The 250,804-nt window shown below is 40.0% G+C and overlaps 4 protein-coding genes and 1 long non-coding RNA gene across 11 annotated transcripts; 2 read left to right on the forward strand and 3 right to left on the reverse strand.

The window, feature by feature from the left end:
- Positions 1 to 2,197: 2,197 nt before the first annotated feature.
- On the reverse strand, positions 2,198 to 8,847 carry DONSON (DNA replication fork stabilization factor DONSON). Its single transcript, XM_068425397.1, has 10 exons — positions 8,569 to 8,847; positions 8,095 to 8,175; positions 6,710 to 6,913; positions 6,150 to 6,328; positions 5,458 to 5,636; positions 5,233 to 5,359; positions 5,011 to 5,112; positions 3,785 to 3,983; positions 2,882 to 3,097; positions 2,198 to 2,595 (listed from the first exon to the last, which is right to left on the reverse strand). The coding sequence occupies exons 1-10, from the start codon at positions 8,845 to 8,847 to the stop codon at positions 2,458 to 2,460; spliced, it is 1,704 nt and encodes a 567-aa protein (XP_068281498.1). The 3' UTR covers positions 2,198 to 2,457.
- A 2,395-nt stretch (positions 8,848 to 11,242) lies between these two features.
- Positions 11,243 to 34,791, reverse strand: CRYZL1 (crystallin zeta like 1). Of its 6 annotated transcripts, none has more exons than XM_068423782.1 (16): positions 34,692 to 34,791; positions 33,475 to 33,556; positions 33,348 to 33,386; positions 32,997 to 33,068; positions 30,040 to 30,117; positions 29,438 to 29,510; positions 28,749 to 28,793; positions 24,541 to 24,609; positions 22,387 to 22,520; positions 21,459 to 21,570; positions 16,728 to 16,751; positions 15,508 to 15,606; positions 14,633 to 14,754; positions 14,052 to 14,157; positions 12,330 to 12,375; positions 11,243 to 11,622 (listed from the first exon to the last, which is right to left on the reverse strand). In XM_068423782.1, the coding sequence occupies exons 4-16, from the start codon at positions 33,060 to 33,062 to the stop codon at positions 11,523 to 11,525; spliced, it is 1,074 nt and encodes a 357-aa protein (XP_068279883.1). In that variant the 5' UTR covers positions 33,063 to 33,068; positions 33,348 to 33,386; positions 33,475 to 33,556; positions 34,692 to 34,791; the 3' UTR covers positions 11,243 to 11,522. The 6 variants fall into 6 exon arrangements, with proteins under 6 accessions (XP_068279883.1, XP_068279900.1, XP_068279865.1 ...); XM_068423799.1 differs by lacking the exon at positions 34,692 to 34,791 and adding an exon at positions 34,328 to 34,424 and having other exon boundaries at positions 16,728 to 16,748; XM_068423764.1 differs by lacking the exon at positions 34,692 to 34,791 and adding an exon at positions 34,328 to 34,424.
- Positions 34,792 to 34,952: 161 nt separating this feature from the next.
- ITSN1 (intersectin 1) lies at positions 34,953 to 185,736 on the forward strand. Of its 2 annotated transcripts, XM_068425074.1 has the most exons (40): positions 34,953 to 35,124; positions 67,771 to 67,830; positions 74,240 to 74,332; positions 76,428 to 76,491; positions 84,119 to 84,279; positions 85,755 to 85,934; positions 86,565 to 86,664; positions 89,142 to 89,242; positions 89,894 to 89,957; positions 92,179 to 92,316; positions 93,277 to 93,392; positions 96,852 to 97,114; positions 97,934 to 98,083; positions 98,267 to 98,407; positions 105,083 to 105,170; positions 105,344 to 105,483; positions 115,801 to 115,925; positions 120,332 to 120,558; positions 121,897 to 122,018; positions 128,784 to 129,028; positions 130,671 to 130,830; positions 131,689 to 131,894; positions 134,348 to 134,430; positions 136,622 to 136,788; positions 143,594 to 143,639; positions 148,340 to 148,461; positions 151,588 to 151,705; positions 155,660 to 155,851; positions 166,795 to 166,916; positions 167,833 to 167,939; positions 169,348 to 169,531; positions 170,010 to 170,108; positions 171,016 to 171,183; positions 172,841 to 173,053; positions 173,575 to 173,696; positions 175,540 to 175,622; positions 175,707 to 175,790; positions 176,224 to 176,397; positions 177,342 to 178,373; positions 181,904 to 185,736. In XM_068425074.1, the coding sequence occupies exons 2-39, from the start codon at positions 67,803 to 67,805 to the stop codon at positions 177,488 to 177,490; spliced, it is 5,145 nt and encodes a 1,714-aa protein (XP_068281175.1). In that variant the 5' UTR covers positions 34,953 to 35,124; positions 67,771 to 67,802; the 3' UTR covers positions 177,491 to 178,373; positions 181,904 to 185,736. The 2 variants fall into 2 exon arrangements, with proteins under 2 accessions (XP_068281175.1, XP_068281174.1); XM_068425073.1 differs by lacking the exons at positions 166,795 to 166,916; positions 167,833 to 167,939; positions 169,348 to 169,531; ... (7 more) ...; positions 177,342 to 178,373; positions 181,904 to 185,736 and adding an exon at positions 156,170 to 159,166.
- A 2,258-nt stretch (positions 185,737 to 187,994) lies between these two features.
- ATP5PO (ATP synthase peripheral stalk subunit OSCP) lies at positions 187,995 to 191,462 on the reverse strand. Its single transcript, XM_068425455.1, has 7 exons — positions 191,362 to 191,462; positions 191,091 to 191,141; positions 190,886 to 190,996; positions 190,371 to 190,500; positions 190,142 to 190,254; positions 188,472 to 188,558; positions 187,995 to 188,174 (listed from the first exon to the last, which is right to left on the reverse strand). The coding sequence occupies exons 1-7, from the start codon at positions 191,386 to 191,388 to the stop codon at positions 188,061 to 188,063; spliced, it is 633 nt and encodes a 210-aa protein (XP_068281556.1). The 5' UTR covers positions 191,389 to 191,462; the 3' UTR covers positions 187,995 to 188,060.
- A 920-nt stretch (positions 191,463 to 192,382) lies between these two features.
- LOC137660532 (uncharacterized) lies at positions 192,383 to 202,641 on the forward strand. Its single transcript, XR_011047694.1, has 3 exons — positions 192,383 to 192,467; positions 194,528 to 194,631; positions 201,146 to 202,641. It is a non-coding gene; the product is annotated as an uncharacterized lncRNA (long non-coding RNA).
- Positions 202,642 to 250,804: the final 48,163 nt, after the last annotated feature.

The raw sequence follows: 250,804 nt of genomic DNA on the forward strand, positions 1-250,804 counted from the left end.
TAGTGTTTACCGAAACTACCTTTAGGTAGAAGAGCAGCAGATGGGGTAGTGTAATGCTGTAGCTTTTACGGGGAAAGTTCACTGGAGCCAAGTACGCTTCAAGGACAGCGCTGAATCCCAGAGCTGGAAGCAACTGGAAAATGCTTCTGGAATTACAGGCAAAGCTCTGACTTAAAACCATCAGACAATTTATAGTACGAGGAGGAGCTGCAGCTCAGGTAAGGGTGCAAAGCATGTGATAAAGAATTTGGTGGTAAATTTTTGAAATGACATAGTTCTAGACTACAAGAATGTAATTGCTATTCAATTTTTTTTTTTAAATAACTGCAAGCTATTAATTGGCGTTAGTGTCTCTCCATCACTCTCACATGCTAGATGTGAAAATACAAACTGGAACTGAAATTAATAGTAGTTACTGTATTTCCTAGAAACAAAGGCGTAAGTCCACATATCAGAATGGTTATTGGCTTGATTGAAATTACTTTCCCATAGAGGCAGCTACAGAATTGCTTTTTCCTATTGCTTTCAAGTAACTTGTTCTGTGTGCTGACGTGCTCTGTAAGTAGGCCCATTCCTCGAGCATACGCTCAGAAGATACTGCCTGTTTCAGAACTGGGGCTGTGGGCTCTGAGGCCATGAGCAGCTTTCAGAAGGGCTCACCTGTGTGATAGCAGGGGAAGCTGCACTTGTTCCGTGCACCAGAATGCGGTCGCTGTGAGAAGGGCTGTTGACCTGTAGTGTTGAGCTAAGGGTGAGTTTACAGCAGACTGCAAAGCCCAGCAGCAGAGGCTGTGACTGATGGAAGCAGACAAGCCAGGTAAAAAAGGCATTAAGTGTTTCTTTTAAAAGTGACTGGAAATGGAAGTGTAGGTAACGCACCAGCCACTGGAGAACCTGAGTCTTCGGGTATTCCCCACGATGCCATTAGCACTGGCTTTTCACTCTTGGTGTCTGATACGAATCAAAGGGGAAAAGTTCGGTAATTTGCTTCTGGATTAGTTAGGGAGAAGTGTAAAGATTAATTAAAGTCAGATTATACTACCCTGAACTCCACCAGAACCAGACTATTTGACATTATCAAAGTATTGAACATTCTAAGGTGCTTTTTCCATCATAAGAGAGGGACTTGCCCTTTAGGGTTTTCTAGATGTTGTCTTGTTCATGTACCACTAGGCTGACAGTGTCATGGTAGTTATTGTAAAGTAACAAATGTAAACGTAATTGTATACATACTGTATTCTTGGGGTAGGATACTTCAGGTGGTGTTGACATGAAGTAACTGGAAAGCACAGGAAGCTTTCGTCATGCCTCAATCATCTGCAGTACCTTGTTTACGTGCCTGCATGCTTAAGTTTACAGGTTGTTTCCTCAAGACCTGGCTACAGTCTAAGGCTGCTGTTCAGACTCACAGATTCTGAGGTGGTGAGCAGAAGAGCACTGTGCTAAAGATGAGGGTAGCTGGCCACGTGGCATGAGCACTGCTTTATCTTCTGTGCAAAATAACCGTTTCAATTAGAAATCTTGCTGGAGTGCACAAGCATGACAGTATTCTACATATTGCTCTTCAGATTTAGTATGCTCTGTTGCAGGAACCTGATCACTTGATAGCTGTGTAAAAAGTGACAGACACTTCCAAAATAACAGCTTTGACTACCTCAAGTGAAACAGACTGCGTTAAACCTTTTAATAGACTCTACTATTGCTATGAAGATACAGAGTGGCAGCAGCAGCCCCCTGCTGCCTCATTTTTCTGTCTGTGATCAGGTGGTGCAACTATGTTACTACTACAAGTTGTTCTGATACAGGTTATTGTTTGTACAAATTGCTTCTTTAAAGTTTAGCTCATTTTAACATCAGTGGGTAGGGGAATACTAGACAGCTATGCCAAGCAGTTCTGGGGAATCTTAACCTTTTAATCTGATTCAGCTGCAGGCAGAACTCTGTGCTTGTGTCCATCTGTCTTTGTTGAGTTCAGAGCTGACTCTAAACCAAGAGGTGCAACATAGCAAGGTGTAGCTCTCAAGCTTCTGGCAAGGTGCTATAAGCAACCTTGGAAGGGGTTTTGCCAAGAATTCCACCCATCCAAAGTGGTTATGAGTTACCACACAGACTGGTAGCAGAAATTCTGTACTTCAGAATAGAATTTGCATGGGCATGAGGAATACAGACCTTCCAGCCACAATTCAGACCAATAAAATAGATGATAAAACATGATTAAGTTTTATTTTAAAAAGGCTTTCTAAAATACAAAAGGAGATTTCCAAGGCCTTTTCCTTCATTTCCTTCAGTCCTTTGAAATGTTTTATGATGGGTGATGTGCAAGAGTTGTTGTCTGTGATGTTCAACTAGATTGTATCCCTCCTGGTACTGCATAGGTGCTGCCTTGTGTAGACTCGAATGAAGTACAGCAACTGCACACCCGAGAGCATTCTTTTCCTTTAAATGGAACTAGCATACCTAGGACTTCCAGGTGTAAGCATAATCCTTCATTTCCAGAAATCGGATGGAAGATTTTCCCAGTGTTGGACACTGACTCAGTTGGTCCAAAGTCTTAGGATGCAGTCCACACGTAGGAAGATCTTTGCAGATGGCTTCCTGCAGAAATTCACATGAAGAGAGACATGGAATAGGTGTTTCTGTTTGAAATACCTAGTAGTTTTTAATGCTCACTTGTGTACCTCTGGGGAACTCCTGAAAAGCTCGTTTTCCGATTATTGCATTTCTGAGGGAACGACAAGCCGTGAGGACTGCCAGGGGGTGAGCACAAGTCATTGGGTGTAAACCCAGGTATTAAGGGAAAGTTGTGTGTCACTCAGTGTCCTATGGTTTGTGATACTATTCCTAACAACGGGCATGATACTGTCTCTGCTAGTTTCCTTACCGTATTTAAGGCAGGGCTTGCATTATCAAGCTTAGTGTTAAACACAGCAGTTGGCTCATGTGTGTATAATACAGCAGAGAATGCTCCCCTCTGTGCGGACCTGAGCAGCATGGTCAGTGAATGCAGGGAATGAGGCATGACAGGGCCTACGATTTCCAAACTGAATACATCCTCGTAGGCCAAGTGAACCCTGGCTTTGGCATTTATACTTCGAGCCTGAAGACAAGAACACATAGGATTAGTTTTTCACATACCAAATCAAGTCCTAATTTTCCTTTACTTCAAAACTGCAGTGCCACAGTCCCATTAAAAGTTCAAAATACTTTTCAATTTTGTTAACTCTCTGTTCAATACAGGAGTACTATGATGGTTTTACTGCTTTGTAACAACTCCTAAAGCATACCAACTATGATATGCAGGAATGCTATACGGTCTTACGGAAGTTAACTGCAGAAGAGCAGTATCGAACTGCTCTGGGGGAAGAGGGCTGCACTGCCTCTATTAATCGCATATCCTTTAGTATCCACCACCTCCTTATAGTAACAGAGGGTGAGCCATGGCTCAGAGGCTCCCTTGTTGCAAGCAGCTGTGATAGTTTGAGACCCCATAAGATCTCGAGAGTCTCTTCTAAGAAACCATTTTAGTGTCTGGGACGTCTGTTTAACCTCATGTATTGGGATGTGAAGAATGGAAACACCAGGATTTCCGTTTAGCAGCGTTAGATCTACGTGGATGGAGACAATTTAGGAGGCAGTCTGTATGGCAGTCAAAATGCTAACTCAGGCTACAGCAACAAAAATTGCTGTACCTGAGGGAAACTAGACAAAGGCAGTGTCTAATTTACTGAGTGAAGAAACAACTTACTTTTCTTAGAAAACAGAGGCAGTTGTGTTTGTTACTTACCTTGAGCGTATGCATTGTTCCACCTCGGAAAGCCACAGGGGACAACAAAGTTGGTGGAAGCCCTGCTTGTGGACCTGCAACAGCCACTAGGCTCTTACAGTTTATCAAGAAGTTCAACAAGGTGAATGTGTTTGTTCCTTTCACTAATGCAAGGGATTCGGGTTTGTGATCCATCTGCACCTCATGCTTCTCCTTACGACTGTAGTGACTGGAGTCAAAGGAAAACCATGAGGAAGTGAAAAGCATCAATGCACCAAAGGAAGAATCGGAGCAGTGCAGCTCCAGGAAACCCCACCCCCACCCCCCTCTGACCAACCAAGTCATTTAAACAAACAAAACAAAAAAACAAAACCTACCTAGCACAAAAAAACAAAACCTACCTAGCTTTACATTGATTCAGATTTGTTCTTCAAATATTAAGCAGCATCTTAAACCTGACTTCTGATTTCATTATTAAAGTTGAGATAAAAAAAACGTTTTCCAAGTCCAATGTTTTACAGCTGGCAAATCATGTTTACTAAATCTCTATGAAGTCAGCAACTCCTAGTTTTACTACGAATTTTGCATCAAAACAAACATAAAAACATAAGCATTTAGAGTTCAGATCAGGAGTCTGCTTTTGAAGCGAGTTCCCTGACTGTCCCCACTTACGGTGCGTTGCTGTGGCACAGTCTCAGGAAGATGAAAGGAGATTCCTCTCGGGTAAAAGCCAGTGGAAGCTGCACTGGGCAGTGCAAGTGCAAACGGAACCAGAGGAAGACCGAGTTAGCAGGTCCCTCTGAAACATGTACAGGTTCTCAGCAACAGCTGTTCTGGTCTACAGCTGTGTCCCTGCTATGCCAGACTACTGCCAAGCGTAAGCCTAGCCTACATGAACATACACCATTTTCTTTAAAAAAAAAAAAAAAAGAAAAAGCTAATGAGTCTTTCCAATGAACCTGTATGCGAGATGACACGATCAGTTTGTGACCTAACAGATGGATCTTATGAAGTCTACATTAACAATTAACAATGGCTTTTCTTTCAAGAAGAGGAGCATCTAGAAATACTTGTCACAAAGAAACTCAAAAAGACATGCAGAGTCTCTCTTAATATGCAGTAATGTGAGGATTAATATTTGGAAAGGAGTTCTCAAAACGTTTTATAAAACTTAAATCTATACCACAAAAAATAACATCTGCGGGGTTTTCCAGTGTCATATATCTTGATGTGCAAAGGAAGGATACAGTTTTATAGAAATAGCATCTGGTTTCTTAACCTTGTCTTGGACTCCCATCTCCTCAAGCCAAGAGAAACTTTCATCATCATCATCACTTGGAGCTGGTTCCCTGGGAAACACAGAATCAGTGTTAGGAGGGTAATATTTCCTATGAAGGTTTTCCAAATGGAATGTGCAGGAGTCTGTAGATGCCCTTGAATTCCAGCACTGTAGAAGAGACATTACGTACTCTCCACCTTCCACGCTGTTGTTGCCCACTTCGAGGCTGTTAGCAACTTGTGTTTCCAAATTCACTTCAGAGTTTTTCTGGTTTCTGTTTCTGCTTTCTTCGACCAAAGGTAAAGAAAAGTCTATGCCTTGAACAGAGGAGGAAAGCAAGCAATGAATGGTTTTGTAACACAGCTAATGCACTTTCTCAGTTATTCAAATCCTAGCTGGACTGGTTTCACCCTACCTTCATTTCTCATGGCTTCCCTTAAACCTCTAGTTGTGGGAGAAATTACAGCTGTGATAACGTCACTTCCCACAAGACCAGCCGCACGGAACAGGACTGTAAACTGGTAGGTGCATACATAGAAGTAGGGACACAGTTTGGCTTTGAGCAGATTGTACAGAGAAGTAAAGCTGACAGACCTGCAAATTAGAATAAAAACAATTCTGTAACTGAAGTTAATTCTTTGCTGTTGACACATCAAACTGAATTTGGCTGCGTGTTACTGATGTGTATGTACTCTGCACAGGTCTGAGGGCACACTGAATCATTAGGTCAGGTTTTCAGACGTGCTCAATGTCTAGGAAGCTGCACTCCTCTGAAATGCAGCCTGTTTGTGAGTGCTATGCTCTTCCAGCATACTTGCTTTCTAGCATGTGGAGTTTACCTGAAGAATCAAAGGCAACTTGCTACCAGGATTTACAGAATTCTTATCAAATCCATAACTAGGATTGGAGAGGGGCATTAACATAAGAAGGTAGCTTTAATCTTAAACTTACTTCCCTCGCCTGCTCCTCAAAATAATGAGCATTCTATAGCTGGGGGAAAAAAAAAAATCAAAAAGCTGTTTCATAAAAATGGAAAGAACTTGTGCATTAATTAAAATCCCATTGTCTTAATTGTACTAAATACATCAGTTGTATCATTTCACTTACCAGTCGCTCATTAGCACTTGCTGCAAGGCTTCATCCTGTGACCAAGGACTAGCCTTTCCAGCTATTTTTCTATCTGCTCCGATCCGAGGGAACAGCTGCAGCCACGGCAGTGAAGGGTGAAGCCAGTAAACGAGGCTTTGCTGAAAGGCACAACGCAGTTCTGTGGACAGTTTCGGTTCCTAGAGGTCAAAAAGTATTTCATGAGGACAGTACTACTTTACTTAAGGCATCATTGCAAGTGATGGATTAAAAAATACTACACTAGATACTAAAAAAAAATTCCCAGGCTTGTGAATAAGCCAGACTGAAGAAAGATGGACAGCAACTGGCAACTGCTTCACAGTTGAAGTTGAACAACCTCTCACTTATCCTTGTTTGCCACTGTGGGTACAAGCCATGGATGGAATTAGGTTAGTAGTCTAAATGAGCCTTATTCTTAATGCAAGTAAGACCAAACCAAAACACAATCAAGCCTTCACTGCCAGCATGTGTAAGGAAAGGTGCAAAGGTACCTTCTCCTTTCTAAAGCTGGAGCTTTGAGCTACCCTACGAAGTATTACCTGTACGCTCTGTGGCAAGTTTGTTTCTGTAGCTCTACAATGCTGAGCAAATCCTTGAGCTTCCTCTTGTGCTTTTAAATGTTCTGCCCAGGTAAAAGGTTGGGAAGACATAAATAGAAGTCGTGTTTTAATACTCCAGTCTGCAGGAAATTCATGTCTTGGTGAGGAGGGAACTTCGGGCACAGCAACAGGTAAACGAAGGTCCTTACAAAACAGAAATAGCATCAGTTAACCCAGAGAAAATTAAAAAAAAAAACCCTATGTAGCTACCTATTTATATTTTAGCATGGTTAGGTCTCCCCCCATGTTGATTTAATACACCTTTCCTGGCAGACAGACCAGATACTGGACTATGGCTATTACATGTAATGTCTTGAGTTTACTAGTCTATAAAAAGACAAGTTAAACCTGTCATCTCCTGCATGTTTTTGTCCAATTCAGTGCAACAGCAAAAATGCCCAGCTCATTTTGATCCCAAGGAAGTACACGCATTAAGTTAAGGGACATACTTAAAAAAAATCGCTTTTGCAGACAGATTTTCTGGATTCCAAGTTACACACAGTTTAACTGTTTACAGGCTAACCAAAAAGTCACAGTTTATACCCAACTGATTATTTTAGTCAGTAACAGATTCTAATAGAAATATGGCATTATATTGCTTATAAAAACGTAGAAGACTATCTTAATTCACAGGAGTCTTTCCAAAAGTCATAAACTAGGAACAGATAAAAGCACGAATGATTCAAAAAAGAAAGCCGGAAGTTTATGAAGACAAGAATTTCCAGGCCAAAGCAGTTATTTCATTTTATCCTCTCTTGGTGATTGTAATGTCAGATGCTTCCTAGCGGATGCAAAAAACCCCAGTGGGGAGCTCTAGGACAGTTTTTCTCTTTGAGAGGTCATTTTTCTATTCTGTTAATTTAGTTTCTAAACCTACAACGTTAGACATTATCTGCTTGAAACTCTCTTTCAAGGACTGTTTTTCAGGTATTCTCTTTCCTACATGCCTACTGAAGTTGTTCCCTTTCTGTAGCTGAATAAAAGACTGCAGGAGATCTATCACTTTGAAGTACATCCTTCTCTCAGCGACATATAAAACTAAGGAACAGGAGAATTATAGTAAACATGGTAATAAAACTGGAAGAAGACAATAACCTCTGTCAACTACAACTGCAACAGTAGCAATGTCAGGCAGAAGGCTGGCTTTTAAAAGACTGTCACCAGAACAGTAAACATCAAGGCAATTTAAGAAATTTTCTTGAACACTGACATTTTTATACAGAGATGGACCATTAAACACTAAGTTAAATAGTTTCAGCTTTTTTTTTTTGTGAACTGAGAACAGCAAAAAAAATGTTTCAGAAGCAGCACGTGCTGTTTCATACATCAGTTAGGGCGAGGAGGTCGGTCCTTTCGGAGGGCTCTGCGCTCCTGGCGGGCTTATCTTCACAAACAGGCTCTAAAAGCTGAATAAAAAAGGAGCATAAGATGCAGCACAAAATAAGAACCAGGTTGATAAAACCAACGACCCTTGCAGTGAAATTTCAAGAGTGATACTAAGCATGTACACGCTGCAAACATCCGCCCTTCGGTGCGATCAAAAGGCGCCCACAGAGGTACGTGCGACAGCTCGGTTTCCACCAGTGCGCAAAGCCAGGGCAAGCCCCAGGCTCGGGGCTGGCCTTGTCAGGGGAGCGGGCTCCGGGCCGGGGCTGCAGCGCCCGGCGGAGGGCGATGGCTGCCGGCGCCAGCGCAGAGGCCCCTTCTCTGCCCGCGGAGCCCTTCCCGCTTCCCCCCTCGCCTCTCCGGCCTCACTTCGTCACGGGGAAGAGAAACCCGGGGCCGGGGCCCGGCCCTACCTGCCAGAAGGGCGCTGCCGAGGGGGACCCGCCCGCCGGTGGCGGTGGCCGCCGGGCCCGCTCCCGCGGCTGATGAGCGCCGGCCGCCCGCGGCGCGTTGTCCAGGCTGGAGAAGGGGTTGCGGCGGGCAGGCGCGGAGGGGGCTCGGGGCGCCGCGCCGCAGGACGGGTCAGCGGTGGCAGCGGGCTCGCTCCTCCGCAGCCGTTTGCGCTTCAGCCGCAGCAGAGCCGGCGGCTTCTTGAAGCCGGGCGAGTAGCCCGGCACGGCGGAGGCGGCCATGGCCGGGCAGCGCGGAGCGGGGCGCAGCTGCCGGGCGGGAGCCGCTGTCCCGGCTTGGCGCGAAAAGCGGCGAGCTCCGCCCGTGGGCGGTGCTGAGGGAGCGCGGCGGCCGCCGCCATTTCCTGCGGCCCCCGGAGGGCGCGGAGCTGCCCGAGCCGCCGCCGGCGGGGACGGGGGTGCCTGAGGAGGTGGATCCGTGCGCTGGGCGAGCTCCTCCCGCCAGCCCCGGGCACCGCGGCCGCTGCCCTGCCAGCGCTCTCCTACCCAGCTTCGGCTTGTAAATAAAAGGAAGCGTTACTGCTACAATACTCAGCTGGATTCCTGAATCCATTCTGAAACCAGCCTGAAGGGATTTCTCCGGCCCGGTAGCAAGGAAATGGCCACATGAACGATAACATGGTTACAGTTGTGTGAATTCCGAGACTAAACACACACTGTGCACATTTGGGGTAGAAAACCAGTTTTGTTTCCAATTTGTGGCACCGGCTAGGGCCCACGCTGGAGTATTTTGCTTAAGCCTGTGTTGCAGAAAGGCACCCATCCCCTCGCCCCCAAAAAACAGGCAGTAGTTTTCAGCCCATGCTAGACAGATGATCCTTTCCAAAATACAGCTCTGAAGGCCATTAAATAAAACAGTGATGGATTATGAAACTAATCCAAAGGCAAAGCTATTTTTGAAGATGTGTGGCTGCCTGTAATGGCAATCTGTGCATCATCCACACGTCATCTGGCTGTGTGGGGCTTGAGCTTACCAGAGCAGAAGCATCCTCGGCCAAACCTGGGCAAGAGCCTGAGCTGGCACTGCTCCTGGCACAGCTTCTCATGGTTGTTAGCACTAAAGGAGATCATGGGCAGCCTTCACAGGGCTGTCACATCAGCGTACAGGCAGCAGTGAAGCACATGCTGCTTTCTTGTCAAAGCTGCGAAGGAACAGGCAAGCACGTGGCAGCCTTTCCCTCCGGAGCTGGAAAGCCTTGCTCTTGCACTCAAAACTACTTTCTTCTGTCAGGGGATGTGAGAAAGAGGAGGCAATGGCTTAGGGAGCCTCATGAACCCTCTTGTTCAAGCAGATGTAAATCTAAACCTAGCATTATTAAAGAGCATTAGAAAATGCTGAGATAGCCAACTAAATGCACCAATAGGCAGCTTAACACCTAAGTACAAAGAGGCATTTGCTTCATAACCTGATCCAGCTGAAAGACTAAGACCACTTCAGCAATGGATAGCCTTAGTCTATTGTACGCGGGGTTCAAAAAGCATTTATATATGTAGTTAGGAGTGACATACCTACTGACAAAAGACCTAGTAAAATAAAAACTATACTATAAAATCTTTCTTCTGCAGTTTTGTCAGTGGTTGTTCCTGTTTCACCAAACCTTATTTTTTCAACTTGTTTCCTCTGATCTACTTTATTTTGCAACATTTAAGCTAAAATGAACAGCCTCAGGAAAAAATAAGCAGTTGGGTACAAAGCTTCAGAATAAATGTCAGACTAATACATGCTTTAGATGTGTGTGTGTACACGTGTGCATAAAAGCATCGCTTATTTCCAAGGCTGCATTACATGACATGAGTAGTAAAATAAGATTCAGTCACGCCTCTATATTCTTCCCTTGCATCACTTATCAAGAACCTACTAGACGTCCAGTGAATGACAGAAGATAGATTATCTAGAACCGTGATTAATCTATTTTCACTTGCATGTTCCAACTGCCTACACTGGTTTAAAGTGTTAGTGTCCACTGTTTGAGCCATCCACACAGTGAAAACGAATAGCATGCTTGAACAGAAAAAATATTTTTGCTCTCAAATAAGAGCAAGTAGAGAGGCATATGCTTTGAAGAAAGAAAACCAGCAGTTCCTTCCCTATTGCTGATATGCAGATGGTTCACAGTAATGGAGGATGTTGGATAAACAGATTTGAGCTGTGCTAGGCACAGGACTGCAGTTAAAAGAGGGGAAGTGAAAGTGCACAGCATAGAAAGGTCTTACTGGAAAGATATCAAAGATAACATTACAGTAACAATATACATAAAGTGCCTCTAATATCTGAATGACACAATCAGCTTATGGACTTCAGATTTACGAGGTTTACTGACTCATTGCTAAAATCAAGAAAATCAGCTGTGGGGGGAACTCTTACTGTCAGTGCCCTATCCTTCCCCTCTACCATCCTTGCCAATTCTGAGGGTTCTACCTGTCTTTCAATTAAATAACGATTTTAAATGTGAATTAAAGACTTAAGTGTACCACAGAGAGTGCTCAGTCTCAATGCAGTCAAAAGCAAAAGGTCATATAATGGTGACTATTGGTAGGGTCTGAAGAAGGGAGGACTAATAAAAAACACCAGATTTTTTTTTCCTTTAATTTCTTATGGTTGAAAAACAACAGCAACTGAGTTTGCCTGTAGATTTTATTGACATTTGTAATTGGGGCAGGGCAGACAAGATTTGTGTGTCAAGACCGCCTCTTTAGAAGTTGCTGATGGGAACATTCTGCTCAACTGGATCCAAAAAACCCTTGAAGTCATAGAGGCTTCACAGACCATTTGTGCTGAGGTACAAAACATCTTTAAATTCTGGTTACAGAATTATTTTCAAGTGTACACTGATTTACTTCTCAAATACATTACGCTTCTTCATCTTCCACAGGCTTAGAAATCAGGAAATTGTGTGTCAGAACTGGATGACTTGTCTTTTTCTTGCTTGATTCTTCTGAACTATTTCCATAGAAACTTTGGCTTCATACAATGGGATCGGTTCATCCAGCTGAGGCCTAAAATGGAACATTATGTCAGAAATGCCTGCTGAGCATGCTCAGATCAACAGAAATATTGCAGGACTACTGCTGTAGACTTTACTTTCACTATGTAAACTTTACTCTTTAAACAAAATAGAAGTTTTATAGCATTGCTTGAGTTCACAGAAGAAGGGAAGAGCCCTAAAGCAAACAGGAATCAGAAGTTAATTAAAAGATATCCTTCTCATGGGGTGGGGGAAGAAGATGGTGGTGCTGAGGCTGTTGCTCAACAGCAATACTGTTACCCTGCATTAAGAGAAAGGATCTTCCATTCCCACCTCATTATGGGAGTCTTTGTAGCTAGTGAAGCTGTCGCTCTTCTCAGAGGAGTATTAGACATACCTAACGTCTTTTACCACCAACACCACTTCTCAGTCAGACATGCTGCTGAGCAGCCAGGTATATGCTCTTCCTCCACCAAGATAAGAATGTGCTGCCTCTATTAAATTTTGACATACAGCATAACCATGGGGTTAACCAAGTTTCCTTGTGCTTGGCCTGCTATATTACAAACAGAAATAGACCATAAACTACTCCATATGTAGTACTCCATATGTACTACTATGTGAGGCATCTTTTCCCAAGCATCCTAATATAAATTTGCAGTACAGGGCTGGCAAGAGTTTTCTACTTCTAACGCTGAATTAAAAAAAAAAAGACAAAAAAACCTCCACATCTCTCACCTGAAAATGCTACTTGATAATTTCTCCATTATATCTTCTAAGATGGGTATCTAAGAGGACTGTCAAGGTAACAACGTATCTACAGATAAATCTTTCTATAATCATGTTTGCCGGCAAGAGCCCTGTATTGATGCAAAACCAGCAGGATCAAGGCAAAATGAAAATTAACCTTAATTTCAATCTTTAAATCGGATTTATGCACTTGTTTATATATCAGAAACCTCCTTTCCCCAAAGAGTATGCAGAAATGAAATATGGGATATGGAATTTTGAAAAATAAAACTAAAGGGTTAAGACTGACAAATGCAGCCTGCACTAGTATAACATTAATCAATCAGAATGGCAATTGCATTTTTTGTGCAGAATGAAGATGACAGACTTTGGTACCAGTTAACTATCCCTACTATTCATACAGACATCTGAGGTAAAAATCAAAATAAAGTTGGGAACATAGCAGAGTCTGTAAATTCTTGGAGCGCCACTGTACATCTGTAAGGGATCTTTGCGTTAATGACTAACATTCATGACAATGCAACATATGAGGCTGTATTTAGTCTTTGTATGAAACTGAAAAAATAATGTTCCTTCATTTTAAGAGCAATCTGGTTAATATTTGAAGCTCAAGCCATTTGAAAAAGCAATCACCTTGCAATTTCTTCAGGTGATATTAACGTCAAATGCTCGAGACTTTCACAAGACACACAGATAGATACAAAAAAATCCCCAGATTTTTCCTTTCAACTTTTGAAGTCTGTTGTGATAAAACGTGGTTATTAAAGATACCCCAGGAGATGACAGAAGAAATCTTACTGTTTAGTCAGCGTACTATATATACATGGATAACGACCCAGTAAGCATTCAACAAAAATACTTAACTATAAAACCATTCATGATAACCTGCATCCCATAAATATTTCCTTAGTGTGCCTGACCTTACCTAATCTATGGTGCAGTTTAGTGGAGGAGGGGAGGACTTCCTTGCAGTATAGTTAGTCTTTTCACAAATATAATGACTTAATCCTCACCTGCCTCTGCTGTTCTGCTAAACTGCAAAAGTGATTCAGCAGATCTCAGTCTGCAGTGCAGTACAGAACAGGGAGGGTCCTTAAAGCCATAAACAGACAACCCTTCCATTACTTGAAGTGATCCACTGAAAACTGTCAATGCTAGTAAAAAGCTCACAGTCCAGCTGCTTAAGACCAAATGCAGGAGGCATTCCTCTTCCCACACCCACATCTTTGCTCAATAAATTTTATGTATATAACATTGCAAATAAGGAAAAGCTTATGAAGCCAAAATATTTTAACTTTTACAGTTAAACTGATTGCATTAAGATTTACAGATGATGCATCTACTGCCCAAAAGAATAAAAATTATTTCAGAAGTGTCATATGCATGATATAAAAACTTATAGAATCAAATCTTCAATTAATTGGTTCAATCTTGAACCAAAATACTGTGTTTTCTCCAGAACGTGTGTCTTCTATTTCAGCACTGCTTTTAATGAAGCATGTAGAGACATGTATTTAGAAGGAATGCAGAGACTAGCTTAAAACATGAGTGTATGTTATATTTTAGTAACACTGTATGCTTAGCTGTGCTGACCTTTAAAGCCTGTGGTTACATGACTGAGTAGAAGAGAATCTATTAGTTGGTTTCTCTGTTATATTTCCATCCACTCATACTAGCTGTAAGTATTCAAGATGACCATCAAAAGGATATAGAGATACTTCCCTTGCTGTATATTGGACAAGTTCCATGTCTCATCATTCAGAAATGAGACTGTGGCTCCTTTAAGAAACAAGGAATGGCTATCTGGAGGATCCAGCTTAAACCAAATGAAAAAAATGTTATTTAGTTATATTTTCCTATAAAAAAATAAAGGTTAAATGGTTATTTTATATTGATGGTTAAAAAAACAACCAAAAAAACCACGCCTTGCCCATTCTTAGAACTTAGCAAATTTGTAATATTTACAGCTTTAAATGATACTTTTCTGTCTTGTCAAACAGTTTAATACCCTGAGCCAAACAAAACAGGTCCTTTAAAATTTGTCACCATAGCCAAGCTATTAACATAACTTACTATCATCTTAGAGAAGATAGCCCCAAAATGGTCCCAAAGGAAAATAAAAACATTTATTCTTAATGCTATATGCTTCCCATTTTCTGGATATGAAAGTTTTCTTAAGAGAAAACTGATGTTATTTAACAGCAGGGAGCCATTCAGCCATGACAGAAGCTCACAGACACATCCATATATACACTGTGGTACAAACTAACTTACTGACACACTATCTTTACCTGAAGATTTTTTTCTGTTGTTATCCAGTGTCCCCCAACACCAAGCAGAGTAATGATATCATGCTTATGAGGCAGCAGCAGTGATTTTGAAGTCGATTCATCTTCAGCATTATATAATTTCACTGGGAGGCAGGAAGGGAGGGGAAAAAAAACCCCAAATTCATTCGAGCTCAGAAGAAAATTCTGTTCAGAATGAAATGTCCATCTCTTCCTGTACTGAAAATCACATACCTTGGGATTCTTCACAATCCTATGTCTTCAGATACAAATGAGTTGCAATATATGCATATGAATAGACACAACAAAAGATGGCTGTCTGGAACAGCACTACAATTAAATTATGCTGTTAGCCACATGAGAATATCTGAGAAAGCAGAAGATTTAGGAAATCCAATATATATTTATTTTAACACTTTTTAGTGGAACTCTAAGAAGTTCTTCAATTATTTCAGCTAAAAATAGTAACTTCAGAATTTTCAACTATTACGATTGTTTTAGAATACAGGTTGACAGTACTGGTGATTATGGTGTAATTTTTGTATTAAAATACGGTAGCATAAACAATGATGTCACATCTCTACTCTTTAAACACATTTTTTTCTTTTCTGTTTTCAAGAGAGAAAAATTTCAGGCAAATTTAGCAGATGCCTAGCAGTATTAGTTGCTTCCACTAGAGGGTGATATGAGGAGATCTTAAAAGAGATCTCGCTTAAGGAGATCTACTGAGTAAAGATACATACAAAAAATTGCATGGGAACAAGCAACTAAATGTAATCGTTTGAGGTGATGCAGCCTCCACCTATATTTATTGAAATAATAATTAAAAAAACCCCACTAATGGTGCTCTTAAGACCAGATTTTCATCAGTTACATACCTCCAGCATCTAGAACAATATCCACTCCCAGGCCACCCGTTTCTTCCAAGCAGCTTTCTGCCACATCTATCTTTCCGTTTGATACATCTATCACTCGAGCTAGAAAGAGCAGTACATTTGGCCAATTACAGTAAAAATGCAGAGTTTCGATTCAGAGCAGAAAAGAAAATTTCTAGTTTCTGAAAGTATTACAAGCAAGTTTGCAGCTAAGTCAAAAAAAACTAGCCAATATTTTTTTCATTTTCCAATACAGTGCAAGATTAACATCAAAAATATGCATTAGCTTAACGCAGAAGTAAAACTCACAAGTCTGTTTAGGCTAAAAAGGATAAAGTATGCAACTATAAGAATTAGAAATCCTTCTGTAAGTTCATTCTTTGCTATTCTTTTCCAAAAGCACCTTAAAAAATATCAAGTTCTGGAGTGACTAGCCATGTTATTGAAGCAAGAGAGAGTGGCCAAAAGATAAGGAGGTACCTTATTTCATGTCTTCCAACTTTCAAATTACCTATCAAATAATCATAGCAGAAATGCTTTGGGAGACATTTCCAAGCATAGCTTTCTTCCCTTACTCTACATAAAACCCACCACTTCCTGCCAGTCCCTTGCAGAACCCTTCTCTTGCTTCCACATCATAGTGGGAAACAAAAACCTATTCTCCCTGGCATGGAGTCCTGTCTCTCAGTGCAAGTACAAAGTAAACATGTAAAAACACAATAACTTCAGTCACTTATGAGGCACTGACTTGACTTTTCATATGATTCCAGCAAGTCTTTTAATCTTATTATATCCATCTTTTCTTTAAAATAATGCTTAGTAGCACTGTTACTTACCTCAGAGCATGGATAAACATTAATATATTACTTTCTGCCTCTAAATGACTCTCTGGGTCATTAAATAAGTATTTAGATGGAAGTATTTACATCTGCTCTTGAAATATTTCTGAACTGAAAGTCACTAATACATTTTCTTCTCATGTATCTGTAATACCATATTTATACGTGGTTATAAAGATAAACCACAGCATTAGGAATAACCAGGGCAGAGAAGTAGCAGCTAAGGTTTTTAGTTTTGTTTCATAATTATGAGGTAGAACAAACATTTCAAAACTAAACAGACCAAAGACTTCTCAGCAAAATAATTGAAATAATGTCAAATAAATTTGGAGGCACATTTCCAAAGCATAATGGATTAAACTCAAATTTGCAATGTGTACTTACCCACTAACGGCTGCCGTATACCTTCTTGAATTTAATCACAGGGGGTGGGAAGGAAGGAAGGAAAGAAGAGAAATTGCAAGAAACTGGTCATTAAGAACAATATTAACAAATACTCGGTTAATGCTTTTTTTTTTTTTCCTTCCAATCAAATCATAAGAGGCATTCAAATTCTTAGGTCAATCATTCAATATTTTCACTAAAGTCAAATCATCTGGCTAAAGAGAATACACATGGTCATAATTTAATAAATATGTCACATTAATTTAATAATGATAGTCACATTCTCCATATGCACATAAAACCCCATAATATCCTTTTCTTATTAGTTTCTTCAGTGAAGCAGCTTTTCTTAACAAGGCAATTTAGTCCTGCATCTGGGCAAGAACAACCCCATGTACCAGTACAAGTTGGGGGCAGACCTGTTGGAGACCAGCGTAGGGGAAAGGGACCTGGGGGTCCTAGTGGACAGCAGGATGACCATGAGCCAGCAGTGTGCCCTTGTGGCCAAGAAGGCCAATGGCAACCTGGGATGTATTAGAAGGGGTGTGGTCAGCAGGTCGAGAGAGGTTCTCCTCCCCCTCTACTCTGCCCTGCTGAGGCCGCATCTGGAATATTGTGTCCAGTTCTGGGCCCCTCAGTTCAAGAAGGACAGGGAACTGCTAGAGAGAGTCCAGCGCAGAGCCACGAAGATGATTAAGGGAGTGGAACATCTCCCTTATGAGGGGAGGCTGAGGGAGCTGGGTCTCTTTAGCTTAGAGAAGAGGAGACTGAGGGGTGACCTCATTAATGTTTATAAATATGTAAAGGGCAAGTGTCATGAGGATGGAGCCAGGCTCTTCTCAGTGACATCCCTTGACAGGACAAGGGGCAATGGGTGCAAGCTGGAACACAGGAGGTTCCACATAAATATGAGGAAAAACTTCTTTACGGTGAGGGTGACCGAACACTGGAACGGGCTGCCCAGAGAGGTTGTGGAGTCTCCTTCTCTGGAGACATTCAAAACCCACCTGGACATGTTCCTGTGTGATATGGTCTAGGCAATCCTGCTCCGGCAGGGGGATTAGACTAGATGATCTTTCGAGGTCCCTTCCAATCCCTAAGATTCTGTGATTCTGTGATTTGACATAGTATAAAGTTTCTGTAAACAGTTTCACTTTTTGAGAATTCTGATTTAACAGACTTAAAGCCTGACTATCAAAAAGAAAGGTAATAGTTTAATGTTTGACTATTTTCTGATTTCTGTTTAGCAAAAATTTCCAGTTTTGTTACTTAACTCAGTACAATAGTTCAAACAGTACTTGTCAAAATCCTGTTCAATTTCCTTCCTAGCAAAATGCTGTAACAGTTTCTCTCCACTGTGGAAAAGGCTGATCAACAAATTATAATATAATTTTCTATAATCCTTTGTCATTTATGCAAAATTTCAAAGAATCACAGAATCAATCAGGTTGGAAGAGACCTCTGGGATCATCGAGTCCAGCCATTGCCCTGACACCACCCTGTCAACTAGACCATGGCACTAAGTGCTGTGTCCAGTCTTTTCTTAAACACATCCAGAGATGGTGACTCCGCCACCTCCATTTCTCACAAAACATTTGTAAATTAGTTCAGTTTCTTCTTCTGTGACTTGCATGACTTGTAAAGTAACATTATTCTGACTGGCAAAAAGGCTTCAGTTTCTCTCTTCTTTCACTGTTGGTGAGAAGTAGAAATATCAATATTTCCACAACTTGCTACCAGAGTTTATTCTCACCCAGTAAATTCATCTACAGGGTTTAAAAACTGTCACACAAAAGATCTGCTACTTGGTTTATTGAACATGCTCAAGAGAGCCATGAAACCACTGATGAGTTCTTACCAGAAACATATCCACTGAAAGCTCAATATTGATTTCAAAGAAAAAAACAAAACAAACCACAAACCAAACCAAAAGAAAAGGGGGTAACCTAGGGAACAGAAGAAATATGTATGTGTATATAGATATTTTTTCCTTCTGTTCTCTAACAGAAACTCATCACATTATTTGTGTAATATTCTGTCTCTAGTCTGAAACGTGGGCATTAAAATTTCAAAATTTGTTATAATCCCCTCCTTCATACTATTATTATTTTTACTCCAGAGATTACTGAAGACATGCAAAGATCCCATCCTGTTGGTTTAAATATGAATCCTTAAACATTAACAGGAACTTCTAGTTCAGGCACTGCAATCATATTTATTAAAAAAAAAAACAAAAACACCAAAAAAAAAACCCCATACACCAAAAAAAAACCCCGAAACGCAAAACCAGTGGCTTTTTGCTTTCACACTCAAACTGTTTCTCTCTTTAATGCTGTACCCAAGTTATATATCTTTATTTTAAGTAAAGTTGCAATTAAAATTTTTTCCCCCTAATGTTTATGTTCCACAAACATTCGCAAAACTGCTAAACTAAACTCCTGTTGTAAAACAAGCGCATACATGAGCAATATAAGTGATGGCTCTTTCACTGGAAGAGATGGCTACTTCAGCCATTTTACGAAGCAGCTAGTTATGCTATACACTGATAACACGAACTGCTGCTCATTGACAACGGATAAACTCTTGCTAAAAACTAAACAAAAAGCCACTGAACAAGCACAAAACTGAGAAAGCCTCCACCCACAGACATTAGAAGCCAGCTTAGATATAGCTCACTACGCTTGGGTTACTTAGAGCATTTATTTTATATTAACTTACATAACTTAAAAATGCCAGCAAAAAGTAAATATTCCAAGCAACCCAAAGTCATATTCATATGTGCTGACAGGACTATGATAATAAAATTAATTGCAAAGTCCTTTCTTAGCTCATAAAATTTTCATATCATTAGCAAAATATACCCATAAAATATTACAAAGCACAGTTTTAGGGATTTTGTATTTACTCTTACCCTGTAACAGCTGGCATAACAAACCTCTACATATCAACAGCATTCACAAAAATGCTTTATGTTCTGATGTCTGTAATGTCTACTATTACAGTATAAAAGACTTCTGAAATAAGGAAAAAGTAGCTTTTTTGTGAAGTTGCAAAAAAATAGAGGTAATATAAAAATCGAGAGACGTAAGGCTGCCAGGTCTTAGAAGAAATTATTACATTCCCAATATAAAACTTTGCAGTTCCCTGTTGAAGATCGTGAAGGTCAGACAGCAAAAATGTCTTTCTCCCTGCTCTTGTGTAATAACCTCTGCACTGCACTCCACTTCCTGCTGCATTATCAGCACTCCAAAGCCACTACTGCAAGAGCTAAATACTCACTTGGTAGGCTGGAAGTGAATCACTCCCCAACACTGCAGATGTGTGTGAACGTGCAGCCCCAGAATGCACATGCACACTGTGTTGTCTCTTTGCTTCTGCCAGTTCTGTTCTCGGGAGCCAGAAAGGAATTAAAATTTACAAGAACTCTGTTCTCTCTGTGTCTAAAGAGCAGCTCTCTGGCTTATGGCATCCCTCTCCTAGCTTACTATTCTTGAGCCAGCAGGGAGAACACAAGGACAATACTATGTGCACCTGCATATCAGCAATGCCTGATTTTAGAGACTCACTAAGAACAAGAGAGGAGATTTGAAAACTGCTCTAATTCTCCATTTGGAACACCAAGATTGCTAACAATATTCCTATGCAAAACAAGAAAGGGGAAAAGAGTCAGTGTCAGGGAGAGTTAACCTTGATGTTATCTTTTAATCAGGTCTCATCTTAGCCCATACATAGTTGGATTGATGTGACTGTAATATATGTAGACATGATAACTGACTACACAACGCTTTTCCCACAAAGTTATTCTTACAAGAGACACAGCTACTCTTACTTATAATTCTTTGAATAACAACAAAAATCATACACTGAAAAACTTGGTGACTATACTAGGGCAGTCTTTGCATTTTGAGGAGGAAGTATCAGACACTAGTTTTAACCTTTTGTTCACGGTACAGCAAAGTTCATGAACTGCAATCAAACTGGATTTTGTGATGCCATTTTAAAACTGTCTGAATAAAGAAATATTCTACTTTCCTCCACTCTGCAGCATTGAAATAAGAAAAAGTTTGATCAGGAAAGATGCTAGTAGCTTTTACGTAGAGTCTTTTCCCATGGTCCAAATAGCACTGTTATTTTGAGGGAAAAACCCCAAAAAACTTAAGTATCAAAGAAAAGGATGCAGCTATTATGTCTAATGCAAAGCTCATTTGGAAAGCAGGAAAATGCAGAGCCTTTGAGCATCCAGCTACAGTTATGACAGTACTTGAAAGTGAACTGCCACACAGCTTGATAAAATACTACTAAAAGTAATGAGTCCAATGAATGCTGTATCTCAAGTATATGATTACATCTGAACTTTGGCTCAGGTACCTAGGTTACATACTGTGACACTGGTGATTTAGTAATGCTTCCTTCTTGTTCACAAGCAACAATTTTATAAAATGAAAAGACTTCTTGAGTAGTTAGGCCAAAAGCCAGAGCTCAAGCACTATTGTGTGAGATGGAAAATACTGAGAGAAAGTCATCACAACTTAAATGAATAATAAAAATGCCATTAAATACACCTAATAAATAAATTATGGAGTACAGAATAAATTTTAAAACTACTTAATTAGACTATTTATAAAATTGTATTTCAGTTTTTAGCTACTGAAATAAGTCCCTAGACTAAAAAAAAAAAAAATTTTGAGACATTCTTTAGCATAAACTTTAGCACTGAAGAATATAACTTACCCACAGGAGATCTAAGCCTCTCTAGGTACTGCTTATCTTCAAGACTGCATGCAGTAGAGATTACTTTAGCTCCTCTGTGTTGTGCTAACTGAATAGCTATCGTACCGAATGGCTGCAGAAGAAAAAAGATAGATGAATTTATTTACAGCAACAATTTGATGCAGTTTAAGAAAGATTATATTGCAAAGGACGTTCAGAAGATGTCAGGAGAGTATCCAGAAATGAACTTACTCCTTCAATAAAACACATCTGAACCAAGAATTTGAATATTCACAGATCTGCTTCTGTTTCAAGTGAGGCCAAAAAAGTCTTTTCATTGACTGGGAAGCTCTGAACAAACTTTTAGGAGTTAACTAGTTCTCTTCAACAAAATAGCTCAGATTCTGCTTTGAGTAACACAAGTACCATAACTGCAATTGCAACTTGTAGCTTTGGGCTTGTTTGCTTGTTGAAGGAAGAAGTGCTAGCAAGCAAAAAGCCCCAGCCACATTTACATTAACGAATCTTGGCTGAGGCAAGCTTCATATCTTCATTAGCAACAAAGATTGTAGTAATGCAAATGAAATTATTTATATCTAAGGTAAGTTAAAAAGCAGTGGTGGGAAAGGAATAAAAAAATTAAGGCACTTTCCTCCAGTTATACCTGAGGGCTTAGGGTAAAACTATGTCAATGTAAAGCACCAGAAAAGAACTACCTCTTCACTACCCACATAACATGTAAAGGACTGTATTCTTGGCTCAGTAACTTATGTGGGAGGGCCTTTCCTATTAAGCCATTAAGTTAAGGGCACTGCCAGGAGTAAAATACAAGGCTTGATAAGTTTAGTATGTTGTAAGAAATCCAATCGTTCTGGTGGCAAGACAGTTATTTATGGCAGAGGTTATCTTTCTGTTCTGAAATTGTTATTATTGCACAGTTGTTACCTACACTTGCTCCATCCATTACAAGGACACTTTTTTGAGGAGAGACTTGGGAAAGGTAGTGTAAAGCTGTGTATGCTCGGACACCATCACGAACAGTCCCAGCTGCTTCAGCCCAACAAACTTTTTCTGGTTTACGAACTAATTTTGGGGAAAAAGCAAACAAACAAAACAAACAGATGAGAAAAAAAGAAGCAAGTCCCTGAAATTTCACTCAGAATTATTTTTTAGACTTAATGAATTTCTAAAACATGAAAAAAAATATACAAGTCAAATCATCTACAGGTGTAATTATGACCTATTTCACAAAGGCAATATTCTGATGTTGCGGCTCACGGCACTGTTAGGTCAGCTACATGGAGTCCAAGTGGCAAAGGCAATAGTTATTCCAAGAATAATCGGTTTGCTTCTGCAGTGCTCTTGTGAGCAAGTTCAAATACAAATACAGCATTTAAACAGGAAAAAAGAGAGACCCACTTCCTACCATAACCTCCTCACAGAAATGATCTGAGGAGGTTTCTTCTTTTCACAAAGATAATTCTGACACACAGAATGTACAATGCAAGTTCCAACCCATGAGTGCCTAATTCCCTTTCTCTTAAGTTAGAATCTTCTACTTCATAATCCATTGGTATAAACAGCTTCTGAAGGTTATAACACATTTTAAGAGAGATAAAGGTCAGGATAACATTATTTGTCATCTCTGTTTTCTGTCGTCTCTACCAAGAAGCTTCAGAGTTTTCCCATTCTATCCAGACACTTAAAAGCCTGGGGAGGTAACATGAATGAAGTACCCCGTTAACTAGAAATCACAAGTTTAAACACCATTTTTAATGTAAGCAATTTACATGATTTAGCAGAGACCTTGATACTAAGCTAGAAAATCATTATAGCCCAGCTGAGAGTCTAGCATAGAACTGAACTAAGTAAGCACAATCCCCTTGAGGCACACTAGACAGGAAAAAGACTGGAAAAGTTTGGTTTGTCCGTTTAAGCATAAGAATTGAAGTGTAGCCTGAATTGGGGAAGCTATGGAACAACATAAGCAATGCGATCACCTGGGATCATTTATCAGTGTGCTAGAAAACAATTCTAGGGATCACCACCAGCATCGTCACTTTGTGTGCCAGTTCATACTACTTAGTTCAAAGTAAGCTACTGAAGGCAATACAAAGTCAGAAATATTTTCTGCCTATAGCTAATGAAAATAGTGATAAGGCAGCACAGGCCTCCAGATTTCATTTTGCTTGATTTGTACTTTTAAGTGTTAGAAAGATTAAAGCTTATTTTTTCATCTCCATGAGTCCATGACTTATTTTGCAAAAACAGCCATAGCTAGTCAAGAAGACTTCATCTTCAAACAAGTCAACTAAGTAATACTTGTTTACCTCTCGTATATATTAAAAAACATGGAGACAATATTTTACCATATTTTATGCAATAAAAGTAGGGTTTCAGTTTTGGTATAAACAAATTTAAAGGAGTCACCTCATAACTACACAGGTTGAATTCATGGACAGTCACACAAACACAATACAAACTAATTTGAGCAAAAGAGTATCTTGCTTAAGTAACACAACAAACTGCTGGGAGAAGCACATATATTCCCAGCTTTAGTATTCTACACATTAATGCACTCTATGCCCAGAAAGAGGAAACTGGAAACTCACAATAAGTGAAAAGAATGTTTGAATACTAGGAATTTTCAGGGAATGAAGATCGGAGAAAACCTTTCTCCAGCTTCTAGTCTGGTAATTTTATCCCATCTCTTAGTCCAGTCACAAGTGATTTTCCTGGATTGAGTCAAAGTGAGGAAAAAAGCAACTTTTTCCTCATTTAATTTTGTGACAGATGAGGTGAGGAAAAAGTAGAAAGACAATGAAGCAACAAAAAGCGAAGTTAGAAGGGAAAAAAAAGAGTCAGCTTGGGTGGTTTAGGCAAAATATTAACCCATTAAACAATAACAGCAAAGAAAAAACCCTTGAGAGTACACAGTATTAAAGCTTCTGTGAATAAGTGGAGTAGACAGAATGTCTGAATGTTGCTACACAGAACAAGTTTGCCCAGAGGTCCAAGCTAATTAGCTCCCTATTAGAAAATCTAAACCGAAGTCTAAAGATATATTAAATGTAAATATTAGCAAAATATATGAACTACATACCCAAATAATGCTCATGAACTAGAATAACTTCACAAAGACCAGACTCTTCAGAATCCAGGGGCAAAATTCCTGAAAAAAATTGAACATGGCCCTTTAATGTCAAACAAGCATATGTTATAACCAAAACAAGCTCCTAATGAAATGGTTAGTCCCACTTGGTCTGCGGTTCAGTTGCCCTCTTGTCAGGTTTATGACAGATTAAGAAAAATTGGCAAGGTAACAACCTGTAATCTCTATGGGCACAGTACACAAGAAAGTTCCAAAGGTGCTCCAAACAGAATTTTGGGGTTGGGGAAAAAAAAGGATGGGGACACTACTGAGTGCTTTTTGCTACTGGCATGCTTAATTTTTGTCAGGTCATGTCTGAACTAATTTCACACTGCTCTCACTCCGATGATTGCTCCTGTTTCTATGCTAGGCCATGGCTAACAAAGAAGAAAATCGAGCTCTCATATTGCAGATGGGCACAGACCAAGCCACACTACAGACACCTCTACTCTTCCATCCTGATGCCTGTGTGTTGTTAGCAAATGCAGCAAAAAAGGGACAGAAAGCAGCAGAGGACGAACAAGCAAGAATGCGTGAGTGTGTTTTAAAAAGTTGTAATAGAGAACAGGAACTGAAGGAAAAAACCACCCATGGAAAACAGAGAAAGCAAACACAGAACAGGCAGAAGAAAAAAAAAGAGAAATCCATCCTGGTCATAACAGTGCTTTTTTTCCTCCACTGGTAAAAGAAGGAGATTCATGAACAGTACGTTCTGGCATCTGATCAGTCTTCGGGATATATATACCTTCTTTCCTCGGGAAAACAATATTTTCATCCCTCTCCCATCCAAATCTTATACTCCATTTAGACCAAAGCAAGGCTTTGGCTCAAAATCTTCAGCAAATTTGGCTGCTATTTCCAGCCTTTTGCAATTCCCATTAAAAAAGGGTTACCCTACAGTGCCTGTATACATCTGCAGATGTCTCAAGGGTTTATCTATGGAATAAGTCTAAAGTAGCCATCTACAGCAGCTATTGTGCAATTAGGAAATAATGCAAGAAAGGCAAGAATCTCAGAACAGAACACACTTTCTTACAACATCACTATCAATTCTGTCTTACTTTCATAACTGTAAGTCATCCTCTAATCCTTTAATTTAGCATACAAAATATAAACATGTATGAAAGAATGTCCCTAAGAAATATCTCTTCTATCCTAAAGCACCATTCAGGTTTTGATGATTAATATAATATCATATTTCAAGTGTTAAGAAAAACTTCCTTAAACTAAAATAGCCTTGGCACCTAAACCAGTTTGCACTCTAACATCTTACTACAGAAAAGCAAAACACAGAACGAATAATACCTGAAGACATTAATTTTCTGGACAGATGCAAAAGTTCAGGAACAAGTCACATTATCTCCTAACACTCAAGACAGCCTCCAAGGAGTCATTTTACATTGCCATCAACTCACATTGATTTCAGGGCCTCTAAAACCATTCACAAAAACATGACCCTTATACTGAGAGAAAGACATATAGCATCTTAAAGAACCATGCCCCTTAGCCTACATCATAATGCTTACAGAAGCTCCAACATGAAGTATAGACCTTTATTTTATGTATGCTATACACATCAAGCATTTGACACAAGTACAAAATTAGATTTTTCACCCTTACCTGTCAGAAATACTTCATATAGCATAAGGCTTTCATGCATTGATTATTTATGTATTCAGTAACAGGGCATATGGAAGAACTGACATGTAAACTGGCTAACCACCAGTAGATCTAAGCAGCCACACTTATATTTAGGTTCATGTCTCCAAGTATTTGTGGCCAATTTAACTCTCAGAATATTCTTCCCTGCACTTATTTTAATAAGGAACATGGCATAATTGCTAGCTGAAAGATTCTGAGAGCAACAAATAAAACTGACGGTAACTTTGAAAGGAAGTCAAGAATGTATCTCAAAACAAAAGAGTTTTGGCTGGTCTGAGGTTTTACTACTGTATTTTTCTTAACCAAACAAATGATTACCTATAAGAGAATACATTATATCGAAGAAGGATCAGAAAAACCTTAAATGTGAGAAACAATTCTTGACATGATTTTAGGAATGAATTAATGGTGTAATATACCAAGTACTTCCAGTGAGCACAGTACTATTCTTACATGAAAAAGAGTAGATTCATAAATAAGGACCGTATGACCATATCATTACTGTTAACCTCAATAAGGAGTATACACTAGGACTATACTCTTCGATAAAAGGACAGGCTTTTTTGTAAAATTCAGGTAGAAATATTTTTCTGACAATTGTATATTTTGGGTCAATTTGATGTTACTAAAGACACAGGTAACCAAACTGTTTGGCAAAAGCTCATTTTCTTTTCAATCTGCTCATTCATTAACTATGTACAAACTCATAGCAATAGTAACTGGGAAACATGCTTGTTAGGAAAGATCTACCGTAACAGATATATTTCACTCCTAACTTTTGTCTTTATGGCATCATATTGGATGCATAAGGTTGAACAGCTGTTTGAAAGGGAATGCTATGAGATTTCAGTATTTAAAGAAGTGGGTTTTCTTTCTTCTGGGGCTAAAAATATTTAATGCTGTTTTCTTCATCCTCCTATTTCCTCACATGTAATTCCAACTTTTCTGTACCTGCATTTGCAAATATTCAAGAACAAAAAACACAAGCGGAAATCTCAGACAAAATGAATCTGCTTCTTTCATGACCCAAGTACAGATTCTATTCCCTTCATGTCACATTTACACTGAAGTAGCTCAGCTGATTCAAACTAATTATTCTATGTTTGAATTAACAAGAATGGAATCAAGTCCTAATTCACAAAAAAACCCAACCCTCCTACAGCCACTTAGAATGTCACCTAGACCTCTCAGGTCCACTGACGTATTTTCAGAGGGTGGGTTTTTTTTTTCCTAACTACTCAAACTATATTCCTTCAGCTACAACAGAAGGTGATTGAAACACAAATACTATTTTAAAATATTCAACAGACGCAGCATATGTCAGTAGGATATTTAACCAAATGAGCAATACTGTTCCCAATAATGATGCTATTCGTAGTTGAAAGTTCATTCATATGCAAGACCAGAAAATTCCTGGCCTGTTCTACTTTATTAAACAAAGCAAAGCCACTTCTGTATCCCATAAAAAGAATATTAATTCCCAACTCTAAGAATTACACCTTCTGTGGTGAATAAATAAGAATAATCACACATCTTATTCCATTAGATTTAAGCTAATGATATGAAAGGCCTGCCAAAGTTTTACCAGGAAAAAAAAAAGCCCCAAACACTTTCTGTGTGACTTTTGACCTCGAAGTCTGTTTTAAACAACAAACAAAAAAAGTACAGTGATTACCACTTGCCTTTCTGATGGGTTCCTCTGATAATGTCATAGCAGGATCATAAAGCATGGACTCACTGTGGTTAAGCTAGGGGGGAAACAAGTCCACTTTCAAGAACTCTAACGTGCAGTAAAAATGAAGATTCTGGAAAATGAGCAGCTTGAATCAGTGTTTCTTTTTAAATGTGGCCTTGTATTTAGCAAATGACCTGAGTACATGCACTGCTTTTAGCAGCTTAGAAAATCCAGTAGAACTGGTGAACCTACTTGCATGTATAAGTTAGGATCACTCTTGATTTCTTTACTCAAACAGGAACTGACATGACTTAGAAGAAACTGGACAGTCTTCAGTATGCTTGAACAAGAGTCATCACTAGCAGTTAAAAGTGTTTTTTCGTATCATCCTCAGGAAGGCAGGAAATACAAGCCTAGGCTTTGTATCATCCACAGAAATCAAAAGTTACATAGTAATTACATCAGGATGGTGTTATAAAAACAAACAATTCTATATGTATAGAATTGTTGCCTTTAGAATACTCACTGCACATGTCTAATTGGACCCAGGTGTATATTCTTAAAAATTCTGTGAATACAGTAGGACTATGACGGAGTACATTAGCTGGGGACTTGAACTTCCATTCTTATAACCAAAAAACTTTCCTAAGAGAACACTTTCAGAATACAGTTCTCATTTATAAGAGTTTATTCATGTGACACTAGTTAAATCTTTGAAAATAAGTATCTAATTGTAGCTTTAGCAATGATTATAACCTCAGCCATTCATTATAAAAGTACTACTAATTGTGTTAGTTTATAAGGCACACAAGCACTAACTTACCCACCACTTCATCATCTGGCTGCAAAAAGGTCACTTTTCTTCCAACTCACGAAGAATATATGAAAAGGAAGAAAAGGTATGAAGATAAATGCTTACAGCTGAAATTGAACATGCAATTGCGAGCACTGTTTATCACTATCTCACAAAACTAAAAACATACCCTGCTAGTGAAAAATTTTTTTTTTCTATTAAATACGCACATACCAAACCCAAATGTTTAATTCACTGAACTTTGGCTCCCCATGCACAAACAGCTAATGCAAGTACACACGCGTATATGTGTTTGAAAGATCTAGGCTTTAAACTACGCATCAAAGGTGGATATGCCAGTGAAACACTGCTGAAATTCCTGAGTGTTATTTTGTCTTCACTGTTCCAACAAATGATTTTTACAAATAAATTAAAGATTGTTATAGCACGTGCAGGTAATATCTTAAGCTCTCAGTATATTTTATTTAGAAAGCTGCCGTGCATTTTTTTTTAAACTCCGAACAGATATGCAGGAATTACAGTTCAGCTCCTTTTTTCACTTTCATTTCAGTATCGATACTGACTTAGGCGGAGCCTGATTAAGAAAGCAAATAGTTCCTACTATTAAGGGTGCGCCATGCAAACAGTATTTATTTGTTCTGGATTACCAGACCTTAATTCTTGCTCCATACCCTCACAAGACAATTATACTAACTTACCTTCCAATACAACTCCAGCAATTTCTCGACCAACAGGTAAAAGCTCCTTCTCCAGTTTAATTTCTGACAGAAGCTAAATGAAAATAATGGTTACAACACTCTTAATAAGGCTGGAGATTTGCATATTTATTATCATCTTACAGTGTTTGATATTCACAGTAAGAAAGTTGGGTCATAACCAAAATGTTAGCTGGGGGAAAAAAAGTACACACATTCCTCATTCATTACTAAAAACTTTGGCCTGGTTTTCTATATTTAAATTTAGAAGCATATTAAAAAAATAAAAACAGAGCTATTAACAGGCAAGCCAAACTGTGACTTAAAGTCAGTATGCAGAGGATGATAAAAGGGATTTACTGTAAGAGAACTCATAAATGACAACTGATCTTTCTCCATAAACTAGGAACCAAATGACAGGTGCGTTTTATTTAAAGAGATGTGCAAGAATACCACATCAATCCTGTGCCCTCTTTCTCAGCAGTAAAGCCATATCCTCAGATGGCATAAATGGAATTGTGCCGACTACCAGCTGAGGCCCTGGCTTAGATCTTCAACGGAAACTGTAAACACCTCTAGCTTTTATAAAAAAAATAAGCAAATACCTTTGTATCTATCCAGCTCAGTGCACAGGCTCTAACTTGTACTTTCACATCGTTGTCTCTTGTAGGAGGAAGGTTTTCCTAGGACAAATTCATAGACGTTACATTATACAATGCAACATGAATGTGCTAGTAGGATCGTCTCAAGCTCTTGAAAGCGCTCTTCCAGAGTCTTTGCTTTAGATTGTTTTGTAGCCAGAACAAGACATTTCTTTCAATGAAACGGGAATTGATATCACAGAGGATTTACAACACCATTTTGAGTACATTATATTACTATTACAAACTGACCACTAGACATTACTAAACCTCAGACACTGATATCTTTCTGCCTTTTGTTTTTGCAAGTTAAATATCACACCCTTATCTGAAACAATTTTAGTAGGTAATTACCTCCCTAGTGTCTGTCTAACATATAGAAGGAAGCAGATCTTTAATATTAAAACTATACTGCAAGAGTGATGGAGAATTTTAAAGAGAATTTTGACGTGAATGTCTGACATGCTGAGGTAAATATTCAAGTAGTCCAGATGGTGTCAAAGAAGTAGCACTGATAAGAATTGTTAAGTCCCACAAATGATGGGCACCTCACATACAAAAGTGTTCTACTAATGAAGTCTCCCCTTACTATTTCAACTTTTGGGTTTGGGATTGAGATCTGAAATGATTTTAAGTAGTTGAGTACTGCTACTTTAAAGCACTTAATTAGCTAAGTTGAGGTCTGGATTGCTGACTGCACAGAGCCATTGAAGAGCTACCTCAGGTACTGGAGGCAAAATCATGTATTTCCATGTTACACTGTAGTCTGCAGCCTAGATGTCTGTTGGAATTGAAAGTGAAACACTTACCAGAAAGTCATGAGAGTGATTTGTTTCTACTTCTGCAGTTAAGATATATTCTTAACTGTTTAAGCTTCCTTTGATTTTTTTTTTTAAACTCTTCCCAAGAAACAGCTGCTGCTTCTCTCCTAGGCTTAGCAATATGAACCTCTGTCTGAGAAATATTGAGCTGAACTTTTTCTCACCACACCTGAGTTAAACACATGCTGTTCCTTTAAAATTGCAAGGCATTTTGCCAGTCAGACTGGCCTCCTGCTCCTCAAACAAACCAGAGCAGATTCTCACTCTTTGTTCCACAAAACAGAAAAGCCATTAAACTGTTGAACTATATGAATTCAGCTTCTTCATTTTTTTTTTTTTTAAAGAGTTAGAATCTAAGGGATTTATGTAATCTATATAAATCTAAGATTATATTGTCTTTTGGAACTATCCTTTTGGTGTGCATAGCTCAATGAACCTAAGGACTGCTACAATGCACAAAATAAAACTGCTTGTCTTCATAAAAGAATACAAGTCTTAAGAACAAGAAGAGATGATGAAATGTGTGTGCAGTTAACTGGTTCCTGCCTTCATAATTTAAATATGTCATTATTAGAAATTGACCAAGCACCACATAAGGTTTGGTATGGCAATTCTTAATCCAAGCTACTGACTTTTTGTTATTCCCCTTCCGTTCTATTAAGGTCTCCTCAGCCAACTAGCTTTCCTTTTCCTCACTTTTTTCAATATTTGTTTCTATTTAAGATGAGGATTCCATAGTGCTGGTCATTATAGAGACACCTGCAGAATCAGTTCCTGGCTGAAGAGATTTAAATAGGCAAGTAGGCAGACAAAGTCTATGCACGGGAGTGCAGTTTCAAGACGTGCTTTAGCTTACCTAAGACTGTACCAGAGCTGTCGGGCTTACCTGTTGCCGGCATCTACATATTCCCATCCCCTCTTCTGTGTTAGAGCTAACCATCATGGAGCCATCACAATGATGTGAACTAACTTGTAACAAATTCCTAGTTTTCACCTGGATAAGTAAGCTGATCCACCTCACCTTATAGCTGCATGACTCCTAAAACCATTACAAGGAAGAGAACAAAAATGTGCCACTAAAATGTGAACAAGCCTGTTCAGCAAAATTTGCACAATTTCACAATAAGTTTAAGTAGATCTAAGACTGCTCCATGAACACGTACCTTGGTTGTATCGAAATCACCCATCTCATTGCCTCTGTCTCTTTGGGCAGTTCATTAGATGTGCTTCACTACTGGGACTTTGCAGCTGCTCAAGCAAGATTCTCACCAGTACTACATTGTTTCATTTTGATATATGGCTTATAGGTATATTTAGGTATCTATATTACACAGGTATACACAGATATCTATAGTAATTTATTTTGCACCTATAAGAGATTTAAGAACACAGGTTCACATCCTCAAAACCATGTAAGCATTTTTCTACTGTTCAGACACTCATACTGCATTGATATACATTCATTGACGCCCTATTTTAGTTTTATGCCACCAGCTCATGTGTACGCACTTACTTACTCAATTATTAAAGTTTGCATCAAACTCACAAAGACTCTTTAGCACAATAGTTTTGGCTAAATTTGACAGAAAAATAGTTGTCTGTTGTTCCTTTAAGTTGTAGGAAAATAGGTAGCTAGACAAAGGAGACTTATCAATGCCTCTGAGAAAAAGGCTGCACTGTGAGCTCAATCCTCACTAAGAGCAAAGAACTCACAAGAAGAAAGAAAATAACAGCAGTAACACTCCAAACACGATAAATTTCTCAAGCTATATTCCTACTTTTTCAGTGACCAGAAAATCCAACCAAGAGATGTGAATCCATATGAAGCCACGATTCCTTTGTTATGCCTGCAAAACTTGTTTTTAAAATATGGACACCAAAACTGCACAGAGGAATCTAGCACTAGTCTTGCCAAGTGCTGCACGATGATGGTAAAATACATCTCCCCTACTTTCATTTACCTGCCTGTATGTGCAAGGATTACACCAGTTCTTTTTTTAAGTCTACAGAAGAGTTAGGCATTTCAATTCCCTTGTGGCATTCAGCCACACTCTCCTCTTCCCTGGAATGATTAATAGTGCTATTATGATCGAAACTCACTCTTTCCTGGAAGACAAATGTAATTTCCTCTCCCGGTGAATTCTGCTGACAATACAAGGCCTTCATAGTGATCTGAAAAAAGACACAGCAACCAAACTGTAATACCTGCAGTATCTATAGAGCAAACAAGTAACTAAAGCTCCTCATTACTTTATAAGCAAAATCACAATTGTTTGCAAGCAACACAAGCCCTATAAGTCATTCCAATACACGTTCTAAAACAGATCAACAGATAAGGCAAGATATGGTGTTACCTGCAACAGGTTACATCAGTATTGTTGACCATAACATAGCAAATACTAGGGACTGAGGATGTACAGCAAAAGGCAACGAATGATACCCAGGATTTACCGATTGGTGGCCCAGTCCAGTAGATGGGTTGCTTGCCACCTAGGGTGGAAGACACACAATTTGACTAGGTCAGACAAAGGCAGCGCAAAGGGCAATATAATCAGGGCAGGAATACAAAGAGCCTTACATATGACGTCACTAAAAATCACCACTTGGGTTTTTGGTCTCCTCTCCCAACTTGGTGTATGTTGTCCTCAACGAAGAAGAGCCTTTCGGAGAGAAAAAGAAAAAATTTAAGAAGAGGTCTCTTCAAGTTACAGGAAAAAGAAAAGAACAGAGCAGAGAGGCAGAAAACCACGGGGCCATTGTATCATAGAATGGTTTGGGTTGGAAGGGACCTTAAAGATCATCTAGTTCCAACCCCCGTGCCACAGGCAGGGACACCATACTGCTTCTGGCAGCCAGCACTAACACCTCAGGGGACGCCTGAGGTTGAAGGGACCGCCCTGAGGCACCTCGCCTTTCAGAAACGCAGAGCAGTGCGGCAGCCGGGCCCCGGCACAACCCCGACCAGCCCCGCAGGGAGCCCCGAGCTCGGAGGTGCCCAGCCACTCATCTGGCTCTCAGCCCCCTCCGGCCCCAGCACCCACAAGTTCCCTAAGGGCAGCTGCCAAGCTGAGCCCGCTTCGGAGCACCCCACTCCTTCAGCCCGTTAGTGCCACCGGCCACGGCACTGCTATTATTCCAGTGCTTTATCACACCGGAGAGCAGCTCGGCCTGGGGCGGAGGGGGGGGAAGACCAACGCCTCGCCAGCGCCCGCCTCTGACACGCGCGGCGCCGCAGGAACCCCTCGGCGCCCGCCGAGGGCCAGGCGCGGAGGAAACCTGCGCAGAGACAACGCCAAACCGAGGGGCTCCAAGCCCGCCCGCGGCACCCAGCCTCCTTCGCCCCGGGGCCCCCAGCGGGAAGAGCCCCCCGGGAGCCGAGACAGCCCACCGGCCGTTGCCATGACAAACCGTTACTGCCGCCGCGCTCCCACCTCAGCGCCCTCCGCCGAGGGCGGGCACCATTCCCCGCTCCCAGCCCCGACATCCAGAGAGGCCCCACGTGAGCTCATGATTGGCCACGGCGGCCGCCGCTCGGCATGAAAGCGGAGGCAGGATTGGCTAGGGCGGCTGTCACTCGCTCCAGGAGAGGTAGGCGGGAGCAGGCGCCCCCCAGCGGCGCACGAGGACTATGCGGCCCAGCAGGCTGCGCGGCGCCGCCCGGCGGAATACAGCGTCCGGGGCGCAGCGCTCGGCGGCTGCCCTGCGTGACCTCCCGAGAGCGGGGCCGGCAGCCGGGACGCCGCCGGGGGGGGTTGGGGGTGTGGAGGGGAAGGAAGAGACAGCGGCTTGAATTACCCTTCTGTAAAATAAAGGGGCCACCCACAGCCGCGACCCGCCGGAGGGGAGGAGGGAGCCCGGCCGCCCCCTCCCCCCGGCTCCGCTCCCTGCGCGCTGACCCCCTTAGTGCGAGAACGGGCCTGGAGGAGCCCGGATTGGCCAGAGGAGGCCGGGTCCTTGCGGCGCTCCCGGCCTCTGATTGGCTCCATTCGCCCGCCCGTCGCACAGGGGGTGGGAGGGAGGCCGCGGCCGCGCGTCAGTACGGCGGCTGCGAAGACGAGCGCGAGCCAGGGCTCCTCCCCCCCGCCGCCCGCCCGACGGTGGCTGAGGAGGCAGCGGGAGGGGATGGTGCGTCTGGCGGAGGCGCTGGCGGACGCCGCTCCGGCTCCTCCGTCCCCCCGCGCCGTCGCCATGGGTGTGAGTAGGGCCCCCCGGCCCACGCAGATATGAGGTACTGCCCGGCGGCGGCGGCGGCGGCGGGAGGGGACGGGAAGGAGCGGGGAGGGGGGGGAACGACCCTCGCTGGGAGGGGCGACTGTTCACCCCAGGCCAGCGGCGCCCGGCGAGCACCCGCGGGGGGGGCAGCGGCGCCTCTGCCCCGCGCTGCCTCCGCCGCCCCCCGCCTCCGCACGGTACCGGCGGCCGGGCGTGTCCCGGTGCCCGGGCCCGCTGTCAGGCGCCGGGTGCCCGGCACGGAGCGAGGCGCCCTGCTCCTCCTCACCTCCGTCAGTGCCGTGGTCGTCGCCGGTGTGGGCGGCCGTGGCGGGGGCGCGGAGCCGTGAGGTGGGAGCCCGCGGGATGCGCAGCCCGTGCGGGTCCGGCGCCGGCTGCTGCGCGCTGGGGCGGGCGCCGCTGCTTGCCTTCCTCGGGCTGGCCTTGTTTTACTATTATTCTTTTAATTTTTATCGGTACCTCCCCGGGGTGGGTTTCGCGGGTGCCGTTTTCGCAGCTACGGTTTTGTGGGTAGAGGGGAGCGGGGCAATGCGGCGGGGGAGCGCCCCGGTTCTCGTGCGCTGGCTCGGTGGTAGCACAGCCCTCGCCGTCACAAGACAGCCATCCCTCCCGGAGGGAGCCGCGTCCCGGCCACCCGTGTCCTCGGGGGGATCTCGGACGTGGAATGCAGCGGGTGGGTTGTGCGGCTGCGGGTGAGCGGGTTTCCCTTGACCGCGTTAAATAACGATTATTCCTGCTGCCTCCGTCCTCCTTGCTCCCTGCCCCTTCGACGCATACGGTCCGCCCTGGTGCGAAGTGAGGGAGGAGTGCCACCCCTGACGGCTCGGAAAGGGCACACGACCAGCTGAACGCGGGAATGTTGTCAGGGTGTCAGGAAAAGGAAACCGGTACATGGTCGGGTTTTTGTCCCTTCATTTCTGTTTGCATAGCAGACAACTTTGTGGATAATATTTCCTGTGGACATCTTTTGTTGTGATTCAGCTGCTGCTTTATTTTGAAAGAAATGTGGGTTTTGTTTTTAGAAAATCTTTTTTTCCGTGAACTCTGCCTTTCTGTGGCGGGTGGATGTCATGATAGGGAAAACATTTCCATAGATCGTTAAAGTAAGAGAGTATCGTTTAGTAAATAATTCGTGTTAGTAAAAGAACTAGCATTCCAGATGTGATAGTGTGGTACTCATTAAAGCAAGAAACACTGTTTACCTCTTCCCAACCCCCAGTTCTAAGGTATGCTTTTTGTTTAGAGCTTGTATGGCAATATATATTTAAGGTAATAGCTATGTATTTTAACACAATATCTGAAACCAACCTCAAAATGCATGCATTTTTTCCTAAATCAAAAAGCCAAAGTGTGTACTTGGGTACTGACGACTCTGAAGAGTGTTAGACTGTGCTGTGTTATTCCACACTGTGTTAGACAACCTTTTATTTCTTTCTTTTGCCTTTTTGTTCTAGTCACCAGTAACTTCCCTCGATGAGTATGACCAGGTGATGTTTTTATACAGTATACTTTTTAACATACCAGAGAATTGATTACTGAATTCTTCTTTCTGTTTTAAAATGCTCTCACACTGCATCTCCAAAGCCCTGCTTGAGGGGGTGAGGTGTGGAAGGAGGAGTCTTGCATGTCAGCTATATTCAGACTTCCAAGTACAGGAGTGGGGGATGTACTTACTTGTGGATGATGAGGAGGTGTACTGATTGCATATAGAAGTACAGGTGAAGAAAACAGCTACATTCTTTTTGTTTACTTATAATTTAGGATATGCAGCCATCTATGTTTAGGCGTCCGTGTAAGTTAAAGCAGCCTGAGCCATTTTAGCTTGCGTGATTAGCACTTGTATGCTTTCACTGATTTTGGCAGTTTTACAGGGGTCATGTTTCGTACAGATGAACTGTTTCTGAACAGTTTCTCCAGTGTATTAGGCTCAAACTTCATTTGAGCTGAGCAGGCTGCTCTTTGCACTTGCTGATTTGCAAACCGCACTTAATTCTTTCAGTTCTAGTGTTCCCTCTATAATATCCCTCTGTCTTTCGTTCCAGATAAGATCCTTTTCAGAGTAGCTGTGTTTTCTTGATAATTTTCCTTTATATCCTGGTTCAGTGGAATAACTACTCAGATACAGTAAAATAAGAGCTGGTTTCTCAAAATAAACCAATGACGTGCAGTGCTTGTTCTGTCTCTTGCTGCTGTTAGCTGTTTGGTGGAAAGTCCGCGTGCCCTTTCCTTAATACCTCTAATTGTGCAATTAGGATAGCTTTGGATTCAGGAAAGCGTGTGACTGTAGCAATCAAGTCATTCTAAATGATGATGTTCAATAGCCCTTTATGGTATATCTTTGTACTGTAATCATAGAATGTAATTTTAGTTTTTAGTAGGATAACACCAGGGAAAATAGGAACATGAGAGGTCCATTTGTAGAATAAAAAGAAAAATAAAAAAGTTAAGGAAAATGTCAACAACGGCTTGAGAAATGGGGAGATCATAATGGAGAGTTATCAGCTCTGAACTTTATGCTGTGTTTAGTAACAGAGCAGGATAAATCATAAACAGAAAAGATTTGTTTGTAGTACACGTTTCAGGTGGGATGTCTCAGTAGTTAACCTACATGGAACCAAAAAGATCAGATTTTTTTTTTTTTTTTTTACTATAAAAATAAACCAAAGATTGCTTCTGCTCCTGTTGTTTGCTAGAAACTTTGAACGCTCATTACTGTTGTATGTAATACAGCTGCTGAACTTGAAATGCCCCCTACACAGTAAGTTGGTTTTGTTTTTACTTGCACAGCATGAAATTGGGTGGTATGGTAGACAATTAGAAATTTGGTCCAGTCTGAGATCTAATGATAAATTACTTGTGCACATAAAACCTTACTGTAAGGTGCTAAAATTGCTGGCAAGAGTAGTTACCTTCTTTTTAAGAGTACACTTTCTAAAATTAAAAAAGAATATAACAGATTCCACTGACTATTTTTGTGTGGCATTGTTATTGTAGGTGTGTCTTGATATTTTAATTGCAGATTGCAGTATTCATAACTGTATTTGCCAGTCCTTCATACCACAGAACAAAAATTGTATAGTTTTGGAGCGTGCATGTAGATGTCTAGTTAATCCACCTGTCTAGAACGAATCTCTCTAGATAACCCTGTGTGTGTGTGTGGAAGGAGTGAGGTGATCAGATTCTTCATAGAGCATGCACCATTTGTACAGGAGACATTAGTTTCCTATTACTGATCTTAAATGCTTTTCTACAATTGAAACTGGAATTTGTCTCCCTGCTTCAGAGTGTCAGAGGATTAACTTCTTGGCCAGAACAGAAAATGAATGGACATGAATTTTGTGTGGGGAGAAATGGAGAGTTATCATCTGTCCCAGAAAGAAAGGGGTTTTTTTTCCTTTTATTTCTCGTACAAAAGGTGCATTTTTACAACACTCCCTTCATTGCAATCGGTCAAAATGCAGAAGAATTAAATGAAATAGTACATACTTGGTTTGCTTTTCTCTTATGAAATCTATTAAACTTACATGTATTGGATATTACATTTTCCTTTTTCATGTGTTGTTTCTAAGGTAGTTGAATTAGTGCTAGTGTCATTTCAGTGGTCATCTTTCCTTTTCTCTGTAAAGTCAACTTTTCACAAGAGTTGTGTGTATAAAATGTGTGTCTGGAATTTTGAAATAATCATATTATTAATTGCCTGAAACCTAAATCTCTGCTGTATATTTCTCTTTCATCATAGTTCTCAATCTCCCTTCCCCCATGCTGTTTCTCGTGGTTGTATGTGCCCACAGGATATTTGTGGTGACCACAGTTTTGACAGTTGAAGTCTAAATACTGTGGATTTATAAGAGTAAGTTTTTTGTGTAATGGCAATCCTTGAAAATCATGGGCTTGATGGTATGTTCTAGTATTATAGATAAATATACTAGTACTAATATTATAGATTAGCAAGCCCTAGTAATACTCTTAAAATAATTTCACTGAAGGCCTATTGTCTCAAGAGTTCAGGTTTTCCTTTGTATTTTGATGGGTAGCTCCTTCTAATTTCCCTGGGGATTCTCTACCTAAATATCTTTTAAGGATCTAGACCTGAGGATGACTGATCTACTGTAAATGACTGGATAGTGGTTCATCTTTGCATCATTTCAGGATACAGTTTTACTTGCTCTGTATAAATGCACAATTTGTAGATAATAATTATTAGTATACTTCCAAAATGCAGAGAACACCTGGGTTTAAATCTATAGTTTCTGACAGTGTTCAGGGAGAGCCACCTGAAATAGTTGGGACTTCTCTAGAGGTCTCATAATGAAACTACTCTGTTGTACATTGCTTTCTGTACTTTCATACATACTTGTAAATAATATTTACAGCAATTAAATATGTGTATGAAATAATTCATGAGCTATATTTGAGGACTTACTTACAGCATTTGGAAAATTTCTAACTCAAACCACACATAGTAAATCTAAAGTAGTATCTTTGGACCAGTTTACTAGTTAGCTGCTCTACTTATCTTTTAGCCATACTTTCTGAAGATGTTTTCCAAAAATAATTTTCAGACTTTACAACTGAGAATAAAGCAATGGGAAGTGAAGTTTTTAATGGAATGTATACTTTGTAGTAGAAACTTCCAGCTAGAATCCAGCAGGTAGTCTGGGTTTACCAACATCCTTGACAGTTAACTGCAGTTTTTATCTTGTTGTTCTGGTCCCCCACTTTTTAAAGAAAGAAGTCAATTTCTGTGACTGTTTGGTGTTATGATTTATATGTGGTTTTACTGAACAGTGTGTTAGGCATAACTAAATCACCTTCATTGTATTAACTGCCCACAGATTTCTTCAACAGACTTTTTAGGACTTGGAGGACTAAAATAAACACTTCTGCATTAAAATTAAAGCTGTATGTTTGAGCGCTTACTGAAGATACTGAGTGGCAAGTAATGCAGAGCACAAATTTCTACTTTCTCAAATCTGACAGCCAGAGTTTCTGTACTGATAACTTTATTAGGGTTTAGAGACCACCACGCCACAGCTTACCAGCAGGCAGCTTTCCTCGGCTTTGTCCTTGCTTTGTAATTGGAGACATCTGTAGAACCGTATTAAGATTTTGAGGTAAAGACTGTATGCTGACTCTTAAATGAGACAGTAATTGTGTTAAGCAATCAATTACAGTTTTACAACATGTTACAAAGTAATTCGTTTGTCAATAAATGTAACATATACAAATCAAATTGTTGCATTCCTTCTGTGGTTCCGCAGGCCTGCTAAGATCCAAAGGCACCTGTGTCAGAGGTGCATTGGAGAAACAAGAACTTTTATTCAGTTCTGATAGTACATTTAAGTCTCTCAGAGTGAGTACCTAGAAACAGTATATGAGAAGAATACTAAAATGATGTATAGTTGTATGTTTAAGAAAGAGCAACCACCCATCTTGGGGGAAAGAGGAAAAAAAAGTATCTCTTGTTTTTCTAAATAATGCTTATCCTGCGAAGTATACAGTAACTTTTTGTTAGTTGCCCTACCAGTTGAACTGTAAAGGAGAAATCCAGTATAGAGTACTAGGAAGGTAATCCAACTGTGTGTCTGTACAGAATAGAACAGTCTTGGGTGCCCATTTAGCTGACGAAGCTGTGTAAAGTCAGCTGCATATATAACTTTCAAAGGTCAAGGTGAGTTTATGCAGGGACACTCAGATGCTTATCAATGATGGCTATCTTCATATTGTGTTACAATTTAATACCTATAGTTGTGTTTTGGAAACACAGTGCTTGTATATTAAGTGTTCATATGACTGAGCTGAAAATTGAAGATATGATCCAGCTAATTTTGTGTTTTGAGGTTATCACCTCTCTGTTAAAAAAAGCCTCTTATTAGTAACTGTAAAAATACATTTTTCGTGTACTCTAGCTTTATATTACAATTCCAAATTAACAAGCACAAGAATGTGGACTGCCCTGTAAATTGTAAGGTCCAATATTTAACGTTTTTTTAGAAGTAAGTTTTTTAGTAGGTCATGGCAGGTTTGGTCAAAACTTCAGTGTTTGCCAGTCTTGCAGCTAAAGAAGACAAAGGCTGAGCAGATCTATTCAACTGCCTAGTTCCAGTTATATTACACTATGTTTAGATGTTAGCTTCACATTGGTAATCCCTCATCCTGCAAGCTGTTCTGTATGAACACATGCTTGTATCCATACAAAGCTGTCAGCTGAAGAGAATCTGTTGCAATGTGAAGAGTTCCTTGCAGGTACGTGGCCTTCAGCCATGTACAGATTCTGTACAGATTCCTGTGTTTGTGGTGAGGAGGTTTAGACAGAAGCTCAGTTACCCAGTGTAAGGTTCCAATAACTTCCATAAATCTTGAGAGTATTTTGGGGAAGTAAGATTCTTTATTTCTTACAGAGGATCATGAACTAAAGCTGACAACTTCAGAGTTCTGTTTTGTGATAAAATGCCAGTAGTCCAATAATGTACTAAAGGGGATGGTGTAATAGTTTAATTTCTTGCACAAAAATACTGACATTTTTTCTTTGGATCATGTGTGAATCCCAGTTGGATAAACTTATTTCTCTGTTTTTTTCAGTCAGATTGATAGGCTCCTGTGATATTCAGGGTTTTTTTTTGGTTGGTTGTTTGGTTTTGCATGGGCATCCAGTGTAATTGGGTTTTTTTAGATAACAGTTCTCTGACCTGGTCCTTCGGTCCATCTACTGCCTGTGCTACTGCAATGTTTGCTTTACTAGCTCCTTGCTTTCACCAGTCAACATTCTTCTTATCTATTGTTTTTTTTTTCTGTTTTTCCTCCCATATCTGTGTTTCTTCACTTTAATGATCCTGTATATTTCAGCATTATCTCAAGGCTGGCAGGTGTTCTTTCCCACTTAAGCTTTGTATTTTGATGTTTGTTGATTTTGTTCTGTTTGTAAGAGCAAATCGCAACAAGGAGAGATTGTGTAAACTACTGGAAAGAGTTTGCAGAGCTACCTGAAATACTTTTAAGATTTTCTCACAAAGAAGCATTCCATTTTAATACCTCTGCTCTGCAGTGCGTGCTCAAATTGCAAAACAGCATAATAAACAACAAAGAGAAGAAGGAAGAATTTTTTGTTAGAATAAAGTAGTGCGGAATTAAGTTGCTGTAGGTATTTGGGCAAGTACTAAATTTAAAAACTAGATATGTGACAAGGCTTTCCCCTGATTCTTTTCCATCTGTTCCTTATAGTTGTCTCTTTTTTTAATTCCAGTTTGTAAAACTTAAATTCAGAGGAAAAGTTCAAAACATAAAAGTGTTAAAATATATTTTCACACGGCAACGTCATCTCTACTTAAATTCATGGCAGGACATAATGGATTTTGGAGGTGTTTAATGGCAAAGTTTGAAAACATCCATTATCCAGCTTAGAAGTTTCTGCATGTTCTGCTGTTCTGTACTTAATTTACTTGAAACCATAGTAAGCAATAGAATATGCTCATAAAAGAACAAATAGCAATCTACTAGTGAAAATAATGTGCTAATTTTAAGAAATATGATAGAAATTGTTTGTCTTGTAGATAGTGTCTGCTGAAGAATGGTATTGCTTCAAGGAAATGTTGCCAAACTCTATGATGACGTCGGCAGAGGAAGAAGACCAAGGCATTTCATTTTTTGTGTGGGGTAGCACTTGACTAGATGTAATGTTGGTTAGGAGTCAGTGGCTTTGTTGGTATCAATAAGTCTGTCTTAGTGTTGAAAATTCCTTGTTTGCCAAGAGCCCTTCAGATGGCATTAGTGGTGCAAAGAGGTTGATATTGGACTTCTGAAGAAGAGATCTTGTAGTAGATGTGGAACTAAAATAGTTGGATCCTCTCATTCTAATAGTGAGTTCCTCCCACTGTTACACTTTATGGTCTCTGAACCAGGCTTGCTGATAGGAAGCTGCTAAGGATATTATCCATGCTCAGAACATGCTTCATTACCACAGTTCTTATCAGCATAATCTGAATGGAGTTGAGGCTTGTGCAGTATTTTCACTTTAACAGTTTTATGCTTTTTTGATTAATCAGTCAACCTTTTTGCACAATTGGAAATTATGAATGAACCGTAAGTCACATAGCTCCGCACCATAACTGGAATCTGCCCTTGTGAAACAGAAATATGAAATACTCCAGATGCAGTACTGACTTTAACATGTCAAATACAGCAGTGGATTGGTTTCTTAAATGTCTTGCAAACGCACATCTAAATCTGAGAGGATTGCTTAAAGCTTGTGCTGTCTGTAGATGATGCAAGCAAAACAATTTTGCTTTGTGATTTTTTTTTTTTTGGGGGGGGGAGGAGGGAAAAAGATGCATCTCTGAGTCAAGTACTGAACGTTATTCTGAACTGCTGACAAATGCTATTGTAAAACTTTTAAAAAAATTAGCTTATTTGTATTAACTAGTTGGGTGAATTTAACCCAAAGAGTTTAATCTGATGTTATTTTAGAATTTACAGACAAAACCATGAGTATTTATGTCATAACTCAGATGTATCCCTAAGTAAAGTTATCTTCTAAATAAAATAAAAAAACCAACCACCTGCATGGACTTACCTGATGTGTTTTACAAACTTACATAAGACCTTGATACTTTGGTACCTGTTCCTATTCTTTCTCTGTCTTAGGAAATGTGGCAAAGTTTTATTTTACTCTCTTTGTGTTACCTAAGACTTTTCAGTGATGTTATGGGGAATATCCTGGTGAAGACTGTGGGTTAGTTGGTGATAGCATTTGTATGGGTGGTTAAATGGAATTTAAAAGCTAAATTTGCATTGGAAGCCTGTTGTCCAAAACCAACTGGTAGTGTTTGACATGCTGTGTGAATAAGAAATAAATAAAGGAATATTGGATTAACAAAAGCAGCACGGTGTTTTTTTTGTGTGTCTGAGACTAGCCATCTTAGCATCAGATCATCTTAATGCCCCCAGATTAGAGCTACTAGTGTTGTGGGAGAAAAACAGAAAAGTTTGAAAATATTTGATAAAACATTTCTTTAAAAGAAACAAGACCAAACCAGACAAAAATGCTGAAGGCAAGCCTTTTCTATGTGAACATCATCTGATCCTACAGACTCTAACTCTTAATTTGAATACAGTCTTTGTACAGCAAAGACTAAATTTGATGTGATGTGGTATCTTTGAGTATTTAGGCACCACTGTTTATTTATGCTGTTGCTTGTTTCTTTGTCAAACTAGAGCAGAAAACTTTAGGTTTCAGTATTAGAATTCAGAATTTCATGGGCAGATGTCAAACTGGTCGGATCTGAGCTAGTTTCACTCTGCTCCTGCCTGTGTCTTGATACAGGCTTTGGAGTCCTTACTGAGAAAGGAGGAGAACTGTAGGACTAAAAAGCAGGAATATGTAGAATTGTTTTTCTTTTTTCCTTCCTGGTCTCACCATTTGCTCGGAGACAGGGATGAGAGAAATGAAGCTTTGACCTTTCAGCGTTTTTGGCTCTTATTAGTTGCTGGCTTGAGGAATTGAACATGTTCCAGGGATGACATGTTAGCTGGAATTTCAGCAGACTGAAAGACTGTAGTCTTTTCAGCTGGTAGTTGTTTCTGGATACTTGGTAGGCTCCATTGATAGCTGAATAATAAACCTTCTGCCTATTGTGTGTTGTGGGTTGTTTTTTTTTTTTTTTTTTAATGGAGTTTTAAGGACTTTTGTATAAGAGGGAGGATTCTTCCTTGATGGTTTTGATAGATGATAAAGTTTCTGTGATCAGAAATCACATGAAGCTTCAGAAATAATTTTGCATTTTTTTCCTGCTGTATGTGCTTCAAGCAGGAAAATGTTACACTGTAGCTCCAAGGAATACGGGATTCCCTTCTGGAGTTTGATTCCTAGAGTTTCTGGAATTTGTTATGGCAAAAAGTTCCTGCTTTTCCTGGATTACCTTGGTCCAATCCTGAATTAAACCACTTGGGTTTTGTTAGGAAAAGCAAGATACAGGCTAGTTGGGGCAGGGCAACAGCTACATTAAAATAGCTTTCATGAGTGTATGTAGGGAATATAATCATGTTGAATATCTTAAACGGTTATCTTCAAAACCAGAATTAGGCATTCTCCTTGGGAAGTTCCAAACAGTGACAGAAGTTTAGTCCTCTTTATTTAAAACAAAATGAACAAACCCTCAAAAATCTGCAAGCATTATGAATCAAGAATGCTGACTCAGCTAAACTTTGTGCACTGAAATGAAACATAGGAAGCCTGCATATTGAAGTTCTTGTGAAATTTCATTTCCTTTTGTATGGAGGTTTATTGCACTTTATTATCCTTTCCCAGCTTCAAAAAGGAAAAAAAAAAGAAAGAGGGAGGGGAGAAAGAAATAAATGTAATTTAAAAAAAAGTTAATTGAATCCTCCACAGAGAACAATGCATGCAGTTACTCTCCACCGAGATACTTTGTGGCTAGAGAGGTTTAAAAAGACAGTAAATATAAGGGGCAAGAAAAGGGCAGAAGGCTACAAATAGTGCAGCTACACCAGTATGCAGGTTTCCAAACTTAGTTTGCTCTGATTATTGTTTTTACGGTGTCAGCAGTGGTTTCTAGTTCTGTACCAGGCCATGTTCAAGAGGAAGCCCTTGGATTTTCTGACAGTCCTCAGGTACTTTTCTGAAGTAGCTTAGATACTTACGATGAGCCGTGCTCTACAGCTGGGGAAGAGAGATGGAAAAACACTAGGTTAACAACATCAGCCAAAGAGGGAGAATGAGAGCGTGTCTCAGCTAAGGTATTTTAAACATCTACCTGTTGAGTTCAGTTGTTATGCCTGTAGTGTATTATGAAACTAGATGAATATAGTCTACCAATAATTCCATCTTGTATTAGCTTGGCTTTGTCTCTCATTAAAGATTAAAGACTTTATTCTGTGAAGATTTAAATAGAAACAAAGCCTTACTGTGATAAAAGGAAAGAGACAGAGGTTACATACTTAGATGGCTTCCATCTTCCTTTTGGTTTGTAGACTTCTAAAATATGTCTTCTGAGGATACACACGTGGAACAATGTATATGAACATAATATTAGGCTTGATTTTTCTTAGTTGTTTTTTCAAGTTACCTAAAGTCTTCCTTTGTATATGAGCTAAAGGAGACAGTGCTCTTGAATTCTCATGGTCTCTATTCTCATTTTGCTGAGAAAAATGTTTTAACTGATGTGCTTGTAGGCATATAGTAGGAAGGTTGAACCTTTCTACGTATACACACATCAGGAGACTTATAGCAGGAGTGGTTGCATCTGAACACAGAGACAACCAAATTTCTGCTTTCTTTTGAGAGCTTACAGAACCCAAATTACATATGTGTGCAGCTACCACCGTGAAGCTGACATGTTCATGTGGCTATTTGTTTTAAATCTCCAGAAGATTCCCTAATAGATTCTTAGAGGGGACATGGAAGTATTAGTAAAGTTGGCCTGTTGGTGATGTGGTGATGGGAGTAACCAGTGAGAAAAAAAGTCTCACAGAAGTGCTACTCCAGAGGAGAGGCTTCTTGAGTGATGTCGGTCCTTGCAGAGTAATAGCAACTTGCATACCTACAATTTGTGTGCCTGCTTATTTACCTATTCCTGGTTATCTGATTTGTTTTAAATTGCTCTAGTTTTGTAACAACCTCAGATTTGCACTGCGTCTTGAATCACAGCAGTGAACATACTTTTCTCCTCCCACTAGGGATAGGCTAAATTTGTTGGGAAAGTATTTGGCAGTTGTATTCAGTTCATTCTGTTTGAAAAATATCTCAGCAGCTGGTTGCTATAGAATCATTATATCTCTTCCAGATTTTAATGTTTAGTGGGTTGGATACAGTGGGGAGGTTATTGGCAAGGTAACTGCAAAAATGTGGTAAGTTCTTTCTCTCTTGGGGTGATGCTGGCTTAGTGCCTCTTTGTAGGACTTCTTTATTACTGTTTTTCAATGGTTTGCATGAGCAGTACTGTTGGTGGATGCTGTGACCTCTGGCACTGAGTATCTGGTTACTCATATTTTTGGCCAGGCTGTAGCATTTTAATGCTGTGGCTCATTTTTTTTTCCTGCATCTTTGTGTATCTGTTCAGTTGGTATGCCAATCTAGAGATAAGCATTTAAAAAATGAGGTTGAACGGAGTTTCTATTATAGGTCTGCAACACTTAAATTTGCACTGAAACCAGTAACAGAATTAGATCTCTCTTGCAACTGTTAGATATCACTTGGAACTACTATGACCCTCCCCACCCCAAGCTTTTTCAGTTTGGATTGTTTTTTCTTTAGTTTTTTTCTCCGTAGTGCTTAATTCACAAATGATTTAGGTGTGTCACTGGGGCTTGATGCTCTGAAGATCCTGTTTTCCAAAGTGACCCATTCCTCTGTCACAGAGAGAATCTTTTCAAGGGTTTGGCTTATTGACATATGCAGTCCTCTAGAAGATCAAATCTTAAGGATTTGTCTATGTAACCAAAGCTGCTTTATTATTCAGAAATAAATAATTCTGAAACATAGGCTATGGTCAGGATGGTTCATGCACTTCATTTTATATCCCTTCAGAAATTTTTAAGAATAGCCTTCTCTCAAGGGTTGGCATAAGCTATGTGTATTGTTCTAATGCCTGTATATTGTTTGCATGTTCAGGCAGGTATATGTTTAGTTCTGTCTTAATCTAAAAGTTTTAGTTCAGAAGCAGTCTGATAGCTTTCTTAATTGTCAGTAATGAAATCAATTTATCAGAAAGACCCATGGAAGACTACCCAGATTGCAAAGTAGGTTAATATAAGGGAACAGGTGAGTAAAACAGAAAATGTACTATGTTTGTGTAGCCTGATGTTGGCCACCTGCTGTCATTTCTAACTGTAGCTCTGACATACCAATCCCTGTTTCGAGAAAGTTTGTCTCCCTCTTCCACTGTTGTTAGACAGTAGATTTCTTCCTACTATTTCCCAACAAGTAAATAGTACACGTTGTCCTGAGGTATTCCATTTTCTTGGTCATCTTCAATGTTTGCACTGTTACACAGATTCTTTGCCTCTATTTCAACTTGATTCTTCCACTTGGTACCTTTCGGTTCTCTGAGGATTTGAGCACTGCATGCTTTGACAATGTACCAGCTGCTGACAAACAGATTTCTTGAAGCCTCCATTAAGACTTCATTTTTGGACTGTTAAACCAAGAGGAACTTTTCTAAAGGGTAAAGTAATGATTGGAGGGTTGGAGGATGCTGATTTTCAGCTAGCCCTAATTGAAAATTCTTTCTCTTTTGTTAGTGTTGTGGTTTAACCCTAGCTGGCAAATAAGCACCACCCAGCCACTTGCTCACTCCCCCCACCAGTGGGATGAGGGAAGAGAATTGGAAGGGTAAAAGTGAGAAAACTTGTGAGTTAAGAGCAGTTTAATAATTGAAATAAAACAAAATAATAATTATAATCATAATGATAATAATAAATTGTAATGAAAAGGAAAATAACAGAGAGAAATAAAACCCAAGAAAGATGCAAATGAAAACAGTTTCTTACCACCAACCGACTGATGCCCAGCCAGTCCATGAGCAGTGGCCACACCGCCCCGCCAACCTTCCCCCTAGTTTTATTGCAAGCATGATGTCCTATGGTGTGGAATATCTCTTTGGTCAGTTGGGGTCAGCTGTCCCAGCTGTGTCCACTCCCAGCTTCTTGTGCACCCCCAGCCTACTTGATGGCAGTGCGGTATGAGGAGCAGAAAAGGCCCTGACTCTGTGTAAGCACTGCTCAGCAATAGCTAAAACATCCCTGTATTATCAACACTGTTTCCAGCAAAAATCCAAAACAGCCCCAGGCTAGCTACTGTGAAGAAAATCAGCTCTACCCCAGCCAAAACCAGCACAGTTAGTATCTCAAAGGAACTGGAGATGCTGGTTTTTACTTTCTCCCCGCTCCTCAAGCATTTCAATTCTCAGCTGTACGAGCAGTGACATAGACAGCCATAGACAAATGTATATCCGAGATACTTGTGTTATTCTCTCAATTGTCATCATGTACCTAGCATTTCAGAACTGTAGTCAAAATAATTAGTAAGAACATGAACTGTTGCCATATAATAGAACTCCTGTAGCTCAAAACAGTTGCCATGGACATTGTTCATTTGAGAATTAAACATAAAAAGGAAAAAGAAAAGAAGTGTGTAAATGGCCTGTGCAGTCTAGAATGTCAGTGCATCTCTTGGCAATGCTTGCTGGCAGGCTTTATTGAGGATTACTTGCTGCTGCCTTTTTCTCCTTTAAGCATACGAACTGGCATTTTTTTACTGGAATTTTTTTCTTGCATAATTTGGGATTTCCTGCTTAAAAGTTGCCCTAAAACAGCTGTACTTTTGAAGGACTACTTTGAGTACTTGGATTCTGAAACTGTCAGCAGCAGTTTTTAAGCAGCTGAGAACTGAGGCATGTTTGTGTAATTTTATCTCTATGGGTACTTTATTGCTCATTTATGTGAGAAAGTAAAATCGATTTGACTTATATATGAGATTTATGCTAGTGCTGCACTGGAAATTTTGAAAGTGATGATAGAAAATAGTACTGTAGCTTAAGGAAAATTAGATATTGTCACAATCTTGCTCTTGCTGTGTCCCACACTTATTATAAGTTACTGCTTCATGGGACCTGTTATGACTGTTCACAACTTTGGAACTGAACATATCTAATAGAAAATGCTGTATATCGTATTCGACATGTTTAGAGCTTCCATTGCTTCTTGATTAGACAGGTATTCATTGTTCTGATGTCAAATGGTGGTTGAGTATTACTACCTTTGTCTTTCCTCAAAGGGGGAGAAGTTAATTTTGAAGCAAAAGTTCAGATTCTTTCCCCTGCAAGTAGCCAACTCTTCTTTCCAATAAGTTCATTTTGTCTTTTGCCTTTCATTTCAAGTGCCAGTAAATGCCATGTGCATTTTTCAGGAGAGTTGAAAACTAAACTGTTGAGTTTTTGAAAAAGGCTTTTTTTGTCTGATGAAGGTTTGATTGTAAGTGCTTCAGTATGTGGGGTTTTTGAACAGCTGAAATATTGACAGCTTAGTTTTTAAAGTAAAATATCTTTAGCCTACACTTGTCCTACAGACAAGTAAGTGACTACAAGAAAATCTTGCTTGCCAATTTAGAAGGTAACTTAGCTGTAATGACTGGTGAAGGAGTGGATGCTTCACTGTAATGCCAGTTTTCATTTTCACGTCTTAACTGAGAAGGTAAATAATCAGAAATGTATTTTTAGAATCCAAAGTTTATTTTTAAAATCTTGTCAGTTGCCAACTCTTAGAGTATACTGTGCTGTACTGAAGCCAGCCAGTGTGAGCTGAAAGATTACTGCTGAATGTACTGCCAATTATGCCTGCCTCTGCTCTTTCAAGCTTCCTTCACAGCTGTCCCCAAGCCTCTTCTGATGATGTCTCTGCTGCAGAAAATGGCCCTCAAGCTATCTCCCGTTGGAGTCATAAGACTCAATTTTCAAGGTAAACTTGCCCCTGATTTTAACAAGCCAGACTGAGAAAGAAATGAATCCTGATTCAAGAGTGAAAGCACCTTAAAAGTTGCAGTAGCTTCTGGAGTAGGTTGAATGAATGGGGACTGTAATCATGTTAGCTGTCAGGTTTTAATCTGCTACTCCAAGTGTGAGCTATAAATTGTGCAAACTTGTATTCCTCTTGTGCTATAAATTGTACAAACTTTTCATATCTATCATTCTCACATGAAGATATGTTAACATATTTGTAATGGAAAATAAATGTCATTTGTAATATCAAACTACAGATCTCTGCTATTTCTTCCCCCATGTATAAATATATATATATATGTAAACCCGATTCACGACCTACAGATGTGATCCTGTTAACGAAGTGAGGTGGGTTCCTGGTCTTCCACTAAAAAGAGATTCCCCTTTCTCCAAGCAGTTTTTGGTATCTAGCAATATTATTTTACTGCTATATTAATACTAAGTGCCTGTTTGAATGACCAAAAAGTAGAGAATCTTGAAAAACTGTTACTTACTTAATATGCTTTTTTAGAAGAAATCTTATTAGGGCACTGTTTTCAATTTGTGAGAAGTGATAACTGAGTTAGGTATGACATATGTCTGCCATGAATACTGTGCTCTCCGAGCTGGAAATCGAATGACTTAGGAGAACTACTTAGTCAAATTAGATTAGTAGATTACGGTCACCTAAACAGCTAGAAAAAATGAGAATTCTATATGTAAAGTTGCATTTTAAGATGAGAACAAAACTGGTCAACCAGAGTGCAAAAAGCTACCTTACAAAAAGGCAGAAGAATTTCTTAAATTCACTTTTTAAAATTTGACAAAGATTAAAACTGCTGCAAGTGAGAAACGTCCTTTGCATCAGAACTAAATTCACTAAAACATTTCCATTGTGGTAGCATGCGTATAACATCCCTTCTGTTAACGTATAGTCAAATGTTTTTTCAATCTTACTACAAATGTGTACACGTATATTTTATGTGAGCTGTTTATTTCAGAATCTTTCTGAGCTTTTGTGCCGCATGCTTTACCCCAACCTTGAAATCAGCATGGAAGGGAGCTGTCTTGAGGTTAAGCTTAAGGACTAGACATATTTTTTTTCTGGTTTGGGAGGCATATCAGTATGTTGGTTGCTATCAGTGTCTGTCTGTCATCCTATCAATCTTGAAACCATAAGAGAGAATAATATGCTGAAGATGCACAAGTTTAACCAGCTTTTCAGGAGCCTAAGCTGTAATTGTTAACAAAGCATGGGAAATAACATTCTGTAATTTCTCATATGTTGTTACTGATGGCAAGATTAAAAATGGAGAGAAGGTAGACAGATTCATAGCCTTTGTAATGATGTAACTTAAACACTACAAATTCCTTTTTTTAGTGTGGTTATTCCCTCTTTTTGTAGAATTAGATTTTTAAGCATGGGATTCTCGGTGAAGATGATGTGAATTTCTTGACTTGATCCCAGGACTTTACTTGGTAACTGTTTAAATTGATACTGGAGGTGGCATCTCTGATTCCCTGCAAATCATGTCTTTGTCTTGACAGATACTAGCTTTCAGTGAACTAAAGGAAGCTCCAGGCAACAAGTATACCAAGAGAAAACCGTTGGGTGAGATGTAGCTCTGATGACTTCGTAGGAATTTAAAGTTCATGCATTTAACAAGATGGCCGGAGTCTTTCACCTATTCAACATGTGTCCTACAAGAACTTTGTTCAGGGCTTGTATTGTGAGGAAAGATGAAAAAGAAGGGGTGTTACAATCCTATTGACTACTTTAAAAAAGAAATATACTAATTTCTAGGCAAGTCAGATCATAAAACAAAGTTCTGTCTTCACATCATTGATTTGTGTCATCACTGGGTTACGGGTGTAACATCACCTTCAGAACGTATTTGATCTCAGAAGTGTGAAACTTGGCAAGCTTAATCTTTGTGAGGTTTTACATGAGTGCTGTAAGGGCGGTGGGAGTTTGATGGAGGAATGGGATGAGTTGTATTTGAACTATGAGGTGGATAAATTGTGAAGTCTGCTGTAGCATCACGCCCATCCTCTGCTTTTATCAGGCTTGTCTTATTTCATTCTTTGTGGGCCCTCCTCTCTGTGACCTTTCTTTACTACTCCCAATATAAATGTTTCATCTCTTCACTTACTTTTTTTCTGTCCCTGCCTTTGCTGAGGAAACCAGTCTCTTGAGGACGCAGAGTTCTAGGTGTCTCTTGATAGTAATCAACCTGCTGCCACCACACAACTTCAGTGAATAAGGATTGTGTTGTTACATACCTGCAGAACTGTACTTATGTGTGTAGTTGCGCACTGAATAATAGTTAACATGTTAAAAACCTGCAAATGGGAGGGTTTTTAGAGTTCAGTAGGCTTGTTTTCATAGCTGTCTTCACTTTCTGCTTGAATCAAACTTGAAGGGTGTTTTAGATCTATTATGTTGGGAAATCAGAGCATTGTATTACAATTTTGCAATTTGATTTTTTCCTAGTTGAAGACAGCTCCACAACCATATTGTGACTTGTAACAAATTTTCCTGATCACTAGGTACTGAAAAACAGATGACTTTTGAAGTACCCTCAGGGGAGAAATTTGTAAACTACAGTAAATAAACCTCCCCATGCTACAGGTTTGTGACTTACAGTAAATAAACCATTAACACTAACAGTAACATTAATGTTCTTGTCCTCTTTAAGAAAAGGAATTTTTATCCTGGAAAGAGTTATTAAAGCATTTCAGTACAGGGAGATGACACTCTTCAGTGTTATTAACCATATGGACTTCTTTGGTCATTTACAGAAGGACCATAACAAAGTAGCCTGCTTTCCAGATCAAGCATGAAAAATGCCTGTGCATATGGTGCCCTCCCACTGTAACCTGCATTCTTCAGAGTGCCATCTTATTAGCTATAAATATTTATATACTGAGAATAAGCACCTCTTTTCTAGCTGCTTGATATATTTATCTTTTAAAAAAAAAAGCCTGTCTTCTGTATCTAGTTTTTTTATTGGAGTTGGTTTGTGTGCATGTACTGGTTCTCTCTTGCATAGGCTTGAAATAATTACCAACCCTTGACAGAAATGCAGAGAGTTTGTAGCCTGGAACTTGGTGACACCATGTTTGAGTGATCCCGTTGCTCCCTCAACTGCTCAGCAGTTACAAAGTGCTGCTCTGGAATAGTGTTTGCAACATCCAGCTTGTTATGACTAAAGCTGAAATCTGACTATTCTTCCAGTAAACTCTTGCTTCTACCTATCTCTTTTTGTAGTGGGGAAAACCTCAACCTCACTGTATGTGTGCTTCGAAGGAGCCTGTGCTGCTTAAATACTTGCACCTCAACTCTAGTGAGATATATGGAAGGCCTTCCTTTTTTTTGGTGTGTGTTTTTATAATTTCTTTGCTGCCTCTGAACTTGTTACCACAGGTAATATATTCAGCAGGATTATTCCTGTCCTTGTATCTTAACATTTGAAGAATCTTTTATGCCAACCAAGAGTTGAAACTTTTCCAGTTGTTGTTGAGATGCAGGAGGCTGCTTTTTGTGGAACTGATAGAAAGCACACTTGTCCTTTGGAGAGGAGACTTGTCACATGCCCTTACACAATTTTTTGTGCCATTCAACTGTACTTGCAGTCAATTGATAATTCTGTTCATTATAGAAATAGGATGTATAAATTGGAACACACTTTCTAAAATTTTTATGTATATATCTGTGATTTACCATTTCATCTTGTAAAACATTTTTCTTTCCCTTAGCCCATATAGTCCCTGGGCATATATCAGTTGCCCAGCCTTGTGGACACACCTGAAATGGTTTTGCTCTTATGGGAAAATTGCTTCTAGGCATTTTGGAGGTGAATTGATATCCTGATGGAAAAAGTAAACAGAAAAACCTTACTTTGGGATATACCCTGCCTTATGCAGTTAAGCCCTTTTTACTTCAGTTCATTAGTGTGTTCTTAAGTGTATTTTAAATAGGAGACGTTGCCTCTAGCAATTGAGCTTTAACATATTTAATTCCTTGTTTAAGCTTTATGCAACTTTTGCATTCTTGACAATGTAGGAGAATCCTTTATCCTTCATATGTACTGTTGTCTGATAAACAACCTTTCTAACGTAAGGAAATGCTTTAATTTTGCAAATGCCCAAGGGTCTGTTCTTATCACTATGTGAAAAATAGCACAGGAAGTTTCAGTATCTGTTCATCCGACATTTGCATTTCTTCCCAATAAAGCTGTTATTTGAAGTGCTGTTTTGTCTTTCATTGTCTGCTGGAAGCATATTTGTGTTAAATGGTATACTACTATCCTTAGGTAACATCAGGCAGGTCTTTGGAATATTTTTTTTTTCCGAAGGTGTCTTTTCCTTTACCAAAGTACATACCATTGCTTTAATTGGGTTGGTTTTAAAAGAAGTAATTTGTTTTCTGTAAAGCTGAGAACCGATGATCCTACTGATGGAAAAATAGTTCCAGATTTTAGCACAGGTAAAGCTCTGAGTAAAATAGTCTGCTTCATAAAAGAAATGAAGCTTCAGTAACTAACTCCTTACGATACGTCAGCTGCTTTAGATGCAAGTAAGTTCTCTGTATTCACCTGGGAACTATTATTTGTATTGTTTTATTACTGAAGTTCTCTAAATATTCTGCTAAAGGTGCCTGCCTTTAGGTGATCTTCAGTTTCAGAGAGACTGAGGAGGATCATTGAATTGCATCCTGTATAGCAGGTGCTGGTTATTGTATACGTTTCTTATTTGAAGTAAAAAAGAGACTGTGTCCTCTTCTTTAATCTCTTTTTAAACACAATTTGTCGCAATTTCCTTGACTAAAATGTAGGATTGGTAATTTATTTACTGTGTTACTGTTTTTAGATAACTTTGGCCAAGTCCTCTTAGAGCCTGTTGTGTGCCAAATGAGTAGAAGCCAAAATCTGGTAGTCTTTGTATGAGTCAGTCCATGCACACTTTCATTATTTGTATGTATTTATATTATATAAAAATAATTTCCTAAGTCAGAACAGTTTTGTCTGATTGTGCTTTTTCAAATTCTATGTCATTTCCTACGTAGCCTTTAATATTTTCTAAAGGGTCAGGATCACCTACAGACAGAACACTGGTTTCTTCAAATAAGTTAGTACGTTGTCATGGGTTGACCTTGACTTGCTGCCTGTTGCCCACCCAGCTGCTCGCTCCTCTCCTCAACAGGACAAAAGAGAAGATGGGGTGAAAAAGCTCGTGGGTTGGGATAAAGACAGGGAGATTACATAACAATTAGCATAATGGGCAAACCAGACTTGACTGGGGGAAGATTAATTATTGAGGTGCTGGAGCAAGTCTAAAGAAGGGCAATGAAGCTGGTGAAGGGTCTAGAGAACAAGTGTTATGAGGAGCAGCTGAGGGAACTGGGGTTGTTTACTCTGGAGAAAAGGAGTTTCAGGGGAGACCTTATCATTCTCTACAACTACCTGGAAGGAGGTTGTAGCAAGGTAGGTGTTAGTCTCTTCTCTCAGGTAACAAGTGATAGGAGGAAAAGGCCTCAAGTTGTGCCAGGGGAGGTTTAGATTGGATATCAGGAAAAATTTCTTCACCAAAAGGGTTATGAAGCATTGGAACAGTCTGCCTAGGGAAGTGGTGGAGTCACCATCCCTGGAAGTATTTAAAAGATGTGTAAATGTGGTGCTTAGGGACATGGTTTAGTGGTGGACTTGGCAGTGCTGGGTTAATGGTTGGACTTGTTGATCTTAAAGGTCCTTTCCAACCAAAACGGTTCTATGGTTCTATGAATTTAACACCTGTTAAAATAGATTTGGATCATGAGAAACAAAGACAAATTGAAGCAACACCTTTCCCCCTCCTTTATCCTAGGCTCGACTTCACTCCTTCGTTCCCCACTCCTCTACCTCCCCCACGCCCCAGCACAGGGGGGTGGGAAGTGGGTGCTGTGGTCAGTCCACAGCAGCTCCTCTCTGCCACTCCTTCCTCTGCATGCTTTTCCCCTGCTCCAGCGTGGGTCCTCTCCACAGGCTGTAGTCCTTCAGGATACACCTGCTCTAGCCTGGGGTCCTCCATGGGCTGCAATGTGGATATCTGCTCCATTGTGGTCTCTCCATGAGCTGCAGGGCAATACCTGATTCAACATGGTCTCTGCAGGGGATCCCTGCTGGGGCGCCTGAAGTGCCTCCTCTCGCCTGGGTGCTCACAAGGCTGTTTCTCACACTTTTCCTATGACTGTCTGGCAGTGTTTTGCCCTTTCTTACACACACTTTCCCTGAGGTGCCACCATCTTGGCTGAGGGACTCAGCTGTGCCCTGTGGCAAGTCGGTTGGAGCCTTGGAGAGGCCACCCCTGCAGCCCCCCGCTGCTGGCACCTGGGTACCTACACTCCACATAACTGTTTAAACTTGTCCTTGTAACAAAAAGGACTTAACCTTGCTGTTTGATGCTAAGTGACGTAGCACTCTGTGTAGCTACCCACACATATGAAGCTTGTGCTGCATATCTATTATTTTTATAGCTATATACTTTTTATTACATATAAATTGTATGTGTTGCTTGTGATGAAATCAGAAGGGTCAGATAACTGGGGTGAATGCAGTACTTGGATCACTGCATTGTACACAAATATATTGAATAGCCTTACAGTGCTGGGGTCAGGACTGTACCTGTGTGTTAGTGCCACAGAGCAGAGAATTTCCTGGTGTGTGCTGCATCAGTAGCTCTATAGGTCAATAAGATGTTTTTAGCTAAATATGAGAATCCTCATAATTAAATCTTGAGAATTTTGTTAAGTGCTTGCTTAGTCAGTATAACCCCAACAAATGGAACTATAACTTTTTTGTGGAGTGTTTATATGACCTCTTTCTCTGGGAAGTTCTGTTGTGGAAGAAAAAAGTAATTTCCAAAGAAGTTAGGAAGGCGTCGTCATTTTCAGGATTTATTTTAATGCCTGTTTTGTTCTTGCCCCAAGGAACAACCTTGTCTCACAACATGCTGCTCAGTGGTGCTGGGCAATTCACTGATAAGAGATTTCTTTTTGAAATAAATTTTTTTATTGAAAACAAAACCAATGAGCGAGTCTTTGGTATTCACCTTCGTTACTTTGGGGTCTTCTGTTTTGGTGAAGTGCAGGGAGGTTAGCCATCCCTTGGGGATGCTACTCATGTTCAGGGCAAGTTCAAGGAATGCTTATATATTTTGCGAGGTCTCCTTCAGGGAGTTTTGCCCTGAGATCAAAGTTCTTCAATTGACATTCTCAAGGAAATCAGTATGACTAATTAGAAGAAAAAAACAGAGGAGTAAGCCACAGAGAATGACAGCTATCAACCTGTTTCTGAACAACAGGGTTAAGTATGACCAGAAGGAAGGCAAATAACAGGAATACTTGTCTAAACGACATAATATATGTCTGTTCTTGGATCTGAAAGTGCTCCTAATGTCATGCAAAGAGTTAGGAAGACAGAGCTTTGAAGAGATTCAGAGCAGAAGGCCCATGGCTGGGAGATGTTTGCTACTTCAGTCAATAGTGATGTGGTCTGACACAACTACTCAGAAGGCTTGATAGATGCTGAATAATTCCTATTAAAGCACTATTTTGAAAATCTGCTTTGCAAATCTGCTATAGTGAACTGCTCTTGCCGTGCCACTGCATTTATGTAACTGATGATCCCCTTTCCTCTAAGAGTTCGGAAGAGCAGATGCTTATGGAGGACAAACTGACCTACACTGGAGTAGTTCAAAGAATAGAGCCATCTGCACCTTCTCTTATATCACCAACTTTATCCCATCTCTGCCCTACTAGATCTTTTTATCTTATGGTTTTGCCTAGGAGGAGAGGAAAGGGAGTGGACATACAGAGCTCTTTCAATTTACACTTATGCTGAGTCTGAGCTTTTTCTTCCTTACCCTTCCCCCAGCATAACTGTTGCTTTGGGGCAGAGGTGGAGAATGAGAAGTGAAAGAACTCAGATCATCAGATATTTTTTTTTTATTTTCCTTTTTTCATTGTCCCCATTTCAAATGATCAGCTATCAAGTTCAGACAAGAATGGGGATTTGCACAGCATAGCTACTAGGGATTAGATTAGGCCTACAAATAACAAAATCTTGGGATAGGAGACCGCCACTGCTGTCCAAGAAAGACTGATGGCTCTGATGTATTTCTTTGGCTGTCCTCATTCCTCTAAGAACATCAGGCTGGGTTACCAGTCCTTTGATTCACACCTGTCTAGTGTTAGAGACAGTTACGTTGGCCTACTCAGAAAGGAGGAGCACAGATCTAAACTGTGTCCGTAATTTCTTTGCTTTTCAGTCCTGTGACTGAAAACACGGCTCACAGGTCCACCATCTCCACCCTTTTATCACTTCTGAGCTCATGCAGGGGCATGAAAAAGGAATCCTTGTGGTTAGGGTGGCCTTAGCGGCAGTGGAGATAAGTAGCAATGATGGATTAAAATGTTGCATTGAGAAGGGAGGAACACTGGAGTAATGCTGGACCAATATGGTGAATGATGGGAGAGTTCACACAGAGTTGTATAGTAGGAATCTGTAGGAAAGTGGGGGAAGAAATTTATCAGCTACCCTCTGGTGTATTTACATGACCTTCTTGACTTGCAAGTAATATAGCAGTGTCCACCTCACTATAGGGGGGTGGCCCAAGGGGGAGTGGAAGCAGTTGTGGACTGTGATAGTTGATGTAGGAATAAGGAAAGAGTTAATCTGAAAAAAAAGGTATAATCATATTATTCTGTAGTTGAGCTATTTCTTGCTGAGGCAGTAAAGGGCGAAACAAGGTTACTTGTTATGTGAACTGGAGAGATTAGAAAAGTGGTAAGGGAAAAATGCCTAGTGAAAAGGATGTGATCCAGTGCTACACTGGGCTTTCAAAACAACTGTGCTCTACTCTCTGAAAAGCTAGAGTTAAAAAGTTAAGAGTGGCTAAGGTACAGGTGTGACGTGACTGTCGGCCTCTTCTTAGGATAATACACAAATATACAAATAACATAAAACTGGCATTTACATATTACAGAGCACTCAGACTTTGCTTTCCTTTGGCTAAGGCTGTACTCCAGGCTTTGGCCACTTTTTTCTTTTGTTCCAAGTGTATCTTCTAAGTGCCATTGCTTAGTGATCCTCGAGCCATGGAGACAGCCAGATTAACAGTTGAGAAATAAAGCATGACTGTCTTCATTTTCTGTAATGTAAATAGCAGAACCAATCTGCTTTATCTGATTCTATTAGCATTCAGGATAACTATAAACCATTACTTACTGGCAGTTGAGATCACTGCTCAAGTTCATGTTTGTGAAACAAAATAGACTTTGAGGGTCTGAGAGCACAATACTTTCATATCTAGCAGTGGTATCATGCATTTCTTTGTCCTCCTTACTTGAATCATTGTTGAAGTTAATGCCAGGCTACTGTTAAGGCTGTCTTGTAGGTGTGGCATGTATTCCTAGCTCTGTAATTCTTGTGTTTCAGATTTTTAGTACAGCAGAACTTGTTTTGAAGGGGGAGGAGTCACAACTTGCCAACTGCAGTTGTGTTAATGAAGCTTTTTAACAAAAAAAACCCCAAAACCAAACAAAAAAAGCAAGCAGTTTATTACTACACCTCTGTAAGTAAAGACAACTAAAAAGAAAAAACAAAAGTTGTGAGTGCTAAGAAACCACTAAAAGTTCATTCTAAAAATAAGAATTCATACTTTACAAGATCTGGTGGTTCATAGTGAAGTCAACAAATATTAAAGTGAAAATAAACAAAGATATTTATTTTATTTCTTAATAAGAGTTTTAGAAACAGTTGAGTGATGCAGTGGATGTTCTATCATGTTAAATCTTTTAAAATGAAAGCCAGTCATCTCTTTAGAAAGATACTATACTTCAGTCACAGTTCACTCAGTACTGGAATTACTGGATGAAATGCTGTCAAGATTAAAAACAGCCTATGTATATACAAGATTAGAAACAGCCATTCAAGTTGTGCTAGCTAGACTATACAACAAAGGGACCTTATCACTGCAGCCTTTGCTTGCTTTCCTCCTAATGTTAATTACATTTGATTAAACTGAGAACTCCTTAAGGGAAAGAATTTTGCTTTGGTTATATTGCCTGTACGATCCTGAAACATTTTAACATAGTGCTTGGGAGCTGTTTGATGACTGTGTATTACCAGCAGTACTCAACAACATGTCTTCCATGGATGAAGATGCAGAATGTAATGACACTCGAAGATCTCCAGTTCTTTAACTTCTCATTTCCAAACTTATAATTTAGTTTCTCTACTGCTTGTAATACTCATGTGCAAAACATGTTCTCGTGGTTCATGATCACACTGAATTAGGTTTCTGTTCCAAGTTACACTATTAACTTTTTCCATGAATTAAAATGCTTTCCTGCCATAGTTTCCTCAGGTTTGAAACAGGGATTGTCATTCTCATTTGCTTCAGAAGGGATGATATTAATGCCAATAACCAGTTACCTAATTGCTTCTCTTCTATTGGAACAAGAGAAGTACTAAATTTTCAAGGAATTAATCTCTGAACTCTCTCTGAAGAAATAATCTTATGTGTTTGTTAGAGACAAGTTCTGAGCACCTTGCTCAGGTTAAATTAGTAATTATTAATATTTAGATGTCAGTTAAAGAAATGAGAAATACCTTCACCCAGAAATGTATGAGTTAATATAGCCTGGGAAACTCAGTACTGTTTTCATGAAAGACAAATTGTGGAAAACAGCAAGCCAGCTGTTAATCTTGATGGCAAAAAAGCCTCTTGCCTGGATCTTAAACTTGTCTGAGAAATTTGAGCGGTGTAGGTCTGATTTGACCAAGAATGTTCTTCATAACCATCCTCTTGAATTTTGACCCTAAGGTCTTGAAGTAATAAAATGTGTTTTGGACAGTGTCCCTTATGTAGTACTTCAGCAAGAACAGACAAAAACCTGGTAGTTCCCGTGGAAGTACTTGTGGAGGGCTTTCCTACAAACACACTTAAAGTTTAGATGACTGAGCAAGATAAAGTGACAGTGCCATGACAGGAAAGTAAACAATGTCCTTACCTGCTTGCAAATTTGTTCTACACAGAAACACCATTTATGGTGTTAGTCTGGGGCTTCCAGCACAGTTGTTGATAAATGTCAACATTACATTGATAAAATCAGGAAAAATGGAGACATTTAGCAAGTAAGGAGTTCTTTATTTGTAAGACTCTTGAGCTGTCTTCTGACTTAGAGTGGAGAAAAGAGAAGAGTGCCTTGCTGTTACATCTGTTGCCTGCTTGGTGGGTTTATAGTGATTTTTCTTCCTTTGTGGTCAGGTTATCCTTTCCCCACAGCAGAAGATAGATACCGTGAATACAGAAGTGACCTTCTCAGCAGTTTGATCATTGCCACAGGAATTGAAAAGCATTTGCAATGGTGACTAGCTTTGTTAATCTCATTTGGGTGCTTGGCAAAACATACAAAAAATAGTAGAAGTTAACATTTGTGAGGGTTTTTACAGTTAGAAGTCATTCCTGTAAAGACCAGAAACTCTGAAAAGTTTGACTGAAACTGGTAACTGTATTAATGATCTGATCTCCAAAGAGCAAGAATCAAACTTTGATAAATGTCTCAAAACTGTTTTTGTTTTCCACCATCTATCTAAAATTACCAGGCTTTGCTGAAACTATTGGAGTCCTTTACTTAATACTAGCCTAAGACTTTCCTGTGTAACATGGGAAAACAAGAAAACCCTTCTGTTAGTCTGTGATACTCTCATGTGACATCCTGCTTGAGGGTATTTTGTCATAATTTGGAATGCTTGAGAAGGATGTGGGTTTTTTTATCTAGTTGGTTTTGTTTCTTTTTTTTTCCTGTAGGAGGAGGAAGGTGACTGATAAGTTGCCTAAGGAATTACTTCTGGAATTGTCTACCCAAATTATCTTGTGAATGATTGTTTAGGAATAGAAATGCTGTGCTGCATTTTAAGGAAAGCAAAAATATGATTTTTTTTTTTTTTTTTAGTGTGAAACTTGTCCATATAAAGACACATAGCACTGAAATATCTAAATTGCTCTTAATTTATACCTCCTATGGCTTTATTACAGTTTGCTATGTAAGCATGTCCTTAGAAAAGCACAGACAACTTTAAATAGAAACTATAATAAAGTTTTGAGCCACGTTATTAAACTCCATATATAATATGCAGTGGAAGGAATTTTCATACATATCTGACTTTTATGGATAACTGTTGTTAGTGTATCTGTTTTCAACCTGGTCATTTTTTCAAGGTAAAAACTTAGATAAGACATCAGTACTTAAATTTGGATATGATCTGGGCTTATGTACATATGGAGTTAGTCTCTGTACAAGTTTAAATTCTACCTTTATATGAATAACTTTTAGTCTAGGAAGACCTCCATTAAGTTTAAGGAGGAGCAGAATGTTCAACTTCTTGTATATATGAGAGAGTACTACTTGTATATAGAATATTGGTTTATGAGAAGAGAGTAAATAATTTGGAGTGAGGGATGGGAAATAAAATATTTCCGGGCTTACCTAGAATAGCATAAGATGGAAGAGAGAGTACTAACAGTTGAGATGGTTGGCCATGTCCTTGTCTCCCTTGCTCAGAGCTGGGTGTAACCTATGCGTTTTAAATGTATGTTTTAACACTTTCGGTGTATATAGAAATAATTGTGTAGATTATGAAGGTTCTAATTGTGCAGCATATAAAAGTGATGCCTGTCTGAATGCCTTGGTCCTGATGCTTGTTCTACACTTTACATCCGTGTGCCAGTATGACATTTCATTATCCCCCATGCTCAGCCATGGGGAAAGCCTCATTGTGTTCTGAAGTCCATGGGAGATCATGGATGGAGGGATTGTCCTTATTCCAGTAGGATTGCCACAGTGGAAGACAATCAAGGCTGAGCCTACTTCCAAGTATTGTCCATCTCCTTAGCTCTGAGAAGTAGCATTGGTCCTCAAACTGAAAAATGTAGCCTTATCTGGTCTTATTGACTCCATTACTTTTGAGAGATAACACTCTCCTCGTTCCGCACTTTCCTGGTTGGAAATGTTCAGTCCCAAACTTTGTGGGCTTTCCGTCTCCCAACTGACAGAGAGGTGAAACCCCTGAACACAGATGTTGAATGAAACTGGAACAATGCTCACAGCCAGCATCCTTTCTGCCTGCTCATAACAACATAGTATAGTAATCCTGAGCAGAAAGAATTACAGAGAGCAGACATGTATAATGAGTCTTGTGTGCATTTGCAAATTATTGATCTGCTGGAACATCATTTGTTTATTGCGCTGCTTTCACTGACCTGAGAACACAAACATGTTCTGGTGCTGCACAGACCTTTGTGGGGAGAGGGCGTGCAGAATGGTTGATGTGGGTACCATGCTGTGACTTTGAAAGCTGGTGTGTATGCCTTTTCTGGAGAGTTGGGAAGTACAGAACTTGTGAATGATCATCGTGTTGAGTGGTTTATATTGTGTGTAGATTAGACATATATCTCTGTTGTTTGTAGATTAAGTGACGTACGTTAGAAGGATGTGTTTAATGTTGGATCTGTTTGTCAAGTCTCAGTGTGGTGATGGCTTAAGCCTTTTTGTGGACGAGCAAAGGTGAGTAGCTCGATGTGCTTTATTGTTCTTTCTAAAAGCAGTATAAAATATCTGGTGCATCTTCTGATTCTTGTGGAAAATGAACTATTTGAAGGACCGTTAAGTAACAGTTCATTACTAGCATAATTTTGCTTATGGTAAGAGTTTTGGGCTGACTTTCTAAGGAAACAGTACATACGATTGACTGACAGTGCAGTTGTGGTTCCCCTTATTGTCTCTTCTTCTTCCTGCTTGAAGAATTTCTGAACTCATTGGTCAATGTCAATCGAATTTGTTAGAGTTCAAAAAGTTGCTGAGATATCTTAAGTTCCTACAAATACGAGTATCAGTAGTTAAGTCAGAGAGAAATGACTGCTTTCCTGAAGGGAATGGCACAGAGCTCAGTTTACCCATTCTGGTTTTCTGTCAGCTTTCTGGTCAGTTGGTTCCTACGTAATTTTTATTTTGTCGCACTATACTTTCTTTCTTGTTGGGGGTGTCGGGAGGAACAAGGAAGGCAGAGGAGTTAATGCTGTTGTAGAACTGGTAGAGGTTAGGGTACGAGGAATGCAGATCTAGAACAACTTGTTACTGTTTCAAAGTAATGTTGCAAATTGAAATGTCAGTGCTTTATTTCCATTACAATAATTTACAAATATATGATAAATTTATAATATAATGACTGTGCCGGATGCTTTTTGGATAAATAATACCTGGTCTTCATCCCAGAGATCTTCAACCCAAAAAACAGAATCATAGAACAGCCTGGGTCAGAATGGACCTCGAAAGATCATCTGGTCCAGGCTTTTGTGGGAGAGGGAACCTAGATGCGATTATCTAGCACCCTGTCCAGCAATATATTGAAAACCTCCAGTGACGGGGACCCTACTACATCCTTGGGGAGGTTGTTGCGGGGATTGATTGTTCTCACTGTAAAAAATTTCTTTCTTACATTGAGATGAAACCTCTACCAGTACAACGTGTACCCATTGCCCTTTGTCTTCTCCATGTGGCTCCTTGTGAAGAGAAAGCCTCTGTCCTCTTTGTAGCCACACTTTAAGTACTGGGCTACTGGGATGAGGTCCCTTCTGAGCCTTCTCTTCTCCAGGGAGAAAAGACCTAACTCTTTCAGTCTTTCCTCACAGGGCAGGTTCTCCAGCTCCTTGATACTTAAACAAAAAACTACGAAATCAATACTGGAATGCTATGAAATTCCTGATCTCTTTTAACCTTAATTTTCATATGTAACAAACCCTGAGCTGTTAGAATCAACTGTCACAGTTGCAAAATTTAATTCCTGCAGAGTTAGGGCCCCTGGTGTCACCTCAGGCATGTAAAGTGAAACCTCTGGTTGTGGAAGTTGGGTGTTACATTGGCAATAAACAGCAAACTTAAATTACTCTCTTACTGGGGTATGTTGATCTTTCTCTCCCTCTGTTTGCTTCCTATTGTATGTCTGTCTGCAGTCTATTTTATTTTGTTTTTTCAGTCTCTCAAGTTTAAACATGGCTTTCTACCCCTTTTCTCCATTTTACCCATCACTATTTAATCTGCTTACTGCTAACATAAGCTCTTTAGAATGGTTTTATGCTTTCTTTGGCATCCAGCACAGGGCTAGTCTTGAGACTTCCCACTCCCTCCGCTCTTTCTGATATGTTCAAGGTAAAGGAGGAATAAACTACCAGTTCCTTTGGAGTACTATTATTCTGTGGAGGAGTATCTTCCCTTAAGTGGCTAAACACTTTCGGTCCTTTTATGCACTCTTCTGTCCCAGTATTTACAATATTTAAGTTTTCTTAGCTTGCAAAAAAACCCCAAAACAAAACAACAAACCAAAACAACCACCACCCCAACCCACCGTCTAGTTCTCCTTTGCAAGTCTCTTGTCCTCCCCTTGCTGCCCCAAGTGCTTTTCCTGTCCTTCTGCATACTCTGGGAAATTGAAGTAGGAAGAGAATCTGTGCTCTGCTGGTCTCTCTCCTGTTATCTTTTTAACACTTCAGTGTAAAAACTGCCTGTGCTGTAAGATTCAATAGTACATGTGTGGAAGTTCAGAGAAATCTTTTTTTTTTTTTTCCCCTCCTAGGGTTTGCTTGCAGTTTTTAAAAATAGAAGCATAACAGAGGTATTGCCTGCAACAGAGTACAAAAAGAAAACATAAGCAAAGATTAAAGTGCTGATCTTCTGGCACTTAAGAAATGCTTTTGAAAGAGTCATACTATTAAGATAGTATTCTGAAAACGCTGTATCAGTATACATGTGATTTTAAACTTTTGAGATAATGCTTGCTGTACGTGAAATTAGTATCAGCTGTGTTACCTGGCATTTGGAAAAAGGTTTCTGAGTCATGTACCACGCTTGGTTGCTCTGCCAAATTAGGAGAAAAAAATTCAGTATTTTTTTCATAGTTCTCTAAATTACAACTGATGGGGAGACTGGCTTACAAAAGTGCTGTGGGTTTTTCTGCAGTGACATCTGTGGAGTGTATATATAGTAGGTTCCCAAGCTGGAAGCCAGAAGAGTATGTGGGAAGTGTGAAGGGGGGATGGGGAGGGGAGCAAACAAGAAATTCAGACAAAAGGAAATTGTTGATGCCAGTCAATGCCTTTTCTTAGTGATATTGATAAATTTCTGCTGCTGTTCAAGCAGTCTAAATTATTCTCCTTCTGACTCTGTTTCCTTTTGCTTTTCTCCTGTTGCCCGGAAAACATGAGTGGAATCTAGTAGGACAAGAGGCTGCTTTTTCATTGTTTTGTCGCTCTGTTGCTAGCTATTGTCCTCTTGGCTCAGGCAGTTCATGTCAGTCTTTGTGTGGAGTAAGAAAAATGTTTTTCCTTTTTTCTTTAAAGATTAAATTTCTAGACTGCATAGATTGCTTTTATTTGAAAAACAAGCAGTGCTAACTTAGGAGTGTCTCCCACCAACTACTGTATTTTTGCTTGCGATGTCACCTTTAGCACTGTGTTCATTCGGATGTGCGTATTAGATTTGTGGGCTAGTTTGGTGATAAAGCAGTCTTGAAATCTAGTTTCATTTTTTTAATGTCCTTTGTTTAAAACAAAGGAACTCTAAGTAAGACAGTGCATTTAACGAATTTTTCTGTCAGGAATAAAAAACCGATCGCTGACAATGTTGTATGTTTTCAACAGCTGGAAATAGAGCCAATTCTGCTCTTAAGTAGGAGCAGAGCTCTAACACCTGGTAAGGTAAAGCAGCCTTGAGCAGTGTCACTGAGATCTTGTCCGTTGCGGCTGACTTAACTCTCTTCTTTACTACTTCACTGACTGTTTGTAAATGAAGATTGTTTTTGAGGCAAATTCTTGAAACAGAACTGAAACGTGACTGTTTGTTGGTATGAAAATGCACTCCTGGATCCATAGGGTAGTGCAAAAAACGAGTCATTTGGTTCTCTTGTAAGTAACAGTTCTTGCAGGTAGTATTTGTACGATCCTACTTCTTCATTGCCTTTATTTTTGCTGTACTAATTAATTATATGGTGGTACAGAAAATATATTGAAAATGGAAGATACTGAAATTGTTTGATTATCTGTGTTTTTTTTTTCTTTAGGCATCTATTAACAAGCTAAAAGTGACAGAACCATGGCTCAGTTTCCAACACCTTTTGGGGGTAAGTTGTTTATAGTGCATTCTGAACGATTATTATATGCAAAAGCTCTGCATAAATCTTTTGCTTTCCGAATATGTTCTGTATGGAAGTGTTTATGGGTAATGTATCTTTCTGAGATGATAGTTTATCTGTTTTGTGATGTTTTTTGCAGGCCCATTAGAGAACAGACATGAAATTTGCAGAGACATCTCAGTGAAACAGAAGAGCTGTGCTGTATCCCTTTTTTGTGCATTGATCCATTACAGTCCTATGGTTTGTAACTGTAGGGCAGATCCAGGCCACTCAACCACTGGCAGTAAGGCATAGCCTTGTTGTGCACTAGTCGTGGCTAAGAGGTGGATATGCTTTTTCTTTGAGGATTCCTAGACTTTTTCATTGCTAAAAAGTACAGCAGATGCCTTTGGATGCTATCACTTCAAATTTCTTTTCCTTTTTGTACCATAACCCATGTTTAGGTTAGAACAAAGGTGCTGCATGTTTTACCTCTCCGTTTATAACAGGGGAAGGTATAGCATCTTGAGCTTCAGTCTTTTTGAAGGATCCAGGAAGGGCCCTGGTAGTGCAATAGAGACATTACTTTTTGCTATTCACATGAAATACATTTTTGAGCTCAGTTTTGCAACCAATCTTAAGAAAGATCACAAAGATAAATTTCAGTACTGAGACCTAGTAACTGGTTTGGTTCCACTTAAATGTTGCATCTGTTAAGGCCTATTCTCTGGAGATGCAGATATGATTCTTGTTGTGTGTATATGTATGTTTCTGTATACATATATCATAGAATCGTTTCAGTTGGAAGGGACCTTAAAGATCATCTAGTTCCAACCCCCCTGCCATGGCCAGGGACTCCTTTCCACTAGACCAGGTTGCTCAAAGCCTCGTCCAATGCGGCCTTAAACACTGCCAGGGAGGGGGCATCCACATCTTCTCTGGGCAACCTGTTCCAGTGTCTCACCACCCTCACAGTAAAGAATTTCTTCCTAATAGCTAATCTAAATCTACCCTCTTTCAGTTTAAAACCATTCCCCCTCGTCCTATCACTACATGCCCTTGTAAAAAGTCCCTCTCCAGCTTTCCTGTAGGCCCCCGTCAGGTACTGGAAGGCTGCTAGAAGGTCTCCCAGAAGCCTTCTCTTCTCCAGGCTGAACAGCCCCAACTGTCTCAGCCTGTCTTCGTAGGAGAGGTGCTCCAGCCCTCTCATCGTCTTTGTGGCACTCCTGGACTCATTCCAACAGCTTCTTGTCCTTCTTATGTTGGGGGCCCCAGAGCTGAACACAGTACTCCAGGTGGGGTCTCACGAGAGCGGAGTAAAGGGGCAGAATCATCTCCCTCAACCTGCTGGCCACGGTGCTTTTGATGCAGCCCAGGATACGATTTGCCTTCTGGGCTGCAAGCACACATTGCCGGCTCATGTTGAGCTTCTCATCAACCATCACCCCCAAGTCCTTCTCCTCAGGGCTGCTCTCAATCCATTCTCTGCCCAGCCTGTATTTGTGCTTGGGATTGCCCTGACCCACGTGCAGGACCTTTCACTTGGCCTTGTTGAACTTCATATATACACATAAATAGACACATAAATATGCATACACACACACAAAAGTGTGTATGTATGTATATAAATATACATGGAAGTCTAGTTTTTGGGATCAGACATAGCTAGGAACTAAATTTGTATCTGGTGTTAGTGTTTCAGTGGGAGACCTCAGGAAAGACATGCTACTATTCAGAGCATACCATTCAGAGTATGTTGTTAGGGAAACCCAGTTCTTGTTAAACGTAATTGACTGGATGCAATCTCTGCCAGTCTGAAAAAGTTCATGAAGCACAACAGAAGCAGCTTCTCTTTGCCCGTGGTAGCTAGAACAAACGTATAATTGGAAGCTGCCATTCATAAGTCCAGCTCTCTGGAATTAAATCTTGTTTGATGTCAGACTTTCTCAGTTTGGGAGTGAAACTGGCTGCCAAAAGCTTAGATCAAATAAACTCACTGGACAGCCTCATGTAAGATACCTTTTCAGGTTGTGTAAAAAGTTGTGAATAGCTTCATTTCACCGTGATTTTCACAATTAAGAGAAGTCATGTTGTAAATGAAATCTGCTCATTCAGACTGAAGTATTTCCTTTTGTTTAGAGTTAGGGCTGTGCTTTGCATGCACACATATTTAAACATATACATACATTCTTAATGGAAATCTTGTCTTCAAAGCTTCTCCTCTGCCATCTTCAGAGAGTTCTCGTTGCATTACAGATGGATAGCAGCTTTCTTTTTTCGACTTTATATGTTACCATTTGATCTTGCATCTGTTGTCCAGGATCCTGTTACCTCTAGTATATGACTTTAGGAAGGACAGAATTTACTATTTCTTCTCAAACAACTTTTCTCATCTGACTGCTCTACAAAGAGGAAGTTGAAAAAGTGTGTGGATAATGTAGTTTCTGGAGTATCTTTAATTTGTAATGTGGTGGGAGGGAAGTTTATGATATTCATACTTGAACCAGGTCTACCAAGTGGTATCATATCTCCTCTTAGACGAGTAACAGCAAAAGTCTAAGATTGCTGTAAGAGGAAACAAATGGTGTAAAGAAAATTCCAATTTTTATGGGGAAATTTTACGATCCTTTCGAGAATGCAGTGTTTTCTGTTACCTGTAGTCACTAAACAAGACACAGAGGAGACGATTTATGCAGTCTCCATCCTGGGAGAGCCCTCACTCCAAATGTGCAATATCTGGTATCCCTCTGCTTATGAATACCAATAATGGTGTTTTTGGTTTTATTTAACTTCCTTTCTTTTTAAAGAATCTTTCAACTTGGCTTGGGAAATAGGTATGGAAAGAGCACAGCACCCAATATTTAAATTGGGGTGACTCATTGATATTCCAGAACACTGCCCGTTTTAAGGATGACTAATTAAAAAAAAATAGACATGGTAGGGTTTTTGTAATTGTTGGGAAGAATGTGGTATGCTTGACCTTCTGTCGACTCATCTAGGAGAATAAAATGCCCATTTCATGTATGAGAGCCTACTGCTTCACTTTTGCAGATGAGGTGATTGCTAGGCCATGTAGAAAAAAGATGGTTAGAGGGCTTGCTGCTGCATTCAAGAATAGCTTGCTTATGAGTCAGTTTTGTGGTTTGGTGACTGCCTCCTTTGTCAAATATGTTGAAAAGCCCCACGAACTCTGTATTGGCTTCCAGGATCTGAAGCAATGGATGATGTCTTGGGGTTGGGTAAGATCCTACTTCATGACCTCTCATAGGTCTTATTGTTTCCTCAAATAACAAAAGATGGAAATGAGGCAATGCCAGAGATGCCATTCATACTTTTCTGACTGAAGAGGCTACTAGGCTTGCTTGGTTTAACATTGTCTCTTTTGATGTTCGTATCCCACAAAGGAGATGTACTGTGGCCAAGAAGGCCAATGGCATCCTGGGGTATATTAGAAGGGGTGTGGTCAGCAGGTCGAGAGAGGTTCTCCTCCCCCTCTACTCTGCCCTGGTGAGGCCTCATCTGGAGTATTGTGTCCAGTTCTGGGCCCCTCAGTTCAAGAAGGACAGGGAACTGCTAGAGAGAGTCCAGTGCAGAGCCACGAAGATGATTAAGGGAGTGGAACATCTCCCTTCTGAGGAGAGGCTGAGGGAGCTGGGTCTCTTTAGCTTAGAGAAGAGGAGACTGAGGGGTGACCTCATTAATGTTTATAAATATGGAAAGGGCAAGTGTCAAGAGGATGGAGCCAGGCTCTTCTCAGTGACATCCCTTGACAGGACAAGGGGCAATGGGTGCAAGCTGGAGCACAGGAGGTTCCACTTAAATTTGAGGAAAAACTTCTTTACTGTAAGGGTGACTGAACACTGGAACAGGCTGCCCAGAGAGGTTGTGGAGTCTCCTTCTCTGGAGACATTCAAAACCCGCCTGGACGCGTTCCTGTGTGATATGGTCTAGGCAATCCTGCCCCGGCAGGGGGATTGGACTAGATGATCTTTCGAGGTCCCTTCCAATCCCTAACATTTTGTGATTCTGTGATTCTGTGATACTGTTTCAATACCAACCAAATCTCCATCTGGAAGAGTAAATATTGACAACCATTTGTTCTAGTTACAGGGAATCCAGAGAAGAAATCAACAAATTTTGTTTTAAAGTAGTTAATAGAATACACTTTTAGTTACCTCATGCCATAAGAGTTTTTAGTTCTGGGTTTTATTGCCTCCTTTGTGGAAGGATAGGAAGAGCTGGGTTTTTTTGCTGCTGTTGTGTTTTTTTGGATCTGGAGTTTTTTGTTGTGGGTTGTTGGTTTTTTTGGTTTGTTTTTTTTTTTTGGTGCTAGAGTCATGCATACCTCAAATTGAGAGAGACCAAGCCTGCAAATCATTGCAAATTTCATTTTTTTTTTCCTCCTCACATTATATTCCAAGAAATTCTCCCTCTTTGTGTAAGCTGCCACATCCAGCCTTAGGATCTTAAGCTGGAGTAGGCATGTTTCCAATACAGGGAGATATTCAACTGCTCCTAGTTGGCCTAGATTAGTTGACCTAGTCTGCATATTGGTCATAAAGTCTTAATTAACACCATTCCTTTCCTCCTGTCAGGGGTTCATGAGAAGATGGGGGAGATAATTGCTTACATGAACTATTGTGTTTTGGGATGTTCATATCCAAAGAGTCCTGTTTCATCCCCACAGGGAGCACAGCTATGAAATCTGTTTACAGTGCCTCCGTGAGCTTAATCACTAAAATTCTGGGATTTTTGGACTAATCTTAAAATGTCCTTTCTTTGAATTAGATACTGTTAGCTTGTCTGCTTCTGTGAGGAATCACTTTTTATGAGGAAAAACTTCTTTACTTTGAGGGTGACAGAGCACTGGAACAGGCTGCCCAGGGAGGTTGTGGAGTCTCCTTCTCTGGAGATATTCAAAACCCGCCTGGACGTGACCCTGTGCAACGTGCTCTAGGTGAACCTGCTTTGGCAGGGGGTTGGACTAGATGATCTCCAGAGGTCCTTTCCTACCCTAGCCGTTCTGTGATTCTAGAAATACATAGGTTACCTGAAAATGAGATGATAATTTTTTACCAAGAATGTAGCTTTTCTTTCATTAAGAAATCCACCATTTAAAGGAATGTTTTTCTTCCCCTTGTCCATTTCGTTTTCTCTCCAAAGCACATTTTGCCACATGAAAGTAGATTTTAACTAGAAGAAATTCAGGAGTCAGGAAATTCGCATGTTTTTTGTAACTGCTGAGTCTGATTCTGCCTCAGCATGAAAGCAGTTCGAAATACTTGCTGTAAATATTTGTGGACCTTATTACCTGAAATTTAATCTCTGAGAATTTAGTGCTGAGACAGAGTGAATGCTAGATCTCCTCTTTATTTTTCTGTAAGTCTACATTTTATCTTTTAATATTACTTCAATAAAACAGTGATTCTGTTAACTTAGGTGCCTTCATGTCATTACATTCCTATACAGTAGGAGTTACAGGAAGGTGCACCAGTGCAATGTACTTCTACAGATGTTGAAATCATTGTTTTTACTGGTTAGAAATTGTTGAGACAAGCCTGAAGCACAGTGTTGGAGAATTCATTGGAGGTATCAAGTGGAAGCTGAGATATGTTTGCTCTGAATACAAATAATCTGAGGGATGAAAGTAGAATGTCTGTAAGAGGAGAGGAACTGCTGCAAAAATGGAGGTAGAACTGGAGAAATCATAGTGGAAGGATGGCACTGTAGAAGGGTAGTAAATCTCAGCGTAAACTAAATATTCACCTCCAATTTATGAGTGTGGTGTGAAGAATCTGGTCTGTGTAACACATTCTTACTCGGATTTCTCATTCTCAGAAGAATGAAGCAGCATGCTTTCCTGTGCTATTGTTGCCCATGAAAAATATTTACTATCTGGTTGAATCACACTTCCTAGAAAAGTGAGGAGTTCTCTTATAATAGTGCAAAACTACATAGTACACAACTGATTATTTGAGGTACCTTTTCAGTTAAAAGAACTTGCATTTCAGCTGGATGTGCTCTGAGAGGCAAATGACCTCCCATCCCCTAAATATCTAGTGTTATGAACTTTCTGCATTATGTCCTCTGGTATGCTGATGTTGTCTTTTAATAGCCCATTTGTAAGTTTGATTTCACTTTGAGTAGCCTGGTTGCAACTTAAATTTTTGTATGAGCCAGATAAGTAAATCAGTGCTCAGCAGTCATCTTAGTTTGGTAATACTTAGTTCTGCTAAGTCCTAACTGGCTATTTAAGGATTCATGGAGCTTTCAACTGTAGACTTCAGATGAATGGCTTCTGTATGCATGTTGTTTTCAGAGGTCCAGTATGGTATGATATAATCATACTCAGAAATAAAAATAGCGTAGTTTTTAGATAATGTTTCTTAATTTCATTTCTCTATTTCTTTTGAACTAGGCAACCTGGATATCTGGGCTGTTACTGTGGAGGAGAGAGCTAAACATGATCAACAGTTCCATAGTCTGAAACCAATATCTGGATTTATCACTGGTAATGAAATAGTTTTCACTTCTAATTTAATTTAATTAAATCCTAGCTAACGAGCCTAAATACGTACAGAGTTGCCTGGGAGACATTTCGGCATAAGAATTTAAAAAACTGAACAGATCTTACTCATTTTGTATCCCATTTTTCATACACCTTGCCACATCAACCCCATCTTTTCTGATATTTTTCTGATATTTTTCTGATATTTTTCTGATATTTTTCTGATATTTTTCTGATATTTTTCTGATATTTATCAGCTGTATACTTGGTTTATGTCACTTGATTTTTCTGTAAGTAGGATTAAAATTATTTATAACTGTGGCTCTATAAAGCAGTTCTATTGTGTAGAGCCAGCTGATACTTAAAAACCGTAGAGTTAGAATTCAGGACATGGAATCACCCTGATGCCTGGTAATATTTATAGTGCTTTGAATGTGTTCAGTGAATTAACTCACAGTACTGAGTCTGGCTGAGATGGAGTTAACTTTCTTCACAGCACCCTGTATGGTGTGCTGTGTTTTGGATTTGTGACTAAAGTAGTGTAGGTAACACATGAAACGTTTTGGCTATGGCTGAACAGTACTTGCAAAGCCTGAAGACTTTCACTATTTCTCACTCTGTGCTTCCCCCAGCGAGTCAGCTGAGGGTGGGCAAGAAGTTGGGAAGGGGACACAGCAGGGACAGCTGACCCAAACTGACTAAAGGGTTATCCCATACCATCACGCTCAACAAGAACTGGGGGGGTGGCTATTGTCTTCCAAGGTAGCCATTGCTCAGAGACTGAACTTGAGGGAGGTGGTGAGTGATTACCTTTGCATCACTTGGGTTTTTTCCTACTCTTTCACTTGTTAAACTGTCTTTGTCATGACCACCAAGTTTTCTGAGTTTTCTCACTTTTGCTCTCCCTGTTCTCTTCCCCATCCTGCTGGGGGGAGGGAGGTGAATGAGTGGCTGGGTGCTTAGCTTCTGCCTGGGGTCAACCCACCATGCTAACATACTAATAGATTAAGAAGTCTGTTTAAATAAAGATGTATCAATTTAACTGAAATCTGTTTCAGAAACCGATAGTTTAGTTAAATTGACATGGATGACCTCTTTAAAAAATCTAAATGGCAAAATTGATTTAAGTTGTGGGATGAAAAGCTGCAAGTAAAGGACTTGCACTGATCCTAATAAGTTTTCATTGAACACCACTAATTTGCTTTGGTTTTAAAGGCCTACTTTTTTTTAGTTTATTTCGTTGCATTTAATTTTCTTTAGTGCGATCTAAATTCTGCTTAATTGAAATGAAAGATACAGAAGTGTTTTACCTTTCTTGCTGTCTGATCAATCAAGACGTTTTCCAGAGTGTGAAATCAGAATTGGATTCTTAGGAGAGTGTCATCACAGCCATACATGCCTCCAAGTATACAATTTGATTGTTTCTGCTCCTGTAACATGACAGATACAAAATGTTACTATTTTTATTGGCCTCCTTTGATATTTAGTGCTATTTCTAGTCTGTTTACAACTTTGCTTTACAGGCCACAATATTTCCAAGTGCCTAATCCTTTTGTAATTGTTTTGCTATCCTTACTTTTAATTGATAGTTGGAAAATGACTTTGAAATATACCATTGCTTTCTTTAATGGTGCCTTATCAGGTTCACAACAGGGTAAAGACCACTTTATTTAATTTGTGCCAGCTGACTGCCATTGTATTTCCAAAAAATCTAAGATAGAGTTTATATTGATACATACTTTCTCTGGAAGAAAAAATTTTCTTGTTCTCACGAGGCATATGATTCCTGAAAAGAGAGCCACTAACAGATTAGGGACTGTGAACCATGAGTTTCCCATTGCTCTAAATGTTTATGCCCTGTTGACTTCATGTGGTACTGACTGTTGCAGACTTAAACAGTACGTGCTTGTTGGAAATACCTGCTACGTTTGCAAGTGACAAATAAGTTTAAATCTGATACTCTGTTACGTATGTGTAGCATTAAGTATTTATGGTTTTACTGTTGCTTCTGTTTTAGGTATTTTTGACTCATGATTTTCTTTTTCCTCTTGCAGGTATTTTTAGCATTTTCTGAAACGATGTCCTATTTATTTTACAGGTGATCAAGCTAGAAACTTTTTTTTTCAATCTGGGTTACCTCAACCCGTGTTAGCACAGATATGGTGAGTATATGGGAGGGGTGGGAGAATTGCAGTTATGTCACAGGGTGAAATTTACTGGTACAGACTTGGACAGTAACTGTATTTCACATTCTGGGGTTTAAAATCACCTATTTAGTTCAGCGTGCTTTTGAGAAGTCTACAAGGCAAATATGCTTTGTAGTATGTTTTAGCTGAGTTTTTAAGTTACTGGTTCAGTTATTGGAAGTAGCCGTCCTTCTGCAAATGGCATTTTTGAAGTTGGCGATTTGCAGCCCTCATTTCAAATTACTAAATGCTTTCGATTTTATTAAAACATACTAATACAACTGCTAAGCACAGTAATTAGTATTATAAATCTTCTAATGGGAAAGCCTATGCAAGATTTGCAAAATTTGTTGCAAAAATGAGGACTGCCATAGACTATTTCCATTGTAGTTGGAGATAAAGCTTGAAAGCTTGACATTTTTACTATTCCTTGGTGAATTTAGACAGATCAAAATCTGCATTGCTGTGTATTATACATCACAAGCATTTCTACAGTCTGCCAGTTTCTTCATGGAGGATTGCAAGTGTTTCTCTTCTAAATTATATCACCCTGCTAGACTCGGACATGCTAACTTGCATAGATTATTCATAATTTACATTAATTATATTACTACTAAAATTTTTTTTTTGGTGCTAGGCAGAGTGAAATAATACTGGTTTTCATTCTAGATTGGAAGAAGGCAGCAACTTCCCTGTTAACTGTTTGAAAGAGAGTAGTTTATTGCAGTCATAAAACCTTTTTGTTGTAGTAAGGACTTCTAAAGGCAGAATCTTGCTCTGACTGGAGAAAGAAGACAATTATTTTCTTGCAAGAAAAACAATTGCTTTGGAAATATGCGTGCCTAAAAGAGGGGCTAGATTTACATGGCTTTTAAATAAAGAGATTATTTTCGTTCAAATTATGTTCAACTTAACAAATATCGAATCTGGTCTGTTTATCTTATTTGCTGAAGACTCAGTGAAAGTTCAAACGTCCCTTTGGAACTTCTCTTGCCTCTTAATTAAACAAGGAAAGAAGTTTTGTTTTAAACAAGACATCCTTTCTCCAAAAATGTTCCATAGGCATTAGCTTTAAATAGGTGTTAACAAAACTAAACAGTTGTAAATAGTCTGACTAAAAAATCTCTTCCTCTCTGAATTATTCAGTTTTTCAGCCTCTTGAGAGGGAGAGAATCATTCCACTAGTTCTGTAGTTGTCATAGAGACAAGACCTGAACTTGAACATTTTTTTAAATAAAGCTGAACTAAAACTTATTCATTCTGCTTTTATAAATCATAAAAAAGCATGCAGACATCCCTTTCTCGCTGTCTGTCTTCTTTTTTCGATCATCTCTGAATTAAGAGAAGTAAATATTTAAATAAAATTCTAGATCACTGTATATATTCCTAGTTGAAGTTAGAATAACCAAGTAGGAAAATAGTTGCATAGTGGTAGTAAAACCCCTTAAAAAAAAAAAGGGGGGGGGGGGGGCGGAGAAAACGCAACTTCTTTTCCCACAACTCAAATGATTTAACTCTTTTGATCTATGAGTGAGTGTTTGCTTGTAACCTACCACAGATTACTGCTGTCGCACAGAAACAATAGATGTTAGACTGTTCAGTGGCCAGAAGTCTTTTGCAGGCAGCAAAGGATGTCACAATATGCTCAAGGCTGCACTGAAAAATGTGAATCATTGTTTATCTTAGGTCCCAGGGGTAAGATCTCGAAGTGGCAAGCTTGCTTTGTAGATTAATAGCAATATTCTAATGTTGTCTATCTAAATCTCTATTAACATTAATTTAGATCTGCGAGTACTTTCATAGAGGGAAAAGTTCTGGAGTAAGAAGCCCAGAATCTCTGAAAGAGATACAAGCTGCATAAAACTTATTTTCTATCAGTATTCTTTATTTCTTGTTTTTTTTTTAGATAGCATTTGATTATTCAAGGGAGAGAAGTCTTTAAGGAAGGAAAGTTGTTACTCTGAGTTAGAGCAACTTGTAAAACTCTTTAAATTAATTTTCTTATCCTAGAAATATGGAAGTATTTTGGAAGTGTTTTCCTATTCTTAATGAGTCTACTTACTTTGAATACAGTTGATCATATTAATCTGTCTGCAAGACTGGAGCCTAGCATTTGTTTCATAAAGGATTACCTACAGCTGTATGTAGACAAGCTTATGATAATACAAAGTTTCATCTGTTTTGTTGGCTGTGGAAGTACTTGTATAGAAAAACACAACTGGGGCAGGAACTGCGGGGGCATTGGCCTACTGAGTGATTGGCCGTACTGCCTTCAGAGCTCTCTGCAGAAAAAGCAAGCCCTCTCTCTGAATTTCCAAATGGATTATCTCATGAATGGGAGAATTTTGTTGGCATAAGTGAGCAATATAAGGATTTTCACTGTCTTATATTTTAATTAAAGTTGAATTGCTATTTTTGTATCATGAAAAAATAATTTTCACTAGAACTTCAAGAAATGCTAGCTAGCTAGCTGAAATACCAGTTAAATGTCTTCTGCCTCAAGAGCTGCTTTGAGAATATTCTGCAGTCGGTGTAATTGTTTTCTAAGATGATACTCTAAGGAGTATCTTATTTTAATTTCTGCTATTAATCAAAGTTTCCCCAGAATTCATGTTCCTTAAAAATAGTAGCTCCGTGGTTTTTAGCATTGAGAATTCCTGGGTCCCTTCTACTCATCATTCATTTAAGAAAAAAGAAGTCTCTGGGACCTCAGTGGAGCAAATTAGTGGAATTATTATGGTCTGTCATGACAACTTCTTTACTGTTCTACCCTTTACTAGCTTTGGAGTCTGCCAGGCTGGTAATCTGTTAAATAGCCTCTAAGTGGGCTTTGAATTGAGACTGCTTGGAAGGTAACTGTTTTTAAGTAGGCAATAATCTGGCTTTCTTCTAAAGCCCTTATGAATGGTGGCCTCAAAAAGCATCTTCTCTGTAGCCTGTCTCTCTGGAATTAAACGAGAACTAAAATAATCAATGCCATCTGTTTTTCATGCCTTTAGAGTTACTTACTTATTCAGGCCAGACTAAAGCCATTGGTTGACTTACCTATTTCTGACATACGCTTCCCTCACAACCTTCTTAAATTTGTGTCCAAGTGTGGGAATGAAAGATTATGGGCGACCGTTCTGCGAGTTGTAACTCTTACTGTACATGCATTGATTAAGTGACTGATGCGAAAGACCTAATTTCTCCCATTATGGCTGAGTTTTATAATGCAATATGGGATTGTATAATCTAATATGGGAATGTAAAGCTAAATAAATCCATATTTTTTTGAAGTGGAAGGAGGTTTCTTTATTTTAACACTGTGTGCTATTTTTATGGAGATAGATGTCGTGTAGGCTAACCATAAGCATATTTGATTGGAAAAAACCTGTGCATGCTCAGTTTCTGTGCCTCATAAATGCAAAAATAATCAAGCTATCTTTGCATTCTGCAGAAAAGAGGAGAGAAAGGAGGAGGAGAAGATCTGTAAGGGAAGAATTTTGTCAGCACCTGAAACCTAGCATTGTGATGAAGCCCAGTGCAGCTATTCTCATTAGAAAACCCCTGTTACAAACACAGGCCCGTTCTATAAAATATGATAAATATTTAGTCAATGTTTAATCCATTTACTGCCCTGCACTGGTTCCGGCCAGACTTTAAATGAAAGAAATTTAAGAACACTACATTCTTCCAAATTTCATTAGAAGCAGAACAGTGAAATTAGGTAGTGTTTACTGTCAGCAACTCACTGCATTTAAGGTGATGTTTATGCAAAAGTAGCACTGTAATCTAACAGCATGACGCAAGGTTCAGTAATTAGAAATGGAAATTTGCCCTATTTTTTCACAAAAGATTTTGTCAGACAAAAGCTGATTTTTGTTAGCGTGCTGTAAAAATGTGTATAAATTCTGTAGTGTGTACATAATTTTTCTCACTGAAATTTGTGCCATTAATTTATAATAACAAAGCCACTGACGTAGAGTAAATGAGTTGAACAGAAGGTCGGACGTTAAATTAAAAGCTGATGATGATTATGTGAATAGGAGTTCAGTTAAAGCAAAGAGACTGGTGCACGTCAAAGTTTCTTATTACTGGACAATTAATATTTTCTCATGTAGAATGCAAAGACTTACTGTTCTAGCAGTACGCTGTAAATAGTGCCTGGAGAATCAAGGTCGCCTACAGCGTGATATTTACTCTTACTGCATTTTCATGGCCATGCCTATGACAGGTTGAGGGACTCTGCCTGTGCTTTAGTAATGGAAAGGCTTAAATTTTGTAAATCAAAGTGTTTGCAGGTGTAGTAGCCACTTAGGTAGAAAAAATAAGACTATTTTAAATACAACTTGTGTAATTACTTTGCTTAAATGCAAAGATGTAAGGAACATTGTGACTATTTATTTGAGCTGTTGGTGCCAGCTGGTCACTATGGAGCTGACTTCTCCGTATGTTGAGGAATGAGTCGTCTTTGAGAGGGCCACTGACTGCTTGGAGTGCAGTCAACAATCTGCTAGAATAGGTTTATCCAGATCAATTTCTCTAACTTTGTTCCTATGCCCATCCTCAGCTTGCTAGCTGTATAAGTCTGCCTTTTACTGCCCATTTCCACTGGGCATCTGACAGAAGAATGGCTAAGCAAGTGTTGAACTAAACTTTCATTAAAAACCCTACACTTCTTCCTGGTTGAATATTTTTGCATTTTCTTTAGTTGCGTTTAAAAAGGTGTGGTGTCTGCTTGTAAGTATCAATTAAATGAAGCTAATTATCTGTTCTTGGTTTCCATTGTTCTTAATACTCTGTAATTTTCTAATGAGGCTTTCTTACCCTCAGTATTCGTTCACTGTATGTTGGTTTACTTTCTAGTGCAAAACCCACAAAAGGGAGCACTTCAGAAAATACATGTAGCCATTAAGTTCCTGACATTCTAACACTCCACATACCTTTTGCCTGTTGAATGTTTGGGGTTCGTGAGACTTGCAGCATGTGTTTCTCCCAAGTGAGACATTTAGAAATCTAACATCAGTGTTTATAGATATTGACTAATGGATGTTATATGAGCTGTTTTGGTTGTAAAAAGTAAATGGTGTATGAAGAAGAAAATGAAAATGTACTGAGTAATGCTGTTCCTTGTAAGCCTAAGTGATGATTTTGGGCAGCAAAAATTCTACAGCATGCTGTGGGACACTTCCATGCTATTGTTGAAAAATAGATAGAGTGGATATTCTTAATGTCATAGTTAAACTATTAATTTCTTCAAAATTAATTTGGGCTTTTTACAGGAATTTTAAATCAATATAAACACTTCTGATGTAGAAAAAAATTTAGAGATGCAAACATAATCGTTTCGAGGTTTATACCTGTTTCGTCGTATAGGAAGAAAAGCATTACATACTGCATACATGCAGTCTGTTTGCAGGTTTGCATATAGTGGCCTGTGGTATGTACACCCCACTGGAGAGAAAGATATGGTGGAAGCTAGTAAACTCTTAGTATTTTTATGTCCAGAGAAAGCCATTGCACTTCAGAATTAACAGGACGTGGATAACCTCAATAACAAGATGTGAGAAGCCTACTTTGTGTTTTAAACTATTTTCTAGACGTAACTATACCTCTCATTTGGTCATACACATTTTTCATTAACAGCTACTGCAGTTTATCCTTCCTGTTGCTTAACACATAGGAGAGAGGCTCCTCTGCCTTCACTAGGGTTCTCCCACTTGTCTCTGCAAGTTGCATGAAGACAAAAACATTATGTCTTCCATTTTAACTTAGCCTGCCAATACACTCGGAGGTACCCAGTGTGTTGCTTGCTCTTTGTAGAAGAGTGATCAGAAGTTGAGACTCTAGTCAATGGTGTTCCGCAAGGAAGAGGAGATACCCATTCCAAATTTACACTTCTTTTGATTGACAGGTTTGCCATGCTGGCCTTCCCTCTTCTGATGGTTGGACTACCTTATATGAAGTCCGACTGCTGCAGTAGGATCTTTTTAACCGTTTATTTGTCAAATGAACCATATACGAAGCGATCATGACTGAAACTTGAATCCAAATCACATTATGCTATGTGGGTCCCAGAATCAGTTCTGACAAAATTTAGGCTTCCAAAGACTTACTGATAGTGGGATTAGAGGAAGGTTTAAAGTTACTGAAGAGCAGGCAGATTTTATGTGTAAATTAAACTTCCCTGTGATACGAAGCTTCAGGAAACTACTGCTAGAAGTTCTCAGCCAAAACTTGTTCCTCAATGAAATATATGTACTAATTCAACATCTTTCAGGGAGTGGTGCAATGCATACTTTTCTTTTTAACTGTAAGCCTCAGAGTGTACAGTTTCCTCACCAGACTTTCTTCTTTAAATACTGCTGCCAGATTTTCAGTAGTATTATTTAGCCTTGTGACATCAAAATTGGTGGATTAGGGCAGCTACACCACTGAAAATGCTGTCTTATAAATATTGGGAGGGGTTGGAGTGTCTGCCTTTTTGGTGAAATGCCACTGGTGATCTAAACTAGGAGAAACTCTTTAAGATGTATGGTTGACCTGTGGCAACCCCTGCTGGGATCTGCCTCTTGGTTGGGTTTTCCTAGGGTTTTTTTGCTTGGGGTGGGAGAGTTTTGGTTTTGTGAATGCTTTGCCACTGCATTTACCTGGCTGTCTACTTGTTTAAGTATCAATTATAAATAACTGTCAATTTATTGCAGTACTTTTTTGATAACTCTTCACATACTTGCATGAAAGTTTTCCTTGACAGGCATTTGATCAGAAATAAAGCTCTAGTTTAGACTGCCTGGATCCTTTGTGTTGTCATGTCCATGACATGCAAATGTATGCATGAACTTAAAAATATATATTATTCCAATACTGAAATGTGTACTTAATTCTTCAGATGAAAGCAAAGAAATAAGCATAATGTTAAAAACTAATTTTATAACTGATTATGTTAGTAATGTGGATTTACTGTTTTTTGGTTTGCAACTGCAGGAACTAATTCTTCTTCCTGCTTTTCTCCGCCCAACCTCCCAACCCTATTCCCTGCTGAGCGTGGTTTTCTTAACCATCAAATGAAGAAACAAAAAGAGGACTGTTTAAGTCAGACTGCTTTACATGAAAGCTTATTCAAGGTCTAGACTCAATGTTTTATCATGAGTACTATTGTTTAACTGAAAACGCATTTGTACACTTGCAGATGTAATGGTGTTTAGTAAAGTGCACAGATTTAAAGAATGCCTTATTTTAAGTGTAGCTGAAGTACAGATTTGCAGACTAAGTAATTTGATTCCCTGTGGTGCTGTTTTGTAGTACCATGTAGTTTTATTTGTGTGATTTTTGCAAAGTTTTTGTAGAACTACATTAATCCTTCTTCTCTAGATGCTTCACTGTAATTTCTTTAAGAGTTGAAAAGCGACTTTAAGAATATTTATTAATCGCTCCAAGAAAGAAATCTAGAAGCTCTTGGTTTAAACAGTGTGTTGTTTTATGACCATTTTTAGCCTGGTAAAATTATTTTGAGTGGAAATTAATTAGTCTTGAATATACATTCCTGTGTGTGCACACTCCTAGGTCAGTTCCTGAAGTTCATAATTTAAGAATCTAACTATGAAAATCATGTATTTTGTAGGGCTCTAGCTGACATGAACAATGATGGGAGGATGGATCAGTTGGAGTTTTCAATAGCTATGAAACTTATCAAATTAAAACTCCAAGGTTATCAACTCCCATCTGCACTGCCTCCAGTCATGAAGCAGCCACCTATTGCTCTGCCTAGTGCACCAGGATTTGGTAAGCTCTTTCTTTTCCTCCGTGTTAGCTTCTATTATAGCAACCTAAGTTGAATTTGATTGTTTTGTAGTTTCTAAAAGAAACTTTTAGGGAAAAGGACTTCTAAAAGTACGTGGACTCAAAACCAAGTGCTTCTACATGCATGCACATGCTCAAAAAAAAATCTCGATGAGCTTTTAGCACCCAACCGTATTGAATAACATAAGTTGAGGTCCTGTTTGCTTCAGGTTTTATACTGCTCCCTGTATGTTCCAAACAAAAGTGTTTGCAGGGAAAAAAGATGGATCAGGTAGCAGGGCTAGTGTATTCCGAAGGACGGAGTTTTAATTTAAACTATTGTTATTTATCTCTATTCTTTTATTAAAGGATCTTCAGCTTTGGCAAGATTAGCTATGTTTGACTTGTCAAATTATAGTAGTAACGCACCTCTCTGCTTTTTTTATCAACAGTGCTGCACTGGTATTAGCTAGAACAGCTGTGATTCAGTTCTTGTGGTTAGTAGTGCCAAGGTCACTATCATTGCAAGGAAAAGAGTAGGGAAAATGGGATAGTGAAAGGAAAATAACAAAATGAAGCTGAACCTCATGTTTGACACCTTGATGTTCTGCTGTATTCTGTAGTGAAAGTTTCTTTACCTTTCTATTTTGGTCGTTGCTGTGGCTCAAGTTGATTAGTGCCTGAGAATCACTACTGTCCTTAAGAAAAGGGAATAGTGCATTTGATGAACTGTGTGCAGCTGTGTTGTTTGAGTCACTGCTTCCACAAGTTTTACAAACAGTTTTTATTTTTGACTGCAAGAAATCAGTGAAATTGAACAGAAAAAAATACCGTCTTAAGTGAGAAAAGGCATAATAAAGTCAAGGCCCCAAGAAAACCAGCAAAATCTGTGATTTTCTTTTTTCTCCTTTAGTGTAGACTTGATCTCAGCTGTTTGCACACAGCTTCATTTTTTCCCATTGGCATGACTGGACCTCCTTAACCTCCCTGTTATCCATGCGACTGTGCTTACACCTAAAATACCTCATTACTGTGCTTTACCCTATTAGCTTTGCACTGTTTCATCTTGACAATAGGCTGCAAGCAGTTTTCCTGAAGCTTGTTCTTTTCAGCTGTGGCTAAACGTGGGCTTTGGGTTCATTACTCACTGCAAGTTGACAGTGCTGCTCTTCATTTGGTTCAAGGCAAACAATTCTTTTCTTCAGCAAATGCTAATAGACTTTTTTGGTCAGTGTTGCATCCAGTGTGATCTTATATGCATACATTATAAAGTGGTATGTTGTTCCCTCTGCACTGTTTTATGTTCCCCTGCCATGCTAATGGTGCAGTGAACTGTAACAGTTCTTTCAAGGGATGTGTGCAAGTTTCCATTTCAATTTGCTCTTTAATTCTGCATTTACTGCTGGGTTGCAGTTAAATTGTTTTATCATGTTAGGAGTCTCTAAATTAGAAAAAAATTCTCCTTCTCTTGCTCATAGGTATTGGGGGCATTGCCAGCATGCCATCTCTTACAGCTGTTGCCCCAGTGCCAATGGCATCTATTCCAGTAGTAGGAATGTCTCCACCATTAGTATCTTCTGTTCCTGCAGCAGCAGTACCTCCCCTGGCTAATGGAGCTCCTGCTGTTATACAGCCTCTGCCTGCTTTTGCTCATCCTGGTATGCTACATTCTGAGACTGTTTACTCTCTTGCTGTTAACAAACTATTTTGCCATTTTCTTTGGATCTAGAGAACAGTAGACATGAAATTAGCCATTTTAACTTACGTTAAAGAATGACTTTGGGTAAGGACTGTACTTTGTTTTAGCCCAATGTAATTGGTAAGCAAACTTGTATAAAGTTAAAAGTAAAGAAACACGGACGTACCATACTGTAACAGTCAGTCATGTTGAGAAAAATATTAACCCTGTTATAAGAGCATTGTGATAAATCTAGCTTGCCAATGAACTGTTGCCTAGAAATTGGTCCTCTCCTATCTATTTATGACTATTGAAGTGCTGCTGTTTGTTGGGATAACTTTAAAATACTGGAATACGTATGATTTCTAACATTAATCACAATATAATTTGATGTCAACGGTGTTTGCATAAAACTGCAAAAGTAGAAAGACATGAGGGAAGTGCCTGTGTGTTTTCACATATTTTCTTAGACACTGTTATCTTAATATTTTTAAAAGGGATACCATCAAAAGAACCATAATACTTGTGTTTGATGTTAGGAACTAAATGAATGTAATTGAAATTCTACAGTTTAAAATGCTAATACTAATAAATACCTGTATTGTCTTAGTCACAGCCACATTGCCAAAGAGTTCTTCCTTTAGTAGATCTGGTCCAGGATCGCAGCTAAACGCAAAACTGCAAAAGGCACAATCGTTTGATGTGGCTAGGTAAGTTGGCATGGAGTGAGTGTATGTGTGTATCTGGTTCCCCAGAGTTAGAAAAACTACTTCTCTTTCACAAAGTTGTTTTCCAAAACAATATTTGCTTGCAGAAATCAATTCCTGCTGAGATACTACTTCAGGATTTCATAGGATGCTGTGGTTTTACAAGGAATGCTCCATGAGTAATGAATCATTGAAATATAATAATTAACTACTACAGTACATGTTGACACTGTTTTCAGACTCTTGAAAACTTAATTTTTAGAAGAGCATTTGCTGGTGTAAACATAATCTGCATTGTGTAATACTGTACAGGCACTCCTCCTGTTAGTGTGAAAACATAACAAGTAGTATTCTTAAAAATTAGCAACTCTAAGATTATTTTTAAAAGCAAGATATTTAATAGTTCTCATATTTTAAATGTACTTCACATAACTGTTTCTTATATATTCTTCAAGTTCTGCATGAAAAATCACCTGAAAGTTTTTTAGATTGTTTCAAGGCCTGGGAAAATGTATGGTCAGGCAAAATGTATTTTACTACAGTCTGAAGAAATGTATCTAACAAAATAAAACTTCGTTAGAGGAGGTAAGATAGTAATTTCCCAAAGTCTTTATAAATCAAAGCTTTCTCACAGATCTATACTATAGGGTTTTTTTCAAAAAGCAAATGGGTTGGAACATTATTTAATTATGTAGTTTTATTTTCATTTTTCTTCTGCAGGTTTTTCTTGTGCCTTGGTATTAGATAGATAGCACTACTGATTATTGGCAAATAGGATTAAAAATCTTTCAAAACAAACAATTTTTTTTTCTCTTTGAAATCTAGTACTGTCAGGAACGTAGTGGTGATGCTCTGATATCCGGAGGTACAAGAAGTTATCTGCTTTGTCTATAACAACACTTTTAGTACTTATAATGAAGGAAGTTCAGGGAACTTCAGCTGAAATGGCTTCTAGATATTCCATAAGAGGGCTGTCATAGTTTTGGGGTTAACTATATCTGAATCTGGTTGGTCACTTTGGTTGCCAAGAGAGGCCTGAACCTCAGGTGAGATGACTTCTGATGTGAAATTGCATGGTTCTCTGAATCTGCCTGGGCTGGGGTTGCAGCTTCCTTAGCCCAGTCACAGTTACTTCAGTAACTCTGAAACATCTGCCAGCCCTGGAGGGCATATTCCTTCACAAACTGCTGCTAATGCTGAGTGATGAACTGGTGTGTGTCTTCCAAGTTTTATTTTGGAGAAAACAGATAGCAAGGTAATCGATTTGCAGAGTTTATGGGAAGGGAGGAAGAAGAGCTAAGGCCATTAAATTGAAATGTAAAGTTGAAGTATTTTTTTTTCTAGCTGAGAATTATTTTGAATTTTGAGAAGGGTGAAATTCAAAATTCTACTTGCAGTGCTTTTATCACTCTGGAGAATCACCTATAGTGAACTCTTGGCGTACAAGAGTCAACTGTTTTGTCCTCCAGCATTTTTTCTTCCAAAACTACCACTTGAGTATCCATGAAGGAGAGTTTCATTACTTAATGTACAGTAACCTTACTTCACAGATCAAGGTACATACATATGTAAGACATAAGTAGACTTAATATGTGGAAACTCCAAATCTAGCAAAATTGGTGAGGGAGGAATTCACATGGATAAAACTTAAATAGTCAGCTTTTTTTGTTTTAAAGTTTCACTTCTTATTTTCATTATTTAAGATGCAGCTTGTTTTTGCTTTGCTTCCACGGAAGAGTATTATTATAGCACTATAGTTTGGAAGTAGAGGTATTAGCTGTTTTGGGTCTTGTCATGTGAGAACAGGATATCTGGTCAATTAGTAGAGTATTCATATAATCCTTCTCAGCTCAACTTTGAAAGATTTTACCATGCTGTCTGCTCAGTGGACCAGGGAAGAGGGATTTGGTGGTTTTGATTCATACTTGTATGCTGTTACAAATGCTTATTTAATCTGGCTGTTTTTTTTTTTTTTTTTTTTTTTTTTTTTTTGCTTTCAAGTGTAGCTTTTTCACACTTTCTTCTGTGTTTCCAGCATATTTTACATTTGTTTGCCTTAATCAGCTTATCCATTATTTGGCTAAGACAGCCAGTTAAAGACAGGGTAAAATGAGATTTTACTTCTGCTCACTGTGGTAAGGCATTTCCTATTACATGTTTAGGTAAAAGCTTTTAGTTCCTCTGAACTGTTCAGGTTACTTAATTCCCTGCTAGTAAAGAAAACTGCAAAACTCTTAGGCATGTCATTCAACTGTACCAAAAAACATCTTCTAAGACACTGAATTACGATAAATGTTTTCAAACAGGAAGTCAAAGCTGTTGTGGTTTCAGGAATAGAAGGGAATATTTGTGAGAAGAACCATTTCAGGCATAAAACTTGATCTCTGTGCAGCACTTTATCCTGTTGTACCTGTTAGCTTCATGTGATTAAATTTAAAATTGTATTTCACCCACCCCCCTTATCCTTCTTCTAATTCTAGTGTGCCTCCTGTGGCAGAGTGGGCTGTACCTCAGTCATCAAGACTGAAGTACAGACAGCTGTTCAATAGCCATGATAAAACAATGAGTGGACACTTAACAGGTATTGAAGCAGTTTTTGTTGTCTCCTTTTTTCAAACTGTAGAAGGCCAATTATAATATCGTTTAGAATGCTATTCAGATAGTAAGAGACTCTCATCTCTCTCTGCTGGCACCATCAGTATTTTTTTGTTCAAATCTCCCAACTGCTTAATGATCTTGTTTAGGAGCAAATATTTGTCATAGCTGGGATCATTTTATCATCTCCTCTCCTTTATTTTCTGCAAAGTAGGTTGGCACTGGGAAATGATTCTTGGAAAGGGTACAATAGGTTATGTGAAAACTTATGCAGCCATTTACAGTGTTCAGTTAATCCACTGATGAGGGTGCCTATCCAGTTTTAGAAGGAAACTAGAATGGTACACTGGCTTGGTTTTACTAGTTCTGGGAGCATCTATTGCCTTTCATGGCTTTTTTTCTTTTAATCTGAGTGATTGTTGTGGAGAAGGGAAGGGTTATGTATTTTTTAATATTTTCCTTTCAGGGGCAGGGCAGGGGACTAGGGATAGCAGTACATACAGCCTGTTCATGCTGATAACATCTCTTCAGTGTTACCTACTCAGAACTAAGCTCTGCTTGTGCAGTAGCTACTTGGTAATGCAAGAAAAAGAGTAAGTTGCTTATTTGTTTGCTAATCCTTGTTTCACTTTGTTAGGTCCACAAGCAAGAACTATTCTTATGCAGTCAAGTTTACCCCAGGCTCAGCTGGCTACAATATGGTAAAATAAATCTATCAATTTCTACCAAACTGGAGACTGTGTTTAAATCTCTGTACTGTATACTGTGGGGTTTTTCTCCCTTTTCCATCTCCCTCCACTGATAAATCATTATATGTTGTTCTTTTTAATGTATAACTTTATAAAACAAAACCTGCACTGCTATGCTTATATTGACATTACTTCACAAGAGTAAAAAAGAGCATCTTTTACGCTATACACATAGATGTTTTGTAAGTTGGGTTTCAATTATGGGGTTTTTAGGCAGACCAAACGTTCAGCCTCCAGTGTCTTCCACATCCCTGACCATATGTGATACAGCACCAGTGAAACTTAAAATACATTTGCGCAGGTAGTACAAAATGAAGCTTAGTCCAGAACCATACTTTCTTTAGAGCTTGTCTGCCTTTTATGTGAGTTTCTAAGGTCTTATTTCCCAGGGGCTGGAGTTACATACTTGTAAAATAATGGGTTTTAAAAGGATTTGTCTTGGCTTCCCTTTTTCCTTTCAACTTCTTGTTTGCTGGTTTATTGTGTTCTTATTGTCACATGGATTAGCCTCTCTCCTCCCTCATACTTTGAAAGGTCATGCTTTCCTATGTACTGTGTGATGTTTCTACTTTATTACTTGGGTAGTACTTGGTTATTGTTGATTTATGGTTATCTTTGGTGACTTCTCACATGGCCTTCATGCTGCTTCTGTATATTTTTAATTTCCAGTTGTCCTCTACAAGTTATTTCTAATTAACTTCTATACTTTATAAGCCTTTGCTTGAAAACCATTGTCAACTCACTAACCCATCTGACTTCTGCGTGAGGATATGCATGTTTTCACTCTAACGTGGCGGTTCAATGGCACTTGCTTTCTTTACTAAGCACTGATGTTTTTGTTATATCTTAAAAAGCACTCTCTCCTTTTCTATTTTCTAACAAAGCTACTATAAGGAAAAAAAATATCAACACCATGATCCAGCAGATGATTAGTCAAAAAATGCTCTGCTTGTTGCCAGCACTTAAGTAGGTTGTGTGGGCAAGGGAACAACGTCAGCATACTCCAGGAGTTCTAAACATAACTCTTTTAATTTTTGACATTCAAAACTACCAAGTCTATTGAGATAAGGAAGGAATTTTACAGCTTCTGTTGTCCGAAGTATTGCTCCCTTTCCTGATACTTACTCTCTGGTAGTGGGACTGCTGTTGCTGTTCCCTGGGGCAAGATTTGTCAGTCTGTATTGGGGGCGGATTCACTGACTCATAGACACACAAAGTGGAGAACTGATGTGCAGGGTGTCAGCTATTCTGTAGCAGCTGTTCTGATATTTCTGTAACAAAGATGTGGACCCAGACTGTTAGGAGAGCTGACCAGTTACATCGTTGCATGCTGGATTTTCATTCTACTGGCTTGTTCTTGTGCCCCAGCTGAGGAGTTCAGTAACACAAGCATGGATCAAATGGGGCTATAATTATCTTCCAAATTTAAATCCCATAAACAAAGTCCTGCACCTCAAGACATCAAAAAAATGTATCACTTGCTTACCTTTGATTTTCACGGTATCATGGGAGATTTTCCTGCATGATTAGAGTGCAGCATGCTAGAGAAACAAAGATGATGTTTAGGCAGTTAAATTTTGTCCAATGTCACCTTCATATGAGTAAAAGTTTTTTGTACATCTGTTGGAGCACTGGTTTTAGGCCATCCAGAGATGTTACTCCATAATTTTTAATATGTGCATAATGCTAAAATGTTTTTGTCCTTGTTAGGACTAGAATGTTAATGGCTTTGATTTTAATGCAAATGTGTGCTCTGGCCTGTGAGGTAGGAGCTTCCAGGGAAGGAAGAGACCAAACCAAAAAAGTTCTTCAAAACATCTGAGCTGATTTTCTTCTAACTGATACCGTGTAATGGATGTTCACAAGGTGTTCGAGAAAACTCCATTGATTAATGTTACTTATATAGTGTATGGTACAGGCAGCATTCAAAGAGCAAGTGAAGTAGAAGCCATGGCTATAAGGATAGTTTCAAGGCAGACATATATGAGAACTTTGGGAACTAGTGAAGCATTTGGGTTTTGCTTTTTATTATTTGTTTTGAAGAAACAAAGTAGTATGAAAAGAAATAGTGAAAAATTGAATTAATTTGGAACTGAATACATTAAAACTATGCTTTTTAAGAGTGATTTTTAATATTTAAGAATTACTTACTTTGTACCTTTCCTTTAAAAAGGAATCTTTCCGATATCGATCAAGATGGAAAACTTACAGCCGAAGAGTTTATTCTGGCTATGCACTTAATTGATGTAGCTATGTCTGGTCAGCCACTGCCACCTGTACTGCCTCCAGAGTATATTCCACCTTCATTTAGGTAACTGGTTATAATTCTGGAATCTTGCTCCTAAATTTTTATTTCATTTGGGAAAGCTGTACTGTGAGTGTAAAGTACAAGAGACTGAAAAGTAACCCCTCTCCTTTTTGTACTGCATCTATGGCACAGAGTGCCTTCTCGTTGGGAAATGCTTGTCTAGCTCTTTGGTTTTATTACAAGTACTGGAAGCTGAAGTAGCAAGAATTCCTTTTAAGAATACAGTTTTGGTCAATGTTTTATGCTGGCATACCTTCCAAAACTTACTCAGTCTGGCCGTATAAATATAAAGTGTCATAGTTCAAGCTGTACTTCTGTAGAGCAAATGGGATGTATTGGAATTCAGAACGTGCTATGAATTTACACTGTAGCAAATTCAGATGTCTTTTGATACAGTTCTATCTGTGAATAGTAGTGGTGAGTCCTTACTTCTGTTTCTCTATTTCACTTTTTTTGTGGATAAATGGATGGGAAGACAATAACAGCAAGGGAAAGAAATGTTTGCACACAATCATAGCTTCATGTTCTTTAAGTAGCCTCCTGAAGATTACATTTTTTTTTTTGTTTATTCCATGTGGGGTCTTGGTTTTAGCTTAACTATAGTGAGCTCTTCCTCTGTCTTTGCAACTTTTGCTATAGTTTAAGTCGACATTTCCCCAACTTCAGACTGGTCACAAGCAAGAGATCTTGGGGACAGGGTTGAACAGGTCTGTAAGTTACATGGTGCTGTGAACTTTGAACTAGGTTTATCAGGTCACCAGCATGTGCTGTTGGGACTCTGGAGGATACTGTTATCTTAATGGCAATGGCTGAGTAAACTCCTCTGGGCAACACTGAGGGAACATTAAATATCATTAAACTTTACATCATTGCATTTAATTTATGATTTCATCATTAAATCATAAATAAATTTGGTAGGCATAGGTTCTTTTAAGCAACTTGGAATTATCGTTTTATTGACAGAAGAGTACGCTCTGGTAGTGGCATATCTGCTGCAAGTTCAGTATCTGTAGACCAAAGGGTACCAGAAGAACCAGCATTAGAAGAAGAACAGCAGCAACTGGAAAAGAAATTACCAGGTGAGCAAGCAAAAATAGAGATGTATTGTGTGCTGTTATCAGAGAGGTGTTATAATCAGGATACACCTGATGCTGTGGAGTTTTAAAAGCTTATGAAGAAATGTTTTCTTTGCAGGTCAGTTTGTGACATGTCAGAGGCGTAACCAAGACATTGCTTGGTCCAGCTAATTCCTGACTGTTGCATGATCCTTTGTGTTAGTGACAATGGAGTTATGAAGAGCATTCAGGCTGCTTATCTTATGCACTCTCAACAGACGCAGCACTTCGCAGCCCTATTACAGGAAGGACTGCAATGAAAACTTTTTACTACATCATTCTTCTGACTTAGGTGGAGTGTAGTTTGGCTTACGTGCTCTTTGAAAGATCACAATACACATACAGAGGCCTGTTTCATTGCAGTCTGTGTAACAATATGTTTTGTTATACAAGGTTTAGCAGTCTGATTTGGGGAAAATAAAAAAAAAAGGGGGAAAAAAAAGAAAAAGGGTAGAAAGCCTCCTAGATGCTAAATGGCTAAGTGTTAAGAAACATCTTAACACTTCTGATCATCCCCTCACTTTTCTTTGTACTTTCTTTACTTTTGCTCTATTTTATTCTAAGATGACCAGAATGTCACACAGTTGATGTAGCAACGTGGCAGATTTATACAGTGCCATAATAATGCTTTTCTGTTTTGTTCTAAATTATTTTTCAAATTTTTTGATCGATTCCTAACACTGTGTTGTCTCTTTTATCACAGCTTAGATCTGAGTCGATGTTTTAGAAAACTTTCCTCAGTAATGCCAACATTCTTCCACAAATCTATTAACCATTTTAGAGCTCATGTTAGGATTACTTTTATTCCCCATGTACACTACTCTGTATTCATTAACATTTGAATTTCCTCTGCTTCTTCATTGCCAGATCACTTAAGTTTTGTGAGATTCTTCTAAAGCTCTTCACAGTCAGGCTTTTATTTTAATACCGTGACTATCTGGCATCATCTCCAGAAGCTGTCTTGTTACTTTTCAATCTCTTCCAGGTCATTGTTGCACACTGAACAGCACAATTGCTAGTAGAGATCTTTGAAGGAGGCTACTGAGAATCTTTCTGTCATTGTGAAAGTTTGGTAATTTATTTCACCCCTTAATTCTAATCCTTTAAATATTTGTTAGTTCCCAAGGACCTTCTGCCTCTTTCCATACCAGGTTAGTTCAGGGGATCTGCATGTGACCAATTTAGATACAACTCTTGTCTTTGATTTGTATTTTATAACTAACTGCTGCTGGCAGTCTGCTGGGTAATTCCTGGCTGTAGGAGGATGAAGGGAGATAGCAGGGACTGCTGAAGCAGACCTCACTGAGGTCTCGCAATGGAATGTTTGGTCACAGGTGGGATATGACTCCTGTAGTGGCTCTTTGAGGCCTAAGTCTTGTGTCTCTGGAATCAGAGCGTTTTGGTATGCAGTTTGTAGTGTCAGGAAGGTCAACCACTGCCTTGGCTTAGTTTTTTTATTAGACTTTGAAATCATGCAGGTATTCTGTTGACCTGATCTTCTTTTTCCACTTGCTTATTGATACAATTCGGTCTGTTAGACTTGAGAGGCAGCTCTTTCCTGCATTGACTCTTCCGTGGTATCATGTTTAGTCATGTGTACTAATGCTGTCTACTGTAGCCTCTGCTACTTTGCCCAAGGTGGGAGTAGACTGACTTGTCTGTAGCTTTCAGGATCATTATACTGTCTTTTCTTAAAGACTAGTGTTGCACTTGTCATCTTCTAGTCTTACAGCACTGACGTTGATCAAAGGATGGATTGCACAGCACAGCTAGTAGTTAATGAATTTTGTGTTTGACCTATGGATTAGCACTGTCTGGGTTTGGCAACCTGTTACTCTTTGGTTTTTTGTTTTATTTTTGTTTTAAAGCCATTTCTGTTTTCAGTTAAAGAGAAACTAGAGTGTATCAGCCTTTTACAGTATTTGATGTATAGATTTTCCGTTGTAAAGATCTCTTATAATAGCGAGTGTCATCTTGTTGCTTCATTGGCTTTGCTGAGTCTGGCTAGGTTTTGTGGTTGTTTTTTTTTTTCTTTTGAGATATTTAAAAGAGTTTTTATTGTTGGCTTTTAGAAGCTTTTCCTTAAGCATAGTAACACAAGCCAATAGCTACTTATTTAATTTGCCAGAAGTTGTTCTGTTTTTGTACTTTGGATATGCTTTTTTTTTTGTTATCTCTGGTAGCTACCTTGATTTTGCTGAGTAACCGTACTAGCTTGTTGAACATGGTATCTTAATGTCCGTGCTACTCACAAATGTTTTGCCCTTCTACATATTCCTTTTAACTGACTTTCTTGACGTAAATATTTTTTTTTCTACACTTCACTCCCCCCTTTTGCTTTGTGTCCTAAATCGGGGTTATGATCACATTCTCTCTCTATCAGTCTGTTTCTTCATATTCTTTGAACCCGGTGGTTAATTTTAAACAAACTTGACAGACGTCAAAGTGGTTAAATTTTTTTCAAGTTTTATGAAAATTGGTGATTGGCAATAAGAAAGAGGGCCAAACTTAGAAAAAGACAAGAATTCAACTGGTTCAGCAGTTGAATTCAACTGTCAAACATGTCAAACCGTTAGGGCATGCAGGCTTCGAAGTAAATATGTGCTATGTCTTGATTTGACTTGCATGCCAAAAATGTACATTGGGCATGCAGGGAGAGAAATATAGAATATGGGAATGGAACATACAGGGCATGAAAAGAAACAGAAGGCGAAGTGGAAAGAATAACTTGGAGGAACTGTGAGGGAGGGGGCTAGGAATGTGGGACAGGGGAAGGACAATCCCTGATATTGCAGAAGAATGTCAGGGAACCCATGCTGGAACTGAGATAATTCATTTAGGACAATAAGTGATGAGGATGCAAATCTGCAGGAATACAGTCTTCCTGAGTTCAGCTGCTCGAGAACTTAAGCAAACCATTTATTTTCCTGACAGTAATAAGTAATCTTAACGAGAATATCAAGTTTAAATACATTCTGGTCATTTGCATAGCGGCCTTTTCATAATATCATCAGCTGAATTCTTTGCCTTGTAGTAACTGAAGTGTTGGTTCTTGTACTGCTACTGTTATCAAATGTATAGAGGAACTCCAGATCCTGTCTCTTCACAGAGGATTAGCTGGTGAATGGTTTGTCTAAATTACACCCACTTCTTGGCCTTTGTGGAGAAATCTACAAGCCTGAGGAATGGGAACTGGAATTCGTACCTTGATTTTCTAAGGGTTATGGGTTTAAGGGGATCTACAATATAAATGCTAATGATAAAACCTGGAATTACCTGTAGAGCTATATTATCAGTAGTTGAGAGCTGTATCTCGTGCTGTTGGAAGGTTGTTTCACTTTGATTCAGCATATATGGATTTTTTTTTTTTAAGTCAGTAGCAGAGTTTAATTCTCCTTTGCCCCATTTTTCTACACATTGAAGTTACATTTGAAGATAAAAAACGAGAGAACTTTGAACGTGGCAATCTAGAACTTGAAAAACGGAGGCAGGCTCTCCTGGAACAGCAACGCAAAGAACAAGAGCGTCTAGCACAGCTGGAACGGGCAGAGCAGGAAAGGAAAGAACGTGAGCGGCAGGAGCAAGAACGTAAAAGACAACTGGAGCTAGAGAAACAGTTGGAAAAACAACGGGAATTGGAACGGCAGAGAGAAGAGGAAAGGAGGAAAGAAATAGAAAGAAGAGAGGTAACCAACTGGATAAAAGGAAGGTGGTTATGGCACTGGCAGCTGTGTTTGATTAGAACAAAATGTAGTGTGTACACTAAATATTTTGCTATCATTGTTAGTAAGCAAACATTTAAAAAATGAACTTAAATTTCTGGGTTTTTGAAGGTAAGGGAAGAGTGGACTAGCTCTTTTCATTTTTCATATGAAATGGATGGATGAGACATTTAGATCTAGGACAATATGCTCCTAACCTCTGACTTCTTAAAAAAAAAAAATTTTCTTTGATATAAAGAGATGCTTGAATGAACAAAGAAAAACTTACGGGCATTGGTGGCGTTCATGATTTTCCTGTGATGAGTTAATTTGTTAAAAGAAAACACATACTGGTTAACTTAAAAAGATATTATTTTCTCATGTTGCCAAATAATGCTGCATTCAGTGCAGTAGCATTTTATTCTCTGCAAAGCTGCAGAATGCCTGATGTTGAAGGTTGGAAAGAGATTTGATGCTATCCTGGAGAGTTCTTGAAGCCTTAGTATGAAACAACTTGTTAAAACAGAAAATTGGATCTTGGGAAACTGATTAAAATGGAGTGATATTCTGTTTAGTCACCTGTCTGCTATACAGTAAAGCCCCATTTCACCACTGCTTTCAAGTGAGCATTTAAACAATTGAGCAATTTCTGTGCTTAAATAGAGGCACATATTTAGTCCACAGTTTAGAGTGTGTTTATGTTCGTGTTTTAATTGCACATTAGAATATTAATATCAGCAATTAGAATAGTTTCTCAAAATAGATATTTATTATCTTTATTTCTTTCTTTATTAAATGCTACAGGCTGCAAAACGGGAACTTGAGAGGCAACGGCAACTTGAGTGGGAGCGTAATCGTCGGCAAGAACTACTAAATCAAAGAAACAAAGAACAAGAGGACATAGTTGTTCTGAAGGCAAAGAAGAAGACCTTAGAATTTGAGCTGGAAGCTCTAGTAAGTGATCGTATCGCAGATAAACCATACAAGCCACAGTAGTGACTGTGATATGGCCATGTTTATTTTCTGTAATTTCAACTTTGAAAAAGTACTTTTATTCCGTATTCAAATCCTGACTTGCATGACAAACCATTCTGGTAAAAAAAAGAGAGTTTTTTTTCTTTTTTTTTTTTCCTAAAGAATGATAAAAAAAATCAGTTGGAGGGAAAGCTTCAGGATATCAGATGTCGGCTGTCTACCCAAAGACAAGACATTGAAAGTACAAATAAATCTAGAGAACTGAGAATTGCAGAAATCACACATTTGCAACAGCAGCTACAGGTGAGAAAACATCCTCTAATTTTGTTCTTAGCCTTGCATTTTGACCTCTTCAACTGCATCAATATCCTAAGTAAACTTGCCACAATATATGATGTGTTGTTCCTTGTGCATAAGGAATTGTAGATAATGTGTCGTTCTTTTAAATGAATCTTCTTCAGACATGTCTAGGAATTGCTTCCTACACTTGAAGGTGTGTCTGTGATTATCACTTCATCCTCATGGAATCCTGTTGTGGGAGCAGTAAATAAATTGTTTAGCTGAAGATGTTAAAGGGTTTGGGGGGATGAGGAGAATTAAATTTAATGGCATGTATTTTTGTTGGCAGTGATCCCTGTTTGAGTGCTGAAAGAAAGAATGGACTTCAGTGAGGTGGCTTGTTGATGATGCTTTTTTTTTTTTAATTATAAAATAATGAACTTTCAAAACTGAAGTTAAACCAGTTAGTTCTTGGTCTAACCCTTGCATTTGTCTTTCCTACTTCTCTATCTAAAATTCTTTGTCAAATTAAAGATGGAATTGAGTAGATGTCTGCTTTTAGTGGAAGAATATTCTTTGCAATTTGTAAAGGTTTCTAGATGAGTTGTAGTATTTAATTTAGGGATTTTTCTCTTTATTAAATATTTTATATTGCTTGAAATTAATTCTTGGCCAGTAATAGGGGCTCACAGTGCTTTTCTACCACTACAAAAAGAATCTCATGCTTATGTTATGAGGGCTTAGGTGTAAAACCTATCTTAAAACCTAATCCTACTGTTCCATTTCAACTTTCTAAGCATAATTAATATAGTACATTCATCTGAACAAAATCAGAACTTGAAAGTTCATGTTTTTCGTTTTAGGTATGAGTATTTTTTTGACTTTTTTTTTCCTTCTTTCTTAAAACATCTTATATTTCTATTGAAGTTTTGGGTACACCATTACACCTTTCACAAGACATCTTTCTTTTGGCAGCAGCTTGTTATAAAGAGTAGAATTTAGGGCTCATTCTTTCACAGTGTTTGTGTCCACTTGATGCAAACAATAGCAAACAAGAAATGCTACTATGGGATGCTTGTGACATAAACAACTTCCATTGTTAGGATTGAAACCACTCTTCTATCTTTAATGAAATGCTCATGTATTGGCAAGTGAAAATGAAGCCAAACAGCATTCAATCAAGTGCAGGAAATTAAGTTACACTTAGCAGTACTGGCTCAAAGAGACAAGAAGCTGACTATGCTTGATAAAATGTGTGAAAAAGCCCCCATTTACCGGAATAAGTTACAGACTACCTATCTTATGTGCGCAGCCTGTCTCCACGTAAAAGCAACAACCATCTGAATTTCCCTCTAACCCTTGTATTCCAAAAGCTTTCCATAGAAACGGTTTGAAGTACTGTAACTCACTTCAGAAGAAACTAAGCAGCTACATAGCCATTGATAAATGAATGCTATTTCCACAAATTGAATGGAATTTATATCCTGCTTTCATATGTCATTTCTGTTAACTTGGTAATTTTTGTTCAGTTAGCCTCTGTAGTCAGAAAAGACGAAATATCTGTTTGCTTTTGACATAATATAACAAATTAAGAAGAAAAAAATGTTATGTTGCAGTAAAAAGCTGTAAGTCATTTATGTTATAGTAAAGACCAATGTGCTACAGCTGGGATAGGGTCCATTATAACAGACATGGTAAAAAAAGTGAGGAAGTGCCATTATTACCAAGAACTTGGAATGACCTTCCACAACTGGGTATAATAAACGCAAGGTGCAGAGGGAAGAAAAAAATGTGAAACCAACACTATTGGGAAACAAGTAATGAGAAAGATAATCTGTCTACAAGTAGATGTGGTTAAGTAGCTTATTAAAAAGTACTAGATAAACAAGGGGCAGTTTATCATTAACTCATTAACAATTTTTTGAATTTTTAATCATATCCTTGGCTGACTGTAGATGTGCTTTTTCCTTATGTACAGCTTTTAAGCATCGATTTTAGCTACATCACCATGATAGGAAAAGTTCAGGAGGGCAGAGGGATTCTTCACCTTCCTAACATTTAATTTGTGCTACTTATTACCCAATCATAATGGTTGAAAAGCAGATTGCTTTTTTTTTGTCTTCAGCATTTTCACACCACTCTGAAATTTCATTGAAACATCTGGTGAAGTACAATGAATTTTGCACAGTTGTCTACATTTTACTTACGTTGGAATCACTACTATATTTGTAGTGGTATGTATCCAGGAGCTTAGTTAATGCCTATTTGCCTTCTAAATTGCTTCATTCACAATGACTGTTAAGAGTACTTCTGTAATGAAAATCACACTTGCCTTTCTTGGTGGTTGTTTTGTTGGATTTTTGGTTTTGAGGTGGTCTTTTTTTTTTATTTTGATAACAATAACTGTGACTTTTTGGTATTATATTCTCTCAGGTAATCATTGACCTCGACCACTAATAGTTCAGTTAATGTTGCTTGAGGGGTTTATCACAATTGTGATCCTAGAAAGAAGTGTCACTACTTAGTAGAAAAGGCCAAATTTTATCTGGGGAGAACCTAAAAGAGTGGGAGCTTTTTCCTGAAAAAAAGATGAGTTTCTCAAATATCCTGTAAATTTTACGATCTAATTTGTAGAGGAAAGACTAAAGCAGTAAGTGACTTTTTAAAAGGAGATTTTGATCCTCTAAACTCTCCGATAGATTAAAAAGTCAATATTAACAGTTATCTTTATGGGGTGATATATCTTCACTTGGAAATATTTTAGTTCAATACATCTGACCTTTGCTATGGAAAGATGAGTAAATTCAAAGGAGTAATTATTCTTCAACCTATTAATTAGTTTCACAATGGAGTTTGATTAAATTTCTGGAGAAATTATGTAACAATTAATCTTGTGTGATTAAAATTTGTGCTAGTTGTATGAATTTGTGATATCTGGTAGAGTGGTATTTCCAGGGATGTTTGGAAGGATCCCACTTTCCAAACACCGTAAGTGTATGTGTTTGAATCATGTTTATACTATCTGCAGGGCTTCTGCTAGTTACCTGCAGGGATTATTTGTCTCCTTGATGAATACTTTGGCTCCCAAGTAATTTGACTTTCCTCTGAAGCACTGGAAGCAGGGTATGTGGCAGAGACATAAGATGTGTAGTGGTGTCTCGGTTTCTCATATGCTCTCTTGCTTGGGGCATAGGATCAGAAGAGAACTTTCCCTCATTAGATTGACAGGAAATGGTTTTTAAATTGCTTTGTTTGCCTTCTACTGCTATATGGGACATTGTTCAATTCTCAGAAATTTCTTATTGCATGAAACTTCAGTGCTTGTGATGTATTAATTTATTTAATCTGTTTCTTTAGTACAACTAAAAGATGTAGAAAAGCATGTTGTGGGTGCTCTTGGAATAGATGCTTATTACATGGTTCTCTGTGATTTCAGGAAACAAAACTTGACCCTCGTGATCCCTTGGCATTCTCTGTCCTTAAAACCCTCCAAACTGTCTATGTATTGAGTAGTCTGGAGTTTAGAAGTGTTCTGGCCTTTAAAAATAAACAACTAAGGTTAGGGTTACATTCCACCCTGAAATATTGTTCTATGTTACTTTCTGTGCTTGAAGAATGATAATTTTTCTGTAAATTCTGTTTCATTTTGACATCCATTCTGCTATTTGGCTTATCTAAATGATTCTTGAATTGGAACAGTACAATTTTGGTATTCTCATGTCTTGAAAGCTGATTTCCTTTCCTCTTTCTATGGAGGTTTATCCATCAATACGTTTAGTCTACTAGATGCCACCTTTCTTGGATTATACATAAGGCACATGGAAATCAAGGAGGTGATTGGTGACAGCCAACATGGTTTCACTAAGGGCAAATCGTGCCTGACAAATTTGGTGGCCTTCTACGACGGGGTTCCAGTGCTGGTGGATAGGGGAAGAGCAACTGATGTCATCTACCTGGACTTGTGCAAAGCATTTGACACTGTCCTGCATGACATCCTTGTCTCTAAATTGGAGAGACATGGACTTGATGGATGGGCCACTCGGTGGATAAAGAATTGGCTGGATGGTCACGCTCAAAGAGTTGCGGTCAATGGCTTGATGTTCAAGTGGACACCAGTGATGAGTGGCATTCCTCAGGGCTTGGTATTGGGACTGGTCCTGTTTAACATATTTGTTGGTGACATGGACAGTGGGATTGAGTGCGCCTTCAGCAAGTTTGCCAACGATACCAAGCTGTGCGGTGTGGTCTGGATGCCGTCCAGAGGGACCTTGACAGGCTTGAGAAGTGGGCCTGTGAGAACCGCATGAAGTTCAACAAGGCCAAGTGCAAGGTCCTACACGTGGAACGGGGCAATCCCAAGCACAAATACAGGAGGAGAATGGATGGAGAGCAGCCCTAAGGAGAAGGACTTGGGGGTGATGGTTGATGAGAAGCTCAACATGAGCCGGCAATATGCGATTGCAGCCCAGAAAGCCAACCATATCCTGGGCTGCATGAAAAGCAGCATGGCCAGCAGGTTGAGGGATGTGATTCTCCCCCTCTACTCCACTCTCGTGAGACCCCACCTGGAGTGCTGTGTTCAGCTCTGGAGCCCCCAACATAAGAAGGACATGGAGCTATTGGAACGACTCCAGAGGAGGGCTATGAAGATGATGAGAGGGCTGGAGCACCTCTCCTATGAAGACAGGCTGAGAAAGTTGGCGCTGTTCAGCCTGGAGAAGAGAAGGCTTCTGGGAGACCTACTAGCAGCCTTCCAGTACCTGAAGGGGGTCTACAGGAAACCTGGACAGGGACTTTTTACAAGGGCATGTAGTGATAGGACAAGGGGGAATGGTTTTAAACTGAAAGAGGGTAGATTTAGATTAGCTATTAGGAAGAAATTCTTTACTGTGAGGGTGGTGAGACACTGGAACAGGTTGCTCAGAGAAGTTGTGGATGCCCCCTCCCTGGCAGTGTTCAAGGCGAGGTTGGATGGGGCTTTGAGCAACCTGGTCTAGTGGCAAGGTGTCCCTGGCCATGGCAGGGGGACTGGAACTAGATGATCTTTAAGGGCCTTTCCAACCCAAACCGTTCTATGATTCTATATTACTTGAAAACTTCATGATGCCTGTGTGCTATACTAATTTAATAATACTGTTTAAAGTTTTCATCCCAAACTATGGCATGGGGCATGCAGGTATTTGGGTGGAAGGGTGTGGTGGAAAGTGTGAACACAAAAGACAGCATTTTGCATGTAGTTTAAGAACACAGTAATGGTGGTTGTTGGGAAGGAGGCAGGCCCCCTCAGGCAGATGATTTGGAAAATGCTGCATTATATATTGCTGTTTCTTCTTTGGTTCTAGGCAGGGAATAATAGTCCCATGATAGGAGTATGTGGCCTTCATGATATCCTTGAAGGGCTGAAAAAGATCTGCTGATGCTGTAGGCAGTGCAGCTGAACAGTGAGGGACACATGTAACTCCTAATAGTCAAATGCATAGTTTATCTTAATTTTGATACTTTGTGAATTTATAAAGTCCTTGACTCTGCTGTGCTATCTAAATATTTTTTTTGAAACATAAAGAGATTACAGTAGTCTGCAGTCATTGTATAATCATAAGATATGAGCTGTACACTGCAGAGGCCCAGTCAAAGACTGCCATGGGTAAAGTGGGAGAACTATGAAGTCGTGTCAGTACAGTCAGCCTTGTGTTCTTATAACAAAAACTAAAAACTTTTCGTGGGACTCACTCTGGTATTAAGTGATTAGGTGACATTTATTCTTAGGATCGTATTATGTCATTTGCAATCCTTCATGACAAATTGAAATTGTCAGATGGTTGATTCCTCAAAAGCCTGCAATTCAAGACAACTGCTGAAATAAATGACATAGTTTGTCTGAAAGGTGGGATGTTGACACTCAGGTAGCTTTTATAAAATAAGCTGTTTCACATCATGCTTCTATAATAAGTTTTGACAACTTAAAGTTGGAGGTCAAGGCTTCTGAAAGGTGTATGAAGTAGCACTTCATCCTCCAGAAAGAGCAAGGATTATATATGGGAGAGAGATAGATATGTATGATCCACTGAAGGAGGAATTTCTAATCAGCAGGGTCTCCCGTAATATATCGGTGTACAATCTTATGACCGTGTGTTGAAATTGCGAGAGATCATAACCCTCTTTCAAGAGTGCTAAATGGAGAGATCTAGGAGTCAAGTCTTCTCATCTAACAGAGCTTGTGTTGCATAGCTTTTGGCCATAATATATTCCTTTGAAGTGAAAGCCTTTATTTTTTCTTCTTTAAATAAACTGTAAATATTTGTGTTTCTATTCCTGATCAAAGTTAATATTTGTTTATTAAAATGAGAGTTAAACGGTTAGTAAGTGCTTGTTTTAACATTTCCTGAGATCTATCCTTGTCTTTTTGCCCTGAATTTCAAGTAATTCCAAGCCAAGTTACTTATTCAATGAGAATCAAATCTCAAGTAATATGCTTAAATTTGATATGCTCACTTTTTTGTATTGGCAGAGAACTATGTCTGAGTGGTAGTACCACACAGATAGTGGTTGGATAATAGCAATAATACATAATTTAGTGGGAGAAAAAGTAGGGTCGTTTCAGAAGACACGAAAATGAGAGGTCTTATGGCTAAGGTCATCTTTCGCTCACCTTTTTGTCTGTTTCTCTTCTTGTTTTCTCTTTCCTCATCCTCTGTTCAGGAATCTCAGCAGATGCTTGGAAGGTTGATTCCAGAAAAGCAATTGCTGAATGACCAGCTAAAGCAAGTTCAACAGAACAGTTTGCACAGTAAGTATATTTTTGTACATGTCTGAGTTTGTATAGGACATGATGCTGCATTGCACAGTGTACTCTGTAATTTCTTTTTCGTGTTGCAAGATGCACACTGAAAAATGTTGCTTTCTATGAGGTAAAATTCTCCGTGTAAGAAAATACTTATTTGACAATATGTTTAAAACCAGGAGATTCTCTTCTTACTATCAAAAGAGCCTTAGAAGCCAAGGAACTAGCACGTCAACAGCTTCGAGACCAGCTAGACGAAGTAGAAAAAGAAACCAGATCTAAACTTCAGGAAATTGATATTTTCAATAATCAGCTGAAGGTAATCCTAGACTTTTTAACCCTTTCTTCTAAATGTTCAGTTAAATATTTTCTAACTTTATTATGGAAAAAAATATCGAATTAGAATGATTGCTTTAGAATGTCAGTTTTGGGAACATTCTCAAATCTCTTTTTTTTTTTTTTTTAAAGAAAATACTACTTAGCATCCAAACTCAGAATTTGAATCAACTTAATCTGCAGAATCTATTTAAGAATAAATTTGAGCTCTGATTCCAGATCCGTGATTGCAAATATGAAATTGCCACTTTCTGCCCTTTTGCATCAAAGAAGTGCAAGACTGTAGTACGTCAGCAAATCTGCTGGAATCAGTACTTCAAATTGAAATCTTTAATAAAGAGACTTGATTTTCTAGTGACATGCAGAATTTTTATCTGCTGTTTGTAAGCTCATACTTGTTCCTGAATGTAGTTGTCTGTTGTTTGTGGTTTCATGCTTTATTGATCAGTCTTTTGTTAAAACTGTGATTTTTGTTTATTTCTGCACAAGAAAATTACAGAAATTGCAAAAGGCAGTAGAGGAAGTGTTCTTCAGATAGAAGTTATGAATCAGTCTTTAGTTATAAACTTTTAATAGCATTCATTTTTTCATAAAATATTCTAATGTTAAAGTACTTTATCTGCTAATTCAACTGATGATTTCTACTGAAAGCTGTCTAGAAAAATACTCAGTTTCCTGCAAGATGTAATAAACTGTGCTACAAGTATTTAGAGGCACGATGGTAGATACATTAGATAGATAGGTGCATTAGATAGATAGATAGATGCACTATGATAGATACATTAATGTTTCTGTAATTGTTTTGAAATTAGATCAACTAGGATTACATCATATGCTTTAGGATGGAAGGCGTGTTTGAAGTTAAGCAACAAATAGCTTGTTTTAATATTAAAGTTATTAATAATTATAGGAAAAATTAAAAGCTGTAGACCATACCACTGTCTCTTTCAATGCCAATTCAAAGACGACTCTCACGTCTTAGGCAGGGAGGTAGAAAGGGGAGAATCTCTGCAGAGTCATAAAAGACACATGACAAACAAAATATTCACAGTTTATTTTAGAAGAAAACAGAATGGTTTACCTCATTTTTTTATATGTGCTTTTTGGACACATCTTAACATGTCATGCTTTTTGGGTGGTTTGTTTTTTTTTTTTTTTCTTTTTAAATGGAGTTCTTTTGAAGTGTTTTGCAGATAAATATGGCCAAAGGATATTAATTCTAAAATTAGTGTCAGGATTCAGTTTGATCATAAACGACCTAAACAGCTTATAAATGGGCAGAAGGGTTGAATAATCTTAGTACTGTGACAGTAGCAAAAAAAAGAACAACCAAAACCAAACCCCAAACAAACAAAACAATATTTTAAGTACTGAAGGGCTTGACTTAACAAATAACAAGCTAATGATATTTAAAAACTGAAAACGCACATTAAACAAAGACATTGATTTATCAGAATGTCTGCCATCTATCCAAGAATGCCTTGTCTAATTGTAAACTATTTTGCAGTTTAATGGGAAAACTGATTTCTGTGTTCAAATCTTAGTATTTAGAGTTATCACTTTAAATGCTGAAAATTAGTTATGTAGACAGTTCTTTGGGAAAACTTCAGCAAGCTTCCTCTGACTGAGGATATTATATTCTTCATTTCATAATGTGTAGAAGCAGTGCTTAATAGGAAGACCACTTTTTGATGCTGTATGTTGGTATTTTTGTTTTGCTGCAGCTTGCTTTGCTTGCTTGGAAGAGATGAGTTTAAGAGGTGAAAACAAGGCAGTGGGGCAGTTGTGCTATGGAAATTGAGAGGTGGGAGCTTAATTCAGAGAGAGTTGTATCTTCTCCCTTTTGTAGTTTCACTGGATGTGCAAGATGTATTTTTGGGGCCTGGGTGGTTTTATTACTAGGTTTAAATATCTACAAAGGCATAAATACTTTTTCCTGGACTCAGCATGGAATGGTTGTAGTACTCCCATCACCAGAGAAACCTCTTAGAAGATGCTGTGTCTGCAGCAGTGATTTAATGGCTGTTGTTCTTGTGGAGAGAGCTCTCAGAACGCCTTGCATATGAGACTTTATGCACAAAGCTAGTGAAAGCTTTCCTGAGACTCATAGTTTTATTAGAGTTTGTGTGAAGTGGAAATTCTGTTCTTAAACCAAGGCAGAACACGCCTATCTCTTAGGTAATAATATTGCTCAAAGCAAAGTAGTCTGGGAACTTGCATATTTCTCAGATACTTTTACCTAAATAATAAAAAATCTGTGACGACTCTTAGGAACTACCGCTAGAAAGGGGACTGATACATTTGAAATAGGTAAAAAATGGCTTATAAATAATTACCAAATTAATAGCTTCCCCAATTAACAGAAGAAATTTTCGTTTACTTATTAGTAACTGGGTGCATAAATACAGCAGGCTCGTTTGGTGCTACAATACCTTACAATACCTTGCAGCCTACAATCAGTCAACTGTATAACGCTCACATTTAAATGTAAAACCTTTTCAAATAAAGTATCAAAAATTCCACCACATCTGAGCTCTAAACAACATAAAGGCTTATTATTTTGTAAACTAAGGGAAAATATGTAAAGATGGGAAATACAGAAATGTTTATTTTTAAAATGTATTTTTAATAAATAAATAAATTAAAAACTCAATTTTTAATCAAGAATTTCTAAATTATCTTCTAGGTTAAAACTGATAGACTTCTTTTACGATGATCTGCTCTTACTTTGTGCTTCAGTATCCTAACTGAGAGATGCATATTTGACGGGGTGGCTGTTAGGACAGCAGCACCATAATTGACACTGTCTTTTGCGGCTTTTGTTCTCTGACAAGTGATGCAGTGCCACTGGTGCTTGTCTTGTCTTCTATAATACAACTAGCTTCCGGACAAGAAGCAGAATGATGACCACATGTTTGTGAATTCCCAGGGGAAAAAACCCATATCTAAATACTCTTTCGGTATATACCATCTTACAGCATTTTGCACTTATTTCTTACAGGGAGAGGGAGTAATACATGTCTTGACTTAGTCAAAATGCTTAATTTAATAGAAAACAGAACCAAAATTGTAAATATGTAAGCTGCTGCTCTCTGAGTATAAAGTATATGCCAAACTAGTTTTGATGAAATGCTTAAGAAACATTGAAGTTGACAGCAACATTAAATTATAACCGTTTGTCGTCATTGAGATTTAGTCCTTATTGGCTGTGAATATTGGTTGCCTTATCTCCTATGTGAATACATCCTTAAATTTTGCAAAACTCCATTTCTGATTCATTCTCTTGAAATAGGCTGCACTTGATCTACTGATAGTGAATACAGAAATATACCTCAATAGTACAAGATAAAATGAACAATTTAACTAGTATCTAGTGTGCCTTTTCATTGATGAGACCATAAGGTTTACCTAGTGTTCCAATATATTTTAGATTACAGGTCAACTTGTTAACACCATAGTAGTATACAGTGGATTGCACTGCATTTGCCTCCGTGTTATAGTTTTTATGTTCTGCAGTAAGTGAATACTTAAAACAAGTGTTAAATTACCTCATCTTTGCTTCATGTCTTAATAACGTATATGAGCGACTAGGGAGATAAATGAAACATTTTTTCTTCCACTGGATCTTTTGTCATCCCTTCAAAACAACTGTTTTAAATTTCTTCTGATTAGTCCTTTGGAGCTCAAGTACTTCAGTTACTTTTGTTTGAAGTTAACATCTCAGGAGTTGGAAATGTTCATAAAATTTGGTTACTTTTCAAAAACTTTCTGGAGTATAAAATATTATTAATATTTCAAAACAGGTAGTTTAAAGTATCTTTGTTTAGTATCTTTAGGTAGAACCACATGGTTTCAGGAAACTGTTAGTACTTGTTTGGCAAAGAAATAGGTACCTTAGCCTGCAGCTGGTCAGATATCCTTTTAAATCAGATTTGAGGCATTTTATCAGAGAAGATAACAGTCTTGTGGATTGTGCTGTATTTGGCTACAGAGTAAGTGACTGAGTTTGTAACAAGGTTGAAAGTTTGGCCACTTTTTTGTGTCCTGAATTACAGTTGAAGGAGTCTAACTTCCATTACTCTTTAAAAATCTTAGTGTAGAAATCTAACTGTGTCAATTTTAATTATTATTAGTAAAATGTACTTAGGCAGTTGTTTATTTTCTCTACTTTATAAAATAATTCTGTGGAATAGAAGGCTTTATATTAGGTTTCCTGTTTGTACACATATAGTCCTACTATAAATTACCTTTACAAATTCTTTCTAGATTCAGTGTGAATTTACATTTAAATTTTACATAGGTCAGTCATTACACACTGTCAAATAAAGCAATTAAAATAATTCTTATTATGTTCTTATCTCCAAAGACCAAATAATCATTTCGTACAGCACAGAAAATCAAGTATTTAGAGCTTATGTGTGTTATTGCATAGGAGAAGACAACTGAGTTAGTGTTTCTGAAATGCGTTAGTCTTGCTGAGAAGCTATTCTCAGTGCCTGGAAAAAGTGGTGAACAAGTAGAATCAAGTTCTTAAAAATGTTTTACATTTTGTGTCATGTTCCAGTTGTTGTCAGTCCCTGTGTAGTCAGTGTGCACTGGACAAGTCTTGCATATGAATGCCTGTTTACATTTGAGCATTTCTTTCTTCCAGTCAGTGGCAATGGAAGATGCAATGCTGCAGTGCCTGGCAGTTCTCCTGGGCTGCGTCAACTACTTAGACTCCTTTCTAAAGGTCTCCATGCCATACTCAGGCAGTACACAACTATCTCAATCTGAGTGATGAACCTCCTCCAGTTATGTGCTTCACTTTACCATAAACAGATGAGTGTGCAGTGTTTAACTAAGTTAGTATTTAATAAGAGGTGCTAGCACTAAAACGTAACTAAAGAAAAGAGTTATAATTTGAGTCTTTATCTAATCTTTACTGCCTAGATAAGGAGTGTGCCTTGAATTACAACCTGGGCAAGGTACTAGTTAGTTTTTTTTTTGTCTTTTGCTTATCTGAAACTTCAAGATTTTAAGTGAATTGCCTATTTTGGTCGTGATGTTCAGAATTTTTAAAAAGAAATCACTTTTATGTTAATTATTCCTATACAGCACTGTAATTTGTGATTCCAGGAATGAGAGATGGCAATACATTCCCTTTATCAAATCCCCCCTAGCTATAATATGGGGTGAAAGGACAAATGGTCTCTGTCAAGGACAAAGCAGGTGCTTTGGGAGTGGGGTAGAATGAGTATTGCTGTGGGAAAGCCTCAGTGAGCACAGAACTGTGGGGTTCTTTCCTCTGGGATCAAATGCTCTGGTTTGTCTCAAGGGGAGAGAAGATTTGATGGAAACCTTGTATTGTAATCCCTGAAGTATCCTAAGTTCTATTGTCTTTCTGTCAAAAGACAAAATTTGGGCTTAAACAACTACATTTCTAACGTTAAGGTTTTCATAGCAATATGACTTGTCTGTATATAGTTAATATTACTCTGCTGTATGAAATTCATATTTTAATTCATATTCAATATTATGTGGGTACCTAAATGTGGCTATTGTAACATCAAAATTATACTTGTTAGTCTGTTTGTGAATTAAGTGGAAAGGTAACAATTTCTCTCTGCTTTTAAGGTAAGACATGCTTTGGCCTGCACACCAGAAACAAGCAAAGCATTGTTATGTCTTTGGAGTTACAACATACGATTTGTAAATGTACAGCTTTTAAGTTGCTTGTGTCTGTAAAAGATGAGTGTAGGACTGTGCTGAATATTCAGCTGGCAAATGTTTCATTCTGTTGACTGTTGAAGTGTTACTATAATTTTGTTCAACTGGTGTCCTATAGCACTATGGGAGATGCTGATTCTTTCTCCCCCATCCTCCCACTGGTACTTGGCAGAGCATCTATCTGTTGCATGAGATACTGATCAAATCTTTATTTCCTCCTAGCTAATGCAAAGAAGGATATATATTGCATTTTTTTAATCTCCAAAAATATTCCATCCAGAGCTAGGAGTATAAGCTAGGTTAGATTTTCTTAAAGGTTGCAGGTATGTCACAAAATACTGAACTAGCATATTGGCTTAGCTGGGAGGGAATAATGTGTTAAAATGTCTATGGAAACCTTAAATAATTATAAAAATGTCCCTTGAGATCCTAACTTAGCCGAGCACATAGATAAAAAGACAAAATAAGCAAACAAAATAATTATTTGGACCAGAGTTGGCAGCAGCGCTTCACTGCTGTGATGCAGCAGTTAATGATCCTGCTATATGTACGCAATATGAGAAACTACTTGCTTCAGACAGACATGGAGGTATGGCTCATAGCTACAACTTCCCCAGTTTTCTATTTGGCAGTAAAAGTGGCATATAACGTATGTATAGTGGTGAGATGATAAACTTAAATATCTAAACTATAATTAAAATATAAAGTTTGGGCTAGTCTTACAGTTACCATCTAGTGGAAGTAAATAATGTTTGGTGCACAGATGTCTTGCAAGTAGTAACTTGTTTTTATGTATGTGCAAATTCAGGAAGTTTTTCTGAAGGGGGGAAAATACTAATATTTGGAATTAGAGGTAAATTCCTCCCAATTCTCTGAATATATATGAACTGAATCATTCTTTCTAGTTTACAAATTTCTTGTTAAAAAGTAAATTAAGCTCAGATACTTGTATCTCGGTTGCCTCACTTAAAGATTTTGAGATATATTTGGGTTTTTTGTTTAAATACGATAGCCTTCATACTCTTCAAGAATTTTAGTTCCTCTTTCTTTGCCTAGTGATTATTTATCTTTTACTGCTCAAACACCAGAGTTTATCATAAAGATGCAAAGGGGAAGAAAAAACAAACCTGGAAAGCACTGTTGTTTAAATAACCTGTGATTCCTTGCAAAGTTTTAAGCTATCTTCAGTGTTGCCTTATTAGCGATGTGTGGCTATCACAATGCTCTCTTCAATAGCAAGAGGAGTTCTCATTAGCCAGGACTCAGAATCTTGAGCTTCTTGCTATACAAAGTTAAGTGACAGGACAGGACGTGAATGTGAAGGAAAGCTGGAGCAAGTAGAACAAAGGATTTCTAAATGGAAGCCTGTGCTAAAGCCTGTGCTAAAGCCTAACTAAACGTAGGAGTTGGAAACCTGTGCTTTGGATAGCAGACTCTGGCCAGAAAAGAGAAACAGCTTGTTAAAAATCATGAATACTAGTCAAGATATTTGATACTTCACAGCAGTAGTATGTTAAGCTTCAAGAGCTTTGTAGATACTTAATTTTATGTATTTCTGTAATCTACAAAAATTGATAATACTGTTGGCCAGGTGAAAAACTGCTTTCAAACCATGCCATTTTCTAATCTATGTCCTTTCGGATGAATGTTTGTAAATCACTCGACTGTTAATGTTCATATGGTTGTATATTTGTCCTTTGGACTCGTACATATTTTTTTGATACAAATAAGGGTTCAGGTGATCATGTAGAGAAGATGGGGACTGTGATTCCCCAAGAGAAGTTAATTTGAAACAAGGATCAAATCCTTTGTACCTCAATATACTACGAGTATAACAACATTAAAGAAGCAGAATTAATAACATACAGTTCTTGGAAATTACTGTTCACTCTAGCTAGCACTTCAGAAATTTATAGTCCGGTCAGATGCCACCTCTAGCTTCAGGTGCCGTTGACCAACTGTGTGTTCACTCCAATCTCCCAATACTTTTATTTTCTCATTGTTCTTTATGGGCCAACTACTAAAACCCCATTATATTCAATATTGCTAATGTATTTTCTTTTTAGTAGCCCTTCTCCTTAGTTCAAATTAAGGCTATGCATGAATGTTTATAACCACGGGCATTCCGAGTTTAAAAGTTTTCCCAAAGGCAATATCCTGCCTGAATAATTCCAGTGATTTTGCAAGAGTAGTTTATTTTACATTCTGTAATATCCATTCTAGATCCTAACTATCTACTAAGCTTTAATGTGACTATGAAAAATAATGATGATCATAAAATACAGTATTGCCCAAATTATCTCTGTATTTCAGTGAGTTTCATGGCCTTAGCAGAGTTTTAATTAAAACTTGTATAAGAACTGATTATCTCTTTAATGATGCTGCATTCAGTTTTCTTTGAATTTAAAATTGAGGATCATTAATGAAATGAGACTGAGAGGTCGGACACAAGGTTCATCTTAACTTTTTTTAAACTTTCATCCATATATCAGAAGTGTTTTTAATACCTTGCAAAGGTCATGTGCTACTCCTCTTCGTAATGTAGTTATTTCGACATCTTAAAATTTGATGTTGCACAGTGTGCAGTCGTTCAGCGCTAATCACAGAATCACAGAATCACAGAATCACAGAATGTTAGGGATTGGAAGGGACCTCGAAAGATCATCTAGTCCAATCCCCCTGCCGGGGCAGGATTGCCTAGACCATATCACACAGGAACGCGTCCAGGCGGGTTTTGAATGTCTCCAGAGAAGGAGACTCCACAACCTCTCTGGGCAGCCTGTTCCAGTGTTCAGTCACCCTTACAGTAAAGAAGTTTTTCCTCAAATTTAAGTGGAACCTCCTGTGCTCCAGCTTGCACCCATTGCCCCTTGTCCTGTCAAGGGATGTCACTGAGAAGAGCCTGGCTCCATCCTCTTGACACTTGCCCTTTCCATATTTATAAACATTAATGAGGTCACCCCTCAGTCTCCTCTTCTCTAAGCTAAAGAGACCCAGCTCCCTCAGCCTCTCCTCATAAGGGAGATGTTCCACTCCCTTAATCATCTTCGTGGCTCTGCGCTGGACTCTCTCTAGCAGTTCCCTGTCCTTCTTGAACTGAGGGGCCCAGAACTGGACACAATACTCCAGATGCGGCCTCACCAGGGCAGAGTAGAGGGGGAGGAGAACCTCTCTCGACCTGCTGACCACACCCCTTCTAATACACCCCAGGATGCCATTGGCCTTCTTGGCCACAAGGGCACACTGCTGGCTCATGGTCATCCTGTTGTCCACTAGGACCCCCAGGTCCCTTTCTCCTACGCTGGTCTCCAAAATGCATGTATTACTTTCACTAACTAAAGTTTTTAGACACAGTGCAAGTACAGTCTGTAAATAATTATGAAACTATAGCTAAGAAGTTACTAATAATGTTGTGAAATTAACTTACTGAAACTTTTTTCATTTTGGCCCTTTGAATTACTTGATATTTAGTTGGTGTGGGTTTGTTTTTTTTTTTTAAAAACCCATGCAATTTTCTGCATTTCAGTCAGTGCATGAGGATGGTTACAGAAAGTTTTCGTCTGGCTAATTTGTAGGTTGTGAATTTCTGAAAAACTATCCAAATACTTTCAAGATTAACTGTTTCAATCCGTGAATGAATAAAGATAAAGGATACAAGAACTAAACAAACCAGCATGATGCAAGTCATAACATATTTCAATAAAAGTAGACATTATTAAGATACAGATTTAGAAACAATTTCCTACTACAATTTTTTTCTGCATTTTTTTTTTGGTACTATGTTTTCACTGAAACCTATCAGTTTTTTAAAGTGAACTATTTTCAATGAAAAATTTCAGTTGTCATAGGTAAAGTTATCCTTTTTTTCTTTGTAATACTGAGGAGTTCAGATGCAAAATTCTAGGTTATGCAAAGAGATTCAGGATAAAATTTGTATTTATGTTAATAGACGTTAATGCAGAAAACAAATCTTGAGGGAAGGGTGATGGTTTTATTGTTATTTATATTCTAAATGTTTCAGGCAATGTCTTTCCAGCTGATTAAAGAAAAACTGACTTGTATATGGATGAATACTCTCTATGCCATGATTCATCCCAAAGACATTGCTTAAGGAATTAAATCTCCTTGGTATAAAACCATCCTGAAGATTCTTTAGTAAATCACCACTAATTTCAAAATAAAATAGATTAACTGAAACAGTTGCTATTATGAGCAGCTCAGAAGGCAGATTTTTGTATGGAATTTAATAAATGAATTCAACAAACCAGCAAACAAAATAAAACATAAGTGCCTTTTCAGATTAAGCTTTGTCAAACTTCTGTCAGCTTTTTAGAGTCCCATTTTAAAAAGGCTTTCTTGTTTCTTAACCCTTTAACGTCTCAGCTTATATGGATAAAAATAGGAAAAGAGTAAGTAGTTTATAGGTCTTTGAAATGTACCTTAAATATCTGCCAATCCATTTGGCAATACCATAAGTTTGAACAGAGATACCCAACCATTTGCAAGTTTTGTTACTTCACAATGAAATACATGGGGCCATTAGTTATGGTTCACATGGTATATGTTTACACATTTTATTTTTTTTCTCTAGGAGCTGAGAGAAATACATAACAAACAGCAATTACAGAAGCAAAAGAACTTGGAAGCTGAGAGGCTGAAACAGAAGGAACAAGAAAAGAAAACAGTAGAACTGGAAAAGCAAAAAGAAGCCCAAAGGTAACAAACTACTCTAATTTAAGCCTGTTCTCTAGAGGTGTTAGAGTGCAAAGCATTTTGCAAACAAGTAAAATAAACTTTGCATTTCCAGGAGCATAATCTGGTCTCAAAGAATATATCACTGAATGGCAAGAATACCCAAGACCTAGATCAGTTTCATTTCAATGCAGATGGTCCCTTTTAAAACTCAGGGAATCTCTTGATTTATCGTTGAATGAGAAGTGTGCTGTGTAGATGAGCTTCTACATCTGTCTGTGACTCTTGTCAGTAATGCGTACAGATTTCAGCAGTGTAACTTAAATGTGTAGCGTACTTCTGCACCTAGGGAAGTTCTTGAACAGTGTAAATAACTAGCTCTGTCTTTTATACTAACATAAAATACAGGGCTAATGTTTTTCTGCTACACACTTGGACATTTTTTTCTACATATATTTATAATCTATTTATGTAAAATGAATGGCATATAGGCTAGCAACCAATTCTATTCTGACATCATTTATCAGTAGGTGTTTGATTTAATTTTTAGCAATTGTGGGGTTTTTATACTCTTAATGTAGACAGATGTTGGTCAAGAGATGAAAACAAAGGCCTGGGAACAAGAGGTCTTAAATTATTGGTTATAGCATTACATGGACTGTGACCTAAAGTGAATTGATAGTCTGTGTTACTACTTGGTGAATCAAGTTAGTTTTTACATTTCAAGCAAAACCAAAACAAGGTTTAAGTGAAAACTGTATCTTCAAACAGTAATCTTATACATAGAAAGTGATTACATTTAGATAATTCTTAAATTATTTACATAAAACCTATGCCTTTAGAAGTCTTAAAGATCAGCTTCAGAAATAGCAAACTTTCTAAGAAAACTGCTTTCTATCACAAATAACTACACTAAATATGGTAATTATGTTGGAACTTCCCTTGAAAACAAGAAGGCTGCTGAGGTACTGGAAGTATAGGAACACTAAAAATATTCTGTTTCAGAATATTGAATAAAATACTCCACTTCCTTCCAGAAAAATGGAAATTTAAAAAACAGATTTAGAAAAGGAACAATTTCTGCCATGGAAATCTTCATGTCTGACTTTTCATGCTAGTTGAGCATTCAGATGTTATTAGTAATGTACAACTTCATGCTGCCCAAATATTCAAGCTTCTGAATGATTGTAATTGGTATACCTGATAATGAGCAGTCTGCCGGTCTTACTGGTTTTCAACAGGTACCAAAATGAACAAGGTAAATGAGTAATGCTAACAACCTGTATACTGCCCCATAGTGATTATGCAAGTGTGCTGCCTTTTAATAGCTCTGGTGAAAGCAAAGCAAGAAAGAATAATCTAAGATCATAATTATGTGCACTTTAACCTTTGGGTTAATGTTTAACCACAATCAATTTATACTGAGAACCATCTTAACAATTTCTTATTGGTAATTATGCACTGAATTGTGCATGTAACTTAATTGAGCAAACAAAGATACAGACATACATATTTGGGGATGGTAGAGGTATTTTTGAAGACCTCTTATGGCTAATTAGTCTTAATTATCTTAAGGCTAATTCCATGCAGACTTGTATGATTTTGGGAGTAACATACAGTTCAGAGGGGAAAAAGACCCTACATTTGAGTAAAATGAATAGAGCTTATTTTTGATGTTTGGCATAAGAACTGCCTGAGTGGTATAACGCAGTTGGTGAGAGAAAAAAGGAAATTAAAAGAGTAAAAGCAAATATAGGTAAATCCCAGATTAGAGGTCATATTCCACAATAATTAACATATCAGGAGTCTTGAAGTAAGGAAGAGAGCAGAATGTCAAATTTTCTGTTCCTAACCCCAAGCTGTGGTGCTCACACCTAGGCTTGTGTTTCTTTAGCTTCTCTGTTTCTTCTTGTTCCCTTCCTTGTCTTCAACTCATGATATTAACTTCCATAACAATCAAAGAAGAAAATTCTGCAGCTTCTGTGGAAGGAAAAAAGAAATCACACGTACCCCACGCCCCCTAAGATACATTTTCATCTGTTCTTCTTGCTCCAGCAGTTAGAGCAAACTTGGTTTATAAGTATAGGAAGACTTAATCACTCTACTAGAAACATAATTAAAAACTCAATTTCCCATCTAAAGTGCACCAGACTAAATTCACCAGGTAAGACACCACTCAAGTCAAAAGAAAATTGAGCTCTGTATGCCTATGTGATGCAGCTTCAGTGTTGCAACAAAAATGCTGAGTAATTGGCTGTGAATACTTTGTAAATGAATATACGAAGGACAAATTCAGTAATTAATATAGGAGACTGTTAGAACAGTGATTTTATTAACTTGTTAGATGACTTTACATTGAAGGCAGAAGTGTAGCAGTATTTAATAGAGGAGGAAGTGATATCCTTCACATTGGTGTCTTAACCTCTACTCATAGTATACTGATGTGGAATATTGAAATGGTATCAGCAATTTCATTGAGAACCAAAGATTTTTTGAGCTTGCAAGTTAGTAGCTGCCATCTTAAACAGATACTGGATACCTTGGCATCTCTCAGAAAATATTCTTGTCAACTCAAAACTTATATTGATAGAGATGAGATTTTTGCCCTCTGGTGCCAACCTACTATGTAGAAAGTGGATTTTTCCCCTTACGGAATTAAATTTTTTTTTCATGGTTTTTAGCCAGGAATTCATGTTGCCCTTGGACAAAATATGTTGTGTATAGTAGGCCAAGTCTGTAATGACCAGCTTGTTGTCATGTGTTTGTCCCTAATTTTGTAAGTACGAAGAAAGTATTGAAGTGGAATAGATCATGAAACAAAATAAAGTGGACTGTGCATCTGTTATAGCCCTATAGAGTTGTCTTTACTTGTGCAAATTCTTTCTAGCAGAGAATATTTGTTTTTTTCTTCTGTTGTCCTCTGTCCAGGGGGAAGGACTCGTTAGATTTCGCAGTTGGGAATGTAAAATTTTCTGAGTAGTTCTGCAAGAGTGCTGTATGAAGCTTGCAGATTTTTTTACTCCTTGCCCCTCAACAGGAGGATCAGGACTGCTGTATTTTCTGATTACTGCTTTCCTCTCCCCGCTCCGCGCCCCCCCCCCCCGCCATTTGGCTGTTTTGAGTCTTATCTAGGGATGTTTGTGGCTTTGAGAAAATAAGCAGAACCAATTTGTTTGATCACTATTCCTGACTTCTTGCCTCATTTTAGAGCTGAAGTCAGTGCTGAGCAGATAAAAATTGAAGTGTATGATTTGCTGCTTATTTGGTTTCAGGGAAAACTTAAAGGTAAGAATTCATTATTGAAAATGTCTGGTGATAACTGTAGCTGATATCTACAGGCCTAGATTAAATAAAAGGAATTGTGGGGCAAATGAAAATGGTAACTTGCAATGCTGGTATAATGGGATACTCAGATTACTTGAATTAGACTGCTTGGGAAGAGATTTTGAAAAGCAGCTTTAGTTACATGGAACTGAAGGGCTTATGTCTGGGTTTTTGAATGCCAAGGAGTTTTATTTCTTCAACCAAGGGGAATTTTCTTTTTTTTCCTCCTTTCTCCATATGGTTCACTACTTAAAACAACTGCATAGCGTTTATGAATCCCATGGAAAACTATGAAAAGAGAATACACAAATGTTGTTGAATCCCCATGTTGAGACTCAGATGTTGTTGAGTTGAAGAGATGGGACTGAAAGTGTAAGATACTGGATGTTATCAAGCTTATAATTTTCAGGGCATTGTGAGCTGAGTAAGAGACTGTTCTAAGATACCTGTGTAAAGTTTCATACAATAATTAGAAAAACACAGGTAAATATATTTATTTTCATGTCATTGTAGAGGAGAAGAGATCACAGCCTCAAAAAAGAAGGTGAAGTTTAGCATTTACAAATCTCTGAAGAACTCTGACAAGAAAAAGTAGTGTTGAATGTTTTTTCCCATATTACATTCAGCTCCAAAACATAACTAGTTTATCATTTCTGTGTGCTCAGGTTGCTCTGTACCTCTTTTAAAGTTCTGTGGAATCCTATTGTGAAGGTACAGAATTGATAATGTGAGTTAAAATAAAAAATTATATTAAAGGTAATTTTTTAAATGCAAAAACAAAGCAACTGAAGGTAATGGAGGCCTGTGCTTAGTAGTAGGTTACATGAAACAGTGTTCTCTCACTTGTTTGAGAGCCACAGCTCTTTCTTTATGAATACATATGGAGTCATAGCAAATCTCTTTGAATATTTCTCCTTTGCCCTCTAGGAGTCATTATGTAAGAAGATGCTGAGGAGTGGTTGATAACTCACCAAAATAAAATTAACAGCTCTTACAGGGTATGCAAAAGCCATAAAGAGTACACTTCTATAGATCGCACACAATGCCAACTAAATTTTATGGTCTTTTGTTTGACTGGCTTAAAAAACACCTTAAATGTCCAACAGGCGAATCCAGGAACGGGATAAACAGCGGCTTGATCGAGTGCAACCAGAAGAACTTCAGTGGCCAAAAAAAATTCAGGAAGATGAAAAGCAAAAAAGGGAAGAAATAACCAAGAAGAAGGAAAGTGAGGATAAGGGGAAACAGGAAATGCAAGAGAAACTGAGTAAGCTCTTCCAACCACATCAAGAGCCAATCAAGCCAGCTGTCCAGGCTCCTTGGTCAAATGCAGGTAGAGGAAAAAATCAAGAAGCACAGTTGCACATGCCTCTTGAGCAATTCTTTTCTGTTTTGTCTTTCCATTTAATACAGAAGTATATTACGTTTCAAGATGGGATTGCTAGTCTTATTAAAGTAAATCATGTATGGATTGAGCTCTGGACTCCAGAAAGTTGTTCTTTTACACTTCACTAGTCTTCCTAAAAGTATGGTGTTTAGCAGAGTGCAAAGCACAGTTGATGAGACTCACAGTGCCAACTGAAGAGAGAATCTTAGCTGTAAGTTGTTGCGAGATCTTGATGCAAGATGTCAAAAATTATTTCTGTACTTTTCTTTACAATTCTTATTTTGGTGTGGAAGATACACCTTGGGATTTTTTAGAGTAGTAGCAATACATCAGTTATTCTTTTTCCTCTTCCCCCTTCCTCATGCTTGTTGTTTACTGAGCAAATGACCTGAAGTCTAAGATTTAATTCCCTTCTTTCTGCTATGCACACGATCAGCTGAGAGCTTTTTCTCTGCATTATAACCTGATTTTTGCCTGTATTGGGAATCATGGTGACCCCTTAAGTGGCTTTGATACATACACAAGAGAACTGATTGGGAATGTAATATTTGTTTAAATATTTGATCAAAGGATTGCATAAAGGGGAAATTACCTTCTATCTTTTACCCCAAATCTAGAATTGACAATCTACTGTGTCCTCTTGCTAGGTTTTATTTGTGCAGAGTAGCAGAGAGCACTTTTATAACTGAATAGGCAAAATAGGAAGTGTATTATACAAGAGCAATTTAGCTTATATCTTTGGGGTTTTTCTGTATTCTTCTTTTTCTAATAATGCATCATTAGCATGTAATTTTTTTAAAACACCATCTGTAAGTGACCTCTTTTCAGCCAATCTGTATGTACTAGGACATTTTGAAACATCTTTCTTAGAAGTATAGTCAGGCTGCAAATGAAACTGCTACACAAGCAGGCTCTAAAAGTATTTGGGGTACCACTGATACGTGCAAGAATATCACTGAATTGAACCTATGGATCATCAGATTTAACTTACAAAATCATTGAAGCATTTGAGAAGTCATATATGTTGCATCATAAGTACATGATTCTTTCTATGAAAATAGTTTTATATGTCATAAAAGTTTAGAAAAGAAAATAGTAAGAAAATTGTATTTTAAATCATTCATTTTCGTATTTCCCCTTGTGTAAAAAGGGGATAACATGCTTCCTACAGACAATGTAAGGTTTGTTAGTTTTTGTGGGCACTTTCACCTTTTTTTTTTTTAGTATTTAAAAATAATGTGTTTTGATTTTTTTTTTCTTTGTGTGTTTTTTTCCTTTGCTCAGAAAAAGCTCCTCTAACCATTTCTGCTCAGGAGGATACAAAAATAGTGTATTATAGAGCACTGTATCCTTTTGAATCAAGAAGCCATGATGAAATCACTATTCAGCCTGGCGACATAGTCATGGTAAGAAGAGATTGTGATATTACTTGAAAAAATTACTTAAGCATTTGCACTTGTGTGATTGAAATTATATATGGCAAGATTTTTTACAGACTTGAGAAAAATATTTCAGTGAATAGCGAAATGATGATATGACATAGTAACCCTATTATACTAATGGATGGCTTCTTACAGTTCATTGTAAGTGTAAAGTTTAAACATAATCTACGAGTAGATCATATCAGTTTTAGTATGCTGAGCTCTGTGTGTCTGTCAATGTGTTTGAAAATGTTCCTACACAGAAGTTATCTCAGTGAGAGGTTTCTTGTCCTCCAAGGCAGCTAGGGAATAAAGTTACTGTTATTTTCTATTGAAAGAGTGACTACTATGTGTGAAATAAAAAACTGGCTTTGATAAATAAAGTATGTTTCTAATAAGAAGTTTACCTTTTTATAAGAATAGTACAAGAGCAGTGTAAAATTCTTAATTTGGAAAATTGCCTTTATTAAGAGAATATGATGTCCAGTGTAATACTATGTGAAACAATTATGCTAAACTACAAGATGGCTACACTTCTGTCATGGTCACATAAACATTAACATAGTCTTTGTATGGTGGTGATACTACTTCAGCAATACTGGAAATCTTTTATACAACTCTCTTGGTGACAATTTTTGACATAATGATCTAGTACAATTGTAACTTGGAATTGTTTGTATGATAATTTACTCTTTTTTTTAAATTTACTTAACTCTTTTGAGATACTTTTACATTTATTTTAAAGAGGATATACAGTAAATAAAATGTCATTTCTAAAAAATAGAAACTTCAAAACCTAAAAACTTGGTTGCAGATGTGTTAATACAGAATAATTTCCCTTCTTTTTTTTTAAGTAGATGATGAGATATGGGGATATGGTCAGCCTATAACTGTCATGTTAAACTCTAAAGCGATATTCTGCTTTTATCTCTAATTATCTCTAAAATTATAATTCTGTTGTTAATGACTGCAGTTATTAAATGTGTATATTAATATTAACAAATTACTAGTATGATCTTAACATGCATATGTCTATTCATAATGAAAATTCCTAGTGTAACTATTAAATGATACCTTGTTCACTGTGGGAAAGTGTATTCATTATAGTGTTCTACCCAACAAAATAGATTTTAAGAGTTTTGGCAGTTCAGTAAGAATGGATTTTGCAAAAAATACTTTGTAGACTCTCACAAGTTGTAATGGTTAACTATTTTTTAAAAAAGCATGTATTCTGGGGAGATGAGCCTTCATCTCAGCCTTTTTGAGTTGAGGCTTTTTTTTATTTGGTTCAGCTGTGTCACACTGAAGTCTTTGTGACATTAGAATCTGCTTTTGGAAAATAAAAGGTGAATCCTGGATTAGCAGCACTCCTGAATGACTCAGGATGAGGCCTAATGCCATTCTAAATAACGATGCAATGTGTTCTTGTTCTGCATCAAGAAAGTGTTTGTCAGTCAGCTGTTCAATGAGAGAGGATATAGGTACATGGGTCTCCTTAGGCTATGGAAAAGTGCTGTGTCTTGCTTTCTTGGGAAGCAGATTGTAGCCTAGGCATATAAGTAAACTTTTTTTCTTTGAGGAAGAGTGATCACTATTAGTTAGACTTGCAGGGAAATAACATTTTGGCCAAAAATACATGATTTTAAGGAGCACTTCACGTGTTTTAAATAGAGACTTTGAGGTAACCTGAGTCTTCCTATATGTTGCTTCTGGACTTTATTTTAACTTACTCTACAAAAGTAGAGTAACTATTCTCAGTTTTCTTTGTTTAACTTACTTTTGACAATAATTAAACCTGGTGACTGATTCTTGTGGGATTTATCCCCTACTCTGTAGTAATTGCTTAAATGGGCTACTCTTACAAAAGTTAATGTAAGACACTTGTGTGAAATGTGTTATAATTCTGCCTTGCTTTAAATCATTGCTTTCCTGATGGAGGTTAAAAGGGAATGGGTAAGTGTGCTATGTGACTGTTAGGAAGTCTATGCAATTTATTCATTTTCATAAATACAGTTTTTGTTACCATGTAGTTTACTTGTTTTTGAATTCACCTAGGGTGAAATTAACAAACTAGCTTACATTGTCAAAAGTAATTTAAGTGCAATAGACTAGAACTTACTTTTGATAATGGGCATTTAGACTCTAGGACTCTTCTCTGTCCTTAAGTGTTTGTCTTGTCCTGTGGTTCCAGAAGGTTTGGGTCAGTTACGTTTTTTGGAAAATAATAATTTACAAGCTTACATGTTAAAGTGTGTCTAATTTATGACATAAATGCAACTCTGTAGTTAACTGACCTGTACAGTTAGGAGTTTACTGTGTGCAACAAAATAAGTATTGCTTAGAATAACTATGTTCTAAGGCAAAATTTAGCACTTCACCGTTTTAACACTTATAAATGTCTTTGTGTGTGCAGGCTTGTGCAGTCATGCCCTGTAATCATATAGCTGTGATACCACCCAAACTGCTAACTGCTGTGAACAAAGAATCCAGCTGAAGCCCGAATCCATTGACTGCACACATGGGAACCAGGCCTAAATCCTGGATGTAGACAGGACTGCAGAATTCATTATGTCAGAATGACTTGTGGCTTTAATAGATGTATAGCTTGTAAATAGTTTTTACAACAGTGTAGTGCACTTTCACACTGTGCATGAATCTCGAGACCTGTCTTGATGGTCATGAGGGAGAAGGATGAGGGTTTATTCTGAAAGGAAAAGTATTTGCAAATTTGAGGAGGGCTTTCTTCTGCCTGACTTTCCAGTACACGTTAGCTATCTATAGCACTAATGTATCTTGTGTAATGGTTTAGAGAATGTGTGGGGCGTGGGCTGTATTTTTTTTTTAGTTCTTCCACTTTTTAATTACAGGATTTTTATATTTTCTCTTCACTTGGATTTCTGCTTTCTCTGCTTCTTACCTTTCGATGTACTTTACATTTCTTTCACTGTAAACTATATTGATTTATAATCCTAACTATAACTTAACCAAGCTTTTGTCTGGGAACAAATATTCTGAGGCAAGAAAGCCGTGCCTCTTTCAGGGCTCTGTCTGTTCAAGAAGTTAAGTTTCTATTATGTGTATGAATACATGTATGCAGTGTATGGAATTATTTTCCTTTGGATAGCTCTCTTACAAAGCAAGTCCTACTGGCATTTGCTGCTGTTAGGTTCCAGCTTGAAGTAAATGAATGGATTGTGTTGTTGCTGATAATATTTTATATAATAGGGTTTATTTAAATAAACTTCAGCATAATTCAATGAAATGCAGGTGAATGAATTACTGAACTGTAGTGGCTCTGATAGCAGGAGAATGTAAGTTAAACAGGAAGTTCATAAAGAAGCTTCCATGGAAGGTCTAAACCAAATTCATAATGATAGTTTCCCATCAGTTTTGTTAGTTATTGATTGTGAGACTTAGAATGAATGTTCTTTGGATTAGACACATAGACAGCCTCGTTGTGTTAGATTCTGTGTAGGCGTAATCAGCGTATGGCCTCTGGCCTGCAGAGCTTATATTCAACATAATAACAGGAATTCCAGTAGTCTCAAAATATCTAGATCAAAATCTTACAAGTGGAATAGAATTAAAATGGTAATTTAATGGATAGATAGCTGAACAAAACAGACGATGGTACTCTGTTTAGCTTTGATTAAATACTTCTTGTGAGACTATTAGGGTTTGGCTTCATATGTAGAGTGAATATCTGCCTTAAAACAGGGCTTCTCTTTATGTGTGCATGCACTGCTGCTGATACACAAGCCAGGTCAAAGCTGAGTAGGCCACTGCAAAGCCAGCCCTTCTGTTGACAGAGATGTTAACTTGACCTATTGCTTTTGCTGCTAAGAGTTGTGTTGCTGTTAACTCCTGTCACTTGTGTTCAGTCACTGGAACTAAGTAGCTGTAAGCCGTGGCTCTAATGTGTGGTTGAATAAATAAAAAATAGAACCACACACACTACAATTCACTATTCAGGTGTACATTTAAAGTCTAGTTGTATTTTGGAAAAAAATATTCTCAGATAGTTTGTCGTAGTGACTTGGGGATGGTGGGTGTAAAAATATAAGGAAATTAGAACAAATTAATTTTAAAAAGGTTCAAAGGAATTTATTTAAAGTTCTAGTACTGTACTACAAAAACAGATGTGAATTGTATTTTATATATGAATAACTGAGAAACCAGATTTTTTAATGAATTATGGAGTTAAAAGTATCCTTCAAAGTGCCTTTTCATGAGTATACATAGAAAACTTAACTGGATTGAATAAGCATGAATTTTACTATCCTAATAGGCTGTTTCACGAATTTAACTTATAACTGCCTTCTAAAGAGACATTAAATAATTTTTTTTTAAACCCTTTGGTAGTTTTTTCTTTTCTCTGCTTGTACAACACATTTCTTCCTGAAAAAATCACAGTGGTTTCTGTATAACTGTGATTCATTTCAAAGATGCCCTTTTTAGAACATCACCATAACAGATTTTTGGCTTTTCAGTCCTGATTCTTTTGTATATTAGCGATTCTAGTTACCAATTGAATGAGAGTAGAAACTATGTGACTATTATTGCGGTTTAGATTATTCAACTCGGCATCAGGTGCTGATAATCCATTTCTCCCTCTCTCTCCGAAGATTCACCCTCTGCTGTGACCTTCCATCACTCATACTGCTGCTTTAACAATCCTATTCAGTGCTGCAGTGGAAATTTTGCTCTGCACTGCAGTAAAACCACATTGAACTGGTCAAGCACGTAGTCCGTTTATTTCTGGGTTTGCTTTGAGTTAATAGGGACTGAGATAGAAGATGGACCCAACAAAAAGCAGAAATAATGGATTGTTTTGCACCAAAAGAGGGATGTGGGATAGAAATTACAATAGGAGGCAGTCAAAGAGTCAACAACTGGCCTAAGGCAAAGCAATCTTTCAGCAACTCAAATGAGTAGTCCAGGGACAATCAGAAGTAAAAGTTTGCTGCTTTGGTTTCAGTCACTTCTAAGCAAAAGAATGGTCCCACCTTTAGTCTAGAGTGACTAGTTTGCACCATTGCACCATTTTTTTGGCCACTAATTAATTTTTTTCTCCCCACAAGCAGCTGATGGGGTTATATTTTGTTAAAATCGATAGAGTGAATTCGTAGTTGTGTTTCCAAATGTAGGAGCATCTAACTCGAGACACTACTATATGCTATATTTGTATGATGTCATATACTGAAAACTCTTTTGACTGAAAAGGATACTATTTCTTATTCCTTAGCTCATGAAGTATTCTGTTATCAACACATCCATCACGCTGGTAATGGATTTTTAGGAAATAGTGTCAGGTGATTTAGAAGTACAAGTTTAAGCATCTCTGACTGCTGTACTGTTATCTGCCACAGTCAACTCTTGAGTTACGCTGTCATTTGAAACTCTTACATATTTTGAAATACTGATTGCTACTGGCCTAAACATATGAGAGAAATTCTTGCCAAAAGCCATCTACTGTGTAGAGCTGGTCATCTGACTTTTCATTACTGGTCTGGTTTTGCTGCTGACTTGACCATTGCTGGGGAAACTGCAGCTACACACAGCAGATTGTTGTACAAAGTAGGTGTTATTTACGTGTCAAAGGTGCCAACCCTATTCATATATAAGGGTTTGCTTGAAAACTCAGATTCTTTTGACCTTTCAAAGAGATTAGATAGCTAGAACACCAAACTTACCAGAATTGTTACCAAATACAATTATTGCCTTTTTTTCTTCTAAAAAGTTTCTGCAACTGACATTGCCTTGGAAGTATTTAGCCACCATATCAATTCACGAGGGGTAGCAAAGGTGAATTACTTTTTTTTCTGCGATTCTTGCTGAGTGTGGTTAGCTGCAGCTCACAGAATTTAAAGTAATCACTTTAGTTGAAATAGCAGACTAAGACAGCAATCTGTCAGTAGAGCTTGGAGAACAAATGTGTGAAATGTTTAAGAAAAGTTAAGAGGAAGGTGTGAAATTTGCAAAATCATAGCTTAACACGATTATAGTAATTAATTTTAAATATAAAATTAAAATACAGCTGCAAAAATAGCCTTGTTTTGTCCTGTCCTTTATAGCTTGGGGAAGATATTAGAGTGAGGGGAAGGAACAGAGGCCCTGCAAATTTATGTATGAAAACTTACCTTGGAATTGTTTTGTTTAAATCCATCAGCAGATCTGTGGGTTTGTTCTGAATTGTTGGATGGGTGTTGTTTTTAATATGCTGTGTTTTTCTGTAGTATTCTCTGCAAGAGAAAATCTAGGAAAATTTGTTTAAAACTGCATTTAGTGTTAGTTAAACCAGAAATATCAATATTTAAGGGATTTCTCTAGAACTCACTTCTCCCAAGTCTGCTGTACTATGACAGACTTTCAAGTAACTGTTTAAAAACCCATGCTTGGCTTATGCATTAGGACTGTAATAAAACATTTTTCCCTCATCATGAAGAAATCCTTTTGATTTTGGCTTGGGGGAAAAAAAGAAAAAAAAATAATTGCAAAGCTCTATTGCATTGCAAAATGTTCCCTTATCTAATAATATGCCATAGGAGGAATAGCTGTCAACATAATCCTCCAAAGGTAAATTAAATCACAACAACAAAATTCTGCCTAGGTGGAACTTGTATTTGTAATGAAGATGTCATGTCTCTGTAACTAGAGAAAGTTAATTACTGTGGATGAGATGGATTGTTTTAAGTGAAAATACCATTTGTATGTTACGTTTCTTAACTTTCTAACTTAATGCGTCTGCAGGTGGATGAAAGCCAGACTGGAGAACCAGGGTGGCTTGGTGGAGAACTGAAGGGGAAAACTGGATGGTTCCCTGCAAACTATGCAGAGAAAATACCTGAAAGTGAAGTTCCGGCTTCTGTAAAGCCAGCAGTTGAGGCAACTGCTGCACCTAAAGTTTCTGTGCGTGAAACCACTACATCGCTAGGAACTCCTGCTTCTACAGAGTGTACTACAACTGCCAATAACTGGGCAGACTTCAGTTCAACGTATGTTTGGGTAGCGATTATCACCTTAAATGTGATGGACTCCTTTTTCATTGATTTGATTGTGGTGGCAGTTAGCACAGAGTATCGAGATTGCAAAATAAAAATAGCTAGTTTGAAGTAAAATATTTTTTCCATAGTAAGTAGTTAAAATCGCAGCCTTGTGGAACTTTAACCATGCTCCCATCATATCTGTCCGAGCAATGCAGAAGGACACATCACAAATAGGAGACATTCCTAAGTGAGGATGGTGACATGGTGGAAATGCCAAGGTGTTCGCCTTCCTTCTCTTAAATTAGTTGACACCAATCCTCATTGAAGGTTTCCAACTTGGATTATGTAAAATATGATAATGACAGAGTTAACATGAAAAGATGGTTTGATAATTCCTTATCACAACATTAGTAAGACTGATAAAATAGAACATATGCCCTTCCCTAGATGTCATGTTAACTCAACTTAATGCTCTGTGCAGTATTATCAACTCTATGTAAATGGGGTTGAGTAAGTAATTATCTTATCTTTTGATCATGTAATACATATTTATAAATTAAAATCTAAATATCTTAGTGTAATATTACAGTACATAATATATGCTGTTTCAAAATTTTCATCAAATAGGTCACAGTAGCTTTTCCAGTTATTTAAACTTTTTTTGTTTTACTACAAACAGTCATTTTTCTGAGGGGGGAGGGTAAGACTAAATCTTGAGCTTCCTGGAGATGTCTGGCACATACTAGATTTTATAGTTTTGAATAAATCATACTTTTGACAAAGCTGTTTCTACCCTGGGTGGATAATGTGTGCTTTCATGCTTTTCGTAAAATTTAATACTCAGTTTCAATACAAAGTGAGTCCCAGAGCATTTATACTAACAATACTGTCATTAACATGAGATAGGGGTTAGGGATGGTTGTGGCCTTTGAACACTGTTACAGTCTAGGTGGACAACAATTGATTACTGCAACCAATAGCACAAGCAATAGGCAAAGGAAACTTAGGTTTAAGATAGGTGCTTTGTTTACACTCCTAGAGTTCAGGGGATTTTGTTCATTTAAGTGGGTATTTGGAGGCAGAGATTGTAAGATTTATTAGGCATTTTAAAGGACAAGAGATAACATAAAAAGGATATGAGGTTGCATAAAACTCTAAAGAGTTGAAAGGAGGCAGTAGGAAATAATTTTAAGCAAAAGAAAAAAGGATTTGAATGAGAAGCAGCAAAATGATGTACAAGGGGAAGTGATGTGAGAGGTCAGTGACATGCAGGTGTGAAGATTTTAAACCAGTTTTGAAGAGCATGATGATTTTTTTTTTTTAAGTTATCTCTTTCCACTGTGTATAATATAGACTGCACTACTTGAACTTGTATTGGGGCAGAGCTAAGAAAGGAAACTAAATTACAGGAACAGCTGGCCTTAAGTAGCAAGGACAAGCAACTGTATTTAGAGATTGCCTTTTTAAGATAAATTTATTGTTAGCCTATGCTTGACTGCACTACTTCCACCTGAGAGTTTTGATGCTCATGGAATATTCAATTAAAAGAAATTATCTTAGAACACAGAATTTTTTTTCTGCACAGTCTTCCTGCATGAGTGTTTTTATTCAACTGAAAACAGTAGGAATTACATCATTTTCTTTTTTCCAGATGGCCAACAAACACTAATGAGAAACCAGAGACTGATAACTGGGATGCCTGGGCAGCTCAGCCCTCTTTGACTGTTCCCAGTGCAGGGCAGCTGCGGCAGCGATCAGCCTTCACTCCTGCTGCTGTTACAGGATCATCTCCCTCTCCTGTCTTGGGTCAGGTGAGCATCTATATTCATTAAAACTGTTCTGACCCAGCACAGACGTTTGGAAAGCAAAGTATGAACATTGACCATGCATTAAAACAGTCCGGTGGGATAGGTAAGCTATTTCAGTTTGGAGTGATGAACAAGTAGCATACATTGATTTGCAAAGTCTGTGGCAGAATTTAACATGAAGCGGTTTCTGTTCTGCTATTCTGTGCTGGCTTTTTTAGGTTTTGGTGATCCAGTCTTAATGTTTTGGCAGGGTGCCAGTTTTGGGTCACTTCTTTGGGGCTTTCCTGAATCACATGACAATAACCTTCTCTCCAAAGTGGAGTATGTAGTTAAGTGGAATAGCAAAGGCAAAGCTTCACATCAGATGAATTCCATCCATCTGTTAAGGCATTTCCTTTTCCTCCACTGAACAACATACTGTTCTTGTAAGCAACTGTGTTCTGAAAAATGCTAAATATCTTAGAGCAAAAAAAAAAAAAAGTTGGAATGTACAATGAATAACTTGCAGCAAAGCATCATTTTCCATAAAGTTTACTTCCAGTCCTGCCAAAATAGCTTCATGAAGGTTTATTACATGTGTATCTTAATTGTAAAACTTTATTTAACTTGTTAAGCAAAACCTCTGATAATCTTGCATTGTACTGATTATGTGTTAACAGATAGAAATGTAGGAGGACTGTAAACATTTCTGGTATTACTTTGTAAGTTTAATTGACTTACTTTGCTTTATACAGTTGAGGGAGAGTCTGTGTATTTTGTTGCTATATAAGTAGCATAAGAATATAATTCCTTAAGCAGCTTTCTTTATGAAAGGTGGTACATGACTGACTTCTCTCCCTTTTTTTTTTATAATTGCATTAGGGTGAAAAAGTAGAGGGGCTTCAAGCACAGGCTTTGTATCCTTGGAGAGCGAAAAAAGACAACCACCTTAATTTCAACAAAAATGATATCATCACAGTTTTGGAGCAGCAAGATATGTGGTGGTTTGGAGAGGTTCAAGGACAAAAGGGGTGGTTTCCTAAATCGTATGTGAAGCTTATTTCAGGCCCCATTAGGAAGTCAACGAGGTATTTTATTTGCTTTTACCATACTTTACTTCTATACTGTAATACTTAAAAAGATACGAAGAGCTACACACTTGAATTTTAAAGTTTAGAATCTACTCTGTAAAAATGCTTTTTTATTACTCGCTTCTGGGGGGGTTTGACTTCCAACCCTGGAAATTCCTGTGAGGAATAAGAAAACTGACCTCACTTCTCCTTGGATCATGTGTCACTGACAAAAGATCTAAAGCTTAATGAACAGTCTTAATTTTATGTGACTTGCAACTAAAAAATTGGTGTATTGGGTTTTATGAATTATGTCTATGTAAGTCCCAGCTTACTTACCTTTTCCCCAAAGTAAAAAGGTATACCTCAAAGCTTAGACACTTATCATTACTCTTGGAGGATGAATGTGAAGGCAACATTAACATTAGTAACACAAATGAGAATGATTTTAGATATTTTGTTTTTTTCTGGGGGAGAAGAGGAGGTGCAGCAACTTGTGTATTTAAGGCAGTTACCTAAATGTAGCCATGACTGGCCATTGTACTTAAAAGCTTTAATTTGCACATTTACTGCTCTTCTTTTAAAATGTAGGGAATTGCTTATCACAGAATCACAGAAAGTTAGGGATTGGAAGGGACCTTGAAAGATCATCTAGTCCAATCCCCCTGCCGGAGCAGGATTACCTAGACCATATCACACAGGAACGCGTCCAGGCGGGTTTTGAATGTCTCCAGAGAAGGAGACTCCACAACCTCTCTGGGCAGCCTGTTCCAGTGTTCGGTCACCCTCACCGTAAAGAAGTTTTTCCTCATATTTAAGTGGAACCTCCTGTGTTCCAGCTTGCACCCATTGCCCCTTGTCCTGTCAAGGGATGTCACTGAGAAGAGCCTGGCTCCATCCTCATGACACTTGCCCTTTACATATTTATAAACATGGATGAGGTCACCCCTCAGTCTCCTCTTCTCCAAGCTAAAGAGACCCAGCTCCCTCAGCCTCTCCTCATAAGGGAGATGTTCCACTCCCTTAATCATCTTCGTGGCTCTGCGCTGGACTCTCTCTAGCAGTTCCCTGTCCTTCTTGAACTGAGGGGCCCAGAACTGGACACAATATTCCAGATGCGGCCTCAGCAGGGCAGAGTAGAGGGGGAGGAGAACCTCTCTCGACCTGCTAACCACACCCCTTCTAATACACCCCAGGTTGCCATTGGCCTTCTTGGCCACAGGGGCACACTGCTGGCTCATGGTCATCCTGCTGTCCACTAGGACCCCCAGGTCCCTTTCCCCTACACTGGTCTCCAACAGGTCTGTCCCCAACTTGTACTGGTACATGGGGTTGTTCTTGCCCAGATGCAGGACTCTACACTTGCCCTTGTTATATTTCATTAACTTTCTCCCTGCCCAACTCTCCAGCCTGTCTAGGTCTCTCTGAATGGCTGCGCAGCCTTCTGGTGCGTCAGCCACTCCTCCCAGTTTTGTGTCATCAGCGAACTTGCTGACAGTGCACTCTATTCCCTCATCCAAGTCATTAATGAATATATTGAATAGAACTGGTCCCAGTACCGACCCTTGAGGGACTCCGCTAGACACAGACCTCCAACTGGACTCTGTCCCATTGACCACCACTCTCTGGCTTCTTTCCTTCAGCCAGTTCACAATCCACCTCACTACCCGATCATCCAGACCACACTTCCTCAGTTTAGCTGCGAGGATGCTGTGGGAGACCGTGTCAAACGCTTTACTGAAATCAAGATAGACCACATCCACAGCTTTACCATCATCTATCCACCGGGTTATATCCTCATAAAAGGCTATCAAGTTGGTTAAGCATGACTTCCCCTTGGCGAAGCCATGCTGAGTGCCCCTAATGATCCCCCTTTCCTTGATGTGCCTAGAGACAGCACCAAGAACAAGTTGTTCCATCACCTTTCCGGGGATGGAGGTGAGGCTGACCGGTCTATAGTTACCCGGGTCCTCCTTCTTGCCCTTTTTGAAGACTGGAGTGACATTCGCTTTCCTCCAGTCCTCAGGCACCTCTCCCGTTGCCCACGACTTAGTAAAGATGATGGAGAGTGGCCTAGCAATGACTTCCGCCAGCTCCGTCAGCACCCGCGGATGCATCCCATCAGGGCCCATGGATTTATGGACGTCCAGGTTGCTTAATTGGTCCCTGACCCAGCCCTCATCAACCAAGACAGATTCCTCCTCTATCCTGACTTCTTCTGAGGCCTCAGGGGTCCGGGGCTCCTCAGGACAGCCTCCAGCAGTATAGACAGAGGCAAAGAAGGCATTCAGTAACTCTGCCTTCTTTTCATCCTCTGTCTCCAGGGCCCCCACCTCATTCATCAGTGGGCCTACATTGCCTCTAGTGTTGGTTTTACCTGCGGATGCATATGCATTTTTTAGTTTTTAAATATAATAATGATTTTTATGAAGAGATTTAATTTCTTAAATAACCGTTATTTTCTTCTAAAGCATGGATTCTGGTTCCTCAGAAAGTCCTGCTAGTCTGAAAAGAGTAGCATCACCAGCAACAAAAGCAACTATGTCAGGTGAAGGTAAGCATTTCAAACTGAATGGCATTAATAGTATTTTACTATGTAATTAAATAGAATAAGTCTGCTTATTACCCGCAACAAGCTTAGAATCAGATCATTGTGTTTTAAGATTGGGCCTGTTAAAATTGAAGCGCAAATCAATTTGCCTCTAGAATGATTTAAAATTATTATAGTAAGAATTTATATTTGTTGTGTATGTAGAAGAAATAATTTCACACGCCGTTAAAATGTCTTCTGTAGTTTGTACTGTTTCTTGTGTAAATATTTTGGTAACAATTCCCAACCCAGAATGGGTTTTTGCAGAGGACCACATAAGCACATCTGTGCATGTACTTCATGATGTCAGGAATTATTAATAAATGTCTCAATTTCACCCAAAGCTCATTTCCAATGTTTCATTAAAGCTTTTAATTAAAGAAATTACAATCAGTTATAGAATGTTGTGATCTTTATGGTCAAGGCTACGCCTCATTTTTTAAAGCTGGAGCCTGGGGCACAGACAGATAACTGTCAGGCCTCTGGAGGGTCTTAAGACTTGCATTCCTGGCTGTTACCACCCTTCAGCTGGAGGTTAACGTCTCCACACGAGCTGTATTAACAGACTATGTGGGCACTCTTAATCCACTTCAATGCATAGTCAGCTGGGTTAATTTAAATCACAGTCAGAGTAAATCAGTGAACCTAAATATAGGTTACAAATGAACATTCATATATGACCTCTACAGCACACCTTACGTTTTTAAACTACAATTTGACATACTATTTTAAGTGAAAGAGTCTCTTTGATTACTGGTGTATTTAATTTGCCACTGGCATGAGCATTACAGAAATTAAAAGGAGGGAATGGTGAAGATCCATGTAACAAGGAAAGTGAGATAATCAGTTATTTCAAAATACAACTAGTCTTGCTCACTATGTATTTTAGGAAAAGCAATTGTTGAAATGGTAAATCTTTTTTGTAAAGTATGGGATATCTCAGGCTGTACGTATTAAAAAGGAACACAACTTTTTAACAAAATGTTTTTTAAAAAGTTGTATTATTAAGAAATAATAAAGCATGGATTTAGCATATTCTATTACATTTAAAGGATTTAAGAAAAATTCCATGTGTTGCATACATTATGATATTTAATGTATGTGTTCATGTGTATGTGCATACAAACAGATGTGTGTGTTCTTTAGATGCAGTCGTTAGACAAACCACTTCTTAGCTTTCATTAAGGATGGCAATTGTGGTTTGAATTCTTGCTGAACTCCACCGAGCTAAGCTTTTTGTTCAGATTTAGTGTTCAGGCAAATAGAACAATTGCCAGCTGCAGTTGAATACTTGAACGTTTTTGTACATATGCATGAAAGTCTTCCTGAAATACTGTGAGCTGCTCTTAGGTCCAGAGCTGGTCCTAGAAGCAGAGGATATAATCTTCAGAAATCTGTTTTGTGCCCATATAAAGTGTGATAACGCTCAGTTAAATAAGAATGTATCAAGATGTATAGAAAATGTTACTGAATTGTCTGAAACTCCTCTTGTAATCATTTGCGTAAAACTTTTTCATGTAGTTCTGTGATTGAATTATGCATTACGTTTCTGAACATCAGTCTACTTTAGTGTTTTTGCACTTGAATCCTAAGTAGTTGACTGTGTTTTAACAAAACAGAATGCATTCAGGCTTTGTCTTGACGTTTCCCAGCCATCTGTTGCGTTAAGATGCAATGAGAAGTGTGCCCTTCATGCACAGCTTCAAGTAATGAAAGAATTCATTGTATACAAGAGCCAAACAGCATATGTAAAATGAAGACTGTATCTACAGATATTTGGATACTGAGACTTTCCATCTCCAAGACTGAAAATTCTAGTCATCAGCATAAACCAGAAACCATTGGGAAACATGTTCTCAGAGTAATTTCTGATATAAATTAATAATTTATGTACATTTTAATTATAGTAGCAAATTATTTTACAAAAAAAAAAATCCCCCAGAAGCAGCCTTTCAATAGATTGTATTTAGTTCTGATAAGTATCATTTTATTCATTAAATATTGAGGTTTCTATGAATAGTAATTAATAAATTTGTCTACTATCTAGCCCATGTATAGACTACATTATATTAGTTAGGTTTTGCAACTGTTAATCAAGTGATGCAAATGTTTATCAAGTGTTTTCCCATGTTCTGTATTTATTTTCCTCTTACAGAGTATATTGCTATGTATACTTATGAGAGTTCTGAACAAGGAGACCTAACTTTTCAACAAGGTGATATGATTCTTGTGACAAAGAAAGATGGCGACTGGTGGACAGGAACACTGGGTGATAAATCAGGAGTTTTCCCGTCTAATTATGTGAGACTCAAAGATTCTGAGGTAGAGACATAATAAAATCTTATGAAATTGAGCTGGGGGAGGTGTGTTTTATTTGGTGTTGTAGTGATAGTTGCAAGTCAGTGGATCATAAGGGAAGAAAAAATAGTTTGCAGTTTTACTGAATGTGAGACTGGAAAGAGAAAACAATAATAGTTGCATTTTACAACATGAAGTCATGGGTTGTGGGTTGTAAATTAAATTAAAATGAATCTTGCATAGTTAATAGTTAACTTGGCAGTTTTCTAGAGACAAATCAGAATAGCTATGACTACTTTGTCCCCCAGGTAAGTTTTTAGTGACTGAGCTGTATCTTACTGCCACTACTGTTAAAAAAAAAAAGATATAGAGAATAGCATTTTAGTCTATTATCTTTTTTTTCTGCTATTGTCACTTTCTTGCAATCAAGGGGAACAAATTTCACAACAGAACTCAGCTAACTACTACATTTATTTGAAAGTTCTTCACTGAATAATAGAGGTTCTGTTTCATCTGATTTTTATCCTGGAATAATCTGATAGAACATGTCTGCATTAATTTTTTTTTCTTTCTTTTTAGGCATTCTAAAGAAACATGTTTTGTCATTTATATTGCTCATCTGTTTGAGAGGATAGTTCATCTACTAGTAGGAATTAGCTTAGAGTCATAGTTGAATACAATACTAACCTCTTGATGACAGGGAGTTCTTGTTTATGTCTCTAAGAGTAATAGGGGTTTTAAAAGTCAATAAATAAGTAAAAATTACTGGATTTTTAGAAATGTAGGTGGTAAGGCTTTTTCCACAAGTCTTGAATGCTGTGTGTGTGACACAACTCAGTGAAAGACTGTCTGCAATATAAAGCTTGAGCAAAGTCACTCCTTAAAATTATTTCTGTTGGTGGAAAAGCCAAAGAATAAAACCTGCAGTGAAATATGACGCTGTAGAAAGCCTTTATATAATAAATTTCTAGATAGTAGAGAAATTTCAGTAACATCCTCTGAGACAGGATTAAAAAAAATTTGTAGTTTATACTTAGTATTATAGTCCTTGGGAGAAATAGTATTGTGGTATTGCTTTCAGAAACATTTTAGAAACTTTTCTCATCTATATTTTGTATCATGTAACAATTTTCTTCAATCCCTAGCACTACTACTTTGAGAACTAATCAGTCTTATACTGGAGAAGTCCTGTCCCAGCTTTGATTAGTCGTTCCCTTGTGTTGTGAGGTAAACTTTTCTGTGCACATTAAGACTGTAGTTACATAGAACAGAACCATAGAATCATTTAGGCTGGAAAAGAGCCTTAAGATCATCGAGTTCAACTGTTGACCTAGCACTGCCAAGTCCACTGCTAAGCCATGTCCCTAAGCACCACATCTGCACATCTTTTAAATACCTCCAGGGGTGGTGACTCCACCACTTCCTTGGGCAGCCTGTTCCAATGCTTGAGAATGCTTTCTGTGAAGAAATTTTTCCTAATATCCAATCTAAACCTCCCCTGGTGCAACTTGAGGCCTTTTCCTCTTGTCCTATCACTTGTTACTTGGAGAAGAGGCTGACACCCGCCTCGCTACAACCTCCTTTCAGGTAGTTGTAGACAGCAGTAAGGTCTCTCTGAACCTCCTTTTCTCCAGACTAAACATCTCCAGTTCCCTCAGCCGCTCCTCATAAGACTTGTTCTCTAGACCCTTCACCAGCTTTGTTGCCCTTCTTTGGACTCTCTCCAGCACCTCAATGTCTTTCTTGTAGTGAGGGGCCCCAAACTGAACACAGTATTTGAGATATGGCCTCAGCAGTGCTGAGTACAGGGGGACAATCACTTCCCTAGTCCTGCTGGCCACACTATTTCTGATACAAAATGATTATATGTAAGCCATGCTAAGTGAGCACAGGTATGGTCCTACCTGCCACACTTTTGCTGCTACTGTCTTTCATCTGACCTATTAATAAGCCAGTTCAGGACACTAAGCAGAGTAGAAAACTAGTCTGTCAGAAATAATATATGCTTCTAAGATGGTACTCCAAATCAGCTCAGTAAGGGTTAGAAAAATGTCAGTACCAGAATTAGTATGGGAGGAGAGCAGTGAAGGAGACAAGATTGCCTCAGCATCGAGTTAGATTAGCTTGAGCTCATTTTGACCTGTGTTCTTAGCTGTCTTTTTTGTTAAATCCTTTATTTTAGAAGCGTAACATCATACCTTATGTTTAGTATATGGTTTTGGATGTGCCTGTGCTCATTCCTACCTTTCAATTGCATCAAATCTAGTGACTACGGACCAGCAGATAAAGTTAGATCAGGTCCTGGACTAGAAGAGGAGTACTTGATGGATCAGTTTATGGAAGCATTGTAGGTGTAGCACTATCGAGCCCATCACAGCAGGCTAGCTTGTCTTTTTGAGAATTAGAGTAAATTTTGTACAGTAGTAAGTTGTGGTGTTAGGTAGGATATGGGTTTACCCTGACAACAGAGCTCCATGAGAGTCCGGACAAGAAATTCTGAATTCTCTGTCCCCAAGTTTAGCAGCTTGATTCTCCTCTGAGCGGTACAAGATCCCTTCAGTTGTGGCAGTGGAGGTGTTTGTGGGTCTGTACTAAGGAATTTACCTGGTTAAGAAAAGCACTCCTTTTTGCAGTCCAGGGTGTGGATTATAGTTCAGCCCTGCCAGTAATTCTTCGCATGCATCAAAAAAGATGGTGGCTTGCCCCACAGAGGTATAGGAGCAAGTGTACAGATAATTGCCTAACCTGTGGAATATCTTGTGATCATGAAACTGTGCCCTAAGTCTCTTTATATTACCTGTACATTTGTAGTTGATGAGTGGGAACTTACGCTGTCAGCCTCCTGAAACCCTGTGAGGCCTGTTTTATAGGTAGATAGTAATAGTTGCTAGTTAGTTACTTAACCTCAGCTACATTCTTGTTAGTTAATGTTCGGTTTCCTTTGAACTTTTGTGAAGGAACTGTTTTTTGTTTTCCCTTAAGATACTCTCAACAGAGTTTAGTCTCAAAACCTGGGAATTTGTATTCAGATGTGCAGAGCTGCCTTTTGTGTGCCTTTAAGGACTGGATGCTTGTCCTGTCTGGTGAGAGACAAGCGCACATATTGGCAAATCTTCTTTGCAGAGAACTCAGAAATAGACATTTAATACTGAAAACTATTTTTATTAGAGAGGTCAATTGATGTTTCTCTGTTCTCAACTTGTTTGGGACTGAAACATCTAAGTGCAGTTCATCAAAAAGTGCTCCAACTGCCCTTTTTGCTGGTGAAAATCACATCTTGAGATAAAATCTCGACGAGAGAGGAAATAAAAAGCACAGAACTCATGGAGATCTTGATATCCGGGATGCTTGTTTTCATAAAGTGATTCATATGCCCTGCAGGACATATTTCTTATTCCAAGTGGATAATTGCCATTACACGTACAGTGTTTTGCTATTCAGCTTGTTCACAGCGCCAGTTTTTACAAAGGATTTCACAATAGTGGCTGTCTGTTAACTTTAAGATGTACCGCTGCGCTTGGACAGCTGGCTGATTGTGGCAAATGTTACTAAAAGAGTAAATTAATTTAATGTGTTCTGCACTATTGACTTAGGCCCAAAGAAAAACTAAGGCAGTACTGATCTTTCAACAGCAAGCGCAGTTTGTAGAAATGGTTGTAAGCCTCAAAATATCGATGGTTTACACATCAGAAGAAATTTTTTTTGAGTCTGTTCTCCTGTACCTAATCCCAGGCTACCCATTCACATCAAGTTGCTAAATTAAACTATTTCCTGTTCCTTAAAGTTTCAGCTTATTAACAGAGTGAAAGTCTTTGTTCTTCAAATAAACGATTACACTGGTTCATGGTCCATTCTCGGAGTTTTCATTAGGTTGAGGCAGATGGATACGGATCTGTAAAAGGTTTTTATTCTACCCTGCCTTTCTCGAGACTGGTGAAAATTACCTCTGCATAAGGTATGGAGCTCATACGGTGCACTTGGAAACACAAAAATTTAGATGCCTCTACTTATGAAACTTTGCATAAATATTCTGAAAATAATAACAGTCTGAATGTATTTAATCTGGATTCTATGGGTCTTACTGTACAATGCAATTGGCAAGTCTACTGCGGTGTCTTATTGAATTAACAAAGCAAGTTATGCTCTACTGTTTCAAGAGACTTTATCACTAGTGTCTCAGGTGGGCAAAAGGGAAGTAGAATGGGGATATGTCCCCTCCACTGTGTTTCTGTCAACAGAAAGAATAGAAAATACTTCTCCATCTACTGAGTGGGCCAGAAGTTGGGTCCATCTTAAATGAATTATTTATTAATTTAGTTATTTATTGAAGTACTGCAGGACTTCTCTATGTATTTCTTCTGCTTTTTTACCAAGGATTTAGAAAATCCTCAAACAGAATTCAGACTCAGTCTGGTCAAGGTGATTTTGAAGCTTCTCTCTTAAAATAATCTCTATATGTTTACCAGTTAACTGTAAAGATACAGTGTCACAGCCTGTTTTGTCTGTCCGTATGCTCCTAATCTGGCAACATGGATGTTGACAAAGTGCTATTTTGAAGGTGGATGTTCTCTGAAGGTCCAAACACTTGTTCTTTATTGAGGAGGGGGAAGGGTGTTTCTCTGCCTGAAACACTTTCCAAACAGAATTAATTCCTGATATTGCCATATTAGTGCCAGTTGTCACCTTTGGTTCCATACCCTGTAATTTTCCCTACTTGGGACTGTCGATGGACTCGCAGTCATTTTGTCTGGACCATCTTCTCCTTGTCCCCAGATATAAAGTTAGTCTTCATATCTGATCTCTGCATGATGCTTTCCTATTTTACTTTTTTTGTTTATATAGGTCACAGTGGTTGTAGAGAAAGGGGGAGAACTGAAGAGAAAGAAAGGAATATAGGGAAGAAAGGAAGATTTGCTGGCCTTGTGGAAAGTAACTATAATCAGTCTTTTACAATGACAAGATAGTGTCACTGAGACAGGGATACCTAAGTATCATTTAGCTTAAAGCATCCACTTGACACAATCTTTCCCAAAATCTAAGTTGCAAAAGGTCAAGGAGAAGCGTGGTATACTAGATATATGTAAGGTCCTTTGATGCCAAATTAAAAAAAAAAAAAAAAAAATTCCCATTCCCACTCTTACCTTCCAATACCAGTTACAGCTTTTGAGGTAGGCAATGCCAACTCTGCTGGGTTTTCCGTTGTTATTAGGTGGGTTTGGCTTGACCAATACAGCGTTGTGAGGTGCTAGAGTTCAGTCTGAAAGATCAGGCTTCTTTAGTAGCTTTTCTGAAAGATGTTCAAAAAGTGGATATCTTAGAGCAGCTATGTAATCTTCAGGACAGATTGAAGATCTATCTAAGAATCTATTTTATAGAGGCATTCAAAATGAATACACATTTTTAAATGGCCCTGTTCTCTCAGTCATTTAACTAGATTTTTAGTTGCTCCTTATATTAGTTTCTGCTGGAATCCCCAAGTTTTCAAAGCATCAAGTTAATGTGGAGAATACTGAGGATGATACTCTTCTTTTCCATAGAGGAATTAGGATTCTGTGAAAACCTTCAGGTCATTTGATGTAGGCTTCAAGTTTGTGAGGAGGATCCTAAAGCAGAAGTGGAGGGGACTTGAGAGGAAGTGTCATGAGCCTTGCTTGAAGGCAAGAGGATATTTATGGTTATTCGTTTCTGACCAAAGTACAGTTTAGATTTGTTATGTTGCTGTTGTCCATATCAAACCTTTCTTTTTCGCAGAAGAGAAGACTGGCAATGTACTGGGAAGTAATTATTTAGGGGGCAGAGGGAAGCTATCCTAGACAGGGATGGTGACTAGAAGGGTTGGAAGACGACTGAGGAACGGGGGTGTGCAAGAGGCAGAGTTGAGACCACACACTGTTTTCAATACTCTAATTGCATGTATGTCAGCAGACCTGTGAGTGCATTAAAAAAAATAAATAAAGATAACTTCCCAAATAACCAGTGGCCTCAAAAGATTTTTTTTTCCAAGAAGAGAACTTTGAGTTTGTAAATTATGAAAGCTTTTCATGTTAAATTTCATCTTTTAGTATCGCTGTTTTCCTATACTTAACTGAACTGATTTCACTGCTTGCTGGATTTCTTGTGGCTTTTCAAAGGCTTTTCTTGCAAATCTCTTGGCCTGGATGATGATGATGTTCATCCCTCATCTCACCCCATCTATATTCAGAGGAAACAGCTACAGATGGGTAGCACCTTGCTATTCAGTGTCCTGTGCTCTCACTTGGGCACAAAAATGGTGGTGGGGCTTTTACTACTGCAGCACACTCCACCTACAAAGTTCAGATGACTCATCTTAAAGATGCAGTGACTACACTGACTATGCTAATGTGCCATATGAGAAATTTTAGAATCATCGTATGGACAGTATTGAAATAATTATGTCCAGTTAGTTTTTTAGGCATATTTGCAATCTAACTATTTATAGAGTTGAAAACTACTATTGTTGTTTCAACTCGACAGAATTCACATTCTGTAGATATGCAGATTTACAATTCAAATGCTATGTAATTTGGAATTACATTGGTATTTGCAGTCCATGAAAGGAAGAAGAGTTCAGGAAAGATGTCTACACATTTGTATAGTCAGTCATCCACTTCCATATACTGTTTTTTATTTATTCCTATATATTAATTGCCATCTCAAATATTAAGGGTTTCTGTAAGAATATAATCTTCCTGTGAGAGTTTTTTACTTACATCCTTGGTTATTGTGTTAAAGGGAAGCATAGTAAATCATTTTCATGTACTGGAGAAATAAATGAGTGCTAAACTTTAATCTTACTTTCTATTTCAAGGCTCCTGGAGCAGCAGGAAAAACAGGAAGCTTAGGGAAGAAACCTGGTGAGTCATATATTGTGACAGTACCTTGTATCTGTTCTTAAGTACTTAAGTTCAATGGCAACAAAAGCTTTTCTGTGAAAATAAATTGTTTGTTCTTTGTCATTTTGTAGTAATTGGCACTGATGAAAACTGTTGTCTATAATACAATAATGCATAAACTGTCAATCATTCTATCTGTCATGTATCAATCTCTAGCATGTAGCTAGAGAATAAAAACCTGCTTGCTCAAAAATGAATGTAAACTTCATGATAGATTGCTGAACAGAACAGTGGAAGCCTACAAAAAGCCCAAGTTTGCCAGTGCCTCTGAAAATGGAAGTACACATTCTTACGGTGTGGGTTTACAGCATTTTGCCCAGAATGCTACTGAATATGGTATACATGGACTCTGTGAGCTCTTGTGCCTGCTTCTCATTTTCAAGAGCACATGCCTTGTATCCATGCTACGTAGCTTATTGCCTGTCAAGTATTGCAAGAAGATCATGTTGCATGTTACTTTTTGGCTGGAAAGAGGTCCCCTGGCTCTTGGGGTGGTGGGGGCTTTCCTTCCAAACAGCTATTGTATTTCCAAAGATCATTAGAAAAGTGCATTCTCTGCCACTGGCAGGCATTTGTAAACTTTCCAGAACACCTCTCTTTTTTTCCCTTCAGTGTGTTTATTTGCTGTTGTACCGAAGAGATGACTTTGCGTTGAGCTGAACCAAACTGAAGAGGGGGTGCTCCGTGCTTCTATTCTGTCCCTTTCTCTGAGGCTTGTTCAGTTGCACAGTGAGGTGGTTCAAGGATGTGATCTACCAAATCTTGCCTTATTTCCATAGGCACACACATGCATATGCATATGTTGTTTTGTGGGGAGGAGGTTTTGCTTTGTCTCCCTGAACAGGTTCACTGTGCGTGTAAAAGGAGTCGGGGAGAGAAGATTGCAGCAGCCCCAACTTCATTTGGCTTATTTTACTTTGACACATGAGTAGTGGGCTCCTCTCGTCAAATCTTAGTGAGCCATCTATGGAAAGAAGGGCTTGGAAGTAAACTACTCCTGCCTTTTCTAACTTTAATTTGCGTGATTAAAAATAGTTGTGTTAATAGATGCAAAGCTCAAGAGAACAAGAACAGAGATCTGGAAAACCTCTGGAAGTGATACCTGGTAGGAATGGTGAGAAGATGCTCATAGGGCTGGCTGCTTTTTCCATGTGTGGGAGAATGGTGGATGGCAAGGCTGGAGTACCAGCCTTATAGTCGCTGGTCTCCTGTATTTGAACTTTCAGTGAAGTAGAGACTGGGGGGATGTTGACAAAAGGTGTGTTCAGAATCTTTTGGAGTTTAAGAACAGTTTGGGAACAATCCTGCCTGTTTTTCAGCAAGGAGATTCATGGATGTTTTTGCTATAAATGAGCTGCGAGTGCTTAGCCAATGTAAGTGAAATGCTAATGAATGAGGCGAAATATTCCTGTTTATTCTAGAAGCAGCAGGACGAGTAGGTGGGAGTTGGTAACTGTGTGTTGAAGGGCAAGGGAAAAGAAACTGTTCTCTGCGTATTTAAGCAGCAATGTGAGGACAATTTATCTGTGAGAAGGCATTTATTTCTTTTTGTAAATGTATCTGTTTTAGTAGAGGCCACATTTTTTGTCCTGGACTGTAATTGAATTGGATCTCTTCTCAGTAATTCAATGCTTAAATAAATCAAGACTAAAACGTCCTTCCTGGAAGGAAAGCTATTTCTTTTCTTTTCTTTTTTTTTTTTTTTTTTTTTTACTTTTTTGCTGAGTTGTTTTCTCTAACTTTCTGCTTCTCTGTGACATGCAAGAACTGAATGTTAAACTTGTAATTCATGTTGTAACTTACTTAACACACAGTCCACAGTAAAAATTCTTTGTGCTGCTGGTTGGTGAAGGAGGATATCTGATACCTGGAGCCTTGTAAATCACCTTTTTATAGATAAAAATGAGAAATTCCTGGTTCTGAGAGAGATGCAAGGTATAAGATTTTTGCTCTTTCAGTATGATATACTGAATATTATAATTGCCATGGTAGTGAGAGAGATTTTTGCTTGATTTTAAAAAAAAAATATATTTTGACAAACTCCCACACTTAATGTGTTTGCTTGTGTTAATTTTGCCTCCTGAGTAGCTCTAGGGTAGAGGAATTAATGTGATTCTGTGGAAAAACCTGCAAATGCAGGAAGTTTGCAGGCTTTCTAGCAGTATAGCCATGTTTCCTGCCAAATAGCCTGCTTGCTTTGCCTTTGTACAGGACAGCCTGTGCTGCTGCAGCTGGCTTTTCTTTGTGTAAACCTTTCTGCTCTTCTATCATCACCTGCTCTATTTTACTTAGAAATTCTTTCTTCTGTCTTCTGCTTTCACACTTTGTGTGCTAAGTTCCAGATCCAGGTTTAAAGCATCTTTCTAACTCTCAGTTACTGGCTTTTTCATCACCTGTTTGGTTCCACCTCTATGTGCCTGCCTCTCCCCTCTTCTAGTTACGATGAGGGAGGTTCTGCCGTAGTTAACTCTGCGTGTGTCATCGATTGCAGTGACCTCAGATTGCTTGCCATCTCTGTGCTTTTTCATTGTCCTCATGTCGTTCATTTACATCTTGAATGCTTCTCTGACCATTTTTAATTTTCCTAATCATCCTTTTCTTCTACATTTTAAGTAAATCATCTGATCGTTTTTCCCTGGAGGTCTTCAAATCACTTTGTTGTTTCTTCCCTGCAACAAAACCTCCCTCTGTTTGAAAGGAGTTGGCTTTGTGGTTTCCTCTGCGTACAACTGCCTTTTCAATGATTGTTCCCTTTCCCTGCTTTACCAGCAGACTCCCCGCTCCTTTCCCAGCCTGTGGGTGATGTGTTGTTACTGAGCGCCTTTGCTGTTTCTCTTGGCCACAGGAAGTTTGGTGCTTGTTGGCAGAGAGGGCCAACACTGTGTTACTTTCTTAGTATGGCTGCCCATGAGAAAGCTGGAGAGCACTTCTGTGTACGTGCTCCCTTCAGACTCAGTCCCTTTTGCTGTTGTTGCTGTGTTGACTGCTAGTCCACCTCACGCTCCCTGTCACATTGCTTTCTGCTGCTTTATAAAGGGACAAACTGACGGCAGGTGTGACCTTTTTCTGCTTAGTCTTCCAGTGCCAGTTTTTTAGGATAGACTAGATTGAAAATATATACAAACAGTAATCGTAAGTGAAAATAACTGATACAGATATTTTTTTATCAAGATTTTCAAATAAAAGCTAAAATCTCAAGCAATGTATTGATCTGTGATCAGATAATTGCTGAGGCTTTAAAATAAGCTGACTGCCTTTGCACTGAAGCAGTTGAGACACATTTCTCTGATCTTGTACTACTGTCTCTGTTGTGGGTTTTTTCTGGGGTAGTCTTAGACCTCAACCATAACCAGTCAAACTCAGTGCCCACATCGGCTGTTTGATGGTCCCCAATTTTATTTGATGCATTGCCAAATAAAAACCTCCTTTGTCTTAAACACAGGTCCAGAATTTACTATTCCAGGAAAGGTTTTTCATAAAAAAAAAAAAAAATATTCACCATCCCCCTCAAAAAAACCTAACCCCTAGATCATTCTGTTAAGCAGAATACTTATTTGATGAATGCTGTGTACTGGGATCCTACAGTGGAGTTTTCAGCAGTGACAACACTACTTTTGTGCTGCTTTGAATGTCTGAGACCCTTTACAGCTAAATGAAGGCTAAAAAAAAAAATTCCCCACAGAATCCCCTTAACTCATGACTAAAAAGGGACTACGTAAATGTAGTAGCCTCAAAGGCTTAGCTTACCAAAAGCTAAAAAGTTCCCAAATCTACCATTTTTTGTTTACAAAAATTTCCCAATTATCATAGTGTTAAACATGTTCTCCATCACCCTGAACACGGTTTGATGACATGCTAAACCTGACTTAAAAGGTATCAGTAGGACATCAAAATACTTGCAGCTGTTTATAAACTCCTGTCAGTTCAAATTGGTCCAAAAAATGGGTTAACCCTGACAGACTTTATGGTGACTAAGTTATCATCTGTCTTTCCACAACCACGGTAAAATGGAGTAAACTGCATTGTCTACTTTGGCTAATTTAACAGAGAGATAATTGTGAGCTCACAGTTACTCTGCATCAGATTCATGCTGGTAGGTGGTCAAATAAGGCACCTGTTTTGTATTAATGTTCATGGAATAAAGATTTCAAAATAAATCCTGTTTATTACATTTTGAAAACATTCCTTTTTTTGACTAGTCTGGTGGTGAGAAATTTTCTTCAGGCCTTCATTAGCTTGCACCACTGTTACTGCGACTTCTTCATTGTATTGTCGTCAACATGTGTCTCCTCTTTTTAGGGAGCTTAGTCCAAACTGATGCTACAAAAATGCATTTATTGGAAACCAATATTATGACACTTGGATTCTAAGAGCCATACAGCTCTAATGATGGTCATTATTCTTCTTCTCTGTCTCAAATATTTTTTATATCCTATCCATATTGCTGCTGCACCTCTGTTGTTTTATTCCTGTAGTGCTGTGAACTTCTGATCTGTTTTATAATTACTATATGTTGTCATGGGACTACATAAATATATAACAATTTTATGGAAAGAAATACAAAATGGATATACTGTGCCAGTGGTAATAGCAGAGTCAGTGTTGTATAGAATGTGTTTAGGTTTTTCCAAATTAACTTTTTTTTCCCCCTGCTTCAACAGAAATTGCCCAAGTTATTGCCTCTTACACAGCGACGGGTCCAGAACAGCTTACTCTTGCTCCTGGTCAGTTGATTCTTATCAGAAAGAAGAATCCAGGTGGCTGGTGGGAAGGAGAGCTCCAAGTTAGTTACTGTTTTTTTTTTGAAATAAAATTCCATGTAAAAAAATTTGTAATTTTTTAATAGTTCAAAATGATGAGTGCATCAATGATAATTAGTTTTGACAATGTTCTTCAATTAAGCATTTACAAATAAAATGCCTTTACAAAAATTCCTTTTCAATTTCAATTCCTTGAAATTGAAATAACTTTGGAGGACAGCAGGAGGAAGCCATTGTGCCTCATTGTAAGTCGAGGATACCCATCTCACAAATCAGACCCAGGCTGCAGTCCACTCCCTTGCACGTTTTCCTGGAGTCCCTTCAGATATAAGAAAGGAGTGGATTTTAAGGCGTATTGTTTTGGCTGCTTTTGAATCCTCTCAGTCTTGTGTCCAGTAGTCGTCTTCATGTGAACAAAAAAGCAGTTGTCAGGTGGTAGTGCAGGCCAGACATGCAACAGAAGTGCATGGGACTGCTGGGTTCAATGGCAAGGTCTACTTGTATGTCCCGTTCCAATAGTGACCATGCATAACACATGCGTTTGGATCAAGTGATATCTGTGTGCACTGTGAAAGTGGAAGAAATACTGGGGTGCGCAGTCCTGAACGTCTTCCTAAAAATCTTTCTGAATTGCTTCAGCCAAAAGTTTGGCTGTGCCTTTTGTTGAAAGATTGAGGAGTATTTTACAGCAGTGGTTCTTGTAAGAAGGCCACCACTTTTTCAGGTTGCTTAATGAATGTGAGAGTGTAGAATACCAGTCTAATGGCCCCATCTCAGCAACAGCTCAATTTAATGTAGGAGAGTGAAAAGAATGGTGTCTGTTGCAAGCATCACATAGGAGAGAGCTTTAGTGTAGTGTTAGAAGATAATAGATAATAAAATATTTTAACCAGGTTTTTTTTTTAAGAGTAGAACTTGACAATTTGGAAACTTTGATTCTCAATGACTTTCAGTGGCAAAGCTTCCCCCCCACTCTTTATTTGGTTTTGTTTTTTTAACAGGGAATATTACGTGAAAGAATGTAATTGATTTATTTTTGCAATGCAGATGCTCAAACTAACTCAAATATTTTTTTCCACATTACTACCTGCCCTTTTTGCGTTTCCTGGTGATATTTTTTCATCTTTTGTGAAGAAATCATCTTCCAGGATTGCTTTGGTTTTCATTCTAGCTAACCTTTATGTTGTTGTTAACTTGTAGCTTTAAAGAGTCTCACATTAAATTTATTTTAAGATAGAAAATAAGCTTCACTGGGCAAGAGCTGTCACAATTACCACTTAGCAGCTAATGTGAGGGTTTTTTTTTAAATTCATTTTTGATTGTGTGAATATTCATAGGTAGCTTTGGATACCTTACTGTCTTACATATGGTTTTACAAGTTGTTTTTTTCTTCATTAGCAGTCCCTACCTATTCTTTTCATTCTCATGTTCCAACACTGTAATACTAGTTCTTGCTCCTTTGTTATGTGAGCACAAAGGCTCACATACTGCTCACGGCAGCAGTATGGTGAAATGGATTGAGGAATTGATTAAAAATAAAAGTGGCAGCTCTCCCCAAAGTGGTGAAATGATGACAAGATTTGGAGAAGGGCACTAATGTTCGCTTTTCTTCACGCATTTAATTTCAAAGTGGCAGATTTTTTAGAAGTGTATGCAGTTCAGTTTCAGCCTCAAGTAAATTTTGATGATACTTGTCTTAGGGGTCAGGGTGAAGGTAAAATAAGGCAAATGTGTTCAGCATTACATTGCCAGCTTTAATGCAGTCTTCCAGAATATCTTAAAATGAATGTTCTAGGTATGCTTTAGATCAAGTGCTTTCTTTTTCATTAAAGAAAAAGAGAGGGAAGGAAGTAGTTAAAGAAGAGTATATGTATTAGATTACTTTTTTCCCACTGAAATTATGTTTTGTTTTTAAAGGCAGAATTCTACATGCCCAAAATTCCAACCTTATTCTAACAACACAAAAAGAGAATAAATAGTTAAAGTAATTCTTAACATAGATTTAATAGATTTAGAAGCTGAGATTTGATTCAAAGTTTTAAAATAACCTTTCTTACAGTAAGGATTTTTCTTCTGATTTTATTTGCGATGAACAATGCAGTTGGCGAAATAACAGGATGCAGTTTCTGTCAAATTCCTACCCTGCTTTGATGACACAAGGTCTGTCACACTGGATTGGACCTGCAGTTCGTCTGCCCCAATAATGTGTCTCTGACAGCGACTCAGTGCAGCTGCGTTACAAACTGTAGCACTCTGCTGCAGGGCAGGTCTGTGCTAACCTGCTGCTCTCTCAGCACACACACGTGGACTGCACGCACACTAATATGTGTGTGCACCACGTTTTTGTACTGATGTTCTCTGATTAGATAGGCATGAGAACATCTAGCTTACTTTCCAAAACCTTAACATCTGTTAATTAGGATCATTTGGACAGTGTCTATCCATATGTATTTGTAGTTGCCAAAGCTTAATTTTTGTTTGATTGGAATCTGGCTTTGGGATTTTGTATTTGAATCCAAACTTTATCCATTTATTTCTCGCCATAATGTTTTGCTTTTCTTCTAGCACTTGGTTAATGTGACATATGTTTATGCTCTGTCTGTTGTTTGGGCAGGAGAGACTATTAAAAAATTTAGATACTGTTTCTTTAAAAGAAAAGAGGGAATTGGGATTCTTAGTCTCTACTTACACCATCACAATCTAGGTATCTATTTAAGTGCAATTCTGTGCATAATGAAAAAAGCATTTTAATGCTGCCACTCATCTATGCAATAGCTAGCTTAATATTCTAGAGTTATGGTTTAAAAAGAATCAGGAGAAATCTTTCAGAAGGATCAGGGCTGTAGTATTAATTACAAAAGCACACAAAGTAGGAACACTGTTAAGTGAAAAATCACTCAAATTAGTAGTAAATAACTACTATTCAGATATTATAAACTCCTGTTTATATATTTTAAAAGCTTACTTCACATAATGGAAGTATCGTAATATTAAACTACTGCCACAGAAATAGCTGACTTTCCTTATAAAATGCATTTTTCTTATTCTAAAATATTGTGACTGCAAGTAGTTAAAATATTGGCTGAATTACCTTGTCTAAGAATCTATTGATGTGCTTAATCCTCTTAAAAGAATTGTTTTTTCACTAGGCACGAGGGAAAAAACGACAGATAGGATGGTTCCCTGCTAATTATGTAAAACTTTTGAGCCCTGGTACCAGTAAAACTACACCAACCGAGCTACCTAAATCAACAGCATTACCTTCAGGTAAGCAATGTGGCTGCATTACCAAAGTTGCTTTTGTAATGTGTGTCATTTACAACAGGACTTCTAAAAATATTTATGGATATTTAGTGTCTGTTATACTAGTCACTTTGGTTAAACTCTTAATTTTATTTTTTTTTTCTTTTAAATGAGAAAAACTATACGATTGGTTTGTATATTTATGGTGGTCCCTCAGGTATGAGGTATGAACTGTTGAGTGCTAAAAAGCCATCTGTGACATTACATCTTAAAGACTAAAACATTGAAATTACCAGTCCTATTTGTTTGCACTAGTCGTAGCAAGGGAGTTTTTAAAGGTTCAGGATGGTCTGTGGGCTTAGCAGCTGAAGCACCTCTCATTCAGAACCTTTTTATTTTTCCTAAGGTGTAAGAAAACCACTCAAATGAAGATGTAGCTTTTTGTCCTGTATAGCTACTTGTTTTAAGGTTTATGAAAGGATACGAGAGTGATAGCCCATTATATTTTTAAAGCTATTTGTTACAGCTCCACCGCAGGCGATATCAAACAGTCCTGTTAGTGTACTGCAAGGCATAAAGCCAGGCAGAAGACTGAGAGCAAAAAGTTCATTCCTTGCAACTGTTTCAATCTTGAACAGTTTTGGGCTTGTGAGTTGGTGTAGTACAAAGTAAAGAGGATTCTTGTCAATCAAAAACATGTAGAATGGATGTATTTTCTTCCATAAGCCACACAAAAGACTTGATGTGGTTGTCTGTCATCTGTTTGGATTTAGTTGGGGGTGCCAGGGGGCAAAAGCTTGCTACTTCCCCAGGCCATTTTTTGACTATAATTAAAATGAAATAAATGTTTCTAAATGAAAAATGGTAGTGAGCATAATTTTCTCCTTTAAATATGTATGAAGGACTGTCAGGCAGTTTATGGAACTAGAATAAAATACTAAGGTATTAATTTCGTGTGTCATTGGTATAAATAAAAGTACCATATCAGAGAAGGCAAATGTTATAAATGGTGCTAATTGACTCCTTTGATGGAGATGCAGATGAATCAGACTTCTATAAAGACTCACAAGTTTGGGTCCTGCAGTTAAAATGGTAACTCAGCATTGAGACACATACTCTTACAAGGCAATATGATGGGATTTTTTTTATTTCAGGTTTGATAGTCTGGGGCTTTTCACACATGCAAATAAAACTTTTACAGAATAAACTTTTTAGTACTTTTTTCGTTGCCTAAAGAACATAAAAATCTTAATGACATTTATTTTTATGAATTTATCAAATTCAACTTTGTTATAGACTGTTCCTTTTGGAGAATGAGAAGAATAATCTTGTCTTTCCATTATGATAGATGACCTCACTAACTGTGTGGTTAACATAAGAATTTAAGAGGTTAATGCTTGAGAAGCATCTTCATAGCAGAAGTATGTTAGTGGGGAGGCTTACTATAGCAAAAGACATGGAAAGCCTGAAGAAAACCATCTACAAGGGTTGAATAATGCCCAAGGTGGTGCATTATGAAGGGTTCTGAGAGGGTGCCATTACTGTCTGGGTTTTGAAGGTAGGGGATCCATCAGAAACTAGTATCATCAAACCCTCTGTTTCTCTTGTCATTTTGTTTTGATGTGTATGCTTTCCATCTGCCCTACTGTAATGCAAACTGCATGACTTTAACAACATTTTGCTTTTTTTAAAATTCTGTTGCATGGACACTTTTGCTTTATACTTTGAGGTTTTCTTGATTTCTGACTGTTTGTATGCGTTCCCTTCATGAACACGTCCTTCCTGTTGTTGAGAAATGAAAAGAACTGTTACTGCTACTTGGAGCTAGTCAGGCATAAGGAGTTAGGAATATATGAATAGTGGGTAACATGTTTCAACTCTTCTGCTTGTTTAAAGAAAGACAACATTATAGATTGTACTGATCATGAGTGTTGTATGAGAACCTGGATTCCCGCTGCTGTTGCAGTAAGACTAGTATTAATCAATAGACAATCTTTCTGTAAAAGAAACTAATGGCTGAAAAGCACTGAGGCTCAGAGAAGGTAGGCTATAGCTTGCTGCTGTAGCTAGCAGCGGCTTTTGGAGTTTAAAATAAGTGAAGAACTTTCTTGCTGGGAGTACTGTAAGAGCTTCCTATGTAGGACTGTGTATAGGACGTATTCTAAAGCTTTGTGACCAAGAGTAAATAAGATCAAGATGAGGTCATTGCTTCAGGTTCAATTGAGGAGTCCTATCTCTTCAAGAATTCTCCTAAATTTTCTCCCCAAGTTTAAGCTGATTCTTGGGATCCTATTGGACAGTTTAGATATTCTGATGATACTACTGGACAGCGTCAAATTTCATAGAATTCTTTGAAGTAGAAGAGAATGTTCTGAATGAAAAATTCTTGAAAGAAATTAACTCTAGAATGGGTTATAAATCCGTTAATGTATACATTGTATTCAGGTCTAGCTTAAACTTTTCATCATTCTTAATGTTAGTAATAACCTGTAAACCTGTAACAAGAATGCTGTAAAACAGATTCACAGGTCTTTAAGGTGAAATGTGAACGTCACTGGTGTTCACACATTTGAACTTGTGTTAGCACAAAACTACCTAAAACAGGAGTACACCATAATATGCATTCCTTTAGAAATACTGGTCTATCTCCAGTATGCCAGGGAAATGTACTCTTTGGTTTGTTGATGTGTTAGGTGTGACAAATGACAGCGAGTGCCCCCTTTTTATTTTTCCTTTTTTTTTTTTTTTCCCTTTTGGAAGTAACAAAGGTAAATATTGAGACATTCAGAGCCCTGTTAAATGTGGGGTTTATTTGATTATGACATTTGTGAACAATGCATCAACTACAAGGAGCTGAATAATTTCTGAAGTATAAATTAAAAAAAGAGAGGAGCTATTTGACAATTTTAAATAAGTTGCTAGCTGAGTACAAGAATGAAAATAAAATTTTACGATTAATATAATGAAGAGAACCTGACAGCAAGGCTAATCAGATAGAAGTCTTGTGTCTCAAGGCAAAATACCAGAAGCCCTGTGACTTGGCATAAAGAAAGCATCAGGGAACTAGAGGAAATCATATATTTAAATAAACAGTGCTGCTGCTTTAGAGAATTAAGAAAACTGCTTTATTATAATTGAACAGAAACGGTTGTATTCTGAGAACCAGTCAGACTTGATGAGTTTCGCTGTAAGGAAATAGAAAATAGGCTGCTGGAAGCAGTCCTGTGGTGCCAGAAGGGCAGCCTAAATGGCCTGGGATGCTTTTTATTTTTCTCATCTTTCCAAGATCTTTGTGTTCCTAATGTCTCAGTGGTAGTACAGGGATATCACTATTGGCTTCCTCTTGAATTATAGAGCTGTGTTGAGCCTGTCTGATGCTAACTGGAAAAGATCCTTTTTCAGGCTTCAGGTAGGGGGAACTTGAAGTTCCCCTATGGAAAGCATACTTCTCAGAGGAGGTTGGTGAGGAGGAAAAATGCTATTTTTATAAATGTACAACAAATCTGGTGCTTTTGTGGGAAAAATAATATATAAAGCAAAAGAGAAGTGTCAGTAGAAAGCTAACGTCCTTGAAGTGTTTGACATTTTGCTAAGATTTTAGATTTTTCCAGTCTTCTCCTTCTGGTGAGCACTTCCAAACAGAAATATCTTGGGTACGGTTCCAGGCAGGTCACACTGTTCTCAGTTTGCCCTGCTGTGCTCTGCCCTCCCTAGTGGGATCCTGACCCCTCAGTAAGCTGACTGAGAGAGCACTGCTGCTAGGAAACCCTTCAGTTTTTTAAATCACCTTGAGCCAATTTGTTGAGGGCTCAGCTAAGCACCAGTACAGAGGGACAGGACCGTGGCAGGACCGGTTCAGATCAGTGTAGTGTCTTGGAACTATACTGTGACACCTGTAGTGTTCGTAGTTGGTTTGTGCGTAGCTTCTGTTTTGCTGAAACGTTACCAGTGCGATAGACCTCTTCCTTTATCTTACAGTGTGCCAAGTAATTGGCATGTATGACTACACTGCACAGAATGACGATGAGCTAGCGTTCAATAAAGGCCAGATTATAAACGTCCTTAACAAGGAAGACCCAGACTGGTGGAAAGGGGAAGTGAATGGACAAGTGGGTCTCTTTCCATCCAACTATGTGAAGCTGACAACAGACATGGACCCAAGCCAGCAATGTAAGTGACCCTTTCTGCTGCCATGCTGTGATTATTTGTGTAGTACTTTAAGATGAAACATGCAGCATTGCTGTGATTCTGCTGTGGTTTGCAGAACTCAAAGCTTCACCACTGCTGCACTTGCCAAAGTCTCTTTGAAGACCTTCTGTAATGCAAACCTTATTTTATGTTTGTTTTATTTTTAGTTCCCATCCCCTTTGTAGCATGTTACCCTTTATCATTTTTGCACCATGCTGTTTACATGCCTGACTCATTTTCCTAGCTTGAATTTGCTCATTGTTTTGTTTTGCTTATGTGTTGTTTTCCTCCTTTTTCTAGGAATCATATGTTGTCCATCCCCCACTCAGGCTTGAAAGTCCTCAAAGAGACCCACTATCCCATATCACTGCCCAGAGGGATGATGGGAGATGCAGCCTTGATCATGTGGCTTCCAGCATGATCATCTACTGCCTTCTGAGTAGAAGAACACACTGCAGAGCAGTTTACCTCATTTTACATTAGTTGCATGTAATCGCAATGTTTGAGTTAATTACCTACAGATATAGACGCAAAATTAAAATGAAACAACAAAAACACAAAAAAATCAGAGGATAGTGGGTCCTTTTGTGGCTTTCATAGTTACCAAACTAATTTTTCCACCTTTGCACAGGTGCTTTCAGTAGTTTTAAAATTATTTTTAAATGTATATTTTAGCCTTTTAAAGGAAAAGTGTAAATTAAATTTCTGCATTGAAATTTCGTTTGTGCAAAAAGACCCACTATCAAGGAATGCTGCATGTGCTATTAAAATTGTTCCAAATGTCCATAAATTTGAGACTTTATGTATCTTTCTTTTTTATTGTTCACTTGTCCAGTGTTGTCAATATGTCTTTTTTTTTTTTTTTCTTTTTTTTTTTTAATTACAAAAGAACAGAAGGAGTTAAATCAGTTTAAGGAACCTTAAATGTGCCCAATTACAGAGAAGGTATTTTGTTGTAGTTACTGTACTGTATGTATCAGGTGTTCCTTGTTGAGTGTGTAAGACATTGTGGAGAGAAGAAATTAACTTCCTTCCAATGCAAGAGATATTAACCTTGCATAATGTTGTTATCCCAGTTATGTTCATTTTATTTTGCACATTACTTGTAGCTGCATACAGTTAGAAAACACCGTGTTTGTGTTTGTCTCAGATGTTTCATTTTTTGCATTTTCATATCAGAAATCAATAGAATGCTACATTCATGTGGGATTTGAGAATTAACTTCTTTATTTTCATCTTGGTTACATGAAGTTTGATTTCTCATTTTTACTTTCTTATAACTATGGAACAACACATTTTGAACAAGTAATTTTCCTGACAAGAAAGAATGTATAGGAATATCTCCCTGCAATTAATTTCCAATGTTTACATTTTTTTAAACTAGACTGTGGAATTTATACAAATTAATATTAAGTGGAGCTTACAGTCAAGTTTATGTAGTAGATGTGCTGTAGCTAAGCCATGTTTGTCTTTCCAGCATTAGTTACAAGCTCTTGATGAAATGCCTGGTGCTGTCAGTGCAGAAACCCTCTCTTCCCAATGCCTCAAGCACAATATAGCTGTTCTACTAATTACTTTACCATTTAGTTATGTTCTGGTTTATGTACTTCATATATTTCTAAATCTCATGCTGGCAGTGTTGTAGCATTTCTAATCCTACTCCATCTCCCTCCTTCTGACCCGTCACGCAGTGCAAAGAACAAGTGAAGCTCCTTATTCAATTGCACTTCAGTATTTCATCAATATGAATGTAAATTATATAAATATATAAAAACCTGCAGCTTTAACAACTGTAATACAGCCTTTAAAATTAGTTACATGTATAGATAATTAAATTCTTCATATAAAAGATAGACTAAAATGTGTTTGTTGTCTTGTTGCTGTGTACACACAGAATTCACCAAGTGGTATTAGTGCATGTAATGAATTTGCCACCAGAATAGCGTGAAGCCCACCTGTTTAGTTTCAGAATGACACTTGTCTTGTTTCTTTGAATATTATTTCAATATAATTACTCAGATTGATCGTGATTATCTGCAACCTTTTGCACCTTTCTTTATTCAGTGCTTTCTATATGTTACACATCAGTTGATATTTTTTGACACTATACTGGTAGATGAATTAAGAATACTTTGTTGTTTTACTATGGGTTTACATTGACTTAGGCTCTGTGTTTTATGCCAGAAGCTCTAGTCTTAAAACATGCACAATTGCACAGATTTTCTTTCTTTTTAGGATAATATTTAACACGCACAAACTTTTCATTTACCTCTGTGCCATTAAAAAAAAAAAAAAAGGTTTTCTTCTCCACCGTAGCCACTTACTGAAAAATATGCTGCCTGGTATGATAGAAATAGACGAGAACGTAATACTTGCAATTTTCAGTGCCATTGTTTTGCTTACTGAGAATGATGTAGACAGATTTTACTCCACTATTTCAATATTTTGTGCATTAAAATGTTATTTTAATGAAAGGATATCTCTATTTTCCCATAATGAGCTGTTGTGTTGAAAGATTTATAACTTAACTGAAAGTGTTTGTCCTAAGAGACATTTGGGTTTTTATGACTTCAGGCCAGAAACATACTTTCTCTACATATTGAAATATTGGCAATACTTTGGATATGGGGGATTCAGATGCTGCTTTTTTTCATTAATTCAAGTGAGAAGAGAAATAAAGCTATTATAATAATCTGCAGGCTACACGTTTCCTAACATGCTTCTTAAAAATGCTGAGAGTGATGGCTCATAAAAAAATTTTCAAAATTACAGTACTTTAAAGGTTTTTGGGGTCAGTTTTTCCGCTGAAGTGAAAAGAACAGCCTGAAGTTGTCCCTCTGTATACACACACAGACACACACACAGACACACACGCAGGTGTATGTTGTGCCAGGATTCCTCAGACAGAAGAGTACTGTGTATTACTCAACAGAGCAGCAGCTTTATCAGTCAGTCTCTTGTTGAGAATAGTTAACTCACAAAAACCTCAAAACACTTTTAAAATTTCCTAGACAAAGATATTCAAACCATTGTGGCTTATATCGACATACATTGTTGAAATACTTATAATGTTTATTTACTCAATTATTAAAGTTCTTAAGTGTACTACTATAGCTTGGCATGGTAGTGTTTACTCTTCCTCGTAATCAGTTATTTCCCTTGAGTAGCAGGGAACAAGATATTGCACTTATTCTTTCTTTCCTGTCTGGATTTTTGTTTTTTATATATATATATGTGAGAAAGGGAGTACGAAAGCAATTCTTTAATAAAGAAAATCGATTATTTCCATCCAAAAAATAGTTTTTCAGGGTTGTGTCTCAATCCAGTTTTGACCCTCTTTGCTCCTTCCTGGTTCATCTGAAAAGATCTTTAACCTCCCAAGGCACAGGGTCCCCTCCCAAAGCCACAGATCTGGACTGCAGCAAGCAAACCTGTTTCCAAAAAACGCTTGCCTCCTGTGATGAAAATGTGCCCACACTCTTGTTTCTTCGCTCCTTGAGTTTGTGGCCACAAAGCCAACAAACACTAGTCCGAGTCAAGGCTGAAACAAGATTCTCATAGACAAAACTAAGAAACCATTCAGATGATTTTCGGTTTTATTTGTATTTTAAGTCAACATTAAGAAAAAGAGCAGTCTCACTGCTACCTAGTCAATTGAATGCATTCTTTATATTAATTTTCATTTGCAAAGCGCCTTTTCCCTTTGCACAGGGGCTCAGGAAAATGAACTGTCACTTGAGGGATGTAGAGGAGGCTGGATTTAGAGACCACTCCACGTGTTGGTGGTTTTTTTTTTGTTCACAGTTTTTCTGTTTACCTTGAGAATAATTTCCTCTATATTCAGCTGCTGAGGAAGAATTTCTGTGAATGTTTTTTCAGGGGTTTTGTTAATATCAATTTGAATGCTTTAAACCTGTCCAAGAAACTCAGAGGCTAAGATGCGGGTTTAACAAGAGTACTTTGCTTTGTATTCAGCGTCGGTTTTATTTAAATCTCAATCCTTTCAGAGATTCAGTGGCATCTCAGTCCCCATGAGCTCACTGGACACATTTTAAAATGGCCTATTACCATAACCTTCCCGCAAGGCAGCAAAACAACTGCACATTCTGGTTTTGTTCTCTGGTTTTAAAGCCGTTCTTTTTAGTTCTTCATGACTATTGACTCCAGCTATTTAACTTCTTGTTAAATAGCTCCTTATATGCAGTCTTCTTCTGATTATAATAAATGGCTTACCTTTAACATTTTTTTAGACTACTTCAGTAAGTCCAGGGACAATATAGCTCAAATATTGTTTAATCAGTTGAATTGCAAGCCAAGTGCAGCATACAGACAACTGGATAACAAGCTGCTGCTTAGCTAAATAGAGAGCACTAAGGTGACCTTTTGATTCCAAACCCTGAAAGAATGTTTCAGAAGGTTGTCCTGGATGCAGTTAAAAATGTAAATTATTTTCACGAAGACTTCATTTCCCTCTTGTAAACTTTATTGGCTTTTGTACTTGTTGTTTGATAGCTTGCAAAGGAGTACTTTACCATGAATAAGGATTCATTTTGAGTTATTGTCCATGTGAGGAGAAATCATGAGAGTTATCTTAACTCTCTGGAGTAACCTAGTAACGTTAATAGTATGTGTAAATATAATTCTGATATACGCAACAGATTTCTATAGCTTGTTACAGCAAGTTTCATAGTTGTTTCGTTCCCCTTCCCTTTCCATACATCTTTGGAGAAGAGTGTCTGGAAAGCTGCCTGGTGGAAAAGGACATGGGGATGTTGGTCATCAGCCAGCTGAATATGAGCCAGCAGTGAGCCCAGGTGGCCAAGAAGGCCAGCATCATCCTGGCTTGTACCAGAAATAGACTGGCCAGCAGGACTAGGGGAGTGATCGTTCCTCTGTACTCAGCACTGCTGAGGCTGCATCTCAAATACTGTGTTCGGTTTTGGGCCCCTCACTACAAGAAAGACATTGAGGTGCTGGAGTGAGTCCAAGAAGGGCAATGAAGCTGGTGAAGGGTCTAGAGAACAAGTCTTATGAGGAGCGGCTGAGGGAACTGGAGATGTTTAGTCTGGAGAAAAGGAGGCTCAGAGAGACCTTAGTGCTGTCTACAACTACCTGAAAGAAGGTTGTAGCAAGGTAGGTGTTAGTCTCTTCTCCCAGGTAACAAGTGATAGGACAAGAGGAAACGGCCTCAAGTTGCACCAGGGGAGGTTTAGATTGGATATCAGGAAAAATTTCTTCACCAAAAGGGTTATGAAGCATTGGAACAGACTGCCCAGGGAAGTGGTGGAGTCACCGTCCCTGGAGGTATTTGAAAGATGTACAGATGTGGTGCTTAGGGACATGGTTTAGTGGTGGACTTGGTAGTGCTGGGTTAACAGTTGGACTTGATGATCTTAAAGGTCTTTTCCAACCAAAATGATTCTGTGATTCTATGATCTTAATTTGGAAACTTCTTTAAAAAAAAACAAAACCCGAGAAGCACCCTGTAGCCCTGTAGTGCTCCTCCTCAGCACAAAAATTCAGATTGCAGTGTCTGTGTAGAGCCAGATACTAATTTGAATCAAACCTGTAACTCTTCTTCTGTAACTTATTAATCCTGTGGAGCAACACAGAATAAGATTTTATATTTTAGAACAAGTTTAATCTTGTGGAAAAGTTTTAATTAAGCATTTCATGGAAAAGGTAGCTGTTAGTGTCTAAAGGTGGAAAGATGTTTATATTCAAGGCAGCTGTCCTACAGCAAGCGAGCACAGAGCTTTTAGAAGGTGTTGGATTCCCTGTGGCCTCGTGGTGCTCCTTGATCACAGGAGCTGTCTCCATTTTCTAGCACAATTTCTCAGTTGTTTCCTCGTGCCCTACCTACCTTTTTGAGTCCGACCCCTCGGGCAGCAGCTGGCCCCAGCAGCAAGAAGTGCATGTATGCCATTCACTTCCCAGCTTCTGCGTTTGGTCTGTCTAGGTACCCGCTTTCACCCACAGAGCGCTTAGCGCTGATCTGATGCTGCCAGCTCAGCTGATACCCACCAGTGTACAGCTGTGACCTGGTGCCGGTGTCAGCAGAGTGCGAGTCTGAACTGGGCTCAAATCAGTGTCACAAATAAAGGTTTTCTGTGCCCCAGCCCAGATGGCTGAAACCGGATTCATGTTTTCTCTGTCACACTCATCTCTGCCAAGTGCAGTTTTCTCTGCTGAATTGTTTCATATGTTGGAGTAATTCTGGATCCAAATGAGCGTTAAAATCAATCTGGTTTGATTCTTTCGCTTCAGTTCTTTTTTTAGGAGGGAAGACGTGAAGCCAGGAAAGATAATGTCTGGAGGTCTGCCCAAGAAAGTGAAAAAAATAATAAAATATTGTATTTTAACTTTTAGAATACTACATTTAGTTACAACATTTCTGACTCCAAGTGTAATACTTATACAGCATCTTTATTTTTGTGGAAGACACTGTGAAATTGGACTGTGCCGTTCCTTCAGCTTGGCTCTGTGGCTGATGCTCTTGACTGATTTGCTGTTACTGTACAGTAAGTGGCCAGGGGCGCAAGATAGGTCCTGGGTCATAATTCAGAGGTGAGATTTAAAGTTACCTGATGTGAGATAAACCAGTCCAGGAATCAGTTAACTCTGCCAATTTATATTTTTAAATGCATCTATGCACTCACACGTAGGATTTTATTCTCCCCAAGCAGACTCTGAAAAGGGAGTGGTAGACACATTCTCTTTTTTTTCTGAAAGGGTTTAGTAGGTTTCATGCCCAGCTGTCTCACCTATTGTCTTCCCCTCCTTCCCTTGGTTGAAAAGTAAAACTTTTTTTTTTCATAGAAAATAAGGTATTAAGCTAAAACATTGAAGAAAGATTTTGATATTGCAAAATGAAGATGGTGGTAGTGTATCACAAGTGTATGTTGTTGAGGACTATGAACCTTGCCTTTAACACTCGGGCATGCTCTAGAATTTAAAAAAAAAAAAAAAGAAAATTGAAATTGTTACCAAAGATCCTGGAGTCTGTTGCTTGGCCTGTTTGGATTGGCAGTGGCAATCCCTCCACCTGATAATAGCTGACTGGTGTGAACATGAGGAGGAGGCACATGTGTTGGTGGTGGCTGTTCTTGGCAAAAACAAAGTAATGCTTAATATTTTGCAAGTGGGACTTTCCAGATTTGTTTCTAGATCCTACTTCCATCTGTCCCAGAGGGAAACGCTCTGCTCTAACAATAAATGGACATACTAGTCCAGTTGAGAAATTCTAAACATGCTGAAATTGTTGAAAATAGCTGTGAAATGGGATTTTGCATCACAGAAGCTTGAGATGGAAAGATCTGTTTGATCACCAGCCTCTGCGCTGTCCTCAGCAAAAGCCTGAGATAGTTTCTCAGTGGAGGGTCCATCCCACAACATATTTACAGGAAATTGGTGGTTGCATCTGAAGCTAGTTGATAAGAAGACTGAATGGTGAAATGCTGTAATTTGTCTGAGTGAAGGTATGCTATCATGGTGTGCTGTTGCCCCCTGCTTAAGGATTTGGAGAACTGTGATGTAATTTTTTACTGCTTCTCATTCCCTATAATAAAACAGATTCCTGTCTACTGTGATCTTGTCATCGTGGACTGGGCCAGCCTGAGGTTTACAGTGAAATCTGGCAGTTACAGTGTTTAGAAAACCTGCCTGAATTAGAAGAAATTAGAGGTTGTGCCCCTGTACATAGATCAACATGTTCCACAGCAGAACCTTCCCTCTGAAGATGCAACATCTCTTGCACATTGCTTTCAAGCTTAGAGGTTAGCTTATAAGACCCATATATTCAGCGCCACCTTTGCAAGGAAAAGGAACAACACATTTCCTTTTTACAATGATATTTTAAATCGGTTTTTTTACATTTCTAGAATCCCTTAGTCCTACAGGTCCTACGGTGATAGGAGGTCAATGTACAGATTTCTAGTTACAGTATTTGTATGTTGGTTCTGGAAGTCCAGAGTAACCAGTCTGGCGAGTGTGTGTGAATGCCTCTGCTTGGGGTCCTACCGGTTATGCAATTAAAAAAGGCAGTAATTTACGTATTCACTGTGCTGTGAACATGCAGAGTTAGCTATTGTAATTTCCCCGTTTTTTTCTGAGTTTACTAGATTGTAGCTAGGGATTCAAATTCCAGATGGGATCCAACACTACTCTCTCAGAGCAAGAGAGAAAATGTAAAATAATGGGGTACTCAATAACTGGAAGGAAATGCCAGTGCCTAATTTTAAGTACCTGAATGGCTATATTCACGAGGGACTATCTGTGTGCTTAAAGTTAGAAACATTAACCAGTTCTATACAGAGGTAAGGTCCTGCAATTTGTCCACAGCAGAGCTTTCCCATCTGTCAGTGGACATGCCTGATATCAAGGGCACTTCCTAGCCCCTAGCAGGAGGCTCTTTTAGTGAATTGAATTCATTAATGATATTATTACAGCTGCAAGTGGAATTTAGATGTTCATAAAAGTACTTTGCACAGTACTTTGGCATCCATGAAAAACTAGCTAGAGCCCTATGGCCTGACATTTCCACTTGGAAAGGAACCCAGTTCTTTGGTGTTTTTAACACAAAGACAAGAAAAGTCTTTGTACTTGTGTACCTCATGAAGAAAATCCATTATCAGAAAAGTATCTCCTGCATGTTCTGCTTAGATTGAAGCAGGCTATTTTCCCAAATATTTAGTGTTCAAAAGTAGCCTGTTCAATTTGTTGAAGTTCAGAGTAGCCCATTTACATCCTAGTTGGCTGGCTGTCAAGCTAGCCAGTAAAACTGTGATTCAGATCTTAAATGCTTCCTCTAAAAGGTTGGTGGTTGGAAACCACACTTCACACCAAGGCCATCAGCATCTTTGAACGGTAAACTTCCCAAGTTTCTAGAGAAAAAGAATTAAACACTTTGTTCACTTCTAATGAAGCTGACAGTGCATGGGGAGAACTAGTTCTGTTTATTAGACCTCTGATTTACATGATAACAAAGAAAATGCTCTGAAAGCAGCCACTTATTAAACAGAAATGAAACTTCTGGCTTTCGAAATGTGCCTAGTGCTTTGATTATTTTGGCATAAAATTGGTAATTCTCGAAACCTACTTTTTATTTCATGCGAAGTTTCAATTGCATCTTCTAAAGGACTGCAATGTACTGTATCTCAAATGAGCATTACCGGTATGCTTATGCTTCCAATCTGATCTGTTCTCAGCTGCTTAATCATAGAGGAAACTACCTTGACTGTCTGTATCTATTTTTCTTTTTCTTTTTTTTTTTTCTTTTTAAATTTTTAAGTCAAATCTATCATTACCTTTTCAGGAGCACATATTAGTTATTAGTTGAATCATCAGTTGAAGACAGTCCATGAAAAACTTAATGGTGATACAAGTGGACCTTGCTAGTGGCATAGTGCAGAATCAGCTCCTGAGTTGTTACATTCAGGAAGCTAAAAATGGGGTAAATACTACCTAAGTATTAACTTTATATGCAAAGAACTGAAGGAGTTGTCTGGGGTGTGATGTGATTAGGAGCAGTAGTGGTTCACTTTGTGAAAGCATATGCGAACGTCTGATCTAAAAAACATTCCTGTCAGATCTCAGTAGGTTGGGGTCATTGTTGATGCTGGTGAACAATGTAAAAAAAAGCCTTGACCATTTTAAACCCCATGAAGTGAAGATCCCCTTGAATATTTTTCAGTCAGAACTTTGCCATAAGGGAAGTTTGTTTGAGTGGGGCATACACTGAATTTGGCTGTACTTTGCTGAGGGGTGGGAGAAAGAATTAAAGTGAAGACTTCTGATTGTGTAGAAATAGTTGTAAATAGTGCATTTTTAAAGCAAAATGTTTTCAACATGTTTGAAATCACCTCTGCTTTTTGAAATGCATTTTATTTGATGCAGAAAAATAATAAAAATAGTTTTAAAAGTGAAATTGGAAGAAAACATCCTGCTTGCCAGTTTCAGAAGAATTTAATTAAGCTTAGATGAAAAATACTGGCTTACAGAAAAAAATGTAATTAAATGTTCTGTTCTAATTCAGAATAGAAAATAAAATTTGAGATTCTAGAATTCGTACAAAAATTCTAGCATGTACACAGGATAAACACAAGCGAGGTTGTTTGCAAAAATGAAAGGACAAAACTGATGGAAGATGAGTTTTTAGTTACAAACTTTTTTACATGCTTTTAAAGATAAAGGAGTACAATAATAAACACCTTTGGCTTGGCCTATAAATTAGTGAAATCTGTGGAGTGATCTCCACTGACCTTCATGTGTTCTGGCTCAAGCCCTTCAAAAATTTAGAAACAGTTTTTAATTGAAGTGTGAAGAAGTAAATGAGGTCTGAAGGACCTTCTTGATTAGGATGCTTACTTTGACTAGAAGGATAGAGGCTAACCTTGAATTTAGAATATAAATAAGCTGAAATTCCAAAGTGTCCATCAGAGCATTAAGGTCACTGTAGCACTCTTTCCTAATTCTGTTCCCTTCTGGGATAGCTCTACATTTTCTTTGTCAGTAATACCAGAGGAAGTCTTTGCCCCCTTTTTTATTAACAGCCATCCATTTGAGGATTTGTTTTACAGTGTGGCTCCAGATGAATGACACAACTAAAGGGGACAGTGAACTTCAGTGTGAGGCTGGAAATCACAATGGGCAGGTAGCGGTGAGGAGGACTTTCAAGCTTTGCCACCAAAGAAAGGTTATCACTTAGAAATGGACGTGATTTTTTTTAAAAAGAAAAAAGGTGTTAAATACAACGTTTTGAGTCATGAAGAGATGAAGCATTGTCAGCGTTGTGTCATTACATGTGAATAGTGATTAAGTGAACAGGCAGTAGTTACTGCTCATTAAGCATTATTTGAACTACTACAGATCTGAATCAATTCGCAAATGACCATAAGTAAAATCTAGGAACCTTTTGTGTTTTCCAGGGTGTGCAGACCTGCATCTTCTGGATATGTTGACGCCTACTGAAAGAAAAAGGCAGGGATACATCCACGAGCTCATTGTCACGGAAGAGAACTATGTAAATGATCTGCAGTTGGTCACAGAGGTAAGAAGGCACAGCAGCTTTAGGAGCAGGTTTTAATCACCCATCTGTTTAAAGTAAGTTGGATTAATAATTTCACTGTGCAAACTCATTTTATATCGCTGCCATGTTTGACTTACTAGGGATGATCTGTATTAAATTTTCATATATATCTCTCTGTATCTATATCTATAGATATATTTAGATATATATGCATGCATGTATGGGTGTGGGTGCAACTAATGCTAAGCCCGTGTGTTACCGTCACCAAAACACTGATATTTAAAGTACCATTCTAGTAAACCGGTTTTGCATGTTTATTTCTCATGTGTAAGTTCTTAAAGCTTGAAGCGCTTTATGTGCTGGTTTCCACAGTCACAATGGCACTCGGTTATCACTTACTGTGATTTTCTTTAAATGTTACAAAGTGCATCTCTTATGTGGGGAAAAAAAGGGAATTCGTACAGACAACTGATGTGGACAATTCTTTTGACAGAGAGGGAAAGCCCTTTTTTGAAAAAGAGGTCAAGGTTTGCAAACCTGAGACACTATGAGATAAATCAGAACTTCCCTAAAAGAGTCCAAAGTAAAATGTATTTTAAGTTGTATTATCAAAGTAATCCTAAGATATTTTGCAGGAGACCTCTGACTAAAATTCCCAAGTTTCAAAGAGATTATCCTGGTCATAATTAACACCACCAACACAAATTTAGAGTATTCTCTTTTAAAGCTATACGCCACTCTCAAACATATTATCAGGGAACACTGTGGATCTCTAGGGCACAGCGCATGTTTGAAGTCTTTTCCACTGAGTGTCAAGTGCTACTCTGATGTGAAGTTCTCTCACCTCCAGACTAAGGAAGTGAGCATCGTCAGTCTTAGTCACTTTGATTATACTTAACATGTACTTTCTAAATTGCTTCATTTTCTGAATCTATAGATCTTCCAGAAACCACTAATGGAATCTGAGCTGCTAACAGAAAAAGAAGTTGCTATGATTTTTGTTAATTGGAAGGAGCTGATTATGTGCAATATAAAACTACTGAAGTGAGTTGTTGATTTTTTTTTTTCCCCTCATACTTAGCAATAACAAAATCATGGGCCTCTCCCCCCGCTTCTCCTTTTAGCTGCATGAAAATATTTGCCACTTATGCAAGTAGTAACCAAAAGGGCCGTGCGTTTTTCCTTGTTGGAAAAAGCAAAATATTAACAATGTTTGCTATGAATTATTGTTGTTGTTGAGAAAAATCCAGCAGTTCTTTGCTGAGTAAGTATTTGCACTTCCTTTGCTCTTGGTGTACATGCGCTCCAGAAGGCAAGGCCTACCTCTCCTGAAGAGCAGTGCCTGCCAAGGCTCCCCACGGTCCTGTCGTAGACTTGTATTTCCTCTGTCTCTGTCACAGCCCACACCCAGTTCCAGTCCTGTTATCTGTGAGTGCAAAACAAGGCACAACAACCCCGGCCTCCCTTAGTGTGAGTTAGCTGATGTATTCCTTTAGTTATTGTAACCTGAACGAGCTGTTTTGTGAGAAGCAGCGTCAACAAAGCCTGGTTTCCTATGGATTTGTGTCCAGTGTACCCTGCACCCTTCCTTCCAAAGTCTCCAAGTGCTGCAACCCCAACTCTCTCCCATGAAACTCCACGCAGTGCAAGTACCCTTATTTCTCCCTTCATTCTCTGTGGCCTCTGATGGATCCAATCTTCCTGCTTGCATCCTTCTCACCCATCCCTACTGCTTCAGCAAGACACAGTAAATGCTGTGGATGGTTTGAAGGCATGTGCACTCAGGTGGCTTATCTGGTCATTGCCAGAGAAATTGAGTAAGGATTGAGTTAAACCTACATCTTCATAAGCAAGAGGATTAATAAAGTTCCTTTTTTTCCTACTGAGTTGCTCATTTTCATTGAAACTTATAGGGATTTTATAATCATTTAGGTTGTAAAAGACCCTTAAGATCATCAAGTCCATAACTTGGAGATACCTCCTTTTTTGTAAAATGTATTTGAAAATGGCCACATGTTGGAAAGTTATGACAGCGATAGGACAAACGCAGGCAGCTCAATGACAATAAACCTCCTTTCCTTAGTAAACCAGGCTAAAAACTAGGAGTAGCTTTAAGCTTAAAGTAGTGGTAAAGGTTTTTATCCCTCATTCTTTATAAACTAATAAATAAGAAAATTACATTCCTTTTTATATTGTGTCTGATCTGACATTGCATTAAGTTAATGTCAAATAACAGTTCAGTGACCACAAGAGGGAAGAATGTTGTGGGCTAAGGGTGCAATCTTGATTATTGTATTCTTACAATATGCACTAAATCTATTGGCTGACCTATTTATTATTCAGGGGTCCCTCTATTTCAATAATCAATAAGAATCAAACCATTTATTTTGGAAACGAGGAATCATTCTTTAGTGGTCTACTTACAAAATACTCATGACCTTTTCATGTTTAGGGCTTTGCGTGTGCGTAAGAAGATGTCTGGAGAGAAGATGCCAGTGAAAATGATTGGTGACATACTGACGGCTCAGCTGCCACACATGCAGCCTTACATTCGATTCTGTAGCTGCCAGCTCAATGGGGCAGCGCTCATCCAGCAGAAAACAGATGAAGTCCCCGAGTTCAAGGAGTTTGTTAAAGTAAGAAAAGAAGCAATCACCATGAATTCTGTACACTGTAAATTTAGCTCATCATTTCGCTAATTTGCAAAACATAGTCTCAAATAGCGCTCTCCGTTGGGCTAGAATGAAGAATCTTCAGCTTAAGCACTCATTGAAGGAGTACATGTTTTCATTGAAGGAATATGTTTTTTCAAACAACTATAGAGCCATAAAATACTTACTTTAATAATGGTTTTACTGTAAAATGCTGGGACAGTAAGGAACAGTGAGTACTGGGACAGTAAGAAGAGGCCCTTCTCTTGTACAGGCAAGGCAGGTGAAGAATATGTTGTAAAAAATACAAGGAATTCTACTGCACTGACATTGTGATCTAAGAACAGATGTAGCTGAGGCATGGTGTTCATTTGTTACCTTACCTTTTTCTTTCTTGGAGGAGCTCATTTTGCAGGGTTTTAAACAAACTGACTAACACCATTTTACCTCTCTAATGTTTCAGAGGTTAGCAATGGATCCTCGCTGTAAAGGAATGCCACTATCAAGTTTTCTACTAAAGCCTATGCAACGGGTAACAAGATACCCACTAATAATTAAAAATGTACGTTCTTTTGCAAAGATGATGGTTTTGATGCTGCTTTGCTTATAGCTTAATTACAGGGTAGTTACCCTATTTGTGTCAAGCTTTGTCACTGTTAGATATCTGGGGAACGTGGGGTATTATTTGATCACATTAGAGCAAAAGTGGTAACTCATTTGGCTTCAGCGAAATAATTTGATATTTCCATTAGAAACAGAGGTGAAACTTGCACACAAAGAACCAGCACGCAGTAAATATTGAATGAAAACTTTAAAATTCAGGTAACAGGGGTTATCTGGGTCAATGGGTCAATCTTATGCTTATCTTTGCCTTTTTCCATGGTGTCATTCCCTCCCCATAGTCTGGTAAATGACATTGCAATGGTTGGTCTTGATGATCCCCGAGGTCTCTTCCAACCTGATTGATTGATTCTGTGATTCAGCGTGCAAGCCCGAAAGCCAGACTGTTGCAAGTTACCTTACCGCGCAGCTTACGTTGCTGGATAACTTACAACCCTTTCCTAACTTTCATGTGTTGCCTAACGCTTACCATCCTGAATAATGCTGTTGAACTTGGCCCAAGACTTTCACAGGAAAGAATTTTAAATTGGATGTTGGCATTTAAGAGATTCCTTAATTGGTCATGGATATATTTCTGTACATGGCTGGAATTTGCATGCTTACATCAGAGGAGTGAGCAATGTACAGATGCAAAGGCTCTGCATGCAGGCATTCGTTTCAGCTGTTCACAAACAGACTGTGAGTTTGTCTCCTATTTTTCACATTTGTCAAGGAGAAAAAGAAATTTGGAACATACTGGCTGGCTCTGATGAAAATAAAGAAATAAAACAGAAGGGTAGGGCTGACAATATAAATAACATTTTAACTGCAGATAACAGAAAAGGCTAATGTATTTTATTTATCTGTAGATAATAGAAAACACGCCTGAAAACCACCCAGACCACAGTCACCTGAAGCATGCTCTTGAGAAAGCAGAGGAATTATGTTCTCAAGTAAATGAAGGAGTGCGGGAGAAGGAAAATTCAGATAGGCTGGAGTGGATCCAGGCTCATGTTCAGTGTGAAGGCCTGTCGGAGGTAAACAAAGTGCTGTCTAGAATAATGCAAATGTGGGCGCACTTCTCCACCAGTCGGGAAGAAACCATGGCTCACTTATGGCACTGCATCAGGGGACCAACAGTGTAATTAATCAAGTCATATAATCTTCAATCCTTTGTTTTCATCTTTCTTTGGCTCCCTTTCACTCCTGCATGTAATCTTTTTTGCTGCTCATGTTATTGCCTTCTATATGATAAATGCTGCTTTTGTTGCCTGCCTCTGGACTAGTGCCAGGTTCAGTGCTGCAATTTTCAACCACAACTTTCTGGTTTCATAGCTCTTTACAATACGGTGGTTATCGTACTGCTGTATCTCATCCTGAAGCTATACCTGACCATCCTGGAGTGCTTTAAAACTCATCAAAGAAAATATTTTTTGTGATAAAACTGTGTATATTTTGAGTTTTGAAAACTCAAGAATACTCATGAAGTCTCTCTCCAGACTTTACAGAGAGAATCGCTGCCTCCCATTACATATTACTTTTTAAGGTAACATGCTAAGTTTCTCTACTGAAACTATAATGAAAATATTGTGTTGGTATGTCCTGCAAAAGGATGGAGGATATTTTGATGGCTTCCCTATTATTGGTAGATATTGGAAGATAATAGAGGCAGGCAGATCACAACTTTATTTTCAAAGTATGCTTTGAGTTTTCAGTTCTAGAAGATAGATAAAAAAATAATAAGCGCTGGTTGATAATAAACTGGAAAACATTACATTTCATCTTCTGAAATCTAACTGTTTCAGGGGAAAGACAGGTATGACAATTTCAGAAGGGTTGAAGTCATGTTCAGGTGTCTTATAACTACTGCCTGAGGAAGGTGGCTGCTTTCATCTTCTGTACATGATGTCTAGCCCTAGAACACCAAAAATATTGCCTGAAAGACCAACTGTCTGCTTGCTGACACAGTAATGCCAATGGCAGCCTTGAATCTGTGGCAAGGAGTGGTCTGACCTTCCCACTGAGATGTTTCTAATTTGTAAAAGGAGCCACTCCAGATCTAGCTGCCCAGCCAGCTAGGATGGCAGGAGCTGTACCGTCACTTAGTGAAAATAAACCTGAAAATGACACTTGAGGGAAGGGCAAGCCTCTATTCATCTGGTAACAACCTCCAGATGAGTCTTAAATTCTGCCAGTTCCAGCCAATGGTCAGCAGCTGTCCTCTAACTCCAGGTGTTGTGGGTACTCAAAGGCAGGCTATCTGGAATTCCTTTGGTATTTTTTAGTGAGTAAAATTAAAACACAATTCAGAAATCCAGTCCTTGTTAAGAAAGCTCAGCGTTTGGAGAGGCCGTTTGCATAACTACTGCTAATCCAGGACAAGTCATCATCAGCTCAGTTCCGCTCACAGAGATGCATGTGCGTGGCAGAGAAACTCGAAAGGAAGCACGAATGCTTTTGGCTTTTCTCTGAGTGTCCAGGCCATGCCCCGTGCAACTGATGGGCTGCCTTAAAGTTAATTTTCATGTAGCGTTTCTATGACTTGCACTGCTTATCATGCACAAGGCAGAGCCATTGCTCGTCATCCCTGTGACACCAATGTCAGGACTCAAAACTATATTTGATCTCTTTCAGGGGAACCTCGATTGTTTTACTTTATACAGTGCGTTGTTGTTCTTCTTCTACTTTTCGCAGCAACTCGTATTTAATTCTGTTACAAACTGCTTGGGACCACGCAAGTTTCTGCACAGCGGGAAACTCTATAAAGCCAAGAGTAACAAGGAACTGTATGGCTTTCTGTTCAACGATTTCCTCCTCCTGACTCAGATCATAAAACCTCTTGGCTCTTCTGGCACAGACAAGGTCTTCAGCCCCAAGTCTAATCTGCAATACAAAATGTACAAAACTGTAAGTACCACTCTTATATGGTGGCTAAGATGGTGATGTGCTAACAGTGAGTATAGCAGGCAGCAGCTCCCATACTAGATGTGCAGGCAATAGCCTTTGTATAGAAAAGGTTTGAAAGCTTTGCCATATGCTGGGAGTTCCAGGGACTGATGGTGAGAAAGCTGGTTGTTTCCTTTAGTGAGATATAAAAAGATGCTTTTGAAGTTTTGCTAAAGCAACCTCTTCAACAGAGGTCACGTGTATCAGGAAGTGATGGAGAGAGTTGGGTTTGCTGCTTTTTGTGGGAAAGGAGAGGTTGCTGTCCTTCATGAGGCTACTTTCTTACTTAAGGAGAAGTGTTCCCAGACTCTGGAGGCACCTGTATCTTTGATAATAAGAAAATTCCAGATATTACATATCTGAAGAAAGATAGGAGGCAGGCCAAAGGGGAAAGAAACTGCAGGCACAAGATAAATCTGTTGTGAATTGCTCTGTGTTGAATGCATCTGTTCAGATATTGTGCTTTGCCTAATGTTTTACAGCCCATTTTTCTAAATGAGGTACTAGTAAAATTACCCACAGACCCTTCTGGAGATGAGCCCATCTTCCATATCTCCCACATTGATAGAGTCTACACACTCCGGGCTGAAAGCATTAATGAAAGGTAAGTTACCTGCATAGGCCATGTTAGTACTGAATTTGAAAAGTCTGGTGCAAATGTATGTGATGTACACGTGCGTAGCAGTCTCCAAGCAGTATATCTTACAAGACTGGAGAATTTCTTCTTCTTGAGAATATGGTGATACTCAATATATGAAAAGGAAGGGGAAAACCTCAGCTGGTGATTTTTGTCTCTGGCAAGCTTAGCTGTTGTTGAAAAGTGAAAGCTGAAAGTCCAGAAAAAAACCCCGTAGTATAGACACAGCCTTATGCCAGCTTGCAAATGTACAGCCCCTAAAAATTCTGATGCATAAAAAAGTATAAAAAGTCTTTGCTCCCTGCCTGCCTGACAGTGTTACTCGTTATATTTATACACATAGTTTTTCTTGCAAAAGATTTTACTTTTATAGGTCCCGCTTGTCGTTTGGGAAGCTGTCTGTCCCTCTATGCCACAGAATGAACGAGTGTTGTGGTTAGACCCTTGGTGATGAAAATTGACCCAGCCTTTTCAACTTAGGATCTGTTGTGCAAATCAGCCTATAGCAATAATCATCTGTTCTGCATCAGAGCACTCACAGGGGTAGTCAGAAACATCTAAACTCTGCACCACATTCATCCTACCTAGCTGGAGGAGCTTCAGCGAGATGCTTAGGCATGCTACGCTGAACCATCAAAGGAAGCAGCCAGATCTTCACATGCTGAACGCCCTCTGGAGGTGTCTGTCTCTGTCCATTCACTACAGAGAAAACCCACAGGAACTGCTATCCGAATTTGGGCGCTCTAGTCAAATGCCTTTAATTATATGGGGTACAGCCTTTGACTTTCTTTTATGCCAGAATTGCTTACTAAAGAAATGCAGCATTTGAGGTGAGAGACCTCCAGGTTTTCATCATTCATTTGCTTTTCATTAAGAGCAACAGAAATAAAACATAAGCATCAATGAGTGATTAATTTGCCCATTTAATCTTAAAAGACCTTTATGATCAAAGGCTTGGTATACTTCTGGAGCTGCCTTTTACCACTTAGGACTGATCTGAAAGCCAGATTTGTCCTTAAGTGTTTTGTTTTCTTGAACAGCTCTCTGTGCAGAATACAGGTGAGTGTTCAGACCCAAACCAGGCCAGTGTAAGTCGCTGCAGTGCCCTGTAGAGCAGCAGCTCTTCATTTTGGGATCAGAAATGGATCCACAACTTCTAGATTCTCTCATTTTGCCTTGACTCAGGTCTCAGGCTCCCTCGTATGTCACAGCAATTATTTTAAACCCTTGAGGTCCCTTGGTACCCCTTCTTCCATGTTTTTTCTCTGTCAGTCTTTCCACTCAGTCTCTTAAGTATGAAATGGTTTCCCAGAAGGGCCCATAGAGATCCATGGTCATTCGTCACCTGTGTACTCCCTGAGTTGTGCTTCATGTGTCTGGAGGCTCAGAAGGATTTTGGTATGAAACCTCAGGGATCAAGAAAAGTGGCCACCTCTGCAACATAGCCATCTTGTATCTACTGCCTGCAAGATGTTAGTTTATTACAATAAAGCAAAAGGCTTGGTCAAAGCAAACCTGTTATCTGTACCTTTTGGTTTCTCACCAAGTCCCTCCTGCTCGTGATTCTTTTGAGCTTTCTTTGCATGGTGGGATCTGCTAGCTTGGGACAGTTGAATTATTCTACAGATGCTATGACTTCCAGTAAGATCTCTTCCAGGCAGATAGCTTCAGTGTAGCAGAGCCTGTGGTGGGACAGAGCCTTAGACTGCAAGCGACTGGGAAGGAGGGACAGCTTTACTTTTGTCTGCTGTGCTCCAGAGAGGAAAAATGGAAATGGTGTTTCGCAACTGTTTTTCCTTTCATTCTGAAGGACTGCCTGGGTTCAGAAGATCAAAGCTGCTTCAGAACTTTACATAGAGACTGAAAAGAAGAAGAGGGAAAAGGCCTACCTAGGTACAGCACGGGATGCAGGGGGCTCATCCATGGGCAGAAAACTATGCTAATGACTTTTCTCTCTCCTCTGTTGTTTCACCACAGTTCGCTCGCAAAGAGCAACAGGCATTGGGAGGTTGATGGTGAATATTGTTGAAGGCATTGAACTAAAACCTTGCAGGTCCCATGGTAAGTGCCTTGGGTTTTTCATAATATGCTCTATGAAAAAGACATTCCTATTTGTCAGACTAACTTTGAAGGAGGTTCTGTCCAAAACATGGTTTTGTTTAATGAAGCCATTTTAATGAACTTAAAATATACGGAAGTGATTTTGTACAGTTCAGTAGCAGTCATGCAGTTGTCCCGCACATAAGCATTTGCTTCAGACAAACTTAGTTTCCACCACATAAGCCATATCATAAGAGATCATAAGCCACAAAGTCCTGAAATAAAGAGTGGAAGGTGCTCAGTGCCTTGCAGAATTGTGTCCCTGTTCATTATAGTAGCAGCAAGGCCACAGTCTTTCCCCGTCCGCTGGCTATAGGAGTAAAAGGACATTTAGGAGGAAGATCACACACCTAAAACCGTGATTACTTTTTCCTGTTTGTTTCCATCTTCCCAGGAAAGAGTAACCCGTACTGTGAGGTGACAATGGGCTCTCAGTGCCACATTACCAAGACGATACAGGACACCCTCAACCCGAAGTGGAACTCCAACTGCCAGTTTTTTATCAAAGACCTCGAGCAGGACGTGCTCTGCATTACAGTGTTCGAGAGGGACCAGTTCTCCCCAGATGGTACGTAGGGGGCTGCTGCCCTTCCAAGGGTATTTTCAAACCTCCTGTTTTGAAGAGGTGCATGCCTGCTGAGGTAGATCATAGAATCAGATAATGGTTTGGGTTGGAAGGGACCTTTAAAGATCATATAGTTCCAACCCCAACATTGAACCCCTTTGCATATTGGGAGTCTACTCACCCTTGCTCCCCAGCAGAGTCACTCTAGTATCAGTGCAAAAAGAATCAAGCTGTCTCTGGGTTTTTTGGGTTTCCTTTCTTGTGCAACTTGACAACAGCTAAAGCGTGGTTTGCAATTCTGCTAAGTCTTTAAGAAACTCTGGGTGCTGTTTGCAAATGGATAGATTAACGCAGGAGGAAGAGAAATGTCTTCATGTTGCCATAATATGCAATAACAGTGGCAAAAATGAACCCAAGATTCATAACCCATTCTTATTTAATAACCTGGGATAGACATAAGGAGCACTGAAGAGTGTATTTTGCAGTCATAATCCTCAGGAAGTATTTGGATAGGACTGTCATTCATCTGGCCAGCACCAGCTGGCCCATTGACCTCATCGCTAGTGTGATGCACTCCTTGGCTGTATCATCTCCAGAGGGCTTCACACTCAGTTTGAACTGTGCAGCGGCCTTTGGCCTTTCTTCTAACATATCATAAAATAATTAAGCTACTGAAGGCAGCTGTGAATTACAGAGTGGATTTTTCTGCTTATGGGACCATTTAATTTTAATGCTGCTGCTGTCTAATATGGCCCAGCTAAAATCCTCTTCTATGCAGATTGGCAGCCTTTGGCCTTCTTCAACTGCCAAAATGTAGTTGGATTGAAGACTTGTTTTCTCCTTTTGTTGTATGTAGCTGGAAGCTTAGTTCCTTCTGCAAATTAGCATTTTATTGCAACGTAAACCAGTTGTGTCATTTCTCAGCATGCTGTCCTTTTGCATTTCAGACTTCTTGGGCAGAACAGAGATCCGTGTGGCAGACATTAAGAAGGATCAGGGTTCAAAGGGACCAGTTACAAAGTGTCTCCTTCTGCATGAAGTCCCAACAGGAGAGATAGTCGTCCGACTAGACCTGCAATTGTTCGATGAGCCTTAGAAGGAAAGGGACCAATGTGGTATTTCAGTCTGAGTTCACTGCAATAGGTGTCTGCAGAAGCAAAATCCCTGTTGGTATGAAACTACTGCTTGCCCTTCACACGTAAGAGGGTTGTCAAAGCAAACAGGAGCATCTTTGTGCCTTGATAATTCTCACTGAAAAATGAATCCCAATTTAGTGAGGAGATCTCCCTCGATTTCTCCATGTGGAACTTGAGGTTAGTTTCCTGGGTTTATGAAATAACCTCGTTGTTCATTGTGCTCCAGTCTGAAAGACTGGCAAACCACATAGGTTGCTGTGCGTGCTCCAGTTACCCTACTCTCTAAATTACATGAAGAAGGCAATGTTCGTATGTTTTGGAGGCTTTCTGCAGGGTTTTCCCCCTTAAGGAATTCTGTGCCTATTGCTCAGCAAGTGTAAATGTAATGATGTGAATGGAAGGAGCAGTTATGCAGTAAGAAGATCTTTGAAGATCTTCATGGTGGTACTGAAAAGACTTAGAAAACAAATAGTCTATATCTATAAACAGAGAAGATTCTATTAACATCCCACTTCATGATTCATGTTGCCCCTGAAAATAAATTATGTACAGGCCTTCTGCGCAGAGGTGAATTGCACTCTAGAAGAATCTACCCACTCGGTACCTTTGGAAGTTGCTGTTTGAACAAAGGACTGCAAATGTTTGAACAGTAAGCGAACGATTAAACATAGAGCCTGCTGAATGTTGTGTTATACTGCTTTGATACTACTTAACTACTGCTGCTTGACTGTGTGACCGCAGATGGATGATCTGTCACCTGCAGCGGGGACGAAAAAAAGTCACGGCTCTAGCTCAGGAAGCTGATTTCTACCCCGCAGAGTCTAGTTTGCAAAGCAATCAGTGGTGAGCAGTTATTAAGTTGTACCGTGCCTAACTGTGTTTGACATTGTGTGACTGAATTCAGGGCAGCAGCGTGCTGTAGCTCACGAAGGTGTTTGGGGCAAGCCAGGGCAATCGCAGGTTTGGTGGCAGCGATACTGGATGCGACCAGAAAGAGAGTGCTTGTTGATGGTGCGGAGTGGGTAACCCCAAAGTAAAAGCCTTGTCATCTGGGGGAATGCCAGGGCTTATATATCCATTTAACTCTACGAATATACACGTGTAGGCTCACATCCAGCAAACTTTCCCTGTTTGGCAAAGCACCCAGCTTTAAGCGTGCACTTACGTCTTGTTTCCCTTCAGCACATGCGTAAGTGTTTTGCTGAGTCTGGACCTGAGAGACAATAGACCCCTAAGAGTAAAATTCCTCTTTGTTGTGCTTGGATTCATTTTGTTCACGACCTATCATGCATACACTGGTATTTTTGTAAGGACTTTATTTCCAAATGGGAGGTGTCAGCCTGTTTCATTAGCATGTGAACGTTCTTGTGGAGCCTGTTGTTAGGTTTTGGTGTTCCTTGCATGTCCTTTCAGTACTGGTTTCCACCTTTCCTGTATAGGCGGTGTTCTCTAGCACTACAAGTCTTATTGATTTCCATTAGGAAATTAGGATATATTCATAACAGATAGGTAGATACAGTATGGTAATAAGTGTAAGCTGTGCTGGGAAGTGTCTGTGTATTATAATTTCCTACAAAGACCACTGTAATGTTTCAAGCGATGGGAAAAAACAAATGTATGTTGGAGGGACAACAAAGTTTACATTTCATACTTTTCAGAATCGCTTTATTATTTATTTATTGAAGATAGTGTAGAATTTTGTATCAGAAATGACAGACATACTTATGTATTTTTTGAAACAAAACAGAGATACACACTTTAGTTAGAATCTTTCAACTGACCACGTTTTAGAGGGAGTGTAACTTCCTAGGCATGCATTTGTTTACCACTAACTGGCTGAAAACACAATTAAGAGAACTTTAAGTTTCTATTTTTCAACGTTGTTAAGAAAATTGTTTCAATTAAAATATGTAAATAGTACTAAACCCATGCTTTCCTAATTCCATATCAATACATTTTATTAAATATAATGTATATGAAAATACACATTGTTGTGGTAGGATAAAAAAAGTGATAAAATCTATTAATGGAGTAACATTAAATGTCATTGTCTAACCTTTTATCGCTGTCCTAATTTTACTCAGTAGCTGTAAATATGGTGAACATTCATTTCAGTGTTTAAAAAGCATCATCACTTTTTTATGGTATCTTTTCACCAGCATGAATTACAGTAACAACTACATAGACAAACAGGACAAAACCGACCATGGGTGTAGTGCAGAAATCCTGGCCAGGTTTTCGAAGGGAGCCTCAAGGAGCTGCACCTTCCCCTGAGATTCAACTGGTGTTGGAAGCGGGGGACCCTTAGCTGCAGGGGCTCCTCTCACATTGCGACCCTTGTCACAGGCGTGTACGATTGTACCATTTCGGGGAATTGTAACAGAACTGAGCACCTTCCCAACCACCATCACTTGTGATTTCCCACTTACCCTCGATGCACAGCAATGTTTAACTCCCGTTAATGTCAACAGGAGTTACGCAAACACGATGATGATGAAAGGCTGGGGTTTGGCTCACGGGTATCTAATGAATCCCTCATAATCGGTCTAATCCTACAGAGGAAGCTTGTCCTAATCCCTGTGCATCGAGGACAGAATGTACGTATACCCTTAGAGCCAGACGACTGTGCATCGGGATGTTGCTATTTTCTCGCTTGCTCGTCCTCAGTGCTCTGTAGCATATTGGCACTGTTGGCTTCCTAGACAGAGCTGCTTTTTAGTCAAAGTTTCTTAGAAATCCACTGACTCCTGCCTGGTTTTCCATGTTCAGGAATGCCACAGTCTTGCACATCATTTTGCATCAACTCCGTGGCTGCGTGGGCTACAGGTTTCTGCTTTTCTACCCACCGTATCTGCATAGTCCTCTTGCTCATCCAGGACTTCATGCTATAAAAGCTCAGGCCCTTTACTGGAAAAAGAGACTCATGAGCTATATCCCTACCAGTGCTTTCATAGAGAAAACTGCAAGCTCTCATAGGTTTGTTTAAATACCACCCGTGTTCTGAAGAGTTTGGGGAAGGGAGCGGCACACAGCAATACCTAGGAAGTTCGGTGTGTCGCTCCCTTCCTTCGTGTATTTAGAAAGTCAGCTGGCATTACCACAATGTATGAAGGTCGAGCCATCCTCTTACGAGTGCCACGTGCCATCTGTCAGGCCAAACTCTGCTAGTCTGTGCTACTGGTATTCAGTACCTATATTTATGTAGACCGTATTTTTCAGGTGCTGGTTATTATCTCTGAATATCTTTGTAAAATAGCACACCTCAGCTCACAGGTCCCTTTCCAGCCCCATCCAGATGTCTGTAAACTTTTCCTAATATTATGCAAAACAACCACAACAACAAAATTGAAGCCCAGGTAATACTTGATCACATTTTGGATTGAAAGAGCAGATTTGTTCAGATAAGCATCCCCACTACAACACTGAGGTTATAAACCTGTATATTATGGAGCTCTGGGACTGGCCGTCTGCATTTGCTTTGGTAAAATTCGTCCTTGCAGAGAGGCTGCATACAAGGTCTCTTGTTACTTGTCCTTAAAATGCGGCATTGAACTGGTTGGTACATGCCTCTGGGACTGGCCCTCAAGATGGGGTCTCATTTCTACCTTTTAGCACCTCTACTATATTAGAGAAGACCATTTGCTTAGAAGTAATTCATCAGCATCAAACTCCTCGGATGGCAATCAAGTCTTTCTAAAAATAATACCATGAGTTTTTAATGCATTCACTGCCTTCATTGAAATAGTGGTCTTGCTTTGGATGAGCTGGGAGTAAAAAACCCAAAGAGAAGAAAGAGCAAAATCTGCAGCTGTGAGAAAACGTGCAATGGAAAGAGTTGCACTGGTGGTTTGGTTTCCAAGCTGTAATCTTCCCACATTCTTTTTAACAAGGAGAGTGGTCTTTCTTCCTAGTGCTTTCTTGGCTTTAAGTCTTGTAGTAGAACTGAGTTAATGGGTCAGAAACTGGAAGGGAACATCAGCACTTTTATTAACAACATGACTTTTGAAAGATGGTGGTATCTGGGGACGGGCAGAACATCAGCGTTGTTGTGGCTGCAGACAGGACAGGATACCTCAGAGAAAGGAAAGGAATCTTTTTTTTATTTTCTTTTTTTTGGGGTAGGGGGTTAGGTTAAAATCAGATCCACAGTCTCACAGCAGAACTTCAATTATGCAGGACCCCAAGCATCCATAATAGTAATAATAATAATAACAAACAACAGTGATTAATAACAAACCGTGTATTTGTCCTCAGCCTGGGAGAACCACGCTGGATTTTGTGCAGCTCTGTATTTATGCAGGAGTTTGCGTGCACTTTTTTATAGAATTGGAGCTTTTCAGTGTTTTTAACAGCCCTTGTACTCACCTTTCCAGGAATTCTCTGCTGAGATATACCTCCGAGATGCTTAGGCACTGTGCTGTTTCAAGATGCTTTCACAAGGACTTCATGGGCTTATAAACGTTGCTGTCAGGCTCTTTGCTTTGCTGTTGCCACCCAGGCAGTTCCCATGACCATCCAGGAGATTCAGGGGTACAGGCCCTTTCCATACAGGGAACCAGCTGCGCCAGCATCAATGTGCCAGTTTGTTTCTCAAAGGACTGTTTCCTCATATGCAGCTGTATGAGGTGGTTGCCACTGATGCCGTTATACAGCAGCAGAGTGGATGTCTGTCCTTTCACCCGCTTTTAGGACCTCTCCATCATGGCTCTGATTGCAGTAAGAATCAACCTGGTCTTGTTGATCTGCTTCAAGAGCGTTTTCTCCCTGTGGACATGAATCAGCCCTTCAGAGATGCCTCTCAGGGAAACCACCTGAGCACATTTTCCCCTGTGCTTGGTCAGATGCAGCTGGAAGTCATTATGTCCAGAGCAGGTTCAGCTCTCCCCCTTCAGAGGTCCACCCTGCCACCTGAGCACGCATGCGTGCAGTCCTTCGCCGCAGTGCCAGGCTATGAGCTCCTGCTGCCCATGCTGCAAGCCCGCAGCCTCCAGTTCATCGCTGGAAGGGTTGAGGATCATGTTGAGGATCCCTTCCTGGCCATGATTTTTCCCACCTGCTGAGCCCCTTGGCTCCCTCCAAGCCAAACACTGGCTGCATTGCACGAACAAATGCAGCAGGTGACTGGAAAACACACCTCATCTCACTGCCTTGCTCTGTTGTGGTCCTACTAGGTTTTTCTTCTGTATACATCTTGTCAGTAAACTGGTGCTTCTGTCCTGTAATTAATTAAGTCCTTTGGAAAGCTTGGCTCTTTCCTTCCCTTTAATCCCAACCCCTGAAGCTCAGCTCTGTGAAACAGTGCTGTTTTAGGAACTCCTTTCTAGGCTTCTCCCTCACAGCTCATCTGGCAGCTGTCATCTCTGCTGTAGCCCTCCAGCCCCTGGCCCAGCGAAGCACTTTAGCAGATGCTTAATTCGTGCCCCAATTCAGTGCAAAGGTGTACATAAAGCCAGCTGGGTGCCTACGTGCTTTGCTGAGGACACATGGAGGAATTAAAAAAGCTTCGATAATTTAGAGCCTACGTTATGAAGTTGGCTCAAACTCTGTAAGGTCTGGAAGACTGCAATAGAGCATCAAACAAAAAGTTAAGATTGAGATAAAATACAGAAGTAGTTTACAGTCTTTGCAACTGAATCTGTTTTCTTCCTTATCTTCCCAAAAATGGTTTCAGCCACTAAACTCACCAGAATTGTATTTATCGGGCAAACCATAATTCATATACTTACAGATTGCAACACATTTGAAAGCACTGTAAAATAAAAAAACCACTAGGCTGACCTTGGCCTTGGAAATACCAACTACCTTGCCAAGTATAGTGCTGGTAGCAAGCCAGTCTGTGAAGCCCTGAGATGCTGCACGCAGCTGGTGAGTTGACTTGGGCACCTTGAAAGATGGAGCATGTCACTGAGCTGACACTAAGCCAAATGACTGATAAATTACAGAACTTTTTTCTAGATGCACTTAATTATTATATATTTTCTCAGCATGAGATTTTATGAGGGAACTTTTAAAATGTTCATTTTACAATTTTTTTACCCTTTAAAAAGAGATAAATCACTTTTTGTTACATGCGAGCAGGGCTGGGGAGAAAACATTGTGGATAATGCAGTTTTTGTAATATTAGTAAATACATTTTCAAAACTGAGATGTGACAGGTCCAGACTTTTACTGCAACAGTGGTCTCTACTTTCTTACTGCTCCGTTTGCTACTGTGATATTCCAGTTTATTCAAATCCAGCACTCAAAACCCTTGAAACACAGAAAAGCTGTGAATCGGGTTAAATCACCTTAACTTTGAGGGGTTTGCTCTGTACGTACATTCCACATGTATCCTGGCATTTGTTTAGCCCCAACACTCTTGTCCTACATGCATATTGATGTATCTATAGTTAAATACATGCTTATATATGTGTGATTATTTGTATATATAATATAAAAACAAACACAGCTGTGTTGTCATTGTCAAATGCTGAGTAAATCGAACAGAAAAAACGTTTATAGGCACCCAGTTTTCTTTGTTCATTTAAATATTTTAAAATAAGGACTGTCCTTGGGAAACTATTTTTCTGTACATAGGAGGATATATTTAGGACCTAATTTAAAAGAATAAAGAGCTGTAGTAAGAAGGTTAAACTAGCCTAGTCGCTTGATACAGTTGTCAAAGGCTTGGCTGGGACTGTAGGTGAATTTCTTGTGCTGCTTTTAAAACTGGATTTTGGAATCTTAACGTGTCGTGCATGTGAAGGGAGTTGGTGCTTCATCTGAGACCCCCTGTCAGACCCCCAGGCAGCAGCTCCTGCCTGCCACAGTGAGCACAAGTGAAGGGGGGGGGGGCTGGCATGCGGTGGAGTAGGGGGAAAAGGGAAGAAATAGGGGCAGCGCTAAAAAGAGCTTGGTGAGCAGCAGGATCTCTGCCCCCTCCCCCAAAAAAGTGAGTGGGTGTCCATCAGGTGATGGCTTGGAAGGGAGATCCCTCCCAGCTGTGGTGGCTGCTCCATGGCATAACCCATTCTTGCCCAGAGAAAGGGGGAAGGTCAGGTGCAGGATTGCATCACCCTCCTGGCACTGGTCCAGGTCCTTGGCCAACTCCCTGCCTCCACTCTCGCTCCCTCTTACCCCATCTCACCACGTCTTTCAGGCTCTCACAGGTTTGCACCACTGCACTCACCCCAAGATGGTTGCTTTTGGGGTGACCAGGCAGCACCACCTGAAAGGTCACACCAGTGTGGAGGGACCTGCAACTGACCCTCCTGCACTGCACACATCCCACCTAGGCAAGACCCATAGCAAGCTGCTGCCGCAGGTATGTGCCCCCCCCGGGGTGAGACAACCCCTACCCCATGGCAAGACAACCCCAGTCCTCTGGGGAAAAGGCAAAGCTGCTCCGCATGGGGCAGGTTTTCCCAGAAGGCTTTGGCTTTGTTAACAGCTTGTGCAGAATTACCCTCATCCAGTCCTCAAGCTGCTGTCAAGGAATTGAGATGCCTTTACACACTGTTGTAATAGGTACTTTCTACTTCATGTTGGTAAATTGTTGAAACAAAGATATCCATAGGGTTTTTTTTTCAATGTTAATATTTAGAATTGGGCAATCCTCCTCCCCTCTGCGGGTGGTGTTACTTTTTAGTGCACTTTTTGCTGCCACACAAATGGTATCAATTAGTTTCCTTTTTTTTTTTTCCTTAAAAAAAAGCAAGTATTGTACTGTCTGTAGTATTCACAGGATCCTAAAATTGATGAAGGCATGATAAAATAACTGTTATGTGTATGTGTTAAGATCTGGCCAAATAGGAGGAAAAAGTTACTTTTCTTTTTTTCAGAGAAAATTGAATTAATTTGTATTGTTCATTTACATCACATCTAACTATTTTACAGTAAAAAGTTCATACTGTGAAGTTGGTTTCTTTCGTGTTTTTTTTTAAGCATTTCTAATAGGTGTAATGAATAATTAGCAATCAGGCACCACTGTTTCTCCTAAGACAATTTAAACTGTACTTGGGTTGCTCTGAATGTGTTGTTTTCTCAGCCACACTTGGTTAAATAATTCTATTTACAGACAAGGTCCAATTAAGCAAAAGTCCTTAAAATGCATTCACCCGTTGTTTGAGGAACTGTGCCGCTTCCCAGACTGTGGTCACTGAGGTGGAAACCGCTGATAAGAGTTTAGGCTGTGTGATTTGTGTGACACAGATGAGACTGTAGTTGTGCAAGTGAAATTATGCAAGAATAAATGCAGTTTTTTTTTAAAAAAAAGTTTAACTGTGTGCTGTTACATTCTTGAGAAGTGCTGAAGAAGAGTGATGTGGTGTCAGACTGACTTACTAAATAAATCTTCGGATTAGTATTGTTGACAACAAGACTACAGAGGTATAAGCAAAGCGATAGCCCCAGCAGCAGTGAAATAACTTACCAGCATTTAACGCCTGGCCCGTGCCACTTTTCATCTGTGCAACACATTGTTTGCATTTTTTCAGATTCAAAAATTGAGAGTTAACTGAATCTGTGGTAAAACAGCAGAAATAAGTTATCAAAAATAACAATTAAAAACCCACCCACCCCAAAACACCTCACCAAAGACCATTGCCGAATAGGCTGGGTGCTGTTACTTTGTGCACATCTCTACGTCACACCGGCCCTGCTCTGTGGCCACGCGTGCCAGTGGCAACGTTCAGGCAGCTTGTCAGCGACTGCCCGTGGCTTTGCTGCCCAAGGATATAGGAAGTCCCATGCTGGTCTCTCCCTTACTTTTTGTTAATAATTACTGAATTTCACCAGCTGCCCTGAGGGCAATACCCCGGGCGTCCTATTAAGCCGGAGGTCCCTTTGCCGAGCTCAGCACCCGCTAAAGCCTGCACCTCTAGGATCTATTTTTTCGCAGCTGTTTTGGGGCTGGGTTGGCACACCCAGACAGCGCTGTAGGCCGAGCGACGTGCTGCCATGGTGGTAGGTGTGATGGGATGCGTCGGGAAACTCATCAGCTGTTTGGGGCTGCTTTGTCCAGGCCATGTTAATCCAGCTGAGCAGGAGCCGGCACCCCGCAGCACAGTGCTGAGCTCTCAAAAGCCACATCGCCTCAGGCACAGCTCGATGCACCTCACTGCTGCTACAGAGCAGCACCAGGAGTGGAAAGCAGGGGTGCAGGAGGCCCCTTTGGATCACCCACTGCCCCACGCCCTGCTCAGCCTGCCCCTCTCCCAGGGCCACAGGCCTCCAGCAGCCCCTCTGCCCTGCCTCTGAGCCTCCAGGGGAGCCCCTAGTGCCACCCACCCTCACCACTGACCCCACAAGCTTCAGCGTTGCCTCCCCTTCCCCAGCACAAGCCCATTCTACCACCCCCACTGCCTTCAGAACAAGCACTTTATTCTGCCTCAGGGCGTTTCCATTCCCAGCCCTTCCCTGCCAGGCCCCTGCCCCCAGGAGGGCTGCCCAGAAGCCCCGCACAGCCTTTACTTACCCTGCACACCCTCTGGGCAGCACCTACAGCTGGCAGCCCTGGCAGGAAACTGTACTTTCAGTGTGGAAGTACCAGAGAAAGCACAGGGCTAAACAGCCTCTCCCCTGCAGGGGCTACTTCTGTTTATTAAAAATGTTCTAAAAAACAATACATGTGGCTGGTTAGCAGGTTTCAGTAATAACCCTACTGAAATAAGCTAGCGCTGCCTGTTCAACACTCCACCCCTGCAAGAACGGTATCCATCCAAAATTAAGCCAAACGTCAGTTCTTGACCAAGGACCAACAGCGAGAAACAAGGCACTGCACACTCCTTCACAAGCCTGTCGAAGATTATCTAAACAGAAAGCAGAGGCACAGCACTTCAAGACAGAAACCAGACACTCACAAATTTGTGTCCAAACATTAACCAGGAACCACATACTGCCAGTCATGACAACACAGCCGCAGTGCTTGCTAGTCCCAAACCCCTGTCCTGTTCCAAACATTTTTGTACACAGTTTTAAGCTACAAACACCTTAGCCTCTCACTAGTAAGCTTTTAGAGGATAATTTTAGTTTAAGGCATATACAAAACTCTCTCCGATACAGACATGGAAGTAAACTGGGCCTGACAGCGTTTGCTGCTGAGAACGCGCTGATGACACGACCGTTTTAACAGCCGCTGTCTCACTTATGAAAGAATCTACCAGTTGCAGTTCTAGTGTTCACGCCCTCCACGCACAGAAACAGCACGTGCAGCAGCACGACTGCTGCTCCGCCGTCCTGACAATGCCCCGTGCAAAAGTCGTGTTTGAAGACTGACAGAACCTCAGCAGCAGTGACCCCATTTATCAGCTCCTACAGAATTATCCTCCATTTCCTTCAGAGCAACCTTCACCCGTGTTCATGGCGAGCTAGATTTTCAAGCTGTGCCATGAAACGTTCAGTGAGGACTAAGTGAAACTCACTGCAGATTCATCATCTTTGTCCCTCAGTGCTGTGTTTCTGAATCAAAATACTTTACATCGTGTGTTCGAGAAGAAATAATTTTATTGTTTCCATCTGACAGGTTTCACCGTGAATGACGAGGACAGCTTGCTAGACACTCTCTCTCATGATTTTGGTGAGTTTCTGGATCTTTGACTTTGTTGACATGTCCACGTACTTCTCCCCAATATTGACAATCATGCCACCGAGGATTGACGGATCAGTCTAAAGAAGAAATATCGAAGAGAGTCTATCAGCAAAAATTTGTTAGCCTAGTATACAATTTTTACACTAGTAAAAAAAAGAAAACAAGCTTTTAAAAGAGCCTTTTTAAAAATAACTTTGCAGTCACTGTATTCTAAAGTTCAGTTTTTAGTAATTAAAGCATCAAGTCTACAAGAAAGCACAGAACTATATAATATAGCAACTGGATTCAGTAAAATTCTTTTAGAAGATCAGAGAGACAGAAGCCCAGCTTAAGATGAACTTGATGAAATTTATTTACAAATCAAAAATCCAGACCTTGGTCTCCAGCTTCAAGACCTCTCCCTTAGCCAAGAATCCACTCAGGGCACTTTTTAGCTCAGTAAGGCTGGCATCATCCAAGGGCTGAAAAATATGAATAGAAGACAAGGAAAATGAAGGACTTAAAAATATTCAAATAGTATAATGAGAACACAAATTTTCTGTTCAGATTCTTCTATAGACAGACACTTCCACCATGAAGACAAGGTTAAGCAGCCTTCCTGAACAGGAATAACCAAAGGACAGCACAGAAACAGCAGTCACTTTGTACCCTCCTAATTTCATGAAACGTTGTGTTATTTGTGCACATATTCCCAGCAAAAATTTGATGCTGTCATCTTCAGACAGCACGTGTCAGGAATCCACACTTGACAAAGCAAGCACTTGATGGAAAACCTTGAGATCTGCCTCACAGCAGTGTTCAGGCTGTACGAGGAAAGATTCATTTTGCCACTTCTAACAATTAAGATCATCAGCTTGAGAAGAAATAGTTTCATATCAAGCACTGGGCAGTGACTGTGGGCACTGGCAGTGAGCTCCCAGCCCTGCTGCAGGTTTGCAGAACCCTCCTGTCTAAGCACACCTCTCTCCATCACCACGGAAGAACTTTGCATCCCTGTGGCAGAGACTCTGTGAATTTGTCCTTGCGTTCCCTACAAGTCGCTCAGATACCATTGAGACAGAAACAAAAGGGACTTCGCCGAAGAGTAGTGGCTTTGTGTTACTGGCAATTTAAATAATTTCTATTTAATAGCTGACAGTTTGAGAGCCAAAAGAAAACTCACAACAACAAAAAGCAGCAGGAAAGTAACTTTACATATGAAATATTTGGAAAAACTTCTGGAAAGGTTTGCACAGGCATGAGTCCACATGTCCCTGAAGGCCTCCAACGAGACTGACAATTGTGCTCCTGGCCTACAGTCAGTTAATCTGAAGTGGATCAGTCTCTTTATTTAGTCCAAGTAGGCAGCTCACTGCAGCCCTACCCAAGGGCTACAGATTTCCAGTACATACCTAGCTGACCAGCTTCCCACTCTACCACACCTGGGCATGGATCAATCAACGAAGAAGTTAGTGAAGTGCCAGAACTACCGTGCCTCCAGCCTGATGTTTACAGCTCATGGAGACACCATCTTCCCTCTCACCTTCCTGAGCAGCAGCCAGACTTGCCTGTCTGCTACTTTTGAAAAAGTCTTCCTACGGTTTCTGAGCTAGCCACTTGTCCTGATTACTGCAGGTAGCAAATTAGGTAGCTGCTCCCCGTGAAGCACAGCACCAAGCACCACAGGCGTTCTCAGTCCTATCAAGTATCTGCTTTGCTCTAGCTAATAGCTTATCTGACATGATCTGTACAATCCTGATGATAGAAATAAGAACAGGGGCAGTTGTATCTGCACAGCAGGCTGACTTATCAGCCATGACGTTCACACATAGGAAGGAAAGATGTTACCTGTTAAGATGAAATGGGAGGAACAGGTTTAATTTTTGACGAATAATTGTTGGATATCAAAAAACTACTTGCAGAAAGACTTTAACCTTGGTAGAGGTTAGATATTTCCTTGCTACTCATACAGCAAGTACTTAAACTACAGACAGCAAAATTAGCTAAAGAAGTTTGCCTTTTATATCGCTACCTTTTAAGCTTGATCTAGAGGTTCCTAACTCACCTGTGCAGTGGTGACTGTGCACAGCACTTCTCCTCGGTACGCGCTCATGATCTTCCCAAACGCAGAAACGATGTCTGGAGTGTAACGCAAGCGACCGTTTTCAGCAAGCAAGTCTGGAAGAGGCAGACGTGTTGAAAGGGTTTAAAGCACCCACTAGAAGCAGATTTGGTTAGCTACCAGTAAAAACAAGTACCTTCAGATGTTTTTCAGAATTCAAATGGTTACTCACTCATCAGGTTGACAGTAATAGGGGACATCTTCTCTTTTGCTAAGGCATCGTTCACAGCTTTTTGTTTAACTGTGCTCTTGGTATGAGGGTTCATAACAATACTGGATAACTTGGGGTCCTTCAAGAGAGTCTAAGAGGATAAACAAGGAACATGATAAGGACCAGGAGTTCTCCAGCATTACAAGGCCTAACTGGACCACCCAAAGCAGGCAACATGGTCATTCCTTGAGTAAGAATGAAGAGGTCTGAAGTTGATGGGAAGTACGGCAGGTCCAGGTGTTGCTCATTTACAGTATGTTTCTTTTAGAGCTGATGCTCCTCCTATATTACTTCCAAGCAACTTAGCACTGGGGGCGCAGTGCTGACAGCACACACGCCAGGCCAGCTGTAAGTGGGAGTCTCACCGCGTGCATGAGCCGGGCGCACCACCCTCCTAACAAGGAGCAGTAGGCCAGCCCCGCTGCTCCCCAACCCCCGTGCGAGCTCAGGCAAACGCCGGCTGCAGAACACCTTACCCACACTCGGCTCAGCTCCTTCTCCACCTGGTCCAGCTTCTTCTGCTTGGTGGCGGCAGAGTACAGCGCGGTGGCGTAGCGCCCTTCCAGCCCGTACACCTGGATGGGCGGCTGCGGGCGAGAGAGCGGGCGGGCGCTGAGAGCGGCCCCAAGCCGAGGAGCCGGCGGCCCCGCCGGTGACCCCCCCTGACCGCTACCTCCTCACCTTGACCAGCCTGGAGACCGGCCTCGCCGCCGACGTGCTCAGCTGCCGCACCTGAGGGGCGCAGAACGGCCGCCGTCGGCGCGTGCCCCCCCACCACCCCCCGCCTCAGGGACGGGGGAGGTGGGGGACGGGAAAGACTCGAGATCCCGCGCGGGCGTGGGAGGTGGGTGAGAGCGCACGCGCGACACGCCATTTCGCGCTCTCTCCCGCCCACCCCATGCCCTGCGAGGGCCGCAGTGCCGCTCCCCCCCCCTCCCCGCCCCAACTTCACCCTCAGGGAGAGCCCCGCCGCCGCCATCTTCCCCGACCGCCGCTCGAGGTCACCGCTGAGGCCGGTCCCCGAGGCAAGGCAGCGCGCAGGCGCGACGGCAGCCACCGCCCGCAGCCCCGCCCTTACCCACCGCCCTTGCCTGCCGCGGGGCACGCTGGGAAGGGTAGTTCTTCTTGGCGACGCCTTCCCGCCGCGCCGCGCGCTGCCGGCTGGGGCTGTAGTTCCCGACAGCGGGTACGGAGCGTGGCCCGGGCGGCCCCCGCCTGCCCTCACAACCGTTCCCTCTCCCGCACTGGCCGGTGTCCCTTTCCCCAGCGCCCTCCCAGCAGCCTCGGCGGGCCTCCTGGGAGTAGGGGGGCAAAAGCCGAGCGCTAAGGCGCGCTAGCCGCCTGGCAAGTCCCGAGGGGTGAGGCCGGGCCCCACCGGCGGGCTGCTGGGCACCGGTGCTCCTCCCGTGAGGAACCGCCGCTTGGCGCGGGCAGCGGAGCCTGCGCTCGGCCCACGGGTGAAGGAAACGGGAGTGGCATCCCAGCTCTGCAGGGGCAGAGCTGCAGGTGAAATGTCCCCCTTGTTACCCCTTCCCACACCCTGGTGCTGAAGGTGGCTTTCCTCAGGCAGAGTCTGGTGGTGCAGGGCTCTGGAGAGGACCTGGGTGACCAGGGCAGTGGTTCCCCATGGGGGCCTCACCCCGGCCTCTGGCTGTCCTGCACAGGCAGAGTTACACCCAGCCCCTCAGCTGGCCGTACGCGTGTTTGTGACTTTGCAGGTGGAGGGGCCACGGGATGGGAAGAGCAGTCAGGGCCACAGGGGATGCTTGGGGGCCTTGCAATTGCTGTAACAGAGTGCAGTGACCCACAGCCCTTTCTCATGTTCCTGTAAGTGTCCTGTAGCTCACGCACCTGCACACATCCCTCTGTTCAGATGCACCAGTAGAGCAGGCATTGCACGAGTTCTTCAACAGAGAAAATGTCAGCTGTGCTTTCTTCACAGGCATTTTTTGCTGTTCTCTAACACAGTGAAACTGCCTCTGAAACGCAATGAGCTATTTCCTCCCCTCTGATAAACTAGATCCAAATGTCTCCTGGGGCAAAGAAACAAGCTTCCAGGTAAAGCATAGGGTAGGCAATCTGAATGTCAGCTCTGACTTTGTCATTCTCTGCATGACCTTGAGCAACTCAGCTCCTGCCTGCTACTGAACTATCGTGAGCGGTTAAACTCTTTCGCTCCTTAAGTTTTCCATGTTTTCAATACGACACGGCGAAACGCTTGCCTGCTTCGCAGAACCGTTACGAAGTTTGAGTAATTATTTTCTGTGGTGTGAGTAGCTCAGATGGGCGGTGCTATTGAAATACAAAGCATGACGCTAATGAACAGCATGCTGCATGAAGTGTGCAGGGCGGACTTAAAACGCTAGATGTTGCTGTTGCTACAAATTGAAAGTGAAGGGATCGCTTCAGCTACGTCAAAAACAAGAGAATTCTGGTAACGCTCTTTAGGAAACACAGTCCGAATAAAAGAGCTGGTCTACCGTCCCACCAGAAATAAATTAGTATCACCAACAGGCTTTATTCTGGATGTCAGAATTTAGTTCCCTCTTCTATCCCTGTCTGTATATGCTGTGCTGGCATTCAAGGGCACGAGTATAGTCTATGACAGGTTTAAGCCTGACATAACATCACACTTCTTGATAATTTTAATAGCTACAGTAATAAGAAAAGCATATCTAAAAATGTAGAAAAATCTTCGTTTCTCTTTAGCAAAAATCATATTTTGTCTTTTTTTTTTTTTGTGATAATGTGCTTGCACAAAAGTTTTGGAATGGTGCAGAGAATGGGTTTATTTGAAGTAGGGTTCTGTATACCAAATTTTACTAGTGCAATTCTGAAACACTCTATGATCTTGTAGCATTTTAATACCCAGAAAATCTGGCTTATTGAGGCCAGTCAAATCACTGAGAGCACTTTAATGAACTAGGGATTGGGTCAAGTCCTGATAGTGCTTTCAAGAATTAAAATCAGAGCACCTCTCACAGGTTAATTTTAGACAAGTAAAATCCCACAGGTGATAAACAGTTTGTACCTTTATACCTTACACTGGAAGGAATATTTAAATCCTGATAAAGCCTGTTATTGTGTTTTAGTGTCTGTTATAATAACAGATTCTTCCATCATCATTATATGGGTGTTTTTAGGAGTTTTTTTTCCTCCTACAAAGCAATTAAACTCCCCATACTGCTAGTCCCTTATCATTTGACATTTACCTCTGACCCTGGTTTCAGTTTGGTCAGTTAGTGGGCACTTGAATGTTTACAAGCTCTTCCATGAGAAAAACCTGGAAGAACATTCACTTGGGGGTCTGCCACTTTAGTGCTTGTCGGATTGTAACCTTCAGGCAGGCATGACAGCCACAGAGTTCACTGTAACCAGCACTTCTAGAAAAAATGTGATGATTCTTCAGCTGTGGTAGTGGTGGGGATGTGTTTCAATCAGGGCTCAGCTGCGTGAGGTGTCACAAAACTTATAGCAAGACTTAGACCTTTCCACAAAAGAACTTGAAGCACGTAGAGGTAAAAAGGAGATGAGGTTTGTAACAACGCATCTGGGGTCCTCACAGTGATGAGGACATATTAGGTCAGTGCCACAAAACATCCCAAACTTACCCTCCATCAGACTATGGCCAGCTCCTTTAAAAAAGCCAACCAACCAAAAAAAAAACCCCACCACCCGTAAAAAACTCTAGTAATTATACTAGTGACCTTAAATTCTTAAACAAGGCTAAAACCACTGAATACTTTTTTCCCCTCACCTTGCAACTCACCTGAAACATGAGCTTTTGACCTGTTTTGAATGCTGATTTGCACCTGCTAGTCAGTAATTGCACGCGGCTGTTTCCCTTTGGCTGAGCCTGTGATTCCCAGACTCTGCATGGGAGAGTCCCAGAGGAGCCAGGGCGTCGCTGCAAGTAAGTTCCTGACCTTTGTAAAAAGTTTATGTTATTTACAAGAAGTGGAGGAGTTTTCCTCTCATGGTGCTCTAGTTAAGCTCAGAGAATGTGGCACAGAAAAGCGATGACCGAACTCACCTACCTGTTGCTACTGTGTTTTTGTTCCTGCAGCTGCTGAAGGAAAGTTTTTGTTTGTTGTTTTTTTTTTTTTTGTCTCTCCCAGGGGCTGCCCTTTATCTTCTGCAGGAACAGCTGGCACTCTCGCTGAATCTAATTCACCTGGTTGTTTTCCATACCTCTGCTCCATAAGCAGTTCTGCTTGGGCAGGTAAGTTCATGTGCTCTGTCACAGTGACTCCCCGGGGACTAAGCCTTTACAGGCCAAGTAACCCACCCACTAAAATCTTGCTGCCTAGGGAAGACCTGACTCATATTCCCATTAAGAAAAGGGGTTTTGCACTCAGTGACAGGGCACAGAAAACTTTTCTTTTTTTTCCAAACCAGAAAGAATGATTGTAAAACCACAAAAATGGTGAGGGGAATTCAGAATAGGAGCAGGAGCAATATTAATCAAGTTAGGCAACTGGACTCACTGACCTTAGCATCAGAATGCTCTGCTGAAAGCTCTTCATAGGGATATTTACAAAACCAAGCACCTATGCCTACAGTTTCCTGCCCTCCAAGGGAAGTTTCAATCTAGCATTGTTATATGATAAAATGATTAATCGTTACGATTTTATTGCATGGGATACTTCTGGGGTGCTCATGGTGTTCTAGTTTATTTTCCATGCTACCACAGTAATCTGTTGTAAAAGGGGAAGAAAACCACCAACAGGTGCTTGTAACTTCCTTGGCAAAATATCTACACTTCTAAAGTGTAGATTTAAAAAAATCTACACTCTTTTAAGATACCCTAGAAAGCCTGAAAAAATAATTTAAGGGTGAGCTATGATGTGATATTTATAGGTTGGTGAAATAAGTACTAATCTGCAAGGCTTTATGCTAGAAACGGTGATGTGGGCTCACTTGGACATTTGACTGTTTCAGAGGTTATCCATGAAATATCAATGGTAAAAAGAACTGGTTTAGGAAAATATGTGAATAATAGACATGCTTTGGTATAGGTAGTACTGATAGCTGAGCTTTGCCATTTCACACATTGGCAGAGGAGCGGTGAGAACATTGCAGTGAGACTCAGGAGATTTGGGATCTATTTTGAGCTCTGCATTGGGCCTGCTGATTGGCTTCTAATTATTCTGCGCCTCAGTTCCCCCATCTGTAAAAAAGCAAGAATGAGACCAACATCCTTTATAAACAGCTTTAAATTCTGTTGATGAAACACACTTTATTAATAGCAATGATACCTTCTCACACACGCTGCCGGTAAAAAAAGAAAATCGTAAATTCACAAACGTCAGTCAAATTATGGCAATGTGCAAGTGGCTATGGAGAAAATAAAGGAGAGGAGGACTATCATGCCTCCTCCATCACTGCTGTGGAAAATGAGATGTTAACCTAGACTCACCTCTGGAGTCAGAATGGCAACATACACAGTGAATTAGAGGTGTTGGTCCATATTCTTGAGGTCTGTCACAGAAATGCCCACTAAACTGGCAGAAATCAGCAGAGACCATTGACTGAACAGATCCAGAACATGAACCATACTCTCAGCCAGGACTGAAAGTGCACCTTCAAGTGGCAGGCCTCTCTTCCTTTAGTTTAAACTTGGGTCAGATGCTGGCCTGAGTCCTGGGGGGGTAGATCTCTGAAATACTCAAGTCAGAGGTATTCCTGCAGAGCTGAGACCCCAGCCTGCCATCCACTCACCACATACAGATCTTCATATCTGCCTTGAACTGAAATTAACTGTATTGTGCATAGATGCAAGGATGTTGCCCAATGAGCATATTGCAGCATTTTGTGTTAGACAGATGCCTCAGCAGATTCTGGTTACATGTTAGGGCTACAGCTTGCTCATTACCACAAGAGGGAAGCCAATACTAATAATATAACTTTATTCGTCTATTAACAATGGTTATTGTGGCAAGGTTTTTTATCCATTTCAAGGCTGTTGCATGTCTCCTTCTCTTTCCTTGTAGCAAACTTGCATTTGATCATATGTCAGAAACTAAAGAACATTATTCCACATTCCGTTTGCTCAATGTCCTGTGAAATTAATTTCATGGATTTGCCTGTCTCATTTGAATGGCAAATACATAAACCCGAAAAAGAAAGTTGGGATGAAACTAAGCTGGTTGCTTTCTTAGCAAATTTAAACAGTCCCCATGCAAGTCAGGGGAAGTTCGGTGGGCGTGGCACTGAAAAAATAAAGATGGTGTTTTCCCTCATTTGGATAAGTGTGAGAAATGAAAGACTATTCTAGAAGTCATAGACATAACTATTTCTAGTAGCTTTTACCCCATAGTAATGACAAATTAACTTAGCAAGTCTTCTGACTCTTGTTAGCCTGTTTTGCAATGTATCTGACAACCTTCTTTATGGATTGATCTATTATGTCAAACCTGATCTCATTTACTCTGCTGCAAACCAGAGTAACTCCGCTGATTTCAGGAACTTCACTGAATCACTTATCTTGTGCTATGGTATCTGTGAAAGTCACCCTTGTTCAGATGACATATTGAAGGCTTAAACCTGATAGGTCAAGATTTGTCATTACATTTCTTTTTGCAGCCAGACGTTATAATATGCACGTGGCCTTTTGAAAAATGTCTGCGTAAAGTGGTGAAAGCAGTGCTTTTGCAAATGGGGGTTTTTAAAATAGTCTGGGTGTAACATAGAAACTGAATGGGGATTCATCAACCAAATTTCTTTGGTTGATGTTTTCCTGGTCTGTCTTCTAGATTGCTGCAAGATATAAATATATAAGAGTTGCCATTCAGAAGATTTCTGTAGAGCATTGCTGACATATGACACCAGTTAGAGATCATAATTCTTGGTGTTTGGAAGTCATGATTTTTGAGGAACAGCAGAAATGTGAAGCGAGAAGCAATACAGAAAAACACGTATGTTGAGGCTTCCTATGAAGACCCCCAGGGTGTTCCCTGCAAGTGCAGGAGAGGGAATCAGGGCAAGGTTGTGAAAGTCACTGACACAGATTGCAGTCCCCAAAGGACATTTGCATAACTAGCTTCTTTGCTAAATTTTTTTTGAAATACTTTAGGAGCATTTTGGGTATTTTGTTCTCCACACCACCGCCTCCCCTTTACAGCAGTCATACCTTAAAATGCTTTCCTAAACATGCTGCTGGTCTCAGAGAAATTGTCAAGCTTAAAAGGGGAAACATAGCCAGACATGTTACTGTTGCCCAAGTGGGGCCTCATGGTACATTGTTGCTCAGGTATTCCCACACTACTTTTCTTTCTTCTTTCCCTCCAATGCTGTTTTAGGCTGCCATCCTGCATGTATATATGCATGCATTTAATTCTAAGTACATGAGCAGTCACAATGCCTCCAGTGAGAATATTCACATGACTAAAATCATGCACTTGCATAGGGATTTCCTGAATGAGGGGCATAAAAGGAAATGGCCAGGTTAAAAATAATGGGTTGGTTTTATCCCTGATGTAATGCCTTTGACACTAGTGGAATTATACAGGGCTGAAATGGATCCAATATATCCAAACAAAGAACTAGCTCCAGCTCCCTCACCTGCCAGTTTCCATATCTGTGTTTATGGTGTAATCAAAGTCAGTCCTCGTTTTCCCATGCTTGTGTGGCTGAGGCTGGGGGGAATTCAGATTGCTTTGCATCAGTAGGAGCTGCTCTCCTTCAGGACAGTATCTCCCCAAGTCCCAGGTGTGTTTGCCCTGTAGAACTGTTATGCCCATGGAGCTTCACCAGAGCCTGTATTTCCCATGTCCCCATTGCACGGTCACTGCCACAGGGGGTGGCCGGGGTGGCTAACAACAAAGCAGATCTCGCCTGTCCTGCCCACTTACCTGCTCCTGTCCAATGCAGTGCCATTCTGTGGCCTTAGCAGGAGCTGCTGGTCTTGGGCCGAGAGCCCCTCTTGTCTCTGTTGGTGTCTACGTTGCTTCTCTTTGTCTCCTGCACCAGCGCTGCTTTGTTCTGTGTGGGTATCAAACACTCCAGATGAATGCTCACACCTGAAAACAGCTGGTATGTAAACATTAAAAAAAATGGTTGTTAGGCTTAGAAGAAACCCCTCTTAAAAATGTTTCTCCCTCCTTTCTGTGGCTGTGCCCTGTGCCCATGCGGTGTTTGGGAATCCCCAGCCCGTGCCACTGTGAAGCTCTGACCTGGGACCTATGTGAGGCTGAACTCACACCCGCAGCTAGACTTCTGTGCAGCTGATCCATGGTTTCCTCCAGATCAGCAAAAGCGTATGCCATACCTGCCTGCTCACCCAAATACTCACTAACATGGGATAGACCTTCGAATGTCAAAAGTTAGGGAGTCAGGAGAGAGAGGAAAAATACCCTCCCCAAAACACAACGCTGAATAAACAACCTCTAGCATCCAGGGCTCATGACTGCTTTTGACAAGATCTATCTTTATTTATAATAGTGAGTCACATCATTGTGATCTGACTTTACGGTTAGTTTGAGGTATGAGCCAGGCCATGGGATTGAGAGCGAGAGCAAGAGCATCATGGGATGTAGCTGTAAAATTCCACTACTCACTACGCTCTAAATCAGGTTTGAAGAGCATTAAGAAACAGGAAGTGTGGGGGGTGGGGTGGGGGGAGGCATTTTTTCAGCGAAAAATTGTTGCGGCGCATGGTGCATTGTGATGTCATTCATCAGTGCAGGGAGAATAACAGGGGAGATGTATTAGCAATTGGAGATGGCCATAATAGTCTTGAGCAAAGCACACCTCTCTCCGCATAGCTGTGTGTGCAAAGTGTCACGTCTAACCCACCCCATCAGCCACTACAAGCTAATGCAGGATTTTCTTGGATGGTGCTGCGTTGCTTAGCAACATTGCTAGGCAGCATGCTATACATCATGCACGGTGCTGGCTACTATGGTGTAGCAGGGCAGCTTCCAGTTATTTTTCTGTGCTATAAAATATTAATTTTCTGCTCGTCAGCAGACGCGGCAGCAGGAGGTTGAGGAACGCTCCCTCCTGGCTGGACATGTGCAGCTCCTGTTGACTGTAATGGGAATCAGGAGCAGTCCTAGACCGAGCTGAGCTCCCGGTATGTAAAATGAGGGTGCGATTCCTGAGATATAAACACTTGCCATGCCTGAGATGGAATACAGGTTGGCTTTAACACAAATAAATAAATAACAAGGCAGTGAAGGTGACCTGACAGACAAAATAATGCATGTAACATGTAGCCCCCTACACTTTTTTTCTTTGACTGGCATAAGCAAATCCTGTTGTCAAGACCGTGTGTTTGTGTACACAAAGAGAGGAACATTTACTCGACATTCTGGGATATTTTTGAGTTCGTCCACACCACAGCATTGTTGGATGAAAGCTCATATCACAAACACCAGTGGTGGTTTGTTAGACTGACGAGTGTGATTTCAGTGGAGTCTGCCTGCCAAGCCCCCTCCCCGAAATGATTGCATAACCAGCTGTTGCATGCACACACACAAAAAAAGAAAAAACCTATCCTGTTCTACAAGAAGCTGAGGTGTTGTTACAGAAGGCAAACAGCAGAGAGCCTGGTCCCCAGAGCTACAGAGAAGATGGCAATTGCAGCTTGCTTCAGGTGTACGGACACAGAACTAGGAGCTGTCTTGTCTGAGGGCAAAAGAGGCCTCTGCAAAGGGTCTACACAGGACAGGGTTTGAACAGTTCTGAAATCTCTGCATCTAAAATGTTCATTTTTTGGATGTATCGTTAATGATACTGTTAGCAGGTGGCAAGAAGGGAGGGATGCGAAAGAGCTGATAAAAAGCAGCAGATACTTTCTGGCATCTGAACACTGTGTTTTCTTCTGCACGTCAGTGGACAGACTCATTGTTTGAGCCAAGGAAAGAGGGAAGCAACAGGGGAAAATCACACTGTCAAAATACACAACGGTTTGTTAGATGAACAGCTGCATTACCCTTCGTTTACACTTGTAGATATGGCAGCACTGATGGAGTCAGCAAAACTGTGTTTTGTACGACAACTATTTTTGAAGAGAGCAGGAATTTAGTTTTATCTTAACCCATCCTATTGTAGGCACACCTTACTGCATGTTGGGGTGTATGGTGGAACCAGATAAATCAGACTTCTCTACAAGAGAGTAGTATGTCTTCGCAGTACAGATCCCGGAGGAGTACAGCACCTGCAGTTTGATACAGAAACTGTTCTCGTGGCATTCAATGGCATTTGTCCAACAGCAGAACAAAGACAGCGACAGAACTTCCATTTCACGTTTTTACCAAATCGCAGCAGACTGAAGCAAATTCAGTGCCCAAGGCTCAGCCCCTCCAGCAGGCTCCTCAATCTTTGTGTGTACATAAGGCCAATTTAATCCTAGGAGAAGATGTTCAGAATTTGCACTAAGAGTAGTATATGTACCTAACACTTTGGAGTGAAAATTACTGCTACAAACAAGTAAAATATCATCCCTCTTATACCTGTGCTTCAGGCACTAGTATCATCTACAAGCCTGTCCTGGTTTTCCAGACATTTTTGTCGGGTGAGATAAAAAAGAGTATTTGTAATCTGTCTTTTTTTTAACCTGAAGGACTTTAATTGGAATGATTGCCCCGTTTTATTGCTAGATTTTTAGCAAGATATTTCTTCCATAAAACCCTTTGACAAATATTGACAGCAGCCACAGTAAAATTTAAGGTGTATGAAAAACTTGCAGAATTTCACCATGTGTTTGCAATTCTTTTTGTCATTTCACAAAGCTTCTCAGCACTGATCAGTTGACAATGGATGGAGCTGCTGTACTTTTGCTGAATGAAGACCAAGCAGAAAAAATACAAGGCCGGTGGCATTCACTGATGTCTCAAGGAATGGCTTCCCCTTGTTATTCAAGCAGAGGCGTGAATTGCTCCAGAAGGACACCTGTGAGTGGTAGAGGAACGTCGGACCCAGCACACATCTAGGATAGCCAGGGCACCATGCCTGGTTCCTGCCAACACAAGAAGTTAAGCAGCAGAAGGGTACTTTGCTATAAGCATAAATATAATTTATACCTGCTGCAAGACCTCTGTGGAGTCTTAACACAAATGATGATCTATCTCAGCCCTTCCTGAGGGCTGACAGGCATCACAGGAAAATTTAAAACGTAAATTACACCTTACCACAAAATAGTGCCAAATACAGCACATGCAAGCATCTAAGTCTGTGCAGAAAGCAGAGTAGTGTTATGTTGGGCAGGAGTAAAAAAGAAACAAGCTAATCTCTAATGAAATTGGAAAAGAAAATAGCCAAAGGACTTTTTCTCTCTGTGAGTTTCATGGTAAATACCACTCAGTTTTCAGTATTATTAATATCTTATTATTATGACTACTATTAAGCCGTAGCCCCACCTACTTTTGTCTGTGTTTTATGGGCACACCTCAGCATTTTGCAAGTTGGAGGTTGTGCTAAGAACTGGAAATATTGTATCATCATTTCGTTACTACCTGGCTTGAAGAGAGGATCCATCAATCCAGTTTTGTAGGCATCTGCTGTGAGAAAGTAAGGGAGGAGGCTGCTACAATCTCTACTATAGTTACTGGAAAACTGCGATTATTTTTTTAAAGAAGAGGCAACATTTCTCTTGCAATTCCTTAAATTGATCATCACAGCTTCATTTTTTCCCTTTATTCTATTCATTTGCAAGAAATAAGGTTGGTTTGTTTGTTTCATGCTACAAGAGATGTCACAGTTGTCTTTCTCTCTGAATGACTCAGTGTCAACGTAATCTGAAAAACAACTCTAACAGAACAAACTTTTCACAGATAAACCTACAATAACTGAATACAGTGCGGATCTCCTTCAAAAACTATTTGCATGTTTCCCTTTCCTTTATATCTGTCTAGTATGCGTGGATAAGCAACAACATGCAGTTACGTTCAGAAGCAGAAGAGCTCCTCTTTATAAAGATGTGGGCAAATACGTGGTATGGCAGAGAGGTTACATGTCACCTACTTTACCTGGAAGAACTCTTGAAATGAATATAATTGTGGAAAAAAAAAAAAGTTAAAACCAGCACTTAATAAAAATTAAGTGCAATGAGATAGCATGTGTATGTGTTTGGGGGGGTATCGATCTTCCTGACTCTCTCTGATACTTTTAAAAACAGTATTAAAGTTATGAGCCAAACCCCTGAGAGTGGATAAATGAAAGGAGACTAGCCTGATCATTTGCCCCCTCTGCATGTGTGTTTTAGGACAAGCTTTTAATTCAACAGTCACCTGGTATTTGTTCATAGAATAACCACCTCATCGACTTGAAGCAGGTGGTGACCACTGAATAGTGTTTTCAGACCCCTGGCTGCCAGGGTGAAAGTGTGATAGAAATGCCTTCAAGAAACCTCCCAGTGAAGGACTGGAAGCATACCTACAGAGTATAATGCAGAGGTGACAAGCTAACTAGTGAAGACAAAAAGGAAAAAGTCAATTCGTTCTTTAGCTCGGTGCTGTCGGTCCTGAGCACTGAATGTGGTAGGTGTTCTTAGATAAAAGAATATCTGTTCTTGTAAGAACAGGATATAATAATTGAAATGCGCTAAAAAGCTAGTTAAACCTATTTGGACCATCATGATCATCTCATCAGACTCCCTGCAAAATTCAGGCCATTGATCCTCAAACTACAGTTTCTCCCTTCACCCTCTGACTACGGTTTGAGCTATAATACATGTGACTTTGCTGTGATCATATTTTTTTTAATGCTTATTTTAAAAGTGTGACTTGCATTTTGCCTTGCACTTTTGATTAGACATTGCAGACTAGCCAGCCCAGGTTTGCTTACAAAGATATGCAGAAAGACTTTGTATGCAAAGTTATATTTTATTGCTAGAAGCAATCTCACTTTTATGATGGTTTGGGTTTTTTATATTTACTTTTATTTTTATTTAAACATTTACTTATGTTTATATTTCAAATTGCAGCGAATTGAAAAATGAACAAAAAATTATGGGTTCTTTTGTTTGTTCTTTTTGTTTGTTTGTTTGAAGAAACACTCGTCCTAAGCAGAGAAGAAAAAGAGATTAGGATTTTTGTAGATGTAGGCATTTCAAGACATTTTTCCTTTTTTAAATGAGGGGAAAATTAAAATAAAAATAGTATAACTCCTTCCTGTATTCAGTCATTTTTAATACCAGAGTCCTAAAAGCTGGTTTGGAAGATGAACATCCATTACAGAAATATCTAAAACTGCATTTTTTTGCCCTGGTCCTGGATCAGTGACAGTAACACCCTCCTGGATATTTTTCCAATACACGGGAGGCTGCTGATTGCTGGTTTATAGATGTTGGGGCCATTTTGTTTGTTCCTTAAAATTGTGTTAATGTTGCTGCCATCTCACAGTATAAAACCAGGCTGTTGCTACGAACTAGGAATTCACTGAAAAACTCAGTTATTGAAAAACAGTTACAGAAATCTTTCTGATTCATGAACGCAGCTGTACTGATTAGGGGTAATAGCAGCACTACCATAGCCAGCTTACTCTCTGTCAATAAATCTGTTGTTTCAGTCTGGGTGAGTAATGTGATCTAGCTTTTGATATTACACTGTTGTTCTCCGTAGTAACATTTGTGCTCAGGTGTAACGTGAACTCATCGTTGACAGCGTGTCAGTGAAAGTGATGCCAACCTATGCTTTAGTCAGCATGACATTGTGCTCCTTATTCCAGCAAATTGTATATCCTTGTAATATATGTTATGTAGTCAATGCTGTTTTCTGCTTTTTAGTTCAGAAAAAGAGTTTGATTCGATCTCATGGGGCCTATGGGGCTCATGAGGCTGAGATGCCCCATGAAGATCACAGGTTAGAACCATTGGAGCTGCATTGTTCTAAGCTTGGAGAAGGGCTTGAAGAATTAACCCATGGTTTAGCTTACACGGCAGTCATTCTCTTGCAACTCTATTCACTTTGTTGGTGTTAGGAGGACAGAAGGAGGACAGACAGGAGGCTAGAAGTTTCCAACTCCTTGCCCAGGCTCCATGTCGCATAGACAGCCTAAAATTTGTTGCTCGCTTCTTGTCACACTCAGTTCCACCTGATGACCAATGTGGTCCTGTTTCCAGCTTTGTCAGTCCACTAAAATTCGTGTAAAATGGTGTTTTCATCTTCTTCCGTACCTTCAGTTTGTGTTTGATGAACAGTGACCTCTTCAGAGGCATCTCATTTAATTTATCTTTAAAATGTCTTTCAAACCACTGCAATGGTATAAACAAAAAAATATTAATATTTATGAGTTGCATATTGTAATCCACTAAACAGTTCTGAAGAGCAAGTCACAGGAAAGAGAGTTGGGAAAATCTATTTGCTCATCAGCCCCTGTCAGTGCTTAGCTGCTTCTCCACAGGGTATTGTCAAGTGCTTTTTCCAGCTGGTGTTTAACTGGCCTGTTCTGACTGGCCAGATTAAACATTCCCATGTGGGTTCCCATTGAGGGGGGTGTCTATTGCAATAAATGCTGCGAATACCCTTAAGCTCAGCTAGCCTCCTCTGGGCTTTGCTGCCTTGTTGGAAGGTGCCAGCAAAGGAAAATCAATACAGAACTGTAAAATTGCTGGCTAGAGGTTTGGAATAACTTCTGATGCAAAGAAGGAAGATAAAGACTCCATTTCTGGGAGAAACTTTTCCAGTATTTAATTTTAAACGGGGTTAATTTGGGAACAGAAAGTTCTAGAATGGGTATATCTGTTTCCAGGGGAAAAAAAAAAAAAAAAAGGAAAGAAAAAAAAAGCATGTATTTCTCAATCAGCTAAAATGTCCCTGGCCATACGTATTGGCATTCTGACACCTCTTTCCACACAAAACTAACCCGGGATTTAAGAATGCAAGTAATTATTTGCCTAAAGTTAAGTCTAGAAATAAATCTTTTCAGGATCCAAATCTTGTTAAATATTTTGTGGTGCTGGTGTTTGACGGACTGGACAGAGGAAAGCTTGCAAATTTCAGATTTGTAGTTATAATTAACTATTAGGAGGGAGAAAATATTCCCTGAGTCTTTCTCCTTTTCCTTTCATCATTCAAAGACTTTGTATGGACAAATTCTCCAGCTGCAGAATCATAGAAAATATTGGAACAGTGATGATCGTTAACAACTGGGATGGTTCAAGTGCTAAATAGATGTAAAGTGACATAGAAAAAAAGGACTAAATAACGGCTGCTAACATCTGGTCAAAACAAGGAAATACAGGTCAGATTTTTTAAGATTTAAACAGGATTTTAAGAGAATCTGTTTATTTTCAACAGAAACATAACAGTTAAAATCTGCCACTGTTTCTGCGTGCGCAACATCTCATCCAAAAGCAGGACTGTCACACGTCCAGATATACCTTCTTCCACCGAGAAACTTTGTGCTGTCACAAAAGGAAGAAGGTAAGCATCCACCCCGAACTTCCAGCTGCCGGGCAGATGTCCCAAGTCCCATAGAAATGGCCACTGTGCCTGTGTAGAATAACTGTGCAAAGGATGTGCCATGAGTCCAGAGTGTCAGGGCTGTGCTAAGCACCCTTCTCTTAGGCTGCAGGGTTGATCTGTGTGCCTCCAGTAAGTCCAGAGCTGTTCCCGCAATGCACGATCTCGCTGTGGTGAGATTTCCTAGGTGGAAGAATGGGAGCCTGAAGTGGATGTGCAAGTAGAAAAAAGGACGTATGGGTGTTCTCATGAGCCTGAGTGACAAACAGGTGAAACAATCACCACTGAATAGCCATATATGCACACAGCAACTGTCAACCTGCAGTTTGTGAGCTTGTTGTTGGTCTGTGACTCTTCCTATGCAGTCATTGAAAGGTGTTTAAAAAAAGTGAGCCCACTGGCATGGGAATTGAATCACTATGGAGGGATCTGCAGCTCCACTGGAAATTTTCTGGGCGTGCAAACTGGAAAATCTTGAAAATATGGGTTAGGTAGAATTGAGTTTAAGTGTAAAATGCTGGGGTGAACCAAGGTGGCAGACTTCGTAGTGCCTGTTTGTAGAATTTGGATTTTGGCACAACTTGCATTGTTTGATGTAGTTTTCTGTTTACTCTGAAGAGAGTTACATACATATGTATGTATATATGTATGTGTGCCACTGATACTTCATACACCTACATGTACATATATATATACTTTGAAGTATGTATGTGCACATGTATATATACACATACCTATACTTATATATGTATATTTATTTACAAATACATACACATACCTCAAAATGCACCTCTGTTTCTTTCCTGCCCATGTACACTTTGTGTGAAACATGGAGAGAACAGTGAGGAAGGGTTCAAGTGATTCAAATGGTTGCAGGTCACTACTTGTCAAGAGATGGCTAAGTAAACACCAACTGAAGTGGCATCACCTCAAAACTTGCCCCCCATCTTCCTTCCTTATTTATTTCTTTATCCTCCTCACTTTCAGACTGCAATAGCAATAGCAGCCTCTGTGTAGGGAATTTTTTGCAAGTAATGGCTAAGTAGGGTTAATGGTTTTCCACTGTTTCTCAATTCATCAGCTCCTCCCAGCTGGTCCCTAATCCCTTCGAATGCCTTGCACCTTCATTGTTCCCTTGTTTCCTGGAAGACTATGCAGCAGACCTTTGGTGTTTCAAAGTGAATGAGCCACTTTGAATCACACTGAAATCAACTATCCAATTTTAGAGTAGTCAACCTTTAATCATGACATGAGTGCTTCACTTTCTTTCACTCACTCCCCCTCGTAACATGTCTTTCATAAATGCCAAGAGAAACAGGATAATCAGTTTTAGTTCCTCCTCCAAGGTCAGCAAGTCACAGCTGACTCAAGTGTATCTGGTTCTTGTCCCCTCTGAAAGCAGCTATGACTGTGTGAGAATGTAGCTGTTCAAACTATTCAGATTACTACTTGTCCAAGACAGTTGTTCTTATATCAAGGCTTTCTTTTGTAGCACTCAAAGCACTTGTTAGAGGATGTTTTATGGAAGATAAGAACTAAGATAAAGGTCTTGCCCAAATTCTGCAGTAGAGCTGGGAGCTTGATCTCAGGAATGGACTGCTATGTCCTAGTCGTTGCTCCACTCTGCCTCACACTGGGTGGGATGGCAGAGAAGCAGAAAAGGGTTTCCGAGGAGGCTGGCAGCATAGCTTCTAACACTGGTGTATGCTCCAGAGCAGTTGTGACTAGCTTCTACACATCCACTATTGAATGAATATCAGCATGTACCTTTACAGGTAGGCATTTACTGCTCTCTTACATTTCTGCCAGTGTAAGTACAGGATAATTTCACTGCAACCACCATAAAATTGGTGAGAGGCAGCACAATCCAGCCCACACTGCTTTTCAAGTGAAAATAAGGGAACGTTTTGTTGAGAAGCACCAAAGATAAAAGTGGCCATTTGTATCATCAAACTACAAAAATGAAAGAGGAAACAATTGGTAGGTTTAATTAGCATTCATATTCCTATTATTCATGCTGGCTGTTCCAAGCAAATGGCAGGTCTTTACTCTGCCTTCACTGGGAGCAGGAAAGAGGCCAGTTTCACTCTCTGCTTTTTTGCTATTATTTTTATTATCTTAGTAGTACATTGATCAGAGTTTTTTGGCAAGTATGTAGCACAGATCATAGGCTTTCCTAGTGTTGTGTTATTGAAGTGAGTAAAATGACATCAGGAGGAAAGTTGACCCAACGTGTTTTGTTTTGGTTTTAATCACAAAATCTTGCTAGGCACTGATCAATTCTTTTTAAAACAAGATTGCTCCAGATTAAACAAGAATAGTACAAACCAAACCATGCAGGGTTTGCTTGTTTTGGACACTGTTATTGAAGAAGTGTAGCTTATAAGCATCCTGCCAGTTTGATCAGTTTAACAGTGCGCAGGAGAAAGCATATAGCAAGTTAACTGTTACGCCAGCTGCCTATGCAATTATTTGAAGCTCCATAGTTCATCTGACCTTTAAAACTTACTTTAAAACACAATCACTTTCAATCAATTGGAGCATTAAGGTCAGTTCTTTCTCTCATAGCAAAGTAAAGCCAGCCACTGTTGTGCAAACAGAACTGGACCTTTTAAAGGATATAATTGTTTTACAACTGCGAGAGAAGATTACTTAAAAAATTAAAGACTAAAGGCGATGTGGATTTAAACTATGTTTTAGAGCTGAACAAGCAGTGCCAAAATAGGTCCAAATATAAAATGTTGTCATTTGGCCAGATCATCGTATATCTCTTAAACTCGGCCTTGTTTGTTTTGGGATACTCCTGAGTAAAATTAAACATGGATGAAAACATGTGCAGGATTTGGCAGATTCTTCTGTGTTCACAGAAACAGACTGCTGTTAAGAAGAGCACATTTCAGCCTTACGGACCACCTGAAGTGCTTTTCAGCCATATAATAAGAGTGAAGTAAGATCTACATGGCCAGGGTGTAAATCTTTCCCTTGTTCCACTCCCCACTTCCCCTTTCAGATTAAACTCCCACTGACTTCATTGACAGTTTGTCTTAACGGAGTAATAATTGAATAAATCTCAAGGTCTGACTCATACAATAGCCGTGTGATCCACCCAGATACAGTGGCTCATTAGTCTATTTAAAAAAAAAGTGGGCCTGTTTTGGGTGATGTTATCTGTAAGGAGGAAGACTTTGCCCTTTGATGGCTGTTGCTGTGAGAACGTTCACCTCCTGTCAATATTGTCAATATTGTGATATCAGATTGGGGCCTTCATTTGATGATTCATTCAGATGATGCCCTTCATTTGGAGATGTGGAAGCTCAAAGTTTAGCAGAGTGGCATGGCATGTGGCTTTATCTTGGCTTTCAGTTGTCCGATGACAGCAGAGATGGGCCTTGGCCCTGTTGGTTTTGACCAGAGAGGAAGCCTACAATCTGAGCTGTGTTTCTTGCTAGGTCCTTGGTGGACTTTGAAGGTTGGACCCATTTTAAATCTCACAAATCATCTTTACTCGATTGACTGAGTCCAGAACAAATTGTCAAGGGAGTAAAATACTTTCCACTTGTCTCCACTCCATGTCCCATGATACCATTAACACTTTGGCTTAAGTCCTCCACCCCATTTTCAGCACAGAGGGTCCCTCTTTTTCACCCCTTCTTAGAGTTAGTGTCAATGCCTTCCACACCTGCTACCACTCACACATTCCTCCAGAGCAGTAATATGCCTGTGTTGTGGTTACAGGGTAGTTTTTCAGGGTCGTGTGTTAGGTGCAGCACGTATTAGAAGTATCAGACTTTAGTCAGACACTAAAAAGGCCTAATTTTTACTTTCATAGCACAGGAAATAACACTGACCTACTAACCCTTCCCTTCCTCCCCCAAATAAAGCATAAAATGCTATATATTTTTCCTCCCTCAGTTTTCTGAAGGAATTTTTTACTTGTGGGTGCCTGTGATTCTTCTGCTGCAGCTTTGTGCTTCTTCTCAGCACTGTCGAACTCTTCTTGGTCAGCTTTTTTCTGACTTTGGACAGTCTGAAGTAGCCTGGACCCCACCCAACTGTGAGAGCATTCACTATCTGTTTCTGTCATCTTACAGTGGACATGGGAGTCTCCCCATTTACCTTCCCATGGAGGTCTGAAGGCTAGTGTCAATATCTTGCTTCCTTTTCCATGTCTTAGAGCATTTGCCAATCTAAAACAGGAGAAAACTTGCTTCACATAGCCCTCATCTGAGTAGACAGACTAAAGTGGATTGAAAACTGGTTGAATGGCTGGGCCCAGAGGGTGGTGATCAGTGGTACAAAGTCCTGGTAGCAGACTGGAAATATGGGCTGACAAGAACCTCTTGCAGTTCAAAAAGGGGAAGTGCAAAGTCCTGCACCTGGAAAGGAATAACCTCATGTACCAGAATCTGCTGGGGAATGACTGGCTGGAAAGCAGCTTGGCAGAAAAGGACACCAAGTTGAACAGGAGCCAGATGTGCCCTCGTAGCAAAGAAAGTGAATGGTATCCTGGGCTGCATTAGGAGGAGTGTTGCCAACAGGTTGAGGGAGGTGATCCTTCCCTCTACTCAGCACTGGTGAGGCCACATCTGGAGTGCTGTGTCCAGTTCTGGGTTCCTCAGTACAAGAGAGACATGGACACACTAGAGAGAGCCCAGTGAAGGGCCACGAAGATGATGAAGGGACTGGAGTATCTCTCCTATGAGGAAGGGCTGAGAGAGCTGGGACTGTTCAGCCTGGAGAAGAGAAGGCTCAGGGGATCTCATCAATGTATATAAATACCTGAAGGGAGGGTGCAAAGAGGACAGAGCCAGGCTCTTTTCAGTGGTGCCCAGTGACAGGACCAGAGGCAGTGGGCACAGACTGAAACACAGGAGGTTTCCTCTGAACAACAGGAAACACTTTTTCACTGTGAGGATGACTGAGCACTGGCACAGGTTGCCCAGAGAGGTCATAGAGTCTCCATACCTGGAGATATTCAAAAGCTGTCTGGACACGGTCCTGGGCAACCTGCTGTCAGTGGCCCTGCTTGAGCAGGGGGATTGGAGGAGATGCCCTCCAGAGGTGCCTTCCAACCTCAACCCTTCTGCGATACTGTGCCAAACCGTTAGGATTTATTTACCAGCCTTTCTCCTGTGCCTTGCAATAGGTGATCTAGTCCTTGTCAGCAAATGGTGAATTCCAGAGCCACACAATGGTATCTCATAACAACTTGGTATTTCACAAGTTGCATATAGATAAATACACAAGTTATCTCACATATATAAATATTAATACATGTGTGCGGTAGGAGATGGGTGTAGATACAATGAAACACTGTATGTGAGTGAATTTATATCTCACAATGAACGAAGAGAGGTTACTCACTTAATGAACTAATCTGTAATGAGTCATAAGGTAAAATTAAGTAATTGCTCACTGTTCAGTGTAATAAAAGTGGTAACCAAACGTTTATGGATAACTGAAGATCTACTGTTTGATAGCAGAGTGCAATCTAATATCATCGGATGATACAGTTTGTATATGCTGGGGGAGATAAGCTCTCACCTAACAAGGCAGCTGGTGCAGATACATGGCAATGTCATGTGCCAAGGGAGACAAAGGACTGTGCTAGGACAAGAAAGGTGAGGGTAAAGACCCCTTGCCCCACCCTGGTTAAGCCAATGCCTGTATGAGTCAGAAGTGACGCTGGTCCTCAACAGCCGTAACTTGGTTTCCTAAGGAATTCAGGTTTGTGTAATCATGGTCAATCTCCTCTTCCCCCCGCTACCTCTCTGGACCCTTTTGGCTAATTTCAGCTATATGAGAAAGAGGGGTTGGGTTTTCAAAGATATTAAGTTCCTACCAGTTTAATGAAAATCAGAATTGAGAGAGAGAGAAGGTCAACTCAACATCACCCCTGAGGGGCAGGCAGGCAGAATTCAGGCATTAGTTTGTCTGTTTGATAGCAAGTGTTTTGCAGACTGATAAGCCCATACGTAGCCCTGAACTAGCTGCATTGCCTGCTGTTTCTTGCTTGATAGGAATCTCATAGGGAAAGGTGCAGGGAATTGGTTTGGGTAGAGGATAAAGGGCAACAAATGGCAGAAAACCTGGCTTTATTCATACCACTGGTTGTACAATAATATGTGGAGTTTTCCCATGTGATGTGTTCCTTCTCTGTGTTTAATTTTTCTAATACGGTGACTCAATTAACAGCGTTAAGAAGCTGAACTTAAGGTAGTTTCCTGAATCTGTATTCAATCTTTCCTGATATTTAAGGGAGTACAGTAGAGGGACTTGTAACTAGAATCTGGAGCCTTTTGAGAAGGGCTCCAAATGAGTGCATTGGAGATGGGTCCTATTTTTCTCAAAATCTGGATGTTTTTAGATCCAGAATTCTGGTTCTGACCTCTCTTGGGCAGTAATTTTTTCCTCCTGTAGCAGTAGGGAATGTTTTCCTTACAGGCTGGGTGTTGGGGCTTGATGGACAAGCTGCCTCATCTGTTATGGCAGAGCCTATGTTTCTGCTAGCATCTTCTTACATAAATATTCCATGCATCAAATATGTACGACATGCAACATAATTGTGTAAAAAGGATGACGTATGAAGAAAAGTACACATTGCCTGTGGCTAAGAATGTCTTAATCATATGTTCAAAATGCACATGTACGCACCAAGAAAATATTTTGAGGTATATTATCTAAGCCTGCTATGAATAAAGATTTTTTTTTCATGTTAAACATAATAGCTATCATTGGAATGTATTTGCAGTCTTCTTTTTCTAGGGCAGTGGAAATTTTCTTTCTTTTTTCCTTGCACTAATTCAAACAAATTTGCTCTTTGGTCTTTCCAGCCAGATTACTTCAGTAGTTGCCCTCAGGACAGCTTGTTTAAGCATAAATTTATGTAGGGCTCATGCTTTTTGTTACTTCCAAGGGCTTTTATACTGTTTTCCCCATTAAAACTGAAGAAGGAGAGAATGACTTTGTCATTGTGACTGTTCCCAGTGAAGATGAGATGTTTGATCCCAGACTGTGGAATTCCCTCACTTTAAGATCTATAATTTGTTGAGATTGGTAACTTGTAGCGCTTGAATTTAAGAAGTGTGGGATACCATAAGAACCAGCTGAAGACAGAGAGCTTTAGGTGCAGAAGTGCAAGATAGCCTTTCAGGACTGAGGATCGAAAATCCAAGTGGGGGAGCTGGGAAAGAGAGAGGAGACTATGGTGTTGTATTGTTGTCATGTATCCTCAGTGAAGTGCAGTGGTGAATTTACAACTCTCACTGAGGACAAGTTGCTTTTGCCATAGCCTGTTAATTTCTAACAGGAATGAATGAATAGCTGAGTGGGTGAAAGCAGCAAAAAACCACAAACAAATAATACAAACTTAAAGAAAGTAATATTAAATAAATGAAATGTTACAGTATGTGACTATGCAAGTGAACCTGAGGGAACTGCAAAAAAGGATTGAAAGGGAATGGGAGTTTGTAATAGAGTGAATACAAATTAATGCTAAGCTACAGTGAAATTCCCAAGGAATTATATTTTGCATCCACAAGAATACTAGGGTAATTCATCATGGTTAATGATGTTACAATGAATCCTGGTATGTGTTGAAATACTTTCCTGTTCTGAAAGTAGAAGAAAAATGTTTACTATGAACAGCTAAATATGGACATTAATCATTATGTCTTTAATGCCAGGTCAAAACTATTTCCCTGCTGTGAATATTCTGCTCATTATTATAATATTTAGAGTTAATAGGTTGACTGACATAAGTGTAAAATACCTAAAGAAATTGTGCAATTGAAGCTAGAGTTGCATGGAAAGTCTCAGACCTCTCAAAATGTTTGGGTAGTCTCCATTGCTTCTTACTTTTCACAAGGCACGGGTGCAAAATGGCCAGAGGAGCAACAAACATAAGACGAGTTGTGTTGATACTGATTGGAGAAGAGAAGACTGAGAGGGGATCTTATCAACACTTACATATACCTTAGGGGTGGGTGTCAAGAAGAGGGGGCCAGACTCTTCTCAGTGGTGCCCAGTGACAGGACAAGGGGCAATGGGCACAAGCTGAAACATGGGAAGTTCCATCTGAATATGAGGAGGAACTTCTTTACTTTGAGGGTGACAGAGCACTGGAACAGGCTGCCCAGGGAGGTTGTGGAGTCTCCTTCTCTGGAGATATTCAAAACCCGCCTGGACACGACCCTGTGCAACATGCTCTAGGTGAACTTGCTTTGGCAGGGGGTTGGACTAGATGATCTCCAGAGGTCCCTTCCAACCCTTAACCATTCTGTGATTCTGTGATTTCACAATATCCTTTGTAGTCAAGGCGTAGAATTAAATTCTCAGAGTCGTACTTGCTCTGTGAAGGACAACGTGGGCTCTGTGTGAATGGGTGCAATCCCTGTGACTGCAGTGGCATGCCCTTCAGCAAGTGTTTAGTTGCTACGCTGACTAGGACCCCAGGCATCTGGCTTCTCTGCCCAGAGCTCCTAGGTCCTGCATGCGTCCTTGGACAATCCCCTCTGAAGTCCATCCTGCTGTTCTTGCAGGCAGTGGCACAACTACTGGTCTCACCGGGAGCAGGATCAAACTCCTAATTTCCTTGTCTCTATTCCCTATCTGGAGGACATGCTTTGAGTCCAGTTGTAGAAACCTTTTCCCATCCTCAGCCTCCTGACTTCTGCTCTCCTTGCATCTGAAAGGACAATGCCACCACCCTTGGACATACCTTCTGCTCCAGGCCCTGACCCTGGCCTGTTTGTGCTGCCCTTTCCCATGCTGGCACGAGTATTTGTGTGATCAGGGATTGTCTCAGCTGCTTCACAGGGCTAATTTTCAGCCATTTCAGTTCCCTGATTTGCCTCTTGCTGGGCCTTGTGAAAGCTATACGTAGCTCAAAGTAAACAGCAGGACATATTACAGTGCTCTCCAGCAGCAGCCTGCGCTTCAGGCCTGCACTATTGGCTGCTTTTACAGCTTGGAGGGAATTGGAAACTGCAGCCTGATCCTGGTATTCCCCTTACATTCACCCTTTCCCTGTCTGTGGGCTATCTGCCCTGGCCTTCTCTGATGAAATAGCTCATGTTATAAGTCCCCCTCCTTTTTGGGTATCTTATGATAACTTCAAGCCAAGCCAGCCCATCTACTGAGCTTCCCCTCTGCTTGGTTCAAGGCTGTGCTGGTGTTCAGTGGAGGAACTGCTCAGTGGCCGCAGCCAGGAGGAAGGCTACACAGGAGCTAAGGATGCTGGCCACATACAGGTGGTACGTGTCTTCTGGAGAGCCAGACCCCTCTGGGGAGTGTGTGACAGCTCTGGCAGCATAGGGGAGCACAGGCCATGGCAGCTTTGAGTGCCAATGTCTCTGGTGATCCTTTGTTACTGAGATGTGGCATCAGGCTTGCATTCTCTTCCCCAAGCTCACCTCCCACAAACATGTGTTAGATGGGCTTTTCTCATGCTAGAGTGGTTTTATTTAGGGGAAATTACACTGGCAGCTGCATACCCATATCTGTCTGTTTACATTTTGAAGCTTCTGGGGCTGTGTCCAACATCCACTGAAATTAGTGGAAGTCTTCCCATTTATTCCAATGAACTCTGATCCAGCTGTGTACCAACACAGAAAGGAGACTTACACACACTTTGCCACCTCTCCACTCTCTTCCTCCCCACTTCCCCTGCCCCAGCTTCTCATGTCCCTCCTCCTTTCCCCACTGACACCTTCACCACATAAACCAGAAAGCCTTAACAAAGATTTGTATTATCAGTGACATTTAAAGCTTCCAGAAATCAGGAGTCTTTGTAATCACGACTGCAGGCTTTGTAATCCTCCTGTGCTAGTACTGATTATACAGGTAATGGGGTGCTGTAGCAAATGTTATCACTGCCTATTCAGAGTGCTAATCCAGTGACTAGAAAATTAATGATCACATTACATTTACACGTATTTCTATCTGTCTAAGATATTGGAATATTGTGTTTTCTTTATTGGATTTACTTTCTCAGTTTATGTTCTCTTTCCCCAGAGGAAACGCAACCATCTCCCTTCTGTTGCCACATACAGAGAAGATGATGTAGACAAGGTGATGTGGGCAGTCTGTGGCAGAACAGGGAACTGAACATGTGTCTCCAAGCACCAGGCTAGAGCAGGGAGGGTAGATCCCATGATTTGGAACAAAACAATGATTTTTTTTTTTAAAGGCGAAATTGGTGACTTTCTACAACACAAATGGCTGAAGTGATCATTACCAAACAAACAAACAGAGGTAGGAAAAGGGCAGGGAGAAGAAAATGTATATTTCAACATTTTTTAATGTTTCAAGTTCTTTGAGAGAACAAGGCTTCTAGCTTAATCCAAGCTTTACTTGGAGGTGATGCTGGAGCAACTGAGTGGCTTACATATGGGGACCAGTGAGACTAACAGTGCTTCTCTTATCTCACCCTGGTGATTCCTCTGCTTTATTAGCCCTGGAAATTTTGCAATACTGTGTGTCCTGTTTATAAGTGCTGTTAAGGGACGGTGATGTTTTATGTCATGGAAACAGAACTTTTATCTGCCTTGGATGAGTATTTAGAAGAAAATTTCCCTGGAAAACAAGGCTTACTACCTTATTCTGTCCCTTCCGCTTCCCAGCTACGCAGCGCTCGCAGCCTTTGCTAGGAGCTGGCCCCTCTGCCTCATGCTGGTGAGTGGAGGAGCAGGGAGCCTGGCTGCTCTCAGCCTTCAAGGTGAGGGCACCAGCAGGGAAGGCTCCTGGGCTGTTGGAGGGATTCGCTGCCACCCCCACTGCAGCCCCTGGCACCGGAGCTGAACCAAGGGGAGCTGGCGGGGTGAACCCGAATGTGTTGCAACCGGTTACTCTCGGCTGACATCAGGGCCCCTGGGGGGCTGCCTGCAAGCCAGTGCAGTGTAAGCAGGCCTGGCGTGGGTTATGAGACACGAAAGTGGCTTGGAGCCACCTTTGTTCCTCCCCTTGTAGCCCCTTCGCTGTGCCCAGGAGCAGAGGATCTCAGGGAATTGGGATGGAAAGAGCAACCAGCCAAGAACACATGGGGAAGAGAGAGACATTTTAGACAGTGATAATTTTGATCAGCTCTGCGTTGTTTTAATCGCATACTCCTTACAAGGAGTTGCAAGGACTAATGGCCTATGTGGTATGATACTGAGAAGAGGATTTTGTTTAACGTAGTGGGGAGTGTATAACGTAGCAGATGAGAGCTTTGGAAAGATTGGATTAAATTCAACAGATCTGGAGCAACTATGTGTATGTGTGTGTGTAAATCCTGGGGTCCTTAGCTTTGTCTCAGGCTGAGCACAGGCAAACTGCGGGCTGCCAAGTCTACCTAAACTGTAGATTATCCTGATCTTATATTGTCAGTTTTTATCCTAAGAGTAACTTATTTCTGAGTAATTTCTAAATATTATCTAAAAAGCTAGTAGACATATATTCAAATGGTTTTACTATGCAATAATCTTCACACTGTGGTTTCAGTCCTGGAAACAGCAGTGGCTTTCTGGAGTTAGTAACCTGAGTCATGTGAATGCTCCTGTGTCATCTTTGGAGTTTATTTGCTCACATTAAGATAAGCAGGTATGCAGGAATGGGCCTAGCAGAGCTCATGTAAAGGGTTAATTAGATCCTCCCTATCAGCAGGATATAAAAACATAAGAAATAGGCTTTAGAATGAAAGAGGAAATAGGTTTTCCTAATTTAAAGCAAGAGGTAGTGACTTACCCCAGCTCATTGCTTAAAAAAGACTTGGTAAGTTAACTCAGTCAATGAAATGGTGACGTTTCTCAGTGTATAGCATTTCTGCAAACAAGCATTTATGTTTTTCATAAGCAGCTATGTTAAATTTTTAATCAATGTTTGTCAGATACTTTTATGTTCCTAAGCATTTCATTAATGTTTCAGCAAATGTGTCATATCTCCCAAAGCAAAGCTTTTGCTACATGTGTGAGTGTCCCAGAATCCTTTACTGCAGACAGGAGTAATGGCTGGGAGGAGCCCATCTTGTGTGGGCTTGAATGCCCCAGTGGGAACATGACATGTTGTGAGGAATGTAGAGACTCAGGGAGCGCCACCTTTGGGCAACCTGAAGGAGATGAAGCATCTGAGAGCGGCTGAACCACAGGCAATAGGGGCCGAGGTGTTGTTCCTTGATGGAGGGTGAAAATGGAAGGAGTTTGCTGGGACAGCATGCATGTACTGGTGATATTTGTCAAGAGCATGCAGGCAAAAAGAGCACAGATGAGAGAACAGTGGGGACTTGAGGAGGAGGTCCTGGATGTGATGGGAAGTGGAGGAGCATCAGGTTTGAACAGCAAATACATAATCTCCTAAGAACTGGAGGGTATTGGAAGACTCAGCTGTGGTCTAAGATAGAGCGGTTCATGCATGGCCATGAGCGACTGAGATAATGAGGTGGGAGTGAGTGATGAAGGATTATATTCAGCAGGAGGGAAGCAGTTTGATTCCTTCATTGCTCATTCCCAAGCACTCTAATGTTTGGGTGGTATTTCAGTGGCAGGGTTTTTATAAGGGAAGTGTGATGTTGTTTTATGGGGTGCTAGCCAGATCCCACTGAGCCATACTCTCAATCTTCAGTCGTCTTAGTCACAGTTTTTCAACAGAGCATTCATCTGTTCATAAAGTTGCCAGTGTTTCAACATTATCATTGCTAAGGACTGGCCTACATTTACATTTTTTTGCCAATATAACTGTCTCAGTTAGAAGTGTGTGTTTTATAGTTTGGTATTATTGTAATAAAGGTATAGTCATTAGTGGGAGTGCAGTTATACCAGGAAAAAAATCACTTGTTGTGGTGAAAGTATCCCACTTAGTGCCTGGGAATAGCTGCGTTACCATGAACAGCTCTTCACACGGTTGTGTAAAGGATGTATTAGCGTGAAGGTTAACAGTATTGGAATGAAAATCCACTACAGAGTTGTAATATAGAAAAAAAAAGTGGAAAACCATGTCAGAAAGGTGCTGTTGAGCCTTCAGAGTGTTTTTTCTTGGTTTTGAGTTTGAAGGATCTTTCTCATGCTCTAGAACTTTTGTCTTTTCCAAGAAGACACAAGTTTTCTAAGTAGTCCACATATTTAATCTAGACTCATTCCTGAGCACTTAGCTTCAGTTATTTTCATGACATATCAACAAGGCATTTAGAAAAATTCTTGTATTCTTTTCTTCAGCTGCACAGAAACAATGGTGCAATGAGTTGAATTTGAAACAAACACAGTTTTCTCCTTTCCTATGATACCCCTCCACCAGCTCAAGATAGCATTATATTGTTGAGTAACATGTCAGGAAGGTCTTCTGGTTATTGCTTTCCCTTGAGAAAAAAATTAGTTCTGAATCATCAGAAACAGCTTTTCCTTAGTGGGCTAGCTTTTAATCTGTGATTTTGGGCTCCAGTGGTTGACATAAGCCATTGTATAAAACACTTGGAACAAGACTGTCAGGTTGAAGGCTACTGAAATTGAACCTATATGATTTAAAGCCAAAGTATCTGTTCAGGGCAGAGGCCCTTAGAGCAGCAATAATGCACACAGGAGCAGGAAAAGCTCTCAAGGCAAAGGACTTGTCAACCTCTGCAGCAGCATTTTGACTGACATACTGTGACAAAGGGTACTTAAAGGCTTCTAAGCACATGCCATGCTAGCTTCACAGATGCCCACTGTGGCACAGGCATCCTTATCCAGGAAGGTGCAGTGACCGATCTGTTCATGACCAGCTGGGGACTCATCACCACAGTTGCATAAATAGAGCTGCTTGTTGCAAAATGTGCCCATGCCACCACGCTGGAACTGAGCTGTAGATATTAGTGGAACACTGCTGACTTGCTCTGGTTGAAGGTCTTGCATATAGGTTGCTTATGTAGTTCACATTTTCTCATTTTGAATGTTTCTTCCCCTGCTCAGAGGGTTTTGGGTTGTACTCTGCATCATGATCCTAGCTGTAGTGGTCAGTCAGGAACAGTGTTATCTCTCGGGACGATCGATATCCAAGGAGTTAGTTTGCATTCATTGCTATTCCTGACTGCAGAAAAGAAGTAGGGGGGATTTTGTACCTGGAGACTCTGCTTCTGTTAGAGTAAACATTAGGGTTGCTAGAGTAACTGGACACGTGCAATTTATGTGTATCGACACTCTGGCCCTGCCCAGATTTCCTTCAGTCAGATCCTGCATTGGCAAGGTCCAAAAATAGTTCAGATTTCAAATACTTCATTGTCATTAATTTGTAAAAGGGCACAGTATATTGTACCCTTCCACCAGTCAAGTTCTAAGCAGACTCATCTGGGGACAAATTTGGGAAGTTTGGAAGGGGCTTTGACAGCATTCTGGAGGCTCAATATGTAACAATTCCTCTGATTTGCTCTGTAGCTAAGTTTTAAGCCAAAGAGTTCAACAGCTTCTGTTACTTCGGGACTGAATTGCAGTGATCAAATTAACAGGGTAGTAGCTTGTCAGGATCAACGTGGCTTTGTGTTCCCTCTAACTAACTGTGGTCATTGCTTGAAGAATGATCATGTAATCCCATTAATAAAATGATGAATAGATACCAACCTGGCTTTGGAGGTGAGGTGAGCAGTAAGGCTTGGAGGAGGGGGGGCTGAGGTTGGATAGCAATGCAAGTCATCCAGTGAGTCAATGGCAGCAGGGAGGGGACCAGGGCCCCCAGAAATTTCCTGCCAACTCTAAATGTAGGAGTGAAATATAACAACAGTATAAAACCTCTAGTTCCCTAGAGAGACCTAGTCAGATGGAAACCTGGTCTCCATAGCAGGCCCTGTAATATTCTGGACCCGTGTTACATACTGAAACAAAAGTGACTCAGTGCCAGCTTTTATTTTAGAAGTGCTATTAGAATGCTTTTTAAAAGCAAAATAAAACCAAGAGACACACGATCAGTATGAAGCAATTATTAGTAAAATTACACTGATTCAGGATTAAAATACTTTATTAAATAAAAAACAAATCAGTCTTAATATTGAGTAGGAATAAAGTCACCAATTTAATATCAGGTCTAAGGAATCCTGAGCTCAACTGTAGAAGGCAGAATACAAAGTTTTGCTATAAATCTCACCTACATTATTGTATTGAACACTTAAATTAATGATCTGAAACTGGTGGTTGTTTCATACTTAGTTCAAAGGATTATTTTGGGTGCCCCTTTGTTTTGATGAATTTGATTGTATTTTTAAAATCTGTGCTATAATTGTACACAGGCCAAGCACACTGATACATTTTTACTTTTGCACCTTAAAAATGAAGGGAGAGATCAGGCTGACCACAGAACTGGTTAAAACAAAAGATGAGTGAAGTTTTTCTACGAGGAAGGAGCTTTGCTTCCTGTGGGTTTGTGCCCTCTCTCTCTCAGCCATCGGTTTCCTAAATTCTTTTCCTGTTTGGCTGAGCGAGCAGCTGGCCGTAGGTGTGCTGACTGCCCCGCCGTTCACCGACTGCATGTTGGCCAGCTGGCCAACACCGTGTGGCATACACAAGGTGCTGGCTTCTGCCTGCTCGCTCCCATGGGGGCACTGGTCCCACACCTCTCCCTTCCCAGGTTAAAAGGAAGGCATGGAAAGCTCACCTCTCACCTCTTTCAAACCTCCCCTTCTCGGTCAGTTTTAGCAGAAATAGACCACTGGTTTGCACTATTATTGTGGGAACTAATAGTTGGGAACAACGTAATTGCTGTAGCTTTGTGCCCTTTGGAAACCAGACTAAGGAACAGAAAAGTAAGAAAAAAGATACTAAAAATACGAGGGCGGTGCAAGCTCTTCAGTTCTCAGAGTCTTCTGCACACTTGTGTAGTAGGGGCTGGAAGTGCAGAGCAGATGTGGCACTGTTTTGCTGGCATACTGCTTTCCACTAGGAGGGATTTTTTTAGTCTGGAGAAGGAAGATGATTGATTAGTCAGCTACTGAAGGAGCTTTTAAAATGTTGATGCAATGAGTTGCTTTTCCCCAAATGATAGCTGTTGATATTCTGAAGCAGCAATATTCCCTCAGGTTGCTTGCTGACCCATAAGACAAGGCTTTTCTGCCTCACCCTTGAATTTTGTGGGTTGCCTTGCACTGTTTCCCTTAGGGCCAGGCATCTTTGTCCGATCAAGCTTGAATTAGGTCACTGTTAACTAGTGTCAACTTGGAGGAGTCTTGCTGAAGCTGGCAGTCTAAAAAAAATGAAATATTTTCCATGCCACAGAGACTATTGGTCTGTGACCCACCAAAATATCAAAAATCCAGATGCATAAGACCAATTCTGATGAAGTTGGCATAGTCTTATCTGGGTCAATTGTCTTAACAAGACATTATGTCACCAGTTAGGGGAAAATACAATCTAAAACCCCTAAAAATAACTAATGGGAAAAACCTTGCACAACAAAGCCAGTCGCACAGCATTTGATCATCAGAAAAATAAAAATAAATTCAGACTCATGATATATTTAATCATCTGTATTTATTCCTCTGCTAATCTAAAAACAGGCAAATGTTCTTTTTCTTCTTGGAAACAAGGCAATTCCGGAAAACTTCATATTTTAGGCAGCTCTTCAAACAGCTTAGCCTCTAAAACTTAAATTTCATTATTTGTTAGGAGGAAAGCCATTGGAATGAAAAAAATTTGAATTGTGTATAAGCTCCTTTACCATATCAGCTATGTTGAGGAGAACTGCTCTCTAGGCTCTCAGAATAGGCACCAGAGGAATATAGTTTTTGTGTTTTGCCACAGAAAGGGAACTTGGATTTCATGACAGTCACTCTGACCTGGCCTGAAGAAGACAGAACTGAAGACACCTGAAGGAAGCTAGACAAAGAGCGAAAGTGTCAGATGGGAACACATATACTTAAGCCACATTAGCTGCCATTTTGTCCCAGAAGAGGAGTGGCAGCTCTGTAACAGCAGTAGCAAAAAAAGCCCAAGGAAGAAAGGGAAAGGCAGAGGAATCTCTGGATATGTTATGTGTATGCAGGGAGCATCCTGCATGTGAAAATATTTTGTGGTGGTGACGTCAGAAGCCTTCAAAAACACTGCTCCACTAGGACAGAAGTTATCTAGGCATTCTCAGCCACCAACTTCCAGGTCTTTTGTACAAAAAAGCCATGGAGGGAAAAAAAAATGACGCAGGAGTACTCAATGATGCAGGAGACAACAAATACAGTGTTGAATCCAACCAATTATGGAGTTTTTCAAGACCAGCCTGGATTTGAGAGGGAAAGAAAAAACCAATGCAGGGAGAGGGCTGCAAAGAGGGTGTCATCAGTCTGTGATGCATCCTGTGGTCCTTCATCACAGCAGTATCCAGAAAACCCAAGAAGTTTTCACTGAGGGGATACCTTTGTGGAAGGAGATGAAGTAAAGCATTTCGGATGCTTCAGGAGTTCTTGAGAATCTTGAAAATGGTTGTTTGAAGTTTTTTCTTTTGCTAAATGGATTAGAGATTTGGTTGGATTAGGGCCTTAATAAATACCTACAGTGTTTGTCTTTCATCTGCGAAATGTTTGCCTGCTTTTAAATAGACTATTCTTGTTTGCTCCAGTGTTGTCATGTTGATGTGAAACTCTGGAAACAGGAATTCTACCCTTAATTCAATAAAAGGATTTGGAAACCTGAGGCTAAAACTCGCCTCAAATATAACTGGTATAAATCCAGAGTAGCAGGACTTTATTGCAGTGCTGGAGAAGCAGCAGGAGACTAGCTCCTCGACAATTTTTGATGTCTGGATGACTTGTTTATTTGCCTCATGATAGTTTGCGGTAGTGTAGCTATTATTTTTAAAGCTCAGTCCTAGCCAGAGGGCAGCCGTTCTGTTCCACGCGACGGGGAAACCCAGCGGTGCTTCCCTGGGCGGGAGACGGTTCCTTCGTCTGGAGAGCAGAGGACTGCTGGCTACAGCAGCGGTGAATGGAGAAGCGAGGCCTGGCCATCTTTGCTAGTCCAACAGCCACATGATCATTACAGGAGAGCAGGTCTTGTGAAACAAGAGAGGATCTCGTGAAATCTGTAGGTGGCACCAAGTCAATGGGGTGCAAGGAAAGGTACAGTCCAGCCGTCCTCTTTCCCTCTGCTGCGCAGCACTGCTGTTGCTCCTCCCTCTGCTTGTCCTTTGTGGAGTGGTTTGGGTGGTCTGGTCTGCAGATACGCCTGTGTGGGCAGTGGAGGAGATGCTGCCTGCTCTGTAGATGTAAACAGAGGATTCATAAAACCTGCTCCCCGTCACTCTGGCTATCCTTTGGATGCTGTTAACTGATGAACAATTCAAAGGTGATAACTTGATGATGACAATTTATTGCAGTGATTTATAACTTCAGTCATTTACAATTAACAACCTACAGGCAATAGGAGGGCAATGATGAAAATTTACTGCAGCTATTTGTCATTTATATTGGTGGCCCGAACAAAGTATGTCAAGGCACAAAGACAGGCCAAAGACCAGGCAGTGGAAGCCAGCTCCCAGCTTTGCGGACGAGGAGGCCCCCAGCTCTGAGTGCTGACCCACGGCATGCCAAAACCTTTTCGCACCCTCTCCCACGAGGGCATAGCTACGTGGATTTTATGGGCCTGGTTGTGTACTGGCGCTACGGGGAGGGTTTCTCACGACCTATGAGGCCAAGGTGGAAGGTGCCAGTGGGACTGTCAGGACCTGCTATTGCAAAGTGGGGTGCAACGTGGAGAAAGAGGCAGGGGAGGTGTGAGATCTACAGTTGTACGAAGAGCTTGTCATGGCAGGACTGATCCATGGTCTAAGGGTGGTGTTCATCAAGATGGGCTGAACTGGCTGACTCCCGGCAGGCTGGCACGGCAGTTGTGCCTGCCCCTTCCCTCTCCCTGGCTCCCACTGCCCAGTCTGCAGGTCAGAGCTGCTCACTTGTCCTTGCCAAGAGGCAGTAGCGAGTCACAAACCAAGCAAAGATGTTTCTGATAGTGTAGTGAGCCACACCAGTTTGTCGAGGGCTCAGGCGAGCGCTAAGGCAAGGTTTGGAGTAGAGAAGGAAGCAGTGGAGGAGAAGGAGCAAGACCCCTGTCCCTTTTGGTGGCAGTGAGATGGGGGACCATCTGCAGTGACCAGAGGTGAGACAGTCCCAAGCCTGCTTCCTAGCCGCCTGGGGAAGGGGCAGGGCTGTGCCTGCTCCGCAGGCAGAGGTCTGTTTCCAAGGGCATTATTGACAGTCTCTTTGTAGAGTGGAGATTAGCTCAATAATGAATGCCTCAGAATAAATCAATGGTGGGACAGCTTCTGGACCTGGTGATTTTCCACCCTCTGCAGCTTCTAGGCAGCAGACTAGGCACAGGCTGCAGCCCAGCAGGGGCAGCAGGGCGTAGTTCAGCTCCACCTTGGAAAGCGCTTAAGGAGCCCGCTTGCTTTCGCTTCAGTTCAGGAGTGTGGTCTTTTTTCTTCAAGGTACATCTTGGCAGTTTTACATATCCTCCAGGCTGGTGTTTTTGCTTCAGGGAGCTGTAAATGTCACTGACAGGGTTGTTCAGATGCCATTACTCTCTCTTCAACACTATTCTGTCCTTTGCCATCTGATTGTTTCATGTTTGTGGTGGTGGGACTGGTTTTCATTCTGCCTGATGAAAACAGCTGGTCGCTTGCAGTGTTTACTTCTGCTCTCATAAAATCTTTTAAAAGAACTGTATCGATCTTTAAAAAAAAGAATTACAAGGTCGCAAGACAATTATGGCATGCTGAATTGCGCAGCGTACATCAGTACTGGAGAGGTCAAGTCCTATGAGTGAAGGTGAATTTTAGATCTGGAGTATAATGATAATTGACCTGCATATAACATCTCGCAGGGTGATATAAATTAGTACGATTTATTGCTTGCATTTTAAGAATCCTGTTTCTCTGGACACCACAACCACAAATAATAAAGAGAGTCCCCTTTGCAAAGACCTTATGGTGGCCATCTACTCATACAACAAAATAGCAGGTGGGAAGGAGCAATAAGAAAGGAGGGAGGCAAAGGATACAAAAGGACACTGATCAACCCAATGATCACGGATGTTGGTGTACTGTCTACCTGCCCCTTGTCAGGTGATTTGTGGACAGAAACAGTTGTTCAGGCCCCTGTTTTTCCACAGAAATCTCTTTTGATACGGCCTTGAGTTGTCTTCTTTTCCTTCAATTTTTTTGCACCAGAGCAGGACAGCAGTAGATGAGTTGGTATTAGACATGCACAGAAAGGAAGAAGCAAAGAAGGAACCAGAAGGTCCATGACAGAGGGGAGAGTAAAGAGGGAAACTGTTCTGTGATTGTGAGACAAAGATGTCAAATGACAGGCTGAACAGTTTGGGCAAATGGAGGTGTTATTCTCCATGTCACTGTAATAGCAGATGATTAAATAAGAAGAGAGAGGGCAGGCAAGAGTACTTTACTATTAAAAGGGATAAGAAGGAAAAGTTGTGTGATCTCCTAGAACAGATCACACACCCAGAGCTAAACTTGTCACAACAAAATCAGGTTGATTCATGAGTCTGTGTGCTGTGTGTAATTATACCTTATTTAAAAATAAAATAATAAAAAAAAAATTTTTAAAAAGAATGGCCTTAAGGTTCAGCCATGCTGCTCTTGCAGAGCTAAATCCTGCCCAAATTAGGGAGGAGGAAATGCTGGTGAAAGGCCCTGAGTCGTAGGGCTCCCCTGGCCAAACCAAGATTCCTCAGGATGGTTGAGGCAGTACATTCTAGAAACGAAAACACACCCGGGCCTTCCTCCAAAGGCAGCTGTCGTGCTAGCAAGCCTAATAAACTAGCCACCCCCCCGCCCCAAACCACATGCCGCGGTAAGCTCTTGCGTGAGCTTGCCCACATGGTGAGCTGGTCCTCTGTGCTAGTGCTTTCTTGAGTGTGGAGAACCTGATCAGCTACATAGGCCGGAAAAAGAGGCCCCCTACATCTGCTGAACAGCACATGATACGATTTAGCCAAGAGATGACTTAATTTCTGTGGAAATAGCCTGATTTTTTCCAAAGTAGCTGAGCACCATGCACATCCTACTGAGATGAAGGGAGGGGGAAGATGCAGGCGCTCAGCCTTGCTGAAGACCACTGCGAAGGGCTGTGCTCCTCAGTGTGATGAGAAGATGGGAAGGGCTGTCAGGTCCTGCACATCTTGCAGATGTATTTTTTGTTCTTGCAAAATTTAGCCGTGGCTGAAAGGATCCAATGAAATCTTTTCTGATGCAGAGACAAAGCAGAGAATCTTCAGCCTGAGCAGGGAATTGCTCAGAAATGTAGGAATGGGTGATAATGGGATTCAAAAAAAAGCAGCGTTGCAGCTTGAAGTGAAACCATTGCTACTGCAGAGGCTTGTGTATTCTGATCAAGAGTGGGAGGCAAATTAGGCTGGCAGTACCTCTGTCTAGTCACCCCACCTGCAGAGTTTCCGAGCATGGTATTTCTGAGCTTTCTCTATTAAACAGCTGAAGTTCAGCCTCTTCCACACTGCTAAAACCATTTCTCGTTCTCTCTCTCTCATGTCCTTGATTAAGTGATGGCTACTGATAATGTTAATCCTCCTCTGCCAGCTCCCCTTCATCTAAACCGCCACTCTTAGCGAGGACTTCCAGTCCAGCTGGCTGACTTACTGCCTTCAAAGCTTCTGTTTTTCCTGACTCCCTCTGTCCAGGAACGTAGCGGGGAAAGGAAGGCAGCGCTGCACGGAGGGCACCGACCAGGAAGGGACACAGACAGCGTGGGCTGCCAGGAGGCGGGCGCCAGGAAGTGTTGGGAAACACCCCGATCCTTCTTCATGCTCACAGATGCTGGCATCAGACAGCCTTGCCGTACCCCACCAACGGCACTGTCGAGAGTCTGGAGTTAGGTCAGTTAAAAATGTGCGAGCTAGAGCTATCTTCTGCCCCCACACAAGTTAATTGCACCATTAAATGTCAAACAGATTTTGTTACCATTTTCTGCCGATCGAGCGCCCGGTCTGAAAGTATGTTTTGCCCACCTACTCCATAAATTCTGACCATTTTCATCTTCCGCAATGATTTCTCATTATCTCTTGCCTGACTCGTTTGCCTTTGCTGGTGTCATGGTTGCAGTCCTGGAAGCTCCTCAGTCTGGGGCACATGTATTTCTGAGGTGTGATTCGTTTTGCGCAGACATTGTTCTCCCGCACCCTGTTGACTTAGTGGGGGTGGCACCTCTACACTGAATAGCAGAGCATTGCTCTGAATGTGAAACACGCTAATAAATAATAACCTCGTTGACCAAATGCCAGCTGATTTTGTAAGTGTAGAATGGATAAACCATCAATAGCTTGGTATTTGCTTGTCTGGTATGAGTTTCTCCATTTTGCGAGCCCATTGTGGGACAGGCATGGAGGAGAACTGAACATCGTGCTCTTCTTTATCTCCATCTTTAGGGCTGGTTGTGTAAGTCAAAGCACTCATGATTCCACCCTGTGGACAGTTTTATGCTGATCTCAGTCCATGCAACCACCTTCCTGCATGCATATTCCCTGTTGATGTTCCCCTCTGCCTTGATATCTTTGTGGTCACGCTAGCGACCATATGGCCGCACAAGCACTAGCATGACCACGAGGATATCAAGGCGGAGAGGAACGTCAACAGGGAATATGCCTGTGGGGAAAGAGGAGGAGGCAGGAACGGTGATCACAGAGCCACTCAGACATATGGTGTGCGAGTCCATCTCCTTGGAGGTCACAAAAGCCAAGGGGCCCTGGCCCAGCCACCTCTACCTCTTGCCATATCATGGTTTTGGAGGTGGAACAAAGATGTCCTGGAGGTTTAGTATCGGGGACAAGGCGTTTGTGAACATGACAGGGCTCTTCTGCCAGGTGGCTAAAATGGTCTTTCAGTCACTTTGCATCATGTGAATGGGGGGTCTGGATCGAGCCCAGGTTGTATGTATGTGCTCAGGCTGCCCAGCATTTCGGAGTATTGATGTTTAGACACCAAAATAAATGTTGAATTGAATCCTGCTTTCTCCTTAGCACAGTATTGATCTTTAAATAGGAAAAGACTAAACTGTAAACTGGAAACTCTATATCCATGGAAACATGGAGCTTAGCTCCTACGACTCAACAAGCACAACAGTAATTATTTTGCTGTCATTTCTACAACTTCATAGCTTAATGGTATTAAGAGACCCTCAGCTCCTCCAGTTGATTATTATCTGTCATTTGTGGTTAAATAATACTGTCAAAAGAATATAACTGACTGAAATTTTATGTTCCCATTTCAAAAATAACACCTACCACATACTGCTGTATTAAGTAGTATTTGAGGTTTTAAAACTACATAGATAGATAGACAGACAGACAGGTAGATATTTTGTCTCTTTTTTTCCCTCTCATTCATTTTTAAAATGGAGATACAAGTACATTCTCTAGTTTTATTGTAACTCTGATAGTTCCTGTTAGCTAAATTTCTTCTTTCCCTGGTTGTCACGTTGGTCTTTCGCTCAGTGGTGAAGAAAGTTTTTTGTAAACTGGAAACAAAAACACTGTTTCAAAACTGAAAAGGCAACAAGAATACCTCTGGCAGGACTGACTTATGAATAAAGGCTGCTTTTTACTGCAGCGTCAATACAGATGGAACTGGTTTTAACAGAGAGCAGAATTGCTCCTGTTAACGATAGCTTCTTTGGCTTATCTCAGAGCTTTGGGGAACAAATGGGGGACCATATAAAGAGGATGGGGCTAGGCTAAGTGGTTCTCAACTGAATGTGCTCAAGCTTTGGGTGACAGGAAGTTTCATATTTTAAAAAAAAAAGGTGTTTTACTGTATTGGATCTCATAGTATTGTTTACTTCATAAAAATGCACTTACTCATATTGAGGAAGACTCATGCCACGTATGGAACAAACTAGCCTTAGATAGAGTATTTTTCACTAGCTTTGTAATAAGTTGATGGCAGGCTAAAGACAGCATTGGAAAACCCATATTGAATCCTGGGGAGAAGGAATGAGAAGGTCTGATTTCCTTACCAGAGCCTGCAGGATGCTCCCTAAGTGTAACAAGTGGTACTGCAACTTGCAACACAAAGGGCTCATAAACAAGGGAACCTTTATTGCAGAAAAGTTTCCACTGCAGCGAGTTCTCAAATGGTCCATAAAAGGGCATAAATTGGCTCTTTCATTTCAGAAAAATAAAATGCCTTCCCACTTGATAGCACAAATAGTAGAACCCGAAGCCAGCTCTCGTTTAAGGTGTTTACAGGATTAGGCACACACCAGAGAATGGGAGTGGAGTAGGGCAAAGGAGGAGCCCACACCTCCCTGAGTTGTTGTGTCATGTACCTGGACCCAGAACATCCATTCAGGATTTATGTTAAAAATAGCAAACAAACACCACCTTAATGGTTTAAAAAGCACTTGCAAAAGAGAAGCACCACGAAATGTGCGGGTTTTGTTGCAGCCTGACAAAAAGAGAGAAGGCCTTTAATTTTAAGAGTTCCAGGGCTTTTTTTTTTTTCAGTTATTCACATGAGAAAATAACTAGGCATTCCAACGACATCATTTGGCAGAAATGAAATCTAAGTGCTCCAGTTTGAGTTTCAATAAATCAGTACTAGAATTGGCTCTGTCACTCTATAAACTCTTGGGCATTAGCTTTTATACCCTTTTGGAACTGGCTGGCTACACTCTTAAGCACGCTGATCATGACGCAGTGATGGTTTCATCATGACACACTCTAATCCAAAAAAAAAAAAAAGCAGGAGAATATTTGTATTGCCCCCCACCCCAAAGATGAGTAGGTTTTTAATGATTTTGTTACGGCCTAATGAAAATAGAATAGTTTGTTTAACATTTCCAGGATTTCCTTTCTTTTCTTCCTTTTTTTTTTTTTAATTATTTGGAAAAATAAAAAGGCAATACGATACCATGCACAGTCACTGTTGTTAACATGATCTTTCTGTAATGGTGTGTGGAAAGAATGCACAACAAAGGAATTAAAAAAGCTTTGTAAATATACAATACCCATTTTGGCAGAGAATAAAGCTGTCTGATTATCTTTCTGCTACTGCTGAAAATGATAATGCCCCCTTATTGAACAGATGCAAGCCCTTCTGAATCCAATTAAAGGCTTCTCAGGTGTGCCCATATGAGCAAATTTTGTGTGCTGAGGTGCATGTGCATTGGTGCAGCAGGTATTTCTGCCATAAAAGCTATGAAGGCCTGGGTATAAGTGTGTGTACATTGCGGGGACTACGTGTTTTTCCAGTGTAGATGCTGTCAGAGGCTCTTGGTATCAGTGAATATGAAAAGCATTGTTGTTTCTCTAAATGTTATGGCAAAAGCATGAATGGAATTACAGCATTTCTAAATATTTTGCCTAATTAGTCTGTTGGGAAGAATTTGAACTCCACTTGTCCTGGATGTGAATGCAAAGTATTGACTAAACCCAAAACATGCTTGTTGGCCATCAGGAAGGTACAGGGTCAGTATCACCAGACAGCTGCAGATCCCAAAGGGTGCTTTTCACGAAACCCTCCTTCCTAGCCTTTGCATCTCTGAGGGTTTTTTTGACTGTGAACCAGGAGTGTCTCAGATTACAATTCCAGGTCTTCCTCCCCTGCTTGGAAGTGTGTGATACAAACAAAACTGAAGGCATAAGCCATTTCAATAGAAAGTAACCCAGGAAAGGATTATATCCTTATAAACCAGCTATGCCGTCTTAGGCCTAGTCCCAACAGCGGTGTTCCCCCCTGATGTATCTATCAGAGGGGCACCCTCTGATACATTATTCCCCAGCTTATTCAAAACCAAAGCTTGCTTTCTGTGGTAGAAAAAGCAGCTGCTTTCCCACGGGAGAGAAGACCTGGAGCAAGGGAGTCTGCCTGCTGTTCCATACCCGTTACATTCCAGGCAGGGCTGGAAACGGGGAGTGATGAGATATCAAAGGGTTTTATTGCTGTGACACAGGTTTAAAAAGAAAAGAAAAGGTCCTTAAATGCTCTGTCTGCCTTTGGTCCACTGCTACAGCTACCAACACAGCCACAATAACGGTGAGTGGCAGTAGTTAGGCTTGCCAACAGAGACATGACCTTCTTCATAGGGAGGTCTCCCTGGGATCTTCCAGTTCTTGGGAAGCTCTGGAGGGTGATGAGAGCCCTCCTCACTGCCTTTCTGCCAACACTAGACAGCTCTGCAGAACATGAGTGCACTTGGGTGTGTCTGAGCAGGTCCCTGTAACTTTTCAGTGTAAATCTCACAGAATCACAGAATCACAGAATGTTAGGGATTGGAAGGGACCTCGAAAGATCATCTAGTCCAATCCCCCTGCCGGGGCAGGATTGCCTAGACCATATCACACAGGAACGCGTCCAGGCGGGTTTTGAATGTCTCCAGAGAAGGAGACTCCACAACCTCTCTGGGCAGCCTGTTCCAGTGTTCGGTCACCCTTACAGTAAAGAAGTTTTTCCTCAAATTTAAGTGGAACCTCCTGTGCTCCAGCTTGCACCCATTGCCCCTTGTCCTGTCAAGGGATGTCACTGAGAAGAGCCTGGCTCCATCCTCATGACACTTGCCCTTTACATATTTATAAACATTAATGAGGTCACCCCTCAGTCTCCTCTTCTCTAAGCTAAAGAGACCCAGCTCCCTCAGCCTCTCCTCATAAGGGAGATGTTCCACCCCCTTAATCATCTTCGTGGCTCTGCGCTGGACTCTCTCTAGCAGTTCCCTGTCCTTCTTGAACTGAGGGGCCCAGAACTGGACACAATACTCCAGATGCGGCCTCACCAGGGCAGAGTAGAGGGGGAGGAGAACCTCTCTCGATCTGCTGACCACACCCCTTCTAATACACCCCAGGATGCCATTGGCCTTCTTGGCCACAAGGGCACACTGCTGGCTCATGGTCATCCTGTTGTCCACTAGGACCCCCAGGTCCCTTTCCCCTACGCTGCTCTCCAACAGCTCTGCCCCCAACTTGTACTGGTACATGGGGTTGTTCTTGCCCAGATGCAGGACTCTACACTTGCCCTTGTTATATTTCATTAAATTTCTCCCCGCCCAACTCTCCAGCCTGTCCAGGTCTCTCTGAATGGCTGCGCAGCCTTCCGGCATCTCAGCCACTCCTCCCAGTTTTGTGTCATCAGCGAACTTGCTGACAGCGCACTCTAATCCCTCATCCAAGTCATTAATGAATATATTGAATAGAATCTCATTTAAACAAATCCTGCATCCAGTTGGTAGGGCACATCCTTCCCATATGTCTCATTATCACATCATGTCTGCAAGAATTGGGAGCCAGCAAAGGAGAGAAGCAGGATGATGGGGGAGCTCAGAGGTAGGGAGAGGACATAGTAACAACATTAAAGACACTGTTGAAGTGGAGGCAGATCAGTTTGGCCTCATTCTTCTTGTGTGGGTAGATGACAGACCTCCTGGTGCCAACTCCTCTTCCATTAGAAGGAGAGACACTTACCCTTCTTTCCAGAAATGTCTTGGTTGGTTAAGAGAGGGTCTTCTGCTATGTGTGACACTCAGAGAGTCCTGGGTGCCAAAACCTTTTCCAGGTACCTCTTTCTGGGTGACATTTTGTTTGTCCCTTAGGCACCTGCCTGTTGTAAAACACTTGGATTGTGGTCACTTGGAGATGAATCTCACTCTCTCAGCTTTAACAGCTGATATAGGCACTGATCCCTTTCAGAGCAGGGAAGGCCCAGAACTCAGAAAAAAGAAGTCCCACTACTTCTTGTCCATGGGCTAAGCCTACCTGTGCAAGTGAAAAATACACATGCTGTTGTGTGCGGTGTGCAAGTCTGCATGCACTTAACTGCAGTGAACATAGGCTAACCTGCTGTCAACTGGTGAATGAATTAACCATCTCCTAATAAATTCTGATCCCACTAGGTTCACTTCTGCCTCCCACTGCTATTCCCCTCCTCCTCTTCCTCCTGGCTAGCCTGATCCCCCCCTTACTCTGTTTCAACCAACCCTTTACCCAGCTGAGGAACAGAAAGTCCCAGCCTCCCACCTCCTGCTTTCGCACTTTCACCTTATACCTCACCCTGCTTCTGCAAAGACTGCTCCTCCTCTCCTGTAGCAGGGTCCTGATCTCGCTCCCTGCCAGCCTTTCTGCTGTGGGGGGCTGTGCTCCTGCCCTTCCAGGCTGAGGGTCCCACTAACTGGTGCCAGAGGCAGGCGGTGTGAGCAGGACCTGCTGCTGGCTAACTGTCCCAGTGGAGAGGCTGAGACAAGGCAGCGCTACCTCACTGATAGCAAAATTACCAGGAAATTGCAGATTCAATATGCAGAGGAAGCAAAACGGTCTCACTGAGTTCACAGGAAGTTTTACCGCTTACTGTGGAGAAGCTGTCTTATTTTCTGCTCACATTTTCGCACCATAACATGAATGGGCTTGTAGCACAGTGACGATTCTTCCAAGTCACCTTTTTATGATTCTCTGAAAACACATGGGGTGAAGTCTTGGCTTTATAGAAGGCACACCTGGCATCAAGGTGGCACCTAGAGTCACTTTAAATAGTAGCCAGTGGCTTCACAGCTATGCTCTAGAGTCCGCTAGTTCCTGTGCATTCAGAGAGCTAGCCTCCTATGCTGGGTGTATTAAGAATCATGTATACTGTGAAAATGGATTTGTTACACTCAAATAAATAAATACCTAGGAAACGAGCATGTTGAAAAATTCAGAAAAATGAGTGTGAGGAATCAAAATTAGTGAAGAACTAAAACTGGCAAAAATGCCTACTAAAGGGGGAAACAGCCAAGAAATCCTGTATTAGTGAAGCTTGTTAAATTAGCAACCTGTTGTGTCTTGATATTGTAAAGCTATTAGCAGGCTTCCCACTTCACTGTGGTACATTGGGTTTGTTAATGCAAGCTTCAGCCCTGTGATTACTTTTTCAAGCAATTTTAATATGTGAATTTTTTCTTTATTTTACTGTGGCCAGGGTTAATTCTCTGAAAAGAGAAGAGAGGGTACTGCCAGGTAAGTTGTTCAGTATTCAAAAAGCATCTTTTAGCCATAGCCATCATGTAATGTTACCAGTAAAATGTCAGGGTTTTTTTATGCTTAGAGTAGGAAATAAAAATGAGATCTTAGATGCCTCAGTGAGGTTAGGCTCGCCAAATGCAGGCACTTTAGCAGACTTTTGCCTTCAGAACCTCTTCTTGAGTCAAGTAAACCACTGATCTGTCTCATTTCTACATGTCGCCCAGGTTTGTGGTAAATTATTCTTTGGTTATATTCTCATGTGCCTGAAGGCTTCTACCTAGGAGCTGAAATTTGTTCTTTTATTTCAGGAAGTTGTCTAGATAGGGTTACAGCAAATGGCCTGTGGCAATCCTTAATGCTAATCTTTCACACACTCCAGAACATTAGGTTAAAGGGAGGACAAATACTCTACTTGTTCATGTTATTGATATATTTCCCCTTTCACTTCTCAAGATTTTATCTGTAAAAGTGAGGATATGACCATTATGCACATCTTTTCTACAACTGCTGGTAACCTTGCTCATGATCAGGCAGCATAAGTGTGTATTATGTCCTCAGGTATGCATGCGAGTCTTGTCCTTCAGGACAGGACTCGGAGGTGAAATTTCTGCTCCTAGTGTTTCTCAGACTTCCCGAGTACACACTGACTTTGGGACATCGTTTCAGGAGTGTACCATGGTTTAGGATGCCTCATTTCTGAGCTATTGTGTTGAGATACCTGGGATTTTATTTTTGGACCAAAGGAGTCCTCAGAGTGCCACCTGCAATTGGTGTCTGCCCATCAGAAATTCAGGCTCTAATGATCCCTGCTTGAAGGCATGCAGAATGGGTGCTGCTCTTGAAAATGCTGGCTTCCATCTCACTTTTCTTCCTGGAAATTAGTGCCAATATTAATATCCCTTATCAGAAGATAATTTGGCTGATAGTCTTTCTAGTCTCTTTGGCTGTTTCTGTTTGATATGCAAGGTGACTGAAAGTGTCAAACTTCAGCAAATTTAAATTTAGCACAAACTGCATTTTCTTACTTGGTAACATAGCCTATTTGCTAAGTTTAAAGGGGTTCTTCTGACTCCCTGGGTGTGTGCCCCAACTCCCTGGGTGTGTACCTGAGTTATTAAGTGAGTACATGCCTAGAAGTAGGGAGTAGGAAACACAAATAGATAACATGGGAAGACATTGATTCATCTTCATTTGTGAAGTTGACTGTTTAACAAGTCTTTTCTAACAGTGACTTCTGCGACTGACTCCATCTGGGATGAATAACTTTTATATAACATTTGGGGTCTAAATTAAGAGCTGGATTCTGCCTTTGGCTGCCTCCCTAAGTAAGAGAGCAGAGAAGCACAGACGGTAGAAAAGCTCAGTGTAAAGTAGTGACCTTACATGCAGTATGACTGCCCAGCCAACAAATCTGCTCTCTGCCCTAGAAGATATTGCTCATGTAGCAGACTGCACACCGAGGTAGCTCTTAGTAGCTAGAAAATAGCTAATGGGCTACTTCTTGTGTTAGCATATGCATGTGTTGTCCTCTGCCGCAAAAGCAGCTGCTGATGCAATGTGCAATCAGTTGGTGCTGGAAAGAGGAGCGAGTAGCATCGCATGGCACCAGGCTGCCTGGTACAAACTGGCCTTCAGTGATCGTACTCTTTATGAACCGGGATCCCCACTGTCTCTGTTCTTTGCTGACTGGGGCAGGACGCAGGGGCAGGATGGTCCCCAACACTTCAATGACAACAATCAATTGTTTTAAATACTTCTGTGCAGGACTGGGCTTATCTCTTTGCTGATTGGGTTTCATTTTGAAGACTAGGGAGTGAGTGTACCTCCTGCTGGAAAAAGGCCTTCCAGTCCAAACAGTGCAGGCAACTGAGTGCCCTTGTGTGGTAGGTCTTCACCAAATGGGGAATAAAAGCAAAGGGAAGGAATATGTGACCTTCTAACCTTAAGCTCTGCATGCCATGTGGCTGGTGGGAGGCATTAGCAAGGCTCCACTGTTCATTGTTGTGGGTGTCTTTATGAACATTAGCGACAGAGAGCCAGCAGGCCAGCAGTAAATACAGATAAGCACCAAAAACCACATTAACACTTCTCCACTCCGCTGCCAACAGAAAAGATATTGGAAGTGTTACTGGTTTTCAGAAGTTATATGTTGAATTTGGTCTGCAAAGCAGAGGTATTTAGGGCCATGGTGACATAATATATCCCATCGAGTAAGCAGTATTTGCAGGGGACTGTGTACAAGCCAGCTATATGTGTGCTCTAGCCCTACTTAAAATAAACCTACACATACTATCACTTTCTTATTCTGGGAACCAGCTAAAGGGAACGAGGGCTGCAGCAGCTACATATCAGTATATACTGCACATACGCTGATTACTCCCACTCTTGTCGTGGCCATTTCTACTCAGCAGTTGCCAGTGTTGTGGAGAGAGGCATAACTCCTGATATTCTGGAGAACGCACGGTCAGTGTTTGCTTTGCACCCTCACTGTTGTCAGCCTAGGTGATGGGTTTCCAGCTGTGTGTGTGCATGTAGAAGGAATATGTGTGCACAGAGGCAACTGGGTTAAAATTCCTTGCTGCTGTGGAAGAGAAGAGTGTATTTACTGGCTGAGGAGCGCCTGAGCTTTGATCCAAGGTTCACTTAAGTCATTGGGAATCTCTCTGATGGTGTTACAGTTGTAGTGTTACAACCCTAGAGATGGCAAAGCAGCAGTGGAAAATATGCATGATGCTCACTCAGCAAAGGCTACAAACCCTAATGCCTACCTCCCCTCGCCCAGTCCCCCCATTCTTTTCCACACAAGTGTGCTGGACGAGCTGGTAGAGATGAAAAAAAATAAATACTTTGAGATAACGATGCTGAGTCATTAACCATGTGATGGAAACAATTCATCCAGTTATCACCAGCCAGCTCCACCTCCAGCCTCCCAGTAGCTGGGGGCTGCTAAAGTGCTGTCCCTCCTCCTCAGAGCCTTTTGTGTTAGAAGTCCTTCTGTCCGCAGGCAGGAGCGGGCACTCTGGTATATGACTCATACCCTGGGCACTGCATTAGCTACGATAATCCTTCCTTCTCAGACCCTTTCATATCTAACACAGTTGGGAAAGTCTGAAATAAGTGGAGTGGGGAGGGGAGAAAGATTAGCTCCTAATTTCTTCTTCTAATTTCTTCTCTTTTATATATTTAAATTAGTATCTGAAAAATGACTTTAAAAGGGACCTCAGCTTGGCCTCTACAATTGTAAGTCTCAATTTTCACATCTATTTCTGCGTATGCACCATCCTGGACATAGGTGCGTACATACTGCAGATGCTAGTTCGCACATAGAAAAGCTATTTGTGCAATTTAGGAGGTGTAGAAAAAGGTTTTCTATACACAAGCCAACATCTAGATTTTGAAAATGTGTCATTAAGTGGTAGTTTATCACAGATTTTTTGCCTTCCTTCCTTCCAAAAGACTGTATGCATACGATTGAAATACAGTGCGAGCTGCTACTTGGAACAGGATTTTCTGATTCTTCAGTAATTTATATTTACTTCCATCTAACAATGAAAATTGCTTACAGTGCACAACTTTCAGCCTACTATGGATTAAAATGCATTTTGGAAATCTCCCCAGATTCCTGGCACATTTATTACAACAACTCAAAAGTACAGAGCATTTGGGATCTTTAATCTTCACATTCCTGTAATAAGAAAAGTTGTATAATCCACCTCTGAAGGACAAATCCTTATGAAAATATTGCGACTACATACTGATAGTAGGCTTTCTTCGTATTAAATCTCTCATCCCTATTCAGTGAGGAAAAGCCTCTCATTTTCTTGTGTTATAACATTTGTTTGTTTCTTGAAAAGCGCCCATGAAAACTCAGCAGCCTGTTTCTGAAGGTCCACTCTCCCCCTCCACCCTCCTTTGTCCTCCGGGCAGCTGGCTTCCTGCGCTGGCGCAGCTCATGGGTGCGCAATGACGGGATCAGAGCAGCGCCCACTGGAACGGCGTGCCACCTGGGAGAGTGGCGAAGCCCAGGGGATCGACAAGCAGGCGGAGAGGCAGGGTTAAAATATGGTGCATGTGCTTCCTACCCTTCCCTATTTGGTGTACTTATCACGGTCCTGGAAGGAGCAATCTTTCTCTGGCAGAGGTCTTATGGGTCATTTCCATCCCGAACTTCTAAAGCGCTAAAGTTAATGTCATTTTATTGCTTCTTTTCCAGTTCACCTCTAATAACTTGGCCTTCGTACATTGCAGCTGCAGAGAAAATATATACATGAAGGAAAATTCCACTGAACATATTGTTTTTCACTTTCTCCTTGTTTCCAAACACCACTCTCAAAGCATACAATGCCAAGTTACATATTATACAGTAGTCCTCCTTATTCTGTTCCTGGGTCCCGTACAGAAACCTGTTTGTCATCTGTAAGGGCAGCTGAAGAGCAAGAAACAAACAGATGATTCTTTCATGTGCAGCCCAGATAGAAAAACAGCTGAGCTGGTCTGTTGACAAAGACCCAGTATTAGAAAGCACACAATTTTCTGGAAAGGTGCATTATTCAGCGATCATCTATCTAAGGAGTGATCTTTGGATGTGACACTACATGAAAAAGTCTATCTATTACTTAGATTCTTTCAGGGTACAGAGATTGTGTATTGCCTGATGAATTTGAGAAACCAAAGAGAGTTTAAACTGAAACACCCTACTAGGGATAATAAACAGTGGTTGTTGGTGACATTATGGAAAAAACTGGGACTGAACCTATCAGAACTTCAACAGGTTCAGTTCAGAACTTTGACAGTAATTTTCTGTGTGGTATCTATATTTATACCTATAGATATAGCTGAACCTGTTGCTATCCTTGCCAAATGAAAGGATAGATATAAATCATCTACAAAAAAGTGAGATATGGGACCATTGTTTATATGATATGGAACAATTTAATTATTGTTAATTATTCATTTTGGTAGAACTACAAAGTGGAAAAAGCCTTTTTTTTTAAGAAATATAGGAAAGAAAGCAAATTTAAAGCATTCCAGTTTCTTTGGCATTTTCATACTGATAATGGGCTTGTTCAGCTTCAAGACTTAGAAATGCTTAAAGCCCAGGAAGTTAAGGTTAAAAAAGACAAATTTTGCCTTACCGCTCTGCTAAAGGACATTTGCTGCTTCCTATGTATTTCTAAGTGCAATTTTTACTGCTCTTTCCAGTGTGGCTGTCTAAAACCAGCACAAATGCTACACAGGTCAGAGCTGTTGTTTCTTACAGGTAATTGAACTTCTGTTTCTTTTTTTTGTTCCTTTCTGTGTTCTTGTTGCATTGTGTATTAGTACCCCAATTCTGCAGCCCACACTCACCTGCAGTAATGCTTGCACGAGTGTCCTGCTCGCATCTTTGCAGCAGGTGTAACACAGTTGCACAGCAGTCTAAGCCACCAAAAAGACAGGATTACAGTGGTGCTGGTACTGCAGTTCCACAGTGTATGCTAATACTACCACCAAAAATGTGGTCACACCCTGCTTCTGCTGGTCTTCCTTCTCCGCATGCTCATTCCTCCCATCTCCACTTGACAACGCTAGCATTTATTTGGCTGATTGTTGAGCCAAACCGTGGGTTTGATCTGACTGAAAATTAGGCAAGCCCCACAACTCCTTCACAAACATGTATGCATGTGTGCACACACATGCATGCCTTTGGAATTACTGTAGAAGTCCTACCACAGGCTGCAGACACAGGTCATCAAACTGTAAATAGTTTGGGCTTTGTCTTATTTTGTCTTCACAGAGTGCCTGGCACACACAAAGCACTAGACAAGTAACAGCATTGCCATGGAAATGATCACAGCCAGTAAAGATGATTGCTAGCATTCATTTCTTCTGAAGTTGAAGGAACCACTGAGAAATCACTGTATTGGTACACCAGGTAAGTGAAAATGTCACGTCGTTTAATCATTGGCTACAGCTAAGACTTTAGCCTTTATCGCACATATTCTATGAGCAGAGAAACAACAGGGCTGTTGTAGGGGGCTTTCTGTCGGCAAAGAAAATCCCTAGTGTGAATGCTGCCCAGAGCACCACCAGTGTCTGCAGTGGTCTGTGACCACTGCGGAGAAATTGCTCTCTCCACTGGTATCAATCTGTATTATTGTAACGTGCCATGGGAGTGCGGGAGAGCACGACTCATTTGTGCACAGTTCCCTCTGTGTGCACTGGAGTGCATGGTTCAGGCTCAGTTGAAACCACTGCCTAAATAGGTGAGCAAACAAAGGAAGGCAGGATGTGGTCTTACTGTTCTAATTTTACATCAGGGGATGTTGGCACAGAGCTGAGCATGAGTAGTTGGTGGTGCCAATGGAAACATGCCAATATTGTCAGCTGCTGCATTGCCAATATTGGAGGGGAAGAGGGTATAAAGCACTGGGTATAATTATGTGCATTACTGCCCTATTAACATGAAGTAGGTGTTTGGTACCTTCTATCTTATAATCTGGGTTTTCCATGAGAACTTGGGAATGTGACACATTAAAGAAGCACCAGCTGAAAGAAGTGATCTTGAGAATTACAGATTGTATCATATCCTCCACACAATTTTGTGCAGGGAGCGAACTATGCAGACTCCACTCCTAAACACCAAGGAAAGGAGTTACTGTTGTGCCCAGAGTTATTCTGCTGAGAATGCACAAGTTGTTCTGCCTCACAGACTTGTAACATCTTATTACACAATACAGACAATTCCACCTCCCATAAAGCAATGATACAGTTCATTGTTTCACGGTGTCCATTTCTTGTATCTAATTTCACCAGCAGAAATGGGAATTGCTAGAATAATTTTTTGTGTGTCTCAGCATTCATAACATCTCTGCAAGGGGCTATTTGACTTCCTACTTTCCTGCAACTCTCATCTGTTTTGCTGTATCTTCCACATATTGTTTTTCACACGCATTTGTTATAGAAATTTTTCTGTGACTTACATAATCCTAACTTCTGTACATAGATCCTCACATTTTGCTGACACAATAGACAGTTCTGAAAGCAAAGTTCTGTTCTGATTCACCTCATTTTTGGTAGCATTGTCAATACTGTAATTGCCCTGCACGCATCGCAAGTCCCAGTAAATGTGACAGCTAGATCACCTTCCACTAAAAAAAAGGAGTGACTCTTTCCCAGACACTTGTAGCTGCTGAAGCAAGTCTGAAAATCCTTATTTTAATGGGGTGCACTGTTGAGGATTGCTGTGGTGCCTCATAAAGACAGTCCCATTTAATTTTCACTTGCTGAACAATAATGTGTGTGTGAACACATGTGTGCGTACACACACACGCACTTGGGAGGGCTGTGTGCATTGTTGCCAGGCTCCGTGCTTGCCCTAACTTGCTTGCTTAGTAACTCAGGTTCAACATACTCTTGCTCCTACCAAGCGTGCTGTGTTGTTAATTTGTGTGTTAAATTGCAGAACAGACCCAGCAGGGCTGTAAGCAGAAAGCAAGTCCTACTGATTTCTCGAAAGCTAAGAAGTTAGAGATTTTGGATGCAGACTGGTATCTGTAAGAAATGATGCTTCAAACTGTTTTTATCTGACGGTTGTATCATTTTTGTCTCTTTTTTTTGAGTTTGCGGTCCTGAGGGAGGTTTCTGAGTTTTTATTCAAAGTATGGAAGAAGTAGCTGATCCTCCACTTTTATACATTCAGAGAGTCTTGCTTGCAGTGCTTTCTTTCAAGGCGTTTGCTTTGTTAGTTCACTGTGAACTAAAAAAAAACTGAACAAGCTGAAGCTTTTTCGCTCTTACAGATGAGACAGAGCTGTTTACTGTACTACGCTTAGTTAACTCTGCAAATTCACTGAAGGCAATGGGATAGCTAAGATGCCACTAAGGTCATAAAAAAGTCAACAAGCGTTAGAACTGGAAACGATGCATATGCTATTAAAATACCCCTGGGCTGATCCTCAGAGCTCATGTTTTTTTCAGGTCTGGAGGTCCGAGTATGCTTTCATTTCTAGGTGTAGCACCTTTCCTTCAAAAATCATTGAGACAAAAATATGGAAGCCCTGATTCGTATTTCAGGCCTTTTTTTCATGGTAGAATCCCATTTAAAAGTTCTGTATAATTGAAAGTTTCCTGCTCACGAATGCAGAACGGGCCTGTAATTGTCACTAAGACAGACTTGCACTGTTCTGTCACTTCATTCACCGTGGAACTTGCAGTATATTATGCTGAAGATTTATTACAAGCTTCATTAGCTTTTTGAAAGACACTAAGTTCTTAACGTAGATTGGTTTGAATATACCCATGATTTAAATACACTGGATCCATGCACTGATTTTGTTTGCTGGGAATTAGATATATAGCTGAATATATATTTAACATGCAGATACGTTGTATCGCTTGCTATAAATCATTTCACAGAATCCCATATTTTACTTAAATTTTAAAAATATAATAAAAAACAAGACAGCAGATTACGTATTTAGTATATGTGTTCATTATATTGCATTCTATGAAAAAAATTAGTAAACTTGTATCAGTTCCTTGTCTTAAGAGAACTTAAATTATACTTGTAGTTGAATTGGACAGCTAAAAACAAAGTGATACCAAAACCAGAGGTATTATCATTGTGTTATATACTTGTTTAGCTAGAAAGTTTCACTGGGATAATTTAGTAAGAAATTAATTTTTTCTTAAGAAAGATCTAGGTGAGCACGACAGGTCATTCCAAATCAGTTTACGCTAGCGGCAGAAAGAACATTGGCTTACTCTCCTTTTTTGTATCAGTATTTTTGTATTGTGAAGATCTCCTACACTGTGTTTTTCCCCCAGTGTGGTTTTCCCCAATATCCACTGAGATGACTTAGCACCTGTGATACTTTAATTTCTGGTGATCATTTTTTTCCACCTGCACACTTTTTCCTAGCTCATCTACAGTGTTTTCTCTCCTTGATTAATGTGACAGATGAAAACAAACAAAAACCTGAGCAATTTTTGGTTTGTAAAATCTAGGTGAGTTGTCTTGGCAGAGCTGAATCTGCAAGGAGGAGAAAGGAAGAGCGAGTGCTTTAGAAATCTGTCAGGAGTCTTTGTTCTTAAAGGCCATGGAGGATCATGGTCTACCACTAGACAGCAACTGTGTGGTCTGCACATTTTATTAGGCACCTACAACTGCAAGACCTTAGGACCAAATACCAGTTTTGTACTCAGAAATACCTTCATGTTAGAGATGATCTTCAGCTAAGTGTTTTCGCCAAGATTATGCTTTTTCTTGTGTGACTTGAGAAGTGCAGATCAAAGTTAGACAAGGATGCAGCCCCACTCTCTGCTCTTGTTTGTGCTATGTAAGATTATTCTAATGATGCAGAGGTAAGTGGGTGTGTCAAAATGTTTGTAAGTGCACAAGGAGGAAGTGGAATTGTTTCTAAACAAAAGCTTGAAGAAAGCATTTCTTGCAACTTGCAGAATCTGCAGTGATTCTTTCATACTTCCCTGCTAAATGAAGGGGCAGTGCTTTAAACAGTGGCAAAAGCTGGTGTGCGTGCTAGCCTCTTGTGTTTTTCCTGTCCCACCGTGACTCTAATGGTCCTGCCTGATTTCAGACTGAGCTGTTCAACGCTTCCTTAGCCAGCTGCTAACCTCCTATAAACTGTCTATCATTTTTCTGTGACACAATTGACTGTGTGTGTTGAGAAGGGAAGAGCCAAGCGACCCTCAAAGTCATTCCAGGTCAGTGTATATCAGGCTGTCCCATAACTTTTTCAAGACTTGGGTTTTTCTCTTGTGAAAAATAAAGGGAGACTCAGACATGAATCTATAATTTTATTCCAAACGCCCAAATCTTCCAGATCTTGCAGGAGTTCAGACAAAAGTTCTGGCTTTTACTTTCAAGTTTGGAAGTCTCGTTGTTGTGTGGGGTTTTGAAGCGCTATCAAAAAGACATTTTGCTACTGATTTCCCATCCAGACAGAAATACAAATTACCTGAAATTTCATAATAGTTTTAGAAAAACTGTTATTATTGAATTCTTAAAACCTACATAATTCCCAGGTGATCTCATTTCCCAGGTAGATTATCAATAACATTAAACACCTGTAAGCAGCCTGACCTTTGTAAAGGATCGTACATTTGCACAAATGTTAATTGTAGAAACTGAGTAACTACTGCATTGGTCATCTAAAAAACATGAACTTGAACCTTCCGGTTGTAACAGTATAGGCATCCACTGCAGGTTGCACGTGCATGAATAACTGTAGTATCCGAAAGATTTAAAATTCTTTAATTGAAATTATTCACATTGCACCGAATAGCTTTCTTAACATATTATTGCTAGGACTAAATCCCTTTGTAGTATGACTCCAGTGAGCTCTGTTCACTGAAATTAATTCTGGGAAAAATATGGGATCCTGTTTGTTATGGACAATTACAAATTGTCGCTCCATAATACAGAAACCAAGACTAATAGGAAGGCCTTTTTAGCCCACTATGATCTTTCTCTGGCTGGCAGCATGAGAGGGAAACAGAGAAGGTGCCTGATGAATACTTTTTATGTCATGCCAAGAGAGAATTCCTTAATCTTGTGGAATGAATGATGTGGGATATATAACACTTCTCAAAGTGGGAGTAAAGCATGTCACAGCTAGCTTACTTGCCAGGCAGGCAGCCTGGGGAAGGGAGACTTGCCTCCTCACCTGCTAAACATATTTGGCATAAACTGACTGCTTCTCCCAAATATTTCTCTCTCTTTTCAACAGATTCTCACCTGCTCTTTCCCCTTCAGCTTTGAAAAAGCATAGTGTAAGTCAGGTGTCAGCCATAACTATTTCTTGTTTATTATTTTCAATATCTCCACAGAGACCCCCAGAGGCTATTTTTTTTTTCATGGGGATTTCTCAGAAAAAATACTTTTGCATGTTCTGGATAACACACGTGCACCAAATCTGAGGCTTTTGAAATCATTAGACTTGCTGGTATAGTTGGTGTGCGAATGCATAGTAAATCCAAAACATTCCTGTTGCATCAGAAGTCCTGCACAGGTGATAATCGACTCTACAATATGCGCACAACAGTTCTCACACTTCTTGGAGGCATCAGCCTCACTGTGCATGAAGCATAGAGGTGATCTGCAGGTGTGTGATAGGTGAGTCAATGATAGTCACACAGATATCAGCCATGCTCAAAGTCACAATTCCAGTCAGACTGTCTGATATCTGAAAATTCTGAAGAAATGTATGAAATCTGCATTTTCTGCCCAGACACAGTTTTTGAATGGAAAAAGAATAAATGCCCGGGGAAACCCAGGTATATGGTAACCTGGCGCAGGAGTTATTATTGTCTCCATAAGAGAGGCAGAGACAAAGGTTGGCTGAACATTCTTTGCTTTAATAAACTAGTTGGGAAGAGAATAATCTGAAGGCACGATGCAGGGCTCCCCTCAGGAAGCAGGAGACAGGTGGGCTTCACTGAAACAAGTGAGAATTGTATTTTCTTGTTTATTTTTTGCTTTTCTCATATATTTACAAGATTATGGGCATACGTATACATGTCAGCACTATTAACAGCAACATAATAGCATGGGTTTGGCATGTGTGATTTATAAGGGTGATGGGACCAAACCTCAGCACTTCTCTAAATTAATCTGCGTTAGGGATTCCATTGAGAAAATGTAGGTTTAAACTAGATAAAACAATTGGATCTGTTTAGATTTCCTTGTTCATGTTATTATATTTCCCCAACATAATTTATTATCAGCAAATGCCCTCACAGAGAACATGGCAAACAGCTGTAAAGCTAGGGAGAGGCATTATGCATGTAGGAGGCGTCATTTTAATTGCATAGAATTACATTATCACTATCATAGCACTAGAAAGATGCCTTAGCAATATACACAGACTACAGTCATTGCCAACATAAAATGCAACCTTCACACGAGTTCTCTGTAAAGGAAACCTAATTGTTGAAACCAATACTGTTACAGTATGCAGCAGTGCAAGAAGATGGATGGTACCAGTGTGAACACCAGAAAGACCTGGGTTTTACTCCCACTCGTGTCATACATGTTTTGTGCAGCTTGATGCATGTCATTTCCCCCTCTTTGTACCTTTGCTGCTTCTCACACCAGTTTCTTGGCTTGAGTATTCAGAACAGCAGGCCCCCAGGACAAGGACAAGCACTGTTGCCTTCCAAATGTTTGCAAAGCAATGCAACAAAAACAGTCTTTCAGGTTCACGACAAAACCCTTCAGTCCTCTCATAAAGGAGAAATGCTAGTACATGGTTGTCTCCCAGGTGATGGGATTTCAAGCTCCTTTTGCCAGAAATGCACATGATGTAGCTAGTTTTTTTGGTTGTGTTTTTTGGTGGTTTTTTTTTTTTTTTTTTTTGCACAAGTTACCAATGCAGGCTTAATATCTGTTTTTCACCTGTAACAGGAAACCACTGCAGCAGTAATTCGGCCACTCTGGCACAACCTGTGTCTATTTACAATTGTAGAAGGTAGGAAGAGACCTCAAGAAATCATCTAGGGGTCAGAAACCTTTCAAAGTTTGCATATTAGGTCTGATTTCTTTTTCCCTGCTTTGAGGTTACATGCGCTGGAAAGAACTTTGTGGGAGCTGAGAGATGCTTCATCCAACGATGACACTCTCATGATGCCATGACTCCCAGCTCCAGATGCTACATATGCCTTTCGAATATGTGTCTGCAAGTTATTACGTACAATTGCCTCACAAGCTGTTGCCCTTGGAGTGGAGAAATTATTTCACGTATCTCACCTAGCCAGTTTATACATTTCAGCACAATACTGGCTTTTCCACACCAGTATGGCATTGTTAATTCTTAGTCAGCTTGAACTCTTCCAAAATCTCCAAGGCATTTTTGTGCAGGTCTTTTGCCTTGCTGGCTGCTCTCTCTTTGGGAGTTTATTCTTATGTAAGTGTAATAGTTTACACCTGTTCTTACTGCACCAAATCCTATTGTTTTCAGACCATTTCTTCAATTGATCAAGATGCTAATCCTGCCAAGGTGCTTGTAGAACTTTTTCTACAAATTTGGTACTCATACTTGATATGCCATCTTCCAAAACACAATGAAAACAGTGAGTGGTACGAGTCCTGGGAAGGGCATCTGCAGAACTGCTTTCTATAATTCGTCCACTTCAACAATGAACCAATGATAATTCCTCTTCTAGTATTTTTTTTCAAGCAGCTATGAGTCCACGTTACAATAGTTTTGTTTTAGGTTGCTTACAAGAAATCACAAGTGACTGTGTTGAAAGCCTTGTTCAAGTGAAGATATGCAGTATCTATTGTCCATAAGAGCTGCTACTTCTCAGAGAAGGAAATTAGCTCTGTTCGGCATGATTTTTTCCTGCAAATCTTTCTTGGCCTCTACTTATCATTTCGTTATTTCCCATACACAAAAGAAAACTTTGTTTAATTATTTGTTTCGATATATTTCCAGCAATTCAAGTTAGGCTGTTTTCTCTGCCTATATTCCTCAAGCTGCTGTTCTTTTTTAAAAACGGGTACTGCAATCACCTGTCACCCATCTTCCATTCCCCACGTGCTGTGGGAAAGGATCCCCCGTGGCTCCAGGATTGCTTCAGCCATTTTCACACATGCTCTCAGTTGGTTTCTGTCAGATCTGTCTGACTGGAAAATAACCAACTTACTGAGGTAGTCTATTCTGTTCTTTCTGTTATTCAGCCTTAGACATGAATGGTTAGTCAACTGGTCATAGTTAATTCTTTTTGCTGAGGAGTGTGGGGAAAAAGACATTAATCACTTTGGCTTTTTCTGTGTCACCTCTTACTAGCTTTCCCTCCTTGTCAAAGGGTAGAGAATTTTTTTGCCATTGTCTTGCTCTAGTTTCTAACACATAGAAGTGCTTTCTTGTTACCCTCTCTTTCCTTTGCTAATTATATTGACTTTTTTTGCCTTGGCCTTTCTGATTTTATTCTTACAGGCTCCTTTAATGCTTTTATTCTTGTTTTAGTTTCCTAAAAGTCATGTTGGAGGGCTAATGAGCCACTTCCTGAGATTTAAACAAGTTGCTGCCTGTAAGCTGGGGCACAGAAACCGATGGTGTGCCTGCTGTGGCTCTGCAGCTTTGTTTCCAGGGTCTTCCTCTACCTGCTCATGCATTTATAGATGTTTCGTTGTCATCTTGTATTCCCCATTGTCCTGGTTTCATTGGGATTTGGTTTCAGTTTGTGGCCAGTCATGGTGATTAAGGCCCTTAGCAGTTAAATCCAGGGCAGCTGACCCAGGCTGGCCCACAGGTGTATTCTATATCATTAACAGCAAGTTCACTATAAAAGGGAGGGCTTGGTGAAAAGAGGTGGTTTTTTTTTTTCCTTCCTGCTCTTCTTCCTCATTTCCAATGATTGTGATTCCTGGAGCAACTTGCCTGTGCTCTGTAGATAAGTATAGTTTTGTCTCTTTTGGTTGTCATTTATATTGATTTCTTTATTTCATTAAATCTGTTTAATTTCAACCTACAAGTCTCCCTCCTTTTCCCAATTCCCTTCCTCATTTGGGGAAGGGACATGGGGTGATAGAAAAACTGTTTATTGTTTAGCCCTGGGTGCAGACTAAGTGAGGATATCTGTAAGCTACCATTTGTTACAATTACTTTTGGACTCTTATCACTGACCTGCCTACCTCCTAGTTTAAAGTCTTTCTTTACACAGTTGAGCCCTCTCTTCCCACTTTTTTCCCTAGACCCCACTGCTACTCAGCAGTTCTTGAAAACTCACCTGAGCCCTCCTGGTGACTCCACCTTCCCAACCACACATTAATTTCCAGTGTGGCAGAGCCACTGCCTTTGCCTGGAAGAACTGGACCCTGTCAGAGCCCCTGACCCCTCCACTGTCACTCCCACCATCATGTAGCCATATTTGACTTGCTCATGGTCCTACCTGGCAGAACCATGAAAACGTATGCAAAGAAGCAGTAGAGGGTCTCTGTGAGAAGGCCAGGTGAGTCACAGCAACCTTACCACACCATCTTGGATTTGGGTTTCTGGTGGGCAGGATACCTCCTGAGGTATCAGGCTGAATAGCAGAAAGATGCCTCTTCTTCCCCTTTCTGTATAAAAGAATCACCAGCCATAAATACATTTTGTTGCCTCTTGGGTGTGATGGTTTTGGCATGGGCTTGGGTTGGAACTATCTGTAGGTTAAGGTTTTGTAGACTCTGGTTACTTAGTTTGAGACAGTTAATATTTCAAGTGAATATTTTAAGTTGATACCTTCTTAATTCAGAGCACTTTATATGTCTAGCACCAATTGAATTCAGTTTCATTCAGGATCATTCAGCACTTCTGCAAATTAGATCACAAAATGTCAATTTAGATACCCAGAAACTAGGAGCATGAAATTCGTGGCCACCTGCAAGAAGTGTGGTTTAACTGACTTATCCGGCATCATACAAGAACTATGTGGCAAAGGAAAGATTGAATCCATTCCTCAGGCAGAGCTTAGCTCTTTCAACCAAGAGCTCATCCTTTTTCACATGATCCTGTACTGTCATTTACTGCACTTTTGCTGAAACAAATGTGGAAAAACTCCTGTAGACAGTTGCCTCCTCCACTATGTAGTCCTGACACAGCTCCAGAGCAGCTCCACCCTGAAAAATAAATGTGGCAGAGATCCCATGGAATGAAAAGTATGCAATTATACACTTTGCATATGCAAAGGAGAGGAAGGAGAAAATAACACTCCTCATTATGTAGCATTGATTTTGCAACCTAGTCTTCATTTAAAGCAGATTTTATACGTGCAATTATCTAGCTTTTAAAAAAGAAAACAGTAAAAAAAAAATCAAAAACCTTTCCATGATGCAGCATCATGTTGTTGTAAATGTCATTAGGGCCAAAGCCTTTAGCTTTACTGCAGAGCTCCCTGCTGCCCTGAGCTAACAGGGCACCTGATAAGAGCAGTGGGTTGTCATCTGTGCATGGACAGGAGGAATATCAGACACATTGACTTTGTCAGGGGATTCACAGGTATTTGCTGACAGAAGAGGACTGGTGGTGAGGGGTGAGTGGGGGTGGGGAATCCAGACAACTGCGGTTTTATT

Source organism: Nyctibius grandis, chromosome 2 (assembly GCF_013368605.1).
Source record: "Nyctibius grandis isolate bNycGra1 chromosome 2, bNycGra1.pri, whole genome shotgun sequence".
Classification (NCBI taxonomy): domain Eukaryota; kingdom Metazoa; phylum Chordata; class Aves; order Nyctibiiformes; family Nyctibiidae; genus Nyctibius; species Nyctibius grandis.

What these genes read in the sequence shown, in the direction of transcription:
- DONSON (XM_068425397.1), bottom strand. Translation starts at nt 8,847, where the DNA reads ATGGCCGCCTCCGCCGTGCCGGGCTACTCGCCCGGCTTCAAGAAGCCG. An exon ending in CGGCAGCGCCCTTCTGGCAG is followed by an intron (nt 8,176 to 8,568) that starts GTAGGGCCGGGC and finishes TTTTTTATTCAG; the next exon opens with CTTTTAGAGCCTGTTTGTGA. An exon ending in CAAGTGCTAATGAGCGACTG is followed by an intron (nt 5,637 to 6,149) that starts GTAAGTGAAATG and finishes TCTAATTTGCAG; the next exon opens with GTCTGTCAGCTTTACTTCTC.
- CRYZL1 (XM_068423782.1), bottom strand. Translation starts at nt 33,062, where the DNA reads ATGAAGGCCTTGTATTGTCAGCAGAATTCACCGGGAGAGGAAATTACA. An exon ending in CATTTGTCTTCCAGGAAAGA is followed by an intron (nt 30,118 to 32,996) that starts GTGAGTTTCGAT and finishes AATTTGTCCTAG; the next exon opens with GAAAACCTTCCTCCTACAAG. An exon ending in TATACGGCAGCCGTTAGTGG is followed by an intron (nt 15,607 to 16,727) that starts GTAAGTACACAT and finishes TGCTCTTTCTAG; the next exon opens with CTCGAGTGATAGATGTATCA.
- ATP5PO (XM_068425455.1), bottom strand. Translation starts at nt 191,388, where the DNA reads ATGGCGGCGGCGGGGCTCTCCCTGAGG. An exon ending in CGGTCTCCAGGCTGGTCAAG is followed by an intron (nt 190,997 to 191,090) that starts GTGAGGAGGTAG and finishes TCTCGCCCGCAG; the next exon opens with CCGCCCATCCAGGTGTACGG. An exon ending in TCTTGAAGCTGGAGACCAAG is followed by an intron (nt 188,175 to 188,471) that starts GTCTGGATTTTT and finishes TTTCTTCTTTAG; the next exon opens with ACTGATCCGTCAATCCTCGG.
- ITSN1 (XM_068425074.1), top strand. Translation starts at nt 67,803, where the DNA reads ATGGCTCAGTTTCCAACACCTTTTGGGG. An exon ending in TATATTCCACCTTCATTTAG is followed by an intron (nt 92,317 to 93,276) that starts GTAACTGGTTAT and finishes TTTTATTGACAG; the next exon opens with AAGAGTACGCTCTGGTAGTG. An exon ending in AGCCTGGCGACATAGTCATG is followed by an intron (nt 122,019 to 128,783) that starts GTAAGAAGAGAT and finishes ATGCGTCTGCAG; the next exon opens with GTGGATGAAAGCCAGACTGG.